The following is a 288,358-nucleotide window of genomic DNA, read 5'->3' on the forward strand; positions in this document are numbered from 1 at the left end:
TTTTAATCAAAAATACTTCCTTATGCTGCACATAGAAGGTTTTTGGTAAAAGCTTTTAAAAGCTTTTTATGATAAAGTGAAAAAAGCTTTTTAAGACAAAACTATGAAAAGCTTTTTTTAAGAAAAAGCTTAGAAAAGCTTTTTAAAGAAAAACCTTAAAAAAGCTTTTTAAGAAAAAGCATAGAAAAGCTTTTTTAAGAAAAAGCTTAAAAAAGTTTTTTTAAGAAGCTCTTTTAAGAAAAAGCTTAGAAAAGCTTTTTTAAGAAAAAGCTTAGAAAAGATTTTTTTAAGAAAATGCTTAGAAAAGCTTTTTTAAGAAAATGCTTAGAAAAGCTTTTTTAAGAAAAGGCTTAAAAAAGCTTTTTTAGGAAAAAGCTTAGAAAAGCTGTTTTCAGAAAAAACTTTTAAAAAAGCATAGAAAAGCTTTTTTAAGGAAAAGCTTAGAAAAGCTTTTTCAAGGAAAAGATTAAAAAAGCTTTTTTGAGAAAAAGCTTAGAAAAGCTTTTTTGAGAAAAAGCTTAGAAAAGCTTTTTTAAGAAAAAGCTTAGAAAAGCTTTTTAAGAAAAAGCTTAAAAAAGCTTTTTAAGAAAAAGCTTAGAAAAGCTTTTTAAGAAAAAGCTTAGAAAAGCTTTTTTATAAAAAAGCATTTTTAGTACAAACAAGCTTTTTTAGGAAAAACTTTTTAAAAAGCTTTTGTATGAAAAAGTTTCTAAAAGCTTTTTTTACCTTTTAAACCCACTGTTTTCCCTCCGTTTATCCCTTTTATCAAACTACTGCCAATTTAATTTACGTTTCACCTAATTTATTTCCCAGCAACAACAAAAAATCACTTTAAAACCAAACTTTTTCGCTTTTTAAATTCATAACACCATTTTTTTCGCACAACAAAAAAGCATTCGGACAAAAAAACTAATTTAATTGAAAACTTTTTTCCAATTCATTGAATTTATTTAATTAAATAAACTTAAATCAGCGATATCATGCATGCATATGCACGCAAAATTTAAGCACAAATAACAAACATATAAAAAATTTATTGAACTGTATGAATATTTAAAAAAGACACAAAATTTTTATTGTTTTAAATAAATATTGAAAATCTATCTAAATCGCTTTTTGTCATAAACAGATTAAAGCTTTTAAAAGAGAGTAATTAAATCAGTGGAATAAAATAAACAAAAGTTTATAGATTAAAGGATAAAAACAATTGATAATTGCATAGAAATCAAAAGGACTTTGAAACTAAAAATTTTAAAAATGTTGTGCAAGAAAAAAATATCAAAAAGCTTTTTTAAAAAATAAGCCTTAAAAAGCTTTTCTAAGAAAAAAGCTTAAAAAGCGTTTCCAAGAAAAAAGCTTAAAAAGCGTTTCCAAGAAAAAAGCTTAAAAAGCTTTTCTAAGAAAAAGCTTAAAAAGCTTTTCTAAGAAAATAGCCTTAAAAGCTTTTCTGAGAAAAAAGCCTTAAAAGCTTTTCTAAGAAAAAACTTAAAAAGCTTTATTAAGAAATAAAAAGCCTTTTTAAGAAAAAAAAAGTTTAAAAAATTATTCTTTCCACTTACCTTTTTCTTTTTGCTCTTTCTCTTCTTGCACCTTAATCTCGTCCACTTGCACCTGCTGCTGCTCATCCTTGAAATCCTCATCGTCGGTATGCTCGACAACAGCTTCCACCTTAATGGCACTCTTAACCGAATCAGCCGATGAAGAAGTCAAGAGATCTTTACTCTCAGACTCCGCACAGGATTTTGAGGCCACATTGGGCAAATTGATAGTTTCCAGTAAATCTCCAGAGGCAGTTTGTGCCAGCAGAGGCATATTTGAATGATGAGAAGATTGTTTCTCTACCGAGGGCAGACTTTCGCTGGCTAAAGTTATAACCGGAGTAGGTTGTTCGGCATTTGAAGTATTCACATGTGCACTAATCACTGTTGTGGGTAAAACTATATGATGTTCTACTCCCACGATAATACGTTCCATAGGTTTGGGTATTTCAATTATCGGAGTTGTTGTTGGTGTGCATGGTGGTGGTGGTAGTTTTGCAACTTCGACTTTTTGTTCTGAGATATAGGAAGTGGTCTCTAGAGAACCTCTACGTTTGGGTATGGGTTTAACAGGAGTTTCTGTTCTCTTTTGTGGTACTGGAGGTTTAGGTTTTGGTGTGGGCTTCGGTTTCATTTTGGGTGAAGCGGGTTGTTCTCTAATGGCCGTTGGAGTATCTGATTTCTTTGAAGATTTCTTTAGCTTGGGTGACAATTTAACAGATTTGATTTTGTCTGCCGAAACCTCCACTTTCGTGGTTTCAATTTTAGTTTCCTGGATCTTTGGAGTTTGTATTTCTTGGATCTTCGGGGTTTCTGGAGTCATGGGTTCTTTGAGAGTCTTTTGGACGTTTGGAGTCTCAGTCGTGGAAAGTTCGGTGTGAGTTTCCTGGATCTTTGTGGTTTTTTGAATCTTTGGAGACTCTGGTTTTAAAGGTTTTACCCGAGTTTCCTGGATCATTGACGACTCTTGTATTGGAAGTTCTAGTTTGGATTCCTTGATCTTGGAAGTCTCTTGTTTAGGAGGTTCTGTTTTGGTTTCCTTGATCTTGGAAGTCTCTTGTTTAAGAGGTTCTGTTTTGATTTCTTTGATCTTGGGAGTCTCTTCTTTAGGAGGTTCTATTTTGGTTTCCTTAATCTTGGGAGTCTCTAGTTTGGATGATTCTTCCTTGATTAGTTCCTCTTTCAGTTCTTCCTTTCCATTTTCAATTATCTCTTTTGTAATTTCTTTAATTGGAGCCGAAACTTCTTTAGTTTCTATAATATTTTTATGCAAGACATACAGGGGTTCATTGTCGTTGAAATCCTGAGAGGAAATGGCTGTTGTAATTAAGACAGGTTGTGTAGATTCCACAACCTCAAGAACTTCAGTAGCTAGCTTGGATTCCTTAACAATTTCCTTCTCAATTTCAGGCTGTTTAACTACGTTCTCAGCAACAACTTCAGCCTTAATCTGAGGCTCTTTAACAACCTCTTGAACATTGGCTGGTACATCTTCCTTTTCAATAACTTTGTCCTGATCAATCTTCTTGTCACTTTCTTCTTTAGTTTCTTCCACTTTCTCTTGCTCCTTTTCCAAATCGCTTAAATCGAAACCTCTTTCATCTACGGCCTCATATTGGAAGAGTTTCTCCGCCTCCTTTTTAACCTTTTGATAACTTTCTATAAGTTTCTGAGCTTCCATTTCTAATTTCTTTTCCTCCTCGGTTTTCTTAACCAATTTAGGACCCTTCTTTCCCGAATCCTTGCTACAATCTACACGTTTGTTCACCTGTTTTTCAGCATCTTTTAAGACGGAATCTATCAACTGTTGGGTCTCTTCATTAATCAATTTATGAGCCTCCATTTCCATTATATTCTTCATCAAATCATTCTTTTCAAATTCAGCTTCCTTGGCCAGTTCCTCTTTCGTCACCTCCGAACGTTTGGTTACCTGTTTTTCACCATCTGCTGTAACCATTAAGGTTTCATTGAGCTCTCGTATAAGCGAAGGTTTTTCGTTAGACTTCTCTTCCTTTTGGGGATTAAGCAATTGTTCACTATCCTCGAAAGTTTCCAATATTTGATGCTCACACTCCAAAAGATCGATGCCTCCTTGTTCGTTGGCTTGCAATTGTTTACCACACTCCGATAGATTCAAAATACCTCTGACAATACTTTGATTATCTTGTGGATTCAAGGCCTCTTCCGATAATCTTGTTTCCGCTTGGGCGGTAACAGTTATCGGTTGCTGCTGCTGTTGTTTGACCTTGTCATCGAGGCTATCCTGACTGTGCACCTTCTTGAGTTTGGCTTTCTCTTTATGGGTTTCACTGGATTTCTGTACTTTCTCCTCACCCGTTTTCGAGTCCAAGGTGCGTATTTCAGCATAGGCCTTTTGATCGGTTTCAAATTGTCTTTCCTCCATTACGGTGATCTTGGTATTTCCTATACGTTCCGTATAGGGTTGTAGCGAAAAGGATATGGGTTTTGGGGAGTCGGGAGTTTTGCATTCTACCAATACCTTTTTGAATTCTTCGGGTAAATCGTCTATGGTATCCAGTAAATTGTCGCAAGTTTTGGATTCTACTACGGTAGAGGAGGTGGTGGAAGATTTGATTACCTTCTTGGTGGTGGTAGTGGTGGAGGTTGAGGATTTGGTGGTAGTTTGTTTAGTTTCGGTTTTCACCTCCTGTTTAGTCTCGGATAAGGCGGTTTTGTTGTCACTCACCTCGGAAGTAGCAGTTTGGTAGGATTCTGCAGCCATTGAAGTTTCACTATGGGTTTGCTTTTCTACTTCAGCCTCCTCTTTCTCTATACTTTCACTTTCCTTTACTTCTTTACTCACATTTTCTACCTTTTGCTGCTCCAAACTCTCTTTCTCTTCCTTCTTTTCCATTTTCAACTCCTCCTTCTTTTTGCCATCTACTTCCTCTTTTTCTTCACTTTCTTTTTCTTTCACTTCTTCACTTTCTTTCAAATTTAACTGTTTTTCTTTTTCTTCCTTCACTTCACTCATTTTGGTTTTATTCTCCTTCAACTCTTTCTTTTTCAAACTTTGTAACTCGGTTACCGGCACAGTGGGCGGCAATACGGGAACGCCTATGAATATAGGTTTCTTAAGTTTAGTATTATTATTATTATTAATTGCACTCGTTGTCTCTTCTTTTTTCACTACTTTCTCTGCGTCTTTCGTTTGTTCGTTATCCGTTTTATTCACCGGTTTCTGTTGACTCAAGTCATCGACTATGACTATGGGTCTGTAATGGAAGAAAAAGACGTTACAATTAGTATTATCATGCAATTACAAAACATTGTTTTAAGATATTTTTACCCGTAACGGAAATTTGTTTGTTTTTAGTTTAATCGTTGGTTTGTTAACATTCAAAAACAAATATTAACCCTAACCTTGGGAAATAAAAATGTATACTAAAGGGGAAACAAATTTTGAATGTATTACCCGCTCTTAGTCAGTTAGTTCGGTACGAATTGCACCTGTGACTGCCGTATTATCGGCAAATGTATTTTTGTTACCGTTTCTATGTCTTATTCGCATTTTTTGTTTAGTTTATTTACTCAGTAAAGATAAAAACGGGGTACACACTACAGTAGGTATAATTAATTAAGGGAATGACAAGAAACTTGAGTGCACAGATACCTTATTGTCTCGACCTTAATATAGGCTTTAGTCGCGGCTAGCGTCTGGACTTTAGTCTAGACTATAGTGTAGTGTTTAGTCCGGTGTATAGTCTGGAATATATCCTGGTCAAATCTATACTTTAGTCTATAGTCTAGTCTATAGTCTAGTCTATAGTCTAGTCTATAGTCTAGTCTATAGTCTAGTCTATAGTCTAGTCTATAGTCTAGTCTATAGTCTAGTCTATAGTCTAGTCTATAGTCTAGTCTATAGTCTAGTCTATAGTCTAGTCTATAGTCTAGTCTATAGTCTAGTCTATAGTCTAGTCTATAGTCTAGTCTATAGTCTAGTCTATAGTCTAGTCTATAGTCTAGTCTATAGTCTAGTCTATAGTCTAGTCTATAGTCTAGTCTATAGTCTAGTCTATAGTCTAGTCTATAGTCTAGTCTATAGTCTAGTCTATAGTCTAGTCTATAGTCTAGTCTATAGTCTAGTCTATAGTCTAGTCTATAGTCTAGTCTATAGTCTAGTCTATAATCTAGTCTATAGTCTAGTCTATAGTCTAGTCTATAGTCTAGTCTATAGTCTAGTCTAGAGTCTAGTCTATAGTCTAGTCTATAGTCTAGTCTATAGTCTAGTCTATAGTCTAGTCTATAGTCTAGTCTATAGTCTAGTCTATAGTCTAGTCTATAGTCTAGTCTATAGTCTAGTCTATAGTCTAGTCTATAGTCTAGTCTATAGTCTAGTCTATAGTCTAGTCTATAGTCTAGTCTATAGTCTAGTCTATAGTCTAGTCTATAGTCTAGTCTATAGTCTAGTCTATAGTCTAGTCTATAGTCTAGTCTATAGTCTAGTCTATAGTCTAGTCTATAGTCTAGTCTATAGTCTAGTCTATAGTCTAGTCTATAGTCTAGTCTATAGTCTAGTCTATAGTCTAGTCTATAGTTAGTCTATAGTCTAGTCTATAGTCTAGTCTATAGTCTAGTCTATAGTCTAGTCTATAGTCTAGTCTATAGTCTAGTCTATAGTCTAGTCTATAGTCTAGTCTATAGTCTAGTCTATAGTCTAGTCTATAGTTAGTCTATAGTCTAGTCTATAGTCTAGTCTATAGTCTAGTCTATAGTCTAGTCTATCGTCTAGTTCTAGTCTATAGTCTAGTCTATAGTCTAGTCTATAGTCTAGTCTATAGTCTAGTCTATAGTCTAGTCTATAGTCTAGTCTATAGTCTAGTCTATAGTCTAGTCTATAGTCTAGTCTATAGTCTAGTCTATAGTCTAGTCTATAGTCTAGTCTATAGTCTAGTCTATAGTCTAGTCTATAGTCTAGTCTATAGTCTAGTCTATAGTCTAGTCTATAGTCTAGTCTATAGTCTAGTCTATAGTCTAGTCTATAGTCTAGTCTATAGTCTAGTCTATAGTCTAGTCTATAGTCTAGTCTATAGTCTAGTCTATAGTCTAGTCTATAGTCTAGTCTATAGTCTAGTCTATAGTCTAGTCTATAGTCTAGTCTATAGTCTAGTCTATAGTCTAGTCTATAGTCTAGTCTATAGTCTAGTCTATAGTCTAGTCTATAGTCTAGTCTATAGTCTATGGTCTATAGTTCAGTCTATAGTCTAGCTTTTAGTCTAGTCTATAGTCTAATCTACAGTCTAGTCTGTAGTCTAGTCTTTGTGTAGCTCCCTTTCGTAGTCACCTACTACCCACCCACCATTTTGCATTTCGCACTGAATCTTCCAAACGAATTAAAACCTTTTTCGCATTTGTTTTATTTTTATTTCTGTTCACATTCTCTTTCATTTTCCGTAACATTTTTTTCTTTTCAACCAACAGTTCGTCAGTCATTTCAGTCATATGTTTAGTTACTTACGCCCCCTCACCTCATGTCTTCCCAATTAAACACCTTATCTATTTCTGCTTGGTAAGTGTTATCTTTCCGAAATTAGAAACAGAGAGAAAAAAATAAAGCCAGAACGACGACAATTGTTATTGTTGTTAGTGTTGAAAATTTATTAACACCTTAATTATTTGACTTCATTTCACCTGTTGTGTTTGATATTATTTCAGTTGTTTTGTTTTGGATACAAAAAAAATACTTTGGGTCCCTTTTCTTGTGTGCAGGGGGAGGGAGGCGTGTGAGCTTTATAATGGTCTATGTGGGTTAACTGATTAGAAATTCTGAGATATGTATGAATGCTTTTAGAAATACATTTTTGCAATATTTATATTTAATTATTCGCCAAAGAAGAGAGTAAATAAATGAGTTATATATGAATGTGAAAATATGTTTGAGATAAGAATAAATATATAATTTTTCATTACTGGATCGTGTTATTAAGTCATAAATTTTGAAATTGTATCAAGTTTTATGTGTTTGAGTAAAGGGCCTATTAATAAAAGCAAAGTAGGGTTTTCCCAGACAAATGTTCTAACTATGAATTCAATCAATAGTCTAGTCTATAGTATAGATTATAGTCCTGTCTATAGTCTAGTCTATAGTCTAGTCTATAGTCTAGTCTATAGTCTAGTCTATAGTCTAGTCTATAGTCTAGTCTATAGTCTAGTCTATAGTCTAGTCTATAGTCTAGTCTATAGTCTAGTCTATAGTCTAGGTCTATTAGTCTAGTCTATAGTCTAGTCTATTAGTCATAGTCTAGTCTAGTAGTCTAGTCGATAGTCCTAGTCTAGAGAGTCTAAGTCCTATGTCCTAGTCTATAGTCTAGTCTATAGTCTAGTCTATAGTCTTAAGTCTATAGTCTAGTCTATAGTCTAGTCTATATGTCTAGTCTAATAGTCTAGTCTATAGTCTAGTCTATAGTCTAGTCTATAGTCTAGTCTATAGTCTAGTCTATAGTCTAGTCTATAGTCTAGTCTATAGTCTAGTCTATAGTCTAGTCTATAGTCTAGTCTAGTCTAGTTCTATAGTCTAGTCTATAGTCTAGTCTATAGTCCTAGTCTAGTCTAGTCTATAGTCTAGTCTGTAGTCTAGTCTATAGTCTAGTCTATAGTCTAGCTATCGTCTAGTCATATTTAGTCTATAGTCTTCTATAGTCTAGTCTATAGCTAGTCTACGTCTAGCTACAGTCTAGTCTATAGTCTAGTCTATAGTCTAGTCTATATTCCAGTCTATAGTCCCAGTCTATAGTCTAGTCTATATTCTATCTATAGTCTAATCTATTATCTAGTCTATAGTCTAGTCTATAGTCTAGTCTATAGTCTAGTCTATAGTCTAGTCTATACTCTAGTCTATTATCTAGTCTATAGTCTAGTCCATAGTCTAGTCCATAGTCTAGTCTATAGTCTAGTCTATAGTCTAGTTTATAGTCTAGTCTATAGTCTAGTCTATAGTCTAGTCTATAGTCTAGTCTATAGTCTAGTCTATAGTCTAGTCTATAGTCTAGTCTATAGTCTAGTCTATAGTCTAGTCTATAGTCTAGTCTATAGTCTAGTCTATAGTCTAGTCTATAGTCTAGTCTATAGTCTAGTCTATAGTCTAGTCTATAGTCTAGTCTATAGTCTAGTCTATAGTCTAGTCTATAGTCTAGTCTATAGTCTAGTCTATAGTCTAGTCTATAGTCTAGTCTATAGTCTAGTCTATAGTCTAGTCTATAGTCTAGTCTATAGTCTAGTCTATAGTCTAGTCTATAGTCTAGTCTATAGTCTAGTCTATAGTCTAGTCTATAGTCTAGTCTATAGTCTAGTCTATAGTCTAGTCTATAGTCTAGTCTATAGTCTAGTCTATAGTCTAGTCTATAGTCTAGTCTATAGTCTAGTCTATAGTCTAGTCTATAGTCTAGTCTATAGTCTAGTCTATAGTCTAGTCTATAGTCTAGTCTATAGTCTAGTCTATAGTCTAGTCTATAGTCTAGTCTATAGTCTAGTCTATAGTCTAGTCTATAGTCTAGTCTATAGTCTAGTCTATAGTCTAGTCTATAGTCTAGTCTATAGTCTAGTCTATAGTCTAGTCTATAGTCTAGTCTATAGTCTAGTCTATAGTCTAGTATATAGTCTAGTCTATAGTCTAGTATGTCTATATCTAGTCTATAGTCTAGTCTATAGTCTAGTCTATAGTCTAGTCTATAGTCTAGTCTATAGTCTAGTCTATAGTCTAGTCTATAGTCTAGTCTATAGTCTATAGTCTAGTCTATAGTCTAGTCTATAGTCTAGTCTAGTCTATAGTCTAGTCTATATTCTAGTCTATAGTCTAGTCTATATTCTAGTCTATAGTCTAGTCTATAGTTTATAGTTTAGTCTATAGTCTAGTCTACAGTCTAGTCTATAGTCTGGTCTTTAGTTAAGTCCGTGGTCAATATATCTTTAAGCTATATAAATCTCAGCTTACCCATTTGTTAATGATTGCGGTTCCAGGGAAGAACATTCCTCCTCCACTTCGCCTATGGTAGGCAGCATATTAGAATGCCAATAGAGATTGAAATAGGCCTCAGAAGGTCCCGGACCATTTATCAGTTCTGGAGGGCCCAATTTCTCACCATCTTCACATATGTAATCCTTTTCCTCATAACCATTAGTATCCACCATATCATCATCGTCATCACTACTGGAACTAGAGTAGTATAGTGGTGCGGAGGAGTCATCAATTTTCATGCATTTACCGACTACCAAAGGAGGGGGCGTGGTGCAGTCTAAGTCTTCATTATCATCATCATCCTTTCCTTCTTCTTTTTCCTTTGAATGTTCCCTAAATAAATTGCGTATGGTGGAGGAGGGTGAAGATTCTTTGGAATTGTCGGCTGTAGAAGAAGAGTCCTCCGTTTTGCGGGTACTGGGCGGTGTGCTGCGTCTTTGTTGTTCAAATAGACTGGGCAAATGTTCTTCCTGATCTTGGAATACATTTGGGGTGTCTTTATTAGTCTGTGTCTTACTTTCATAGGTTTGTATTTTGAAACGTATCTCTCGACTGGGTGAGGGGGGAGTTGAGGGTTTTTCTTGCGGTTTAGGTGAGGTCTGTTTAAAGGTCTGCATACTGGGCATTTGTGTGGTGGGAGGACTGGAGGGTGTTAGCGATCGGTCCACTACGGCTACAGTGGTAACATTATTAAGTGATAGTTTGGGTATATTGGTTTTGGACAAAGACTGTACCCTTTCTGGTGGCTTGGGTTTGGGTCCACGATTCTTGGAACCTGAGGCTGTGCTGCTTATACTCTCCGAAGAGGAGGTTAAGGTAGAGCCTGTACTCTGTTGTAGTATGGGTATGAGAGTGCGATCAGGACTTTTAAATTTTGCCTCTGCTGAGATGGTGCGTTGTAAAGGAATTTTGGAGTTACTAAGAGGACTAGATTCCTTAGATTGAGTATTTATTAGATAATTTAAATTTAAATCAGTTTCCGACTTTTGTTTAGTTAAGCGTCGTGGTATATTTGTGGGTGATTTAATGCTGTTGGGTTTACCCGTAGAGGTTTCCAATTCCAGCGAACGTTTGTTCGCCAAATGTATGGGTATGCGGGACTTGGTGGGTGAGGGAGTTTTATTTTGTTTGTTGCCTTGTTCCTTTTCCAAAAAGTCACTGGTTTGTAGTTTTAACTTTTCCAATTTGCTTTGAGGTTTTAGTTTTATCTCGCTTTCCGTTTTGGCCCGTTCTAATAGCTGCTGTTGACTTTGAGGTGTGAGAATGGCTTTAGGGATTTTGGTGGCATATTCCTTGGGACTTGTGGCCACACCATTAGGAGTTGTGGGAGAGTTTGTCTTAGCAGGCAATTCTTTGGGTGTGGGCAAGTCATTTGTGGGCGTGGTGGGTGTTGTAGGCGTCGCAACTTTTGGAGCTGGAGAACTTGGTAGTACCACATTATCTGGCACCTTAGGTGGAGCCACTTCTATGGCTTGTTTTCCCGTATTGCTTAATTTTCTAGGCATGGGTATTATGGATCTTTTCTTGGGTTCTATATGGGCTGTAACCTGTCTAGGTTTGGGTGTGGGCGTTAATTGCTTAACCTCCTCGTCCTTTTTGTCTTCAGCTATTGTTACATTTTCCTCTTTTGTTTCCTCTTTAGGCCTCAATTCCATGTTTTCATAAACATTAATCTTCTGGGTCTTGAACTCTATATTCTCATAATTATTACCCGGTATCAAAGTAATATTATTTAAATCCAAATCCAAAGAAGTATCCAAAACACTAGACAAAGCCTGTTCCGTATTCCCGGCCAAATTGAACTCCTGTTCCAACATGGTAAAAGGCTTTAAAACTTTAGCCAATTCTGGTTTATTTATCACACTACCCTGGCCATTTGTTAGGGAATTAAAGCCCGATAGATCCGATTCTGAGGAATAAGTGGAGGTAATAGAATAACGATCTATTACTGTGGATATAGTGCTGGCCGTATCATCAGATTCGGAACCAGCATTGTGCTGCCTTGAGTTAGAATGATTATTGTTATTATTGCCATTATTTTCAGCAAAAAGATTTATATAAAACTCTGCATCGGGCGGTGGAGTAAAGGATTTCTCTTGATTTTGATCCTCAATCGTTACCTCCGTATTTTGTGCCACACTTTCCTCTAATTCTTTATTAGCTACGTTCTTTTTCACCAGCTTTCTGGGAGGCACTGGTGGTGGTGGCGGTGGTGCTCCTTTCATTTTACCACTACCCCCGGTAAAGGTGGTCATATGTCCTCTCTGATCATAATCCTCCTCCAAATCCATGGGCTTAAGACCCCTACCATTGCGCACCTCCAGCTTAATGGCCACATTATCTTTCAAACCCTTAACACATTCTATTCTAGTCATATCTCTTACCCAACTATCATCGATCTTAACGATCTCATCTCCCTCCCTCAATTGACCCCAAGAGGTCATTACTTTAGCCGCAGGACTATCCTTGGCACAGGATTGTATAAACAGCTTCTGTACTTTTTCTGTGCTTCTAGTACCTCCTTGAAATTTGAGACCAAAACCTAAACGTTCTCCCGGTAAACGAAAAACCACCACGGTTTCTGTTTCCGCATTAGTGTCCAGACCTTTCCCCACATTCTGTGTGTGGTGTGGCAAGTTATTATTGTTATTTATCGATAACACAGTTATAAAAGAGGGATCTTCATCACTGGGTGTATGTGGTGGTGTTTTGCGCAACAATAGGTTGGGATCTTGGGAAGTTGGATCATCAACTTCTACTACGGTTATATAGTCTGCCATTGGTGGTGAAGTGTTGTATTTTCGAAATGACTACAGTTTGCTAACGAATTTTTTGTTGTAATTTGACTTTGTGTTGAACTTGTTATCGTTTATCGTTTGGTGAGTTTAGGCTTCATATGGTTTGTGACTTAACTAAAGTGATCCCAAAGTAATCGTGTTGAAGTTGTGAGATTAAAATTAATGTAGTTTAACTACTTGAAGCAAGAGGGCGCTACAATGAAAAAGAAGAAATAAACAATTATTAGCAAAATGCGGAACTTTAAATTTTCAAATAAATTTTAAAGTTTAATTTAAATTTTATTTATTAACATATTTTAATTTAATTTTTTAACAAAAAAATTCTGGATTTTTTCATAATTTTTTTTTTTTTCAAAAATACTGGTAATATTTTTTATTAAAATACTAGTATTTGTAAGAAAATGCTGGGATTTTAATTTTTTTTCGAAGTAGTTTTTTCTTTGGATGCTCTGATGTTTTTAAAAATATAACTGGAATGCTTTTTAAATTTGTTTAAATTTCTATATTTAGTGTTTTTAGGTTATCAATTTTTTTAATTTTATAGCTTGGGCAAAAATACAAGGAATTGTTTCTGTAATATTTTAAGAAGTTGTTGAATATTTATAATACGGTGAATAGTAATTGTCTTTTAAAATACACAGGTTGTTTTTTAAAAGAATATCAGGGTTTTTATTTTTTATTTTTTCTAAATATTTTTATTAAGAAATTTTATATATATTATTTTAAAAATATTAATTTTAGTTTAACTAGCTATTATAAAAAATACTGGGAAAATTTTAAATATTTTGTAATATTTTCAGTTTTTGGTATAAAAAATTTATGTTTTTTTATAATTTTATAAGCTTAAGAACATTTCAAGGAATTTTTCTGATATTTTTCAAGAATTTTTAAAAAATACTGGTAATATATTTTTCCATAATACAGGGTTTTCCGTGAGAAAATACAGGGATTTTATAACTTTTCCAAATTAAGTTTTTTATGTAGAATTTTTATATATAATTTTTAAAATAATGATTTTACTTTAAGTAGCTATTATAAAAAATACTGGGAAAATTTTATCTATTTTGTAATATTTTTTCAGTTTTTGGTAAAAAAAAATATATGTTTTTAATTTTATCAGCCTTGCAAAATTGCAACGAATTTTTCTAATATTTTTCGAAAATTTTTAAAAAATACTGGGAATTTATTTTATCATAATAAAGGGTTTTCTGTAAGAAAATATCGGGATTTTATAATTTTTCAAAATTAAGTTTTTTATGTAGAATTTTTATATAGTATTTTTAAAGTTTTAGTTTTAATTTAACTAGCTATTATAAAAAATACTGGGAAAATTTTATCTGTTTTGTAATATTTTACTAGGTTTTAGTATAATAAATATTTGCATTTATAATTTTATCAGCTCTAGAAAATTTCAAGGTATTTTCTGATATTTTTAGAAAATTTTCAAAAAATACTGGTAATAATTTTTTTAAAATACTGGTTTTTCTGTAAAAAATACTGGGATTTTGTAATTTTTAAAAATGCATATTTTTCACTAGATAATTTTAAAATATTTTTCAAAATATTTCTAATACAAGAAAAAATTTTTTTAATAAATACTGGGAGTTTTTAACAAATTTTGCTAATTTTTTTAGATTCTGGTAAAAGAAAATATTTTTTGATATTTTTATCAGCTTTGAACAATTTTAAGGAATTTTTCTAATATTCTTTTAACTTAAAAAAATACTGGTTAAATATTTTATTCAAATACTGGGTTTTCTGTAAGAAAATACTGGGATTTTGTAATTGTTTTAGAAGTATGTTTTATGTTGAATTTGTTGGAATTATTTTAAAAATACTGTTTTTGATTTAATTGGCTATTTTTAAAAATACTGGGAATTTTTTTCTTTTATTTTGTGGAAAAATAATTAAAATTTTACATTTTTTTAACATTAAATTTAATTAAATGGAAATTTTTAATAAAGCAAACAAATTTTCCCTTGATTTCTCTTTTCTTTTTTTGCGAAATTTAGCCTTAACTGCTGATTATCTCGTTATTTGTTTCTTTTTTTCTTAAAAAATTGCTAATAAATTTAAATTAAGCTGCATTTAAGCAAACGGCAATTAGACAGTTGATTTTTTTTTGCTTGCCACTTGCCACCTACTCTTACTCTTGTAACAAGACTTTTAAGCCGAAAAATTTGTTGCAAAAAAAACCGGTAAGAAAATGTTTTTTGCAGATTTAATATTTAACAGTTTTTTTTTTTGAGTAAAAGGAATTTCTTTTTTGTGGACTTTATAAAAAAATGTGTTGAAATTGAACAGGTAGCCTTCAGTTTTTGAGAGAGAAAAAAAGAAAGATTTAAACTTGTTGCAAGAAAGTTTTACTTGTAACGCTTGAAAAGTCTTGATGATAATGTTAAACATTTCAGGTTTGCAGATATTTTAGGTGAGGGAGAGATATTGAAATTTTTGTTTAAAATTTGAAAGGGTTTTGTTTTTTATTTTATTTCTGCCAACATGTTTAAACCTGCATAGTTTGTTATTTATTTGGAATTAATCTTTATTTTATCTATCTTAAACAAAAACCGGCTTTGAACTTTGATTTTCAATTGCTAAAATGTGGATTTTTTTGTCTGTTTGAAATCTTTGAAATATTTCTGTTAAATATTTGATTTCATGATTTTAGTTTTCTTGTTAAAGTGACTGGCTGACATAGTTTTAACATGTTAGCAAAATATGTTTAAGAAAAAGTCAGCAAGTTTAGAGGGTTTTTGTTTTTGTTTTCGTTAAAGCTGCAACATGATACAGTTGTTTGCCATGAATTTCTGTTAAGGAATTTTGCAAATAATGAAAAGCAATAACATTTGCGAACAAAAAGTGTTGGAAATGTAAAAATGTTAATTTATTTAAGAAATTTAGGAATGAAGACAATCTATGCTCTTGTTCTGTTTTAGTTCAGTTCTAGTTCTGTTCTATTTCTGTTCTAGTTCTGTTCTATTTCTGTTCTAGTTCTGTTCTATTTCTGTTCTAGTTCAGTTCTAGTTCTGTTCTAGTTCTGTTCTAGTTCTGTTCTAGTTCTGTTCTAGTTCTGTTCTAGTTCTGTTCTAGTTCTGTTCTAGTTCTGTTCTAGTTCTGTTCTAGTTCTGTTCTAGTTCTGTTCTAGTCTGTTCTAGTTCTGTTCTAGTTCTGTTCTAGTTCTGTTCTAGTTCTGTTCTAGTTCTGTTCTAGTTCTGTTCTAGTTCTGTTCTAGTTCTGTTCTAGTTCTGTTCTAGTTCTGTTCTAGTTCTGTTCTAGTTCTGTTCTAGTTCTGTTCTAGTTCTGTTCTAGTTCTAGTTCTGTTCTAGTTCTGTTCTAGTTCTAGTTCTGTTCTAGTTCTGTTCTAGTTCTGCTCTAGTTCTGTTCTGTTTTCTAGTTCTGTTCTAGTTCTGTTCTAGTTCTGTTCTAGTTCTGTTCTAGTTCTGTTCTAGTTCTGTTCTAGTTCTGTTCTAGTTCTGTTCTAGTTCTGTTCTAGTTTTCTGTTCTAGTTCTGTTTAGTTCTGTTCTAGTTCTGTTCTAGTTCTGTTCTAGTTCTGTTCTAGTTCTGTTCTAGTTCTGTTCTAGTTCAGTTCTAGTTCAGTTCTAGTTCTGTTCTAGTTCTGTTCTAGTTCTGCTTAGTTCGTTCTAGTTCTGTTCTAGTTCTGTTCTAGTTCTGTTCTAGTTCTGTTCTAGTTCTGTTCTAGTTCTGTTCTAGTTCTGTTCTAGTTCTGTTCTAGTTCTGTTCTAGTTCTGTTCTAGTTCTGTTTTAGTTCTGTTCTAGTTCTGTTCTAGTTCTGTTCTAGTTCTGTTCTAGTTCTGTTCTAGTTCTGTTCTAGTTCTGTTCTAGTTCTGTTCTAGTTCTGTTCTAGTTCTGTTCTAGTTCTAGTTCTAGTTTCTGTTCTAGTTCTGTTCTAGTTCTGTTCTAGTTCTGTTCTAGTTCTGTTCTAGTTCTGTTCTAGTTCTGTTCTAGTTCCTGTTCTAGTTCTGTTCTAGTTTCTGTTCTAGTTCTGTTCTAGTTCTGTTCTAGTTCTGTTCAGTCTGTCTAGTTCTGTTCTAGTTCTGTTCTAGTTCTGTTCTAGTTCTGTGTCTATTCTGTTCTAGTTCTGTTCTAGTTCTGTTCTAGTTCTGTTCTAGTTCTGTTCTAGTTCTGTTCTAGTTCTGTTCTAGTTCTGTTCTAGTTCTGTTCTAGTTCTGTTCTAGTTCTGTTCTAGTTCTGTTCTAGTTCTGTTCTAGTTCTGTTCTAGTTCTGTTCTAGTTCTGTTCTAGTTCTGTTCTAGTTCTAGTTCTGTTCTAGTTCTGTTCTAGTTCTGTTCTAGTTCTGTTCTAGTTCTGTTCTAGTTCTGTTCTAGTTCTAGTTCTAGTTCTGTTCTAGTTCTGTTCTAGTTCTGTTCTAGTTCTGTTCTAGTTCTGTTCTAGTTCTGTTTTAGTTCTGTTCTAGTTCTGTTCTAGTTCTGTTCTAGTTCTGTTCTAGTTCTGTTCTAGTTCTGTTCTAGTTCTGTTCTAGTCCTGTTCTAGTTCTGTTCTAGTTCTAGTTCTAGTTCTGTTCTAGTTCTGTTCTAGTTCTGCTCTAGTTCTGTTCTAGTTCTGTTCTAGTTCTGTTCTAGTTCTGTTCTAGTTCTGTTCTAGTTCTGTTCTAGTTCTGTTCTAGTTCTGTTCTAGTTCTGTTCTAGTTCTGTTCTAGTTCTGTTTTAGTTCTGTTCTAGTTCTGTTCTAGTTCTGTTCTAGTTCTGTTCTAGTTCTGTTCTAGTTCTGTTCTAGTTCTGTTCTAGTTCTGTTCTGTTCTAGTTCTGTTCTAGTTCTGTTCTAGTTCTGTTCTAGTTCTGTTCTAGTTCTGTTCTAGTTCTGTTCTAGTTCTAGTTCTAGTTCTAGTTCTGTTCTAGTTCTGTTCTAGTTCTGCTCTAGTTCTGTTCGACAAGAATTCAAACAACAACAATCTTTGTGTTTTTGTAAATTTTTGTCTTAAAAAATTCCTTCGAACAACCTTCCTTTGAGTAATTTAATCCTTATGTTCATTTCTTGTAAATACCTTAAGTCTTGTTTATATGTATTCTGTTTTCAAGGGTCATCATTTTCAACATTATGTTGCAATTTAGTTTATTTAGCCTTTTGTTGTCATTGCATTTAATGATGCTGACAAATCCCTCAAGGTCTCGTATAAATAAGACTGAAGACCAATGAATAAAAAACTGGCTTAAAAAAACTAAACATTCTTTTGTGTGTAAAACAAAAGACAACATAAAAACATTTAAAAGAAATAATTTCAACATTATTTTCAACAGGAAAGATTTTTTTATTAGCAGTTTTTTTTTTTAATTTTTCTCTTATTTAAAACTAATTGTTTTTATTTATTATTATTTTTTCTAATATATGTCTTTAAATTATCATAAAAATGTTTTATTAAAAACATACTCCATTTACTTTGCTGCTTATAATTAGAAAATCAACACACTCACTTTAAAGTCAAATCATTTACGTTATGAATAAATCTAGTAGATGAATACACAATGAATGAATAAATGCAGTACAACGGCAACAACTTGCAACCATTCATATTTATGTATAGCAACAAAAACAACAACAACGTGTAGCCATTCAAATATACATGAGTATTAGGGCAGCATCGATTTGGAAAAACAAAAAGTTCTGGTTCAGTTTTTAATTATTAATCATATTGTTTCAATTCCATTTTGTTCCTCTTGCTTAAATTAATGATTTTTAAGGATTTTTAAGGAATTAGGGCAGCAACGATTTAAAGAAGTAATAAGTTCTGGTTCAGTTTTTAATTATTAATCATTTTGTTTCAATTCCATTTTGTTCCTCTTGCTTAAATTAATGATTTTTAAGGAATTTCAGCACTGTTATGGTTTACAAGTAAATGCATTTTTACCATTACCCTAATATTATCACCCCATAGTGCCTAAAGCATAATATTACCCGTTTTTACATACTAGCAAACTCTCTACACACATTTATCAAACGACATTCACAAGTTTTCCTTTACATTTTATAAGAAATTGCAAAAAAACTTTATAATAAAATAAATATTTAAACTCATATAAAAGTAATTAAAACTATGCACAACAGCAACAACTATAAACAACAAAAATTATCATAAGAAACTTTATAACGACATTATAAAACAATAACAAAAAAAAAATGGCAAGAAAAGACTGTAACAGACTGAAACAATACAATTATTATTTCCCATAATTTTCGTTACAAGATTCAAAAGCAACACATTAAACCCGCAGTTAAGTAGACATAACCGCAAGTACGGCTGTGAAAATGTATAAGGGGTGACAACTAAAACTGAAACAGTGTGTATTTAATACATTCATTTATTCCCTGAAACATAAAACTGCGAAGTGAAAAGTTTTTTTCTTTCAACTTTTTTGTAATTGTCACTTTGGCGTGTTGAAGTTCATTTGTGATAAAAGAAAATTACAAAAAAAGTGATTTAATATTTTGCAATTAAATCATTTACTCTAAAACCATTAAAAAGGTTAACATAATAACTGGATTTTTAAAAGAAATTAAAAGCTCTGATGAAAATTAAAGGAAATGGGAAAAATGTCATTTTGAAAGAAACGAGAGTATTGTAACATAAATAACTATTTACTAAGTTATTCTAAAGGAAAAAAATAAATTAGAAGAATTTTTCAAATTGAAACATTTTATTAAAAAAACTTTTGACCTTTATTTAGAAGTGATAAAAAGCCACAATTATCATTAAATTTCTAATACCAAAATAAAAATGTATTTAAAACCACAAAAGGAACAGATGAAATTGAAACAAAATTTAAAAATTTATTCACAATTGTTATAAAAAATCGTATCTCCTAAAGAAAAAATCAACTGCACACAAAATGAAATAAATAGAACAGAACAAAAACAGAACTAGAACAAAACTAAAACAGAACTAGAACAGAACTAGAACAGAACTAGAACAGAACTAGAACAGAACTAGAACAGAACTAGAACAGAACTAGAACAGAACTAGAACAAACTAGAACAGAACTAGAACAGAACTAGAACAGAACTAGAACAGACAAACTAGAACAGAACTAGAACAGAACTAGAACAGAACTAGACATAGAACAACGAACAGAACTAGAACAGAACTAGAACAGAACTAGAACAGAACTAGAACAGAACTAGAACAGAACTAGAACAGAACTAGAACAGAACTAGAACAGAACTAGAACAGAACTAGAACAGAACTAGAACAGAACTAGAACAGACTAGAACAGACTAGAACAGAACTAGAACAGAACTAGAACAGAACTAGAACAGAACTAGAACAGAACTAGACAGAACTAGAACAGAACTAGAACAGAACTAGAACAGAACTAGAACAGAAGAACTAGAACAGAACTAGAACAGAACTAGAACAGAACTAGAACAGAACTAGAACAGAACTAGAACAGAACTAGAACAGAACTAGAACAGAACTAGAACAGAACTAGAACAGAAACTAGAACTCGAACAGAACTAGAACAGAACTAGAACAGAACTAGAACAGAACTAGAACAGAACTAGAACAGAACTAGAACAGAACTAGAACAGAACTAGAACAGAACTAGAACGAACTAGAACAGAACTAGACGAACTAGAAAAGAACTAGAACAGAACTAGAACAGAAACTAGAACAGAACTAGAACAGAAACTAGAACAGAACTAGAACAGAACTAGAACTAGAACTAGAACAGAACTAGAACAGAACAACAGAACTAGAACAGAACTAGAACAGAACTAGAACAGAACTAGAACTAGAACAGAACTAGAACAGAACTAGAACAGAACTAGAACAGAACTAGAACAGAACTAGAACGAACTAGAACAGAACTAGAACAGAACTAGAACAGAACTAGAACAGAACTAGAACAGAACTAGAACAGAACTAGAACAGAACTAGAACAGAACTAGAACAGAACTAGAACAGAAACTAGAACAGAACTAGAACAGAACTAGAACAGAACTAGAACAGAACTAGAACAGAACTAGAACAGAACTAGAACAGAACTAGAACAGAACTAGAACAGAACTAGAACAGAACTAGAACAAAACTAGAACAAACTAGAACAGAACTAGAACAGAACTAGAACTGAACTAGAACAGAACTAGAACAGAACTAGAACAGAACTAGAACAGAACTAGAACAGAACTAGAACAGAACTAGAACAGAACTAGAACAGAACTAGAACAACTAGAACAGAACTAGAACAGAACTAGAACAGAACTAGAACGAACTAGAACAGAACTAGAACAGAACTAGAACGAACTAGAACAGAACTAGAACAGAACTAGAACAGAACTAGAACAGACTAGAACAGAACTAGAACAGAACTAGAACAGAACTAGAACAGAACTAGAACAGAACTAGAAAAAACTAGAAAAGAACTAGAAAAGAACTAGAAAAGAACTAGAAAGAATTAGAACAGAACTAGAACAGAACTAGAACAGAACTAGAACAGAACTAGAACAGAACTAGAACAGAACTAGAACAGAACTAGAACAGAACTAGAACAGAACTAGAACAGAACTAGAACAGAACTAGAACAGAACTAGAACAGAACAGAACTAGAACAGACCTAGAACAGAACTAGAACAGAACTAGAACTGAACTAGAACTAGAACTGAGCTAGAACTGAACTAGAACTGAACTACAACTGACCAAGAACTGAATTTACTCTCATTATTTCTCCTGCTGAGAGTTTAACAATGTAAACAGGAAAGACTTAAGAAGAAGTAACAAACCTGCTGATACGCAAAAGGAATGTAAACATAAAAGACTTGAGCAACAAACTTGTAATTATAAGCTGGATTAGGGACCACGCATTTGAAAGACTTAAGCAGCAAACTTGTGTAAAAGGAAAAAGTGAAATCAAAGACTTCAGCAGCAAACTTAAAAAAATGGCGGCATTTGTTAAGGCTTCCCTAGTAAGGGAGAAACAAAAGACTTAGCAAAGAAACTTTAAGCAAGCTTTTGCTAAGGAAATGTCTGGTTTTTGTAGGAAAAGAACATTTTAAATAAAACGCTTTAAATAATACAATTTCAAGATTTTTTATTAAAATTTCTTTAATTTATTAGGCACAAATAATAAATAATTTTAAATTACAAATTAAATTATTGGGATCTTTGTGAACTTAACGCACACAATAGCAGGCATCCCGGGTATTGGCAGCAATCCAGTCCAGATATTTACTAACCCTAGTATAAACCCCGGGAGCATTAGGATTGGCACAGCCATAGCCAAAGGAGACAACACCCGCTAAACGGAAAATACCATCGCGAACAATCAAAGGACCGCCACTGTCACCCTGAAGAAGGAAAACAACACAGTAGTAAAATCAAATTTTATTTCAGCTTTAAAAAACTTACCTGACAAGCATCTTTACCACCCTCCAGATAACCGGCACACAACATGGTCTCCAAAATCATGGATTTATAAGAAGTGGCTCTACACTGGGCATTGGTGAGAACGGGCACCACTACCTCTTGCAAATAAGTGGACTGATCACCACCATCTGAGGTCAAACCCCAGCCTGCAACGATGGCCTTTTTAAAATCGAAATTTTGATTGGCATGTATGGGTAAACAGACAGGTCTGATGGGATCTAGCAGAGGTACCGGCTGGTCGAGTCTTAACAAAGCTATATCGTTTTGTAGGGTGGTAGGATTATAGAGTCCATGCATATTGGCAAAGGCTACCTTGCGAACAATGCCTTGGGAAGCGGAATTTTTATTCAATTGCAACAGTTTGATGGTAATACCCTTCATATCCATGCCATATACACAATGGGCTGCGGTGAGAGCATAACGGTCATTAATGAGAGTGGCGCCACAGAATTGGAAAGATCCCCTTAGCATTTGAGCAATCCAGGGATATTTATTGGTGCGTACACGTGTTCCACCCACAATACGATTAACATTGGGCACACCACAGGCTGCAGGGAGGAGTTACAATCAATTTCAAGTTTTTCGTTGGATTTCTAGGGAATTTACTTACTGCAGGTGGCACATTTATTGCCCAAGAAGTATTTACTTTCTCCTGCTGCTGGCGCAGCAGCTGTATCCAATGTTTCACTTAAGATGGAGGATAAAATTTGCTGTTTATGCTCGGTAATCAAATCATCTATGAAATCTCCTTGCACTCCGGGAGGCAGACCATTATCCGTTTGATTTTGTGGCTCTAGGGCATTTTTCAAGGGTCTAGGATAAACATAACCTTGAAACTAGGACAACAAATGCCATAGTAAGTAAAAAACAAACTTTTTAATAATTTGTATATATTTTTTTTGTAATTTTTGCACTTTTTTTTAATTTCTTTCCATTACCTTGGTTTGAGCACTTAAAATCACTGATATTTGTATAAAAATACTTAAAATTAATAAAAATTTCATTTTAAAAACACTTTCACCATTTGCTACAAAAAAATCTTAAAATTTATTCTTTTAGAATGATGTTAACCGTTTCAATACTTTCCTTGAACTGTCAAAGAAAGTTTTTGGTTAACGGTTTTTTATATCGGCCAATTTAAAAAAAAAAAAAAACTTTAAAGAGATTATAAATAAATTATAACAAAAAAAATTTAAAAAAATCACTTTGTAACTTGATATTCTCAATAAAAATTGAGCACAAATCAATAATTTATATAAAATCCGCCAAAGGCCAAAATGAGTTTGCTACAATTTCAAGAACCTTTTCTCTAAACTAGACGCAACAAGTTTAGATAATGAAATCACAAGTATTACTTTGCATAATTTATTAAAACTATGAAAGGTTTATTGAAATTTTATGCAAACCTAAGGAATTGTCTTGAGAAATGACCTAAATTAATTAAAATATCATTCAAAGCTTAAAAAGCTGTTACGCTTACATAAATTTGTATAAATAATTTTTCTTTATTTTATTTAAATTTTTTTTGCATTTTTCTAAATCATAATTTATTAATGATTTAACACTTTTGCAAACATTTCTAATTTGTTTCCTTTGTTATAAATAAAATTTATGGGTTTAATTCTCCCACATTTAGCGGTATTCCCCCGCATAAATAAGTCACTAACTAGAAAATAAACAAAAGACTTAGGAAACATGCATAACTGTAGCAAAAATTTACGGTTATTGGTCTTATTTGGTCATAATACTAGAACAAAACTAGAACAGAACTAGAACTGAACTAGAACTGAACTAGAACTGAACTAGAACTGAACTAGAACTGAACTAGAACTGAACTAGAACTGAACTAGAACTGAACTAGAACTGAACTAGAACTGAACTAGAACTGAACTAGAACTGAACTAGAACTGAACTAGAACTGAACTAGAACTGAACTAGAACTGAACTAGAACTGAACTAGAACTGAACTAGAACTGAACTAGAACTGAACTAGAACTGAACTAGAACTGAACTAGAACTGAACTAGAACTGAACTAGAACTGAACTAGAACTGAACTAGACTGAACTAGAACTGAACTAGAACTGAACTAGAACTGAACTAGAACTGAACTAGAACTGAACTAGAACTGAACTAGAACTGAACTAGAACTGAACTAGAACTGAACTAGAACTGAACTAGAACTGACTAGAACTGAACTAGAACTGAACTAGAACTGAACTAGAACTGAACTAGAACTGAACTAGGAACTGAACTAGAACTGAACTAGAACTGAACTAGAACTGAACTAGAACTGAACTAGAACTGAACTAGAACTGAACTAGAACTGAACTAGAACTGAACTAGAACTGAACTAGAACTGAACTAGAACTGAACTAGAACTGAACTAGAACTAAACTAGAACTGAACTAGAACTGAACTAGAACTAAACTAGAACTAAACTGAACTAGAACTAAACTAGAATGAAACTAGAACTGAACTAGAACTGAACTAGAACTGAACTAGAACTGAACTAGAACGAACTAGAACTGAACTAGAACTGAACTAGAACTGAACTAGAACTGAACTAGAACTGAACTAGAACTGAACTAGAACTGAAACTAGAACTAGAACGCTGAATAGAACTGAACTAGAACTGAACTAGAACTGAACTAGAACTGAACTAGAACTGAACTAGAACTGAACTAGAACTGAAACTAGACTGAACTAGAAACTGAACTAGAACTGAATAGAAACTGAACTAAAACAGAACTAGAACTGAACTAGAACAGAACTAGAAACAGAAACTAGAACTGAACTAGAACAGACTAGAACAGAACTAGAACTAGAAACAGAAACTGAACAGAACTAGAACAGAACTAGAACAGAACTAGAACAGAACTAGAACAGAACTAGAACAGAACTAGAACAGAACTAGAACAGAACTAGAACAGAACTAGAACAGAACTAGAACAGTAAAACAGAACTAGAACAGAACAGAACTAGAACAGAACTAGAACAGAACTAGAACAGAACTAGAACAAAACTAGAACAGAACTAGAACAGAACTAGAACAGAACTAGAACAGAACCAGAACAGAACTAGAACAGAACTAGAACAGAACTAGAACAGAACTAGAACAGAACTAAACAAACAGAACTAGAACAGAACTAGAACAGAACTAGAACAGAACTAGAACAGAACTAGAACAGAACTAGAACAGAACTAGAACTGAACTAGAACTGAACTAGAACAGAACTAGAACAGAACTAGAACAGAACTAGAACAGAACTAGAACAGAACTAGAACAGAACTAGAACAGAACTAGAACAGAACTAGAACAGAACTAGAACAGAACTAGAACAACTAGAACAGAAACTAGAACAGAACTAGAACAGAACTAGAACAGAACTAGAACAGAACTAGAACAGAACTAGAACAGAACTAGAACAGAACTAGAACAGAACTAGAACAGAACTAGCACAGAACTAGAACAGAATAGAACAGAACTAGAACAGAACTAGAACAAGAACTAGAACAGAACTAGAACAAACCTAGAACAGAACTAGAACAGAACTAGAACAGAACTAGAACAGAACTAGAAAGAACTAGAACAGAACTAGAACAGAACTAGAACAGAACTAGAACAGAACTAGAACAGAACTAGAACAGAACTGAACAGAACTTAGAACAGAACTAGAACAGAACTAGACAGAACTAGAACAGAACTAGAAAGACAGAACTAGAACAGAACTAGAACAGAACTAGAACAGAACTAGAACAGAACTAGAACAGAACTAGAACAGAACTAGAACAGAACTCGAACAGAACTAGAACAGAACTAGAACAGAACTAGAACAGAACTAGAACAGAACTAGAACAGAACTAGAACAGAACTAGAACAGAACTAGAACAGAACTAGAACAGAACTAGAACAGAACTAGAACAGAACTAGAACAGAACTAGAACAGAACTAGAACAGACTAGAAGAACTAGAACAGAAACTAGACAGAACTAGAACAGAACTAGAACAGAACTAGAACAGAACTAGAACAGAACTAGAACAGAACTAGAACAGAACTAGAACAGAAACTAGAACAGAACTAGAACAGAACTAGAACAGAACTAGAACAGAACTAGAACCAGAAACTAGAACAGAACTAGAACAGAACTAGAACAGAACTAGAACAGAACTAGAACAGAACTAGAACAGAACTAGAACAGAACTAGAACAGAACTAGAACAGAACTAGAACAGAACTAGAACAGAACTAGAACAGAACTAGAACAGAACTAGAACAGAACTAGAACAGAACTAGAACAGAACTAGAACAGAACTAGAACAGAACTAGAACAGAACTAGAACAGAACTAGAACAGAACTAGAACAGAACTAGAACAGAACTAGAACAGAACTAGAACAGAACTAGAACAGAACTAGAACAGAACTAGAACAGAACTAGAACAGAACTAGAACAGAACTAGAACAGAACTAGAACAGAACTAGAACAGAACTAGAACAGAACTAGAACAGAATTAGAACAGAACTAGAACAGAACTAAGAAGTATTTCGCGTTATGCATTTTATAAAAATATAATTCGTAATTTTAGGAATTTTAAAAATTTTCCCATGTTTGTTTACACTAAAAACTAATTATATTTTGTTATTGTTTTTATAAAGTTTTTGTTGCTTAAAAAGCTTAAAACTTTTGCATTGATTTAAATTTCCCACCATAATTTATACATTTTTTTAAATTTGGCTTTTTGCCCAACAAAAAGCATATTCATTCATAAAAGTGTTTGTTTGCCTTATTTTAGCAATGAAATTTTATACTATCACTTTTAAATTTGTATTTTAATTTATTTAAGGTAACACTTGATTTTTGTTATTTCGTTAACACTTACTCGGGTTTCATATTAAATAAAAACAAGTCGGATTTTATATTGTAAAATAAATTTTTCTTTAAAAGATTATTTAATATGCCTTACGGCATTTTATTAACTTTATTATATTACAACGTTTTGGGTTTTCTTTTTTTTTCATTTAATTCATATAATACTTTATTTGTTGTTATTGCTATCGTAACGGCCACTAGTCTTGGTCCATTTATAGCATAAAGTTTTTTTTTGCGTTCAAATAAAGTAGCTCAAGTTTCAGTTTATAGTAAGAACGTGTATAAATTTTTCAGTTATGTGCAATTTGACCATTACTTTGGTTTGCGTAGTTTTTATTTTTTGTTTCTATTTGGCAATATTAATGAAAGCTATTTTTTTTTTTTTTTTTTGCTTTAAATCTGTATATTGGGTGCGTGTTTTTCATATTAAAACAAAGTATTTTCTGTCTTTAAACAAAAGTGAAGGAGGTGTGTATTTGATTACTATAAACCAATGACTTAAATGTTTGTTAGTTTTTGGTTTTTTGCAGAGACAGGTTTAAAATTAATATAAAAAAATGGCAAGTGTTAATTAAATTGAGATTATTAAAGAAAAAATAACTGACCAGGGTTAATGAACAATTCGATTAGATAATGATTTTGCGAAGACATATAAATTAAAAATATTTTAATTTTCTTTGACTTTGTATCGTGTTTTTTAATTTTATAAACTGTTTATAAATGGTTTGTTGAAGGCATTTATTTCCTTAATCCCGTTTAAATCAGAGTAAGAGAAATTTTTATTGAGAAAATACTTTTCGTAGCCATAAGGTTTGTTTCTTAAGTCTTTTGTTTAAATTTTTTATAATAATGCCGCCATTTTTAAAAGTTTGTTGTTTAAGTCTTTTGATTTATTTTCCCACTTTTATTTTTAATGCAAGTTAGTTGTGTTCTGTCTTAGTTCTGTTCTAGTTCAGTTCTAGTTCTGTTCTAGTTCTGTTCTAGTTCTGTTCTAGTTCTGTTCTAGTTCTGTTCTAGTTCTGTTCTAGTTCTGTTCTAGTTCTGTTCTAGTTCTGTTAGTTCTGTTCTAGTTCTGTTCTAGTTCTGTTCTAGTTCTGTTCTAGTTCTGTTCTAGTTCTGTTCTAGTTCTGTTCTAGTTCTGTTCTAGTTCTGTTCTAGTTCTGTTCTAGTTCTGTTCTAGTTCTGTTCTAGTTCTGTTCTAGTTCTGTTCTAGTTCTGTTCTAGTTCTGTTCTAGTTCTGTTCTAGTTCTGTTCTAGTTCTGTTCTGTTCTAGTTCTGTTCTAGTTCTGTTCTAGTTCTGTTCTAGTTCTGTTATAGTCCTGTTCTAGTTCAGTTCTAGTTCAGTCCTGTTCTAGTTCAGTTCTAGTTCAGTTCTGTTCTAGTTCAGTTCTGTTCTAGTCTGTTCTAGTTCTGTTCTAGTTGTGTTCTAGTTGTGTTCTAGTTCTGTTCTAGTTCTGTTCTAGTTCTGTTCTAGTTCTATTCTAGTTCTGTTCTAGTTCTGTTCCAGTTCTGTTCCAGTTCTGTTCTAGTTCTGTTCTAGTTCTGTTCTAGTTCTGTTCTAGTTCTGTTCTAGTTCTTCTAGTTCTGTTCTAGTTCTGTTCTAGTTCTGTTCTAGTTCTGTTCTAGTTCTGTTCTAGTTCGTTCTAGTTCTGTTCTAGTTCTGTTCTAGTTCTGTTCTAGTTCTATTCTAGTTCTGTTCTAGTTCTGCTCTAGTTCTGTTCTAGTTCTGTTCTAGTTATGTTATAGTTCTAGTTCTTTTCTAGTTCTGTTCTAGTTCTGTTCTAGTTCTGTTCTAGTTCTGTTCTAGTTCTGTTCTAGTTCTGTTCTAGTTCTGTTCTAGTTCTGTTCTAGTTCTAGTGTTCTAGTTCTCTTCTAGTTCTGTTCTAGTTCTGTTCTAGTTCTGTTCTAGTTTTGTCCTTTTCTCCTTAAACCCAATAAAAATGCAAAGAATATGAACAAAGTAGACGTCTCAAGAAAAACACTTGTTTTAACCTTAAACCTTAATTTTGTTTCCAACCAAAGAGTAATCATAAAATCTGTCAAGAGAGAGAAAAAGGAAGAAGAGTTTTGCACAAAGAATGAAAGAGATAAAATTGTTTACCAACACTCATATTTAAGCAACACATAATGAAAAGAACAGAACAAAAATTTAGGTCAATAGAACATTTACCAAGAAGACAACATTCTTAAAACCCATTAAACAAACAGAAAAAAAAGAAGATGTTAAAGACACACAACTGAGATTCAAAAAGATTCCACAAGATATTGAAGCTGACAAAATGTAGTAAAACAAACAGCTTTAAAAGTCTGGTAAATGATTTAAGTCTAGATATTAAGAAGAAAAAAACCTACAAATGAAAGTCTTAAAATAAGAAAATAAAAAAACTACTTAAAACACTCAAGAACACTCATCAATAGAAACTTGTTTTTTATATGGACGTGAAAAAAACAACTACAGTACTTTGTCTTTGGCTTTAAACTTACAGGCATCAGCTACAAACTATCTATCTTTCCCTCCATTTATATTGATATTAAAGATTAAGGTTAATACAAATGTTAAGGGTACTGGTTACTCTTTTTTTTTCCCCTCTTCATGTTAGCTTGATTACCATGGTGGGTTTTTTTTTTTTTTTTTTTTTTTTCTGTTGTTACTCCTCTATTAAAGCTTAGTAATGATATTGTGGTTTTTGAAAAAAACAAAATTGTTTAAGTATAAAATAAAGAAAGGAAACATTATAGCTGCTGTATAAACAATGGTGTTGAAGTTATTAATATTGATTAATTGAAAAGTTATAAACATTTTATAAAGCCACAAGAAAAAAGAGTTATAGTAAAAATTAAAACACATAAATCTTAATAAAAATTAAAATTTTTTAAAAGAAACCAATAAAGGTCTTATTCATAAACTTTTATCAAAGGTTTATAAATCAAATTTTCATACAAAATTTGTTCTATAAACGTCTGATAAAAGTTTATGAATAAGGCAGTAAAAGTTAAAGCTTTAAATAAGAAGCTATACTTTAAAAAAGCAAAGTAACGAAAAAATATCCCAAATTTTGTATAAAACCTAAAGAAAATTGTGTTAAAGGGAAAGAGGCACTATTTTTTGGCTTAATTTAAAGACAACAACATTAGCTATGAAATTATGAATAATCGTGTCAGAAATGTTTGCCTAGACTTTTCATATTTGAGTTCAAAATTTGATATTTTTGAAAAAATTTAATTTTTGTTTTCTTAATTTCTTTTTTTTAACGAACTAAATGTTCACAACGCACAATTTTTTTTTTCAATATTTCCTAGTTTCACATAGAGGTCTCGCGACATATGGAGAAAGTAAACACAAAGTTCAATATGTTTTTCTTTTCATTTTGTTCTAAACTGTGCAGTTAGGGTAGTTAGTTAGGTTCGTTAGTTAGCTTAGTGTAGTTTGTTAGTAGTTAGTTTTTTAGTTAGTAGTTAGGTAGTTAGTTAGTAGTTGTTAGTTGTTAGTTAGTTAGTTAGTTTAGTTAGTTCGTTAGTTAGTTAGTTAGTTAGTTAGTTAGGTTAGTTAGTTAGTTAGTTAGTTAGTTAGTTAGTTAGTCGTTAGTAGGTTAGTTAGTAGTTAGTTAGTTAGTTAGTTGTTAGTTAGTTAGTTCGTTAGTTAGTTGAGTAGTTAGTTAGAGTTAGTAGTAGTTAGTAGTTAGTTAGTTAGTTGTTAGTTAGTTAGTTAGTTAGTTAAGTTAGTTAGTTAGTTAGTTAGTTAGTTAGTTAGTTAGTTAGTTGTAGTTAGTTAGTTAGTTAGTTAGTTAGTAGTTAGTTAGTTGTAGTAGTTAGTTAGTTAGTTAGTTAGTTAGTTAGTTAGTTAGTAGTTAGTTAGTTAGTTAGTTAGTTAGTTAGTTAGTTAGTTAGTTAGTTAGTAGTTAGTTAGTTAGTTTAGTTAGTTAGTAGTAGTTAGTTAGTTAGTTAGTTAGTTAGTTAGTTAGTTAGTTAGTTAGTTAGTTAGTTAGTTAGTTAGTTAGTAGTTAGTTAGTTAGTTAGTTAGTTAGTTAGTTTAGTTAGTTAGTTAGTTAGTTAGTTAGTTAGTTAGTTAGTAGTTAGTAGTTAGTTAGTTAGTTAGTTAGTAGTTAGTTAGTTAGTGTTAGTTAGTTAGTAGTTAGTTAGTTAGTTAGTTAGTTAGTTAGTTAGTTAGTTAGTAGTTAGTTAGTTAGTAGTTAGTTAGTTAGTTAGTAGTTAGTTAGTTAGTTAGTTAGTTAGTTAGTTAGTTAGTAGTTAGTTAGTTAGTTAGTTAGTTAGTTAGTTAGTTAGTTAGTTAGTTAGTTAGTTAGTTAGTTAGTTAGTTAGTTAGTTAGTAGTTAGTTAGTTAGTTAGTAGTTAGTTAGTTAGTTAGTTAGTTAGTTAGTTAGTTAGTTAGTTAGTTAGTTAGTTAGTTAGTTAGTTAGTTAGTTAGTTAGTTAGTTAGTTAGTTAGTTAGTAGTTAGTTAGTTAGTTAGTTAGTTAGTTAGTTAGTTAGTAGTAGTTAGTTAGTAGTTAGTTAGTTAGTTAGTTAGTTAGTTAGTTAGTTAGTTAGTAGTTAGTTAGTTAGTTAGTAGTTAGTTAGTATTAGTTAGTTAGGTTGTTAGTTAGTTAGTTAGTTAGTTAGTTAGTTAGTTAGTTAGTTAGTTAGTTAGTAGTATTAGTAGTTAGTTAGTTAGTAGTAGTTAGTATTAGTTAGTTAGGTAGTTAGTTAGTTAGTTAGTAGTTAGTAGTTAGTTAGTTAGTTAGTTAGTTAGTAGTTAGTTAGTTAGTTAGTGTAGTAGTTAGTTAGTTAGTTAGTTAGTTAGTTAGTTAGTTCGTTAGTTAGTTAGTTAGTTAGTTAGTTAGTTAGTTAGTTAGTTAGTTAGTTAGTAGTTAGTTAGTTAGTTAGTTAGTTAGTTAGTTAGTTAGTAGTTAGTTAGTTAGTTAGTTAGTTAGTTAGTTAGTTAGTTAGTTAGTAGTAGTTAGTTAGTTAGTTAGTTAGTTAGTTAGTTAGTTAGTTAGTTAGTTAGTTAGTTAGTTAGTTAGTTAGTTTGTTTGTTTGTTTGTCAAGCACACTTTTTGCATGATATTTTTCTTATTTCATGATTATTATCTTAATCACCTTAACATTCCTGTTAACTCTGCTCATAATTTAATTTGATTTCAACCTCCTACTCCTCATTACAACCTCTTCCAACTTTTAAAAAGCCATAAATATTTTAACACTAATTTAAACATATTTAATCAATTAATTGTGACAGCACGTTCAGCAACAGCAGAAAATACAATTTGAATAAAAAAATTTACAAAATAACATAAGATAACTTTAAAACAGCAACCAAACAACAACTACAACAACAACATTATAAAAAGGCATTCTAAAATGCAAATTACAAAATCAGGTTGTTAATGTTTGTTTGTAGCTTGAATTACTAAAAGCAACATTAAACTTAAAAAAATATTCAATTCCAAAGCTTAAGCTAAAGAAAAAATTTAACAAAAAAATTACTGCAAACATTGCTTAAAAAATTGCAACAACAAAAATGCAATTGAAATTTAAAAAAAACATTGAAGCAAAAAAATTAAAAAAAAACATTCATGAAGAAAGAAGAAAAAAAGTTGAAAAAAAAAACAACAGAAACCGTTTCTTACTGTGGCCAACTGGTTTTAACCCAGTTTCTTTATTTTCCTTCTCTTTTTCTCTCTTCAGCGAGCTGTGGGGAGTTTTTTACTTAGAAAAAAAAAAACAACTATATAGTATAACAACAACTGCTGCACTACACACTTGTTTTGTTGCAACTCGTAAAATAAAACATTGATAAATAAACAGATAAAAATTGGTTTGAAATTATACAAAGTAATGCTGCAACATGCAAAAATTTCTTGTAGGCCTCGTAAAGGTTTTGAAAGTAGAAACAAATAATTAATTTGATAACAAAAAAACAACAGGCAATTGATTTGACTGTAGATCAGACTATAGTGGAGAGAAGAGATCAGTGTATAGTCAAGACTTTAGCTCAATCTATAGTCAAGACTATAGATCATTCTATAATCGAGATTATAGATCAGTCTATAGACGAGACTATAGATCAGTCTATAATCCCGACTATAGATCAGCTTATAGTGCAGACTACAGATAAGTCTATAGTCCAGACTATAGTCTAGACTATAGATCTGTCTATAGTCGAGACTATATATCAGTCTGTAGTCGAAACTATAGATCAGTCTGTAGTCAAGACTATAGATCAGTCTGTAGTCGAGACTATAGATCAGTCTGTAGTCAAGACTATAGATCAGTCTATAATCGAGACTGTAGAGACACTCTATAGTCCAGACTTTAGACTAGTCTATAGTCCAGTTTATAAATCAGTCTATAATCAAGAATATAGATCATTCTATAGACTATCGATCATTCTATAGTCCAGACTATCGATCATTCTATAGTCCAGACTATAGATCATTCTATAGTCCAGACTATAGATCATTCTATAATCCAGACTATAGATCATTCTATAGTCCAGACTATAGGTCATTCTATAGTCCAGACTATGGATCATTCTATAGGCCAGACTATAGATCATTCTATAGATCAGACTATAGATCATTCCATAGTCCAGACTATACATCAGTCTGAAGTCCAGACAATACATCATTCTGATCTATAGATCAATCTATAGTGAAAAATAGAGATTAACCTATAGTGAATACTACAGATCAGTCTATTGTCCAGACTATGGATCAGTCTATTGTTATAGATCATTCTGATCCATAGATCAGTTTATAGTCTAGACTATAGATCAGTTTATAGTCAAGAATAAAGATTGGTCTGGACTATAGATCAGTCTGTAGTCGAGACTATAGAGCAGTTTATAGTCTAGACTATAGATCAAACTGTTGTCTATAGTCTGAACTATAGATCAGTCTATAATCGATCTATAGTATAGATCTACAGATCATTCTATAGTTGAGACTCCAGCTTAGTCTATACCCTACTCTATCGATTAATATCTAGTTAAAATTGTACATCAGTCTCTAGTCAAAACTGTAGATCAGACTCTAGTCTAAACCTTTTTCCCCTTTTCGTTCCACTGTTCTTTAAATTCTGCAATTCTTTTTATACAATTCTCTTTAGTTTTGTTTCATGTTTCAATTGACATTTAAAACTTGTATATGTTTCTGTCTTTTTTCTTTCAGCCAACAACAACTATAGAGCAACAATATTTTATGACTGTGCGTTGGTCTGTCTGTCTATCGGTGTGTGTGTGTGTTTGTGTATCTGTCAATATTTATGGCTCCAATAAAATTGTTGACTAGTGACGTTAGAAACTGCACAAAAAGTCAACTCCATACAAAGTGTCTTGAAAATTTCTTAACACTTTTTTTCGATTCATTTGCTAAAGCTGTTAAATATTTCAAGTTGTAGTTGGCTAAAGCCGTTAGAGTAGATAAAAAATCGCTAAACTCAGGGTTATTTAAGAGAATGCAGATTTTTGTTTTTGTTTGTTTTAATATCAATTTAACAATATTTTTATAATGTAAAATATAAAGTAGTTATGAAAAACAGGTTTCAACATGGAAGTATTTATTCGAATTAAATGGGTTTTTTTAATTATTTATAAAGATTTTTTTTTAATGTGGTTTTGTTATAAAAGAAATCAATAAATAAAGAAATATTAAAACATTAAACCTTAAAACTTAAACTATTAAAAACCGTAGAATATAAACAAATTTACGACTTTTTGAATATCTGCAGAGAGAGATCAGTAGCAACATCAAATATTGAATACAGTCTAGAGTTGAGACTATAGATCAGTCTGTAATTGAGACTATTACTCAGGCTATGGTCATGACTATAGCTCAGTGTAAAGATCTGTCTAAAATCGAGACTACAGTCTATAGATCAGTATATAATGGGTCTATAGATGAGCCTATAGATCTGTCTATTGATATGTCCATAGATCAGTCTATAAAAGAGCTATATATCAATATATAGATATTTAGATGATTCTATAGCTCAGTCTATAGATAAGTCGATAGATGGTTCTATAGATAAGTCTATTGACAAGGCTATATATCAGTCTGCAGAGACAAGTCTACAGATCAGTCTATAGATCAGTCTATAGACAAGTCTATAGATCAGTGTATAGACAAGTCTATAGATCAGTGTATAGACAAGTCTATAGATCAGTGTATAGACAAGTCTATAGATCAGTGTATAGTTAATCTATAGATCAGTCTACAGATCAGTCTATGGACAAGTCTATAGATCAGTCTATAGACAAGTCAATAGACAAGTCTATAGATCAGCCAATAGACAAGTCTATAGATCAGTCAATAGACAAGTCTATAGATCAGTCAATAGACAAGTCTATAGATCAGTCTATAGACAAGTCTATAGATCAGTCTATAGAAAAGTCTATAGATCAGTCTGTAGACAAGTCTATAGATCAGTCTATAGACAAGTCTATAGACAAGTCCATAGATCAGTCTATAGACAAGTCCATAGATAAGTCTATAGATCAGTCTATAGATCAGTCTATAGACAAGTCTATAGATCAGTCTATAGACAAGTCTATAGATCAGTCTGTAGACAAGTCTATAGATCAGTCTATAGACAAGTATATAGATCAGTCAATAGACAAGTCTATAGATCAGTCTATAGACAAGTCTACAGATCAGTCTATAGATCAGTCTGTAGACAAGTCTATAGATCAGTCTATAGACAAATCTATAGATCAGTCTATAGACAAGTCTATGGATCAGTCAATAGACAAGTCTATAGATCAGTCAATAGGCAAGACTATAGATCAGTCTATAGATCAATCTATGGACAAGTCTATAGATCAGTCTATAGAAAAGTCTACACATTAGTCTATAGACATGTCTATAGATCAGTCTATAGACAAGTCTATAGATCAGTCTGTAGACAAGTCTATAGATCAGTCTATAGACAAGTCTATAGATCAGTCTATAGACAAGTCTATAGATCAGTCTATAGACAAGTCTATAGATCAGTCTATAGACAAGACTATAGATCAGTCTATAGACAAGTCTATAGATCAGTCTATAGACAAGTCTATAGATCAGTCTATAGATCAGTCTTTAGACAAGTCTATAGATCAGTCTATAGACAAGTCTATAGATCAGTCTATAGACAAGTCTATAGATCAGTCTATAGACAAGTCTAAACCAATTTATAGACCAGTCTATAGAGCAATCTATAGACTTGTCCATAAATTGATCTATAAATCAGCGTATAGATCAGTCTTAAGATCAGTCTATAGATCAATCTATAGATCAGTCTATAGATCAATCTATAGATCAGCTTATAGATCTGTCTAAAGATCAATGTATAGATTAATGTGTGGATCAGGCTATAGATCATTCTGTAGTTGCTACCATTGATCAGTCTGGAAAGATCATTAACACACAGAACATAAAAAATTTAATATTGAAATTTAAGAATTTATTTATTGTTTTTGTTTCTATCAAATCATATTTAAACATAATTAGCCTCCAGCTAAACATAAATTTTTTATTAAAAATATTTTTTTCCCGTTTAACATCTTTAAGCCCCAAACAAATTCAATTTGTTTCAGCAGAAACAGAAAAAATAAATCTTTAAACAATTTATCTGTTTATAAACAATTATTAAGATGCTTTTTAAATGTTAATAACACAGCCCAGACTTATAATGAAAAAAAGATAAAAATCTTTTATTACAGTTTTGCTGTTTAGTTTTGAAAACGTGCAACATTTGTAAGGCTTATTTTTCACAGTTTTTTTTTTACATTTTATTTTTCTTATTCAATTTGCTTTTCAAAACTGACCCAGTTTAAAGCAAGTGTAACGAATTGGCCAACTCTTAAAACATGTTATAATGTTTGAGATAAATACACTAAATTTTTAAAGTGCACATTAAAATTTTTGAACAAAAAAAAAAAAAAAAACTCAGAAGACACTTGTTAAATTTTTAAAAATTTCTTAAGATTAAATAAAGGGTGTTATATGTTAAAGCATAAAGGCATAAATTATTTATAAATTATGGTAATTTTATTTAATAATATTTAGATTTTGTAGAAAAAAAATATGGTTTTGAATAAAGATAATTAGTTTTATCTTAAAGCTATTCAATGGAAAATGATTTTTTTCTAAGTGGTTGAATTTTGAAATGTTTTAGTAGGTGGATGATTTTAAAATTCGTTTAAACGATCGCACAAAGCATACACAAGAGACTAACCTATAGTCCAGACTAGAGACTGATGTATAGTCCGGACTAGGGACTGATCTATAGTGATGATTATAGACTGATCTATAGGATAGAGACTGTTCCATAGTTTAGACTAGAAACTAATATATAGTCCAGAGACTGTTCTATAGTCCAGACTACAGATCGTTTTATAATCTATACTGCAGACAGATCTATAATATAGACTAGAAAAAGACTAGAAAACGTTCAAGAGTCTAGACTAGAGACTAATCAATAGTCTAGGCTCTGCTCTATAGTCAAGACTAGAGACTGATCTATAGTCTAGACTAGAGACTGATCTATAGTCTAGACTAGAGACTGATCTATAGTCAAGACTAGAGACTGATCTATAGTCTAGACTAGAGACTGATCTATAGTCTAGACTAGAGACTAATCTAATCTTATGTCTAAACTCTGCTCTCTTTAGAAACCGATCTATAGTATATACTAGAGACTGATCTTTAGTCTAAACTATAAACTAATCTATAGTCTAAGCTATAAAGTGATCTAAAGTCAAGACTTAAGACTGATCTGTAGTCTAGACCAGAGGCTGATCTATAGTCTAGACTAGAGACTGATCAATAGTCTAGACTGGAGACTGATCTATAGTCTATACTAGAGACTGATCAATAGTCTAAACTATAAACTAATCTGTAGTGTAAACTATATTCTGATCTAAAGTAAAGACTAGAGACTGATCTACAGTCTAGAGTAGAAACTGATTTGTAGTCTAAACTAGAGACTGATATGTAGTCTAGATTAGAGGCTGATCTATAGTCTAGACTAGAGACTGATCAATAGTCTAGACTGGAGACTGATCTATAGGCTCTACTAGAGACTGATCTATAGTCTAGACTATAGACTGATCTATAGTCTAGACTAGAGCCTGACCTATAGTCTAGACTAGAGATTGATCTACAGTTTAGACTACAGACATTTCTATAGTCTAGACTAGAGACTAATCTAATCTAAAGTCCAGGCTCTGCTCTGTATTTTATACTGGACAATGATCTATGGTTTATACTAGAGACTGGACTATAGTCTGGACTAGATACTGATCTATAGAATAGACTAGTCACTGATCTATAGTATAGACTAGAGACTGATCTTTAGTCTAAACTCTAAACTAATCTGTAGTCGAAACTATAAGTTGATCTAAAGTAAATACTAGAGATTGATCTACAGTCTAGAGTAGAAACTGATCTGTAGTCTAGACTAGAGTTTGATCTATAGTCTAGACTAAAGTTTGATCTATAATCTAGACTAGAAACTGATCTAATCTATAGTCTAGACTCTGCTCTTTATATTTTACACTTGACACTGATCTATAGTTTAGACTAGAGACTGAATTAAAATGTATATGAAATATTTGATCTTTTTTTGTTATTGTTTATATTAACTAAAAAGTAACCTTGACATTGCTTACTACATAAATATTTGTTTTAATTTAAATGGTTTTTTGTTGTTGTTGTACCCACAAAAATCAAAAACCGAGAAGAAGACTCAAACGACTTGTTAGTAGTAAAAGGCAAGTGAGTTGGCGGGAGTTATCGAAGCAGAACATTTTGGTTTTTTTTTTTTATTGTGAAAAAAATTAAAACAATACAATTGTTTTCTCAGCTTTAAGAAAAGAAACCGGCAATTTAATCATGAAACAGAGGGAAGTTTTTTTTTTTTTTCTTTAGAATTTAACTTTTAATAAAAAGCGTAAGATTTAATTTATATGTTCGGTTTTTTTTAAGAAAAATTCCTTTAACAAAATGTATATAATTAGTGATAGTAAAAATTATTTAAGAACTTAAGAATTTTGTTAAGTTAACTTAATGATTTATACACTCATTGTATGTTAATTTAAAAAAAAAAAATAACAAAAATTTTTTTAATAATTTTTGGTTGCTTCCCCTTGCCTTTGTTAATAACATTTGCACTATTTTTTTCTTTTTAAAAAATTTTTAAGTTTTGTCGTTTTTTTTTTTTTTTTTTTTTTTTGTTAAATAATAAATTGTCTTGTGGTGTGAACTATAATTTTAAAGAAACCAGCTTAATGTAACAGTATTTGTGTCTGTCTTTATTCTTTTTGTATAACTTTTTAAAAATTTAGTAATATTTCTTGTGTCTCTATTTCTGTCTTTCTTTCCTTTATAAGCCGGGTTTTTAAAGCTGGTTCAGTTAAACTATTCTTGTAGGTTTTGTTGTTAATACGGTTACAGGTTGTTGTAGTTTTTGTGTAAAACATTATCAGCAACAACCTCATCATCATCATCGTCGTCGTCATTGGCAGCACCAACACTGACTCTAAAACTCTGTTTAAAAGGTGTTTGTTTGTCTTTCGATTTGGTTGAATCAAGAAAATATATAAAATTCACACGTTTGTATTATAAAGCTTTATAGACTACATACAACAACCATAAAATAAAAGAAATTATGACAACAACAACCAAAAACTATAAACGGTAGTTTTGAAGTTTAATGAACTTTTTTAAAATAAATTTAGTTCTTAATAACAAAATACCTATTGATCTCAAAAATTGTAAAGAATGTCCAAAAATTTTCAAAATTTTCTAAAAATTAATTTCGAAGTTTGAAAAGCCTTAAAACTGAAACTAAAAGTGTTATACATTGCAAAATGGCGTTGGCATTTTAAATTTGTTCAGCGAATTAAGCTTAAAACTTAAACCTGTTGATGTTAGACAAAAAAAAATAACTGCAGGTTTTTCGAAATAATAGCAATATACCGTTTCTAACTTACAGTCTACAGATCAAGCTCTAAACTAAACTATAGTTCAGTCTCTAGTCTAGACTATAGATCACACTCCAGTCAAGATTATAGATCAGTCTCTAGTCTAGACTATAGAACAGTCTCTTGATAATACTACAGATCAGTCAGTAATCTATGCTATAGATCACTCACTCTCTAGTCTAGACTCTTGATCAGCCTCTAGTCTAAACTATAGATCACTCGCTACTCTCTATAGATCACTCTCTAGTTTAGACTGTAAATCAGTCTCTACCCTAGACTAAATAGACACTCTCTACACTAAAGATCACTATCTAGTCTAGACTAGAGATCAGTCTCTTATCTGGACAATAGATCACTCTCTAGTCTGGACTATAGATCACTCTATAGTCTGGACTATAGATCACTCTCTGGTCTAAAGAATTGACTCTAGTTTAGACTATAGATCAGTCTCTAGTCATGACTGTAGGTAAATATATCGTTTATAATATAGACCATACTCTAATTCAGGCTATATATTAATCCCTTGTCTATACTATAAGCAGTAAACTAGTCTCGACATATATCATTCTCTAATGTAGAATATAGATCACTCTCTAGTTTAAACTATAGATCACTCTCCAGTCTAGACTATAGATCAGTCTCAGGTCTAGACTATAGTTCACTCTCTAGTCTACACTATACATCATTCTCAAGTCTAGTCACTAGTCTAAACTATTGATTACTCTCTAGTCTAGGCTATAGATTACTATCTATTCTAGACTTTAGACTAATTTCTAGTCTAGACTATAAAAAATACTGTCTAATCTAGATTATAGATCAGTCTCTATACTAGTCTACAGAAAACTCTCTAACCTAACCTAAACTATACATTATTCTCTATTCTAGACTATAGATCACTCTATAGTCTAGACTATAGATCACTCTCTAGTCTAAACTATAGATCACTCTCTAGTCTAAACTATAGATCACTCTCTAGTCTAAACTATAAATCACTCTGTAGTCTACGCTAAAAAATACTGTCTAATCTAGGCTATAGATCAGTCTCTAGTCCAGACTATAGGACACTCTCTACCCTAGACTATAGATTATTCTCTAGTCTAGACTATAGATCACTCTCTAGTCTAGACTATAGATCACTCTCTAGTCTAGACTATAGATCACTCTCTAGTTTAGACTATACATAACTCTCTAGTCTAGACTATAGATCACTCTCTAGTCTAGACTATAAATCACTCTGTAGTATAGGCTATAAAATACTGTCTAGTCTAGGCTGTAGATCAGTCTCTAGTCCAGACTATAGAACACTCTCTAGTCTAGACTATGGATCACTCTCTAGTCTAGACTATGGGTCACTCTCTACTCTAGACTATAGATCACTCTCTAATCTAGATTATAGATGAGTCTCTATACTAGTCTATAGAAAACTCTCTGACCTAACCTAAACTATACATTATTCTCTATTCTATACTATAGATCACTCTCTAGTCTAAACTATAGATCACTCTCTAGTCTAAACTATAGATCACTCTCTAGTCTAGAATATAAATCACTCTGTAGTCTAGGCTATAAAATACTGTCTAGTCTAGGCTGTAGATCAGTCTCTAGTCTAGACTATAGAACACTATCTACCATAGACTATAGATCACTCTCTAGTCTATACTATGGATCACTCTCTAGTCTAGACTATAGATCACTCTCTAGTTTAGACTATAGATCACTCTCTAGTCTTGACTATAGATCACTTTCTAGTCTAGACTATAGATCACACTCTAGTCTAGACTATACAATACTGTCTAATCTAGACTATAGATCACTCTCTACTCTAAACTATAGATCATTCTCTCCCCCCAGACTATAGATCACTCTCTAGCCTAGACTATATGTAGATCACTCTCTAGTCTCTACCGTAGACTATAGATCACTCTCAAATCTAGACTAAAGATCAGTATCTAGTCTAAACTAAAGATCAGTTCTTAAATAAGTTTCGTGTTTAATATACTGATCACTTGCTAGTCTTAACTATAGATCAGTTTTTATTTTGATCTAAACTTCAATTTCTAGTTAAAAAATTCTTAATTTTCTCAACAAATTCAATTCAATTTTTAACCCATTTTTTCAAAATGATTCAATGATTATAAATTATTTTTTCAGCATATATGTACGTAATATACTAAGAAGATCTATTAAAGACCTTTTTTGTAACCATTTAAGGTTAGGTCACTTAAAATAACAATCTTGCCATAAATGTTACTCTTAACAATAATATTCAAATACAAATCAAATGACTCATTTGTTAACAAACAAAATAATAATAAAAAAAAACAAGTTTTATTATTTCAAAAATTTTTGCATTAAAAATTTCATGACAAAATCTAAAGAATATTAATAAGAAAAATGAAATCATTTTTGTAAAATTATAGTTTTAGAAAAAAAAACTTACCAGATTTTACGATGAAATATTTTAAAAATTTATAATAAATTTCTTGATGATTTGCTGCCAAAGAGGAAAGAAATTTTTTGCCATAATTTGCAGACGTATGAGGGTTAATAGTTATCTTCCTTGATGGACTTGTTTTGTTTTTTTTTTTTTGCTTTTCTTAAAGTTAATTTTTTTGCTTTTTATTTAATTGTCGTTTTTATATAAAAAAAATATTTGTCGCCTTAGATTTTTAATTAAAACTTTTGTTGCTGTTTCTGTAATAAGAAAAGGAAACAGAAAAAAAAACTTTTATGAATTTTGTTTTTTATAGACGAATAAATTTCAAAATTTATTCATATAAGGTTTCTTGAAAAACTTGTTGAAAATGTATATTTTTTTATGGTTTATTAACTTGTTATCTGTAATTTCAGGCGTCTTTTATAAATTTTTTTTAAAACACATTTTAATAAAATTTTTGCTTTTAAAGCTTTTTAAAAAAGTTATTTTTAACATTTTTTTAAGCTTTAGTTTACTTTTAATAAAGGAATTCAAAGGCAAATGTTTAAAAAAAATTTCAATATTTTTTTTCAAAACTTTTCTTTTCATTTTGTTAATTTTCAATTAGTTTTTTTTTCTGGTTATTTTTAAACTCTAATTGTTGTAAACTTTTCCTGAAATTTTTTCACATCTCTCTTACATTTTGCAAATTAAGAAAAAATTAACATTTTTCCCAAACGTTAAAAGAAAACTGAACAACTACAAAAAAAAACACACACACAAACTTGTTTTCAAAACAACAATTTCTAAATATTGTTTGGTTGCTGTTTAAAGTATTTTCGCTTTATGCTGCAATAACATCTATAGATGTTTGGTTAACACGGAAATAATGCCAAACCACCAACCAAAATAATAAAAAAAAAACAAAAATAATTTTCTTGGATTTTTTTTCTTTTGCAGTTTAACCACTTTCACAAATAAACGAAAAAAAAATTGTTTAAAAACGAGTAAAATAACAACAATAATAATATTTATTTAAAATGACAATGAATTAATAGAAATTAAAAAAAAAAATCCAGAATAGCAAAAAGTTTCACTTTTTAGTATACAGCCTAGTCTAAACTTGATATTCAAAACCTTCGACCAGTCCTCAGAATCATCTATAATCCTTAATATAGTCTGATCTATAGTCTTGACTATAGAATGATTTATAGTCTGGACTATAGACTGATCTATTGTCTTGACTATATATTGATCAATAGTCTTGAATATAAACTGGTCTATAGTCTTGACTATATCCTATTTTAAAGTTTTCAGTATAGACTGATCTACAGAAACTAGTCTAGAGTCTAGACTATTTAACACTCTCTAGTTTAAACTATAGATTTACTTTATATTCCAGACTATAGGTCACTTTCTAGTGTCGAATATAGATCACTCGCTTCCCTAGACTATAGACCACTCTTGACTATAGACTGATCTATAGTATTGATTATACACTAATCAATAGTAATGGTTAAAGACTGATAGATAGTTTTGACTATAGATCGATCTATATTATTGCTTATTGACTAATCTATAGTCTTGACTATAAATTGATCTATAGTCTTAACTATAGACTGATCCATAGTCTTAACTGTAGACTGATCTATAGACTGATGTATAGTCTGGACTATAGAATGATCTATAGTATTGACTATAGACTGATCAATTGCATTGAGTATAAACTGATATCTAGTCTTGACTATATAGAGACTTCAGAAATTAGACTAGACTATTTAATACTCTCTAATCTAGACTATAGCTCACTTTATATTCTAGACTATAGATCACTTCCTAGTGTCGAATATAGATCGCTCGCTACCTTAGACTATAGACAACTCTTGACTATAGACTGATCTATAGTCAAGACTGATTATAGACTGATCTATAGTCTGGACTACAGACTGATCTACAGCATTGCTTATAGATTGATCTATAGTCTGGCCTATTGACTGATCAATAGTATATATAGTACTATAGTATAGCTTATAGACTGATCTATAATCTTGACTATAGAATGATATATAGTCTTGACTATAGACTGACCTATAGTATTGACTATAGAATAATCTATAGTCTTGACTATCTTGCTAATAGACTGATCTATAGTCTAGACTCTAGGCTAATTTTCGTATGAGTATAGACTGATATATAGAACGATCTCTAGTCTTGACTATAGAATGAACCATTGTCGGCACTAGAAACTGATCTATAGTCTGATCCATAATCTTGACTAATTATAGTCAAGTCTATAGTCTAGTCTATAGTCTAGTCTATAGTCTAGTCTATAGTCTAGTCTATAGTCTAGTCTATAGTCTAGTCTATAGTCTAGTCTATAGTCTAGTCTATAGTCTAGTCTATAGTCTAGTCTATAGTCTAGTCTATAGTCTAGTCTATAGTTAGTCTATAGTCTAGTCCTATAGTCTAGTCTATAGTCTAGTCTAGTAGTCTATAGTCTAGTCTATAGTCTAGTCTATAGTCTAGTCTATAGTCTAGTCTATAGTCTAGTCTATAGTCTAGTCTATAGTCTAGTCTATAGTCTAGTCTATAGTCTAGTCTATAGTCTAGTCTATAGTCTTAGTCTATAGTCTAGTCTATAGTCTAGTCTATAGTCTATAGTCTAGTCCTATAGTCTAGTCCTATAGTCTAGTCTATAGTCTAGCCTATAGTCTAGCCTATAGTCTAGTCTATAGTCTAGTCTATAGTCTAGTCTATAGTCTAGTCTATAGTCTAGTCTAAGTCTAGTCTATAGTCTAGTCTATAGTCTAGTCTATAGTAGTCTAGTCTAGTCTATAGTCTAGTCTATAGTCTAGTCTATAGTCTAGTCTATAGTCTAGTCTAGTCTAGTCTTATAGTCTAGTCTAGTCTAGTCTATAGTCTAGTCTATAGTCTAGTCTATAGTCTAGTCTATAGTCTAGTCTATAGTGTAGTCTATAGTGTAGTCTATAGTCTAGTCTATAGTCTAGTCTATTAGTCTAGTCTATAGTCTAGTCTATAGTCTAGTCTTTAGTCTAGTCTATAGTCTAGTCTATAGTCTAGTCTATAGTCTAGTCTATAGTCTAGTCTATAGTCTAGTCTATAGTCTAGTCTATATAGTCTAGTCAAAATATTAGAACTTTATAATTTTATCCCAAAGATAGTTTTTGTATTTTGTAGTTTTTATTTCCTTAGTTTTGGATTAAAAGCACTAAAAAAATTTATGAAATTTTTTAATTTATCTTTCAGATACTTTATATATTTTTGCCTCATTTTACTATTTAAGAACTTCTGTTTTTATATATTTGACTTAAAAACGTTGATTTTAGTATTTAAATTTATAATATATCTTAAAGATACTTTTGTATCTTTTGCCCTGAATTTTGTATTTAATTGTAAACAATGTGATGATTTTATTATGTTTTATTAAAAATCTCCGTTTTTTATTGTTTTAGATATAATTTTTGTTCGTTGATCATTAAAATACTTTTGTATCATTGCGATTTTTATTATTTTAGAAATAAAATTTTTATTTTTGTGATATATATAATTTTTAGATTTATTTTTTAATTTTGGTTAATTTTTTTTTAAATATAAATTAAAATTTTTGTTTAATTATTTAATTTTTGGTATAAAAATTTCTTTTTTCAAATTATTCACTTATTTCATGCGTTCGCCCGTTGTATTATTCCTTTCCAAAGTTTAGACGTTAATGAACCTTTTCTCCCCATTTCTACTTTTGTCTTGTGTAAAACTTAACATAAATCTATTTTATTTTGCACTTTAATTGATTTCCAATCAAAAAAAATGGAGACACATAACAGCAACAACAACAAAGGCAAAGTATTTTTAATTTTAAATGAAAACACATCATCAAATACAACAAAAAAAATGGAATTCCTTTAAAGTTCCGGGTTTCGAAGATAAATAAACGACAAAAACGCAAACAAAATACTAAAGAAACAATCTCAAAGTTTAATGTTAAACGAGTAAAGGCAAAAATCAAATGAATTTGCAACAAAAACAGAAAAAAATTAAATTGCAATTGAAATGCAGACAAAATTTTATAAAAAAAAATTCAACTAAAATCAATGACACTGTTTAAAGCAAAAAAAAAAACTTACACACAACTAAAAAGAGCGAACTGCAGCAACAACAACAACTCTTTATAAAAATGCATTTATTATCAACAACACAATCATCATCAACAACAACATCAGCAGCAGCATCATCATCATAATCATTATTAATATTATTTTCATATATAAAATGTTGTTGTTGCTGTTGGTTTTTTTGTGAAAGTAAATGGAGAAAATAGTAAGATTTATAGTATGTGTGTATATGCAGCCTCTCACTCCCGAAAGGCATCCCAAAATCACAACAACAACAAAATTGCTGCATCAACATGAAAAAAAAACCAAAGAAGCCATAACATAGATTGTCAACGACGCACAATGAACTTGATCGATCGTAACGTATGTTTATTTTCGCATAAACAACAATATAAACATAAAAGCCCCAAAAACAACAAGAACAACAACACAACAACAACAAAAAACCACGACGACTTTTGCCTAAAGTAAACAAATCACACGAGCATCAAAGCAAAACCAACAACGAAAAGCAAAGAGCACGCGTCAATACAGAAGGAGATGTTGTTTGCTTGATAAAACCAAAAAAAAAAAAAACAATACAAGTCTGTCCCTACAACAACAACAACCAGCTAACTAAACTAATGTTGCTCCCCTTATACTCCCTTGACCATATATGTAAACGTGTATGTTGGATGTCTGAGAGTTTGCCTAAATCCCATTCATTCATTGTATTTACTCTCGAGGTTTTTAAAAGATTTGAACTTTTGGAGTGTGTGAAGAGTTGCCAAGAGATGATGCACTTTTGCAACAACAAAACTGCCACAATTTTAACAGAAAATGTCTAAATACAGGGATGGAACATTTTGACATCAGTTTAACTACAGTTAAAGATCAGTTAAGTTATAGATCTGTTCTACTTAAGATCACTACTTATTAAGTTCTAGTTCCATTAAAAATCCGTTTTATTTCACATAAAGATTACTTGTAGTTCAGTTAAAGATCAGTTCCAGTTTAGTTGTAGATCAGTTCTGTTAATGATCAGTTTTACGATCAAGTTCTACTTCAGTTGTAGATCACTTCTAAATCACTTAAGGATCACTTCAGTTCTATTACAATTGCAGTTTCAGTTAAAGATCAGTTCCAGTTTAGTTGTAGATCAGTTCCGTTAATAACCAATTTTACGATCAAGTTTACTTCAGTTGTAGATCCCTTCTAAATCACTTAAGGATCACTTCAGTTCTACTACAATGCAGATCAATTTACTTCAATTCAAGGTCAATTACAGATCAACTCTACTTCAGTTTTAGTTTAGTTCTAGTCTCAGTTCCAATTCAGTTCTAGTTCAGTTCTAAGCTTCAGTTCTAGTTCAGTTCTGTTCAGTTCTAGTTCAGTTCTAGTTCAGTTCTAGTTCAGTGCTAGTTCAGTTTCTAGTTCAGTCTAGTTCCGTTCTAGTTCAGTTCTAGTTCAGTTCTAGTCAGTTCTAGTTCAGTTCTAGTTCAGTTCTAGTTCAGTTCTAGTTCAGTTTAGTTCAGTTCTAGTTCAGTTCTAGTTCAGTATAGTTCTAGCTCAGTTCTAGTTCAGTTCTAGTTCATTCTAGTTCAGTTCTAGTTCAGTTCTAGTTCAGTTCTAGTTCAGTTCTAGTTCAGTTCTAGTTCAGTTCTAGTTCAGTTCTAGTTCAGTTCTAGTTCAGTTCTAGTTCAGTTCTAGTTCAGTTCTAGTTCAGTTCTAGTTCAGTTCTAGTTCAGTTCTAGTTCAGTTCTAGTTCAGTTCTAGTTCAGTTCTAGTTCAGTTCTAGTTCAGTTCTAGTTCAGTTCTAGTTCAGTTCTAGTTCAGTTCTAGTTCAGTTCTAGTTCAGTTCTAGTTCAGTTCTAGTTCAGTTCTAGTTCAGTTCTAGTTCAGTTCTAGTTCAGTTCTAGTTCAGTTCTAGTTCTAGTTCAGTTCTAGTTCAGTTCTAGTTCAGTTATAGTTCAGTTCTAGTTCAGTTCTAGTTCCGTTCTAGTTCAGTTCTAGTTCAGTTCTAGTTCCGTTCTAGTTCCGTTCTATTTCAGTTCTAGTTCAGTTCTAGTTCAGTTTCTAGTTCAGTTCCTAGTTCAGTTCTAGTTCAGTTCTAGTTCAGTTTCTAGTTCAGTTCTAGTTCAGTTTCTTAGTTCAGTTCTAGTTCAGTTCATAGTTCAGTTCTAGTTCAGTTCTATTCAGTTCTAGTTCAGTTCTAGTTCATTCTAGTTCAGTTTCTAGTTCAGTTCTAGTTCAGTTCTAGTTCAGTTCTAGTTCAGTCTAGTTCCAGTAGTTCTAGTTCAGTTCTAGTGTTCAGTTCTAGTTCAGTTCTGTCAGTTCTAGTTCAGTTCTAGTTCAGTTCTAGTTCAGTTCTAGTTCAGTTCTAGTTCAGTTCTAGTTCAGTTCTAGTTCAGTTCTAGTTCAGTTTATTCGTTCTAGTTCAGTTCTAGTTCAGTTCTAGTCAGTAGTTCAGTTCTAGTTCAGTTCTAGTTCAGTTCTAGTTCAAGTTCTAGTTCAGTTCTAGTTCAGTTCTAGTTCAGTTCTAGTTCAGTCTAGTGCAGTCTAGTCAGTTCTATTTCAGTTCAGTTCAGTTCTAGTCAGTTCTAGTCAGTTCTAGTTCAGTTCTAGTTCAGTTTCTAGTTCAGTTCTAGTTCAGTTCTAGTTCAGTTCTAGTTCAGTTCTAGTTCAGTTCTAGTTCAGTTCTAGTTCAGTTCTAGTTCAGTTCTAGTTCAGTTCTAGTTCAGTTCTAGTTCAGTTCTAGTTCAGTTCTAGTTCAGTTTAGTTCAGTTCTAGTTCAGTTCTAGTTCAGTTCTAGTTCAGTTCTAGTTCAGTTCTAGTTCAGTTTCTAGTTCAGTTCTAGTTCAGTTCTAGTTCAGTTTCTAGTTCAGTTCTAGTTCAGTTCTAGTTCAGTTCTAGTTCAGTTCTAGTTCAGTTCTAGTTCAGTTCTAGTTCAGTTCTAGTTCAGTTCTAGTTCAGTTCTAGTTCAGTTCTAGTTCAGTTCTAGTTCAGTTCTAGTTCAGTTCTAGTTCAGTTCTAGTTCAGTTCTAGTTCAGTTCTAGTTCAGTTCTAGTTCAGTTCTAGTTCAGTTCTAGTTCAGTACTAGTTCAGTTCTAGTTCAGTTCTACTTGAGTTCTAGTTCAGTTTTAGTTCAGTTCTAGTTCAGTTCTACTTGAGTTCTAGTTCAGTTTTAGTTCAGTTCTAGTTCAGTTCTAGTTCAGTTTTAGTTATGTGCTAGTTCAGTTCTATTTCAGTTCTACTTTCGTTACAGATCTGTTAAGTTTTATTTCCCGTTCAATTGTATATCAATTCTGCTCAGTTGTAGATCAGTTAAAGTTTATTTCAGGTCCAGTTGTAGATCAGTTCTAATTCTCTATTTGTTTAGTACAAATTTTCCCATCCTTGTTACGGGGCGTACTCTCAAATATCACACTCATACGTCTCTCTCTTGTTTATGAGAACAGTGTTTTCCTTTAATTTACAGTTATGCCTCTCTCCAAAGAAACTACGAGGGGAAAGAAGGCCCTTCATCTAATTTAGTTACAATTCTAAAGCACGATCACTAATGATACTTAGAAAAAGTGTCTCACAGGGGCAGGGGAATCCTCTTAAATTGCAGCTCACACACTGACGACAATTGCTGTCAATTTTAAAGACTAGTGTAGACAGTTTACTGCTTCGGCTTCTGTAGCAGCAGCAGCGTCAGCCGGTTGCTGCCGCCACCAGTCTCTAATTGTATTCAGGAATTTTGTGATTTCTGTCTCGTGCACTTGTGTGTCCGCTGAATCTTATTTTTTTCTGCACTTTTCTTATTATAAAGATTTATTTTTATTGTAATTTATTTACTTTTAGATTGTTGTTATTTATACATATTTATAAAGTGATGTTGTTGTTGTATTTGATGAGATTTTTTAGAGATTTATTTTTGTTGTTGTTGTTGTTGCCGTTGCTGTGAATGTAATTGATTTAAGTGAACGGTATTTTAAAGTGTTTGTGTTTTTTTTTAGTTTGTGAAGAGAGTGAACGATTTTATAATTTATGCTAAATGTAGTAAGTAGACATTTTTCTGAAGTGTTTTTTTGTTGGTGCTTTAAAATCTAAAATCTAGTGCAAGTAAATTTATTGAGATTTTTGAAAAAGTAAGTGCAAAATTGTATTCAAGAGGAAAATTTGATTAGAAACTAGAACTGATCAGTGTCTTCAAGATGCTATCGGTATCTTTAAGATACGATCAGTATCTTTGAGATATGATCAGCAACTTCAAGATACGATCAGTATCTTAAATATTCGAACAGTATTCTCAAAATGTATCTTTATAATCCTCAATACGCTTTTATGATACCAAAATGTTTCTTTAAGCAAAATTATATATATTTTTTACAATTCCACCATAATATTTTTCACTTTTTCTAATCAATTGCTCTAAATTTTCTTAATTTTTCACACTTTTTAGTTAAATTAATCATTCGTACACAACAACACATCATCTTCAACTACTTCATATTCAATTAATGAAATGTATCTTAATTTGTTTAACCCGATTTCATGGTTAGTTTACTTTCATTTTTATTCCAACAAAATTTCTTTCATCTTCTTCTCTTTACTGCTTCAGCCGAAAAGTCACGATAGTAATGAGTTTTTAATTACGAATCATTAAAAAATTGACACATTAAGTTGAAAAACAGAGAAAAAAACGAACTAAAAAGCAAAACAAAAATGCCGAAGTAAATAAATTAAAGGTGTAAATTGTCCTGCTATTTATTTTAAATTTAGTTGTGAGTGAAAAAAAAAACATTAATTTTTTTGGTGTTTCTAAAAAAAGTACAATTTTGAAAGTTCAAAGTTATTTATTAACGCCAGCAAAAGAAGAGAAAAACAAAAAAAAAAGTAGAAAGAATTAGACTCAAAAAGAAATTAAAAAAGTTTTTCTTACAAGAAATTTCAACATTGGGCAACTAACTAACTAACTAACTAACTACTAACTAACTAACTAACTAACTAACTAACTACTAACTAACTAACTAACTAACTAACTAACTAACTAACTAACTAACTAACTAACTAACTAACTAACTAACTAACTAACTAACTAACTAACTACTAACTAACTAACTAACTAACTAACTAACTACTAACTAACTAACTAAACTAACTAACTAACTAACTAACTAACTAACTAACTAACTAACTAACTAACTAACTAACTAACTACTAACTAACTAACTAACACTAACTAACTAACTAACTAACTACTAACTAACTAACTAACTAACTAACTAACTAACTAACTACTAACTAACTAACTAACTAACTACTAACTAACTAACTAACTAACTAACTAACTAACTAACTAACTAACTAACTACTACTAACACTAACTAACTAACTAACTAACTAACTAACTAACTAACTAACTAACTAACTAACTAACTAACTACTACTAACTAACTAACTAACTAACTAACTAACTAACTAACTAACTAACTAACTAACTAACTAACTAACTAACTAACTAACTACTAACTAACTAACTAACTAACTAACTAACTAACTAACTAACTACTAACTAACTAACTAACTAACTAACTAACTACTAACTAACTAACTAACTAACTAACTAACTAACTAACTACTAACTAACTAACTAACTACTAACTAACTAACTAACTAACTAACTACTAACTAACTAACTAACTAACTAACTAACTAACTAACTAACTAACTAACTAACTAACTAACTAACTAACTAACTAACTAACTAACTAACTAACTAACTAACTAACTAACTAACTAACTAACTAACTAACTAACTAACTAACTAACTAACTAACTAACTAACTAACTAACTAACTAACTAACTAACTAACTAACTAACTAACTACTAACTAACTAACTAACTAACTAACTAACTAACTAACTAACTAACTAACTAACTAACTAACTAACTAACTAACTAACTAACTAACTAACTAACTACTAACTAACTACTAACTAACTAACTAACTAACTAACTAACTAACTAACTAACTAACTAACTAACTAACTAACTAACTAACTAACTAACTAACTAACTAACTAACTACTAACTAACTAACTAACTAACTAACTAACTAACTAACTAACTAACTAACTAACTAACTAACTAACTAACTAACTAACTAACTAACTAACTAACTAACTAACTAACTAACTAACTAACTAACTAACTAACTAACTAACTAACTAACTAACTAACTAACTAACTAACTAACTAACTAACTAACTAACTAACTAACTAACTAACTAACTAACTAACTAACTACTACTAACTACTAACTAACTAACTAACTAACTAACTAACTAACTAACTACTTAACTAACTAACTAACTAACTAACTAACTAACTAACTAACTAACTACTACTAACTAACTAACTATACTAGCTAGCTAACTAAACTAACTAACTAACTAACTAACTAACACTAACTAACTAACTAACTACTAACTAACTACTAACTAACTAACTAACTAACTAACTAACTAACTAACTAACTACTAACTGACGAACTAAAACTGAACTAGAACTGAACTAGAACTGAACTAGAACTGAATTAGAACTGAATTAGAACTGAATTAGAACTGAACTAGAACTGAACCAGAACTGAACTAGAACTGAACTAGAACTGAACTAGAACTGAACTAGAACTGAACTAGAACTGAACTAGAACTGAACTAGAACTGAACTAGAACTGAACTAGAACTGAACTAGAACTGAACTAGAACTGAACTAGAACTGAACTAGAACTGAACTAGAACTGAACTAGAACTGAACTAGAACTGAACTAGAACTGAACTAGAACTGAACTAGAACTGAACTAGAACTGAACTAGAACTGAACTAGAACTGAACTAGAACTGAACTAGAACTGAACTAGAACTGAACTAGACGACTAGAACTGAACTAGAACTGAACTAGAACAGAACTAAAAAAGAACTACAACTAAACTACAAATGAACTAGAACAGAACTACAACAGAACTAGAACACAACTAGAACAGAACTAGTACAGAACAGTACAGTACAGAACAGTACTACAACTAAACTACAACTGAAATAGAACTGAACTAAAGAAGAACTAGAACAGAACTAGAACAGAACTAGAACATAACTAGAACAGAACTAGAACATAACTAGAACAGAACTAGAACAGAACTAGAAGAGCACTTTTTATCATTGAGATACTTTTTGAAATTCTGTTAAAATTTTAAATTTTTTTTAAACAAGAATTTTAGTAATTTCTTTTTAAAGTTGAAGTAATTTAACAAATTGCTTTGTTTACCTTAACAATAAAAAATGTTTCAGTAAATAACCAAAAATCCACTAAAAGATACTTGTTATCTTGAAGATATTTTTGCTAAAATCAGATTTCAGATTGATCATTCAGATTGTTTTTCAAAATTTCTCAAAAATGTATTTAAATTGATGAAAAATGCTAAGAAATTGCTTCAATACGCTTAGACATTTTGTAATAAATCTCTTAAAAAACACTAAAAGATACTTTTGTATCTTTAAGATACTTTTTGCAAAAATGTTGTTAAAATTTGCTTTAAAACATGAAAAATGATAACAAATTGTTTTAGTTAACTTAAAAATGAAAAATTTTTTTATAATTGACTCAAAATCCACTAAAAGATACTATTTTTAACTTTAAGATACTTTTTTAAAATTGTTTTATATTTTTTGAATTTTTTTTTTTTTTCATTTCTGGGAATTCTTTTAAAGTTATTTAGGTTCACAACAAAAGTTATTTTTTTGTTATTATTTTATCTTAAAAATTCACACATGTCACCATGAAAAAATGCAAATTTTTTTTTGTATTAAAAAATGCAAATTTAAAACATGTTTTTTTTTTGTCAAAATAACAAAAATATTTGTTTAACGGCAGGGCTCGCACGAAAAAACAACAGCAAAGAATTTTTAAATATTTTTCGTAGAAAAAACTAAAGCAAGTTTTTTGTATAAACACAAATTAATTTAAATAAATTTTTATATATTTTTTATAATTTTTTAAATATTTTATTATTTTTAAAAACTTTTATTCATACACAGAAAAAATTAATTTAGAGAAATTTTCAATTAAACGATTAATCGAAAATTTTAAAAGGGTTCAATTCATTTTGTATTTGAATCATAAAAATGTATAATCAAATACGTATTTAACAACAACAAAAATATAAAAAAATAAAAATTTTTTATACGAAATCAATTATAAGTAGTAATTGAATATACATTTTTTGTTATAGGTTGAACTTCAATAAATAAAATAATTGAAAACGAGGTTTTGGTAATTGAAATCGTTTTTCAGTTTTTTCTGTGTAATTTTTGTTTAAATTTTTTTAATTTTTCTTTTTCAATTTTTTTCAATTTAAAATTTTATATTTATTTATTTATTTCATCACCAAAGGTTGTGTGGTGTCACCTTAGAAACCTTTAATTTTTTTTTGGTTATTTTATCAATATTCAATAAAAATTCAAAAATTCATACATAAATTACACTCGAGAACGAACGCGTTTTGTTTTCTTATTTACACATTTATTTATTTATTTATTTTTTCAATATATTTGGTTGTTTGTATTTTCTTTAAAATATTCAACAATAAAAAAAAACAATTCTATATGATTTACTCAAAAATTCGTTTGATTTCTATATAAAATTTTCTTTAAATTAAAATTCGTTTTAACGCGCACTTCACGCTTAACGTACCAAACTCTGACTGTGACTGTCAGGAATAAAACTCGGCTCAAACAGTATAAAAATACAAAAAAAAAAAATAATAAAAAAAAGTAAACGAGAAGAAAAAACAGCAACAAAACACGCCAACAAACTAAAAACTCATACAACATTTAATGGTCAGAAAAAGCAACGGCAAAAGCAACAACAATAATAACAACAAAAAACGGTAATATAACAAAAACAACTATTAAATTTCAATACTAGTTTACAATGTTTAGTTGATGGCTTAAAGAGGGAGAGAATAAAGGTTTAAAAGAGAGAATGAGGGAGAGCCAACACAAAAACCTAGAGAAAGAGTTAACAAACAGAGCAATAACATAGTAACAACAAAAGGGGAAAGCAAGACCATAACGAATTTTAAAAGGGCGCTACACATGGCACAAAATAAAAAGTCTAGATTGAAACTGGAACTATTTAAAGGTCAAAGATTGAACCTGGGACTATTTAAAGGCCGATTTGAATGGTATTGAAGGCCGACGGTTGTAAAGGGGACTATCAAGAGGCCAAAAATAGAAACTGGAACATTTTAAAGATCTACGATTGAAAACCATGGGAACCATTTAAAGGCCGACGACTCCAAGTAAGACTAATGAAAAGCAAATGATTAAAACTGTTAATATTTGAAGGCTGACGATTGAAACTGAAACTTTGTGAAGGTGAACAACTGAAACTGAGACTATTTAAAGGCTGATGATCGAAACAACTGGAACTGAGACTATTTAAAGGCTGATGATCGAAACTAGAACTATTTGATGGCCGATGATTGAAAGTAGGACTAATTGAAGGCCGACAGTTGAAACTGGGACTATTTAAAGGATGATGACTGAAACTGGGACCAGTTGAAGGCCGGCGATTGAAACTTGGACTATTTAAAGGCCGATGATTGAAACTAGAACTAGTTAAAGGTTTATGATTGAAGGCCGGCGATTGAAACTTTGTCTATTTAAAGGCCGATGATTGAAATTGATGATTGTAACTGGAAACTAGAACTATATTAAAAAGCTGATGATTTAAAGTAGGACTTATTGAATGCCGACGATTGAAACTTGGACTATTCAAAGGTCGATAATTGAAACATGGACTATTTAAAGGTCGATAATGGAAAATGGGACTATTTAAAGGTTTATGATTGAAACTAGAACCTTTTGAAGGCTGATGATTGAAAGTAGGACTAATTGAAGACTGACGATTAAAACTTGCACTATTTAAAGGCCTATGATTGAAACTAGAATTATTTGAAGGCTGATGAATGAAACTAGAACTCTTTAAAGGCTGATGATTGAAACAAGAATTAGCTAAAGGCTGATTGATGATTGAAGGCCGGCGATTGAAACTTTATCTATTTAAAGGCCGATGATTGAAACTGATGATTGTAACTGGGACGATTTCAAAGCAGATGAATGAAACTGAGACTATTGAAAATAGAACTATTTGAAGGCTAATGATTGAAAGTAGGACTACCTGAAGTCCGACGATAGAAATTTTGACAATTTAAAGGCCGATGATTGAAACTAAGACTATTTAAAGGCTGATGATTGAAACTAGAACTATTTGAAGGCTGGTGATTAAAACTGGGACTGTTTTAAGGTCGATGCCTGAAACTGGGACTCTTTTAAGGTTGACTGCTACTATTTAAGGGATTGTGATTAAAACTGGGATTATTAGAAGGCTGACGATTGGAACAGAAACCTTTTAAAGGCAAATAACTAGAACTGAGTCTATTTAGAGGGTGGTGATTGAAACTGATCATCATTTTCTAAACGCTGACGACTGAAACTAGAACTATTTGAAGGCTGATGATCGAAACTGGGACTATTTTAAAGCAGATGAATGAAACTGAGACTATTGCAAGGAAGATGATTGAAACTGGAATTTTTGAAGGCCGACGACTGAAGCTGACTGGGACTATTTGAAAGCTGACGATTGAAACAGAAACTTTCTAAAGGCATACCATTGGAACTGAGACTATTTGAAAAGTGATGATTGAAACTGAAACTATTTAAAGGACGATGATTAAAACTCGGGCTGTTTCAAGGCAGATGATTGAAATAGAAACGTTTTAAAGACCGACTGGGGCTATATGAAAGCTAATGATTGAAAAGGAAACTTTTGATAGGTCGACTACCGAACCGTGGACTATGTAGTGGATTATGATTACAACTGGGACTATTTGAAGGTAAACTATAGAAAGATTGTCTATTAGAAGTCCAACGATTGAATCTGAAAATATTTAAGAGCCGACGATTGAAACTAGAGCTATTTGAAAGACTAATGATTGAAACTGGAGTAATTTAAAGGCCAATGATTGAAACTTGGACTACCTAAAGGCTGAAGATTGAAACAGAAACTATTTTAAGGTCGACTATTGAAAATTAGACTAATTAAAGTGAAACGATTTAGACGATTGGATAAGAATTGAAACAGGAACTATTTTAAGGTCGATGATTTAAAATGCTTTTATCTAAAGCTCAGAGATTGAACTATTTAAAGGCCGGCAAGTAAAAAATTTGACGATTTAAAGGTCAACGTTTTAAATGGGGACTATTTTAAGGCTGGTAATTAAAAATAGCACTATTTAGAGCACGAAAATTGAAATGGGAAGCATTTAAAGAAAAGGGCCTAATACTTAAAGACATTTAGCATGTAAAACCTCACTGAAGTATCACTAATTGTAGGGTACTTACACGTTTTTCCGATTCGAAAAAAAAGAGAGGCTCAAATGAAAACTATACAGAGTTAACTAACAGTTAAGAGAAAGAAAACTATATAAAATAAATAAAGAGTATAAAGTAATTGATTTTGTATAATTATAATAGAGTTAATAATGGTTTATTATATTTTCTTGCCAATAAAAAAAACCCGGTTATTACAAATATTAATGTCACTTGTTGCGGTTTAGTTCCCTTTAGTTTGGAAAAACTAAAACCGGCAAAAAAGAAGATGTTTAATAAAATTTTTATGATTATTTTACAAGTTCAATGAAAATTTTCTTTTGGAAATAAATTTCACAAAAAAAAAAAAAGAAAATTTCTTTCTTTCAACAAAAAAATTCCCCTCTGGTCAATTTTTTTTCAGCAAACATTTACAGTTATACAGTTTGATTATAATGTTTATTATAAAAGACAAGTGAGTTTGAATGTTATGGAAATATCCTAGACAGAAAAATTTTTTTTAAAAAATTTTCACTTTTACTTTTTTAAATAGAAATATTTCATGTACATATATGTTTTTTAATTAAAATCAAATAATTTTAATTAAATAGCTTATTTAAAAAAGAAAAAACTGTGTGTTATTTTACCTCAAAAGTCTTTATTTCTTTATAAATATTAAGTTAAATTGCATAATTATGTTAATAAATTTGTATGAATAAATATAATTCTTCTTTTTTTTTAAATTTCAAACACGTTTAAAAATTTAATGTCACTTTTATTTTGTGCTCTTAAATAACTCTACAACAACAAAAAAAAACGTTAAGTACTTATAAACCTTTTTGTTTTTGTTTAAATAAGATTACAGCCAGTTAAGGTCTAGAATTTTAATTTAAAATTATTTTCCATTTCATTTTGTTTGTTAAATATTTCTGTTCAATTTAGAATTTTTAATACAAAAGAAATTTTTTATCAAAAAAGGCGGCACTTTCTGGGCCCTTAAAAGTCGCACATTGTTTTAAATAATGAGTTATATTTAATAATTTGTTCTTAATAACTTTTAAATAGTAACATCTCTAATTGACGGTCTTTAAATAGTCCCATTGAACTTTAAATAGTCCCAGTTTCAATCGTCGGCCTTTTAACAGTCCTAATTACAATCGCCGGCCTTCAAATAGTGCCATTTTCAAGCGTCTGCCTTTAAATAGTCCCAGTTTCAATCATCGACCTTTAAATAGTCCCATTTTCAAGCGTCTGCCTTTAAATAGTCCCAGTTTCAATCGCCGGCCTTTAAACAGTCCCAGTTTCATTCATTGGCCTTTAAATAGTCCCACTTCTAATTGTCGGACTTATAATAGTCGCATTTTCAATCGTCGGCCTTTAAATAGCCTCAGTTTCAATCGCCGGCCTTTAAATAGTCCCGGTTTCAAGCATCGGCCTTTAAACAGTCCCAATTTCAATCATCGACCTTTAAATAGTTCTTGTTTCAATCGTTTGTCTTTAAATAGTCCTTGTTTCAAACGTCTGCCTTTAAATAGTCCCAGTTTCAATCGTCTGCCTTTAAATAGCCCCAGTTTCAATCGTTGGCATTTAAATAGTCCCATTTTCAGTAGTTTGTATTAAAATAGTCCCAGCTTCAATCGTCGGCCTTTTAATTGTCTCAGTTTCAATCGCCGGCCTTTTAACAGTCCCAATTTCTATCGCCGGCCTTTAAATACTGTCATTTTCAAGCGTCTATCTTTAAATAGTACCAGTTTCAATCACCGGCCTTTAAACAGTCTCAGTTTCAATCGCTGGTCTTTAAATAGTCCCAGTTTCAATCATCGGCCTTTAAATAGTCCCAGTTTCAATCGTTGGCCTTTTAATTGTTTCAGTTTCAATCGTCGGCTTTTAAATAGTCTCACTTTCAATCGCCGGCCTTTAAATAGTCCCAGTTTCAATCTTTAGCTTTTAATTAGTCTCAGTTTCAATCGCCGGTCTTTAAATAGTCCCAGTTTCAATCGTTGGCCTTTTAATTGTTTCAGTTTCAATCGCCGGCTTTTAAGTAGTCTCAGTTTCAATCGCCGGACTTTAAATAGTCCCAGTGTCAATCTTTACTTAGTCTAAGTTTCAATCGCCAGCCTTTAAATAGTCTCAGTTTCAATTGCCGGCCTTTAAATAGTCCCAGTTTCAATCGCCGGTCTTTAAATAGTCCCAGTTTCAACAGCTTGTCTTAAAATAGTCCCAATTTCAAACTTCTGCCTTTGAATAGTCCCAGTTTCAAGCTTTTGCCTTTGAATAGTTCCAGTTTCAATCGTCTGCCTTTAAATAGCCCCAATTTTAATAGTTTGTATTTAAATAGTCCCAGTTTCAATTGCCGGCCTTTAAATAGTATCAGTTTCAATCGTCTACTTTTAAATAGTACCAGTCGCAGTCGTCGACCTTCAAATAGTCCATATATCAATCGTCGGCCTTTAGATAGTCCCAGTTTCAATCATCCGCCTTAAAATATTCTCAGTTTCAATCACCGACCTTAAAATAGTTCCAGTTTTGATCATCGGCCTTAAAATAGCCCCTGTTTCAATCTTCCATCTTTAGATATTCTCATTTTCAGACGTCTGCCTTCAAATAGTTCCAATTTCAATTCACCCGCCTTCAAATAGTTCCAATTTCAATCATATACCTTTAAATGGTTCCAGTTTCACTCATCGATCTTTAAACATTCCACATTTCAATTGTCGACCTTCAAAAAGATCCACATACAATCTTCAAGAGTTTAAGTTACACCAAAAAGAACAACTTAATTTAGACGATGTTCTCTCAAAACCCAAACGATAAAGATATTCTTGAGAAAATCCAAACCCCTTTTTTAATGACCCTTAAGGCATTAACACAGAAAAACCAAGAAAATGTTAAAGGAAGTCTAATGCATATTTAACTCCCCTTTTTAAAAAGCCATAAAATTAAACACACACAAAGAAAGATAGAAAGAAAAACAGGCCTCTTTTTAACACCAAACTAAAATACCTAAACGAAGAATAACTTAAACTCTATAGAATAGAATTTTTATAAAATAACAAGAAAGAAACCGTGCCACTAACCTCTTTTAAAAGGAAGTAAAACCATCATAGTCTTGTACACTCTTTGGCAGAGCAACAATAAAATGTGGTCATCCAAGTCACAACAAAAAGGAATTTTTTTATACTTTTCAAGTTGCATGCAACGCATGTGAACACACAATAGTAGTAAAGTGCAGACATTGTTTTTTTTTATGGAATTATAAAAAAAAAATGAACATAAAAATATTTGGTGTAAATTTCTGCAGTTTTTTATCGTTCTCATTTATAACATTTATATGACTTTCTTTATGATTTTAATCATTTGATAAACATTCTTTTTATTATGATTATTATTAGTTTTTTTTTTTTTTGTTCACATTTAGCAACATTTAATGATTTAATTTAAGTCAAGTTTGAATGGTGGCATCAATACGTTTTTTTTTTTGTTTAGCTTTCATTCTTTATGATAGAAAATTTTTATAATAATAATGATTAATTCATAATTATTGATAATTTTGTTAAATTAACTAGAAAGCTAAGAAACTGTTCTTTTGCTATTTGTTAATTAAAAGCTATTAATGGAAGATCATTTAGTAAAGATCGCTAGGAATGAAATGATGAAAATGTTTGCAATAAAAGTTAATGAAGCAATTAAAATATATTTATGATTAAAGATAAAAGCGGAAAAGTAAAATATTAAGAAATTATATTTAGTCAGATTTTAAATAGTCCTAGTTTCAATCAACGGCCTTTAAATAGTCCCAAATTCATTCGACGACCTTTAAATAGTCGAAGTTTCAATCAACGGCCTTTAAATAGTCCCAGTTTCAATCAACGGCCTTTAAATAGTCCCAATTTCATTCGTCGATCCACAAATAGTTCCAGTTTCAACGGTCGGCTTTTAAATAGTCCCAATTTCATTCGTCGACCTTCAAATAGTCTCAGTTACAATCGTTGGCCTTTAAATAGTTCCAGTTTTAGTCACATGCCTTTAACTGATCCCAGTTTCAATCGTCGGCCTTTAAATAGTTCCAGTTTCAATCGTCGACCATCAAATAGTCTAATTTTCAATGGTTTGCCTTGAAATAGTCCCAGTTTCAATGGTCGAACTTCCATTAGCCCCAGTTTCAATGGTCGGCCTTTAAATAGTCCCAACTTGCTTCAAATAGTCTCAGTTTCAATCTTTGGCCTTTAAATAGTACCAGTTTCAATCGTCGACCATCAAAAATAGTCTAAGTTTCAGTGGTTTGCCTTCAAATAGTCCCAGTTTCAATGTTCGAACTTCAAATAGTCCCAGTTTCAATCGCCGGCATTTCAATAGTCCCAATTTCATTCGTCGATCCACAAATAGTTCCAGTTTCAACGGTCGGCTTTTAAATAGTCCCAATTTCATTCGTCGACCTTCAAATAGTCTCAGTTACAATCGTTGGCCTTTAAATAGTTCCAGTTTTAGTCACATGCCTTTAACTGATCCCAGTTTCAATCGTCGGCCTTTAAATAGTTCCAGTTTCAATCGTCGACCATCAAATAGTCTAATTTTCAATGGTTTGCCTTGAAATAGTCCCAGTTTTAATGGTCAAACTTTAAATAGTCCCAGTTTCAATCGTCGGCCTTTAAACAGTCCCAATTTCATTCGTCGAACTTTAAATAGTCCTACTTTTAACCGTTTGCCTTTAAATAGTCTCAGTTCTAATAGCCAGCCTTTAAATAGTTCCAGTTTCAATGGTCGGTCTTTAAATAGTCCCAGTTTCAATCGTCGGCCTTTAATTAGCCCCAGTTTCCTTAGTTGACCTTCAAATAGTCTCAGTTTTAATGGTCGGCTTTTAAATAGTTCCAATTTCATTCGTCGACCTTCTAATAGTCTCAGTTTCAATCGTTTGCCTTTAAATAGTCCTAATTTCAATCGTTCGTCTTTAAATATTCCCAGCTTCAGTTGCCGGACTTTAAATAGTTCCAGTTTTAATCACATGCCTTTATCTGATCCCAGTTTCAATTGTCGGCCTTTAAATAGTCCCAGTTTCAGTTGTCACCCTTTATATATTTCCAGATTCAATCGTCGACCTTTGAAAAGTTCCAGTTTCAATCGTCGGCCTTTGAATAGTCCCAGTTTCAAGGGTCGGTCTTTAAATAGTCCCAGTTCCAATCGTCGGCCTTGAAATAGTTCCAGTTTCAGTGGTTGGTCTTTAAATAGTCCCAGTTTCAATTGTGGGCCTTTAAATAGTACCACTTTTAGTTGTCACCCTTTAAATAGTTCCTGTTTCAATCGTCGGCTTTTATATAGTCCAAATTTCAATCTTCAACCTTCAAATATCAACCTTTAAATAGTTCCAGTTTCAACCGCTTTCTTTTAAATAATCCCAGTTTCAGTCGTCGGCCTTCAAATAGCCCCAGATTCAATCCTCAGCCTATAAATAGTCCCAGTTTCAATACCCTGCCTTTATCTCACTTTATTTTCAATCATTACCTTTCAAACAGTCCATATTCAGGCATCAATTTTTAAGTAATTCTATTCGCTATGGTTTTCTTATAAAAACTACCATTAACATCAATCATATTTTGTAACAAATTTGATATCTTTCTCACCTTTTTTGTCTCAATATCTCAAAATTGTTTCTCTAACCATCAAAAAGTTCTTCATATCACCCCAAAAAAAACCCATTAAATCTACTTTTTAACACTTCCCCTTAACTATCAATCTAAACTAGTAAAAAAAAAGAAAAAAAAAACAATAAACTTTCACTTTACCTCCAACATTGCAGAATTAAAAAGCAAAAAAAAAGACAGCTTTGAAAAAAATTACTTAAGTTAAAAGCAAAAAAATTTACCAAATATAAAAACCATACAAAATGTATTTCAACATTAAACTTCAAAAAACTAAATAACATATGATGACCACGCCCACATATGACCGCCGTGACTTCTACATTTAATGGAGTTTTAGTTTTTAGCATCTTCCCCAACACCCCTTCACTAATTTACTTTGACTTGTATATAGTCAAACGCTTTAATAGACTATAAGTTACTTGTTTTTTCTTCTCATTTTTTATATAGACTGGATATCATTTACTATTTAAAACCACTAACATATCTTTGAACTTAACAGCAACAACAACAATAACAACAAAATAATCTTTTAACATCTAAGAAAACATGCAAAATTGTAATTATTTTTTGTACTCCCCGAAAGCAGATGAAGAAGAAAGATAACTAGGAAAAAAAACTAACGAGTTGGAGTATGTATGCAAAGTGGACAGAGACTTTTTAAAGAATTTTATTTAGCTGGCTGGACTATAGTGTAGTCTATAGTAGGGACTAGAGTCTGGACTATAATCTAGTCTATGATATTGGCTATAGTCTAGTCTATAGTCTAGTCTATAGTCTAGTCTATAGTCTAGTCTATAGTCTAGTCTATAGTCTAGTCTATAGTCTAGTCTATAGTCTAGTCTATAGTCTAGTCTATAGTCTAGTCTATAGTCTAGTCTATAGTCTAGTCTATAGTCTAGTCTATAGTCTAGTCTATAGTCTAGTCTATAGTCTAGTCTATAGTCTAGTCAATAGTCTAGTCTATAGTCTAGTCTAGTCTATAGTCTAGTCTATAGTCTAGTCTATAGTCTAGTCTATAGTCTAGTCTATAGTCTAGTCTATAGTCTAGTCTATAGTCTAGGCTATAGTCTAGTCTAGTCTAGTCTATAGTCTAGTCTATAGTCTAGTCTAGTCTATAGTCTAGTCTAGTCTATAGTCTAGTCTATAGTCTAGTCTATAGTCTAGTCTATAGTCTAGTCTATAGTCTAGTCTATAGTCTAGTCTATAGTCTAGTCTATAGTCTAGTCTATAGTCTAGTCTATAGTCTAGTCTATAGTCTAGTCTATAGTCTAGTCTATAGTCTAGTCTATAGTCTAGTCTATAGTCTAGTCTATAGTCTAGTCTATAGTCTAGTCTATAGTCTAGTCTATAGTCTAGTCTATAGTCTAGTCTATAGTCTAGTCTATAGTATAGTCTAGTCTAGTCTAGTCTAGTCTATAGTCTAGTCTATAGTCTATAGTCTAGTCTATAGTCTAGTCTATAGTCTAGTCTATAGTCTAGTCTATAGTCTAGTCTATAGTCTATAGTCTAGTCTATAGTCTAGTCTATAGTCTAGTCTATAGTCTAGTCTATAGTCTAGTCTATAGTCTAGTCTATAGTCTAGTCTATAGTCTAGTCTATAGTCTAGTCTATAGTCTAGTCTATAGTCTAGTCTATAGTCTAGTCTATAGTCTAGTCTATAGTCTAGTCTATAGTCTAGTCTATAGTCTAGTCTATAGTCTAGTCTATAGTCTAGTCTATAGTCTAGTCTATAGTCTAGTCTATAGTCTAGTCTATAGTCTAGTCTATAGTCTAGTCTATAGTCTAGTCTATAGTCTAGTCTATAGTCTAGTCTATAGTCTAGTCTATAGTCTAGTCTATAGTCTAGTCTATAGTCTAGTCTATAGTCTAGTCTATAGTCTAGTCTATAGTCTAGTCTATAGTCTAGTCTATAGTCTAGTCTATAGTCTAGTCTATAGTCTAGTCTATAGTCTAGTCTATAGTCTAGTCTATAGTCTAGTCTATAGTCTAGTCTATAGTCTAGTCTATAGTCTAGTCTATAGTCTAGTCTATAGTCTAGTCTATAGTCTAGTCTATAGTCTAGTCTATAGTCTAGTCTATAGTCTAGTCTATAGTCTAGTCTATAGTCTAGTCTATAGTCTAGTCTATAGTCTAGTCTATAGTCTAGTCTATAGTCTAGTCTATAGTCTAGTCTATAGTCTAGTCTATAGTCTAGTCTAGTCTATAGTCTAGTCTATAGTCTAGTCTATAGTCTAGTCTATAGTCTAGTCTATAGTCTAGTCTATAGTCTAGTCTATAGTCTAGTCTATAGTCTAGTCTATAGTCTAGTCTATAGTCTAGTCTATAGTCTAGTCTATAGTCTAGTCTATAGTCTAGTCTATAGTCTAGTCTATAGTCTAGTCTATAGTCTAGTCTATAGTCTAGTCTATAGTCTAGTCTATAGTCTAGTCTATAGTCTAGTCTATAGTCTAGTCTATAGTCTAGTCTATAGTCTAGTCTATAGTCTAGTCTATAGTCTAGTCTATAGTCTAGTCTATAGTCTAGTCTATAGTCTAGTCTATAGTCTAGTATAGTCTAGTCTATAGTCTAGTCTATAGTCTAGTCTATAGTCTAGTCTATAGTCTAGTCTATAGTCTAGTCTATAGTCTAGTCTATAGTCTAGTCTATAGTCTAGTCTATAGTCTAGTCTAGTCTAGTCTATAGTCTAGTCTATAGTCTAGTCTAAATATAGTCTAGTCTATTCTTGTCTATAGTGTAGTCTATAGTCTAGTCTATAGTCTAGTCTATAGTCTAGTCTATAGTCTAGTCTATAGTCTAGTCTATAGTCTAGTCTATAGTCTAGTCTATAGTCTAGTCTAAATATAGTCTAGTCTATAGTCTAGTCTATAGTCTTGTCTATAGTCTAGTCTATAGTCTAGTCTATAGTCTAGTCTATAGTCTAGTCTATAGTCTAGTCTAAATATAGTCTAGTCTATAGTCTAGTCTATAGTCTAGTCTATAGTCTAGTCTATAGTCTAGTCTATAGTCTAGTCTATAGTCTAGTCTATAGTCTAGTCTATAGTCTAGTCTATAGTCTAGTCTATAGTCTAGTCTATAGTCTAGTCTATAATCTAGTCTATAGTCTAGTCTATAGTCTAGTCTATAGTCTAGTCTATAGTCTAGTCTATAGTCTAGTCTATAGTCTAGTCTATCTATAGTCTAGTCTATAGTCTAGTCTATAGTCTAGTCTATAGTCTAGTCTATAGTCTAGTCTATAGTCTAGTCTATAGTCTAGTCTATAGTCTAGTCTATAGTCTAGTCTATAGTCTAGTCTATAGTCTAGTCTATAGTCTAGTCTATAGTCTAGTCTATAGTCTAGTCTATAGTCTAGTCTATAGTCTAGTCTATAGTCTAGTCTATAGTCTAGTCTATAGTCTAGTCTATAGTCTAGTCTATAGTCTAGTCTATAGTCTAGTCTATAGTCTAGTCTATAGTCTAGTCTATAGTCTAGTCTAGTCTAGTCTATAGTATAGTCTCTAGTCTATAGTCTAGTCTATAGTCTAGTCTATAGTCTAGTCAGTAGTCTATTGTATAGTATAGTCTATAGTCTAGTGTATAGTATAGTCTATAGTCAGTCGATAGTCTAGTCTATAGTCTAGTCTATAGTCTGATTTAGTCTATAGTATAGTCTATAGCCTAGTTTATAGATGTTTTCCCTCTTTTTCCCACTTCTTTACAGCTGTTATCTAAATATTCAATTTCTCAGCAACAACAACAATCTGCCACATTTAAATGTTGTTTTTAAAGTTTGTTTTTAATTTTTAATATCAAGCAAAATAGCAATGATTGGATAAAAACGTACGTTAGAGTGTCTCGATTAAACTAGCTGGCTTCTTGCTTTAAAAATGAGGGCTTTACTAGACTAGTAAGTAACATTCAAGCATTTATTATAAATCATTATCTTGTTAAGGCGTGTTAATTTAAGATTTTTTTGCAAAAAAAAAACTTTATTGTTATTAGTACTATTTTAAATGCGAAAAAGAAATAATACACTATTAAAAAAAACACGCCTCCTAGAGCAATTAACATAAATAAAGGAGTTTAGAAGTTTAATTAATTAGTTAAATGTTTAAGAAGATGATATAAGCTAGTATAGAGGAATAACTTTAAAGGACTTTTTAAACAAAAGTTAAGTTTAATAATAAAGAAAAACCTTGCAGAAATTGGTTCTCAAAAACTTCTAATATTATATTTATGGTCATGTTGTTTGTTAACTTATCTTGTGAGAACTGCCAAAAACGTAAGACTTAAGCAACAAACTTGTTGTAGTTATTATTAAGACTGCATTTTTGCGCGTACAGTTTTTTTCTTTTGTATATTTCTTGTTGATTAAGTTTATTGGTCAGTCAATTTATTTTCTTAACATATGTTTGATTTTGGTTTTGAAATTATTAAAAATTTTATAAAATAAAATAAAAATAAAAAACTTTAAAAATTAACTGCACCTGTTATGTGTGGCCACTAAAGGTAATAAAGACAAACAACAAGTAGTCACCGCCAAAAACCCAGACTACTCTTTTGGATAGAGATAAAGATACAGAAAAAAATAAATAAATTAAAAACTTTGTTTGGTTTGTGTTATACAATCTAATGGTCATAACAAGCTTCTAAAAAAAGAGTTTGTTAGAAAAAAAAAAAAAAAAAAAACAACAACAGACAAACAGCAGGAGTTATAAACCTACTTTGCTATATGTAATCAAAATTAAAACAAAATGAAAAATGTTCATCGAAATTTATAGAGATTTTCCTACAAATTATAGACAAACTTCTTACAGACTTAAAGAAGCAGCCTCTAGAGAGTTTAATCTACTAAAAGATTAATGAGTTACGGAGAAATATCAAACTAATTGTTAAAAAACAAGTGTAATTTTGGAATGTATATACAAAAAAACTTTGTAAATATAAATTTTTCCTAGAAAATCTAATTCAGCTAATGATCAATGCTATTCAGCTAAGAAAATTTTAAAAATTCATTAAAATTATTGCAATTCAGCTATAAATTATTCTATTCAGCTAAATTTTTCTACAATTCAGCTGTTTAGATTTCAAGTTAAACAACATATAAACAAATTGTTATTGAAAAATTTCTATTCAGCTATTATTTTCCACAATTCAGCTAAGCTTAAACCTTTAAAAACAACAAAATTTTTAAAAAATTACTTAAAAATTAATGAAAATTACCTTTAAAGCTAATTCAGCTAACAATTTATGCCATTCAGCTGACTAAATTTTTAGTGGAAACTAAAAAATCGACTTTTGCTTTAAAAAAAATTTAATTCAGCTAATGATTAAGTAAGAAAATGTTCAAAAAAGTTTGAACATTTTGTAATTCAGCTATAAATTTTTCTATTCAGCTAAACTTTTTTGCAAGTCCGCTGTTTAGATTTCAAGTTAAACAGCAAATAAACAAATTTTTATTGAAAAATTTCTATTCAGCTAACATTGTCCACAATTCAGCTAAGCTAAAACCTTTAAAAACAACAAAATTATTAAAAAATTGCTTAAAAATTAAAGAATTTTACCTTTAAAGCTAATTCAGCTAACAATATATGCAATTCAGCTGACTAAATTTATAGTAGAACCTAAGAAAACGACTTCTGCTTTAAAAAATTTAATTCAGCTCATGATTAAGTATATTCAGCTGAAAAAAAAATAAAAAAGTTTAAAAATTTTGTAATTCAGCTAGAGATTTTCCTATTCATAAATTTCAAGTTAAATAACAAATAAACAAATAAGTGTTGAAAAATCTCTATTCAGCTAACATTTTTTTTCAATTCAGCTACCTTTAAAAACAAGATAATTTTAAATAAAATTGTTTAAATTTAATACAATTTAACTTTAAAGCTAATTCAGCTAACAATTTATGCAATTCAGCTCACTAAATTTCAACTAAAACTTGAGGAAAAGATGTTTGCCTTAAGAAAATGATATTCATCTAATGATTTAAGCTATTCAGCTTAGCAAATTTGACAAAATATTGAAAATAGTAGAATTCAGCTTGAAATTCTTGTATTCAGCTAAATTAACATTTTCTTAAATTTAGCTAATCTAAAACCTTTAAAAATTAAAAAATTTTAAAAATTCCGCTAACAATTTTTGTAATTCCGCTGACTAAGTTTTTAGCAAAACTTGAAAAATAGTCTTTTGCTTTAAGAAATTTGTAATGCAGCTAATGATTTAAGCTATTCAGCTACATAAATTTAACAAAATATTGAAAATTTTTTAATTCAGCTATAGATTTGTGTATTCAGCTAAGCTTTTTTGCTATTTAGCTGTTTAAATTTCAAGTTTAACAACAAATAAGCAATTTCGTTTCGCAAAATCTCTATTCAGCTAACATTTTTCTCAATTCAGCTAGCTTTAAACCTTTAAAAACTTAAAAATTTCAAATAACATTCTCAAGTATCAAAGAAATTTGCATTTTAAGCTAATTCAGCTAACAATATTCTCAATTAAGCTGAGAAATTTTCTTGATAAATTCGAAATCTTTAAATTTTATATTAGTTTAGTTAATAAAATTCTTATTCAGCTAACATTTTTTCAATTCAGCTGTGAAAATTTTTTGATAAACTTGAAATCTTTAAATTTTCTATCAATTTAGTTAATGAAATCTATATTCAGCTAACATTTTTTTCAATTCAGCTAAGAAAATTTCTTGATAAACCTGAAATTTGTAAATTTTCTATCAATTCGGATAATAAAATCCTTATTTAGCTAATATTTTTTGCAATTCAGCTATGAAAAGTTCTTGAAAAACTTAAAATTTGTTAATACTCTTTCAGTTTAGTTAATAAAATCATTATTCAGCTAACATTTTTCTCAATTCAACTATGAAAATTTCTTGATAAACTTTAAATCTTAAAATTTTCTATAAATTTAGTTAATGAAATCTGTATTCAGCTAACAATTTTCCCAATTCAGCTGTAAAAATTTCTTGATAAATTTGAAATTTTTAAATTATCTATCAATTAAGGTTATAAAATCTCTATTCAGCTAATATTTTTTGCAATTCAGCTGTGAAAATTTCTGGAAAAACTTGAAATTTCAAAATTTTCTTTCAATTAAGGTTATAAAATCTCTATTCAGCTAACCTTTTTTGCAATTCAGCTATGAAAATTTCTAGAAAAACTTAAAATATTTACATTATCTATTAGTTTAGTTAATAAAATCTCTATTCAGCTAACATTTTTCGCAATTCAGCTGAGAAAATCTTTTGACAAACTTGAAATTTATACATTTCCTAACTATGTAGTTAATAAAATCCTTATTCAGCTAAGTTTTAAAGCTATTCAGCTAAGAAAATGTTAAGCTGAATTTAGAAAAAACAAGATTTTGTTATAAAATCTTTTTGAAAATTGCTATTCAGTTAAGAATATTAGCTATTCAGCTAACATTTTCCTTAAAATTTCTTTATTTTTGTTGTTTGTTTTTAACTTATAAATTATTTGTAAACTTCTTTTTTTTATATTGTTGTAATAAAACATTTCTATAATGTTCTGGTTTTTTTTATATAGAACTTCTTTTTTGTATAACATTCTTGTTCCTGAACTTGTCTCCTCGTTTTTATGTTGTTGTTGTTTTTCTTAATTCTTAATGTTGCTTGTCTTTACGAAAAAAAAAAAAAACATGATTGTGTGACCGTTGCCAAATTTGTTTTCTGTTTTTTTTTGTTCCCTCTTCGTTAAGAAACCGTTGTTTATTACAGGTTTAATGTTGGAAATTGTTCTTGTTTTTCTTCGGTTTTTTTTTCTTAAAGTCTACAAAAAAAACGCGTTTTTCTTTTTATGACCACAACGCAACACACACAACATAATGACCAAACAAACGACCAACCGACCACCTGATGTCGCCTTAAAACGCACTTGTGCGTTTAATACGTGAAAGAGTTCTTCTTCAGCTTCTTACTATTTGTTGGTTCACATAACACGTTTCTTTACATGATTATGATGATGATGATATTGACGATTATGATGTTAATAATAATTATATTGCTGCACTAGACAGACCGACACGCACACTTAGTCGTGTCTTTAAATAAATATTATGGTAATAATGAGGTTTTTTTTGTTTATTGATAAACATGTTGTTTATGAAGCCAAACATCATGATGATAATGATGATGCTGTTTATAAAAAAGTCGGTCAGTTCTGATGATGCTACAAATGCGTGTTTTTTTCTGTTCTGTGTCTTATTTTTGAAATGTTCTTTTAGCATGTAAAAGACATTTTAGAAATTGTTTTAATGCTTTTTTTCTCCCCACTTTTTTTAAGGTGTGTTAAGTGAACATACTGGCTGGATTATTGAGACTTTGTTATAGAACTTAATGAAACGTTACACACACTGGGTAGGCTCTGTCATGCATATGGCCCGAAAATAACAAGTTTATGTCTTAAATCTTTAGATTCTTTTTTTTTTGCATATTTCTTTGAAATCAATAGATAAAAATATGAAATTGTTTGTTTGTTAGTAACTAAATAAACAATTTAATTAAAATAAACTTGAATTCAGCACAAAGTCAATGAACTTGAAGCTAAATCTTAAGCGGAAAACACAGAAATGAATTCAAATTATCCTTATACATCAAAAAGTGTTTAGCTGAATAGGTTTTCTTAAAGTAAATTCAATATTTTTCTGTTTTTTCATAATATTTACTTAGCTGAATTGCATAATTTATTAGCTGAATTAGGTTCAAAAGTAATTTCCTATAATTTTTTGGGTAAATAAATAAAATTTTCTAGATTTTAAAGGGTTTAGCTTAGCTGAATTGAGAAAAATGTTAGCTGAATAGTGACTTCACTAAACAGATTAAATATAAACAGCTGAATTGCAAAAAAGCTTAGCTGAATACAATCATTTCTAGCTGAATTATAAAATTTTCTTTATTTTTGAAAATTTTCTTAGCTGAATATCTAAAATCATTAGCTGAATTGCATTTTCTTATAGCAAAAGTCACGTCCTTAAGCTTACCTAAAAATTTGATCAGCTGAATTGCTTAATTCATTAGCTGAATTGGTTTTAAAAGTAAATTTCTTTAACTGTTTAGGTAAATAAATTAAATTTTCTAGATTTTAAAGCTCTTAGCTCAGCTGAATTGAGAAAAATTTCAGCTGAATACAATAATTTCTAGCTGAATTGCATTTTCTTATAGCATAAGTCTCGTACTTAAGTTTTCTTAAAAATTTTATCAGCTGAATTGCAAAATTTGTTACCTGAATTGGTTTTAAAAGTAAATTTCTTTAATTTTTTTGATAAATAAGTCATTTTTTCTAGTTTTTAAAGTTCTTAGCTCAGCTGAATTAAGAAAAATGTTAGCTGAATAGAGATTTTTCAAAACTAACTTGTTAGTTTACTGTTAAAGTTGAAATTAAGCCAGCTGAATTGAGAAAAATTTTAGCTGAATATAATAATTTCTAGCTGAATCATAAAATTTTCTTTAATTTTGAAAATTTTTTTAGCTGAAAAGCCTTTACCATTAGCTGAATTCTATTTTCTTATAGCACAAGTTCCGTCCTTAAGTTTTCCATAAAAATGTATCAGCTGAATTGCAAAATTTGTTAGCTGAATTAGTTTTTAAAGTAAATTTCTTTAGTTTTTTGGGTAAATAAATAAAATTATATAGTTTTTAAAGGTTTTAGCTTAGCTGAATTAAGAAAAATTTTAGCTGAATAAGTTTTTTTACTTTAAAATTCTTTAAAATTTAGGTCATTGTTAGTTAATAACACTTCCGTTTTAACTGTCTGTTAAATATTTCATATTATCATTATTACTATTTTTTAATTTCATTAACAAACACCTTTTTCTAATGGATAAATGACATACATTTTGTATTGCTTTTTATTAGTTTTTTTAGCGTAATATCACAGAAAACATGTCAAAAAACAGTTTATATGATGCTTTTCATTATTATCAACCAACTTAATGTAAAGGTTTTGTTTCTCTTATAAAAACTACATGTTGTCATAACACCCATCATAACTTTTTTCAAAACATGATGATCATAATTATGACTGTGCTATTTTTTCGTTTGTATTCCCAAACAAGTAAAATATTTGTTATAAACAAGTTAAAGTATTATAAAGAAATTAAATTTATAGCATTTGCTGCAGATACAACATGATTTAACAAAAAATGTTTCGAGAGAAGAAAAAACAGAAGAAAAACTAAAAAGCTAATTAATTTGTTATAAATATTTATGAAATGAACAAGCAAATTGTGCAGGAAAAATAAGAAAAAAACAAAGCAAAAAGTACAAAACTAATTAATTTTGTTGCAAAGAGTTCTACGACATTAACTAACTAACTAACTAACTAACTAACTAACTAACTAACTAACTAACTAACTAACTAACTACTACTAACTAACTAACTAACTAACTAACTACTAACTAACTAACTAACTAACTAACTAACTAACTAACTAACTAACTAACTAACTAACTAACTAACTAACTAACTAACTAACTAACTAACTAACTAACTACTAACTAACTAACTAACTAACTAACTACTAACTAACTAACTACTAACTAACTAACTAACTAACTACTAACTAACTAACTAACTAACTAACTACTAACTAACTACTAACTAACTAACTAACTAACTAACTAACTAACTAACTAACTAACTAACTAACTAACTAACTAACTAACTACTAACTAACTAACTACTAACTAACTAACTACTACTAACTACTAACTACTAACTAACTAACTAACTAACTAACTAACTAACTACTAACTAACTAACTAACTAACTAACTACTAACTAACTAACTAACTAACTAACTAACTAACTAACTACTAACTACTAACTAACTAACTAACTAACTAACTAACTAACTAACTCTAACTAACTAACTAACTAACTACTAACTAACTAACTAACTAACTACTAACTACTAACTACTAACTAACTAAACTAACTAACTACTACTAACTAACTAACTAACTAACTAACTAACTAACTAACTAACTAACTAACTAACTAACTACTAACTAACTAACTACTAACTAACTAACTACTAACTCTAACTAACTAACTAACTAACTAACTAACTACTAACTAACTAACTAACTAACTAACTAACTAAACTACTAACTAACTAACTAACTAACTAACTAACTAACTAACTAACTAACTAACTAACTACTAACTAACTAACTAACTAACTAACTAACTACTAACTAACTAACTAACTAACTAACTAACTAACTAACTAACTAACTACTAACTAAACTAACTAACTAACTAACTAACACTAACTAACTAACTAACTACTAACTAACTAACTAACTAACTAACTAACTACTAACTAACTAACTACTAACTAACTAACTAACTAACTAACTAACTAACTAACTAACTAACTAACTAACTAACTAACTAACTAACTAACTAACTAACTAACTAACTAACTAACTAACTAACTAACTAACTAACTAACTAACTAACTAACTAACTAACTAACTAACTAACTAACTAACGAACTAACTAACTAACTAACTAACTAACTAACGAACTAACTAACTAACTAACTAACTAACTAACTAACTAACTAACTAACTAACTAACTAACTAACTAACTAACTAACTAACTAACTAACTAACTAACTAACTAACTAACTAACTAAAACACCCACCATACCACCCGCTTTCAATATAAACACGCAAATAAAACAACAACAACAACCCAGCAAATAAAAACACACACACTTTGCAAAACAAAAACAAAAACACACAAATCTACTCACTCATGTATTTTTATAAGCCTACAAAAACATCAACAACAAATGCAGCAAAAAACTGCTTTACTATTGACAACCAACAACAACAGCAAATGTAAACAAAACAAATTGCACAAACATGCACAATCGTTGACACTTTTTTCTCCTCTGACAAGGAAAAAAAAAACAAAGCAAAATGAAAAACAACAATTGAAACAACACTGACATTTAGTTGCAGCAAAGGAAAATGTATATAAAAATTAAAAATTTTAGCAACTTACCTTCAACAAACTGCCCTTAAAACTTATGATTAACAAATATTTAATAACTTTTTATTATAAATATTTCGCTTTTCTTAATTTTTTAAGCCAAATATTAAGCAAAACCTTTATTAGAAATGAAAAACAACATGGCGGTTAATTGGCCAAACTTTTTTAGCAAACGAATTTGTTAAGGAATTTCGCTAAATTTTGCACAAATTAACTACTTTATAAACAATTTAAGGTTACATTTTTATTCATAACACTTTTAATTTATTAATAACACTATATTTCATTAATTTAACACTTGTTTTCCGAAATTTATTAACAATTTACCAAAATACGCACGAGCTCATAGCAAAAACCGACGCGCACTGCTAAAAGTCTAATAAGAAACTGAGGAAAATATTAAGAGCAGCGAAAGTAGTAGACAAAAGTAAAGAGTAAATAAATGTCAAAGAGAGAGATTTTGTTTGTTTATTTAAAAAATAGCAGTGATGAAAATAAGAAGGCAGGATATTTTAGTTTATAACTTTGCAAATAGTGAACCGATTTTTATCAAATTTGGTTTATAGATAAAGAAGGAGTTAAGGTTTTAAAATATGGTTAAAGAAAATATTAATTTTAGGTGGAAGGTAAGTAAGAGGAGTTTGAAGTTGCACATTCGTAGTTTGTGTTTATTGTGCAAATCTAAAGCAAAAGAGATTTAAGAGAATGTGCAAATGAGTACTGATAAAGAGAATGTTTGATAAGAGTTTAGTTTGTAATAATGTGATTACATTTGGAAGGACATTTTTATGTATAACTTCTGAATTAGTGATGCGATTTGTCATACAGCTAGAAGAGTAGTTAAGTTGTTAAACTATTTTAAAAAGGATATTTTAAGTTCAAGTTGAACATGTGTAAGAAGATGTTAAAGTGGACCACTTTGATCTTGGGACATTTTTCTTTATTACTTATGAATCTGAGGATAGTTCTAGTTCTGTTCTAGTTCTGTTCTAGTTCTGTTCTAGTTCTGTTCTAGTTCTGTTCTAGTTCTGTTCTAGTTCTGTTCTAGTTCTGTTCTAGTTCTAGTTCTGTTCTAGTTCTGTTCTAGTTCTGTTCTAGTTCTGTTCTAGTTCTGTTCTAGTTCTGTTCTAGTTCGGTTCTAGTTCTGATCTAGTTCTGATCTAGTTCTGTTCTAGTTTTGTTCTAGTCCTGTTCTAGTTCCGTTCTAGTTCTGTTCTAGTTCTGTTCTAGTTCTGTTCTAGTTCTGTTCTAGTTCTGTTCTAGTTCTGTTCTAGTTCTGTTCTAGTTCTGTTCTAGTTCAGTTCTAGTTCTGTTCTAGTTCTGTTCTAGTTCTGATCTAGTTCTGATCTAGTTCTGTTCTAGTTCTGTTCTAGTTCTGTTCTAGTTCTGTTCTAGTTCTGTTCTAGTTATGTTCTAGTTCTGTTCTAGTTCTGTTCTAATTCTGTTCTAGTTCTGTTCCATTTCTGTTCTAGTTCTGTTCTAGTTCTGTTCTAGTTCTGTTCTAGTTCAGTTCTAGTTCTGTTCTAGTTCTGTTCTAGTTCTGTTCTAGTTCTGTTCTAGTTCTGTTCTAGTTCTGTTCTAGTTCTGTTCTAGTTCTGTTCTAGTTCTGTTTTAGTTCTGTTCTAGTTCTGTTCTAGTTATGTTCTAGTTCTGTTCTAGTTCTGTTCTAATTCTGTTCTAGTTCCGTTCTAGTTCTGTTCAAGTTCTGTTCTAGTTCTGTTCTAGTTCTGTTCTGTTCTGTTCTAGTTCTGTTCTAGTTCTGTTCTAGTTCTGTTCTAGTTCTGTTCTAGTTCTGTTCTAGTTCTGTTCTAGTTATATTCTAGTTCTGTTCTAGTTCTGTTCTAAATCAGTTCTAGTTCTGTTCTAGTTCTGTATTAGTTCTGTTTTAGTTCTGTTCTAGTTCTGTTCTAGTTCTGTTCTAGTTCTGTTCTAGTTCTGTTCTAGTTCTGTTCTAATTCTGTCCTAGATCAATTCTAGTTTAAAAGTTTTTATTAAAATAGCTCTTTTTTAATTACTTTTAAAATCTTATTGAATTTATTATTTTTTCTTATATTTCTTTTATAATCTTTTTCATTTCAATTCGTTTTTGGAATTAGTTACAAATTTTGTTAAATATATTTGCTTTTAAATCTTATAATCTTCTGTTAAAATATATATGTATATTTATTTTATTAATTAATAGTTAAATTTGTTTTTTCGTTTATAATAATAAGCTGTGTTTGTTTCTGAAAAAAATATTGAATATATTCAGTTGTTTTAAATAAACTAATGGACTTTTGAAAGAGCAAAATAAGAAAAAAATACTTATTTTATAAATATGCATTAATTTCAATTGTTTTGGTTTTTTTAATTTTCTTTTTTTTATTAGATTTTTATTTAATAAAATACCAAGGAATGGAAGGAATTAGTTTAATTTTAAACAAAAAAACACTGTAATTGTTAGTAATTTTTTAATAATAAAAACGATAAGATAATAATAAAGATAACAATAATAATAATTAGTAATAAAAAGAAAAAAAAAACATGAAAAAACATTGGAATGTTATAGATTTATATTAATAAAAAAAGATAAAAACAATAAAGTACATAATTATCTAATTACTACGAAACTGGTAATTCTTTTTTGTAAAAAAAAAATAAAAACATTTTTTTGCACTGGGTTTTTCTGTTACTTAAGTAAATTTTAGTTTAATAACTCAAAAAAAGAGCTTAAAATGATATGGACAAAGGGAGCAGTGATTAAACTCTTTAGAGACTCTGATATATCATCGAAAACTGTTTTATATGTGAAGCACTAGATCAAAGTATTCGCAAAATAAATGTTGTGACCTAGCTCAACTTCTTGATATTTAAAGTTCTCTCTTTAGGATGGAAATAAACTTCCTTAGTTTTAATTCATTTACAAAACTTTTATTTTTAACTGCTTTCTCTCTCTCTCTGGCTTAGTTGTCATTTTTAAAGAGTTTTCTCTCTTAAAACCGTTTATTAGTTAACTCTTTGCATTTTCTCTCTCTTTATCCATGTCACTTACTCTATTTTGTTTATTTCTCTTCTATTTTTTCTAACTTATTGAAAAATACTTTTTTATTCCATCTATCTCTCTTATATTGGAACCTTTTCTTTTTTATTACTCCTTTATCTACCATTCCAATAGCAAACTTTACCATTTTCAAATGCCAAATTAATACGTGGATGTGGTAGATTTTTACCTATCTTCAATTGCTCCATACGTTCATCTTCGAAGTACAAACATTGTTTAATAAAATTATAAAACTTTTCCGACATTGCCGCCGAATGTTGTGGCAATTCCTTAAGATTCTCCTCCGTACACAAATGACGTACAATTTGTTCACAGATGCGTGTATTACAATCCACATCAAAGAGCGGCACACCAAAGTTAACATCCAATAAAGTCCATTCTTCAGCCTGTTCCTCACTCAACTCCTCATCGGAGTCGTTTATTAGACCTTCTGCTTTAGGTAATGTTCTATCTAAGGGTATTTCTACGGAACCCTGGGAAACCAATTCAGGTTTACATTTGGCCAACTCGGAGGCCAACAGTTCGTTGCAGTCTTCTGAGGTATAAACCGCTGAAGGCTCATTATTTTTAGGACTGCTGGCAAAATAGTTTTCATCGGGTGTTTTTAAATTGTGTAAGGGAGATGCAGCAGCCATGGTATTGGCGGGCCTGGTAAAGCTGCATACCTCCGTGGTATCGGGAGACATTAAATCTTTTGGTAATTCCGGCAATTCCTCCGTTATCTCCTTTACGATTTTGGTTTTATTTGGCACTGTTTCCTTAATACTATTATCCTTTCTCATAGCTTTGAGTTTACTTTTGGGATGCTTCAGTTTAACCTCCACTTCATAGTTTTCGCAGCCTATATCTGCTACCCCAGTATTTACAAAGGTTATATAGCCACAATGATGTTTAAGATCTAATTGCTCTTGTAGCCTTTGCACCGCTTTATGATTGACCCATTTATTTTGTTCTTTATCTTTCGCATTGAAAGGGAATGCTTCATAACGTAACTCACCAGGAGTACGTATGCCATAGCCTTGTAAGAGTATACAACCATTTTTAAGTTGATCATTAAGATTACGGAAATTTTCACTATTAATCACATACGAATCGGAATGTAAGATATTAACGAGCAGTTTGCCATAGCCGAGGAATATGCGCGGCAGGGTTTTCAACACGGTGCCGCGGCAAAGGAATAAAGATGGTGGTCCATAACCTGTAAATGTAAAAAATTATGCTTGAAGTTAGAAAATAGGGAGTCAAGGTTGAGGAACTAAAAGACAAATATTGAAAATTTAAATAGCAAAATAACTTCCAAAACTTTTACTTGGACCAAGCAGGATTAAATTTTGAGTAAGAATCTGTTTGGAAAGGAATCTTTTGATATTTTGAATACCGAACTGCTTTGTATAAAATATGTTTTTGAACAGAAGACTATGGGAATCTAATTAGCTGTGAATCGGTTTTAAAGAGAAATAGAATGAATAGATAGTATATTGAGTTGTCTGAGAAAAATGGAAAGTTTTTTTATAGACTAACATAATCTATACCTGCTTCTTTATTCAACCACAACATAACCTTTTTTCTTTTTATTTCTTCTTAGTCCCCTAAATAGGGATGTTAAAATATGGCCGCATTTTACTCACCTGTGATATGATTGTAAAACAACTTTGTCCACATATGCGAAGCCTCCGAAGAACGATAGTATTGCCCGAAGAAGGGTATCGTAAACAAATGTGACAAAGAGGCAGTTAACGGTGTTGAAGAAATAATAAATTTATATTTCTTTTCCAGCACCCGGTCACGAGTCTTCTGATCCAGACATTCCAAACACTCCAGGCGCAAAAGATCCAGGCCACCCGGCAATAAATGGCGCAAAGAGCAAATGGTGGAACGTAAAATAACAGCATGAGCAAAATAACGTGAAACATCACCCTCACCCTCGGCATCTAGTAGCGATACCTTTTCCAGTTCAGCCAGAAAAGTGTCCATACTTTCCTCACACAATTTACCCACCTCAAACATGGTAACAGCATGATTTTTTAAACCAGGCGATAAATTGCCCATCATTAGGAATGCAGTAAGGGTGGAATCGAATAAGAAACCTACACGTTTGCCGGTCTTGGGTGAAGATTCTGGTAATAACTCTTTTAGAGAAGGTTTAGTGGTGCTTTCCGATAAATCATCTATTTCCGAGGATAACTCGGGATCTGAATTTTGTTGGGGTGAAGTCTTGGCTGTAGGTTGTGGTGAGGGAGTGGGCATATTGGCAAAACTAAAGTCACTAGTATTGCCATCAGAGGATAAATAGCCTATTGAAGAGGAATCTTGATCTTTAGGCTTTTCTTTAGCTTTTAGTTGGCTGTCGTTTGCTGCATCAGTTTCCGTATTGGTGGCATAGTTGTTGTAGTTTAAAGGTGTTATCTGAGGCTGTTCCTTGGCCAAGGCCTGTTCACGTTTAAACTCATCCCAGGATTCATGATATTTTTGAGAGTTTACAGGACTATCCTGCGACGCAGCCTGTTCTTTTAATTGAGCAAAACCCAAACGACAAAAAAGCGAAATGGCCTGTTTAACAGAATCCAATTCTAGCTGCAACATTTGAGCCAATTCAGAGATGGTCATGTGCTCATCAGCACTAACAAAGATTTTATAGAGTAAATTCTCAAAATAGTCACCACTCACACGATTCATAACGAAATTTTTTAAGGGAGGAATAGAAATTTTATCCTCTCCCGAAATGGGCACATCCAAGTAAATCAAACCCTTGCGATAAAGATTATGCACCACATGATAGTCACATTTACCCGCCGTCTGGGAACCAAAATCTATTAAATCATCGATTAATGAACGTTCTGCGGGCGTAACAAAACGTATGTCCGTTTCCAAAACAAAACCCACCTCCACACGCCACCAGGGTTCTATGCGTATACGTTGGGGAAATTTCGGCAAGAATTCCAAAGGATTGGGTTTGGCGGTAAACAGCAAAGCGCGTGTCGTATGAGTTTTCAAATCACTTATCAAGGACAAATACTCATTGCGTCCTATGCCCAAGACACGCAAACAATCGGCCGCGGTGAAATTCGGCAAAGTATCATAACTTTTATCGTTTTTTAGTAATTGCGATAAAACATCCAAATAATAATTGAAAGGAGTCACTCTCAAACCTTTCGTCACTATATCCGCCAAATGATAGGGAAAGAGACCCAAAGTATTTATGGATTTGGTGACCAGTAGCTCATAGTAACGTTGCTCCTTGCGAAATATTTTATTCACCAGATTACCGCGAAATCTTAATTGATTTTTTAAACTATAATTGAAAACATACTTCTCATAATCGCGTTGATTGTTGTGTAAAATCTGTTTGAGGTGGACGGGCAGCAAATGCCACGGAACATTCTTACGCACACAATTTGCAATATCTTCGGCGATTTTTTCATTACTCATTATGGGAAATTGCAAAAGTTTATTAGATTTACTTTGGTTTATTAGTAAAATATTAGAGAACAAACATTTTTCTAGTTAATTTTCTTTAAAACTTTAATTTTCACCGATTTTTTTTTTCTTTAGAATGAAGAAAATTGATAACGTAGAAGAAAAAAAATTCTGATTGGCTTGACCAAAACACAGCTGTTAATGACAGGTGAGTCAGAGAGTAAACAAGATAAATACAAAAACAAGAGAGAAATAGCAGGTTTTGTAAATAAAAACACAGTGTTGTAAGGAAATAGAGTTGCCGGAGTTGTTTAAAGTGTTTTAGCAAGAAAAATAAAGGAAATTTTAAGGGAAATTAGAAAAAATCAAATAAAATAAGAAAACCAGCAAACTAAATGAAAAAAGTAAGAAATTTGGTAAATAATAATAAAATTAATAGAAACTTTTTTATGAAAAACTGAAATTGAAAGAAATTTTTCCGAAAATTAGTTGGTTAATTATTAATTATTTTAAAAAAGTAAACATTTTCAAGGAAAATAATTTTTTGCAAAACAAAAAGATAAAAAATGTATATATTTTTAAGGAAAGTTTAAATTTTTACCGAAATTGAAAATTCTCATTAAAAAATGTAAAATTCTCATTAAAAATCCAATTTTTCATAATTTTAACAAATTAATTTTACAACGAGAATTTAAATTTTCATTAAAAGCGATTCTTTATCAAGCAATTCATTTTCCAACAAAAGTAATATGAATTTTTTAAAACATTATTTTTTTTAATTTTTCGACAAAAATACATTTTTTCATAGAAAATATGTTTTTATGAAAAAGTTTTTTTATGGAAAAATTAATTTTTATAAAAAAATATTAGTAAATCCATTTTTATTAAAAAAATCAGTTTTTTTTTTAAAATCCTTTTTCAATATAAAACCAATATATTTTTTATTAAAAATAATTTTTTCATCAAAAAAAAAAAAAATGTTTAAGCAACAACATTATTATTCATAGAAACACAATTTTTATCAGAAATAAATATTTCAATAAAAAATAAGGTTTTTATAAAAAAAACAAATGTTTGTGAAATAAAAAATTTTTATCAAAAAATATTTTAAAATGATGAGATTATTTTTATTTAAAAAATAATTTTTGTTACAAAAATTATTTTTTACTAAATTTAAAAAAAACATGTTTATACCAATAAATTCTTTTTTTACTAAAAATCATTTAAAAACATTTAAAAAAATATTTTTTTCTTAAAAAAACTTAAAAATAATTTTTTCTTAAAGCATTTAAAAAAATCCTTAAAAAAATCATTAATAAAAATCAATTTAAATATAATAATTTTTTATCAAAAAACATATTTTTACCAATTAATAATTTTTTACTAAAAATCAATAAATGTAATTTTTTCTTAAAAAAATAATTTGAAAAACTTTTTGAAATACAGTTTTCTTAATAAACTTTTTTTGTACTTTAACTTTTCTTAACAATCTGTTTCGGAATATAAATTTTTTTCAAAGAAAACTTTTTTTCGAATAATTTTTCATAATAAGGAAAACTTTTTTCGAATAAATTTTTGCTAAATAATATTTATTCGAATTTAATTTTTCAATTCTCATTTGGAATAAATTTCAAAATAAAAAAAATAATAAAGAACTGTGTTAGGAATTGATTTTTATACGGAAAACGTTATTCTGATTAAATTTTTCTAATGAAAGCTTTATTAGAAATAAACTTTTCTAAAGAAAACATATTTCGGATTAAAATTTTCTAAAGAAAACTTTCTGTAGGATAAATTTTTCTAAAGAATACACTATTGTAAATACATTTTTTAAAGAAAAACTTGATTCGGATTTCTAAATAAAACTTAATTCGAATTACAGATTTCTAAAGAATACATATTTTCGGAATAAATTTTTTCAAAAAAGTTTTATTCGGAATAAATTTTTCTAAATTTAACTTTATTCGGAATAAATTTGTTACAAAAATTTTATTCGGCTTACATTTTTCTAAAAAAAAACTTTATTCGGAATAAATTTTTCTAAAGAAAACTTTATTCGGAACAACATTTTGTAAAGAAAACTTTATTTGGAATTAACTATTCTAAAGAATTCCTAATATTTAATTAATGTCAAAAATATTTAATTATTTATTATTAAAATCTTGACGTTTTAATATTTTTCTTATTAATTTTCATTAATAATTCCTTAAATTTCTTTAAAAATCCTTTTATCCTTAAATACCCCAAAAATTCCCATTAAATTTCCCCCTTTCCATCTACAAAACAGTGATCGGTGACAAACAGATGTTTATATTTTTCCCAGCACACAGCTTTCATATATAACTCATATATTCCCTAGTACTTTTTTGTTCTTTCTCACTCTCACACTATTGGCAACTCTAGGACAGGATGATTTTTAAGAATTTCTATGACAGTTAAAAACAATCGATTAATTTCCTTTTTTTCACACACCAAGAGCGACAATAATAAAGAAGAAAAAAGGAAATTTTATATTAAATTAAATAGCAGCAGCTAGTAAAAAAGAAAAAGTTTGATTTTAATGAAAAGTTTGTAAAAAGAAAAGTATTTTGAAGGCTGAGAACTGAAAAAAGAAAGAAAAGTGAAAGAAAGAAAAAAATTGGCAAAAACAAAACACATTTAATGAACCCAACAGAAGCAGACGAAAAATTGCCCTCAAAGAAGGCGGAAGAGAACGAAACACCTCAAGACCACTCAATGTCGGATGAGGAGGAAAATACGAGGTAAGTTTATAAAGAAATTGAAATAATTTTGTTAAATTTACTAATTAAACAACAATAAGTAGCTTCCCCGAGGATTTGTCTTTTAGACAAAGACAACTGGCCATGCAGCAAACGAATGCAAGTGCGCCGCCCCCTACTACCAACAACACAACCCCTAACACACGCTCCACACACTCTTCCGATATGAAAAGATCTGCCGTCAAGGAACTAATTGAACGTTACTTCTATCAGCTGCAGCGTGGCTGTGGCAATCCCCAATGTTCGAATAAAAATTGTGCCTCCAGCGGTCAGGTGGCACCTATGACTCCCAATGAAATAGCTGCCAAAGCTATACAATTGTTTTCACAAGATGCCAAATTATGTGAATGCTATAATACACAACAACCACCCAAAGTACCTAGAACGGGACCACAACATGAATCTCCCACTAGTTCTAACCGTTCTAACGCCGCCAACACGCCTCTCAATGAAAATATGGATTCTCTGGAACACAGCAGTAGTACTTCCAATAGTACCATTACCTCAGGCAGCTCCAGTACTTCATCCTCCTCTACCGGCAGTAGTAATACCAATATCTCCAGCTGTGCTACCATAGAAATGCCTTTGTTAGTGGCTTTAGGCGAAGTGGCTGGTGGCGGGGATAGTAATGCTGATGATGCCACTACTTCAGCTGGAAATTTAAAAACCTCAGATCCTCCCACACCTACCTTAGCCCCTGTAGAGTACCTAAACGAACAGATACTCGATGAACTGATTGAGGAATGTAAGAAATACAAAAGCTATGATCGTCTCATACATGCCATCAATGATGTTTATTGTTCGGTTAAGAAACTAAGTAAAAGTTTCCGACGTCCTCCGCTGGCCAAACTTACCTCCACTGCGGCAGCCTCTAAATTGCAAGAGCTGTTGGGTAAATCACCGCAAGAACTGAAAAAAGAAGATTTACGTACTCTAGAGGGTGAACATGACAAAGATGAGGATAGCACCTGTCTGGCGGAGGATGATGACAATGATGATGAACAACAACAGGTCGAGGAGGAGGACGACGAGGAGCTACCAGACGTAAATGCATTAAAAAATGTATATGGAAATTCTGAGGGGGCGGGCACTAGTAGCAGCTTATTGGCAGCAGCAGCTGCTGCTGGCAGTAGTGGTGGCGGCGATAGCATAGAACCCATGGATGAGGATGCCAACTCTGATGACTTAGATGATATCGTCGAATGGTCACAGAGCTGTGATACTCAGGTCGATTTTGAGAGTTTAAGACGGGTGAAGAAGAAATTGAATGGTCTGAAAAGAAAAGTGGTGCGTGAGGCTATAAATGAAAATATCATCTTGCTGGCCGAGAGTATTAAATATGGCCGTTTCTATGATTGGGAAAAGGTTTTACATTGTTTCGTCATCTGTTTCGATATGTCAATGGCATGTGAGTAGCGAATTTAAATTTTATTAAAAAAATCATATTTTCATCAATTTCTTTTTGATTTTCTTTGAAAAATAAAATAAAGAATTCTTAATGATTGAAGAAAATTTGATTTTTTGATAAAAATTTGAAAAAATGAGTTTTTGAGGAAAAATCGAATTTTTGTTGAAAAATCATATTTTTGATTAAAATTAGAATTTTTTATGAAAAATCGAAATTTTGATGAAAAATTCAATTTTTTATGAAAATTGCATTTTTGATGAAAAATCGTATTTTTGGTGCAAAATCGTATTTTTAATGAAAAATCGAATTTTTGGTGCAAAATCGTATTTTTGATGAAAAATCTAATTTTTGGTGAAAAAATCTTATTTTTGATGAAAAATCGTATTTTTGATGAAAAATCGTATTTTTGATGAAAAATCGTATTTTTGATACAAAATGAAATTTTTGATAAAAATGAAGTTTTTGATAAAAAGTCTGAACTAGAACTGGAGTAGAACTGAACTAGAACTGAAATAGAACTGAATTAGAACTGAACTAGAACTGAACTATGAACTAGAACTGAACTAGAACTGAACTAGAACTGAACTAGAACTGAACTAGAACTGAACTAGAACTGAACTAGAACTGAACTAGAACTGAACTAGAACTGAACTAGAACTGAACTAGAACTGAACTAGAACTGAACTAGAACTGAACTAGAACTGAACTAGAACTGAACTAGAACTGAACTAGAACTGAACTAGAACTGAACTAGAACTGAACTAGAACTGAACTAGAACTGAACTAGAACTGAACTAGAACTGAACTAGAACTGAACTATAACTGAACTAGAACTGAACTAGAACTGAACTAGAACTGAACTAGAACTGAACTAGAACTGAACTAGAACTGAACTAGAACTGAACTAGAACTGAACTAGAACTGAACTAGAACTGAACTAGAACTGAACTAGAACTGAACTAGAACTGAACTAGAACTGAACTAGAACTGAACTAGAACTGAACTAGAACTGAACTAGAACTGAACTAGAACTGAACTAGAACTGAACTAGAACTGAACTAGAACTGAACTAGAACTGAACTAGAACTGAACTAGAACTGAACTAGAACTGAACTAGAACTGCACTAGAACTGAACTAGAACTTAACTAGAACTGAACTAGAACAACTAGAACTGAACTTGAACTGAACTAGAACTGAACTAGAACTGAACTAGAACTGAACTAGAACTGAACTAGAACTGAACTAGAACTGAACTAGAACTGAACTAGAACTGAACTAGAACTAATCTAAAATTAAACTAGAACTAACAAAAAACGGAGTAAAAGTTTTCTAAAGTCAAACTTTTTCACACAAAAAAGTTTTCTAAAGAAAATATTTTTACATTCCAGTTTCTAATCGTTTTGTAGACTTTGAATACATGGAAGTCAGTATGCCAAAGGTATGCCAGGCTGCCGTTGTAATGCCTGTCCAGGCACAAGCCAGATTGGCCCGTATTTGGGCGACACACTATAAAGATAATCTACATCCCTTCATACAATCACTACAACAGTTAATAGCTTTACAAGTAATGCTGGACGAAGATGCTGTACAAGAGAATCCCGATGTTATAGCCATAACCAAAGTTTTAAAGGTAGGAACAAAATGATAAAAAAAATAATTTATAGACCAAGTTAGACAATCTTACCATATGATTTAGATTGTTTTCTATGCCAACATATTGGCGGGAGAAGTTGATGCCTATAATATATCAGCGGCCGGCAAAGAATCTGCGGCCGAGGCAGATGCAGCTTCCAGCTCTTCGGGGGCAGCTGGCTCTTCCAACGATGACGATAATATATTCCACTATAATCAAATACTCTATCCTTATCATGCGGCCTTTGCTGAGGATAAACTGGAAAAGGAATTAAATATTTCCTGTATGGATTGTCGTGTTCCTTTAGTGCCCTATGAAGAGTTTTACAATGAAACGCTAAGTGATGCCATACAAATGGATCGTGATTATTTAAGCTATAAGAATTTATCGCTAGATCCTCTAGGAGTAGATAGTTTAGGTGGGTTTTATTGCAAACAAAATGTTTCTTTTTTTTTTTATTAAAGTTTTCCACTTGCAGGAAATCATTTCTCCTTTATGCTGTATTCTTTTATCTTGACCCCGGCCACCAAAGTTATTGCTTTATATTACGATAGTCGCATACGCATGTACAGTGAACGCAATTCTTCCCTTTATTCATTATTATACTACTACGATGGCAATGAGGTGGTGGCCCAACCAAATCTAAAACTAAAAGTTCGTCGTGATAATATTGTTAATGATGCTTTAATAGGGGTAGGTGTTGTATTGTTGTTCTTCCCTATAGAATTATTTGGGAATTTAAATTTTCATTTTAGCTGGAACTAGTGGCCATGAGCAATCCAAAAGACTTGAAAAAACAATTGGTAGTGGAATTTGTGGGTGAACAGGGCATAGATGAGGGTGGCGTTTCAAAAGAGTTCTTTCAATTAATCGTCGAGGAACTATTTAATCCCGATTTTGGCATGTTTACACATCAGGAAGATACCAATACAATGTGGTAAGTGGAGCAATAATATTAAACCAGACTCAGCAGACTTGCCAAGCACAATAGCACTCTCTCTCTCTCCTTTACAATGACTTTCGAAGATGTCCTTTCTTCATCATTTATTTTTGTTACTTTTCTCTAGGTTTAATTCTACTCCCTTCGAAAACGAAGCACAATTTACTTTGATCGGCATTATCATAGGTTTAGCTATTTACAATAACATAATTTTGGCTGTGAATTTTCCCATGGTAGTGTATCGTAAACTCATGGGTGGTCGTGGTTCCTTTTATGACCTCCAAGATTGGAATCCCACACTCTATAGAAGTCTAAAGTCAATGCTCGATTATGAGGAACCCGATATGGAAGAAGTTTTTATGCAAACTTTTAAAATAAGCTATAAAAATGTTTTCGATGAAGTAGTCGAACATGAACTGAAACCGGGTGGTGGTGAAATAGTCGTATGCCAAGAGAATAAGCGTGAATTTGTTGATTTATATAGTGATTTTTTGCTCAACAAAAATATTGAAAGACAATTTAAAGCCTTCAAAAAAGGTTTCGATATGGTAACCGATGAATCGCCTTTGAAATTGTTATTCCGACCGGAGGAGGTAGAACTGTTGGTGTGTGGCAGTCGGGTAAGTAATTTATACTTCTTTTAAAACCCTTTTAATCGGCATCAAACTGTTTATACCACCTTTAGAAATTCGATTTTATGGAATTGGAGGATTCTACAGAATATGAGGGTGGCTATACTAAGGAAACTCAAATTATCAAAGATTTCTGGAGTATTGTACACAATCTACCCGAAGAATCGAAACGTAAACTATTGGAATTCACTACCGGTTCAGATCGAGTGCCGGTGGGTGGTTTAAGTCGCCTTAAATTGTTGATAACACGTCATGGTCCGGACAGCGATCGTTTACCTACTTCTCACACTTGTTTCAATGTTCTTTTGCTGCCCGAATACAGCAGCAAAGAAAAACTAGAGGAAAGACTTTTAAAGGCCATTAACTACTCTAAAGGTTTCGGTATGTTGTAAACCCACAACCCTTACGTACTTTAAAGAGTAAGAAAATTAAACTAAAGTAACGAATATTAATCATTAACAGCCAAATATTTTGTATATTGTTTGTTTAAATAAGTATGAATAATGATGGATAATGGAAAGTCTTAAATAGTTTATTTTAAAGTTAGTTTTAATACTTATATTTTTAAAACTCCTTTAACATAAACTTAATAAACTCTTTTTTTTAAGACTTTATGTGTAAAACGAAGACCACCTAACTTCTAAAAGAAACATATAAAACGCTACTGCTTGTTTGAGAAAAACTTAAGAAAACTACTTTACTTTAAGAACACTACATACATACATATTTTCACAAAACTCTTTAAACAAAAAAATGAAATCATTTACTTTTACACATTTTTTTATACTTATAAGCTTTTTTCTTCTACTTACTAGTAGCCCTGTTTATTATTATCATTTTCGCTAATTTATTATTTAAATATTTAAAACATTTTAAATATAATATACATATATTATTGGCATTTTATTTTTTATATATGTAGATAAGTCGCCGAGAGTGGTTTTACTGAAATTTTAGATCCTACTCTCTTATCTCTTCCTTCCATCCAATTGCTCCCCCATTTATCTTTTTTTGTAAATAAAGTCTTTTTTTTTTAATTTAACGAAAAAAAGCAACTAAAATTAACTGTGTAAATAGTCTCAAAGAATGTGTGTGAAAAAGGGTAAAAATATCGGGTTTTTTGACAAAGTTTTGGTGTATAGTGTTATTAAAATGAAAAGTATAGCTGCATTAACAAACAATTTGTTTGGGGTAAATAGAAATAAAAAGAAAAAATTGGGTCCTTTAAATATGTGTACTAATGTACTATATGATTTGCAATAACAATTTTGAAACTTTATGTAGGCGATTTCAAAACAGCCAGAAAAATCGCTAAACGCTTAAATATTATAATCTGGCATTACCAAATTTTTAAAACATTACTCTCAGAATTTTTATCTAACTAAAACTAGTGTTGCCACACTTTTTTTTAATAAAAAAAAATATTTTCAAATATTTCCCACAAACAAAATTTTTAGATATTTGTTCTGAGCAAAGTTTTTTTAGAAATGTTTATTTCTATCATACATCTTCTTAAAAAAGTTGTTTATGGCAAAGTTTTCTTTCAAAAAAATTTAGTTCCGAACAATTTTTTTTTGAGAAACCAATGCATTTAAAAGTTCTTAGGTTTCTGTTTGATTTCCTAACGAAAAATTGATTATCTACAAAAATTCTTATTCTATGTTTAATTTCCTACACATTCTAATGATTTTACCTTAAAATCCCCGTTATTTTTCAGGATTTACTAAAATTTAAACATGGTGGCATCACTTATCTTTTGCTCTTTTTGGTTGGTTTATCTCCCCTTAAAATCGTTAATTTCCCCACTTTATACAAATTCTTATAAGATGCCTTTTAAATAAAAAATTCTTATAAAATTACAACTTTATTTAATGTAAAGTTACAATTTATACACAATTTCATATGTTTCTTTGTAAAAAATTCATTTTCTTTAAAAAAAATCATGTATATTTTGAATTATTTACAAATTTAATCATTTTCCCTTAAAAATCCCCTTTATTTGGTTTTTCTTATTAATTTCCCCACGTGGCAACACTAATTTCCGTTATCTGAGTGGCACTCTCTCAAAATAGTCAGTGTATTTTTGCTCCTCTTCTTATTAGCTCAAAAAATTCATTATACTAAAATAAATAAACATAAATAAAATTTGTTTTGTTTAATAAAATTCATTTAGTATTTTACTTTTGTCGCGTTTGGAGGCATTTTAAGAAACTATAATAAATACTCGCTTGTTTTAAAGGAAATTTAATAAACAAATTTATTGTTTAAGTGATTTTTTTTCTACCAGCATTTAATTACTTTGAAAATTTTTTTTGTTTTATAAATTAACATGATATACTAAATTAAAATTAAAGAATAAACATAAAGTGCCATATTAAGTTAATAACAGCAAGAAAAAAAACATTAATAAAATGTTTAAGTTACACAAAATAACTAAAAGCCTTTGCAGGCTTTTAGTACTTTTGTTTCTCTACAACATATGCCTGTTAAGCGGGGTGTCAGCGGCGGGAGGAGATTTAACCGAAGCCGAGGAAAAGGCGGCAGTATTGGATGGTATGTATATGGAAAAATGTCTCAGTTTTTTTTTTTGTTGATTAATATATATTTTTTACGATTTTTTGTTAAATTTTCTTTATTGTTTATAATTTGTCGGCCGGCGTTGTTTTAATTTTTGATTTGCAAAGGAATGGCAAGGGGTAGTAGGGGGTTTCGTTTTGGAATATAGTAGATTTATGTTGTATATACAATTTCATATTATCATTTATGAGCTCATTGTTTTAGTTTTCTTATTTATTTGTGTTATTTCGTTTGCACAATGAAATGCATACATTTCGCTCCCGCCTTCCTGCTTGCACGTTCCGGCCGGCCACTTGCATCATGCAAATGCTTACCAGCAGTTTGTAATTTGTATTTTTTAGAATGTTCTTTTTCGTTGCGAGATAAATATAAAGATTTTTTTATAATACCTGGAGTAAATACATGGAAAATTAGTAAAGGATTAGTTAATTTTAGGGTTTTGAAAATCAACAAGTTGTTTATGGGTTGACAAGGATTGGGTACAAGTGATTACTTTCAAAATGATGTCATATTTTTGTTAAGCTCTTCTTTGTTGTGGTTGCTGATTAAGTTAAAACTTTAACGAAATTTTGTTTTTGATAAAATCTTTTTTAAAGAAATTTTAGACTATAGACTAGACTATAGACTAGAATATAGACTAGACTATAGACTAGACTATAGACTAGACTATAGACTAGACTATAGACTAGACTATAGACTAGAATATAGACTAGACTGTAGACTAGACACTAGACTATAGACTAGATAGACTAGACTATAGACTAGACTATAGACTAGACTATAGACTAGACTATAGACTAGACTATAGACTAGACTATAGACTAGACTATAGACTAGACTATAGACTAGACTATAGACTAGACTATAGACTAGACTAGACTATAGACTAGACTATAGACTAGACTATAGACTAGGCTATAGACTAGACTATAGACTAGACTATAGACTAGACTATAGACTAGGCTATAGACTAGACTATAGACTAGACTATAGACTAGACTATAGACTAGACTATAGACTAGACTATAGACTAGACTATAGACTAGACTAAAGACTAGACTATAGACTAGACTATAGACTAGACTAAAGACTAGACTAAAGACTGGACTATAGACTAGACTAAAGACTGGACTATAGACTAGACTAAAGACTGGACTATAGACTAGACTATAGACTAGACGATAGGCTAGACTATAGACTAGACTGTAGACTAGACTATAGACTAGACTAGACTATAGACTAGACTAGATTAGACTAGACTAGACTAGACTAGACTATAGACTAGACTATAGACTAGACTATAGAATAGACTATAGACTAGACTATAGACTAGACAAGACTAGACTATATACTAGACTAGACTATAGACTAGATTATGGACTAGACTATAGACTAGACTATAGACTAGACTATAGACTAGACTATAGACTAGACTATAGACTAGACTATAGACTAGACTATAGACTAGACTATAGACTAGACTATAGACTAGACTATAGACTAGACTATAGACTAGACTATAAACTAGACTATAGACTAGACTATAGACTAGACTATGGACTAGACTATAGACTGGACTATAGACTAGACTATAGACTAGACTATAGACTAGACTTTAGACTAAACTATAGGCTAAACTATAGAATATACTAAGGACTAGACTATAGATTATTCTATAGAATAGACTATAGACTAGACTATAGACTAGATTATAGACTAGACTATACACTAGACTATAGACTATAGACTAGACTAGACTAGACTAGACTATAGACTAGACTATAGACTAGACTATAGACTGGACTATAGACTAGACTATAGACTAGACTATAGACTGGACTATAGACTAGACTATAGACTAGACTATAGACTAGACTATAGACTAGACTATAGACTAGACTATAGACTAGACTATAGACTAGACTATAGACTAGACTATAGACTAGACTATAGACTAGACTATAGACTAGACTATAGACTAGACTATAGACTAGACTATAGACTAGACTATAGACTAGACTATAGACTAGACTATAGACTAGACTATAGACTAGACTATAGACTAGACTATAGACTAGACTAGACTATAGACTAGACTATAGACTAGACTATAGACTAGACTATAGACTAGACTATAGACTAGACTATAGACTAGACTATAGACTAGACTATAGACTAGACTATAGACTACACTATAGACTACACTATAGACTAGACTATAGACTACACTATAGACTAGACTATAGACTAGACTATAGACTAGACTATAGACTAGACTATAGACCTGACTTAAGACTAGACTATAGACCTGACTTTAAACTTTATATAAACTTAAGAAAAACTATGACTAACCCATAGCCTTAACTGTAGACTTAACTGTAAATTAAACTCGAAACTAAACTTGAGATAACAATTCTATAAATATTTTGCTCAAATTCTTAACTCAATTGCACCCACTTTTTTCTATTTCCTATATAACATCTTTTAAACATTATTTTCCATTATTCATTACCCAAAAATTATTCATAATTTCTTATCTATGTTCATTTTAAAGAACCCTCAAAAGAAAAACTATTCTCGAATATTGACCTTTTTCCCCTCCTCTCACATTTTATGACAATAATTCAACAAAGATTCTAACTTATCACTTTTTAGAATTTTGAGATTTGACCCCTTTTTTAATAAAAGCAGCCTTAGTTTTAATATTTATTATTAGTTTTAAAGATAAGAGTTTTTGTTAAACCATGATTAAAAGAACTACATATTATAAAAGGAAATACTTAATAATAAAAAAATATAAAAGATATTATGCACTTTATTTAAAATCATATTACAACACAGATTTTATTTTAAAATATTATTATGCATTTTTCCTTGTTTAAATTCATACACAAACTATTTTTGTTTTGTTTCATTCAAATTTAAGTAACTGTATTCTTTTTTTATATAAAAAATATCTTATTTAAAACTTGTTTAATAAACAATTTTTTAATTTGATCCCTGTTTTTCTAAAAAACACTTTATTCGTTGTATTCTACAATTTTTTAATGCCTACAACAGTCTAAACAGGTTTCGTTTTAAAATTAATTGTCTAAAGAATCAATGGCTACAATTTCGTTTAGAATTTAGTATAGTATATGTATAAGAAAATGTATTTTATTGTCTTGCTATTATATTATTTTAATTCCTTTGTTCTTTTCTTTATTTTTCACTTTTTTCCAGCCAAAGTTAAAGTGTTCACTGTAGCCACAGAAGAAACTGATGGTTTCTTGCGTTATATTCGCTCAGCTAAAGTTTATGGTATTGAGGTGAGTGAGTTTTAATAATAACAATAACAATAAATTAGAGTTAATAACAATAGCTACAACAACAACAACAACAACAACCGGAGAAAAATACATAGAATTAAAAATAAATGAATGAAAATTGACACCTTTAAAAGAAAATTATGGTTTTTAAATAAAACGAATAAACATTCTAAATAACACCATTTCCCAGAGAAAATCTAGATCATAGACTAGACTATTGAGTACTTTAGAGACTAGGCTATGGTACTATAGTACTATAGACTAGACCATAGTACTATAGACTAGACCATAGTACTATAAACTAGACCATAGTTTTACACTTGGCTTTAGACTAGATTTCGGAATAATCTTTAGAGCTGACTTTAAGCTAGAATTTACACTAGACTATGAAACTGCACTGGAACAGTATTAGAATAAAACTAGAACTGAACTAGAACAGTACTAGAAAAGAAGTAGAAAAGAACTAGAACAGAACTAGAACAGAAGTAGAACAGAACTAGAACAGAACTAGAACAGAACAGAACTAGAACAGAACTAGAACAGAACTAGAACAGAACTAGAACAGAACTAGAACAGAACTAGAACAGAACTAGAACAGAACTAGAACAGAACTAGAACAGAACTAGAACAGAACTAGAACAGAACTAGAACAGAACTAGAACAGAACTAGAACAGAACTAGAACAGAACTAGAACAGAACTAGAACAGAACTAGAACAGAACTAGAACAGAACTAGAACAGAACTAGAACAGAACTAGAACAGAACTAGAACAGAACTAGAACAGAACTAGAACAGAACTAGAACAGAACTAGAACAGAACTAGAACAGAACTAGAACAGAACTAGAACAGAACTAGAACAGAACTAGAACAGAACTAGAACAGAACTAGAACAGAACTAGAACAGAACTAGAATAGAACTAGAACAGAACTAGAACAGAACTAGAACAGAACTAGAACAGAACTAGAACAGAACTAGAACAGAACTAGAACAGAACTAGAACAGAACTAGAACAGAACTAAACAGAACTAGAACAGAACTAGAACAGAACTAGAAACAGATCTAGAACAGAATTAGAACAGAAATAGAACAGAACAGAACTAGAACAGAACAGAACTAGAACAGAACTAGAACAGAACTAGAACAGAACTAGAACAGAACTAGAACAGAACTAGAAACAGAACTAGAACAGAACTAGAACAGAACTAGAACAGAACTAGAACAGAACTAGAACAGAACTAGAACAGAACTAGAACAGAACTAGAACAGAACTAGAACAGATCTAGAACAGACTTAGAACAGAAATAGAACAGAACTAGAACAGAAACTAGAACAGAACTAGAACTAGAACAGAACTAGAACAGAACTAGAACAGAACTAAAGAACAGAAACTAGAACAGAACAGAACAGAACTAGAACAGAACTAGAACAGAACTAGAACAGAACTAGTACATAACTAGAACAGAACTAGAGCAGAACTAGAACAGAACTAGAACAGAACTAGAACAGAACTAGAACAGAACTAGAACAGAACTAGAACAGAACTAGAACAGAACTAGAACAGAACTAGAACAGAACTAGAACAGAACTAGAACAGAACTAGAACAGAACTAGAACAGAACTAGAACAGAACTAGAACAGAACTAGAACAGAACTAGAACAGAACTAGAACAGAACTAGAACAGAACTAGAACAGAACTAGAACAGAATTAGAACAGAACTAGAGCAGAACTAGAACAGAACTAGAAAAGAACTAGAACAGAACTAGAACAGAACTAGAACAGAACTAGAACAGAACTAGAACAGAACTAGAACAGAACTAGAACAGAACTAGAACAGAACTAGAACAGAACTAGAACAGAACTAGAACAGAACTAGAACAGAACTAGAACAGAATTAGAACAGAACTAGAACAGAACTAGAACAGAACTAGAACAGAACTAGAACAGAACTGGAACAGAACTAAAACAAACTAGAACAGAACTAGAACAGAACTAGAACAGAACTAGAACAGAACTAGAACAGAACTAGAACAGAACTAGAACAGAACTAGAACAGAACTAGAACAGAACTGGAACAGAACTAGAACAGAACTAGAACAGAACTAGAACAGAACTAGAACAGAACTAGAACAGAACTAGAACAGAACTAGAACAGAACTAGAACAGAACTAGAACAGAACTAGAACAGAACTAGAACAGAACTAGAACAGAACTAGAACAGAACTAGAACAGAACTAGAACAGAACTAGAACAGAACTAGAACAAACTAGAACAGAACTAGAACAGAACTAGAAAAGAACTAGAACAGAACTAGAACAGAATTAGAACAGAACTAGAACAGAACTAGAACTGAACTAGAACTGAGCTAGAACAGAACTAGAACAGAACTAGTACAGAACTAGAACAGAACTAGAACAGAACTAGAACAGAACTAGAACAGAACTAGAACAGAACTAGAACAGAACTAGAACAGAACTAGAACAGAACTAGAACAGAACTAGAACAGAACTAGAACAGAACAGAACTAGAACAGAACTAGAACAGGAAATAACAGAACTATAACAGACTAGAACAGAACGACTGATTCAAAAATAAAAACAAATCAATTCTTGAACTCTAAATTAATTATATGAAAGTCTTTCTATCTTTTTTAAAAATACCGCTGCGTAAAAACCACAATTAGTTCGAAATTGTATTTGTTCAGTTTCTTTTGTATTTTTTCCATATTTATTAATTTTATTGTTAAACATTTCAATCATATAAAATTGTTTATTTATGACTTTTTCTATCTATTTTGTTGATTAGTTTAAATTAATGATTTATTTAACTATTGACGCTCTAAAGATTCTTGTTTCTTGTGGTTATTTTATTGAGAAATAACGCACTGAACTATAAACATTTAGTTAAAAGAAACAATTTAAATAAATATAAAAACAAACCGGTTGGTGTTGTTAATTGAAGAGCTCCTCAATATGAATATTAATTGCTTTGCAAACGTTGGGACGGATGGGTTTTTATTTATTTCTTGGAAAAAATATAAAATTTTAAAGTTTACTTTAAGCCGGTGTTAGAAAGTACCTTTTTGTTGAAAAGCTTGTGGGGGGTTTAAAAGATTAGATAATAATGGATTTAAACAGGTTTTTGATAGATGGTATTTTTTAAGACAAATAATGAATGAAACAAGTGATCTTTTGTTTAAGAAATATAATAAATATTAATAAAATATTAGTTTAACTACTTCTTTTGGTAGTTTTGGTTTAATTTTTAACGTTTTATGTTTGATTATCAGGCTAATTAACTGCTAAAGTTTGACAGTTTTAATAATTAATTAAAAATAGGTTTTAAATTGTTTTAAATCTTTGTAACAAAACGTATTGTTTATTATAAAAAGTGATCGTTTTTCAAAAACATTTTACTCTTTCTTTTTACAACAATGCATCCGGTGTGTTTTTTTATGTTTTTTTTTTCTAATCATCATTTTCTTTTGTGTTCTATTCTTTAGTATATTTTTCAATTCATATTATGTTTACAATCTCTAACACATGTTAGAATCATTCCAAAGTATTTGAACTCTTCTCGCCTGTAGTTTTCGATAAAGTCTAGAAACACATCATCGTTTTGTGTTTTTTTTGTTTATAACGAATTTATTGTTGGTCGGCCAATGTGTGCCAGATTTTTTCCTTTTAGTATGAACACATATTTTTACAATTAAATATCTGTCCAAAATATTCAAATAACCATATGCAAGATTAAATGTCAGACGCATTGGTTAAATCGTGTATATAAAGTTTTCTTAAGAAAACAAGTAAAAAAAAAAACTTAATCATTCCTCTTATTTTAGTTTATTTATTTTGAGTCACGTACACATAATTTTTGTTTCAATCCACTACCATTTTTATTTCAATTAAATAGTATTTACTTGTTTTTGTTTATAGTCCATTCCTCCAAAAACTCATGCCGGTTTTCTTTGTTATATCAGTTGCTAGGAGTTTATATTATAATATGTTAACAACTGTGACGTTTCTGTTCTAAATGTTGACCTTTAAAGTCAAAATTTCTGATAAAGAAAAGCTTGATATTGAGCTCTTTTTGAATACCCGGTATCATAAATATAATTTTATGTTTGTTTTAATAATGTCACTTATGCAACTGATAAGCTTTCACTTTTTTTGGTTGATTAATATTAAAGATGATCTAGTTTTTTCTTTTAATTATTTATTATGATTTTATTGCTTCATAAGTACTCTTCAGTAGAACTGTTAAATTTGATGGTTAGTTTGAAATGTTTATTAACTTAAAGTTTTGTCACTGTTTTCTTAATCTTGTCACTCTTGTCAATATTTTCTTAAAGTCTAGGCTGAAGTCTAGTCCATAGTCTAGTTCATAGTGTAATCCATAGTCTAGTTCATAGTGTAATCCATAGTCTAGTCTATAGTCTAGTCTACAGTCTAGTCTGTAGTCTAGTCTACAGTCTAGTCTATAGTCTAGTTTATAGTCTAGTTTATAGTCTAGTCTATAGTCTAGTCTATAGTCTAGTTTATAGTCTAGTCTATAGTCTAGTCTATAACTAGTCCCTAATAGTCTATTGTCTAGTCGATAGACTAGTCTTAGTTAGTCTAGTCTATCATAGTCTAGTCCTATAGTCTAGTCTTTATCGAGTCTATAGTCCTAGTCTTTAGTTCTAGTCTATAGTCTAGTCTATAGTCTAGGTCTATAGTCTAGTCTAATAGTCTAGTCTAATAGTCTAAGTCTATAGTCTAGTCTATAGTCTAGCTAGTCTAGTCTATGAGTCTAGTCTTAGTCTCGTATATAGTCTATCTAAGTCTAGTCCTTATAGTCTAGTCTATAGTCCTAGTCTAGTCGAGTCCTTAGTTTAAGTCTAGTCTATAGTCTAAGGCTATAGTCCTAGTCCTATAGTCCTAGTCTAAGTCTAGTCTATAGTCTAGTCTATAGTCTAGTCTATAGTCTAGTCTATAGTCTAGTCTATAGTCTAGTCTATAGTCTAGTCTATAGTCTAGTCTATAGTCTAGTCTATAGTCTAGTCTACAGTCTAGTCTATAGTCTAGTTTATAGTCTAGTTTATAGTCTAGTCTATAGCCTAGTCTATAGTCTAGTTTATAGTCTAGTCTATAGTCTAGTCTATAGACTAGTCTATAGTCTATTGTCTAGTCTATAGACTAGTCTATAGTCTAGTCTATAGTCTAGTCTATAGTCTAGTCTTTAGTCTATTCTATAGTCTAGTCTTTAGTCTAGTCTATAGTCTAGTCTATAGTCTAGTCTATAGTCTAGTCTATAGTCTAGTCTATAGTCTAGTCTATAGTCTAGTCTATAGTCTAGTCTATAGTCTAGTCTATAGTCTAGTCTATAGTCTAGTCTATAGTCTAGTCTATAGTCTAGTCTATAGTCTAGTCTATAGTCTAGTCTAGTCTATAGTCTAGTCTATAGTCTAGTCTATAGTCTAGTCTATAGTCTAGTCTTAGTCTAGTCTATAGTCTAGTCTATAGTCTAGTCCTAGTCTAGTCTAGTCTAGTCTAGTCTATAGTCTAGTCTATAGTCTAGTCTATAGTCTAGTTCTATAGTCTAGTCTATAGTCTAGTTATAGTTAGTCTATAGTCTAGTCTTAGTCTAGTCTATAGTCTAGTCTATAGTTAGTCTATTAGTCTAGTCTATAGTCTAGTCTATAGTCTAGTCTATAGTCTAGTCTATAGTCTAGTCTATAGTCTAGCTATAGTCTAGTCTATAGTCTAGTCTATAGTCTAGTCTATAGTCTAGTCTATAGTCTAGTCTATAGTCTAGTCTATAGTCTAGTCTATAGTCTAGTCTATAGTCTAGTCTATAGTCTAGTCTATAGTCTAGTCTATAGTCTAGTCTATAGTCTAGTCTATAGTCTAGTCTATAGTCTAGTCTATAGTCTAGTCTATAGTCTAGTCTATAGTCTAGTCTATAGTCTAGTCTATAGTCTAGTCTATAGTCTAGTCTATAGTCTAGTCTATAGGTCTAGTCTATAGTCTAGTCTATAGTCTAGTCTATAGTCTAGTCTATAGTCTAGTCTATAGTCTAGTCTATAGACTAGTCTATAGACTAGTCTATAGACTAGTCTATAGTCTAGTCTATAGTCTAGTCTATAGTCTAGTCTATAGACTAGTCTATAAGTCTTGTCTAAAGTCAAGTTTAGGCTAAAGTCTAGTCTGAAGTCAAGTCAAAAGTCTAGTCTAAAGTTTGGTCTAAAGTCTAGTCTATAATCTAGTCTAGCCTTGTCAAGTCTAATCTAGTTTAGTCTAATCTATTCTAGTATAGTCTAATCTATAGTCTATATTCTAGTCTATGGTCTAGTGTAGCCTATTGTCCAGTCTAGTCTATAATCTAGTCTATAAACTAGTCTATAGCCTTGTCTATAGTCTAGTCTATAGTTTAATCTATAGTCTTGTCTATAGTCTAGTCTATATCTAGTCTACAGTCTAGTCTATAGTCTAGTCTATAGTCTAGTCTATAGTCTAGTCTATAGTCTAGTCTATAGTCTAGTCTATAGTCTAGTCTATAGTCTAGTCTATAGCCTAGTCTATAGTCTAGTCTATAGTCTAGTCTATAGTCTAGTCTATAGTCTAGTCTATAGTCTAGTCTATAGTCTAGTCTATAGTCTAGTCTATAGTCTAGTCTATAGTCTAGTCTATAGTCTAGTCTATAGTCTAGTCTATAGTCTAGTCTATAGTCTAGTCTATAGTCCAGTCTATAGTCTAGTCTATAGTCTAGTCTATAGTCTAGTCTATAGTCTTATCTATAGTCTAGTCTAGTGTATAGTCTAAAGTCTAGTCATAGGTAACATATAATCGAAATCTTAGTCTAGAGTTGGTTCTAAAGTCTAGTCAAAAGTCTAGTCTGAAGTCTGGTCTTAAGTCCTGACTAAAGTCTAGTCTAAAGTCTAGTCTAAAGTCTAGTCTAAAGTCTAGTCTTAAGTCCTGTCTAAAGTCTAGTCTAAAGTCTAGTCTAAAGTCTAGTCTAAAGTCTAGTCTAAAGTTTAGGCTAAAGTCTAGTCTGAAGTCTAGTCAAAAGTCTAGTCTAAAGTCTGGTCTGAAGTCTAGTCTAAAGTCTAGTTTAAAGGCTAGTCTAAAGTCTAGTCTAAAGTATAGTCTAAAATATAGCCTAAAGTCTAGTCTAAAATCTAGTCTAAAATGTAGTCTAAAGTTTAGTCCAAAGTTTAGTCTAAAGCCTAGTCGTCTAGTCTAAAGTATAGTTTAAACTTGAGTCTAAATTTTGATCTTAAGTTGTAATTAAAGTCTAGTCCAATATCTAGTAAAATATATAGACTTAGTTAGTTAGGTAGTTAGTTTGAAAGGAGGATGTATATACATCAAATCCGAAGAAATACACCTAGGCCTCTATCGGGCGTTGCGCTCCTTAACCAGTGCCTCAGGTGGGAATCGAACCCACCACCTCCTAAAATCTAGCCTAAAATGTAGTCTAAAGTTTAGTCTTAAGTCTAGTCTAAAGCCTAGTCGTCTAGTCTAAAGTATAGTTTAAACTTGAGTCTAAATTTTGATCTTAAGTTGTAATTAAAGTCTAGTCCAATATCTAGTAAAATATATATTCTTAGATATAGTCTACATAGTGTTTATGTCTAAGTCTAGTTTAAAATCTGGTCGAAAGTGTGGTGTTAAATCTTGTCGAATATCAAGTCTAAATATTATTTTATAATTTTCCTCCATTTCTTCTTTCTCCTCAGGTTACCCCTTTGGGTATGTATAAAAAATGGAAGGGTGGCGATATGGAGGGTCCCGGAGGTGGTTTCAAAGTTAACCTCCTCAGAGAAGCTCTAAAACCTCTGAAGGATGAAAAGGATACCATTATCTTATTTACCGATAGGTGAGTTTTAAAAACTTTTTAAATTAGGAAATTCTTTTACAATATCTTTTAACTGCCTCTAGCTACGATGTCCTTTTCACCACTGGCCTACCCGAAATTCTACAAAAATTCAAAGAGTCTAATGCCAAACTTTTATTCTCCGCCGAAAAATACTGCTGGCCTGATGAGAGTTTAGCTAATAAATATCCTGCTGTAGAACCTAATGCTTCACCCTACCTCAATTCTGGAGCCTTTATCGGTTATGCTCCACAAGTATGGGCTTTATTAGAAGCCGAAATTGCCGATACAGACGATGATCAATTGTACTATACTAAAGTTTTCCTAAATGAGGAATTGAGAAAGAAATTGGACATGAAATTGGATACCACCTCGATATTGTTCCAAAATCTTAATGGTGCCAAAGATGATGTTAAATTGGATGTAGATTTGGATACCAATGAGGGTGTTTTGAAGAATATTAACTTTTTGACCACTCCCAGTATTTTGCATGGCAATGGTCCTAGTAAATTGGAATTGAATGCATTTGCTAACTATTTGGCTAAGACTTTCAGTGGTACTTGTTTGTTGTGCCGTGAGGATCGTGTGGAATTGCAAGTAAGTTGCCCATCCGGAAAGCTCATTTATTTTAAAATAATTTGTTTCTTTTGTCAATTTCTAGGAAAACCAACTTCCCACTATTGCCTTATCCATTATGATTACCCAAGCTGTGCCTTTCTTTGATATGTTCTTAAACAAAACCGCTGAGTTAAACTATCCTAAAAATAAAATGCATCTTTTTGTCTATAGCGGTGTGGAATTCCATGATGCTTTGGCCAAATCTTATGTTAATCGCTATAAAAGTGAATATATTACCTCGAAAATTGTTTTATCCACCGATGAGTTTGATGAGAGAAGAGCTCGCCAATTGGCTTTGTAAGTTATTAGACTTTATTAGATTTAAATTTTAAATCATATTTAATTATCATATTTATTTTTCTTATAGACAACAAGCTCAACAGAATGAGGTGGACTATGCCTTCTTTATCGATGCTGATGTTCATATTGATGATCCTGATGTATTGCGTGAATTGTTGAGTTTGGATAAGTAAGTTTTTGAATTTTTGTTTTTTTGTTTGGGTCAAGGTTTTTATTTCTTTATCTTTCTTTTCTAATTCTTCTAGACAATTTGCTGCTCCTGTTGTTAGTAAATACAATGAATTGTGGAGTAACTTCTGGGGTGCTTTAAGTGAAGGTGGTTATTATGCTCGTTCTCCCGATTATGTTGATATTGTTAAGGGTGATATACTGTAAGTACAAATTCAATTATTTCTAAATGCTTTAGATAGACTATAGACTAGAATATAGACTAGACTGTAGACTAGACTGTATGCTAGACTATAGACTAGACTATAGACTAGAATATAGACTAGAATACAGACTATAATATAGACTAGAATATAGACTTGACTGTAGACTAGACTATAGACTAGAGTATAGACTAGACTAGACTAGACTATAGACTAGACTATAGACTAGACTATAGACTAGACTATAGACTAGACTATAGACTAGACTATAGACTAGACTATAGACTAGGACTATAGACTAGACTATAGACTAGACTATAGACTAGACTATAGACTAGACTATAGACTAGACTATAGACTAGACTACTATAGACTAGACTATAGACTAGACTATCGACTAGACTATAGCTAGACTATAGACTAGACTATAGACTAGACTTAGACTAGACTATAGACTAGACTATAGACTAGACTATAGACTAGATATAGACTAGACTATAGACTAGACTATAGACTAGACTATAGATAGTACTATAGATAGACTATAGGACTAGGACTATAGACTAGACTATAGACTAGACTATAGACTAGACTATAGACTAGACTATAGGACTAGACTATAGACTAGACTCTAGACTAGACTATAGACTAGACTATAGACTAGACTATAGACTAGACTATAGACTAGACTATAGAACTAGACTATAGACTAGACTATAGACTAGACTATAGACTAGACTATAGACTAGACTATAGACTAGACTATAGACTAGACTATAGACTAGACTATAGACTAGACTCTAGACTAGACTATAGACTAGACTATAGACTAGACTATAGACTAGACTATAGACTAGACTATAGACTAGACTATAGACTAGACTATAGACTAGACTATAGGACTCGACTATAGACTAGACTATAGACTAGGACTATAGACTAGGACTATAGACTAGACTATAGACTAGACTATAGACTAGACTATAGACTAGACTATAGACTAGACTATAGACTAGACTATAGACTAGACTATAGACTAGACTATAGACTAGACTATAGACTAGACTATAGACTAGACTATAGACTAGACTATAGACTAGACTATAGACTAGACTATAGACTAGACTATAGACTAGACTATAGACTAGACTATAGACTAGACTATAGACTAGACTATAGACTAGACTATAGACTAGACTATAGACTAGACTATAGACTAGACTATAGACTAGACTATAGACTAGACTATAGACTAGACTATAGACTAGACTATAGACTAGACTATAGACTAGACTATAGACTAGACTATAGACTAGACTATAGACTAGACTATAGACTAGACTATAGACTAGACTATAGACTAGACTATAGACTAGACTATAGACTAGACTATAGACTAGACTATAGGCTAGACTATAAACTAGACTATATACTAGACTATAGACTTGATATTGACTAGACTCTAGGCTAGACTATAGACTAGATTATAGAATAGACTTTAGACTAGACTATAGACTACACTTTTGGCTAGACTATAGACTAGTGTATAGTTTGCACTATAAATCAGACCGTAGATTATTCTGTAGACAGAACTGTAGAGAGATTTTAGTTTGCACTATAAAAGAGTTTATTTTAAAATCAAACTAAAATTATATTTTGTTTGAAAATTCTTTTACAAAAAATTTCTTAAATTTTTTTTTATTATTACGGTTGAAAATTTACAAAATGTTAAATAATATTAATATTAAAAAAAGAAAATCAACTTGGACTTTGTACTCTGCCATTTATATTTAAAACATTTCTCCTCTTCTATATGGCATACAATTTTCTGACAAATTGAGCACGACGAAAAAAACCGCAAACGTTTTAATCGAAAGCAATTGAAAAATCTGTTTTAAAACTGCGACGATCAATGGAATACATATTATCAGCAGTACATTCATATAAACCCAGCATCCATTTGGGTGGCAGGATCTATTTCAATTTTTGACTTAACACGATCATCGCCAATGCGCCATTCGTGGACCTAGGAAAGGGATTTGAAGTTGGTGGAAGTTAAAGAGAGGATTTTTTGAAAGAGAGTAGGCAAAACTTACATGCATGTAGAGATGTTGAAAGATTTCAGTGCCATCTTTATACCAGGTGATGTGAGGTCTAGGATTACCTTTGGCCACACACAGGAAAGCAATTTTATGACCCAAAACATATTCATAATCAAAATGAGAAGCCTGTAAGATTTTGGCACCCTTTTGTTAAAAAGAGAGAGAGAGAGATTAACAATTTTTTTAAAAGATGGTGTTTCTTAACTTACATTATTGTTATTATAATACTGATCAGATTCTGGATCCCGATATTTCCCTGTTATGGGCAAACCAATTTGCACTCTTGACTTGGTGCGACCTCTGCCACGACCACGTCTGCCCTCACTAACAGGACTACTTAAGATCAAAATACACACACATAAAGCCACAATCTTTATAGACATTTCAAAACCAACAATTTTGATTTGAATTTAAATGGGAAATTTCCAATTTCGAATGCCAACACGTTTTCAGTTTCTATAACAGACCTAAACGCGCTTTACACTCTTTGGTTTTTCTATTTTAAGACAAATTTAAATCTAAAATTTCCGCAAAAATTTTCAAACTAAATTTTGAGGTTTTCAACCGCTGCCTTTACATTTAACGACTAAATTTCAATTTATATTTTGTGTTGAATTCTACTAGTCTTCTATCCATAATGATTGTGTTGATGAGTTTTAACCATAGCTTTCCCAAGCTTTTGTTTGCTTTTTTTTTTCTTCCAGCAATTGTTTAATTTGTTGTGATTTGTGGCGATTTAGTTTGTATGTTTGGTTTTTCACCCCTTCCGCATCAGCGGAATAATACACATACATACTCAACAGCACCACCTTATACCAAGTGTCTGAGCATTTTATTCAAAAAAAAAAAAAAGAACTGAAAAATTAATAGAATTGCATGGGTCTTGTTTTAATGTAAACTCAAGAACAGTGGGCCAGCAGGTGGTAAATTTGTTGCTAAATGATAATAATTGTGTTCAAGTGAAAGTTTTTAAGCTTTTTTTATTTGTATACCTCTGGGTCAAGTATAAACGTTTGGAATTTGAAAAGCTTTTTTCCTCTAAATTTAAAAAATATTTAAATTAGGATTTAAACTATTATATAATCTTGTCTTAAGTCTTATTATTGAATAGGAATTCAACAGCAGATTTAATAGACATTTTCCGGTTATACAAAACGAATTTTATTAGATTTTTTTTGAATATTTACAAATTTCCAAAAAAGTTTATAAAGTTTTCAATTTATGAAAATTTTTAAAATTTTTTAAAAAATTTTGAAAATTTCAATATTCGAAATTATGTTCGAATTTTTTCGAACATCCCAAAATTGCTTAATATTTATAATTTTATTACTTTTAATTAAAAGTTTTAATAATTTTGCTAGAAATCGTCAAATTTTCAATTTTCGAAAATTCGAACTTAATTTCGAAATTTTTTCGAACATTACAAAATTGCGAAATTTTTATATTTCAAGTAGTTCTATAAACATTTTCAATATTTTGCTAAAAAATTTAAGAATTTTCAATGTTCGAAAATTTGAAATTATGTTCGAAAATTTTCGAACATTAAAAAATTGTGCAAAAAAGTTATTCTTATCTATTTTAAGTAAATTATAATAAAATTTTATACTTTTTCAATTTTTTTGTATTAAAATACAATTTCGAAAATTTGAAATTAATTTCGAAATTTTTTCGAACATTATAAAATTGCGAAATTTTTATATTTAAAGTAATTTTAATTCATATTTTCAATATTTTGCCAAAAAATTTAAGAATTTTCAATGTTCGAAAATTTTTAATTAAGTTCGAAAATTTTCGAACATCTAATAATGTATAAAAAAAATTATTTTTTAATATTTTTAGCATTTTTTATTGAAATATTCCACTTTTTTATATAAAAATCTAAAAGTTCGAAAATTCAACAATAAACTTCGAAATTTTTCGAATATAAACAAATTTCCTAAATTCAAAAATTTTCGAAAATTCAAAAATAAACTACGAAATTTTTCGAATATAAAAAAAAATTTCCTAAAAACTATTAAGTATAGATATTTACATTAATTTGTATTAAATTCGTCCCAAAATGTAACAATTCTGAATTTTTGAAAATTCGAAATTAGAATATTCGAACATTAATAAATTGTGTAAACAAAGAAAATTCGAAATTGACATCGAATTTTTTCGAACATTACAAAATTGCGAAATTTTTATATTTTATGTATTTTTAATTGAAATTTTCAATATTTTGCCTTTAAAATTGTAAAGTTTTCAATGTTCGAAAATTCGAAATTATGTTTAAAGTATTAAAAAATATGCAATTTTTTTCGATTTTATTACTTTTAATTAAATTTTTTAACGATTTAAAATTTTTTTGTATAATAATCTACAAATTTTTGAAATTCGAATAATCGCAATTAATTTCGAAATTTTTCGAACATTAAGAAATTGTTGAAAATTTTATATTTCAAAAATTTTCAATGGAATTTTAAACATTTTGACCAGAAATTTAAGATTTTTCGAACATTTCGTAATTTCGCGAAATTTTTTTGTCTAGAAACGGTGAAATTCATGATATTCGAAAATTTGAAAATTTTCGAAAATATTTTCGATTGAAATATAAAATTTTTTGATGTTCCGTTAGTTAGTTAGTTAGTTAGTTAGTTAGTTAGTTAGTTAGTTAGTTAGTTAGTTAGTTAGTTAGTAGTTAGTTAGTTGTAGTTAGTTAGTTAGTTAGTTAGTTAGTTAGTTAGGTAGTTAGTTAGTAGTTAGTTAGTAGTTAGTAGTTAGTTAGTTAGTTAGTAGTTAGTTAGTTAGTTAGTAGTTAGTTAGTTAGTTAGTTAGTAGTTATTAGTTATTTAGTTAGTTAGTTAGTATAGTTAGTTAGTTAGTTAGTTAGTTAGTTAGTTAGTAGTTAGTTAGTTAGTTAGTTAGTTAGTTAGTTAGTTAGTTAGTAGTTAGTTAGTTAGTTAGTTAGTTAGTTAGTTAGTTAGTTAGTTAGTTAGTAGTTAGTTAGTTAGTTAGTTAGTTAGTTAGTTAGTAGTTAGTTAGTTAGTTAGTTAGTTAGTTAGTTAGTTAGTTAGTTAGTTAGTTAGTTAGTTAGTTAGTTAGTTAGTTAGTAGTTAGTTAGTTAGTTAGTTAGTAGTTAGTTAGTTAGTTAGTTAGTTAGTTAGTAGTTAGTTAGTAGTTAGTTAGTTAGTTAGTTAGTTAGTTAGTTAGTTAGTTAGTTAGTTAGTTAGTTAGTTAGTTAGTTAGTTAGTTAGTAGTTAGTTAGTTAGTTAGTTAGTTAGTTAGTTAGTTAGTTAGTTAGTTAGTTAGTTAGTTAGTTAGTTAGTTAGTAGTTAGTAGTTAGTTAGTTAGTTAGTTAGTTAGTTAGTTAGTTAGTTAGTTAGTTAGTTAGTTAGTTAGTTAGTTAGTTAGTTAGTTAGTTAGTTAGTTAGTTAGTTAGTTAGTTAGTTAGTTAGTTAGTAGTTAGTTAGTTAGTAGTTAGTTAGTTAGTTAGTTAGTTAGTTAGTTAGTTAGTTAGTTAGTAGTTAGTTAGTTAGTTAGTTAGTTAGTTAGTTAGTTAGTTAGTTAGTTAGTTAGTTAGTTAGTTAGTTAGTTAGTAGTTAGTTAGTTAGTTAGTTAGTTAGTTAGTTAGTTAGTTAGTTAGTTAGTTAGTTAGTTAGTTAGTTAGTTAGTTAGTTAGTTAGTTAGTTAGTTAGTTAGTAGTTAGTTAGTTAGTTAGTTAGTTAGTTAGTTAGTTAGTTAGTTAGTTAGTTAGTTAGTAGTTAGTTAGTTAGTTAGTTAGTTAGTTAGTTAGTTAGTTAGTTAGTTAGTTAGTTAGTTAGTTAGTTAGTTAGTTAGTTAGTGAGTTACCAGATGTACAAACACTCTCTTCTATGTTACTCGTTTATACTCATTCAACATGATCAACGATCATTTTGAAAGAGTTTTTTTTTTTGTTTGATTTTATTAGTCTTTAGGCCCATTGTTGTTTTGTGTGGAAAAAACATTTCAATTTCGCTTTCAACTCTTTTTTCATTTATTTATCCATCATTTCGCATTTGCAATGATCGGATTTTTTAAACGTTTCTCTTGGTTAAAGATCACCACATCACTGTTGTTTACATTGCGATGATCACGATCATCATCACACAAACAAAACAGCCTATATTTTATTGTGTGTTCTTGTTTTTTAAATTAAATAATTTGCCATTATTTTTTTATATAAAAAAAAGGTTTATTTTTGTTGATCTGTCTGATCGTCATAACAAAAAAAAAAAAAAAAAAAATAATAAAAACGATCAAATCCAGAAACTAACCTGAAATTGTAATAATAAAAGAGTAGTTGTTCTAGAAGTATCCACCTTTAAGGAAAATTAGACTAAAAATAATTTATAACCATTAATTGAGCAATTTATAAAAGTTATTGAATTATAGAAACGATTTTAAAAGAGAATTTTCTTTTAATATTTTTTTTTATAAATTGCTCAATTACTTTAAAATTATTTAGCGTTTTTTTTTCTTAACCAATTATGAGTTTGTTTATTTTTATTTAAAATAAAATTTGGAAAAAGAAAAACGTATATAAAAAGTAGGAATAAATTTTAAGAATTTTAAAAGTTAACCATAACATAATCAGTGCGAAAACCTCGACGATCGATGGCATAAATATTGTCCGCTTGACACTCATAATAACCTAGAAACAGATCGATTAGTTTGAAAGATCATGAGTTTTAAGCAAAATTTAACTCTTACCAGCATCCATTTGTGTTGTGGGATCAATTTCCATTTTCGACTTGATAATATTATTGTCTATATGGGATTCATGGACCTAAAGGATAGGAATTTAGAATATTAATCACAACTATATGTTTTATTTTATTTCATAGAAATCTATATTAAAGTTAGTAAATAAACTCCGTTTAAACCGAAGATTAAAACTTTAAAATAGTCCGTCATTAATAAAAATGACAAAGCTACAGTTTTATAATTAAACTTAGTTTAAACCACACTCGAAAAGCAAGTTTAAGACTTAAGTTAATGCTAAACGAATACAAACATAATACTTAAATAAAATATGTCATATTTTTGCAAAAAAGGCACAGTTTTAAAATTAAACTTAGTTTAAACCACAAACCAAAAGCAAGTTTAAGGGCGATAAAGATAATCTGCATTCTTTGTTTAAACGTAGTTTAATATATGTTTTGTGTTTTTCAGTAAACAATAACGTTACTTATTATCTTAGTTTAACTGAGTGTTATTGGCCAATTAAACTTAAGTTATAAGTGAGAAGACACAATGAACAAAATCAATAAAACAATGATTTCGGAAGAACAAAAAACTTAATATTTTAAGTAAATTGCAATTTTCTGATTTGTTTTGTTTTATTTATTATTGTTTTAAATGTTTATTTAACATTTTACCAAAATTTTTCATTTTACAATAGTATTATTTGCAAAAAACAGCTGTTCATTGTTTATGTTTTTGAGTGAAAAGTTGGCAATACTAATAAAGTTAATTGAACTTAAATCCATAACTGAAAAACACAATCATCGGTTAAAGACCGCCTAAATTTGTTTCGAGTTTAAGCTAACAGCAAGTTAAGCCTAGTTTAACTGAGTAGTAAGAAACCCGCCCTTAGTGATTTCTGTTAAACTAAGGTGAAATTTTATGTTAAACTTAGTTTAAACTCCTAAATTAAATCAAGTTTATAGAAATTTTTTTATTAAATTTTAAATAAAATTAAAAAGGTAAATTAAAACTATAATTAATGTTAGCTAAACTCAAGTTTTAAACTTAAACTTAGTTTAAACCCCTGAAGGAAATGAAGTTTAAAACTGAAGTGTAATTGAAAACAACCACAAATCAAAAATATAATTTAAATAAATTAACCATTTTAAATAAACTTTACTTAAAACGTTAAACCTAGTTTAAACTGTTAACAAAAATTAAGTTTAAGGTCTGAAAATTACTTAAATGTATACAAATAATGAGCATAATTGTAATATAAAGGTTATTTTAGTAAAACGAGAATTTTAACATTAAAGATTTAGAGTTAAACTTAGTTTAAACTTTCGAAAAAAGCCAAGTTTAAGATTTAAAATTACATTTATATAAAATTTAAACCAAAAATAAAATGAAACTGATGATTGTTTTTCGAAAATATCAAGTTTGGAGTTAAACTTAGTTTAAACTTTTAAAAGAAGTTAAGTTTAAGATTTAAAATTCCACTTATATAAATTATAAACTAAAAGTTAAATAAAATTGATGATAATTTTTTTGAAAAATATTGAGATTTAGAGTTAAACTTAGTTTAAACTTTCGAAAGAAGTAAAGTTTAAGATATGAAAATACATTTAGATAAATTTTAATTAAAAACTAAAAGGAAACTGATGAGTATTTTTCCAAAATATTATGTTTTTGAGTTAAACTTAAAGTTTAAAACAAAAAAAATAGTTTTACAGGAATCTAAATACAAATTATAAATGGAATAGTGAATTTATTTTTAAGAAAAATAAGTTTTCAAGTTAAACTTAGTTTAAACTTGAAAATAAATTGATTTTAAAGTAAAAACATGTAAGGACGGGTTTCTTACTACTCAGTTAAACTAGGCTTAACTTGCTGTTAGATTAAACTCGGAACAAATTTAGGGGGACTTTAACCGATGATTGTGTTTTTCAGTTATGGATTTAAGTTCAGTTAACTTTATTAGTATTGCCAACTTTTCACTCAAAAACATAAACAATGAACAGCTGTTTTTTGCAAATAATACTTTTGTAAAATGAAAAATTATTGGAAAAATGTTAAATAAACATTTAAAACAATAATAAATAAAACAAAACAAATCAGAAAATTGCAATTTACTTAAAATATTAAGTTTTTGTTCTTCCGAAATCATTGTTTTATTGTTTTGTCAATTGTGTCTTCTCACTTATAACTTAAGTTTAATTGGCCAATAACACTCAGTTAAACTAAGATAATAAGTAACGTTACTGTTTACTGAAAACACACAAAACATATATTAAACTAGGTTTAAACAAAGAATCGGAAAAACCCTCCCTAGGAAACCGAGTTTAAAGCAAAAAAAAAAAAAAAATAGTTTTACAGGAATCTAAATCAAAATTTAAATAGTGAATTTATTTTTATTTTCAAGTTAAACTTAGCTTAAACTTTGAAAATAAACTGAGTTTAAAGTAAGAAAATAGTGGAAAACTAATTTAAATAGAGGAAATTAAAATGAAACTGATTATTTTTCTATTAGAAAGGGAAGTTTAAAGGAAGTTAACTAGTTTAACTATGGATTAAAATGAAGTTTAGTTGACAGAAATGCAGAGAAGTCAAGGTAAATGAAATAAATTTGATACAAGGAATTAAAGTTTAACATTTTAAACTTTAGTTATAAGTAAAACATTACTGAAGAAACGATGCTGATACAATTCGGCGCCATCTTTAAACCAGGTTATAGTAGGACGTGGATTACCTGTAATTGACAAATATTAAAAGATCATTACTTTACCTTATAAACTTAAGTTTACTTGCCTTCTGCCATACAAAAGAATGTGATCTTGCGGCCCAACGTATAATCCAATTCAAAATGAGAAGATTTTATAATTTTTGCACCCTGAAAGAGAAAAATACTTGTCACTTTTGACACTTTGTGTGACAGTGACAACAGGCTGTCACATAATTGTAATACAAATAGCTAACTTACATTTTCATGATCATAATAATTGGCGGCATCTGGTGTACGATGTTGTATTACTACCGGTTTTTTACCCGTATAATTACGTCGTAATACACCACGACCTCCCACGTTTCCTTAAATTGAAAACAGTTTTTTTTTTTACAAATTTAAATTCTCTTCTCTTTTATGATGCTCTTTTTTTTTTTTGAAGTACTTACTTTGAGCCTCGATTTCTTGACCATAAATTATGAAAATTGCAGAGAGAAAGAGTATTTTTAATAAGGAATTTTTGAAACACATTTTTTAAAAAAAATTGATTTAAAATGGATTTTTTTTTGTTAAATTTTCAATTTAAATTTGTTGTTTGGGTTTGTTGAGACTTTCTTCTACTACCGCTGTGTTTAGGGTTCAAATGTGTTTTACAAACTAAATTCAATTGTCATCAGACAGTGTCCCCTTAATGGGTTGGCTGGCTGCTGTAAGTTTTCTATACCCGCCCTCCCCCCCTCCAGCTATATAGTGTGTTTTTGTGCAAATCTGAAATCCACTTATTTTTTACTTTGTAGACAATTTTTTAATCTTATTATGAATTAGTTTAAATAAATGTGTTTTTGTTGTTTGAGATTCTTTTGTGAAGAATTCAAGTGACGTAGTTTTTTTTTATATATTTTTCTGTTAAACTTTTATTAAAATGTTACTCTCTTGAGAATTTTGTTGTTTATTTATTGTTATTTATTAATCTTTGTTTAATTTCAGTGGCATTTGGAATGTTCCCTATGTGTCCAGTATATATTTGATCAGAAATACTGCTTTCAAACATATCAACTATGAACATAAATATTTTGACCCCGATATGGCCATGTGTGATTCATTGCGGAATAAGGTAAGTGAGAAAATTTTAAACTAAAAAAACCGGAACTAAATATTAAAATACATTTTTTTTTAAACAAAAAATACGCATTTTCACATAAACCCATGTTAAACTCCCTGTATAATCTAAAATTTCCCAAAAAAATTACTGCAGTTAGTAAAAGCTCTAAATGATTTAACCGAATTCCTTAATTTTTCCAACTAAACTAGGAATTTTTATAGTTAAACTTAGTTTAAACCTGGTAATAAAGTAAAGTTTAGGCTTCCAAAACACTAGAAATTAAACTTAATTAGGAAAATCTAAGCTAATCAAAGATGTTTTTCTATAAAACTTACCATAAAAAGTTAAACTTAGTTTAAACTAGGCAACAAAGTTGAGTTTAGTCTTTCAAAACAACCAAAAATAAAACTTTATTAAGACAGTCTTAACAAATCAATGATTTTTTTCTATAAAACTTGCCGTAAAAAAGTTAAACTTAGTTTAAACTAGGCAACAAAGTTGAGTTTAGACTTCCAAAGCACTAGAAATTAAACTTTATTAAGAAAGTCTTAGGGCGGGTTTCTTACTACTCAGTTAAACTAGGCTTAACTTGCTGTTAGATTAAACTCGGAACAAATTTAGACGGACTTTAACCGATGATTGTGTTTTTCAGTTATGGATTTAAGTTCAGTTAACTTTGTTAGTGTTGCCAACTTTTCACTCAAAAACATAAACAATGAACAGCTGTTTTTTGCAAATAATACTTTTGTAAAATGAAAAATTATTGGAAAAATGTTAATAAACATTTAAAACAATAAGAAATAAAACAAAACAAATCAGAAAATTGCAATTTACTTAAAATATTACGTTTTTTGTTCTTCCGAAATCATTGTTTTTGTTAATTGTGTCTTCTCACTTATAACTTAAGTTTAATTGGCCAATAACACTCAGTTAAACTAAGATAATAAGTAACGTTACTGTTTACTGAAATCCGAAATAAAATTTTAACTTTGTTGTTTAGACAAAGTGATTTTAAAAGTTAAACTTGGTTTAAACCCGAGTAATAGTGAAGTTTATAACTTAAATATAGTGACATTGAATTATCATAAAATTGGACTCAAGAAAATATTCCAAAAGTGATTAAAGTTAAGAGGTCTCCAATATAAAATTCAGAAGAAAACTCAAGATTTAAAGCTGTTAGAAGATCGAAAAGTCGGAAATTTAGAATTAAAAAGATAACTCAAGAAACTAGGACGTCAGAAGCAGTTTAATTTGATGGTAGAGCACGTTTCAAGCAGGTTGAGAGAAAATCAAGAACAGAAATTAGATGAGACCAGAAATAACTTCAAGATCGGGGTTCAAGAATTTGAATATAAGTTTCGGCACACTCCAGAGGAATTGAAAGTCAAGAATATAAATTAGATGTGAAATGACTTCAAGATTGAGGTTCTAGAATTTGGTTAAAAGTTTCGACACTCCAGAGAAATTTAAATTTAGACTCAAGACTCAAGTATTGAAGAAGAAATCAAGTTAAAATCGACAAGAAAACTCAAGATTCAAAGATGTCAGAAGATCGGAAGGTCTAGAATTTAGAATTAAGAAGATTATTCAAGAAACCATGATGTCAGAAGCAGTTTTAGTATGAAGCTACAGCAAATTTCAAGCAGCTTGAATGAAAATCAAGACCAAAAATAAGTTGAAACCAGAAATCGGGTCTAGTATTTGGATATAAGGTTTAGAAACTCCAGAGGAATTTAATTTAAGACTCAAGTAATTGAAGAAGAAATCTTAAGTTAGAAAGACTACAAGTTAAAATTTAAAAGAAAATTCAAGATTCAAAGATGTCAGACGGTCGGAATTTAGAATATCTCAAGAACCCATGAAGGTATTATAATTTAGATTCCAGAAAATTATTGGATAAGAAAACATAAAATACGTGGACTTTCATCTAAAATGCAGGAGTAAATTCAAGATTCAAAGTTTTTAAAATGAAGAAGAAAATTCAAGATTTAAAGATGTCAGACGTTTGAAAAGTCGGGAATTTAGAATGAAGCAGATATCTCAAGATCCCGTTAAGAAGTTATAAATTAGATTCAAGAAATTAGTTAGAAAAAGAGAACATAAATAACAAGGACTTTAATCTAAAAAGGAGGAGTTAATTCAAGATACAAAGTTAACAGAAGATATGGGAAAGGAAATTCGAAAGATCGGTCTTCAATTAGTCAAGAAAACTCAAGATTCCAAGATAGCAGAAGTTGTTTAGAAACCATCAAGATATAACTCAATGAACCCAGAAGATTTCACAAAGTTCCGTTAACCTTAAGATCAACTATCAAGACCCCTATTAAAAACTCAAGATTTCCTCTTTTCCAGCGCGTTCACATGTTCATCATTAATGATCGCATCTATGGTCATTTAGTGCAGGCCGAGGGCTTCGATACCACCGTTGCACGTCCCGATTTCTATACTCTGTTCAGCAATAAATTCGACTGGATTAAGAAGTATATACACCCCAATTTCACGCAACAATTGGAGGCTAACTACACCTACATACAACCCTGTCCCGATGTCTATTGGTTCCAAATTGCTACCGATGCTTTCTGTGATGATCTAGTAGCCATAATGGAAAACTTTGGTAAATGGTCTGATGGCAGCAGTAAAGATGATCGTCTCGAGGGTGGCTATGAGGCATGTGCCAACACGTGATATTCATATGAAACAAGTGGGTTTGGATCAGTTGTGGTTGCAGTTTTTGAATTTGTTCGTAAGACCTTTACAGGAGAAGGTCTTTTTGGGTTATTTCCATAATGTAAGTTTTGTTGAGTTTTATTTAAAGAGAAAATTTAATTATTTCATATCCATTGCAGCCTGTTCGCTCCCTAATGAACTTTGTGGTGCGCTATCGTCCCGATGAACAACCCTTCCTTAGGCCACACCATGACTCCTCCACCTATACCATTAATATTGCCCTAAATCGTGCTGGTATCGATTATGAGGGTGGCGGATGTCGTTTCTTGCGTTACAATTGCTCGGTAACGGCCACCAAAAAGGGTTGGATGCTTATGCATCCAGGACGTTTGACTCATTATCATGAGGGTCTACGTGTGACCAATGGCACTCGTTATATTATGATTTCTTTTATTGATCCTTAAGCTGCAGGCAAAACATAAGAAAGAGGCCTTAAAAACTATCAGTCATTTGTATGATCGTTTCCTAGTTATCAACATATCCAAAGAACCATTAAATATTTTTTTATTCAAAAAAAAAATAAAAAAAATTCCTCCCGAATCTCTTTAGTTTCTATTAAGAATCGTCTATAGTTTATAAGTAATTTTTATAAAATCAATTCTTTAAAGAGATTCCCATTTGACTCATTTTCTTTTTACGTATCTTATAATTACGTTTTTTGTAATATTTTTCCTTAAAAACTGTTTGTTTTATTTTAGTTTATAGCTCATTAAACATTTTATACCATTTTTGTATAAAAAAAAACAACAACAACAACAAAATATTTTATATAAAAATAAAACATATTTCAAATAAAACAGAAAAATTAAAAAAATTAGTTTTATTGCTTTAAACTTTAAAGCCAAGTTTAACATTAAAAATAATTATAAACAAAATTAAAAACAAACTTTTAATATAATTTGCAAATTTTTATGTCTTAAACTGGGATTTTTATATTTAAACTTAGTTTAAACTCTTTAGAAAAGTCTAGTTTAAGAAACGACTACTATATAAAATGATTCTTGAACAAATTTTAAAATAAAGTTTTAAGTTTTTTTCAGGAAAAAAGTAAAGTTTAAAGTAAAACTTAGTTTAAACTCTCAGAAAAAATCAAGTTTAGGAAACAAAAAATTTATCAAACTATTCTAAATAAATGTTCGATTTGAAATTGTTGATGTTTTCTTGTGAAAAAGTCAAGTTTTAAGTTAAACCTAGTTTAAACTTTCTAGGGGCGGGTTTTTCAGATAAAGATAATCTACATTCTTTGTTTAAACCTAGTTTAATATATGTTTTTTGTTTTTCAGTAAACAGTAACGTTATTTATTGTCTTAGTTTAACTGAGTGTTATTGGCCAATTAAACTTATAAGTGAGAAGACACAATTAACAAAAACAATAAAACAATGATTTCGGAAGAACAAAAACATAATGTTTTAAGTTAATTGCAATTTTCTGATTTGTTTTGTTTTATTTATTATTGTTTTAAATGTTTATTTAACATTTTTCCAATAATTTTTCATTTTACAAAAGTATTATTTGCAAAAAACAGCTGTTCATTGTTTATGTTTTTGAGTGAAAAGTTGGCAATACTAACAAAGTTAACTGAACTTAAATCCATAACTGAAAAACACAATCATCGGCTAAAGTCCGCCTAAATTTGTTCCGAGTTTAATCTAACAGCAAGTTAAGCCTAGTTTAACTGAGTTGGAAGAAACCCGCCCTAGGAGATTCAAGTTTAAGAGACAATAAGTATCGCAAACGTTTCTTAATCAAAATTAGATACGAAATTGTAGAATGTTTCTGTAAAAAAGTTAAATTTAAAGTTAAACTTAGTTTAAACTTTTCCAAAAATTCAAGTTTAAGAGACAAGATATAGCTCAAACGTTTCTAAAACAAAATTAGAAAAAGAATTTTGGAATATTTTTTTTTTTTAGTAAACTTAAAAGTTAAACTTAGTTTAAACTTACCAGAGAAATCAAGTTTAAGATGCCAAATATATCTCAAACGTTTCTAAATTAAAATTAAAAAAGGAATTGTATAATTTTTTTGTGAAAAAAATTGAAATTTAAAGTTAAACTTAGTTTAAACTTTGGCAAAAATTCGAGTTTAAGAAATAAAAAAATATCGTAAACCATTCCCTATCAAAATTAAAAATTTATTTTAAACAAGGATTAAAAAAAGTTTTTGTGTTATTTGAAGAAAAGTCAAGTTTATTTATTATTCAAAAATATTTATACCACCACCCCTGCTTTCGATTTTAGCAACATGTTTACTGCTTCTGTATTTATTCACATCAACATGTTGCCAGTTAAACATGTTTATAAACATCTTTGTGTATGTTTCTCTTGTCACATGATTTTTTTCACTCTCGTATCATTCAAATAAAACAAACCGTTAAATAAAAACAACAAATGTTTCTGAAAAGCAAAAACAGCTGTTTTGTGTTATTTTTTTCTTCTTTGTATAAAAATGTCACTATTTAAGGACTTGCGCTCTTATCATTTTTTTGGGTTTTCTGCTCAATTTTGAGAGTGTGTCTGGAAATGATAAGAAAAACAGGAAATAAGAAATAAAACAGAAATTGTTATAAAAATAGTATGGGAAGTGTAGAATGTAAGAATGAGTCTTGAAATAAATTCTAACAGCAGGAGGTCGTGTTGAGCACTTTTGTTTTATTGTGGGGAGAAAGAACAACAACAACAAGGAATTGTATTTAAAGTGAGAGTGATAAAAAGAAGAATTTTATCAAGTGTTTGAACGGTGATGTCAATGTGGTAGACAGAAATGAAGCGTCTGACTAACGAACGAACGAACGAACGAACGAACGACTAACTAACTAACTACTAACTAACTAACTAACTAACTAACTAACTAACTAACTAACTAACTAACTAACTAACTAACTAACTAACTCTAACTAACTAACTAACTAACTAACTAATACTAACTAACTAACTACTAACTAACTAACTAACAACTAACTAACTAACTAACTAACTAACTAACTAACTAACTAACTAACTAACTACGAACTAACTAACTAACTAACTAACTAACTAACTAACTAACGAACTAACTAACTAACTACTAACTAACTAACTAACTACTAACTAACTAACTAACAACTAACTAACTACTAACTAACTAACTAACTAACTAACTAACTACTAACTAACTAACTAACTAACTAACTAACTAACTAACTAACTAACTAACTAACTAACTAACTAACTAACTAACTAACTAACTAACTAACTAACTAACTAACTAACTAACTAACTAACTAACTAACTAACTAACTAACTACTAACTAACTAACTAACTAACTAACTAACTAACTACTAACTAACTAACTAACTACTAACTAACTAACTAACTAACTAACTAACTAACTAACTAACTAACTAACTAACTAACTAACTAACTAACTAACTAACTAACTAACTAACTAACTAACTAACTAACTAACTAACTAACTAACTAACTAACTAACTAACTAACTAACTAACTAACTAACTAACTAACTAACTAACTAACTAACTAACTAACTAACTAACTAACTAACTAACTAACTAACTAACTAACTAACTAACTAACTAACTAACTAACTAACTAACTAACTAACTAACTAACTAACTAACTAACTAACTAACTAACTAACTAACTAACTAACTAACTAACTAACTAACTAACTAACTAACTAACTAACTAACTAACTAACTACTAACTAACTAACTAACTAACTAACTAACTAACTAACTACTAACTAACTAACTAACTAACTAACTAACTAACTAACTAACTAACTAACTAACTAACTAACTAACTAACTAACTAACTAACTAACTAACTACTAACTAACTAACTAACTAACTAACTAACTAACTACTAACTAACTAACTAACTAACTAACTACTAACTAACTAACTACTACTACTAACTAACTAACTAACTAACTAACTAACTAACTAACTAACTAACTAACTAACTACTAACTAACTAACTAACTAACTAACTACTAACTAACTAACTAACTAACTAACTAACTAACTAACTAACTAACTAACTAACTAACTAACTAACTAACTAACTAACTAACTAACTAACTAACTAACTAACTAACTAACTAACTAACTAACTAAACTAACTAACTAACTAACTAAACTACTTAACTAACTAACTAACTAACTAACTAACTAACTAACTAACTAACTAACTAACTAACTAACTAACTAACTAACTAACTAACTAACTAACTAACTGACACAGAAGATCCCTCTTCTTGACCTGAGGCTGGATTTCCCTCCAAGTTATTCATGCACGCTGACTAAACTCGCTGATCACGCTCTCTATTGGTTGTTTAGTTTGGAAAGGCGCCCATCGAGAGATCTCATCCTTTTCTTTCATCTCTACTTTTCCAAAGGCAAAGTTTCAATCCGTTCAATCCAATTTTGTGCAGAATTGCTCTTCAACAACATCATTTGTAACTTTTTCCAGCAAAAAAAACGCTAAATTAACATTATTGCGTCTTATACCGTTAGCAACATTTGTCAGCAACATTTGGAGAAAGATGTAAACAAAATTTAACTGTTATCTGTCAACTATTGTTGTTGTTGTGGTGAAACACTAAGAGAAATGAAACAGCGGCATTTGATAAAAAAACACAAAACCATACGTTTTTCTTTACATGGACGAGTGTTTATGTGTGTGCATGTGGAGGGTTTTGTTGCTCAACCAGAAAAAAAGTATAATCCATCAAATATTTCAATGTGTTCCACTCTAAAGTTTTTTAGTCGTTACTTATCAACCGTTGTGGGCATATGTATGGGGTTCGTTCTTTCGGTTTATAAAAATTTTCTCTACGGTTAAAAAAAAAAACAGCAAGACAGAAAGAGGAAATTTATAGAAAAATTAAAAGTTTTGTATAAAAAACGGTGTTTCCTAATATGAGCAAACATTTAAGAAAGGTTTTCTGAAAAAGGAATAACTTGTGGAAGAAAAAATTTTTTAAATTAATGAAAAAATTAAATTAAAAAAAAAATCAAAATTTATTTAATTAAAGTTAAAATATTGCAAATATTTTTTTATAAAAAAGTGAGTGCAAAATAAAAACCAGGAAGAGAGTGAAATTTTATTGTTGTTATTACTTTCCTGGAAACTACAAGTGTAAAAATCCTCCGGCAAAACCCAACAATTTCTTTTAAAAAACTTTAATATAACTTAAAAATTCCTAAAACGCTTTAAATTGTAAAATTTTCTAATAAAGTTCCTTATTTTTTGTTTTTCATCTTATAATCCTTAATGTTTTCCTTATTATTTCTTTACTCTCTTTTAAATTGCTCTCTTATTAAAAAAAACCCACATACACCTGCTCATAGCTGCCAGATTAGACGTCATGTAATGTCATTTTGACGTTTTTTAAAAAAAAGTATCAAAATTACTAGATCTGTTCTAGTTTAGTTCTTGTTCTGTTCTAGTTCTGTTCTAGTTCTGTTCTAGTTCTGTTCTAGTTCTGTTCTAGTTCTGTTCTAGTTCTGTTCTAGTTCTGTTCTAGTTCTGTTCTAGTTCTGTTCTAGTTCTGTTCTAGTTCTGTTCTAGTTCTGTTCTAGTTCTGTTCTAGTTCTGTTCTAGTTCTGTTCTAGTTCTGTTCTAGTTCTGTTCTAGTTCTGTTCTAGTTCTGTTCTAGTTCTGTTCTAGTTCTGTTCTAGTTCTGTTCTAGTTCTGTTCTAGTTCTGTTCTAGTTCTGTTCTAGTTCTGTTCTAGTTCTGTTCTAGTTCTGTTCTAGTTCTGTTCTAGTTCTGTTCTAGTTCTGTTCTAGTTCTGTTCTAGTTCTGTTCTAGTTAGTTAGTTAGTTAGTTAGTTAGTTAGTAAGTTAGTAGTTAGTTAGTTAGTTAGTTAGTTAGTTAGTTAGTTAGTTGTAGTTGTTAGTTAGTTAGCTAGCTAGTTAGCTAGTTAGTTAGTTAGTTAGTTAGTTAGTTAGTTAGTTAGTTAGTTAGTTAGTTAGTTAGTTAGTTAGAGTTAGTTAGTTAGTTTTAGTTAGTTAGTTAGTTAGTTAGTTAGTTAGTTAGTTAGTTAGTTAGTTAGTAGTTAGTTAGTTAGTTAGTTAGTTAGTTAGTTAGTTAGTAGTTAGTTTTAGTTAGTTAGTTAGTTAGTTAGTTAGTTAGTTAGTTAGTTAGTTAGTTAGTTAGTTAGTTAGTTAGTTAGTTAGTTAGTTAGTTAGTTAGTTAGTTAGTTAGTTAGTTAGTTAGTTAGTTAGTTAGTTAGTTAGTTAGTTAGTTAGTTAGTTAGTTAGTTAGTTAGTTAGTTAGTTAGTTAGTTAGTTAGTTAGTAGTTAGTTAGTTAGTTAGTTAGTAGTTAGTTAGTTAGTAGTTAGTTAGTTAGTGTTTAGTTAGTTAGTTAGTTAGTTAGTTAGTTAGTTAGTTAGTTAGTTAGTTAGTTAGTTAGTTAGTTAGTTATTTAGTTAGTAGTTAGTTAGTTAGTTAGTTTTAGTTAGTTAGTTAGTTAGTTTTGTAGTTATTAGTTAGTTAGTTAGTTGTAGTTAGTTAGTTAGTTAGTTAGTTAGTTAGTTAGTTAGTTAGTTAGTTAGTTAGTTTCGGATAATTGATCTGGCAGCCCTGCTCCTGCCTTTGTAAACATCTTGTAATAGTTCTCTCTCTCCTCTTACTGGTTTAGAAACATGTGTTTGTTCGAGTATGTGAATGTTTACATGTTTTGTTTTGCTGTTTTTCGGTTCCTTTTCTTGTTGTCAAAATACTCGTAAAATAAACAACAACAATAACAACAACATTTGTTTTTATTAAACGCCCTTGTTAAGCACTTTGTCACTTTGGCAACACAAAAAAACTCCCCTTACAAACTAACGGGGTTTTCGTTTCAACTCTCTCTTTCTCTTTGTAATTATTGTTGTGGTTTGTTACAATTAAAAAGAGTGTGTTAATTGATTTGTTGTTTTGTTTACATGAAAATTGTTGTTATTTTTCTTTAGACAAGTGTTTATAAACAAAACGGGTTTTGCTCCTGGTTTTCTAATAACAATATTTAACAATTTCATTACAATTTTCAGTGTTTTAATAAAGTTTGTTTAAAAAATAGACAAAATTAAAGAACTTACTGCAATATAATAATAAAAATCAACAAATAAATCCATAACATAAAAAATTTAATAACAAAATAAAAGTTTTTTTATTAAAAAAATGCCTAAACTAAAGAAAATTTGTTAAAAGTTTAAACGTTTATATTGTGCTTTAAATCGATGTGTAAGGAGAAATTAATTTAAGGTGAGTTAACAATTTTTTGCTATAAACAAATTTTTGTTGTAATTGTCATTGTATACCTTTGGCCGAAGAAAAGAATTCAATAAAAAAAAGCAGACAGTTCGCTGGACGCAAAAAAAATCTGAATTGCAGTTTTTTTTTGTAAATGGAAATTTGTAGGCTTAATGAACAATTTTGTTATAAAATATTAATAAAAAATTATTAAATCGAAAAAAACTAAACCAGAGGTACTCAACTTTGCCAAGCTGTAACTTAAGCCAAAATTTATCTAGTTTTATTCCCATAATTAATTGAAAGCTTAATATCTTGAAAGCTAAATTAATATACAAATTTGAAAGCTTTACTCCTTTTCAGTAATTATGCCAATTTCTAAACCAATCGGACCAGTAGTTTTAAAATTTTAGGCCGCTGATAAAAATATTCTAGAATTTCTTGCTTTGACGCCTAATTTTGCTGTACGGTAACTTATCCTAAAGTTTAGTTAATCTTCTCTTCTAAGTAAATTTTGAAAGCTCAACTCCTTGTCTATGGTTAAGCCGAATTTTAATCCCATAGGTCTGATAGTTTTGTAGATTTCGACCTCTAAATAAAATTTTGTAGAATATTGCACTTTGCTTCACTGTAACTTAAACTACAGTGGAACTTTTCTTCCCAACCAAGTAAATTTTGAAAGCTTAACTCTTTATCTGTCATTATAGTTATTTTTAAACCAATCAGTCCAATAGTTTTGCAAATTTCATCTATTGAATAAAAGTTATAAATTATCTCACTTTTGCTTTGCTGCTTAACTTTGTTCCACTGTAACTTAAACTAGAGTGGAACTTTTCTCCTCAACCAAGTAAATTTTGAAAGCTTAACTCTTTATCTGTCATTATAGCAATTTTCAAAGCAAACGGGCTTTAAATACCGAAATTCTAGGGTTTCGAAAATTTTACATTTTTGCTTAAATACTCATTTATTCACTTCTTAAGTTGAAGGGCCACGATTAAAGTTTTGACACTCTACTATGTCCCATTATTACCTTCCTCTATAATGGTCTGACCCATCAATGGTTGCTCTTTAAAAATTTCCCTAAAATTTTCCTTTCATCAAATTTAATACTTTCCCTTTTATTTTGTAATTTTCAAATATTTTTCTTTTCATTTTTAACATCCTTTGTACTCACACCTTTTCTTAATAGTTATTTAGAATAGCTTGTCCCCTAAGCTCTATTGTTCTTGAGCTATTGTTTTAACCAAAGAACATAAAACAACATATTTTTTTGGTCGCATGAAAAAAGTCTAAAGTTTTTTCTATTATTTTCCTAAAAGAGCTTTTAAATCTCTTACCTAGTAAAAAAAACAACAAGAACCAAATCTCATCAGTACTTTGTAACGCATTCATTGGTCTGTAAAATCCCCACTTTTCACAATATTTAGACACTCCTACACCACTACTTTGCAATATCAAACACAAGAGTAGACCACCAGTCCACTATACAAGAAAGTAAAGCCAACCGAAAAAAAACAAACATTTACAACAGATTTAAATGAGTCATGAGTTAGAGATAGCGTCAGTTGTTGTTGCTGTTGCTGGAACCCTTTTGTTTTATGTGGACAACAGAATGAATATACATAGTAAGTTGGTTTTGCCAGAGCCGCTGCTGCGTATATTCCAAGTGTCTTTGTCGTCTATCAGTGGACCATGAATAAATATTGAATTGAATATGTTGAACAAAAAAAAAAAACACAAAATGAATAAAAATTGTGAACATTTTTGCTGTTAAAAAGCGAAAGTGCTGTACTTGCGGGATTTGCTTTGAAATGAATCAAAAAGTGGGTGGCAATGAAAAATAATAGAGTTACACAAAGTGACAAAAAATCGGACAAAACCAAGGAAAAATTCAGACCAGACTATAGATTACAATAAAGTCCAGGATATAACACAAGATTTAATATCCGACCAGACAAGAGTGCCCACTATAGACTACACTATGTTCCAAGCCACAGATTAAAGAACCGACAAGGCGAGAGTGCAGACTATAGACTAGACTAGACTATAGACTAGACTAGACTATAGACTAGACTAGACTATAGACTAGACTAGACTATAGACTAGACTAGACTATAGACTATAGACTATAGACTATAGACTATAGACTATAGACTAGACTAGACTATAGACTAGACTAGACTATAGACTAGACTAGACTATAGACTAGACTATAAGACTAGACTAGACTATAGACTAGACTATAGACTAGACTATAGACTAGACTATAGACTAGACTATAGACTAGACTATAGACTAGACTATAGACTAGACTATAGACTAGACTATAGACTAGACTATAGACTAGACTATAGACTAGACTATAGACTAGACTATAGACTAAACTATAGACTAGACTATAGACTAGACTATAGACTAGACTATAGACTAGACTATAGACTTGACTATAGACTATACTATAGACTAGACTATAGACTAGACTATAGACTAGACTATAGACTAGACTATAGACTAGACTATAGACTAGACTATAGACTAGACTAGACTATAGACTAGACTAGACTATAGACTAGACTATAGACTAGACTATAGACTAGACTATAGACTAGACTATAGACTAGACTATAGACTAGACTATAGACTAGACTATAAACTAGACTATACACTAGACTATAGACAAGACTATAAACTAGACTAAAGACTAGACTATAGACTAGATGGTAGACTAGACTATAGACTAGACTATAGACTAGACTATAGACTAGACTATAGACTAGACTATAGACTAGACTATAGACTAGACTATAGACTAGACTATAAGACTAGACTATAGACTAGACTATAGACTAGACTATAGACTAGACTATAGACTAGACTATAGACTAGCTTAGACTAGACTATAGACTAGACTATAGACTAGACTATAGACTAGACTATAGACTAGACTATAGACTAGAACTATAGACTAGACTATAGACTAGACTATAGACTTGACTATAGACTAGACTATAGACTAGACTATAGACTAGACTATAGACTAGAACGATAGACTAGACTATAGACTAGACTATAGACTAGGCGATAGACTAGACTATAGACTAGACTATAGACTAGACTATAGACTAGACCTATAGACTAGGCTATAGACTAGACTATAGACTAGACTATAACTAGACTATAGACTAGACTATAGACTAGACTATAGACTAGACTATAGACAGACTATAGACTAGACTATAGACTAGACTATAGACTAGACTATAGACTAGACTATAGACTAGACTATAGACTAGACTATAGACTAGACTATAGACTAGACTATAGACTAGACTATAGACTAGACTATAGACTAGACTATAGACTAGACTATAGACTAGACTATAGACTAGACTATAGACTAGACTATAGACTAGACTATAGACTAGACTATAGACTAGACTATAGACTAGACTATAGACTAGACTATAGACTAGACTATAGACTAGACTATAGACTAGACTATAGACTAGACTATAGACTAGACTATAGACTAGACTATAGACTAGACTATAGACTAGACTATAGACTAGACTATAGACTAGACTATAGACTAGACTATAGACTAGACTATAGACTAGACTATAGACTAGACTATAGACTAGACTATAGACTAGACTATAGACTAGACTATAGACTAGACTATAGACTAGACTATAGACTAGACTATAGACTAGACTATAGACTAGACTATAGACTAGACTATAGACTAGACTATAGACTAGACTATAGACTAGACTATAGACTAGACTATAGACTAGACTATAGACTAGACTATAGACTAGACTATAGACTAGACTATAGACTAGACTATAGACTAGACTATAGACTAGACTATAGACTAGACTATAGACTAGACTATAGACTAGACTATAGACTAGACTATAGACTAGACTATAGACTAGACTATAGACTAGACTATAGACTAGACTATAGACTAGACTATAGACTAGACTATAGACTAGACTATAGACTAGACTATAGACTAGACTATAGACTAGACTATAGACTAGACTATAGACTAGACTATAGACTAGACTATAGACTAGACTATAGACTAGACTATAGACTAGACTATAGACTAGGCTATAGACTAGACTATAGACTAAACAATAGATTATACAACATACTAGACTAAAGATTAGACTAGACTATAAACTACACTATAGAATTGACTATAGACTAAACTTTAAGGTTGACTATAGATTAAAACTATAGTCCAGGGCCCAAATTATGGCATACGATATCGATCGAAATCTCCATTTAGATTGTATTGAGATTTCGATCGATATCGTATGCCGTAATTTGGGCCCAGACTGTAGATTAGACTATAGACTAGACTGTAGCTTAAACATTAGTCCAGACTATGGACTAGGCTAAAGTTCAGACTTTAGTCTGGACTATAGTCCAGTTAATAGACTACATATGTATGTATAGTCCGAACTATAGACTAAACTATAGATTATTTGATTTTTTGTAGAAAGTTATCAGCTATTTATCTTTAACTGTGGAAAATTTATGGAAAAACTGCGGGTGGGTGCACTAAAACCCTTTCTTTTTTTTTGTCATCGGCTGTCTAAACACCAGTAGCAGCAGCAGTATATTTTCACACACAAAAACCAACTAAATAAAACAAAAGAACTAAACTTAATAATAAAAACCATATGTTGTTTCAAAAGACAAACATAAATTCATACATATGAATGGCGCAAAAAAAAAATATATTGTAAAACCAAAGTGGACTAAATAAAAAAGGGAATCTAAAGGGTGTCAAAACACTCGCACAGACGACAGTCTGACAAAAAAAAAAAAAAACGAAATGACAATGACAATGACACACACAACATTTAAAAATCAGCATATGAGGAGGACTTCTTTCCCTTAATAACAACATCTGGACTTTATATGTTGTTTTAAATTGTAGTAAAAATATATAAATGAGTCGGTTTTTTATATATATTTTTGTGATAAATTCAAGACTAATTAGTTTTGAGTGTATGTGTGAATGAGTGTTGTTTTATTATTTATTAAATGTTGTTTAACAATTTCATTAAGATTTTCTGTTTCTGTGGGATTTATTGTTTTGTTATGTGTAGAACATAAATATTAATAATAATTTTTAAATCTTACACTTTATTAGCTAAATACATACATATGTATGTATATAGTGATTGTGTGAGGGAGGAGGGCTTGGCAGAGACTCGACAGTATGTTTTGCTTTTGTTGTTTGATTATAATCAAATTTTATTGTTCTAAAGAAATTGGGAATTGTTGTTGAAAAGAAACCACAAAATATTTTATGAAAATTTTATAAATGAGAAATTGTAGTTTAATTTTAATAAAGAAAAATACACTATAAGAAAATTGTATAAAAAATAAACTAGAATATAAGCAAGATTGGAGTCTAGGCTATAGAATATAGACTAGACTATAGACTAGACTATAGACTAGACTATAGACTAGACTATAGACTAGACTATAGACTAGACTATAGACTAGACTATAGACTAGACTATAGACTGGACTATAGACTGGACTATAGACTGGACTATAGACTAGACTATAGACTAGACTATAGACTAGACTATAAACTAGACTATAAACTAGACTATAAACTAGACTATAAACTAGACTATAGACTAGACTATAGACTAGACTATAAACTAGACTATAAACTAGACTATAAACTAGACTATAGACTAGACTATAGACTAGACTATAGACTAGACTATAGACTAGACTTTAGACTAGACTATAGACTAGACTATAGACTAGACTATAGACTAGACTATAGACTAGACTATAGACTAGACTGTAGACTAGACTATAGACTAGACTATAGACTAGACTATAGACTAGACTATAGACTAGACTATAGACTAGACTATAGACTAGACTATAGACTAGACTGTAGACTAGACTGTAGACTAGACTATAGACTAGACTATAGACTAGACTATAGACTAGACTATAGACTAGACTATAGACTATACTATAGACTAGACTATAGACTAGACTATAGACTAGACTATAGACTAGACTATAGACTAGACTATAGACTAGACTATAGACTAGACTGTAGACTAGACTATAGACTAGACTAGACTATAGACTAGATTATAGACTAGACTATAGACTAGATTATAGACTAGACTATAGACTAGACTATAGACTAGACTATAGACTAGACTATAGACTAGCCTATAGACTAGACTATAGACTAGCCTATAGACTAGACTATAGACTAGACTATAGACTAGCCTATAGACTAGACTATAGACTAGACTATAGACTAGACTATAGACTAGACTATAGACTAGACTATAGACTAGACTATAGACTAGACTATAGACTAGACTATAGACTAGACTATAGACTAGACTATAGACTAGACTATAGACTAGACTATAGACTAGACTATAGACTAGACTATAGACTAGACTATAGACTAGACTATAGACTAGACTATAGACTAGACTATAGACTAGACTATAGACTAGACTATAGACTAGACTATAGACTAGACTATAGACTAGACTATAGACTAGACTATAGACTAGACTATAGACTGGACTATAGACTAGACTATAGACTAGACTAAAGATTACACTATAGACTAGACTATAGACTGGACTATAGACTAGACTATAGACTAGACTAAAGATTACACTATAGACTAGACTATAGACTGGACTATAGACTAGACTATAGACTAGACTAGACTAGACTGTAGACTAGACTATAGACTAGACTATAGACTAGACTATAGACTAGACTATAGACTAGACGATAGACTAGACTATAGACTAGACTGTAGACTAGACTATAGACTAGACTATAGACTAGACTATAGACTAGACTATAGACTAGACTATAGACTAGACTATAGACTAGACTATAGACTAGTCTATAGACTAGACTATAGACTAGACTATAGACTAGACTATAGACTAGACTATAGACTAGACTATAGACTAGACTATAGACTAGACTATAGACTAGACTGTAGACTAGACTAGACTATAGACTAGACTATAGACTAGACTATAGACTAGACTAGACTAGACTATAGACTAGACTATAGACTAGACTAGACTATAGACTAGACTAGACTAGACTAGACTATAGACTAGACTATAGACTAGACTATAGACTAGACTATAGACTAGACTATAGACTAGACTATAGACTAGACTATAGACTAGACTATAGACTAGACTATAGACTATACTATAGACTAGACTATAGACTAGACTATAGACTAGACTATAGAGACTAGACTATAGACTAGACTATAGACTAGACTATAGACTAGACTATAGACTAGACTATAGACTAGACTATAGACTAGACTATAGACTAGACTATAGACTAGACTATAGACTAGACTATAGACTAGACTATAGACTAGACTATAGACTAGACTATAGACTAGACTATAGACTAGACTATAGACTAGACTATAGACTAGACTATAGTAAAATATGAAATTTTTCACAAAAATCCCCAAAAATGTTTCTCTCTGTGTTTAAGCATACGTTGTATTTTTTATCATTCGCAGAATGAAAAAAAAAATTATGTAGACTTGATTGAATCACAATACTTATGTATGTATGAATATATGAATGTATGAATATTGTGCGGTTTAGTGTAAGGTTCATATAACAATTCAATATTAAAACTTGAATTAAATCAAATACTCATACATGAGTAAATGTTAATGTAGGCTTTCAATTTTATTTTTATTTTCTACTGATTATATACACAATTTTTTTTATCTCTGCAATGTTTCCGCTTTTGAAGAATGAACAAAAAAATAGAGAATTTGTTTAATTTTTAACTATTGTTTAATTTTTTTAAAAAAATAGAAAGAATTTGTTAAAAAAATATTATGTTTTCAAGAGAAATTTGATGAGAATGGAATACTTTTATAAAGGATTTTTAAATTGATTTTTTTGAAAAGTGAAATTTTCAAATCTTCATAAAATTGTTAAGAGAGCTTTTAGAACAAAACTTTTTATACGATTTATTAACCTCAACATCTACTTTCATTTAAATGTAAAACAGATCAATTTCGAATTCTGTAATAAATTTTATAAACAAATCAATTTTGGATAATTTTCAATATTCGGAAATGTATTTTTTTTTATTTTTCTTTGCGTGAGTCCATTGTTTAAACTTTTTACTGTTACTTAATAATTTTAAGATAAAAAGTCATTCAAAATAAAAAAACTATTTTTAGATTTTAAACTTAGGCCTCCTACTTTAACCACAAAAATTTCTTTTGTTCATGATTTATTTCTTATCACAATAGAAAAAATGAGGTTCTTAGCTAAAATTTACTTCCTTTCCCTTAGAAAATAATAATCTCTTTATTTTCTCTCTTTATTACCCAACATGTTACTTATCCCTAAACAATTTATTATTTTAGAAAAAATCTTACCTGTTTTACATTTCAAAAATCAAAACATGTACAATTTTCATTTATTACTACCGAACTCATTCCCAATCTCTCTCTTTCTTCTAGCTTAAGCTTCGGTTTGTTATCTGGGGGATTTTGTTATGTGATTTGTTTTTTCATTTCAAAAATTTTAACATTTTACTGACATTTATTTTCTCAGTTACCCAGTACAGTGTAATAGTAATCTGTAACTGTCATAATATTGTTTCATTATGACACAAAAAGGTTTGACCAACATGAAGTACGAACACACGGTTCGTTCGTGGCGTGTTTAAGAAATTTTTAAAGCTTTATAAAGATTTTTAGGCTTTATCAGGATTTTAAAGGTTTTAGGGGTTTCAGTTAGGCAAAAGAAATAGTCTAGTAAAAAAAGACATAGAAAATCAAAAACTTCTAATTAAATATTAAAACTTCGGCGCCTTCTGTTGGACAAATTCAAAAATTTACAGGAACTCTTCTCACGATCCCTGGAACATATATTTAAAATATTGTCATAATTTCATAACTTTCGATGTATTTCCTTAGTGTCAATTACACCTAAACCGCTAAAACGATTATATAAAAATTTTATGGGTATATGATCTTTAGAGTCCATATGGCTAATCATGGGTCTGCAACGCGAACTTGGCACCACTAGTTATTACATAAAAATATCGAAATATTTCTAATATTAAAGAAAATCATTTTAGTAATTTAACAAAAACATTGAAAATCTTAAAATATTATTAAAAGAAAACATCGAAAGTTTTCTATTGCCAAAGAAAAACATCGAAAATGTTCTATTTATAATGAAACCCCTAAAATATATCGAAATAAAGGAATAACAACGAAATTTTTCTGTTATTAACCAAAAACATCGAAACTCTTTTTTCCTTGAAGAAAAAGCATCGAAAATCTTCTATTGTTAAAAAAACATCGAAAATCATGTGTTATTAAAGAAAAAGATCGAAATTCATCTGTTATTAAAGAAAAACATCGAAAATCTTCTGTTATTAAAGAAGAACATCGAAACTCTTCTGCTATTAAAAAAAAACATCGAAACTCTTCTCTTATTAAAGAAAAACATCGAATTTCTCCTGTAAGTAAAGAAAAACGTCGAAAATCTTTTGTTATTAAAGAAAAACATCGAAATTCTTCTGTTATTAAAGAAAAACATCGAAATTATCCTGTTATTAAAGAAAAACATCGAAAATCTTCTGTTATTAAAGAAAAACATTGAAACTCTTCTCTTATTAAAGAAAAACATCGAAATTTCTCTGTTATTAAAGAAAAACATCGTAACCCTTTTGTTGTTAAAGAAAAACATCGAAAATCTTCTGTTATTAAAGAAAAACGTCGTAACCCTTTTGTTGTTAAAGAAAAACATCGAAAATCTTCTGTTATTAAAGAAAAACATCGAAACTCTTCTGTTATTATAAAAACGTCGAAACTATTCTGTTATTAAAGAAAAACATGGAAAATTATCTTGTGTTAACCAAAAACATCGAAAAACTTAAAAAAAACATCTAACTCTTCTGTTTATTAAAGAAAAACATCGAAATTCGTCTGCTGTTAAAGAAAAATATCAAAACTCTTCTGTTATTAAAGAAAAACATCGAAAATCTTCTGTTAATAAAGAAGAACGTGGAAAGTCTTCTGTTATTAAAGAAAAACATCGAGAATCTTCTGTTTTTAAAGAAAAACATCAAAACTCTTCTGTTATTAAAGAAAAACATCGAAAATCTTCTGTTATTTAAGAAAAACGTGGAAACTCTTCTGTAATTAAAGAAAAACGTCGTAACTCTTTTGTTGCTAAAGAAAAACATTGAAAATCTTCTGTTGTTAAAGAAAAAGTCTTCTGTTATTAAAGAAAAACATCTAAACTCTTCTGTTATTAAATAAAAACGACGAAACTCTTCTGTTATTAAAGAAAAGCATGGAAAATTGGCTTGTGTTAAACGAAAACATTGAAAAACTTTTTAAAAAACATCTAACTCTTCTATTTATTAAAGAAAAACATCGAAATTCTTCTGTTATTAAAGAAAAACATCGAAACTCTTCTCTTATTAAAGAAAAACATCGAAATTCTTCTGTAAGTAAAGAAAATCTGTTATTAAATAGAAATATCGAAATTCTCCTGTAAGTAAAGAAAAATGTCGAAAATCTTTTGTTATTTAAGAAAAACATCAACATTTTTCTGTTATTAAAAGAAAACATCGAAACTCTTCTGTTATTAAAGAAAAAGATCGAAACTCTTCTCTTATTAAAGAAAAACATTGAAATTCTTCTGTAAGTAAAGAAAAACGTCGAAAATCTGTTATTAAATAAAACATTGAAAATCTGCTGTAAGTAAGGAAAAACCTCGACAATCTTCTGTTATTAAAGAAAAACATCAAAATTTGTCTGTTATTAAAGGAAAACATCGAAACTCTTCTGCTATTAAAGAAAAACATTGAAACTCTTCTGCAAGTAAAGAAAAACGTCAAAAATCTTCTGTGATTAAAGAAAAACATCGAAATTCTCCTGTAAGTAAAGAAAAACGTCGAAAATATTCAGTTGGTAAAGAAAAAATCTCGAAAGTCTTTAACTGTTCCTTAAGAGAATCATCGAAGATTTTCTTTTATTAAAGAAAGACGTCGAAAACCATTTGTGCTAAATAAAAACATCGAAAACTTTCTGCTGTTAAAGAAAATCATCGAAAATTATTATTAAAAAAAAAAAAACAGAGAAAATCTTTTATGGTTATAGAAAATTCTTTTAAAACTAAAAAATATTATAAAAATTTGCATTTCAGGAAAACAGGAAAAATTCTTTAAAAACACACACGCACCTCAAAACATTACTTAACGACAGAGTTACACTTACCCAGTAATATATTACATAGTTTACACCTAAAGTCGTGGTAAGTGGTAAATATATAAGAAAATAAAAATATGTTTATGTATGCATAAGCAACAACAACAATTTCCTCATATATAGTAAACACACGCACATATTTATTTATTTATTCAAAAACATAGAATATTTTTCTATGTTTATTATAGTCGTATGTACATGGAGTAACGATACATCATCTACATAATTTATACAAACAAATATTTAGTAGAAACATATTTGTTTGTATGTTTTGAAGGTTTGTTTGTTGTTAGAGGTGGAAAAACCTCATCTCTATAAGTTTATTTACATACAATGAATGGAATGAATGAAATAATGAATGCTTGGTTGTTGATATTATTATTTCTCCTTACTTCTCCTCACCGTTGTCATCTATTCATGTAATAAACAAATTTGTATGCATGTTGGGAAAGGCAATGTAGTATGTATGTATGTGTGAGTGTGTGCGTGTGGGGTGTCAACTGAGAGTGTGTAAAATGTGTATGTAAATTTGCTTATGAAATTGGAGCAGCAGTGTATCTCTTGTTAACGTCCTTTTTTTGTTGTTGTTTGTATTAATGAAAGGCTGTTTTATAAAAGAGGAGTCAGTCAAGCTTTTGAGGACTTACAAGTCATACATATTAAAGCCCCCCTTGATTACATGAATAGGTGAGGTTTTTGCTTTTTGTAATCATAAATACTATATATACATTTACTCTATTACCAACCAGCATACATAAATTTAAAATATATTTTTTATGCTAACAAGGTAGGCTTTGCTATTGTTGACGGCAGGTGTGGGTGACTGAAGGAATTTTAATAATTTTTTTTGAAATGTCATAGTAGGAGGAGATGTGAAACAATATTTATAAGGGCAAAATAATGAATGTTTTATTTTGTGCTGAACCAGGAAATTGTTTTATTGAAGTAGTAAAATGGAAATGATATCTTAAAGGAAATTTTTTTAAAGATTTTCTTCGAAAATAGAAAATTTACTATGTTTTACTGTAAACGCGATTTTCGAAGTTATTCTTTATTAAAAGACAATTTTCGATGTTTTTCTTTAATAACAGAAGAATTTCGATGTTTTTCTTTAACAGCAGAAGATTTTCGATGTTTTTCTTTAATAACAGAATAATTTCGATGTTTTTCTTTAACAGCAGAAGATTTTCGATGTTTTTCTTAAAAAAAAAACAGAAGAGTTTTGATGTTTTTCTTTAATAACAGAAGAATTTCGATGTTTTTCTTTAACAGCAGAAGATTTTCGATGTTTTTCTTTAATAACAGAAGAGTTTCGATGTTTTTCTTTAATAACAGAAGATTTTCGATGTTTCTCTTTAATAACAATTGAAGACTTTCGAAGTTTTTTCTTTACTAACAAAATATTTCGATGTTTTGTCTTAATAATAGAAGATTTTCTACATTTTTCTTAATAACAGAAGAGTTTCGATGTTTTTCTTTAATAACAGAAGAGTTTCGATGTTTTTCTTTAATAGCACAAGTTTTTCTTTAATAAGAGGAGAATTTAAAAATTTTTCTTTAACAACAGAAGAGTTTCGATATTTTTCGACGTTTTCTTTAATAACAGAACATTTTCGATGTTTTTCGTTAATAGCAGTGGAATTTCGATGTTTTTCTTTAATAACAGAAGAAATTCGGTGTTTTTATTTGGCAACAGAAGATTTTCGATGTTTTTTCCTTAATAACAGAAGATTTTCTACGTATTTCTTTAATAACAGAAGAATTTCGATGTTTTTCTTTAATAACAGAAGACTTTCGATGGTTTTCTTTAATAACAGAAGACTTTCGATGTTTTTCTTTAATAACAGAAGGCTTTCGATGTTTTTCTTTAATAACAGAAGACTTTTGATGTTTTTCTTTAACAACAGAGGATTTTTGATGTTTTTCTTTAATAAAAGAAGATTTTCGATGTTTTTCTTTAATAACAAAAGACTTTCGATGTTTTTCTTTAATAAAAGAAGACTTTCGATGTTTTTCTTTAATAACAGAAGGCTTTCGATGTTTTTCTTTAATAACAGATTTTCGATGTTTTTCTTCAACAACAGAAGAGTTTCGATGTTTTTCTTAATAACAGAAGAATTTCGATGTTTTTCTTTAATAACAGAAGACTTTCGATGTTTTTCTCTAATAACAGAAGACTTTCGTTGTTTTTCTTTAACAACAGAAGAGTTTCGATATTTTTTTTAATAACAGAAGAGTTTTGATGTTTTTCTTTAATAACAGAAGACTTTCGATGTTTTTCTTTAATAACAGAAAACTTTCGATGTTTTTCTTTAATAACAGAAGACTTTCGATGTTTTTCTTTAATAATAGAAGACTTTTGATGTTTTTCTTTATCAACAGAGGATTTTCGATGTTTTTCTTTAATAAAAGAAGATTTTCAATGTTTTTCTTTAATAACAAAAGACTTTCGATGTTTTTCTTTAATAACAAAAGACTTTCGATGTTTTTCTTTAATAATAGAAGACTTTTGATGTTTTTCTTTATCAACAGAGGATTTTCGATGTTTTTCTTAAATAACAGAAGATTTTCGATAATTTTCTTTAATAACAATTGAAGACTTTCAATGTTTTTCTTTAATAACAGAATTTTTTCAATGTTTTGTGTTAAGAATGAAAGATTTTTTGTTTTTCTTTAATAACAGAAGAATTTCGATGTTTTTGTTTTATAACTGAAGATTTTCGATGTTTTTTTTAATAAGAGAAGATTTTCGATGTTTTTTTAATAACCGAGGAATTTCTGTGTTTTTCTTTAATAACAGAAGAATTTCGATGTTTTTCTTCAATAGCTGAAACATTTCGAGACTTTCGATGTTTGTCATTATTAATAGTAATTTGTCGATGTTTTTCTTAGAAGACTTTCAATGCTTTCATTTAACAAACGAGGATTTTTAATATATCTTTTTAATAATAACAGAATTTCGATGTTTTTTTTAACAGCAGAAGAGTTTCGATGTTTTTCATTAACAGCAGAAGAGTTTCGATGTTTTTCTTTACGTGCAGAAGAATTTCTATGTTTTTCTTTAATAATAGAAGTGTTTCGATGTTTTTCTTTACTTACAGAAGAATTTCGATGTTTTTCTTTACTAACTGAACGCTTTCGTTTTTTAGAAGTTTTCTATGTTTTTCTTTAACTTAGAACATTTGCAATGTTTTTCTTTGATTATAGAAGACTTTCGATGTTATTCTTTAAAAATATATTAAATTTTCAAATTTTTTTTTATAAAAACTAAAAAGTTTTTTTTTTTTTTTTAATTATCGTTTATATTTTCTCTTCTTACCTCCGTACTGTATGTAGATCCATATTACTTTAAGTCTATTATTTAAAATATTTCTTCGCCAACTACTTTTCTACCCCCTTGTTTTTCTAAACATAATAATTTTAACCCAATTGTAAGGCGGTACATGAAGTAGAGCAAAAAAAAAAAGGCACAAGAAAATAAATTATAAAAAGAAATGTAATTTTAACAAGTGCGTGATTATAACAAACACGCATTGATAACAAAAAAAGTATAAAGGATTTCCTGTGTAATAAAAGTAGAAAAAAAGTGTAACAAATGAAAAGGAAAAACTAAAGGTGTGCTTGAGTTATAGGAAAAAAAAAAACACAAGTGATGGATGTGTGTTAGAAGGAAAAGCCTGTTGATTTGAAAAAATTGTGTTTAAAATTTTGATGAATTTCTTTTTAACTAAGTATGTAAAAGACGTCTACCAAATGCAGACAAATATTTAAGTTATTTTTTGAGAAAAAAAAACAACAACAATAAAGTAATTAATAAAGAAATATAGAACGTGAGTTATGGGTGCCACAGTTAGATATTTATTTTTGAAATTTTGTCAAAAAAGAGAAAAAAACTGTTTAAATAATGACGAGGTGTTTGAAACACTTGTGTTTGAATATTGTTTTAAAAAAACATATTTGAAGTAAATATTAAATGAATAAATAAACGGTAGCAAATAAATTTTATAAAACTAAAGTTTAAGATAAAATAAATAAATTTAATTTGTTTTCATTTTTATTATTGAAATGACGTCGGTTATTATTGAAAATATTTGATATAAACGTAATAAATGATACATCTATAGATATGGGAGAATAGCAACGTTTTAAAATTTAAAAAGAAACGAAATGGAATGGAAACATTTAATAGGGAAAAAGAGAAAACATACTGCATATTGCTTTGAAATGTATAAAACATCTCAAGAAATGCCATACAAATGTTTAAACTTAAAAATCTTTGAAATTAAACAAAATGGAATTGAAACATTTGTAGGTAAAGTGATAAAATTTACTCTTAATTTCACTAATATAAAAGAAATTTGTAATAATATGTTTAAATTTTGTTTAGATCTATAAAATTTGAAAAGAAACGTAATGGAATTGAAACAATTTAAAAAAGAAACGAAGTGGAATTTAAACATTTAAGAGAAAACTTACTACATAGTTCTTTGAAACATATAAATCACCTAAAGAAATGCCATACAAATCTATAAACATAAAAATCTTGAAATAAAACAAAATGGAATTGAAACATTTATAGTTAAAATGAAAAAGTTTACTCCGAATTTGTCTAATATGAAAGAAATTTGTGAAGATATGTTTAAATTTGAAAAGAAACGTAATAGAATTGAAACAAATAGAAAAATCTTATTTCACATTTCTTCCAAATGAAAAAATAATTTAAAGAAATGCAACTTAAATCACGATCATACAAATTTGAAATTAAACCTAATAAAATTTAAAATGAAACGAAATGGAATTGAAACATTTAATAGGGAAAAGTGAAAACTTACTGCATATTGCTTTGAAACATATAAATCACCTAAAGAAATGCCATACAAATCTATAAACTTAAAAATCTTGTAATGAAACAAAATGGATTTGAAACATTGTAGGTAAAGTGAAAAAATTTGCTCCAAATTTATCTAACATGAAAGAAATATGTAAAAATTTGTTTAAATTTCGCTTAGATCTATAAAATATGAAAAGAAACGTAATGGAATTGAAACAATTGAAGCTGAATAGAAAAAAGTTATTTCACATTTCATTAAAATGAAAAAATAATTTAAAGTAATGCAACTTAAATCATGAATTTCATAAAAAATTTAAATGAAATCCAATCAAATTTAAAAAGAAACGAAATGGAATTGAAACATTTAATAGAGAAAATTTATTACATATTTCTTTGAAATGTATAAAACATCTCAAGAAATGCCATACAAATGTTTAAACTTAAAAATCTTGTAATGAAACAAAATGGAATTGAAACTTTTGTAGGTAAAGTGATAAAATGTACTCTTAACTTCTCTAATATGAAAGAAATTTGTAAAGATATTTTTAAATTTTGCTTAGACCTATAAAATTTGAAAAGAAACGTAATGGAATTGAAACAATTGAAGCTGAAGAGAAAAAAGTTATTTCACATTTCTTTTGAAATAAAAGAATAATCTAAAGAAATGCAACTTAAATCATGAATTTTATAAAAAATGTGAAATAATGAATAAAACATAATGATATTTAAAATGAAACGAAATGGAATTGAAACATTTAATAGGGAAAAGTGAAAACTTACTGCATATTGCTTTGAAACATATAAATCACCTAAAGAAATGCCATACAAATCTATAAACTTAAAAATCTTGAAATAAAACAAATGGAATTGAAACATTTATAGTTAAAGGGAAAAAGTTTACTCCGAATTTGTTTAATATGAAAGAAATTTGTGAAGATATGTTTAAATTTCGCTTAGATATATAAAATTTGAAAAGAAACATAATGGAATTGAAACAATTGAAGCTGAAGTGAAAAAAAGTTATTTTACATTTCATTAAAATGAAAGAATAATCTGATGAAAAACAACTTAAATCACGAATTACATAAAAATTTGAAGTGAAACACAATAGAATTGAAACATTTAAAAGAAAAATTATAAAAATTACTTTAAATTCCTCTAATATTTTTCTTAAATTGAAGAAAAGTTTAAAGAATCATTTACATTTGGTTCTAATCTCAAAAAATGGAAAGAAACGTAATGGAATCGAAACGTTTCATATTAAAATGAGAGATTTTTTCCCAATTTTCTTTAAAATGAAATAATCTTCTAAAGAAATGCCAATAAAAAGTAAAAATTTATAATGAAATATAATGGAATTGAAACACTTGAAACTGAAGACAGAAAAAAAATACATCACATTTCTTTCAAATCAAAATAAAATCAAAAGAAATGGAATTAAAATCATAAACTTTCAAAAATTTGCAATGAAACATAATGGAATTGAAACATTTGTGGGTAAAGTGAATAAATTTATTGAATATTTTTCTAAAATTAAAGAAAAATCTGAAGAATTCTTTAAATTTGGTTCTATTCTAAAGGAAAATGAAAAGAAACGTAATGGAATCGAAACAGTAAGAATCAAAATGAGAAAAATTGCTCCACATTTCTTATAAATAAAAAGAATACTCTAGAAAAATGACACCAATATGTATAAACATTAAAAATTTAAAAAGAAAGACAATAGAATTGAAACATTCAAAGGTAAAATAATAAATATTATTGCAATATTCTATAATACATAAGTAATTTGTAATAAATTGTTAAAATTTTACTCAAATCTAAATTTTAAATAAAATAAATTAAAAAAATGAAACGTAAAGGAATCGAAACAGTTGTGGCTAAAATGAGAGAAATTGCTCTATAACTCTTTGATATGAAAAAATAATCTATAGAAATGCAACAAAAAGTGTATAAAATTTAAAAATCTGAAATGAAACATAATGGAATTGAAACATTTGAAAATAAAGTGTTCAAATTTACACAAAACTACAGCTACATGAAAGAAATTTGCAAAAATTTTAAATTTTTTTCCAAAATCTACAAAACTTTGGAATAATCAATAAGTTTTCAGTTTATTGGGAACATTATGGAATTGAAACATTTCATTATTTATTAACAAAATATTTTGATATAAAATAAAATTTATTAAAATGTTTTATTTCATTAAATTAGGCATAAAATCCGGGTTTACTAATTTTTTGGAACGTTATGGAATTGAAACATTTAGTTAGACCTTTTAGTATATGAAAATAAATGATTGAAATGCTCTATTTGTAATTAGTAGCAGCAAAACCCTTAAAATCAAGTTTGGAACGTAATGGAATTGAAACAATTCAAGATAAATGATAATGTTTCTACATAAAATAAATTTCTAAAGAATTATTTAATTTTTCCCAAATCTACTAAAAAATATCCATTTATTTCCCTAGAAACATTATGGCATTGAAACACTTGAAAAAAATGTAAACTTTTTCTGCCAACAGTTGACATCTTCACGTATTTACACTTAACACATAAGCGCTCCGTCTCTAAGAGAGTGAGGTCTTCTACACTTATACTTAAAAAAAGAACAATAGAAAAATGAAAAGTAAAAAAATGTACAAAAGGAAATACATACAGTTCCTCTCTAACAGTCGGCTGGATGGATGTCATTACAAGTTTCCTTCCTCTTCACTTTACTTGTTTTTTTGTTACCCAAGTGTATAATGAAACATAAATTAGAAGAAAATTACTCCTGGGTGACATTTTTGTTTCAGTCTAGAAAAGAAAAGAATAACAACAATACAAATAATAGCTACAACAATAGAAGATTTTCCGTATTATAATAAAAGAATGGAACAAAAATTATAAATGAGAAAAATTTTCTTGACAATTATATTTGTGTAAAAAAAAAAAAACATTTATAAACTATTTACAATTTAATTTTATGAGGCCATAAAATGGAGACTAATTTTTAAAAAGGAAATTATAAGAAATATTACAGAAACTAATACTGTTCTAGTTCTGTTCTAGTTCTGTTCTAGTTCTGTTCTAGTTCTGTTCTAGTTCTGTTCTAGTTCTGTTCTAGTTCTGTTCTAGTTCTGTTCTAGTTCTGTCTAGTTCTGTTCTAGTTCTGTTCTAGTTCTGTTCTGTTCTAGTTCTGTTCTAGTTCTGTTCTAATTCTGTTCTAGTTCTGTTTAGTTCTGTTCTAGTTCTGTTCTAGTTCTGTTCTAGTTCTGTTCTAGTTCTGTTCTAGTTCTGTTCTAGTTCTGTCTAGTTCTGTTCTAGTTCTGTTCTAGTTCTGTTCTAGTTCTGTTCTAGTTCTGTTCTAGTTCTGTTCTAGTTCTGTTCTAGTTCTGTTCTAGTTCTGTTCTAGTTCTGTTCTAGTTCTAGTTCTGTTCTAGTTCTGTTCTAGTTCTGTTCTAGTTCTGTTCTAGTTCTGTTCTAGTTCTGTTCTTGTTCTGTTCTAGTTCTGTTCTAGTTCTGTTTTAGTTCTGTTCTAGTTCTGTTCTTCTTTAAAGTCTAAAACTGCTGCTATGCTAATAATAAGTTTTTATATTGAATTAATTTTAAATTAGAGTTAAAAGAAGTGTCGTGTTTTTGTTTATCTGATGTTTCCGTACGTCAATGCCCTTTTTTTATTATTTCTTTTAATAAAAATTCATTACCTTTTTATCTTATAACACAAATAATTTTGTAAAATTTTGATTGGAGAAAACTGTACGCCTATTTTAATGCACAAAACAAATAACTGCAACTTCAGATATATTATAGACCAAAAACATTTAAATGTCTCTATTTAAAATTGTATTGATAATAAATTTTTCAATTAATTATTGATAAGATAGTAATAGCCGTGAAGTATATTGACTTAAGCAATTTGTAGTTTAATATAGACAATGTATTTAGTTTATTAAGAATTTAGTTCTAATCACTAAAAGTTTTAGTGATTTATTTAATAAAAAACTAAATATATAGACTATTTAAAAAAATAAGTTTATCTTTAAATCTTTGTTGAATAAATTATAAAGAAATATATATTTTTTAATAATTTTTTTTTTAATTAAATATCCAATAAATTTTACACTAAACCCAAATACTAAAAATTTAATGTCAACTATTAACTAAGCCCTTTTATGTTTCCTTTTCATTGTTGTAACCCTGTAACCCATTTCGATGAAAATTTCTTGGAATCATTCCTTTGTTTTTTTTTGTATTCATAACATACAAAAGAGCGCCACGTTTGAACAATTGCCAAAAGTCGAATAATTTATATTGTTGTCATAAAGTTCAGGGTTCTTGAAATGAAAGTGAGACTTAAGATTGTTCAAAAAAAAATGTAAAATAAAAAAAAAAAAACAATGATTACATAAATTTGTAATTGAAAATAATATTAAACATATAGAAAAATCATAATATAGTTTAGACTATAGATTGTCTATAGTCCAGATTGTAGATTGTCTATAGTCCAGACTATAGATTCTTTATAGTCCAGACTATAGATTGCTTATGGACCAGACTGTAGATTGTCTATGGACCAGAATATAGACTGTCCATAGTTCAGACTATATATTGTCTATAGTCCAGACTATAGATTGTCTATAGTCCAGACCAGAGATTGTCTATGTTCTACTTCTATTCTAGTCCTGTACTGTTCTAGTTTCATTCTTGTTCTGATCTAGTTCTGTTCTAATTCTGTTCTAATTCTGTTCTAGTTCTGTTCTAGTTCTAGTTCTAGTTCTAGTTCTGTTCTAGTTCTGTTCTAGTTCTGTTCTAGTTCTGTTCTAGTTCTGTTCTAGTTCTGTTCTAGTTCTGTTCTAGTTCTGTTCTAGTTCTGTTCTAGTTCTGTTCTAGTTCTGTTCTAGTTCTGTTCTAGTTCTGTTCTAGTTCTGTTCTAGTTCTGTTCTAGTTCTGTTCTAGTTCTGTTCTAGTTCTGTTCTAGTTCTGTTCTAGTTCTGTTCTAGTTCTGTTCTAGTTCTGTTCTAGTTCTGTTCTAGTTCTGTTCTAGTTCTGTTCTAGTTCTGTTCTAGTTCCGTTCTAGTTATGTTCTAGTTCTGTTCTAGTTCTGTTCTAGTTCTGTTCTAGTTCTGTTCTAGTTCTGTTCTAGTTCTGTTCTAGTTCTGTTCTAGTTCTGTTCTTGTTCTGTTCTTGTTCTGTTCTAGTTCTGTTCTAGTTCTGTTCTAGTTCTGTTCTAGTTCTGTTCTAGTTCTGTTCTAGTTCTGTTCTAGTTCTGTTCTAGTTCTGTTCTAGTTCTGTTCTAGTTCTGTTTCTAGTTCTGTTTCTTGTTCTGTTCTAGTTCTGTTCTAGTTCTGTTCTAGTTCTGTTCTAGTTCTGTTCTAGTTCTGTTCTAGTTCTGTTCTAGTTCTGTTCTAGTTCTGTTCTAGTTCTGTTCTAGTTCTGTTCTGTTCTAGTTCTGTTCTAGTTCTGTTCTAGTCTGTTCTAGTTCTGTTCTAGTTGTTCTAGTTCTGTTCTAGTTCTGTTCTAGTTCTGTTCTAGTTCTGTTCTAGTTCTGTTCTAGTTCTGTTCTAGTTCTGTTCTAGTTCTGTTCTAGTTCTGTTCTAGTTCTGTTCTAGTTCTGTTCTAGTTCTGTTCTAGTTCTGTTCTAGTTCTGTTCTAGTTTCTGTTCTAGTTCTGTTCTAGTTCTGTTCTAGTTCTGTTCTAGTTCTGTTCTAGTTCTGTTCTAGTTCTGTTCTAGTTCTGTTCTAGTTCTGTTCTAGTTCTGTTCTAGTTCTGTTCTAGTTCTGTTCTAGTTCTGTTCTAGTTCTGTTCTAGTTCTGTTCTAGTTCTGTTCTAGTTCTGTTCTAGTTCTGTTCTAGTTCTGTTCTAGTTCTGTTCTAGTTCTGTTCTAGTTCTGTTCTAGTTCTGTTCTAGTTCTGTTCTAGTTCTGTTCTAGTTCTGTTCTAGTTCTGTTCTAGTTCTGTTCTAGTTCTAGTTCTAGTTTAGTTCTGTTCTAGTTCTGTTCTAGTTCTGTTTAGTTCTGTTCTAGTAGTTCTGTTCTAGTTCTGTTCTAGTTCTGTTCTAGTTCTGTTCTAGTTCTGTTCTAGTTCTGTTCTAGTTCTGTTCTAGTTCTGTTCTAGTTCTGTTCTAGTTCTGTTCTAGTTCTGTTCTAGTTCTGTTCTAGTTCTGTTCTAGTTCTGTTCTAGTTCTGTTCTAGTTCTGTGTTCTAGTTCTGTTCTAGTTCTGTTCTAGTTCTGTTCTAGTTCTGTTCTAGTTCTGTTCTAGTTCTGTTCTAGTTCTGTTCTAGTTCTGTTCTAGTTCTGTTCTAGTTCAGTTCTAGTTGTCTAGTTCTGTTCTAGTTCTGTTCTAGTTCTGTTCTAGTTCTGTTCTAGTTCTGTTCTAGTTCTGTTCTAGTTCTGTTCTAGTTCTGTTTTAGTTCTGTTCTAGTTCTGTTCTAGTTCTGTTCTAGTTCTGTTCTAGTTCTGTTCTAGTTCTGTTCTAGTTCTGTTCTAGTTCTGTTCTAGTTCTGTTCTAGTTCTGTTCTAGTTCTGTTCTGTTCTAGTTCTGTTCTAGTTCTGTACTAGTTCTGTTCTAGTTCTGTTCTAGTTCTATTCTAGTTCTGTTCTCGTTCAGTTTTACTTCTAATCTAGGTTAGTATAGTAACTGAGTGTGTGCCCTAGTTACGCCTTTCCTGTCCTAAATAATTGATAATATTCCAAACAATATATCGAAAATTAAAAAAAAAGATAAAAAAAAAAACAAAAAAGTAATTGTAACTCAGCCAAAAACGCAGTAGACAGTTTGGCGTTTACCAAAAAATATTGTTTATAGTCTAGTTTTTTTCCGATTTTTTTTTGCAGAATTATTTACACATAAATAACTAGAGAACTTTGCACAAAAAGAAAGTTAAATGTTTTCATTAAAAAAAAAATAAAATATTTCTAAAATACTGAACAAAATAGTTATTGCTGTTGTTAACATAAAACTATATACAATTTTGATTGCGTGGTAGAAAATATTTTTTGGCAAACAAAATTGTTTTGTTTGTTGTTTTTTTTTAATTTAGATTAGAAATAGTTTTCCTTTTGAAATGCAATAACAGTTTTGCTGATGCTGGTGTTTGGGTCTTGTAATGTAAACGAGTACTGTTTTTAAAAGGCGCCATACTGTTTTAAGGGCAGACAGGATATGACAGATGGTGATGATGACTAAGTTAATAAATTTTTAAAGAAAACTTACAAAACAAACTAGTGAACGAGATTTAAAATAGATGTTTTGCCTTATCACATTTTATTAAGCAATATTTACAAAAAAGTACCAAAAAGGTACCAAAAAAGTACTAATTTTTAATTGGTCTCATTTTGAAGTTACAAAGTCAAACAAACTGTGTCCCATTTCCTTAATGTATGGAAACTTTCTAAAGAAATCAAGAAATTTCCTGCAAAAACCCCTCTTTCTGCTATTAACCCGTTAAATAAACTTGTTGTTGTCCCTTTAATTAAAAACCAATATTGTGTCAAGAATTTTAAATGTGAAATTTATCTAGAACTTAATTTTACAAAATTCTCAATAAATTATTCCGTAAAAGTAAATAAACAATTGACTAAATACTTCAAAATCAACGTTACAATCCCTATTCCTCTCCTTCCCCCTTCCCAAAACCTAACAACATGTTGCTAAAAAGGCTTGTTAACGGACTCGCGTATAACTGACTACTAATTAATATTGATGGATGACTATTTCGATGGCAAAAAAAAGGACGAAGGATGTTATGCAAACAGTAGACAGTACACAAACGTAAAACTAAGTAAATAAAAACATTAGAAAGTTTGGTGGGAAGAAAGAAGAAATGAAAAAGTTTCATTAAAAATCCACCAAAAAAAAAAAACCAACAATTTTTGTTTTAACAAGCAGCCAGGGAGTAATGAAATATTAAAAAAAATTCTGGGAAATGATAAATAGTCTTTTTGTAAAAAAAGAAAAACATTGTCAATATTCGGGGCAATTTCAAATTCTAGTAAAACTCTTAAAAGCAATTGATAACAGTGAAGTGAAAGGCAAAGAACATTTGAAAAACATACATTTTAATTAATTTTTTCTTACAAACAAAAGCTTATTCAGAACACATTCCTTTTCCTAGAAGAATACAACGGTTTGTTACTATTACGCAAAAACGATGTAATTTTCGTCATATTAACAACAATTTAATTTAACACCTAGAATATAGAATTTAGCTAAGCTTATTTTTTATAATTGTACTAATTTAAATTAATTTTCTCTTTTATTTACAGGTAAGTCTAAAAAGACTTTAATCACTTTTTACATGATTTCTTAAAAGGTAAATATTATTTGGAGCTTTAATTTCAATAAAGAATTTTATTAATTTTGAATAAAGAATCGAATATTTAGTTTGGATTAAACTAGACTATAGTCCTGTCTATAGACTACATATAGATATATTTATAGTCCGGACTATAGAGTAGGCTATAGTCCAGACAATGGACTAGTTCTAGTTTAGTTTTAGTTCAATTCTAGTTAAGTTCTAGTTCAGATCTAGTTCAGTTCTAGTTCAGATCTAGTTCGATTCTAGTTCTGTTCTAGTTAAGTTCTGTTCTAGTTAAGTTCTGTTCTAGTTCTGTTCTAGTTCTGTTCTAGTTCTGTTCTAGTTCTGTTCTAGTTCTGTTCTAGTTCTGTTCTAGTTCTGTTCTAGTTCTGTTCTAGTCCTGTTCTAGTTCTGTTCTAGTTCTGTTTTAGTTCCGTTCTAGTTCTGTTCTAGTTCTGTTCTAGTTCTGTTCTAGTTCTGTTCTAGTTCTGTTCTAGTTCTAGTTCTGTTCTTGTTCTGTTCTAGTTCTGTTCTAGTTCTGTTCTAGTTCTGTTCTAGTTCTGTTCTAGTTCTGTTCTAGTTCTGTTCTAGTTCTGTTCTAGTTCTAGTTCTGTTCTAGTTCTGTTCTAGTTCTGTTCTAGTTCTGTTCTAGTTCTGTTCTAGTTCTGTTCTAGTTCTGTTCTAGTTCTGTTCTAGTTCTGTTCTAGTTCTGTTCTAGTTCTGTTCTAGTTCTAGTTCTGTTCTAGTTCTGTTCTAGTTCTGTTCTGTTCTAGTTCTGTTCTAGTTCTGTTCTAGTTCTGTTCTAGTTCTGTTCTAGTTCTGTTTTAGTTCCGTTCTAGTTCTGTTCTAGTTCTAGTTCTGTTCTAGTTCTAGTTCTGTTCTAGTTCTGTTCTAGTTCTGTTCTAGTTCTGTTCTAGTTCTGTTCTAGTTCTGTTCTAGTTCTGTTCTAGTTCTGTTCTAGTTCTGTTCTAGTTCTGTTCTAGTTCTGTTCTAGTTCTGTTCTAGTTCTGTTCTAGTTCTGTTCTTGTTCTGTTCTAGTTCTTTCTAGTTCTGTTCTAGTTCTGTTCTAGTTCTGTTCTAGTTCTGTTCTAGTTCTGTTCTAGTTCTAGTTCTGTTCTAGTTCTGTTCCTGTTCTGTTCTAGTTCTGTTCTAGTTCTGTTCTAGTTCTGTTCTAGTTCTGTTCTAGTTCTGTTCTAGTTCTGTTCTAGTTCTGTTCTAGTTCTGTTCTAGTTCTGTTCTAGTTCTGTTCTAGTTCTGTTCTAGTTCTGTTCTAGTTCTGTTCTAGTTCTGTTCTAGTTCTGTTCTAGTTCTGTTCTAGTTCTGTTCTAGTTCTGTTCTGTTCTAGTTCTGTTCTAGTTCTGTTCTAGTTCTGTTCTAGTTCTGTTTTAGTTCCGTTCTAGTTCTGTTCTAGTTCTAGTTCTGTTCTAGTTCTAGTTCTGTTCTAGTTCTGTTCTAGTTCTGTTCTAGTTCTGTTCTAGTTCTGTTCTAGTTCTGTTCTAGTTCTGTTCTAGTTCTGTTCTAGTTCTGTTGTAGTTCTGTTGTAGTTCTGTTGTAGTTCTGTTCTAGTTCAGTTCTGGTTCAGCTCTAGTTCTGTTCTAGTTCCTATTCGGTTTAGTCAAGTCTACAGTCTCGTAAATGGTCTAGTCTATAGTCTACTCCATAGTCTAGACTATAGTCTAGTCTATATTATAGTCTCAAGTCTAGTCTCTGGTCTAGTCTTAAGTCTAGCCTATATTTTGTATGCTGTTTAGTCTATAGTCTCAACTTTGTCGAGTCTACAAAATGCAACTGTTTTATTCAGATAACTGTGAAGTGTATTCTTCTCACATTTACTTGTTTCCTTCAAATTGTTTTCATTTTTAAAATCTTTTTTTAAAAATTCCATTAAAAATATCCAATTCTTTTTATATATTTTTTTTGTTCTGCAATGTCAATACAAATTTTATTTGCCGAAATTTGTTGTCTCTTTTATTTGTTATTTGTACAATTCTTCCTTCCAAATAACAGACATGTTCAAATGTGTTCTGTCTTGTCTGTTGGTTTTGTTTAGCTCTCTTTTTGCTTCTTATCTCTCTAGAAATATTATATTATTGTAATGAATTTTTCAAAACAAAGTTTTACTAGACAACTACTACAACAAGAACAACAGTAACTAATAGAGAAGAGGAAGAAGAAAATTGCAAGATAAAAATGGAAAAAAAGCAGCAGTAAAAATGTTTTGCAAATAACGATAGTTTAACATGACACACTGCAACAACTATAGCTACAACTTGCACTAGAACTAGAAAAATACATAATAAAATGTGAGAGAGTGAGAAAGCAGTAGAACAATTACCAGTAAAATGTCATAAACAGTTAGACAAACAAACACTCATAAACACTCCTTCAAACATGCAAAAACTTGCATTACAAAACACAAATCTGTCTACAAGACCACAGGAACAAAAACAAATCATACAAATAGCAGTAGGAGGTATGCGGCATGGGGCAGTATTAGAGTATGAGTAATATTGTTTGGTCAACATTTAAAGGATATCGTTTTAAACAACTGTCAAATTCAAATAGACAGTTGGGAATAAGAGAAAAAAGAAAATGGAATAGAAATCCATAGAACAACCTACTTGTAACTACTAGTGAGTGGACTGCGACTTAATGTAAATTTATGTAAGTGCGTGTGCATGTTTGTACCAGAACGTGCCTGCAAATGTTTGCTGTTCTTTGTATGTTTTGTTTTTTTCCATTTTTTTGTGCCTGTAGTGACACAATAATGTCACTTACTGTGTTTTAAAATGTCAAATGCGAGAAAAACATTTATTGCTTTCAATTGCACACACAAATTGAGGTTGTTGTAACAACAATAGTAACAACAACAACAATTCGTTGACAAAAAAAAAAATCAAATGTAAAAGGTTTAACCTGGTATTTGTCATTACATTAGCTCAACCACATACAGTATTAAACACATTTAACAAACTACAAGTCTAAACCCAGTAGTATTTGAAGACTATTCTAATCTACACTATAAACTTAAGACTAAGCTTATAACTCATACTATACGCTACACTTAACTATAGTCTAGACTAGATGCTAGGTTATAATCCCGAGCAGAGACTATGTCGTAGTCTTAAAGAGGTCGAATGTCAAACTTAAATCTGTTGGGTATTTGAGTAATATTGTTGATGATAATGTTCAACATGATAATAATCTAGTTGTTATACTTAATTATGGTTTACAGTTTTGGTTTAACTTTGAGGTTTTTGTTTTTAATTTAAATTTTAAAGTTTTACTACTGAGTTTTCAGTAATTAAAAGAACTTTTAGCAAATGGAATACATACATAAATAACAATAGACTCGATTACATATTAGACATCATTCTGGACAAAACTATAGACCAGACTATAGACTAGACTGTAGAATAGACTATAGATTAGACTGTAGACTAGACTATAGACTAGATTATAGACTAGACTATAGACTAGACTATAAACTAGACTATAGACTAGACTATAGACTGGACTATAGACTAGACTATAGACTAGACTATAGACTAGACTATAGACTAGACTATAGACGAGACTATAGACTAGACTTTAGACCAGACTATAGACTAGACTATAGACTGGACTATAGACTAGACCATAGACTAGACTATAGATTAGACTATAGACTAGACTATCGACTAGACTATAGACTAGACTATCGACTAGACTATAGACTAGACATAGACTAGACTATAGACTAGACTATAGACTAGACTATAGACTAGACTATAGACTAGACTATAGACTAGACTATAGACTAGACTATAGACTAGACTATAGACTAGACTATAGACTAGACTATAGACTAGACTATAAACTAGACTATAGACTAGACTATAGACTAGACTATAGACTAGACTATAGACTAGACTATAGACTAGACTATAGACTAGACTATAGACTAGACTATAGACTAGACTATAGACTAGACTATAGACTAGACTATAGACTAGACTATAGACTAGACTATAGACTAGACTATAGACTAGACTATAGACTAGACTATAGACTAGACTATAGACTAGACTATAGACTAGACTATAGACTAGACTATAGACTAGACTATAGACTAGACTATAGACTAGACTATAGACTAGACTATAGACTAGACTATAGACTAGACTATAGACTAGACTATAGACTAGACTATAGACTAGACTATAGACTAGACTATAGACTAGACTATAGACTAGACTATAGACTAGACTATAGACTAGACTATAGACTAGACTATAGACTAGACTATAGACTAGACTATAGACTAGACTATAGACTAGACTATAGACTAGACTATAGACTAGACTATAGACTAGACTATAGACTAGACTAGACAGACTAGACTAGACTATAGACTAGACTATAGACTAGACTATAGACTAGACTATAGACTAGACTATAGACTAGACTATAGACTAGACTATAGACTAGACTATAGACTAGACTATAGACTAGACTATAGACTAGACTATAGACTAGACTATAGACTAGACTAGACTAGACTAGACTATAGACTAGACTATAGACTAGACTATAGACTAGACTATAGACTAGACTATAAACTAGACTATAGACTAGACTATAGACTAGACTATAGACTAGACTATAGACTAGACTATAGACTAGACTATAGACTAGACTATAGACTAGACTATAGACTAGACTATAGACTAGACTATAGACTAGACTATAGACTAGACTATAGACTAGACTATAGACTAGACTATAGACTAGACTATAGACTAGACTATAGACTAGACTATAGACTAGACTATAGACTAGACTATATACTAGACTATAGACTAGACTATAGACTAGACTATAGACTAGACTATAGACTAGACTATAGACTAGACTATATACTAGACTATAGACTAGACTATAGACTAGACTATAGACTAGACTATAGACTAGACTATAGACTAGACTATAGACTAGTCTAGAGTCCTAGTCTAGAATCTAGTCTATAGTCTGGTCTATAGTCGAAACAAATATATACATATACATAAGTGTAATTAATTAGTTATTCTCATTTTATTTTTTTTAATTTTATCTACCTTTCCCACATTCATAGATTTTATTAACGACCCAAAAAAAGTTTAATAATTCTTTATAACTTGTCCAGCAATTACACAATTGTTTTTATTAGATAATAATGTTTTTTTTATAAGAATTATTTTTGTCAATTAATAATTTATTTATTTGATGACTAAATAAATCAATATTTTTAACACTATTTCTCTGATAAACTACTTACAAATTGTAAGTAAATAAATAAATAATTGTAAAATTTTACTAGAACATTTCGATTGCATATTTATTTGTTTAACAATTAGAAAAAATAAACGCTATTATTGAACACGTTTCATTTGTTATAAACTCTTGTTCGTTTTAATAAAAGGGGCGTTTAATTTTCATTAATATTAAAAAAATGCTTATTACGATACTATAGAGTTGTTTTTGTTGAAAAAATTACAAATTAGTAATACAATTTATTGATAAGAATTTGTTATTTAAAGTGAGTATTGAAAAGTACACGTCTGGATTTTGATGTTTGCATTTCAAGTTAAAAAAGAAATAGGAAATTAAAATTTAATTTTTTTAAGAAATTTCTAAAATGTTTTAGATTTTTCAAATTTAATTTTTTTAATTAATAAACTATAGACTGTAGACCAGACTGAACTATGGACTCTAATCTAAAGTATAAACTAGACCAGAGACTAAGCTATAGACTAGATTATAGACAAGATTATAGAGTAGACTATAGACTAGACTATAGACTAGACTATAGACTAGACTATAGACTAGACTATAGACTAGACTATAGACTAGACTCTAGACTAGACTCTAGACTAGACTATAGACTAGACTATAGACTAGACTATAGACTAGACTATGGACTAGACTATAGACTAACTATAGACTAGACTATAGACTAGACTATAGACTAGACTATAGACTAGACTATAGACTAGACTATAGACTAGACTATAGACTAGACTATAGTAGATTATAGACTAGACTATAGACTAGACTATAGACTAGACTATAGACTAGACTATAGACTAGACTATAGACTAGACTATAGACTAGACTATAGACTACACTATAGACTACACTATAGACTAGACTATAGACTAGACTATAGACTAGACAATAGACTAGACAATAGACTTGACTATAGACTAGACTATAGACTAGACTATAGACTAGACTATAGACTAGACTATAGACTAGACTATAGACTAGACTATAGACTAAACTATAGACTAGACTATAGACTAGACTATAGACTAGACTATAGACTAGACTATGGACTAGACTATAGACTAGACTATATACTAGACTATAGACTAGACTATAAACGAGACTATAAACTAGACTATAAACTAGACTATAAACTGGACTATTGATTAGACTAGACATTAAACTACCTTTGATTAGACTTGGACTATAAACTAGACTGTGGACTAAACTATAGACTAGAATATAGACTAAACTAAACTAAACTATAGACTGTAGACTGGACTATAGATTAGACTCTGAACTAAGCCATATACTTGTCTATCTAAAGCTCTTAATTTATATTAAGTTTTTCTTAAAATATCCCTTTTGTTTTATCCTTTTTTGCATTTTTCTTAATTAATTATACTTTATCTTTCTTAATAAAACTGTTAGCACTTTTGTCATTAACTTTCTTCATATTTGTTAGTTTTAAAAAATGTTCTTAAATTAAAAACATAATTTATGTTTATTTTCTTATCATCTTTAATAACTATTTAACAAATCCTTTAAGAAACTCCCCTGTCTAGTAGTTTTATTTATTTGTTTTAGTTTTCTTGTTGTTTTGTATTCCCTTTTAAATTGCTACTATCATTTGTTACTTCCTTAACATGATAAATTATCCTTAGTATATCCTATTAGGATTAACACTTAAAAGCATGTTAACCTTTCACACCAAACCCATCAATGGCAGACAGCACAGCAAAGTAAAACACACACAGAGCTCTAGCTAAGACTGCTAAATTTGCCAGCTAAAGCTTAAAAGCTAATAAATGCTGATAGCAGCAGTTCTGCGCTGTGCTTACCCTGCCAATGAAGTTAAAGCAACAGTTCGATAGATACATTTTTTTTAATAATTTTATAGTTTGCTTTTCTTCATCGTTGTAAAGAAGGATAGACAGATGGAAGGTTGTAGTGCAAATGTATTATAACCAGCCAACACCCATTTTATTTTTTGCCTTCAATCTTTTTCCATTCCTGCTGCTTTACCCCAGCAAGCTAAGAACAAAAAAAAAGGCCGAGGAGTAGAACAACTTTAATTTAAACACCATGTCGTCTTCGATTTGTTTTGTCTGTCTTGCAAGTATAATTTTTTTGAAACATATTTCAAAGGGAGTAACTATAGATTAAGTTGAAAAATCAACAATTTATTAGAAAACTTCTAAACTAAACTCCTGTTGCTTGAAACTATAAAACTTCTTAAACATATTTCCTTTTCAAATGTGCAACAGTTTGCACACTCGATGACAATGTTTGATTTTTGTATAAAGGGGTCTCTTCTCTTAAACATTTGTGTTCTACAATATTGACCTTCCCCATAAGCACTAAATATTTGTATTAAAAACCATAATCCCTAACAAACAAATTTCAGGGATTCATTACGTGTTTAAGGATTATTAAACAAAATGGTTAGATTAGACGGAGACAAGAATGACAAGAAGTTATTTCTTTTAGATTTAGAAAAGACACAAGCAGTAAATAAAACGTAATTTAGCATAACTAATTGAATTATACGGGAAAAAAATTATAAAAACATTTTGATAGGAGTTTGAAATAAAGAAAAATTTCTATAGTCCATGTAGAAGACGATAGTCTGGACTATAGGGTGGACTATACATAGAATGGATTATATACAGGACTATAGTGTAGTGTGTAGTCTGGTCTACAGTCTAGTCTATAGTCTAGTCTATAGTCTAGTCTAGTCTAGTCTATAGTCTAGTCTATAGTCTAGTCTATAGTCTAGTCTATAGTCTAGTCTATAGTCTAGTCTATAGTCTAGTCTATAGTCTAGTCTATAGTCTAGTCTATAGTCTAGTCTATGGTCTAGTCTAGTCTATAGTCTAGTCTAGTCTAGTCTATAGTCTAGTCTATAGTCTAGTCTATAGTCTAGTCTATAGTCTAGTCTATAGTCTAGTCTATAGTCTAGTCTATAGTCTAGTCTATAGTCTAGTCTATAGTCTAGTCTATAGTCTAGTCTATAGTCTAGTCTATAGTCTAGTCTATAGTCTAGTCTATAGTCTAGTCTATAGTCTAGTCTATAGTCTAGTCTATAGTCTAGTCTATAGTCTAGTCTATAGTCTAGTCTATAGTCTAGTCTATAGTCTAGTCTATAGTCTAGTCTATAGACTATAGACTAGACTATAGACTATAGTCTAGTCTATAGTCTAGTCTATAGTTTAGTCTATAGTCCAGTCTATAGTCTAGTCTATAGTCTAGTCTATAAGTCTAGTCTATAGTCTAGTCTATAGTGTAGTCTATAGTCTAGTCTATAGTCTAGTCTATAGTCTAGTCTATAGTCTAGTCTATAGTCTAGTCTATAGGTCTAGTCTATAGTCTAGTCTATAGTCTAGTCTATAGTCTAGTCTATGGTCTAGTCTATGTCTAGTCCATAGTCTAGTCTATAGTCTAGTCTATAGTCTAGTCTATGGTCTAGTTATAGTCTAGTCTATATTCTAGTCTAGTCTATAGTCTAGTCTAGTCTAGGTCTATGGTCTAGTCTATAGCTAGTCTATAGTCTAGTCTATAGGCTAGTCTATAGGCTAGTCTATAGGTCTAAGTCTATAGTCTAGGTCTAGTCTATAGTCTAGTCTATAGTCTAGTCTATAGTCTAGTCTATAGTCTAGTGTCTATATCTAGTTCTATAGTCTAGCTATAGTCTAGTCTATAGTCTAGTCTATAGTCTAGTCTATAGTCTAGTCTAAGTCTAGTCTATAGTCTAGTCTATAGTCTAGTCTATAGTCTAGTCTATAGTCTAGTCTATAGTCTAGTCTATAGTCTAGTCTATAGTCTAGTCTATAGTCTAGTCTATAGTCTAGTCTATAGTCTAGTCTATAGTCTAGTCTATAGTCTAGTCTATAGTCTAGTCTATAGTCTAGTCTATAGTCTAGTCTATAGTCTAGTCTATAGTCTAGTCTATAGTCTAGTCTATAGTCTAGTCTATAGTCTAGTCTATAGTCTAGTCTATAGTCTAGTCTATAGTCTAGTCTATAGTCTATCTATAGTCTAGTCTATAGTCTAGTCTATAGTCTAGTCTATAGTCTAGTCTATAGTCTAGTCTATAGTCTAGTCTATAGTCTAGTCTATAGTCTAGTCTATGGTCTAGTCTATGGTCTAGTCCATAGTCTAGTCTATAGTCTAGTCTATAGTCTAGTCTATAGTCTAATCTATAGTCTAGTCTAGTCTATAGTCTAGTCTATGGTCTAGTCTATAGCCTAGTCTATAGTCTAGTCTATAGGCTAGTCTATAGTCTAGTCTATAGTCTAGTCTATAGTCTAGTCTATAGTCTAGTCTATAGTCTAGTCTATAGTCTAGTCTAGTCTAGTCTATAGTTAGTCTATAGTCTAGTCTATAGTCTAGTCTATAGTCTAGTCTATAGTCTAGTCTATAGTCTAGTCTATAGTCTAGTCTATAGTCTAGTCTATAGTCTAGTCTATAGTCTAGTCTATAGTCTAGTCTATAGTCTAGTCTATAGTCTAGTCTATAGTCTAGTCTATAGTCTAGTCTATAGTCTAGTCTATAGTCTAGTCTATAGTCTAGTCTATAGTCTAGTCTATAGTCTAGTCTATAGTCTAGTCTATAGTCTAGTCTATAGTCTAGTCTATAGACTATAGTCTAGTCTATAGTCTAGTCTATAGTCTAGTCTATAGTCTAGTCTATAGTCTAGTCTATAGTCTAGTCTATAGTCTAGTCTATAGTCTAGTCTATAGTCTAGTCTATAGTCTAGTCTATAGTCTAGTCTATAGTCTAGTCTATAGTCTAGTCTATAGTCTAGTCTTAGGTCTAGTCTATAGTCTAGTCTATAGTCTAGTCTAGTCATAGTAGTCTATAGTCTAGTCTATAGTCTAGTCTATAGTCTAGTCTATAGTCTAGTCTATAGTCTAGTCTATAGTCTAGTCTATAGTCTAGTCTATAGTCTAGTCTATAGTCTAGTCTATAGTCTAGTCTATAGTCTAGTCTATAGTCTAGTCTATAGTCTAGTCTATAGTCTAGTCTATAGTCTAGTCTATAGTCTAGTCTATAGTCTAGTCTATAGTCTAGTCTATAGTCTAGTCTGCAAATTTTCTATATAATTGTTATTATTTTTTATTTTTTTGCAATTTATTGCTTTTTCATTTTATATTTATTAAACCATTTTTACACATATTTTATTATCGTTTATTTTTCTGCGTTTTTCCATAATAAAATATGAAGTTTTAATATCTCTAGTTTCTGTTTTTAATTATTGCTGTTATTTTATTTGTCGACTGTCTGCCGCTTGTACATTTATTTTCCTAAAAGGAATTTATTTGCTGTTGCCTGGTAATGGAAAGTGAGTGGTCATGTTGTTTATCTATCTATAGGGTTTCTATAATGGTCATATTGTTTGTATGTACTTTAGAGTCAGGAACACACACATACAGGGGACTTTTGATAGTTTTTATTTTAATGGTAAATGTTTTAAAAGTGGGGGTAGATAAAATATCTACGTTTGGCTCGTTTGGAAAATGCTATTTTCTATATAATATTACTTAAGTTTATGGTGTTTTAATAAATTTTCTATATAAATTTTTATTATTTGTTGTTTTTGTTTTTGCTCCATAAATAAACAAACTATTGAACTAAACATGATTTTCGTTTTTTTTTTTTTGCCTTTACTATAGAATATTATTTTATTTTTCCAGATAAGCTTGTAATTTTATACTCTATAGTTATAATTACACAAAATTACAAAAAATACATTTATGCCATTATGTGAATAATATCCTTTTTTTGTAAATTATTTACGCTCCATTTAGATAAAAAGCAAAATGTGTAGTTAAAATGATGAAATACATGCGATAGTTGGGTTAGATAAAAAATATAATAGAAACCACCAACTTGTTTTAGTTGCTGCTAATAAAAACCGGACATGAACTTTAATTAAGGTTCTTTTTTTTATAGATGGATTTTTATATCGAAAAAAAATTCTAAAGGTAAACCCAGACCTTAACTTAAAAATAACTGTCAATGTTAAAGTCAAGTGAAAGTTATTTGCGATTGAAATTTTACTACAAGAGTTATTGAAGCATAAAGAGTTTTTCTGATTTAGCTTTAAATTCTTTACACCTCTCTCAATTATTCTAAATGATATTATTTAAATTTTCAACTGCCAATAAATTCTTCATTTAGTTTCCAATTTGCATTTTGAAATATTTACGGTAATTTTGTTTAAAGGAAAAACTCATTAACGTTTGAAATTTTTGCGAACAATTATTGTTAGAGAAAAATTTATACTATTTGCAAATTATAAAATTTCTAGTCTACAAAAAGCCATAAATGTAAATATAGAAAAGCAATTTAAAATCAAATTGTTAGGGGAATTGAAAAACATTTAGGAAAATATAGAAAGAGTATAACGACTAAAGAATCAACTACATGATGTGAAACGCAGTATAACTAAAGGAACAGAACTAGAACAGAACTAGATCAGAACTAGATCAGAACTAGAACAGATCTAGAACAGAACTAGAACAGAACTAGAACTAGAACTAGAACAGAACTAGAACAGAACTAGAACTAGAACAGAACTAGAACAGAACTAGAACAGAACTAGAACAGAACTAGAACAGAACTAGAACAGAACTAGAACTAGAACAGAACTAGAACAGAACTAGAACAGAACTAGAACAGAACTAGAACAGAACTAGAACAGAACTAGAACAGAACTAGAACAGAACTAGAATAGAACAAGAACAGAACTAGAACAGAACTAGAACAGAACTAGAACAGAACTAGAACAGAACTAGAACAGAACTAGAACAGAACTAGAACAGAACTAGAACAGAACTGAACAGAACTAGAACAGAACTAGAACAGAACTAGAACAGAACTAGAACAGAACTAGAACAGAACTAGAACAGAAACTAGAACAGAACTAGAACAAACTAGAACACAACTAGAACCGAACTAGAACAGAACTAGAACAGAACTAGAACAGAACTAGAACAGAACAAGAACAGAACTAGAACAGAACTAGAACAAACTAGAACACAACTAGAACCGAACTAGAAACAGAACTAGATCTAGAACACAACTAGAACACAACTAGAACGCAATTAGAACACAACTAGAACAAAACTAGAACAGAACTAGATCTAGAACACAACTAGAACACAACTAGAACGCAACTAGAACACAGCTAGAACACAACTAGAACACAACTAGAACAAAACTAGAACACAACTAGAAAGCAAATAGAACACAACTAGAACAGAACTAGAACACAACTAGGACAAGACTAGAACACAACTAGAAACACAACTAGAACAAAACTAGAACAGAAATAGAACAGAACTAGAACAGAACTAGAACAGAACTAGAACAGAACTAGAACAGAACTAGAACAGAACTAGAACAGAACTAGAACAGAACTAGAACAGAACTAGAACAGAACTAGAACAGAACTAGAACAGAACTAGAACAGAACTAGAACAGAACTAGAACAGAACTAGAACAGAACTAGAACAGAACTAGAACAGAACTAGAACAGAACTAGAACAGAACTAGAACAGTACTAGAACATAACTAGAACACAATTAGAACTGAACTAGAACACAACTAGAACAGAACTATAACACAACTAGAACAAAACTAGAACAGAACTAGATCTAGAACACAAATAGAACACAACTAGAACGCAACTAGAACACAACTAGAACAAAACTAGAACACAACTAGAACACAACTAGAACGCAAATAGAACACAACTAGAACGGAACTAGAACAGAACTAGAACACGACTAGAACACAACTAGAACACAACTAGGACACAACTAGGACACAACTAGAACACAACTAGAAAACAACTAGAACAAAACTAGAACAGAACTAAAACACAACTAGAACACAACAAGAACGCAACTAGAACACAACTAGAACGCAACTAGAACACAACTAGAACGCAACTAGAACACAACTAGAACACAACTAGAACAGAACTAGAACAAAGTTCTATTACTTAACTAGAATTGATCTATAACGGAACTACAACTAATATAAAATTGTCCTGTAGGGTGTTTAAATCATTGAATTATAATTTGTTGTGAAATATTTGCTTTTTATTTTAATGAGAGGATTTAAACAGTACTTAAGTATAAAACAATAACTATTTGTAATAAGCAAATAACAGATTTATGTTGAATACCAATACAAAAGTATGTTTTAACATAAATGCCATAAATGATTTGCCAATTAAAAGTGATTTCATTTAGGATAATCACAGTTTGTTATGCAGAAAAATATAAAAGAAAAATCGTTTGAAAAGTTTGTCATACAAATTGTTCTACCGATGCCATAACCTATTTTATATAGTCGTGGTTGTAGAATTATATTTTTTCAATTACACATAACCCCAAATAATAATTCACATAATGACTGCGTATGTGTTTAAGTTTTATATTTACAAATTATTTTCTTTATTGTTTTATGTTCATATTTGTACATAAATGTGTAATTTATTTATTATTTATTGTGGTGTGTATTTATTTTTAATATTTTGTTCAGTTTTTTTTTTCGAACTTAAACTCGTAAATCGACAACAATTTCCGCACATTCATTTGCAGACCCTCAAATGCACACACACATGGGATCTATAATAGTATTTGTATTGGTATTATTTTACAATACTCATACATATACTGCTAATATCCCTCCTGTTTTTGAAATAACTACAAAGCAGGGATCGGCATGAAGGGAGCAAGACAAACTGAACTAGAACGGAGCTAGAACGGAGCTAGAACTGAACTAGAACTGAACTAGAACTGAACTAGAACTGACCTAGAACTGACCTAGAACTGAACTAGAACTGAACTAGAACTGAACTAGAACTGAACTAGAACTGAACTAGAACTGAACTAGAACTGAACTAGAACTGAACTAGAACTGAACTAGAACTGAACTAGAACTGAACTAGAACTGAACTAGAACTGAACTAGAACTGAACTAGAACTGAACTAGAACTGAACTAGAACTGAACTAGAACTGAACTAGAACTGAACTAGAACTGAAACTAGAAACTGAACTAGAACTGAACTAGAACTGAACTAGAACTGAACTAGAACTGAACTAGAACTGAACTAGAACTGAACTAGAACTGAACTAGAAACTGAACTAGAACTGAACTAGAACTGAACTAGAACTGAACTAGAACTGAACTAGAACTGAACTAGAACTGAACTAGAACTGAACTAGAACTGAACTAGAACTGAACTAGAACTGAACTAGAACTGACTAGAACTAGAACTGAACTAGAATTGAACTAGAACTGAACTAGAACTGAACTAGAACTGAACTAGAACTGAACTAGACTGAACTAGAACTGAACTAGAACTAGAACTGAACTATAACTGAACTATAACTGAACTAGAACTGAACTAGAACTGAACTAGAACTGAACTAGAACTAGAACTGAACTAGAACTGAACTAGAACTAGAACTGAACTAGAATTGAACTAGAACTGAACTAGAACTGAACTAGAACTGAACTAGAACTGAACTAGAACTGAACTAGAACTGAACTAGAACTAGAACTGAACTAGAACTGAACTAGAACTGAACTAGAACTGAACTAGAACTGAACTAGAACTGAACTAGAACTGAACTAGAACTGAAACTAGAACTGAACTAGAACTGAACTAGAACTGAACTAGAACTGAACTAGAACTGAACTAGAACTGAACTAGAACTGAACTAGAACTAGAACTGAACTAGAACTGAACTAGAACTGAACTAGAACTGAACTAGAACTGAACTAGAACTGAACTAGAGCTGACTAGAACTGAACTAGAACTGAACTAGAACTGAACTAGATCTAAACGAACTGTTACAGCCGACCACTGCTTTTTTCGACTCTTAAACTAAATGTACTTATATGTTTATATGTCATCTAAAATTTTGATACTTTAAGCATCGTTATTTGCTTATTTCATACAAAATACATCATAAATAAATGAAAAATGTAAGAAAGAACAAAATATAAACTGTTAAAACTTTTCAGCAGTAATATTCTCATTGCGCCATAAATCATAATGAAACACTTTATTTCCTTAAAGGGGCTTATCCTTTTAAAACGCACACTTGTACACACACATATGCTTATGTTGAAACACTAACGCAATATTCGTTGAAGAAAGAGAGCAACAAATTCTGACATTTATAACAACAAATCACATGCATTCTTCTTCTTTTAGACTCTTCTATGTGTTTCAAGTTTTTAAGTATTTCCTGCTAATTTTTTTTTATGTAGGTACTTTTTTGAAATATAAAAATATTTCGTTATTTCGCAGGACTTTATATTTTACTTTAGTTTTAGTACGGGGGTTATTTTGATATAAACACATTATTTTACTGACATGATATATGAGAAATTTCCATTAAGTTTTAAAGTTGAGCGTAAAAATAAAAATTTTATGCTTTTTTGGAAGGTTTTGCAAGGTTTTAATGATACATAAAAGGAGAGTTTATAGTCATATAAATGCGTTTTTAAATAGTGGTTTGAACTAGAACAAGAACAGACCCTTAAAACAGACCTGGAAAGAATTAGAAATAGAACAGAATTAGAACAGAATTAGAACAGAATTAGAACAGGAACTAGAACAGAACTAGAAACAGAACTAGAACAGAAACTAAAACATAACCTAGAACAGAACTAGAACAAAACTAGAACAGAACTAGAACAGAACAGAACTAGAACATAACTAGAACCAGAAACTAGAACAGAACTAGAACAGAACTAGCACAGAACTAGAACCGACTAGAACAGGAACTAGAACAGAACTAGACGAACTAAACGAACTTAGAACAGAACTAGAACCGAACTAGAAACTAGAACAGAACTAGAACAGAACTAGAACAGACAGAACTAGAACAGAACTAGAACAGAACTAGAACAGAACTAGAACGAACTAGAACAGAACTAGAACAGAACTAGAACAGAACTAGAACAGAACTAGAACAGAACTAGAACAGAACTAGAACAGAACTAGAACAGAACTAGAAATAACTAGAAAGAACTAGAACGAACTAGGACAGAACTAGAACAGAACTAGAACAGAACTAGAACAGAACTAGAACAGAACTAGAACAGAACTAGAACAGAACTAGAACAGAACTAGAACAGAACTAGAACAGAACTAGAACAGAACTAGAACAGAACTACAACAGAACTACAACAGAACTAGAACAGAACTAGAACAGATTTAGAACAGAACTAGAACAGAACTAGAACAGAACTAGAACAGAACTAGAACAGAACTAGAACAGAACTAGAACAGAACTAGAACAGAACTAGAACAGAACTAGAACAGAACTAGAACAGAACTAGAACAGAACTAGAACAGAACTAGAACAGAACTAGAACAGAACTAGAACAGAACTAGAACAGAACTAGAACAGAACTAGAACAGAACTAGAACAGAACTAGAACAGAACTAGAACAGAACTAGAACAGAACTAGAACAGAACTAGAACAGAACTAGAACATAACTAGAAAGAACTAGAACGAACTAGACAGAACTAGAACAGAACTAGAACAGAACTAGAACAGAACTAGAACAGAACTAGAACAGAACTAGAACAGAACTAGAACAGAACTAGAACAGAACTAGAACAGAACTAGAACAGAACTAGAACAGAACTAGAACAGAACTAGAACAGAACTAGAACAGAACTAGAACAGAACTAGAACAGAACTAGAACAGAACTAGAACAGAACTAGAAACAGAACTAGAACAGAACTAGAACAGAACTAGAACAGAACTAGAACAGAACTAGAACAGAACTAGAACAGAACTAGAACAGAACTAGAGCAGAACTAGAACAGAACTAGAACAGAACTAGAGCAGAACTAGAACAGAACTAGAACAGAACTAGAACAGAACTAGAACAGAACGAGAACAGAACGAGAACAGAACTAGAACAGAACAAAAATGTTTTCCATTTCCTCTACAATTTATACACACCGCAAAAAATAATGCAGCATATTTAAAGGGATTATTTCTGTTGACACAATGGCGTCAAACACAAATTCACACACATGCACAAACATTTAAACTCTCCTTTATTCAAACGGGCACTCTGTCACAAACAGTCAGACACTTAAACTATCGTTTATTCTCTTCACTTATACATACATACATAGTACGTACTAAACAGAATAAGGATTTCCAACTCTGGCCAACAGCATACAACATGTACAATAAAATAAAGAGCAAGTGAAACCTACAATTATTTTTCACACACAATAGACAAGAGTAGACGAGAGGAGCAAGGACACACAAAATAAAACAGGACAAAAATATTAGAATGTACTTCGGTACATACATATGTAAATAAATACTTATTTAATACTCTGCGTGTGTAATTGTTGCTTTTGTTGTTGCTGTGAGATGTTATAAATATGATAAGGATGCTACTGTTGATGATGATGAAGAGATAAGTAGGAAGAAAGAGTATGATATGATGATGTTGTTGTTGTTGCTATTGCTGTGAGAGGGATATAATAAAATCCGTTATTAAATTTCTTTCAACAACAATAAAATGAACAAGTGTTTGGAATTAAACATAGAATTGAGAGCAACTTACACAAACACTCTTTTAATAAATATGAAATTATAAAGAAATGAAGTAAAAGGAAACAAATAAAATAAACAAAGACAACAAACAGGAACCTCACCATCATCATTTCAACAAACTTTATTTTTCAAACATATGTGTGTAAATATTTATGAGTGGGTGCAAGAGTGAGTGTTAAACAATTTAACATTTAGACACGTTCTCTAAGCAGCAGGATTTTTTTTAAAGATGTGACAATTTAAAAGGGACAATTTTTGTTTAAAATTTTTTGTTATATAATAAAAAAAATAGTAAACTTTTAAACATTTTTCTATGTGTTTATTAAATATGAAACTACAGAAATGAAAATTTACTTCAATGAGGCTAAAAGCCAGCAGTTATTTGTGTTCATATTAAGCCAAATGTCCTTGGCTTTATATAAAGAATTGAAAAATATTGCCTGCCCGACAGAAATGCTATTATATTGCTGTTTCTGTTTTTTTTTCTTCTTTTTTTTACTACTTGTGCTGGAATTGTAAATATTTTTCAATTAACTTCAAATGTCACCAAAATACACATTCATACATGTTTGGTCACCCACAGAGTGTAACACAGAAAAAAATATATACATACATATATCTGCTCATAAATTCTTATTTAAACTTAAAGAAATTTTTTTTTAAAAATTAAGGGATTTAAAATTGGAGAAAAGTATAAAAATCTAGTTCTGTTCTAGATCTGTTCTAGTTCTGTACTAGTTCTGTTCTAGTTCTGTTCTAGTTCTTTTCTAGTTCTGTTCTAGTTCTGTTCTAGTTCTGTTCTAGTTCTGTTCTAGTTCTGTTCTAGTTCTGTTCTAGTTCTGTTCTAGTTCTGTTCTAGTTCTAGTTCTGTTCTAGTTCTGTTCTAGTTCTGTTCTAGTTCTGTTCTAGTTCTGTTCTAGTTCTGTTCTAGTTCTGTTCTAGTTCTGTTCTAGTTCTGTTCTAGTTCTGTTCTAGTTCTGTTCTAGTTCTGTTCTAGTTCTGTTCTAGTTCTGTTCTAGTTCTGTTCTAGTTCTGTTCTAGTTCTGTTCTAGTTCTGTTCTAGTTCTGTTCTAGTTCTGTTCTAGTTCTGTTCTAGTTCTGTTCTAGTTCTGTTCTAGTTCTGTTCTAGTTCTGTTCTAGTTCTGTTCTAGTTCTGTTCTAGTTCTGTTCTAGTTCTGTTCTAGTTCTGTTCTAGTTCTGTTCTAGTTCTGTTCTAGTTCTGTTCTAGTTTGTTCTAGTTCTGTTCTAGTTCTGTTCTAGTTCTGTTCTAGTTCTGTTCTAGTTCTGTTCTAGTTCTGTTCTAGTTCTGTTCTAGTTCTGTTCTAGTTCTGTTCTAGTTCTGTTCTAGTTCTGTTCTAGTTCTGTTCTAGTTCTGTTCTAGTTCTGTTCTAGTTCTGTTCTAGTTCTGTTCTAGTTCTGTTCTAGTTCTGTTCTAGTTCTGTTCTAGTTCTGTTCTAGTTCTGTTCTAGTTCTGTTCTAGTTCTTTCTAGTTCTGTTCTAGTTCTGTTCTAGTTCTGTTCTAGTTCTGTTCTAGTTCTGTTCTAGTTCTGTTCTAGTTCTGTTCTAGTTCTGTTCTAGTTCTGTTCTAGTTCTGTTCTAGTTCTGTTCTAGTTCTGTTCTAGTTCTGTTCTAGTTTTTTCTAGTTTGTTCTAGTTCTGTTCTAGTTCTGTTCTAGTTCTGTCTAGTTCTGTTCTAGTTCTGTTCTAGTTCTGTTCTAGTTCTGTTATTCTGTTCTAGCTGTTCTAGTTCTGTTCTAGTTCTGTTCTAGTTCTGTTCTAGTTCTGTTCTAGTTCTAGTTCTGTTCTAGTTCTGTTCTAGTTCTGTTCTAGTTCTGTTCTAGTTCTGTTCTAGTTCTGTTCTATTTCTGTTCTAGTTCTGTTCTAGTTCTGTTCTAGTTAGTTCTGTTCTAGTTCTGTTCTAGTTCTGTTCTAGTCTGTTCTAGTTCTATTCTGTTCTAGTTCTGTTAGTTCTGTTCTAGTTCTGTTCTAGTTCTGTTCTAGTTCTGTTCTAGTTCTGTTCTAGTTCTGTTCTAGTTCTGTTCTAGTTCTGTTCTAGTTCTGTTCTAGTTCTGTTCTAGTTCTGTTCTAGTTCTGTTCTAGTCTGTTCTAGTTCTGTTCTAGTTCTGTTCTAGTTCTGTTCTAGTTCTGTTCTAGTTCTGTTCTAGTTCTGTTCTAGTTCTGTTCTAGTTCTATTCTAGTTCTGTTCTAGTTCTGTTCTAGTTCTGTTTAGTTCTGTTCTAGTTCTGTTCTAGTTCTGTTTTCTGTTGTAGTTCTGTTCTAGTTCTGTTCTAGTTCTGTTCTAGTTCTGTTATGTTCTAGTTCTGTTCTAGTTCTGTTCTAGTTCTGTTCTAGTTCTGTTCTAGTTCTGTTCTGTTCTGTTATAGTTAGTTCTAGTTCTGTTCTAGTTCTGTTCTAGTTCTGTTCTAGTTCTATTCTAGTTCTGTTCTAGTTCTGTTCTAGTTCTGTTCTAGTTCTGTTCTAGTTCTAGTTCTGTTCTAATTCTGTTCTAGTTCTGTTCTAGTTCTGTTCTAGTTCTGTTCTGTTCTGGTTCTGTTCTAGTTCTGTTCTAGTTCTGTTCTAGTTCTGTTCTAGTTCTGTTCTAGTTCTGTTCTAGTTCTGTTCTAGTTCTGTTCTAGTTCTGTTCTAGTTCTGTTCTAGTTCTGTTCTAGTTCTGTTCTAGTTCTTTTCTAGTTCTGTTCTAGTTCTGTTCTAGTTCGTTCTAGTTTTAGTTCTGTTCTAGTCCTTTTCGATAGTCCAGTCTAATATTTTCTAAAGTTCGTAAAAAAATATTTTTCGCTCGTCCTCTTAAACTACTTTTCTTTAGTTAATTAACTTAAATCTTGTGGAACATAAATCCCTCAAGTTTTCTTTTGGTAAGCAAAAAGAAAATCTTAATAAATCTCTTTTTCCCTTTCCGAAAGAAGAACAAATAACCCTTGAAAACCATAATAAACTCTTCGTCATAAAACGTATGATTAATATTAATTAAATAATATTATTCATACGCTCTGTTAAACATTTCTTTTCAGTTTCTTTTTTTATTTTCAAAAAAATATAAAACCCACAAAATGGTGTCTTTCGTTTTTTATATATCTTTTTTTTTTGCTGTTTTTTAATTACTATTACAATTTCTGGCCGCAATCATTTCATGAAAAAAAAAAAAAATAAAAATACACAATCTGATGGAAAATCTTTTTACATGTTGCCCCTCTTGATTTTTTTTGTTTGACTTGCCTGGGCTGGGTTTTTTACCGACATGTTGTGTACGATGAGCTGTTTCATTTTTTGCTTTATTTTAGCCAGGACATTTGAGCCTGTAAAACTGTTATTACAACTACTGTCAGCCATTTAACCCATTTACACTTTTTTTGCTTTTAAATATGGAAAAAAATAAATTCTACTTGAAATAACAATTTTTTGTTTGTACATTTTTATGCGGTACAAAATGAACAGTGATTAAGACGAAAATGAAAACTAGTAAGAGAACTAGAACAGAACTAGAACAGAACTAGAACAGAACTAAAACAGAACTAGAACCGAACTAGAACAGAACTAGAACAGAACTAGAACAGAACTAGAACAGACCTAGAACAGAACTAGAAACAGAACTAGAAACAAACTAGAACAGAACTAGAACAGAATAAACAGAACTAACAGAACTAGAACAGACTAGAACAGAACTAGAACAGAACTAGAACAGAACTAGAACAGAACTAGAACAGAACTAGAACAGAACTAGAACAGAACTAGAACAGAACTAGAATAGAACAGAACAGAACTAGAACAGAACTAGAACAGAACTAGAACAGAACTAGAACAGAACTAGAACAGAACTAGAACAGAACTAGAACAGAACTAGAACAGAACTAGAACAGAACTAGAACAGAACTAGAACAGAACTAGAACAGAACTAGAACAGAACTAGAACAGAACTAGAACAGAACTAGAAAGAACTAGAACAGAACTAGAACAGAACTAGAACAGAACTAGAACAGAACTAGAACAGAACTAGAACAGAACTAGAACAGAACTAGAACAGAACTAGAACAGAACTAGAACAGAACTAGAACAGAACTAGAACAGAACTAGAACAGAACTAGAACAGAACTAGAACAGAACTAGAACAGAACTAGAACAGAACTAGAACAGAACTAGAACAGAACTAGAACAGAACTAGAACAGAACTAGAACGAACTAGAACATAACTAGAACTAGAACAACTAGAACAGAACTAGAAAGAACTAGAACAGAACTAGAACAGAACTAGAACAGAACTAGAACAGAACTAGAACAGAACTAGAACAGAACTAGAACAGAACTAGAACAGAACTAGAACAGAACTAGAACAGAACTAGAACAGAACTAGAACAGAACTAGAACAGAACTAGAACAGAACTAGAACAGAACTAGAACAGAACTAGAACAGAACTAGAACAGAACTAGAACAGAACTAGAACAGAACTAGAACAGAACTAGAACAGAACTAACAGAACAGAACTAGAACTAGAACTAGAACAGAACTAGAACAGAACTAGAACAGAACTAGAACAGAACTAGAACAGAACTAGAACAGAACTAGAACAGAACAGAACAGAACAGAACTAGAACTAGAACAGAACTAGAACAGAACTAGAACAGAACTAGAACAGAACTAGAACAGAAACTAGACAGAACTAGAACAGAACTAGAACAGAACTAGAACAGAACTAGAACCGAACTAGGAACTAGACCACGAGACGAACTAGAACAGAACTAGAACTAGAACAGAACTAGAAAAACTAGAACAGACAGAACAGAACTAGAACAGAACTAGAACTAGACTAGAAACTAGAACAGACTAGAACTAGAACCGAACTAGAACAGAACTAGAACAGAACTAGAACAGAACTAGAACAGAACTAGAACAGAACTAGAACAGAACTAGAACAGAACTAGAACAGAATGAACTAACTCGAACAGACTAGAACAGAACTAGAACAGAACTAGAACAGACTAGAACAGAACTAGAACAGAACTAGAACAGAACTAGAAACAGAACTAGAACAGAACTAGAACAGAACTAGAACAGAACTAGAACTAGAACTAGAACACTAGAACAGAAACTAGAACAGAACTAGAACAGAACTAGAACAGAACTAGAACAGAACTAGAACAGAACTAGAACAGAACTAGAACAGAACTAGAACAGAACTAGAACAGAACTAGAACAGAACTAACAGAACTAGAACAGAACTAGAACAGAACTAGAACAGAACTAGAACAGAACTAGAACAGAACTAGAACAGAACTAGAACAGAACTAGAACAGAACTAGAACAGAACTAGAACAGAACTAGAACAGAACTAGAACAGAACTAGAACAGAACTAGAACAGAACTAGAACAGAACTAGAACAGAACTAGAACAGAACTAGACTAAACTAGAACAGAACTAGAACAGAACTAGAACAGAACTAGAACATAACTAGAACAGAACTAGAACAGAACTAGAACAGAACTAGAACAGAACTAGAACAGAACTAGAACAGAACTAGAACAGAACTAGAACAGAACTAGAACAGAACTAGAACAGAACTAGAACAGAACTAGAACAGAACTAGAACAGAACTAGAACAGAACTAGAACAGAACTAGAACAGAACTAGAACAGAACTAGAACAGAACTAGAACAGAACTAGAACAGAACTAGAACAGAACTAGAACAGAACTAGAACAGAACTAGAACAGAACTAGAACAGAACTAGAAACAGAACTAGAACAGAACTAGAACAGAACTAGAACAGAACTAGAACAGAACTAGAACAGCAACTAGAAACAGAAACTAGAACAGAACTAGAACAGAACTAGAACAGAACTAGAACAGAACTAGAACAGAACTAGAACAGAACTAGAAACAGAACTAGAACAGAACTAGAACAGAGCTGAACAGAACTAGAACAGAACTAGAACAGAACTCAGAACAGAACTAGACAGAACATCAGAACTAGAACAGAACTAGAACAGAACTAGAACAGAACTAGAACAGAACTAGAAGAACTAGAACAGAACTAGAACAGAACTAGAACAGAACTAGAACAGAACTAGAACAGAACTAGAACAGAACTAGAAACAGAACTAGAACAGGACTAGAACAGGACTAGAGCAGAACTAGAACAGAACTAAAAAGAACTAGAACAGAACTAGAGCAGAACTAGAAACAGAACTAGAACAGAACTAGAAACTAGAACTAGAACAGAACTAGAACAGAACTAGATCTAAATCCGAACTAAACGAACTGATCGAACAGTTTGAGATAGTGCTGCTCTATTTTTAGATTCATACACTGTTATTTAAAAATGCAAAACCGTTTTCCATTGCTTCCTTATTATTGTTGTTGTTGCTCCCACTAAACCCAACTCATGCCATACAATACATTCATGAATACATGCAACCGTTTTTCTCCACACAAATTGTAAATACATACATAAAACGGGAGCAAACGAATAAACGAACGAGCGAAAAGAATAGTAAACAAACAAATATTTGAATAACAACAACATTTGCAGGCAAACAGGCATACAATAATAATAAATAAACAAAAACAAACGAAAGCAACAACAACTTTAATTTTCACTACACAACATTTTTAACATGTAAATGTGTATGTGTATGTACGAATGTAAGCATGAGTACGTGAGTAAATGTACTACTCTGGGTACTTTACACTTCACTCCTTTTAATTTCCCTTACACTCTTTTTTTTACACTCTACAAACTACAAATAACAACACATTAATAACAATTTTATGTTGTTGTTGTGTTTTCCGTTAGTGAAATTATTTTATGCAGTGTTTTTCTCAATATTTTTTGTGGATTTTTTTTATTTATTTTGAAAAAAAAAAACAGAACTGAAACTAAAACAAGACCTTGATTTCATTTTTTAAACCAAATTAATAAAGAAGTTTTGTTGTATTTGTTGTGCCTTACAGAATTCAACAGAGAAAAAATTGAGGGTAAAAATATAAATTTTAATCAAAAACTATATTGAAGTAGCAAAAATGCAATAAGAGTAAACAAATTAAAACAACATCGCAGCATTTTGAACTGTAATTAGTTGAGAAAATTCGGTGTGAACGTTTAATCGAATAAAAATTTACTTGAATTCTGAATATCTTTTTCTGTTTTAAAACGAATAATTGAAAAAAAAATATTCGAATAACCGATTAAAATTAATCGATTAAAATTATTCGATTAATCGAATACAAATTTACCCAAAATTTTGTTTTTTTTTTAATTTAACACAAAATTTTTTTTTATTAAATAATGTTTAAAAATTGTTTTATAATCGATTAAAATTATTCGAATAACCAATTAAACTTTATACGATTAATCGATTAAACATTTTTGTTAAATTTGCTGAAAAAATTATGTCCTCTTAGTCAATTGAAATAAGCTTTAAAATCTAAGCGAATAAAAAATTATTCGAATAAACGATTCAAATTTATTCGGTTAATCGATTAAAAATATCCGAATTTTTTTTATAATTATTTTCTACTTAGTAAAATGAAATATGCTTCAAAAATTTACTACGAATAAAAAATTATTCGAATAACCGATTCAATTTTATTCGATTAATCGCTTAAAATTATACGTTAAATTAATGAAAATAATTGATTTAATTCTATTAAAATTAATAATGCCTGAAATTGAACAAGAAATATGCTATCAATTTGATGCGAATGAAAAATTATTCGAATATTTTTTTTATATTTAACCGATTAATCGCTTCTGGTTAGCCGTTTAATGGCTTAAAATAAGCGATTTTTTGGTTAGTAAAGTTTTTGATCGTTTTTCTGTGAAAAAGAAGTCAATAAATTAAAATTACCAAAAAGATATGAAAGTTAATCGATTATTCGATTAAAATTAATCGATTAATCGTATACAAATTTTCAAAAAAAATAGTTTTTCTATGAAAAATTAGTTAGCAGTATGGAAAAAAATTAAAGTTAACTGTGAAAAAAAATCAATAAATTAAAATTACCAAAAAGTTATGAAAGTTAATCGATTATTCGATTAAAGTTAACCGGTTAATCGATTAATCGAATAAAATTTTTAAATTTTTTTTTCTACAATAAATTAATTAGGTGTAAGGTAAAATAAAAAAATTAAAGGTAATCGATAAAAATTATTCGATTAATCAATTAAAATTATTCGTTTAATCGAATGAAATTTTTCAAAAAGTATTTGGTTTAAAAAAAAATTAGTAAGTTAAATGAAATAGTAAAAAAATTATGAGATTTAACCGAATACTCGATAGAAATTATTCGATTAATCCATTAAAATTATTCGATGAAGCGAATCAAATGTTTCAAAATATAGTTTTTGATCGTTTTTCTTTGAAAAATAAGTAAATGAATTAAAATGGACAAAAAAATATATAAGTAAACCGATTAATCGATTAAAATTATTCGATTAATCGAATAAACATCAAAATTTTTTTTTTTATGAAAAATTAATTTGTAGTACGAAAAAGTAAAAACATTATGAAAGTTAACCTTTTAATCGTTTAAAAGTATTCGATTAATCGATTAAAATTATTTTATTAATCGAATAAAAATTAAAAAAATTGTCGTTTAAGAAAAATTTAATTATTAAATTGAAAAGGTGAATAAATGATGATAGTTAACCGATTAAAATTATTCGATTATTCGAATAAAATTTTTCAAAAAAATGTTTTGTTTTTGTAAAAAAATTAATAAATTAAATGAAATAGACAAAAAATTATGATAGTTAACCGATTATTCGTTTGAAATTATTCGATTAATTTAATAAAATTATTCGATTAATCGAATATAATTTTTAAAAATATAGTTTTTGATCGTTTTTTCTGTGAAAAAGAATTAGATAAATTTAAATGGCCAACAAATCATGAAAGTTAACCGATTAATCGTTTAAAATTATTCGATTAACCGAATAAATTTTTAAAACAATTTCTTTTCTATAAAAAAATAATTAGTATTATGGTAAAATAAAAAATTTAGGTAATCGATTAAAATTATTCGATTAATAGATTAACATTAATCGATTAAAATTATTCGATTAATCGAATAAAAATTTTCAAAAAAGTTTTTTTTTTATGAAAAAAAATAATTTGTTGTAGGAAAAAGTAATAACATTATGAAAGTTAACCGATTAATCGTTTAAAAATATTCGATTAATCGATTAAAATTATTCGATTAATCGATTAAAATTATTTTATTAATCGAATAAAAATTAAAAAAAAACTGTTTTTTAAGAAAAATTAAATTACAAAAATGAAAAGGTAAATAAATGATGATAATTAACCGGTTAATCGATTAAAATTATTCGATTAATCGAATAAAATTTTTCAAAAATTATTTTTTTTTTTTTTTGTTAAAAATTAATAAGTTAAATGAATTATTGAAAAAATTATACAAAATTAACCGATTAATCGGTTAAAATTATACGATTAATCGATTAAAAATTTAAAAAAAAAATATTTTTAAGAAAAATTAAATAAATTGTTAATAAATCTAAATGTTAAATAATTTCTACGATGTTTTTAATTACATTAGTAGTTGTTGTTTTGTGTTATGTTTTACAAAAATTTTTTTCGAATTTTAATTAAATATCATCATAGTGTTTGATAAAAAAATTACAAAGAAATTCTATTGTTATCAGCAGCAGCAACTGACAATGTGTTATATAGTTTGTTATCAAATTAATGTTAAATTATCAATTATTGAACTATTTTTCATACATAACAATATTAACTTATAAAGATCTTGGGCAAGGTTACGAGATGGCCAGACGTTCTAGATGAAAGTAGTGCAACCACACCTTTAACAAGAATTGTGTCTGTGAAAGAATTGTGTTGAAAAAAATATAAATTTTATATTATTTTATAAATGTACATATGTATGAAGCTAAGCCGCCTTAGCGTATACTTAATTTTTTTGACATTTATTTGGAATTAATAACAATCATACGCCTTAGTGTTTAATTTTGTTTGAATTTGTTGAAATCTTTAATTTAATGGCAAATTTTTTCAAATTTTTCTTTACAGAAATGTTTGTTTTAATTAAACAATTACAACGAATACTTTATATAGATGTGCCCAACTTAAGACATCTATTGAAATACTCCAAAAGACACAAGGTAAGTTTTGAACTTGAAAATATGTAAAAATTTAATTTAGATTTTTTTTTAATTTTTTTAATATTTAAAACAATTTGTTTACAGCTGTTTAAAAACAAATAATTAGCAACTAATTGCAACTTTAGCACAAAGTTTGAGAGAAAAATTTTAAATTTTTTTTGCAAAAAAAAAAAAAAAAAAACAACAACTTGGCAAGAAAGTAAACTTAAACTTTAACACATTTCCCCGTTAAACTAAAAACCCAAGAGTGAGAGATTTGTAAAGCAAGAAAAACTAAAAAACAAATTACTACAAAATACTTAATTGAAGAAACGAGTAAACCTTTTTAAAACCTGAGGAAAAAAAAAAGGAAAAAAAAATAACTTGTTAAACTATAAACTAAACAAACAACTACAGCTTTAAATAGTCCACAAACTGGTCAGACACTAGCAGCAACATCATTATTCCACACATTCCTTTACTTAGTTAAACCAAAACTCAACCGGACCACCATCATCATCATCAACAACAACAGCTCAGTTTAGCTCTCTTTTTTTTCGACCAAACGGAAACAACCAAAACAACTAAACATCTCCAACATGGCGTTAGGAAAATCCATTAAAATGTACCTGACTATATTTATAGCCACCACTTGCATGTACATGGTACTGTATCAGTATCACATATCACGGCAACCAATGCCACAAGCCGAAATCATAAAGGTAAGTTGCACACATGTTTTCCCTACTCCTCTCAACACTAAAGCAAATTTTAAAGAAATTTTCTTAAAAAAAACAACTAGAAATTTAAAAACCACTAACCTCACTCTTTTTGCATAACACACACGGAATGTTTTAAATAAGTATTCAGCACACACGACTTGCACCTTTTATTTGCCAACAAATCTAAAATCCTTTTTCCTTTTCCTTCTCCTTTCTCCTTTAAAATACCCAAACATGTTGGGAAAAGCTATAGAAAGTTTGGCAATAGGAGGGGTTAAAAATGCCACAAACTACCTTAATTCTAAAACAACTAGTACACCAAACTAATTAAAATAATTACTTTTACCGGAATATGCAAAAACTATAAAAGGTTTTCTCAAAAAATATCAAATTCAGTTGTGTTTTATAAATTTTTTTAAGCAATTATAAAAGTTTTTTAAACATTTTGTTTATACAGCTTCTAAAAACTAAATTCAGCTAAACAAAATTACTTCAAAACTATAAATTTCTAAAATTTTCCAACAAAATATCTAATTCAGCTGCTAAAAACTTAATTCAGCTAAGCTAAATTACTTCAAAACTGTAAAATTCTAAAATTTTCCAGCAAAATATCTTATTCAGCGCCTAAGAACCTAATTCAGCTGACTTATCTAAGTAAATTACTTCAAAACTATAAATTTCTAATAAAATTTACAATTCAGCTCCTAAAAACTCAATTCAGCTGAGGCATTTAACAATTCAGCTAAGTAAATTATTACATAACTATAAAATTCCAAGATTTTCTAACAAAATATCCAATTCAGCTAGCATAATATGTAATTCAGTTAGCTTAAAGTGCTATTCAGCTAAGTTATTTTGATGTAATGTAAGAAAATTATAAGTTTTATAATAAAATTTTTAATTCAGCTGCTGTTAAACACAATTCAGCTTGTTATTAGTGTATTTAAATTAAACAAAATACTGTTTAAATTTAAAAAAATCTTAATTCAGCTAAGTGATTCCGCTATTCAGCTAAGTAAATTACTACAAAAACAATAAAATAATTCAATTTTCTAACAAAATGTCAATTCAATACAATGACTTTGTTGGCATAAATATCCCATTCAGCGAGCTGCAAATGCAATTCAGCTGAAGAATTTTAGAAAATAGTTAAAAAATAATAAATTTATAGCAAAATTTTACATTCAGCTGGACTCATTTACAATTCAGCTGAATAATTATTATAAATTCAGCTAACAAATTAAAGTCTAGTCTATAGTCGAGTCTATAGTCTAGTCTATAGTCTAGTCTATAGTCTAGTCTATAGTCTAGTCTATAGTCTAGTCTATAGTCTAGTCTATAGTCTAGTCTATAGTCTAGTCTATAGTCTAGTCTATAGTCTAGTCTATAGTCTAGTCTATAGTCTAGTCTATAGTCTAGTCTATAGTCTAGTCTATAGTCTAGTCTATAGTCTAGTCTACTAGTCTATAGTCTAGTCTATAGTCTAGTCTATAGTCTAGTCTATAGTCTAGTCTATAGTCTAGTCTATAGTCTAGTCTATAGTCTAGTCTATAGTCTAGTCTATAGTCTAGTCTATAGTCTAGTCTATAGTCTAGTCTATAGTCTAGTCTATAGTCTAGTCTATAGTCTAGTCTATAGTCTAGTCTATAGTCTAGTCTATAGTCTAGTCTATAGTCTAGTCTATAGTCTAGTCTATAGTCTAGTCTATAGTCTAGTCTATAGTCTAGTCTATAGTCTAGTCTATAGTCTAGTCTATAGTCTAGTCTATAGTCTAGTCTATAGTCTAGTCTATAGTCTAGTCTATAGTCTATAGTCTAGTCTATAGTCTAGTCTATAGTCTAGTCTATAGTCTAGTCTATAGTCTAGTCTATAGTCTAGTCTATAGTCTAGTCTATAGTCTAGTCTATAGTCTAGTCTATAGTCTAGTCTATAGTCTAGTCTATAGTCTAGTCTATAGTCTAGTCTATAGTCTAGTCTATAGTCTAGTCTATAGTCTAGTCTATAGTCTAGTCTATAGTCTAGTCTATAGTCTAGTCTATAGTCTAGTCTATAGTCTAGTCTAGTCTATAGTCTAGACTATAGTCTAGACTATAGTCTAGTCTTATAGTCTATAGTCTAGTCTATAGTCTAGTCTATAGTCTAGTCTATAGTCGAGTCTATAGTCTAGTCTATAGTCTAGTCTATAGTCTAGTCTATAGTCTAGTCTATAGTCTAGTCTATAGTCTAGTCTATAGTCTAGTCTATAGTCTAGTCTATAGTCTAGTCTATAGTCTAGTCTATAGTCTAGTCTATAGTCTAGTCTATAGTCTAGTCTATAGTCTAGTCTATAGTCTAGCCTATAGTCTAGTCTATAGTCTAGTCTATAGTCTAGTCTATAGTCTAGTCTACAGTCTAGTCCATAGTTTAGTCTAAAGTCTAGTCTCTAATATAATCAAAATTTTGTCCGTCGTTACTGAAATTTGTTAAGACTCACCTTTTTATCGTGCTCGAGATTAATCACAACTATTTTATTATAAAATCTCACAAATTAATATGTGATAATATTGATATGTATGTGTATGTGTGTATATTTACAATTTAAGGAGTATTTTACTTAAAACCACCTCTTAATAAAAAACTATATCAGGCTATAATTCAGCTAAAGCTGAATTAAACCTCATTTAAACTAGAAATGACTTTAATACTTAACTAACTACTTTAAGTAAAATCTATCAACTTTTATTTCCGATATGATCAACCATTGTCTCTAACTCTTGCTCAAACTCCTCTCGCTGATTATCGTCTAGACATGAATTTAACGCCTCGCTCTCGTCCAACTGAGATATGATAACCGGTAAACTGCGGCGTGGATGTGAAATGTATAGGAGTGTGGGAAAATTAGGAGGTAAACTATATAAAGAATCGCGCGTCTTGAAGTCTTTCTGTTTACTACTGTAATCCTCATCATCATCGGCCAAGGTGTTGATTTGCATGTGATGAGTATAACGTTTATTCCACATGCGTTTCAGGGGCTGCCAGATAAAGAAGAGAAGGGATATGAAGATTATAGAGGCACCAAAGATATGACAATAAAGTTGAAGGTTATTCATGATTCTGAGTAATAGGGCGGATTTTTTAGAAATGCGCATATGCATGTCGAACCAAAAGATAGGGAAAAGCATGCGGCGTGTGTTTTGATAAGATCTAGAGGGAGAGAGGGGTAAAATTTAAGACATTTAGCTTCAAACGATTTCAGTTTAAATGATCAGCTATTACCTTATATGAGAACTGGGCTGTATATAGAAATTTAATTGCAAACGGCCCTTAAGTTCCAACATAAATCCCGTTCGAGGATCCAAGACGGCCGTAGTTAAATGTTTATCTAACTCCGGTTTCATACCGTCTATTTTGGAGGCATAGAAAGGATCAGCATCCAAAAAATGAGGATTTGATATGAAAACGGGTAGACCAAACCAACAACCCGATATATTTACAGCACCATAGGGTAAACATTCGCCATTACAAAAACATTCATTAGCAGGATTTAAGGTACCATTATCGAAAGTATTTGGTGAGATTATATAACGATAACCCATAATACCCTCTACCATATATTCGTCGACATAATCCAAGTTGATGGTTCGACAAAAATCCGAGAAAAAATACTGTATTGATTCATTCTTTTTGAGATTAGTTTTCTGGAATTCACCCGCTGATCCCTTGACGGATGAACAGGCTTGGGGTAAAGGTTCAGAATAGTTTTTACCCTTCCACAAAACTATTTGACCAAATTCATCCATATTGCCCGCGCCAGTGCTAATAGTGTGAGTGCCCAATAAATCAGTGCTGCCATTGCGCTGTAGAGGATTCAAATATAATTATGTATGTCGCAGCTATTAGTGATAACTGTACTTACACCATATATAAAACCTATACGATCCCAGGGTACAAATATACCCATTGAACTGCGAAAGGAGGAGGGAAATATTGACAATAAATTCACTATATTATCCTCAAAACCCTTAAAGAAAAACTCCTCTGCCGTATGTTTCCAAACAATACCATTTTTATATAATCTCAAAGCCATATCCACTACGGCCCGTTTCACATAGTTCCAATCGCGGGTTTTCGAAGCGGCCGCCTAAACATTTGGTATTAAGAATATTTAATAATACAAAATTTTTAACTCATCTCTCTTTCTCTTAATTACTCACCACCAGCAAACCATTCACTGTCACCAATTTATCCTCCAAAGGCCTTTCACTTTTGGTCTCATCGAAATAGTACCAATGTTTTTTACCATAGTCCACGGTATTATTTTCAGGATGCCATTGAAAAATTTCTTTTTTAGGTATTTCTAGAAAACTATATGGACCCACTTCCTCAACTTTAGGTTTCACTTTGGTTTTATAAAAATCTTCAGAATTAGTCCAGTTAAAGAAGTGAATGTCTATGGTAACATTGACATCGGGACTTAACCACATATCCACAATTTTATTACCGGGACGTAGGATCATGTACTGGAAAAATATAAAAAAAAATTAAATTTTCTTAAGTCTAAAATCTGGCTTCTTTCGTGGTCTAGACTGTAGTCTAGTTATCAACTTTAGTTCGGCAAAAAGTCTGGTCTATGGTCTGGTCCCTAGTGTAGACTATAGTCTGGTCTCTAGTCTAGATTATAGTCTGGTATATAGTCTAGACTACAGTCTTTTCTCTAGTCTAGACTTTAGTCTTTTCTCTAATTTAGACTATAGTGTGGTTTCTAGTGTGGATTATAGTCTGGTCTGTAGTGTAGACTATAGTCTGATCTATAGTCTTGGTTATAGTCGGGACTATAGTCTATACTATAGTCTGGTTTATAGTCTAGGCTATAGTCGGGACTATAGTCTATACTATGGTCTAGACTATAGTCGGGACTATAGTCTATACTATAGTCTAGTCTATAGTGTAGACTATAATCTGGTCTATAGTCTAGTCTATAGCTTAGTCTATATTATAGTCTATAGTTTGAGCTATAGTCTAGTTTATTGTGTAGGCTATAGTCTGTTCAATATTCTAGGCTATAGTCTGGTCCATAGTCTGGTTCATAGTCAAGACTACAGTCTTGTCTATATTTTAGACTGTAGTCTGATCCATAGTCAAGACTATAGTCTGATCCATAGTCAAAACTACAGTCTTGTCTATAGTCTAAACTATAGTCTGGTCAATAGTTTAGACTATGGTCTGGTCTATAGTCTATACTACTATAGTCTGGTCTATAGTCTATACTACTATAGTCTGGTCTATAGTCTAGACTATAGTCTGGTCTATATTCTAGACTATAGTCTGGTCTATAGTCTAGACTATAGTCTGGTCTATAGTCTAGACTATAGTCTAGTCTATAGTCTAGACTATAGTCTAGTCTATAGTCTAGACTATAGTCTGGTCTATAGTCTAGACTATAGTCTGGTCTATAGTCTGGACTATAATCTGGTCTATAGTCTGGATTATAGTCTGGTCTATAGTCTAGACTATAGTATAGTCAATAGTCTAGACTATAGTATAGTCAATAGTCTAGACTATAGTATAGTCAATAGTCTAGACTATAGTATAGTCAATAGTCTAGACTATAGTATAGTCAATAGTCTAGACTATAGTATAGTCAATAGTCTAGACTATAGTATAGTCTATAATCTGGAATATAGTTTGGTCCATAGTCTAAACTATAGTCTGGTCTGGTTTATACTATAGTCTGGTTTATTGTCTAGACTATAGATTGGTCTTTAGTCTACTCTATAGTCTGGTCTATAGACTGTTCTATTGTCTGGTCGTTAGACTAGTCTATAGTCTTGTCTTTAGTGGACTATAGTCTGGATTATATTCTGGACAGTTGTCTGATCTTTAATTTAATCTCCAATCTAGACTATAGTCTCGTTTATAGTCTGGGCTCTGATCTGTTCTAAAGCCTCGACTCTAGCTGACTTATAATTTATAGTATATTCTGGTCCATTGCCTAGACTACAGTATGGTCCAGAGTCTAGTCTATAGTCAGGACCGTAGTCTGGTCTACAGTTTATATTAAAGTCAGATCTATAGTCTTGAATAAAGTTTGAAATGTAGTCTGTTCTTCAGTCAGCTTTATTAAATACTTACACTGTCTATAAAACGATTAACGAATATTTTCGAAAATACCGTACAGAATACACCCACTAAAGCTAAAAATATGACAAATAAAACCGTCAAATATTTGACATATTTCCTTGTCGACTTGATCATCAATCTGGGAGAACGTTTCGGCATCATTAACAGTTATAATTTATTAAGACTAAAATGAAAGATAAAACAATAAATCTAGAGATAATTTAAAATTTGTAATAAATCTCTTGGTAGTCAAGGGGATTTTTGTTTTAATTTTTTTTTATTTTTTCAAAAAAGGTGTTAAAGGTTAAATTTGTTTATATATGAATTTTATTTTATTGCATTTTTAATTAGATCTAAATAAACAACTTTAAACAAATAATAAAAAAAATAAAATTAAGTTAGTCGTACTATGAACAAAATTATTAGTATAATGACAGCAAAACAGTAATAATAACAGCTCGTTAAAAAGATCACAATTTACACATTATTAGTTATAAGTAGTATATAGTAGAATTTTTTAAAAAAATTTTTTAATTTTAATAACACTTTTTTGTTTAACCTTTTTTGTCGTCTTTAATGATCAGTAGTAACTGATTGTTATTAACATTTAAATTATTATTTAAACAAATATTATACATAGAGATAACGCCAAACTATATGTATGTAAGTATTTATAACATGTTTTTTTTTATGATCGAACTGCAGACAACTTACGAAATGCATACGATATTATGCACAAAATAAGTGATTGAATGAATGAATGCATTATGATAATTATTATGATAATAATGTGTTAAAAGGGTTTTGAAAGTAATTACCACAAAACACATTATTAAACGGTTCAATTAAGGTCAATTATTAATAATTGTTCTAGATTAAACAATGGACAGGTTTTTCTACAAAATTCTGGGTTTTCTTTCTTCCTTAATCGATTAATCTAATAATTTTAATCGATTATTCGAATAATATGCATTACTACGATAAACAAAAATTAAATCATGTAAGATGTGAGTTTTTCTTAAATTTTATTCGATTATTCGAATAATTTTATTCGATTATTCGAATAATTTTATTCGATTATTCGAATAATTTTTTAATCGATTAAAAGTTTTTTACATTTGATATAAAAATATATAAATTTTATTCGAATAACCGAATAATTTTAATCGATTATTCGGAAACGGAATAATCGTATAATTTTTATATTTTATTCAAATACTTAAAATTCTGGAGTCAAAAGAAAAACAAATTTTTTAAATAAAAATACATTTTTATAAAAAATTTTAACCGATTAATCGGATAATTTTAATCGATTATTCGAATAATTTTTATTCGATTTATCCAATCATTTATTTTGAAATTGTTCACTTAATTTTGAGAAAAATTTGTTAATTTTATTCGCTTAACCAAAAAAAAAAAATCAAACGATTATTCGAATAATCAATAAAATTTATTCGAATAATCGTTTAATTTTTTCTAATATTTTTCATAAATTATCAAAACAACTTGCAAAAAATAGATTTTTAATAATAACGAACATATTATAATATTTTTTAGCGATTAATCGGATCATTTTAATCGATTATTCGAATAAAATTTTGGATTATAAAAAAAATAATTATAATTTTGTTCAAATTTTAAAATAAGTTTCAATACTATTTTTTATTTTTACTTTATTTAAAGAAAAATATTTTAATTTTATTCGCTTAACCAAAAAAAATTAAACGATTATTCGAATAAATTTTATTGATTATTTGAATAATTCTAATATTTTTTTTAATTATCAATATAAGCAGCAAAAACCAGATTTTTAACAATAACGAAAATTTTATAATATTTTTTACCGATTAATCGGATAATTTTTATCGATTATTCGAATAATTTTTTAATCGATTAACATTACAATTAATTTTTAGATTGGTTAACCTGATTTACAGGAAAAAAATTTAATTGTATTCGGTTAACCAGAAAATTTTAATCGATTATTCGAATAAATTTTATAGATTATTCGAATAACTTTAATAATTTTTTTAAATTATCAAAATAAGTTGCAAAAGCAAGACCTTTAATATGTAATAACGAATATTTTATAATATTTTTAACCGATTAATCGGATAATTTTAATCGATTATTCGAATAATTTTTTAACGATTAATCGAATTATTTATTTTTTAAATTGTTTACTTGATTTACAGAAAATATGCTAATTTTTGTTGGATTATTCGAATAATTTTAACCGATTATTCGAATAAATTTTGTTGATTATTAGAATATTTTTTTTTAATTATCAAAATAAGTTTTAAAAACTAGATATTAAATAATAAAGAAAATTTTATAATATTTTTAACCGATTTATCAGATAATTTTAATCGATTATTCGAATAATTTTATAACGATTAATCGGACTATTTATTTTTTAAATTGTTTACTTGATTTAAAGAAAACATATTAATTTTTATTAGATTATTCGAATAATTTATATCGATTATTCGAATAAATTTTTTTGATTATTCGAATAATTTATTTAAATTGTCAAAATAAGTTGCAAAAACCAGACTTGATATGATAACGAAAAATTATAAATATTTTTTACCGATTAATCGGATAATTATAATCGATTATTCGAATAATTTTTTAACGATTAATCGGATTATTTATTTTTAAATTGATTTACAGAAAATATGTTAATTTTATTAGGAAAAGCAGACAATTTAAATTGATTATTCGAATAAATTTTATTAATTATTCGAATAATTCTAATTTCTTTTTTCAGTAAATCAGTTTTAATAACAATTATTGAATAAATAAATTATTCGAATAATTTTATTCGATTATTCGAATAATTTTTTAACGATTAATAGGATAATTTATATTTGTTGTTTCACTTGATTTCACTCGACTAACCAGACAATTTTATTCGATTATTCGAATAAAGTTCTAACAGTTATTCTTATATATTATTTTAGCGATCCAAAATTAGTCCTTAACAGATTTTTATTAGATAAACAATTTTTGGGAAAAATTTTAATAGATTAATCGGATAATTTTAATCGTTTAATCTGATATTTTAATCGAATAATTTTAACTCGATAAATCTTATCATTTTTATACTAATTAAATACATTTAAATTTAATGTTTTTGTAAAAAAAACAATTTTTGTCAGAAATTTTTGTCGATTAATCGGTTAATTTTAAGCGATTATTCGGATATTTTTATTGATTAATCGAATAATTTTTATTCAACTAATGTGGAAATTTCTTTCTATTTAATTATATTCATTTATAGAAAATTTCTCCATTTTATTCGTTTGCATTTTAATCGTTTATAGAAAATTTCTCCATTTTATTCGTTTGCATTTTAATCGATTATTCGTATAACTTATTCGTATAACTTTAATCGTTAAAGAATGTTAATGATTTTTTCTAATGAAATTCCAAATTTTTTATAATTAAACGATTTTAAAAGATATTTTGTATCAATAAAAAAGTTATACAAATAATCGGATAATTTTATTCGTTTAATCGGTTAATTTTAGAAAATTGTTCGAATTTTTTTTTTTTGATAATTTTATTAAAAAGAGTAATATCAAACAAAATCAGCATAAACATTTATTTTTTTAATAAAAAATTCACTTTATGTGAAAATTTTATTCGGTTAATAATTCGAATAATTTTAATCGTTTTATTCAAAAATATTGTTTATATATAATTTTAAAATTTTTCCAACATTTTGATTTACACTAAGCATAAAAATATTTTTTTTTTAATTTTAATCGATTATTCGAATAATTTTTTATCCGTTAATCGTATAACTTTAATCGATTATCTTAATTTTTTTTAATTTACAATAGACATTTAATTTAGAAAGAGTTATTTATCTAGTTATTTAACAAAAAGTAAATTTGAATATCGGGATAATTTTAATCGAATAATTTTAATAATTTTTAAATTTTATTCTATTATTTTTAACCAAAAATTATATTCTTCATGAATAATTTTTAAAAAAGCACCGACAAATTTAAACCGAAATTTATTCGTAGTTTTATAACCGTTATTTTCAAAAAGGATATAAATCAAACTTATTTTTTCGATAATTTTTTTATAAATATAGAGATTTTCTTTCTCCTTCACAATTTTACTCACTTTTAGAAAAAAAAAATAATAAAACACTTTTCATATACAATTTAAAAGATTTATTAAAATCAAGTTTACTATTAATAAATAAAACAATTATTTTTTATTTTTAAATTAGAATTGTTATTAAAAACTTGTGCGCGATCGCGTAAACTTAAGTTAATGCGACTGTTCTCGTCAACGTCTTAAATTAAACTTTTCAACAATTAGCCGACGCATATTAACAAATAGTCTTTTCTAAAACTGTACTTATAGCAATAAAACCATTTTATTTCCTTCTTTTGCAACAAATGCCGGTTGGTAGTAGGCAGGTCAATCAGTTCAAAACAATAGAATTGCATTAAAAAGGGTTTAACCCTTAAACTAAACACAAGTACGATTAAGGGTTAAAAGTTTGGGGTTTTTTAAAAAGGAATTTTAAAACTATTTAAATATAAAGGGAAAGATGGACAGACATTTATTAAGGAACAATTTCCGTAAGTATCTCAACAGCTATTTTCCAAATTATTTAATTAATCGTTTTAAAGTAATCGATTAAAATTATTCGGTTTAAATTTTCAAAATATGCGAAATATTGTTTAAACCAGTTAAACTAATTGTAAATAAAATAGGAAAACTGAAGAAATTGATTGAATAATCAATTAACCGAATAAATTTATCCGATTAATCGAATAAAATGATTCGATAGATCGATTGAAAATTTTTTTTTATTTTATTCCATTAAAGATTTTCTAAATTTCCTGAAAGAAAGAAAATAAATTATTGTTCGATTAAAATTATTCGATTAATCGATTAAAATTAACCGATTAATCGATTAAATATTTGGTAAAATTAATTTTTTTCTAATAGCTTTTTTATCAATTTTGATAATTTGAATAATAATTATTCAAAAATTATTCGAATAATCGATTAAAATTTTTCGAATAATCGGAAAATGTTATTCGATTATAAAAATTATTTTTTTAATAGCTTTTTTTTGTTCTATTTTCATAATTTAAATTTAATTATTAAAATTATGCGAATAATCGATTAAAATTATTCGAATAATCGGAAAATGTTATTCGATTAATCGATTCAAAATGCTAAAAACCTTGAGTTTTGTCTTACTTAAGAAACAATTTTTGATGTTGTTCGTAATCACAAAAATAATTAAATAATAAAAATAATAAAATACTCTAATGATAAAATTATAATTTTTAATTCGTTTATTCGATTAAAATTAATCGATTAATCGATTAAAAAAATTTTACAAAATCTTGTGTTTTCATAAAAATTTATCTTTTTGCTCATTTATTAAGGTTTGATTCAAGTTTTATGTAAAAATATATTCGAATAATCGATTAATTTTAAGCGATTATTCGATTGAAATTATTCGGTCATTCGATTAAATGTTTTACAAATTTAAAATTTTTTCATTAAAAATACACAAACGTTAAAATTATGACTTTTAATTCTGTTATTCGTAAAAAAAAATATCCGATTAATCGATTAATTTTTTTCAAAATCTTGTGTTCTCATACAAAATCTTGCTTTTTGCTTATTTATTAAGGTTTGATTTAAGTTTTATGTAAACATATATTCGTATAATCGATTAATATTAAGCGATTATTCGATTAAAATTATTCGGTCATTCGATTAAATGTTTAACAAAGTGAAATTATTCATTTAAAAGTATTCTTACGATAAAATTATTACCTTTAATCCGGTTATTCGTAGAAAATTATCGATTAATTTTTTCAAAATCTTTTATTCGAATAATCGATTACTTTAAAGCGATTATTCGATTAAAATTATTCGGTTATTCGAATAAATTTCTAAATTATTTTAAATTAATCCATTAACAATATTCAAATGTTAAAATTATGACTTTTAATACGGTTATTCGTAGAAAATTATTCGATTAATCTATTAATTTTGTTTATAAAATCGTGAGTTTTCATAAAAATTTTGATTTTAACTTACTTATTAAGGTTAGATTTAAGTTTTATGTAAAAATATATTCGAATAATCGATTAATTTAAAGGGATTATTCGATTAAAAATATTCGGTTATTCGATTAAATTTTTAAAAGAGTCAAATTATTCGTTTTAAAATACTCAGTTACTCGATTAATAATTTTTAATTTTCTTTGTTAATAATTAAAAAAAATTTAATTATTTTAATCGATTAAAATTATCCGAACAATTTTTTTTTGATATTTTTTTCAATGAAAAAATTAAAGAAATATTTTTTTGCTTATTTTTTAACGTTTGATTTAAATTTTATGTAAAAATATATTCGAATAATCGATTAATTCAAAGCGATTATTCGATTAAAATATACGATTAATCGATTAAACACTTTTTTCAAAATTTTGCATTTTAATGCAAAACTTAGCTTTTAATGTTTGATTTAAGTTTTGGGTAATAATTTATTCGAATAATCGATTAAATTGTAGCGATTAATCGATTAAAATTAATCGGTTACTCGATTAATTTTTTTAATTTTCTTTGTTAATAATTAAAAAATTTTAAATTATTTTAATCGATTAAAATTATGCGAATAAAAATTTTTGGATTTTTTTTTTCAATCAAAAAATTTAAAAAAAAGTTTGCTTATTTATTAATGTTTGATTTAAATTTTATGTAAAACTATATTCGAATAATCGATTAATTTAAAGTGATTATTCGATTAAAATATACGATTAATCGATTAAACACTTTTTTCAAAATCTTGCATTTTAATGCAAAACTTAGCTTTTAATGTTTGATTTAAGTTTTAGGTAATAATTTATTCGAATAATCGATTAAAATGCAGCGAATAATCGATTAAATTTAATCGGTTACTCGATTTATTTTTTTTTAATTTTCTTTGTTAATGATTAAAAAAAATTATAAATTATTTTAATCGATTAAAATGATTCGATTAATCAATTAAAATTATCCGAATAAAAATTTTTGAATTTTTTTTTCAATGAAAAAATTAAATACAAAAATAGTTTGCTTATTTATTAATGTTTGATTTAAATTTTATGTAAAAATATATTCGAATAATCGATTAATTTAAAGTGATTATTCGATTAAAATATACGATTAATCGATTAAACATTTTTTTCAAAATCTTGTATTTTAATACAAACTTAGCTTTTAATGTTTGCTTTAAGTTTTGGGTAATAATTTATTCGAATAATCGATTAAATTGTAGCGATTAATCGATTAAAATTAATCGGTTACTCGATTAATTTTTTTTATTTTTTTTTTTTTTGTAAATGATTTAAAAATTTTAAATTATTTTAATCGATTAAAATTAATCGATTAATCGATTAAAATTATCCGAATAAAAAATTTTCCAAAAATGTTTTTCAATGAAAAAATTAAATAAAAAAGAAAAGAAATTGTTTGTTGTAAGGAAAACTGCTAAATGTCTTCATTAATTAAAAACATAAAGCTAATCTAGCGTGTTAAAGGAGGTTTAAATGTTTTTTTTTTTTTTTTTTTTTTTGTGAAAACAACGTGCAACTGCCAGTTGTTTTAAACAACATTATTATTAATTTGTATATTATTTCAAATTACATTAAAATTAACAACAAATTATTAGTTTAAAAGTTTTAATTAAAACAATATAGTCTTTGTAAAATTAAAACTATATAAAAATTCAATGAAAAACTAGTTTTTTTTTTTTTAACAAAAAAAAATATCATTTATAATGGCAGATAGCAAACGAATACGCTGAGACGACCGAACGACAAGTCAAAGAGATGTTGACCCCGTTAGCTCAACATAAAATTAAACTGATTAATTTAATTCTTTGCAGTGAACTTGATCAGTATATAGAACTGCAGAAAGCTATATAGTTAAACAGATAGTGCACTTAAATAGTTCAGTACATGATCAAAATACATATATTTTTTCTAAATCTAGTTAGAAAAATTGACGTTATAACCATTATTGTTATTCTATGACAATTAGTAGCGCGATTTAAATCGGAAATTGATAATTTGAATAAGAAATGAGTTTGAAAAAAACAGTTCTACTGTTAACGATCGGTAAAATGACGATAGTTTTCTATATAGAACGGTTCACTAGATACTAAATACTTGTTGGTTCTACTAGATACGAGAAAAAACTATAATTACGCACTGAGTAAACGACTCAAGTTTTTTCTTGAAAATTCTTTTATTTGATTACGTCGCTAAAGTAATTAAAAACAATCAATTTTCCTATTAACACTTTAAATATTAGGATTGTACTATTTTAAAACCATTTGCTACAAAACTCGAAAAGTTTTCCACCCTTTTCCAATTTAATTCCATATTTTTTTTCCTACAACTTCAACAAATCCCAAAAAAAAAAATTATAAAAATAATTTAAACAAATTAAAATAAAATTTCTAATTAATTAAATTGTTACAAATTCCATATTTATATTTTCAAAAGGTTTTTGAACTTTTTAAATGAATCATTTTATCATTAATCTGTGCTGTAAGTGCAATGTTCTTTTTTGTAATGCTGACTAGATGAAACTATATAATACATATGTTCTATAAAATAATTAATTATCATAAAAAAAATTAACAACAATTAATATAGTTAAGTAATTTTCTCTTTATCTAAAGTCTAACTTATAGTAAATAAATAGAAAGTAATAGTTTGGAATATTTTCTATCATAACTTATTTATAGTAAACAAGTTATTAGTACCTAATAAAAACAAATAAATTTCTTTATTCATCACTATAACGAAACAAAAAAAACTGGGTCGGTGTCAGCTTAAATTGATCTTTTCAGATTAATAGTAGTAAAAAAGGTTATCCACCTTAAGGAATTTTAATAAAAACAAATGGTTATTTCGTTAGAAAAAAAAGTTATTTTAAAGGGAAACACGTTTTGTCATTAAAACCGCTATTAAATATCTTATTATTATCTAGGCTATATAATAGGCTTTATTTCAGACTATAGTCTGGATGAATACTGGACAATAGACTGAATATTGTAAGGACTATAGACTTATTTGAGTCTGGGCTATAGATTAACTATAGTGTGGACTATATACGGACTATAGTTTGGACTAAATACGGACTATAGTCTGGACTATAGACGGATCAGAGTCTGGACTATAGACACACTACTTGTTGGACTATAGACGGACTACAGTCTTGACTATAGACGGACCATAGTTTGGATTATAGTCTGGACTATAGACGGACTATAGTCTGGACTATAGACGGATTATATTCTGGACCATAGACTGACTGTATTCTAGACTATAAACTGAATATAGTTCGGACTATAGACTGACAATAGTCTCGACTATGGAATGTCTGTAGTCTGCAGTAATGACTGATTATAGTCTGGACTATAGACTTACTATTTTCTGGACAATAGTCTGGACTATAGACTGACTATAGCTTGGACTATAGTCTGAACTATAGACTGCCTATCGCCTGGTCTATAGACTGCCTATAGTTTGGACTATAGACTGCCTATAGTCGGGACTATAGACTGCCTATAGTCTGGACTATAGATAGACAGTCTGGATAACAGACTGACTATAATCAGAACTAAATAGTGACTATAATTACAATTATCTGGACTTTAGACTTACTATAGTCAGGACTATAGATTGAAAATATTCAGACTGAAGTCCAGACTATAGTCTGGTCTATAGATTGAATATTATCTGGACTTTAGACTTACTATATTCTGGACTGTAGACTGAATATAGGCTGGACTATAGACAGACTATAGTCTGGACTTCAGTCTGACTATAGTCTGGTCTATAGATTCTCTATTATCTGTACTTACTACTGACTATTATTATCTGGGCTATAGACTGAATATAGGCTGGACTATATACTGACCATATCCAGGACTATAGTCAGGATTATAGACTAACTGACTATAATCTGGACTATAGTTTGGTCCATAGATTGTCTATATGCTAAATTATAGACTGAATATAGGCAGGACTATACACGGACTATAGTCTGGACTATAGAAGGATTATAGACTGACATTAGTCTGGACTATAGACTGACTATCGTCTGGACAATATATTGACTGAATATAGGCTGGACTATACGCTAACTATAGTGTGGACTATAGACTGACTGTAGACTGGACTATAGACTGACTATAATCTATACTATAGATTGACTTTAGTCTGTACTATAGACTGACTATCGTCTGGGCAATAGAATGACTATTATCTGGACTATAGACTTACTATAATCTGGACTTTAGTCTGACTATAGTCTGGTCTATAGATTCTCTATAATCTGGACTTACAACGGACTATAGACTGAATATTGGCTGGTCTATATACTGACCATACCCTAGACTATAATCAGGATTATATGCTAACTATAGATTGGACTATAGACTGACTGTGGTCTGCATTATAGTCTGACTATACCATGGACAATAGTCTGTATTATAGTTTTATCTGTACTTTAGACTGACCATAGTCTCGATAATTGTGACTATATATTAACTATAATCTGCACTTTAGACTGACTATAATCTGGACTATAGACTGAGTATGGCCTGGACTATAGACTGACTATAGTCTGGACTACAGACTGACTATAATATGGACTGTAGTCTCGTCTATAATCTGCAGTATAGTCTGGTCTTTATATTTTTTACTATATACTGACTATAGTCTGGTCTATAGACTGAATGGTCTGGTCTATGGATCAACTATAGTCTGGTCTACAGACTGAATAAAGTCTGGACTATTGACTGACTAAAGTCTGGCCTATAGACTGTCTAGAGTCTGGTTTATAATCTGGGCTTTATACTGACTGTTCGGTTTATAATCTGGACTATAATCGGACTATAGTCTGGACTGTAGACTAACTTTTGTCTATACTGTAGACTAACTACATTCTGCACTATTTGCAGACTATATTATAAACTAAAGATTAACTATAGTCTGAACATAGACAGACTATATTCCAGACTACCGATTGGCTATACCGCGTCTTTAATTTCTACCTTAGACTATAATATATTTTCTTTATAGAATTTTTGCTTACTTAATTTTAAACTTAAAGCTTTTGTCAAATGGTATTAATTTACAAAAAGAAAATCTTTAAATGTATTTTATTTTACTGTTTCCATACAACTTTCTAAACATTTCTCAACATGTTCTTCCTTGAGGGCGAATTTTTGCCTTCATACAAAAAAATATTTTTCCTTTTATTTTGAAGTAATACTCTTTCCTTATCCCTCTTCCCCTTTATTCCTCTTTTGAAAAGTTATATTGTAGTACTTTTTGCCAAATACTATATCACCCACAAATGAGATGAAGTGAAAAATGAAAGAAATAAGAAAATAAATAAAAAAAAATGTAGTGAATGAATGAAAGAAAACCAAAAGGAAAAGAAAAAAAGTATTAAATTATATTTTATAGCATCATTATATTTAAATTACGTATTCAATAAAAATTATTTACATACACTCCAATACACACACATACCAAAAGCAAATAGCACACTATCACAATGTGTACCGCAACATTTAGTCATTTAAAATACATACTTATACTTAGACTTATACTAGGGTACTCACTACTACTCACCTATTTGATAGTGTAACGTTTGGTGTATTTGAAATTTATAGTATTTCATATACCCAGAGATTCTTATTCGAATATTTTATTTCTAAATATTGAATTGTGAATCTATAGACTATTTTTTTTTTTTCTTTAACAAGTTAGTAGTAGAAGTGTAAGTAAGTATAAGTACTTGTAGTAGTAGTTGCTGCAATAGCAACAACATTACATATTACTACAAAATGTAACTACTATTCTTACTACTTTTTTATTTTAACATTCCTTTCCTTCTTTAAAATACATACATTATTCTAGAGATATTTTTGTAGACAAGGCAGATGAAAAAAAAAGTTAAAGGGTGTTGAAAATTGTCTAAAAAAGTGATGAAAGTTATTTGAAACTAACATTTAGGCTATAGACAATTGAAAACTACCATTTTTAGTTCAAAAATTAAGTTCGAATTTTCGAACATGTTAAGAAATGTTGAAATTTAATCAAAGTAGAGATAAAAAGGCATTAAAACACTTTTACTATGAAATTTTCCACACTTTTCATGATTTCGAAATTTTTGAACTTAAGTTCGAATTTTCGAACATTGCGTAAAATATCATATTTTGAAAGATATAAGCAAAATAACTAATTTCTAAGTAATTTTTCAACAAAAATATGAAGAAAATTTTATGAAATTAGAATTTTAGCAATAAAACGTAATTTCGAACTTAAGTTCGAATTTTCGAACATGTTAAAAAATGTTTAAATTTAATCAAAGTAAAGCTAAAAAGGCACTAAAACACTTTTGCTATGAAATTTTCTTCATTTTTCATAATTTCGAATTTTTCGAACTTAAGTACGAATTTTCGAACATGCCCTAAAACATCATATTTTGAAAGATATAAGCAAAATAACTAATTACTAAGTAATTTTTCAACAAAAATGTGAAGAAAATTTTATGAAATTAGCATTTTAGCAATAAAACGTAATTTCGAACTTAAGTTCGAATTTTCGAACATGTTAAAAAATGATTAAATTTAATCAAAGTAAAGCTAAAAATGCATTAAAACACTTTTGCTATGAAATTTTTTTCATTTTTCATAATTTCGAAATTTTCGAACTTAAGTTCGAATTTTCGAACATGTGCCAAAACATCATATTTTGAAAGTTCTAAGCAAAATTATTAATAATAAGTTAATATTTCACTGTTTTATTAAAGCAAATTCAATTTCGAATTTCAAAATCATTTTTCGAATTTCGAAATTTTCAACAACAATTTTAAAAAATTTTATAAAACTCAATTTCAAACTAAAAGAACACTATAAAACACTATTTTACCTATTTTTTGGACATTTTGCATAATTTCGAAAGTTTCGAACTTAAGTTCGAAAGTTTCGAACTTTCCTAAAAAAGTTTAATTTTTCGATTTTTAAGTAAAATTCTTATTTTTTATAAATTTACTTAAGAAAATCCAATTTTGAATATAACATTTTTTTCAAATTTCCAAATTTTTTAAAAAAATTTCAAAATATTTTTTAAAATTTCAAAATTTTCCAAATTTTTTAATAAAATTAAATTTCCAACTAAAACAATATCATAACAATTCTAATTATTTTTTGCACATTTAAGATAATTTCCATAAAAATATTTAATTTTGAATTTTAAAATCTTTTTTAAAAATTAATTTCGAATTTCAAAATTTTTTAAATTTTTTTTGTAAAAATCATTCTTAAAGTATAAAAACTCTTTACATAATTTCGAAATTTTCGAACTTAAATTCGAATTTCAAAATCTTTATTTCGAATTTCAAAACTTTCGAAAATGTGTATAAAAATCGCCTTGAAAGTATAAAAACACTTTTAAACCCGATTTTGCCACTTTTTCTTAATCATTTTACATAATTACGAAATTTTCGAACTTAAGTTCGAATTTCAAAATCTTAATTTCGAATTTCTAAACTTTCCAAAGTTGTTTGAAAATGTGTATAAAAATCACAATGAAAGTATAAAAATACTTTAAAACCCTATTTTGCCACTTTTTGCTCATTTAAGATAATTTCGAAATTTTCGAACTTAAGTTCGAATTTTCGAACATCCCAAAAAAAGTTCTTTTTTTCACCTTGAAAGTATAAAAACACTTTAAAACCCGATTTTGCCACTTTTTTGATTGAGTTTACATAATTCTAAAATTTTCGAACTTAAGTTCGAATTTTCGAACATGCCAAAAAAAGTTAATTTGATCATTTTTAATAATATAACTATGAATTAAGAGGTTTTTCATATTTTTTTTTTATTATAGCTAATTTCGAAATTTTCGAACTTAAGTTCGAAAATTTTAAAATTATGTAAACTAAATCAAAAAAGTGGCAAAATCGGGTTTTAAAGTGTTTTTATACTTTCAAGGTGAAAAAAAGAACTTTTTTTTGGGATGTTCGAAAATTCGAACTTAAGTTCGAAAATTTCGAAATTATCTTAAATGAGCAAAAATATGAGCGAAAATAACCTTAATATGAATATTTTACACTAAATAAGTCAAAAAATTAATAAAATTTAAATTTTCATAAATTTTTCTAAGAAATTAAAAATTTCGAATTTTCGAAAATTCAAAATTTTTAATTTCGAAATTCTGAAAAATGCTGGAAATTAAGAAATAATTTTATTAAAATAAAATATGGAGTTTACAAAATCATTTTTAGTTGTTTCAAGAATTTCGAAATTTTTTTTTTGAATTTTCGAACATGATATGTGAACCTCCGCTTAACACACCCTTTAACTGCTCAGCTACTATATACGTTTCCTATTTTTTTTTTATCATACATTGAGTGATACTGATGGTATTGTATTGTAATTGTTCAAATATTTCTTCTTTTTTTTGCAAATTTTGTTTCTTTCCTCTTCTCTTTTTTCCCTTTTTTTAAATAAAAAAAAACATCAAATAAATGCAAAAAAAAAATATAAATTATTTGTAATTTATAAAAAAAAACCCCTAACAGCATAAAGATAAATCAATTGATAAAGAGAACACTAATGGAATTGGTGGTAGTTATACTTTTTACTCCTTAAACTCCACCAACATCTCCACTTCTTCATCATCAACAATAACATCAACGTCATTGAATTCGAAGAATACATCTGTAAATGCTGTAAAATTACCAGCTTTCAATACAACATCATTAACATCAAAATCAACATCTTCCTCTTCGTTAACAGCATTATCATTATTATCATTACCAAGTCATACTACCAAACTATTTAAGAAAATGAATTTATTTTTATGGTCACCCATGTCATTGCTATCTTCTTCTTCTTCATCATCATCGTCATCATCAACCTCCAAACGAGCCATATCAAAAAAATCCTCTTTAGCTTTAAAGCAACAACAAAAACCACAAATATCCTCATCATCATTATTGTCATCTAATTCATCCATTTTAAAGGATTTAAATAACACTTTAATAACTTCATCTACATCGTCTTCTACTACTACAACAACAATAACCACTACATCAACAACAAAAACCAAACCTTCAACCCCTTCATCAACAGTGGCCTCCTCCGCCTCATCATCCTCCAGGGTTACAGCTAGAACCTCCTCCACTGAACTATTACAGAAAACTAAACAGTCTAAGAACAACAACAACAACAATAGTGATAAACTGTCATCACAACAAGTTCAAGAACAACAACAACATCATCAAACATATAAGGCAAATTTACCTTTTTTTGTAATTAACATAAATATTTTAAACATAATCTAAAGAGTCACTACTAACACCACCAACTATCGTCACCTTAAGACTTAATCGCTATCACCCGCTCAACTATATCCTAACTCATGTCCAAAAAGCTCACTTTCAAAATTTTCACTTTATTAATCACAAATTTACAAATTCGCCTTACTGTCTCTTTTCACTAGTTCAAAATTATCAAGACCCTTAAAATCCAAATATTGAGATTATATATTAAATAAAAACTGACCACAGTCTGAACTATAGACTGACCATAGTCTGGACTATAGACTGACCATACTCTGGACTATAGACTGACCATAGTCTGGACTATAGACTGACCATAGTCTGGACTATAGACTGACCATAGTCTGGACTATAGCCTGACTATAGCCTGCACTATAGACTGACCATAGTCTGGACTATAGACTGACTTTAGTCTGGACTATAGACTGACTATAGTCTGGACTATAGACTGACTATAGTCTGGACTATAGTCTGGACTATAGACTGACTATAGTCTGGACTATAGTCTGGACTATAGACTGACTATAGTCTGGACTATACTGAATATAGTCTGGACTATATACTGAATATAGTCTGGACTATATACTGAATATAGTCTGGACTATATACTGAATATAGTCTGGACTATATACTGAATATAGTCTGGACTATATACTGAATATAGTCTGGACCATAGACTAACTATAGTCTGGACTATATACTGAATATAGTCTGGACCATAGACTAACTATAGTCTGGACTATAGATTGACTATAGTCTGGACTATAGACTGACTATAGTCTGGACTATAGACTGACTATAGTCTGGAATATAGTCTGGACTATAGTTAGTGCGGACTATAGTCTGAACTATATACTGACTATAGTCTGTACTATAGACTGACTGTAGTCTGGACTATAGACTGACCATAGTCTGGACTATAGACTTACTATAGTCTGGACTATAGATTGACTATAGTCTGGACTATAGACTGACTATAGTCTGGACTATAGACTGACAATAGTCTGGACTATAGACTGACAATAGTCTGGACTATAGACTGACAATAGTCTGGACTATAGACTTACTATAGTCTGGACTATAGACTGACTATAGTCTGGACTATAGACTGACAATAGTCTGGACTATAGACTGACTATAGTCTGGACTATAGACTTACTATAGTCTGGACTTTAATAAAAACTCTGGACTATAGACTGACTATAGTCTGGACTATATACTGAATATAGTCTGGACTATATACTGAATATAGTCTGGACTATAGACTAACTATAGTTTGGACTCTTGACAAAATATAGTCTGGAAAATAGACTGACTATAGTCTGAACTGTCTGGAATATAGACTGACCATAGTCTGAACTATAGACTGACTATAGTCTGAACTTTAGACTGACTATAGTCTAAACTATAGACTGACTATAGTCTGTACTATTGACTGACTATAGTCTGTACTATAGACTGACTGTAGTCTGGACTATAGACTGACCATAGTCTGGACTATAGACTTACTATAGTCTGGACTATAGATTGACTATAGTCTGGACTATAGATTGACTATAGTCTGGACTATAGACTGACAATAGTCTGGACTATAGACTTACTATAGTCTGGACTATAGACTGACAATAGTCTGGACTATAGACTGACTATAGTCTGGACTATAGACTGACTATAGTCTGGACTATAGACTTACTATAGTCTGGACTATAGACTTACTATAGTCTGGACTATAGACTTACTATAGTCTGGACTATAGACTTACTATAGTCTGGACTATAGAATAGCTATAGTCTGGACTATAGACTGACTATAGTCTGGACTATAGTCTGCACTATATTCTGGACTATAGACTGATTACAGTGTGGACTATAGTCTGGAGTATCGTCTTACTATAGTCTGGACTATAGACTGACTGTAGTCTGGACTATAGAATGACTATTGTCTTTACTATAGACTGGCTATAGTCTGGGCTATAGACTGACTATAGTCTGGACAAGACTATAGTTTAGACTAAATATACTATAGTCTAAAATATACTCTGGACTATAAACTGACTATAGCTTCGACTATATAGACTGGACTATAGATAGACTATAGTCTGGACTATAGATATACTATAGTCTGGAATATAGATGTACTATAGATAGATTATAGTCTGGACTATAGATATACTATAGTCTGGACTATAGACAGAGTATAGTCTGAACTAAAGACTGGACTATAGATTGACTACAGTCTGGACTATAGATTGACTACAGTCTGGACTATAGATTGAATATACTCGGGACTATAGACTGGATATAGTCTGGTCTATAGACTGACTCTAGTCTGTACTATGGACTTACAATATTGTTCAGACTACAGTCGAAATATAGACAGACTATAGTCTCCGCTATATTGTGAACAGGAACCTGTAATAAAAAATTATTTGAATTTATATTAATTAGCTACAACAATTTCAAAATATGCTTTGCTTATTTCTAATACAATAATTTGTCCCTGTTTATTCCCATTATAAACAATTTGCATAAATCTCTCTCTCTCTCTCTAATTCGATAACCTTAATTCTATGAATAGTTTACAAGCAAACAAACAAAAAAAAAACTTCGTCCTTGTATTAATTTTTATCGTTTAAAGTAGCAATACCAAATACATAATAATACGAGTACATGTCGTTACGTTACATTATTTATACCCATTAAAAATTCATGTTCTATTATCACACTTTTTAAATAAAATAAAAAAATAAGTGGAAAAAATATAGAATAAATATATATTTGCAACTTGCACGTACTGATGATATATCATGCATGCATCTGTTACATTTTTTTTTTTTTTTTTGTTTTTCTCTGATTTTATTTTTGTTGTTCAATTAAATTTGACAAAAGAGCTTGCTGCACTTTGTGTTGCATGCATTTAATTTGAAAATTGCGTACTCAATCCATTCAACAGCCACATTCGTTGCCGCAGCAATTTCTGTAATATGTATCATTTTCATCATTTGTTTTTTCAAGCACCTACATGATCTATGATCTAGTTTTCAGTTATAAATACCTTTTAGTAATTTAGTAGTATTATTAAACTAAATATGGGTTGAATACATGTTTATTTTTATTTTTTTGTTATTTAATTTATAAATCTATTCTTTCCTTTTTTTCTGTACATTTTTGCATGTATGAAAAAAAAAATTCATTTATAAATTATAATATTTTCTATTTATGGGCTGATTATATTGGGATTTTTGTTATACTTTTCTATGATTAAACATAAGTATTTGTTATTTATTTAATTAAATAAATAAATAAATAACATATGTGTTTGACAAATGTATTGTTATCAATACAAATAATATTCGTTTGACATGAATATTAATTTTGTATTAATGTATTTAATACCAATAATAAAAGTCAAGCACTTAATTTGAGATAAAAGTTATGTATATTAAAAAAGACCAAAATTACTTTGATCACAACGAAAATTTGTAGGCTACAGATTGAGTATAGTCCAACCTATACTTCGGCTATAGTCCAGACAATTTATAATGCTAACTATAGATTGACTATAGTCTAAACAGCAGATTGATTAGAGTCTTGGAAAACTATGCGACAAAATGGAATTTCATGGTAAAATTGGTTCTAAATATATTTTTCAGAAGTTTTAATGAAATATTGAACTTAGTTCAATTCTAAACCATTTTCGGATTCATTAGAAATTCTAATCCCAAAATTTGAATTTTCAGTAGTTCTTCTTCTCAAATCCCGAAATAATGGAACAAAATGTTAAAAATAAAAAAATGATGGGATTTTTAATGAAATATTGGTACTAGGTCCATTCTGAATCCATTTTCGGAAGTTACCAGTAAGGTAAGTATCCCACCAGTAGTTTCCGAGATTAAAGCAAACGAAAAAAATAAATATGAAATTTTGATGTAGTAATGTTTCTAGGTCCAACATTCATCAAAATTTCTGATTTTTTTTTTTATTATTGCTACAAACTCTGAAACTACTGGCCCAATCTGGCTGGAAAGTGAATTTTCTGGTAAATTCACATGCTGAATCCGAAAATGGACTCAGAATGGACATAGGAGCAATATTTCATCAAAATTCCCAACAATTTTACATTTTAAACAATTAATGCTATTATTACGGGCTTTTGAGGACGAGAACTACTGAAATATCAAATTTGGGCTTAGAATTTATACTGAATCCGAAAATGGTTTCAGAATTAAACTAGGTCCAATATTTCATCAAAACATCTGAAAAATAAATTTTGAACCAATTTTTACCACAATGATGGTTCTTGTCTAGACTAATTTAAAAACTTACTAGCCTAGACAAGAACCTCTAAATTGTGAAGAAATCATACGAAAAATGAAATTTCGTGATAAAATCGGTACGAAATTTCTTTCAGAAATTTGGATGAAATATTGGACCTAGCTCAATTCTAAACTAATTATCGGATTTAGCATAGGGTTAAGTTTGGAATACAAAATTTTAGTTACCCTCGACCTCAAGATCGCGAGAAAATAGCATAAATTACTCAAAATAAAAAATTGTCGGGAATTTTGATGAAATATTGGTCCCAGGTCCATTCTGAGTTCATTTTAGGACTCAGCGTGGGACTCTACCAGAAAGGTGTGTTTCCAGCCACATCCAGCCAGTAATTTCCAAAATTAAAGCAAACAAAAAAATAAATATGAAATTTTGATCTAGTAATGTTCCTAGGTCCAACATTCATCAAAATTTCCGTCATTTTTTTATTTTTGCTTCAAACTCGGAAACTACTGGCCCAATCTAGCTGCAAAGTGACCTTTCTGGTAATTGCATCAAAACTTCAGACAAATTTTTATTTTGAACAATTTGTGCTATTTTCTCGGGATCTTGAGGCCGAGAGTGAATGAAATTTTGTAGTCGAGGCATGACCCTATGTTGAATCCGAAAATGAATTCAGATTTGAGCTAGGTCCAATATTTCATGTTAATTTCTGAAAGAAAACTCGGACCGATTTTCCCACGAAATTTCATTTTACGTATGATTTCTTTCCAATTTCGAGGTTCTTGTCTAGGCTAGTAAGTGTTAAAATTAGTCTAGACAAGAACCATCATTCGTGGTAAAATTGGTTCAAAATTTATTTTTCAGAACTATTGATGAAATATTGGACCTAGTTCAATTCTGAAACCATTTTCGGATTCAGTATAAATTCTAATCCCAAATTTGAAATTTCAGTAGTTCTCGTTCTCAAAATCACGAAATAATAGCACTAAATCTTCAAAATCAAAAAATTTCGAGAATTTTGATGAAATATTGGTCCTAGGTCCATTCTGAGTCCATTTTCGGATTCAGCGTGGGAAATTACCAGAAAGGTCACTTTCCAGCCACATCCGGCCAGTAGTTTACGAGTTTGAAGCAAAAATAAAAAAAAATCCAAAAATTTTATGATTGTTATACCTAGGACCCTTACTGGATCAAAATTTCCTATTTATTTTTTTGTTTGCTTCAAACTCGGAAACTACTTTTCGGATGTGGCTGGAAAGTCACCTTTGAGGTAAAATCGCACGCTGAATCCGAAAATGGACTCAGAATGGACCTAGGACCAATATTTCATCAATATTCCCGATAATTTTTTATTTTGAGCAATTCGAGCTATTATCTCGGGATCTTGATGCCGAGAGTGACTAAAATTTTGTATTAATTCAGAATTGAGCTAGGTCCAGTATTTCATCCAAATTTCTGAAAGAAAATTCGGACCGATTTTCCCACAAAATATCATTTTACGTAGGATTTCTTCTCGATATCAAGGTTTTTGTCTTGGCTAGTAAGTTTTAAAATTAGTCTAGACAAGAATCATCAGTTATAAAGAAATTTTGCGAAAAAACGAATTTCATAGTAAAATTGGTTCAAAATTTATATTTCAGAAATTTTGATGAAATATTGGACTTAGGTCAATTTTGAAACCATTTTTAGATTCAGTAGAAATTCTAGTCCCAAATTTAAAATTTCAGTAATTCTCGCCCTCAAAATCCCGGAATAATAGCACTAAATGTTCAAAATAAAAAAATTTCGGGAATTTTGATGAAATATTGGTCCTAGGTCCATTCTGAGTCCATTTTCGGATTCAGCGTGGGAAATTACCAGAAAGGTCACTTTCCAGCCACATCCGGCCAGTAGTTTCCGAGTTTGAAGCAAAAATAAAAAAATCCAAAAATTTTATGATTGTTGGACCTAGGTAGGACCCTTACTGGATCAAAAATTTCCTATTTATTTTTTTGTTTGCTTCAAAATCGGAAACTACTGGCCGGATGTGGCTGGAAAGTCAACTTTCTGGTAAAATCGCACGCTGAATCCAAAAATGGACTCCGAATGGACCTAGGACCAATGTTTCATCAAAATTCCCGACAATTTTTTATTTTGAGCAATTTGTGCTATTTTCTCGGGATCTTGAGGCCGAGAGTGAATAAATTTTTATATTCCAAACTTAACCCTATGCTGAATCCGAAAGTGAATTCAGAATTTATCTAGGTCCAATATATCATCCACATTTTTGAAAGAAAATTCGGACCGATTTTCCCACGAATTTTTTTTTACGTGGGATTTCTGCTTAATTTCAAGGTTTTTGTCTTGGCTAGTAAGTTTTAAAATTAGTCTAGACAAGAACCATCATTAATAGAGAAATTTTGCGACAAAATGGATTTCGTAGTAAAATTGGTTCAAAATTTATTTTTCAGAAATTTTGATGAAATTTTGAACCTAGTTCAATTCTGAAACCAATTTTGGATTCAGTAGAAATTCTAATCCCAAATTTAAAATTTCGGTAGTTCTCGTCCTCAAAATCCCGGAATAATAGCACTAAATGTTCAAAATAAAAAAATTTCGGGAATTTTGATGAAATATTGGTCCTAGGTCCATTCTGAGTCCATTTTCGGATTCAGCGTGGGAAATTACCAGAAAAGTCACTTTCCAGCCACATCCGGCCAGTAGTTTTCGAGTTTGAAGCAAAAATAAAAAAAAAATCCAAAAATTTTATGATTGTTGGACCTAGGACCCTTACTGGATCAAAATTTCCTATTTATTTTTTTGTTTGCTTCAAACTCGGAAACTACTGGCCGGATGTGGCTGGAAAGTCACCTTTCTGGTAAAATTGCACGCTGAATCCGAAATTGGACTCAGAATGGACCTAAGACCAATATTTCATCAAAATTCCCGATAATTTTTTATTTTGAGCAATATGAGCTATTATCTCGCGATCTTGAGGCCAAGAGTGACTAAAATTTTGTATTCGAAACTTAAACCTATGCTGAATCCGAAAATTAATTCAGAGTCGAGCTATGTCCAATATTTCATCCAAATTTCTGAAAGAAAATTCGGAACGATTTTCCCACAAAATTTCATTTTACGTAGGATTTCTTCTCAATATCAAGGTTTTTGTCTTGGCTAGTAAGTTTTAAAATTAGTCTAGACAAGAACCATCAATTATAGAGAAATTTTGATGAAATATTGGACTTAGGTCAATTTTGAAACCATTTTTAGATTCAGTAGAAATTCTAGTCCCAAATTTAAAATTTCAGTAATTCTCGCCCTCAAAATCCCGGAATAATAGCACTAAATGTTCAAAATAAAAAAATTTCGGGAATTTTGATGAAATATTGGTCCTAGGTCCATTCTGAGTCCATTTTCGGATTCAGCGTGGGAAATTACCAGAAAGGTCACTTTCCAGCCACATCCGGCCAGTAGTTTCCGAGTTTGAAGCAAAAATAAAAAAAATCCAAAAATTTTATGATTGTTGGACCTAGGTAGGACCCTTACTGGATCAAAAATTTCCTATTTATTTTTTTGTTTGCTTCAAAATCGGAAACTACTGGCCGGATGTGGCTGGAAAGTCAACTTTCTGGTAAAATCGCACGCTGAATCCAAAAATGGACTCCGAATGGACCTAGGACCAATGTTTCATCAAAATTCCCGACAATTTTTTATTTTGAGCAATTTGTGCTATTTTCTCGGGATCTTGAGGCCGAGAGTGAATAAATTTTTATATTCCAAACTTAACCCTATGCTGAATCCGAAAGTGAATTCAGAATTTATCTAGGTCCAATATATCATCCACATTTTTGAAAGAAAATTCGGACCGATTTTCCCACGAATTTTTTTTTACGTGGGATTTCTGCTTAATTTCAAGGTTTTTGTCTTGGCTAGTAAGTTTTAAAATTAGTCTAGACAAGAACCATCATTAATAGAGAAATTTTGCGACAAAATGGATTTCGTAGTAAAATTGGTTCAAAATTTATTTTTCAGAAATTTTGATGAAATTTTGAACCTAGTTCAATTCTGAAACCAATTTTGGATTCAGTAGAAATTCTAATCCCAAATTTAAAATTTCGGTAGTTCTCGTCCTCAAAATCCCGGAATAATAGCACTAAATGTTCAAAATAAAAAAATTTCGGGAATTTTGATGAAATATTGGTCCTAGGTCCATTCTGAGTCCATTTTCGGATTCAGCGTGGGAAATTACCAGAAAAGTCACTTTCCAGCCACATCCGGCCAGTAGTTTTCGAGTTTGAAGCAAAAATAAAAAAAAAATCCAAAAATTTTATGATTGTTGGACCTAGGACCCTTACTGGATCAAAATTTCCTATTTATTTTTTTGTTTGCTTCAAACTCGGAAACTACTGGCCGGATGTGGCTGGAAAGTCACCTTTCTGGTAAAATTGCACGCTGAATCCGAAATTGGACTCAGAATGGACCTAAGACCAATATTTCATCAAAATTCCCGATAATTTTTTATTTTGAGCAATATGAGCTATTATCTCGCGATCTTGAGGCCAAGAGTGACTAAAATTTTGTATTCGAAACTTAAACCTATGCTGAATCCGAAAATTAATTCAGAGTCGAGCTATGTCCAATATTTCATCCAAATTTCTGAAAGAAAATTCGGAACGATTTTCCCACAAAATTTCATTTTACGTAGGATTTCTTCTCAATATCAAGGTTTTTGTCTTGGCTAGTAAGTTTTAAAATTAGTCTAGACAAGAACCATCAATTATAGAGAAATTTTGCGAAAAAAAGGAATTTCGTAGTAAAATTGGTTCAAAACTTATTTTTCAGAAATTTTGATGAAATATTGGACTTAGGTCAATTCTGAAACCATTTTTGGATTCAGTAGAAATTCTAGTCCCAAATTTAAAATTTCAGTAGTTCTCGTCCTTAAAATCCCGGAATAATAGCACTAAATGTTCAAAATAAAAAAATTCGGGAATTTTGATGAAATATTGGTCCTAGGTCCATTCTGAGTCCATTTTCAGATTCAGCGTGGGAAATTACCAGAAAGGTCACTTTCCAGCCACATCCGGCCAGTAGTTTCCGAATTTGAAGCAAAAATAAAAAAATCCAAAAATTTTATGATTGTTGGACCTAGGACCCTTACCGGATCAAAATTTCCTATTTATTTTTTTGTTTGCTTCAAACTCGGAAACTACTGGCCGGATGTGGCTGGAAAGTCACCTTTCTGGTAAAATCGCACGCTGAATCCGAAAATGGACTCAGAATGGACCTAGGACCAATATTTCATCAAAATTCCCGATAATTTTTTTATTTTGAGCAATTGTAGCTATTATCTCGCAATCTTGAGGCCGAGAGTGACTAAAATTTTGTATTCGAAACTTAAACCTATGCTGAATCCGAAAATTAATTCAGAATTGAGCTAGGTCCAATATTTCATCCAAATTTTTGAAAGAAAATTCGGAACGATTTTCCCACAAAATTATATTTTACGTAGGATTTCTTCTCAATTTCAAGGTTTTTGTCTTGGCTAGTAAGTTTTAAAATTAGTCTAGACAAGAACCATCAATTATAGAGAAATTTTGCGGAAAAAAGGATTTTCGTAGTAAAATTGGTCCAAAATTTATTTTTCAGAAATTTTGATGAAACTTTGGACCTAGTCCAATTCTGAAACCATTTTTGGATTCAGTAGAAATTCTAATCCCAAATTTAAAATTTCAGTAGTTCTCGTCCTCAAATTCCCGAAATAATAGCACTAAATGTTCAAAATAAAAAATTTTCGGGAATTTTGATGAAATATTGGTCCTAGGTCCATTCTGCGTCCATTTTCGGATTCAGCATGGGAAATTACCAGTAAAGTCACTTTCCAGCCAGATTCGTCCAGTAGTTTCCGAGTTTGAAGCAAAAATAAAAAAATCCAAAAATTTTATGATTGTTGGACCTAGGTAGGACCCTTACTGGATCAAAATTTCCTATTTATTTTTTTGTTTGCTTCAAACTCGGAAACTACTGGCCGGATGTGGCTGGAAAGTCACCTTTCTGGTAAAATCGCACGCTGAATCCAAAAATGGACTCGGAATGGACCTAGGACCAATATTTCATCAAAATTCCCGATAATTTTTTATTTTGAGAAATTTGAGCTATTATCTCGCGATCTTGAGGCCGAGAGTTACTAAAATTTTGTATTCCAAACTTAACCCTATGCTGAATCCGAAAATGAATTCAGAATTGATCTAGGTCCAATATCTCATCCAATTTTCTGAAAAAAAATTCGGACCGATTTTCCCACGAAATTTCATTTTACATATGATTTCTTCTCAATTGCAAGGTTTTTGTCTTTGCTAGTAAGTTTTAAAATTAGTCTAGACAAGAACCATCATTAATAGAGAAATTTTGCGACAAAATGGAATTTCGTGGTAAAATTGGTTCAAAATTTATTTTTCAGAAATTTTGATGAAATATTGGACTTAGGTCAATTCTGGAACCATTTTTGGATTCAGTAGAAATTCTAGTCCCAAATTTAAAATTTCAGTAGTTCTCGTCCTCAAAATCCCGGAATAATAGCACTAAATGTTCAAAATAAAAAAATTTCGGGAATTTTGATGAAATATTGGTCCTAGGTCCATTCTGAGTCCATTTTCGGATTCAGCGTGGGAAATTACCAGAAAGGTCACTTTCCAGCCACATCCGGCCAGTAGTTTCCGAGTTTGAAGCAAAAATAAAAAAATAGGAAAATTTGGATGAATAGTGGACCTAGGACCATTAATGGATCAAAATTTCCTATTTATTTTTTTGTTTGCTTCAAACTCGGAAACTACTGGCCGGATGTGGCTGGAAAGTCACCTTTCTGGTAAAATCGCACGCTGAATCCGAAAATGGACTCAGAATGGACCTAGGACCAATATTTCATCAAAATTCCCGATAATTTTTTATTTTGAGCAATTTGAGCTATTATCTCGGGATCTTGAGGCCGAGAGTGACTAAAATTTTGTATTCGAAACTTAAACCTATGCTGAATCCGAAAATTAATTCAGAATTGAGCTAGGTCCAATATTTCATCCAAATTTCTGAAAGAAAATTCGGACCGATTTTCCCACAAAATTTCATTTTACGTAGGATTTTTTCACAATTTCAAGGTTTTTGTCTTGGCTAGTAAGTTTTAAAATTAGTCTAGACAAGAACCATCAATTATAGAGAAATTTTGCGAAAAAAGGAATTTCGTAGTAAAATTAGTTCAGAATTTGTTTTTCAGAAATTTTGATGAAATTTTTAACCTAGTTCAATTCTGAAACCAATTTTGGATTCTGTAGAAATTCTAATCCCAAATTTAAAATTTCAGTAGTTCTCGTCCTCAAATTCCCGAAATAATAGCACTAATTGTTCAAAATTAAAAATTTTCGGAAATTTCGATGAAATATTGGTCCTAGGTCCATTCTGAGTCCATTTTCGGATTCAGCGTGGGAAATTACCAGAAAGGTCACTTTCCAGCCAGATTCGTCCAGTAGTTTCCGAGTTTGAAGCAAAAATAAAAAAAAATCCAAAAATTTTATGATTGTTGGACCTAGGTAGGACCCTTACTGGATCAAAATTTCCTATTTATTTTTTTGTTTGCTTCAAACTCGGAAACTACTGGCCGGATGTGGCTGGAAAGTCACCTTTCTGGTAAAATCGCACGCTGAATCCGAAAATGGACTCGGAATGGACCTAGGACCAATATTTCATCAAAATTCCCGATAATTTTTTATTTTGAGCAATTTGAGCTATTATCTCGGGATCTTGAGGCCGAGAGTTACTAAAATTTTGTATTCCAAACTTAACCCTATGCTGAATCCGAAAATGAATTCAGAATTGAGCTATGTCCAATATTTCATCCAAATTTCTGAAAGAAAATTTGGACCGATTTTCCCACAAAATTTCATTTTACATAAGATTTTTTCTCAATTTCAAGGTTTTTGTCTGGGATAGTAAGTATTAATAATTAGTCTAGACCACAACCAGACTACAGTCTGGTCAATAAAACACATTTTTTTAAGTTTTTTATTTTAATTTTATTATGATTTTTAATACTTTACATTACGTGTTACAGATTGCATGTTTTTAAACAATACTTGGCACATGGTTTTATTATTTTAACTTAAATTTAATATACATAATATATATTAATGAATATTATATACATATAATAAAGTGTTTTATTTTATATTTTTGTAATTAAATATTTAAAATCATAAATTAATAAAATTTAATTTCCTTAAATAAAATTTATAATTTATAGCCTCCATTGTATATAATCACACCCACTTATCGCCGTCCAGAACAATTGGCTGAACTGACACGTTTGGGTTACACGCTCAAACATGTCGTCAATCTGCTGTGGTTGGTTATAGAAGATGCCAATCGGACATCGGATAATGTTATACAAATATTAAATAGAATTGGAGTGCCTTATGAGTATTTTTTGGGTAAGTTATAGTTTTACTCATATAAATATGTATAAGATTTCTAATGATGTTCTATATATTCCAGCTCCCATGCCTGATGAATATAAAAAAGCCAAGGCTAAACCCAGGGGTGTTTCAAATCGTAATCGTGGCCTCCAATGGTTAAGAGAAAATGCCACCGAGGGAGTGTTTTATTTTGCCGATGATGATAATACTTATGATATTAATATATTCGAACAGGTAAGTTTTGTTTGCTATTATATATTAGCCGTACATTCAGAGTATTGCCTTCTTTTACAGATGCGCTATACCAAAAAGGTTTCAATGTGGCCAGTGGGTTTAGTTACCAAATTTGGTGTTAGTAGTCCTATTGTTAAGGCTGGCAAACTGACGGGTTTCTATGATGGCTGGATTGGTGGCCGTAAATATCCGGTTGATATGGCTGGCTTTGCTGTTAGTGTAAAATTTTTACATGATCGTCCCAATGCCAAGATGCCCTTTAAAACAGGCTATGAGGAGGATGGTTTCCTAAAGAGTTTAGCTCCTTTAAATAATACGGAAATAGAATTATTGGCCAATAATTGTACAGAGGTAAGTTTACTATAGACTAGACTATAGAACATAACATCATAGACTATAGACTACACTATAGCCTAGTCTATAGACTATAGACTACACTATAGCCTAGACTGTAGACTACACTATAAACTAGACTATAGCCTTGACTGTAGACTAGACTATAGACTAGACTATAGACTAGACTATAGACTAGACTATAGACTAGACTATAGACTAGACTATAGACTAGACTATAGACTAGACTATAGACTAGACTAGACTAGACTATAGACTAGACTATAGACTAGACTATAGACTAGACTATAGACTAGACTATAGACTAGACTATAGACTAGACTATAGACTAGACTATAGACTAGACTATAGACTAGACTATAGACTAGACTATAGACTAGACTATAGACTAGACTATAGACTAGACTATAGACTAGACTATAGACTAGACTATAGACTAGACTATAGACTAGACTATAGACTAGACTATAGACTAGACTATAGACTAGACTATAGACTAGACTATAGACTAGACTATAGACTAGACTATAGACTAGACTATAGACTAGACTATAGACTAGACTATAGACTAGACTATAGACTAGACTATAGACTAGACTATAGACTAGACTATAGACTAGACTATAGACTAGACTATAGACTAGACTATAGACTAGACTATAGACTAGACTATAGACTAGACTAGACTAGACTATAGACTAGACTATAGACTAGACTATAGACTAGACTATAGACTAGACTATAGACTAGACTATAGACTAGACTATAGACTAGACTATAGCTAGACTATAGACTAGACTATAGACTAGACTATAGACTAGACTATAGACTAGACTATAGACTAGGACTATAGACTAGACTATAGACTAGACTATAGACTAGACTATAGACTAGACTATAGACTAGACTATAGACTAGCTATAGACTAGACTATAGACTAGACTATAGACTAGACTATAGACTAGACTATAGACTAGACTATAGACTAGACTATAGACTAGACTATAGGCTAGACTATAGACTAGACTATAGACCACACTATAGACTAGACTATAGACTAGACTATAGGCTAGACTATAGACTAGACTATAGACAAGATCATAGACTACACTATAGACTAGACTACAGACTAGAGTATAGACTACACTATAGACTAGACTATAGACTAGAGTATAGACTAGAGTATAGACTAGACTATAGACTAGAATATAGACTAGACTATAGACTAGACTATAGACTAGAGACTATAGACTAGACTATAGACTAGACTATAGACTAGACTATAGACTAGACTATAGACTAGACTATAGACTAGACTATAGACTAGACTATAGACTAGACTATAGACTAGACTATAGACTAGACTATAGACAAGACTATAGACTAGACTATAGACAAGATTATAGACTAGACTATAGACTAGACTATAGACTAGACTATAGACTAGACTATAGACTAGACTATAGACTAGACTATAGACTAGACTATAGACTAGACTATAGACTAGACTATAGACTAGACTATAGACTAGACTATAGACTAGACTATAGACTAGACTATAGACTAGACTATAGACTAGACTATAGACTAGACTATAGACTAGACTATAGACTAGACTATAGACTAGACTATAGACTAGACTATAGACTAGACTATAGACTAGACTATAGACTAGACTATAGACTAGACTATAGACTAGACTATAGACTAGACTATAGACTAGACTATAGACTAGACTATAGACTAGGACTATAGACTAGACTATAGACTAGACTATAGACTAGACTATAGACTAGACTATAGACTACTAGACTAGACTATAGACTAGACTATAGACTAGACTATAGACTAGACTATAGACTAGACTATAGACTAGACTATAGACTAGACTATAGACTAGACTGTAGACTAGACTATAGATTAGACTATAGACTAGACTATAGACTAGACTATAGACTAGACTGTAGACTAGACTATAGACTAGACTATAGACAAGACTATAGACTGGACTATAGACAAGACTATAGACTAAATGATTGACTAGACTATACTATAGATTAGACTAAAGACCAGACTATAGCCTAGACTAAAGACTAGACTAAAAACTACACTAAAGACTAGTCTGGTGACTATATTGGGCTATAGACTGGACAATGGACTAGACTATAGACTACACTATAGACTACATTATAGACTAGATTAAAGACTAGACTATAGGCAATTCTATAGACTACACTATTGATCAGACGATAGAATAGACTATAGACTATACTAGTTTAAGTTCAGCTCAAGTTCAGTTCTAGTTCAGTTCTAGTTCTAGTTCAGTTCTAGTTCAGTTCTAGTTCAGTTCTAGTTCAGTTCTAGTTCAGTTCTAGTTCAGTTCTAGTTCAGTTCTAGTTCAGTTCTAGTTCCAGTTCTAGTTCAGTTCTAGTTCATTTCTAGTTCAGTTCTAGTTCAGTTCTAGTTCAGTTCTAGTTCAGTTCTAGTTCAGTTCTGTTCATGTTCTAGTTCAGTTCTAGTTCAGTTCTAGTTCAGTTCTAGTTCAGTTCTAGTTCAGTTCTAGTTCAGTTCTAGTTCAGTTCTAGTTCAGTTCTAGTTCAGTTCTAGTTCAGTTCTAGTTTCAGTTCTAGTTCAGTTCTAGTTCAGTTCTAGTTCAGTTCTAGTTCAGTTTCTAGTTCAGTTCTAGTTCAGTTCTAGTTCAGTTCTAGTTCAGTTCTAGTTCAGTTCTAGTTCAGTTCTAGTTCAGTTCTAGTTCAGTTCTAGTTCAGTTCTAGTTCAGTTCTAGTTCAGTTCTAGTTCAGTCTAGTTCAGTTCTAGTTCAGTTCTAGTTCAGTTCTAGTTCAGTTCTAGTTCAGTTCTAGTTCAGTTCTAGTTCAGTTCTAGGTTCAGTTCTAGTTCTAGTTCAGTTCTAGTTCAGTTCTAGTTCAGTTCTAGTTCAGTTCTAGTTCAGTTCTAGTTCAGTTCTAGTTCAGTTCTAGTTCAGTTCTAGTTCAGTTCTAGTTCAGTTCTAGTTCAGTTCTAGTTCAGTTCTAGTTCAGTTCTAGTTCAGTTCTAGTTCAATTCTAGTTCAGTTCTAGTTCAGTTCTAGTTCAGTCTAGTTCAGTTCTAGTTCAGTTCTAGTTCAGTTCTAGTTCAGTTCTAGTTCAGTTCTAGTTCAGTTCTAGTTCAGTTCTAGTTCAGTTCTAGTTCAGTTCTAGTTCAGTTCTAGTTCAGTTCTAGTTCAGTTCTAGTTCAGTTCTAGTTCAGTTCTAGTTCAGTTCTAGTTCAGTTCTAGTTCAGTTCTAGTTCAGTTCTAGTTCAGTTCTAGTTCAGTTCTAGTTCAGTTCTAGTTCAGTTCTAGTTCAGTTCTAGTTCAGTTCTAGTTCAGTTCTAGTTCAGTTCTAGTTCAGTTCTGGTTCAGTTCTAGTTCAGTTCTTGTTCAGTTCTAGTTCAGTTCTAGTTCAGTTCTAGTTCAGTTCTAGTTCAGTTCTAGTTCAGTTCTAGTTCAATGTCAAATTTGCTAATTATTATTTGTTTTTTTTTTCAGATTTTAACTTGGCACACACAAACTAAAAAGAATAATCCTGCAGAAATTGTAAATGCGACCAAATATGGTGATACAAATTTAATGCTTTTAGAAAAAATGCTAGTAAGACATTAACTTTAAATTTAAATTATTTAATAATTTACCTTAAACCCCCCAAAAAAAGTTTAATATATAATAGACTTAACAAAACACTAGTAAATAACAAAGAAAGACACAACATATAGAAAAACTTCTACAGTAAATTTAAAATATTAGCAATAACTTTACTAAGAAATTTAAAAAACCAAAGAAAAGTTAAATAAAACCAAACAAACATTTTTGTTCCCAAATAAAAAACCAGGTAAAAATATAAAAATAAACCAAAAAAACAAAAAATTGTATGAAAAGTAAATAAAGAAATATTTAAGCACAAAGTGTTAAGCTTTATTAAAAATAATATAAAACATATTAAACGAATATTAAATATTGTATATATAATTAATTAATAAATATTATTAACTAATTAAAATAATATGTAAATATTTATAATTAAACTAAAGTTTAAAAAAAGTACGTATTTAGCTAGCAAGACATATGAAGAAGAGATACAATCATTTTTTTAAATATATGAAAAACAAAAGAAAAAGACATTAATACTAAAAAAATATTATTAAATATTAAAAGTAAACGATTTTAAGTTTTATTTATTAAGAATTTTTAAAGAATTTAAATTGATTTTATTATTGTTTAACAGAGATTTAAGTTAGTTTTTAATAATTTTTTTTAATAAGCGTTTGATTAATATTAATTCGTTTAAATATTGCAAACAAAATTATTATTTTCACAGGAATTTTGTTTATTTTATTATTAAACTAAAATTTTTACGTTTTAGTTTACAAAAGAGTATTTCATTTTGTTTGAAATTAGAATTTATTATAATTCAATTTAAATTATTTATATAATATGCATTTTTAGTTTTTAATTTTTTATATTTTTAAATTTAAATTAAATTTCCTATAATTTAAATTTTATTAAAACAAAGATTTTATAATTCTTTCAAATTATTTTTAATGTACTTAAGTTTAAAATTAAATAAACAAGAGCTGGTAGTCGAATTGCTATAAAACTGATTATTTTGTAACGATTAATCGAATGATTTTCAAAGATTATTCGATTATCAATAAAATTTGGGGAATATTGCATTGCAAGCTGCAATCAAAAAGTTAACACAGGAATAACCTTGAAAAAGTAAAGCATACTTAAGGGAGTTAATTTAATTACAGTGGGGCTGTCAAATAAAAAATTCACTTTTAAGCGAAAATCGTTGACTCGAATCTGAAATTTGACCTAATTTTCGGATTCAGCGGGTGCCAGTTTTACGTATAGCGTCCAACGACGAAATCCGGCCAGCCGTTTAGGAGATAAAAGCAAAAAACCAAATTTCATACAAAATGTTCAGCGGTTGTTTAAAACTGTATTTACGTTTTTCTAGCAAATAAATATGAATTATTTTTAAAGCATACTTTGGGGCTTTATTAATTGAAAGCAATGCATAATGTAAACATTGAGTAGATTTTGTTAAAAACATGTCCTTTTCAGCTAAATTTAAAGGACTTTTTTTAGCAGGATTACATAAAAATGAAGTCCTTAATAGCTCCTGGTCCTGTTTGGTTACTAATTTTTGAGTTTACTATTCAATATGTTTACAAATTTGAGCTTATTACAAACACATTGCAAAGTTTTTAAAAATTATCCTTTGGAGCTAAAATTCAAGGACATTTTCGCCTGGATGCATAATGTAAACATTGAGTAGATTTTGTTAAAAACATGTCCTTTTCAGCTAAATTTAAAGGACTTTTTTTAGCAGGATTACATAAAAATGAAGTCCTTAATAGCTCCTGGTCCTGTTTGGTTACTAATTTTTGAGTTTACTATTCAATATGTTTACAAATTTGAGCTTATTACAAACACATTGCAAAGTTTTTAAAAATTATCCTTTGGAGCTAAAATTCAAGGACATTTTCGCCTGGATTATATATAAATATAAGCTAAGGATGTTTTTAGTCTAGTTTGAGTATTGAAAACTAAGGCAATCATACATTTTGTTTAAAAATATGTTGATGTCACAAAAAATGTTGCCTGTTGTCTGAAAATCATCCTTTGGAACTAATTTGCAAGGATATTTACACATGCAATTTATGCATATCCATTATATGAATATGTCCAACATATGCTAGTCACTTTTTAGAAAAATAAAATGTCCTTATTGTTTGCAATTTTAGTTTATATCAAACCTTGTGAAAAAATTGTATCCCTTGCCTCCGGCCAAAGGTCTGTTGTGCATAATACGTTCTGAAGTCTGGCCGGAGTTTAAATTGTAGCATAAATAGAACCTTTGAATCTCAAAGAAGGCATTTAACACTTAAAATCTGGAAACACGAAGTTCTGGTTATTACACAGTTAGAATTTATCAAATTGTCTCAAAGACATTATGCCTTGCCAAAGTTTGACAAGAATGGAGACAAAGTTGCGACACAATTGGAATCTATGGAGTTGCCAGAAAGTCTTGGAGACTTGAGAAGCTTTTAAAGGATTCGTTTCTGTAAAACGAACGTAAACAAATTTCAAATACAATAGATTTGTTATTAGCAAACTCCGGCCGAAGGTCTGCTGCACAGAATACTTTGTTAAGACAAGCCGGAGTTGAAAATTTAACATAAATGGAATCTATGAATCCTTAAGAAGTTGTTTTAACACTTAAAAGCTGGAAATGCAAAGTCCCAGTTGCACTAAAATAGGAATTTATATGTACACTTTAAGGCCATTAGTTCTTGACAAACTTTAAAGCATTGGTAGCCCAAATTTCAACATAGTTGGAATCTATGAATCCCATAGAAAGCCTGTAACATTTGGAAATCTAATTAAGAATCTGTTTATGTAAAACGAACGATAAAATTGCTCTATAAAACAGAAAATCTTTTAAATACAACAAAGTTTACGTTTTCAAACTCCAGCCGATAGTCTGCTGCATACAATTTTAGGAGTCCGGAGTCCAAAATTTATCCTAAATGGAACTTAAGAATCCCGAAGAAGGTGTCTATTACTTAAAAACTGAAAATGCAAAGTCCCAGTTACACTGCAATAGAAATTTATCAATCCAGCTTAAAGTCTTTAGTTCTAGACAAACTTTAACACAGCCGGAGCCCAAATTTTAACATAGTTGGAATCTATGAAGCCAATAGAAGGGCTCAAACATTAAGGAAACGAATTAGGAACCTGTTTATGTAAAGCAAACATAAAAGTTGACCCAGAAAGCAAAAAATTTTAAAAAAACTTTAAAATTCAGTAAATTTTGTATTTTCAGACTCCAGCTGAGGACCCGCTGCTAATAATACTTTGTTTAATCTGGCCATAGTCCAAATTCCATTGCAAATAGATTCCATGTATCCAGGAGAAGATATCTAATACTTCTTATCCTGAAAACCAAAGTAAAAGTTGGAATCTATGAAATCGGCAATTCTAGAAAACTTCAACGCAGTTAAAATTTCAATACATTTGGGCTTTATCGACTCGGCCGCATGACTCCAACACTTAACAATCTTATTCAAAAGCTGTTTCTCTAACACAAATGAACAAATCTTTGAAACATTTCCAATTTCAACAGAATACTTTCCTTCTAGTTCTTATTAAAAGTGAGCAATTTCCACCTAATGAAAAACATATTAGACTAACAGCTCTTTTTTTTAAGTTATTTCCTAAACCTATGTAAATATTTATAGAATTTTTTTAATTATCTCTAAAAAAAACTCAAAACTATTTATATTATTTGAAAAATTTTTAAACTACTAAACTAATAAATTACTAAATTAACTCTTTACTACTAAATTTCTCAATTTTTTTAGTTAGTATTTAAATAATTATACTTATAAAACTAAAACTAAATAAAGAATATTTAAAAGAAATAAAAATTTATATAAAATAAATTGTAAAAATTATTACCAAAATACAGAAATAACTTAAAATAAAACTTTTACTATATTTTTATGATATTGAAAAATAAATAACAAACAATAATAAAAAAAAAAATTAAATAAAAACAAGAGTTTTAATCAAATTTAAGTCTAAAATTAGGGCAAAAGGTATGACTTCCCTATAGCCAAACCTCTTTTAAAACACCCCCTATATTACAATTAATTTCAAACTACATTTATTTCAAAAGCTTGTAAAAGATTTTATTGCATTATTTTAATTAAATCAAAAAGCTTAAGCATTAAGCACTGCCCTTGAGAACGCCTTAGAAAACTAATAGCACTTTTAAGCGCTTAAAAACTCTACAACAATTTCTTCAACCCCACAGCCCCATCTTACTGCTGAGTACTAAACAAATAACTCAACATGGAGGGTTGGACATGAAACTTAATTTGAGCCTCTTCCCATTTAGTATGCACCAATTTCTGTAGAGGCGTATTAACCGTCGGCTCATCCTTAGCCGCCGATGTTTCATCCTTCGAAAAATTATCCTCTTTCGAAGGTCTAGCCGCAATAGAAGTATTTTCCGAAGAAGATTGTTGATTTTCCAACATACCAGCAGCCTGTTCGTTATAAACACGATTATCAATAGTCATGGCTATTTCACGACCCGAGCAACTATAGTAATACAAATCAAAACGTGATTCAGCATGATAATTACGCAACAGCTCAGGATTTTTATTAAACATGACACCATAATGTCCCGCACACAGTGTTATCCATATGGGACAATTGGGTGTCTTAAGGCGTGAGCCTGGTTGACGTGCCACTGCTGTATTAAGCTGGCCACTTTCATTTTCCCACAGCAGTAAACCAATGGCACAACGTTTTAAAATACCATATTGGGGAGAGGCCTAGAAGAAAACTGTTTAAAAACTAACATTTTTTAGAATTTCTTTTAGCTACTCACATAACTATTTTCATCGCCCACATTTATAACACCATTGTGTATGTAGGGCGTGGCTCGTCCGGTAAGTAAAAGTGTTACTATCATTAGAGAACCTTCCTCATTGTTGCTCATGGTTAGGGGAACAATTTTAGTAGAATCGAGGTCACTGCGTACCCTTGAAAATAGGCAATAGATTAAAATATTTTCTTGGCAAGATACTTTTCTATAAGAAAACTGTGTAGACAAGACACTTTTCTATAAGAGAACTGTTTAGGCTGGATACTTTTCTAGAAGAAAACTGACTAGGCTAGACTCTATTCTAGAAGAAAACTGTCTAGGCAGGACACTTTTCTAGAAGAAAACTGACTATGCTAGACTCTATTCTAGAATAAAACTAACTAGTCTGCATTCTAGAAGAAAACTATCTAGGCAAGACACCTTTTTATAAGGAAACTGTCTAGGCAAGACACTTTTCTATAAGAGAACTGTCTAGGCAAGATACTTTTCTATAAGAAAACTGTCTAGGCAAGACACTTTTCTAGAAGAAAACTGACTAGGCTAGACTCTATTCTAGAAGAAAACTGTCTAGGAAAGACACTTTTCTAGAAGAAAACTAACTAGGATAGACTCTAGATGAAAACTGACTTGGTTAGACTCTATTCTAGAAGAAAACTGTCTAGGCAAGACTCTATTCTAGAAGAAAACAGACTAGGCTAGACTCTATTCTATAAAAAAAACTGTCTAGGCAAGAAAAATATCAATCTCGAACTTACTTGCCCATAGTGCGTGTCAAAACAGCGCTATACAAAAACAACAAAGTACCAGGAGCATCTTCTTCGGTAAACTGCAAGCAAACGAACAATTTTTAAATAAAATTCAATACAATTTTTTAAAATTTTCCTTAAAACAAAAATACTTACAATTTTAAAATAACGTTTAACAAAAAACTCCAATTCCTCATTGGGATTTAAATGGAAAATATAAAGCTATAATACAATAACAAATTAAATCTTACATAACTTTGAAGAATATGGGAAAAATTTTAACCTTTTCAGTTATGCCATCATGAAAATAGGTGGCGCTATGTTCCACAAAACACTCATCATCGGGTGATGGTAAAACCATAACGACTTTTGATTTATCCGCTATAGAACGTAAAATTTCCAATAAAGCCAAGAGTAAAGATTCGCGTTGCATATCGAGAGAGGGTTGTAGAGGACTTAAGAATAGAATAGAGTTATGTAATAATAGTATTTGAATTTATTTTAAAAGTTAATACTCTGCCATGGCAGCACTCCTAGAGGATTTACGACCAAATAGCAAATGTTTTAATATAAAACCCTGAACCACTGATAATAGACCGCGGGTAGCATTACGCGGAGACCTTAAGCCATAGGCAAATTCTTCTTTTGCTGAACCAAAGGTAAAGGGAGTTTGAGTCCATTCTGCTCTCATGGGTATGGCCGAGGTGCCAAAAACTAATTGTCTTAGTTCCTTTTAAAATTACAAAATTAACTACGATTTTTTTTTAACCACAAGAAAAACTTACCACTGCCAATTCTGGCGTTATGGGAGTACCACCGAGTTGCTTAAATTGAGCTGCCATCTAATTTTTTTTTAATTTAATCCTTTGTTTCCTAACGTCTGCTGTCTTTGCTCTATGTTTTAAGAATAATTGCTTTCACATTTCTTACTTTACCATGTTAACTTTCTAACAATTTATTTCCGTTGCAATTCGTTTTTTTTTCTTTTTCAATTCATAACTTTCACACCCACTTTTGCTTGTTTAATTTTAATTTGCATATTTGTTTGAATATGTTATTATTAAATATTGATATGAGCCTATTATATTGCACTTGATTTTTATTGTTATAGTTTATATATCAACCTTTATAGTACATCTATACTTGTATTTAAGCTGTCACTCAAAAGTTATGATTTCTTTTTAGTTTTATTTCAGTAGCAAACTAATTTTTGCTGTTTTTTTTTCGGTTGAAGTTTTTAAATGATTTTCAATTGCACACCAAAATAACGGTATATTACATGCAATCGCAAAAAAAAAGTGTGAAGTGGTTGTTTGTATGTGTTGCAAAAAAGGATTGTTTGTATTTTTGTGTTTGTTGAATTACTGGCAATAGTTTAATGTGTTATTAGTTCAAGTACAGCGTAAATATATTCAATATTTGTTAAAAAGTTTTAAATATTAAAGTAATTTATTCAAAAAAGTGAAATGTTTACTAACTAGATGTGTGTTTTTAAACAATAATTAGTAAGCCATATACTTCACAGTAGGAATTTTATATAATGAAATGGAAATTACATTATAAATTTCAATAATTTTGAATCAAATCGAAACTATAGTAAATATAGAAGACTATTAATCTTAAAGTAGATTTAGGGTCACAGTATATTAAACTCAACAACCTTTTTTGCAGACTACATTACTTCTTTTCCACTTTAGTCTTACATTTTGCTTTAAAGCTATAACTTTTTCTCACCTTTTTGCATTCTTCATGAGACATATTTTCTTTTTATTTCATTTTACTGGGGGTTTTAAAAAAATTTATAATTACCTTAGATTTTGTATCCCAACTCTGCAATAGCTCTTAACATAATTGTCCTCCTATAAATCCTTTCATTTCTACAACCAAAATAATCAATTCACAGCTTTTTTTTAAATTCTGTAATGACATAAATATATTTATTATTAAATAATGCATATTAAGTCTTTTATAAAGTAAAAAACATGCTCATCAAACTCACTTTCTATTACCAACATTACCATATTATCCTCTGAGGTTCCTTAAAATCTTTCCATTTAATTTCTTTTGTAAAGAATATATAAAATGTTAAAGCATTTAAAACAACATAGAAACCCAACTCTAGCCATTGAGCTAAACGATTTTTAGGATTTGGACGAGTATTTAAACGGAATAAAACAAAAGGTATTAGGAAATAGCGTACTTCCAATAAACGTTGAAAACATAAAACCAAAAAGACCGCCAAGCAAAACATTAATTTAAAAGAAAAACGTAAATGTTTAATGCCCTGTTGTATAAACATTAAGGCTAAAACATAGACAGGACACATGGCATAACGGAACCAAGAATAACGATGATAAAAACGATGCCATATATAGAAAATATAATGACGATTATCGGCCAATAGATAAGGATGAACTAAAGTATTCCATTTGACTATAAGCATAAAAACACCGGTAAGAAAGATGAATACAAGTTTTTCTTTTAACAGCAGTTGTAGAGTGGAACGCAATTGACAGAGCGTATTGGAGACGGCAAATATTAGGCAGAATAGGGAGAAATAAAATAACTGTAAAGATGTTATAGGTATTAGAATTAATTTGTTGTTTTTTTTTAGAGCAAAGTTTAAAATACCTGTGGTACATGGATGGTGGCTTCATGAGCCCTTTTATCTCCCAATACTATGGAACCATTGAGATAAACAAAACCTATGAAGGGCAGTATTATAATCATATAGAAAGAGCATTTTTTCAAAATATGCCAAATGCATTTCAGTAAGAGTTTAAAATTACTGACGATTTCCAACAAGACCTTGAAAGAAGAAGAACGAAAGCATGAGAAATTTTAAAGAAAAATATTAAAAAAAAGAAGAAAAAGAAAGGATCATCTGTGATCACAACAATTTCCTCTCTTTTATACATAAAACGTAAAATCGGCTCTAATTATTTAAATAACTTATGGAAAAAAACTGATTTACATCTGTGATCACCAAAAATTTTCATCAATAATCGATTTTAAAGAGACCCAATCGCAAAAGGGAAGGCAACCTACTTTCATTTCCCATTAATAATCATCTTTTAAATGAAAAAACTACAATCGGCTCTACTCCCTTAAATAGTGAGCCAGTCACAAAACGGAAGTAAATTGGTGATCACTTTGGTTTCTCAGCTCATATCAACATTTATATGAAACACTCGAAATGGATGGTCTTGCTCAAATAGTGGCCCATGCGATTTTTAAAAAGTCTTTTAATTTGCCATCATTTTTATACAAAAAAATCTGTTGTTTACCTTTGGTTTATATAGTTTAACCTCCTGTGCCTTGATTCGTTTAAATTCTGCATAATTTTTGGTTAAAATATCCAAGGCTGTAGTGCCAAAAGCCATGCCCAGCCAGACAACATTAGTCTGGCGCATAAGAACACTAGCAGCAGCTAAAATTTAAATTTCCATTAGAAAATCTTTCCAAATTTATTTTCAACACAAAACTTACCATAAACAGAAGCCTGCAAATGCTGTTCCTTTTGCCAGTACATATAAAACATTAGGACAGCAGTCAGAGACAAAGTGTCGGTATAGTAAAGATGTGAAAAGAAGTATAAAGGAGGTAGAGCGGCTATGGTGAAAGCATCTAGGGCGGCTAAGGACGATTGTATATTATCCAAATTGCGGCGTCTGATTTTATAGAGTAAAACTACATTTATAGCAGCTGCAGCCAAAGAAATCAATCTTAAACCCAATACCGAACAAAAATCCAAAGGATTTAATATCAAGGAGAACAAGTAAAGACCAGGGAAGGTGGTGATTTTAGAATCCCACTAAATCGTAATTAATTTATTAAATTGTATGCTTAAATATAGTTTTGCACCTACCACTTCGAATCTTTTATTACAAAAATGTAGTCCTTGCCTCAAATGAAACTCCTCATCTATAACCATTTGGGTGGTGGCATAGACTCTTAGAAAGAGAGGCAATGAATAGGCCAGAAATAGTAATGGCAATAATATGGGCCATATATAAGTTTGCATTGTGTTTTAGTTATTATGTTGACAAATTTTTTAATTTGTTTAATTACTTTTATACTGTTAAGAACAATTAAAAATAACTTTTTAGCCGGCTTTTTTTCAATTCCGCGTCAGGGCACGTCAGCTGTTTTTTTTTAGTTTTTTGTTTTGTTTACATCAGCTTGCTCTTTTTGAAAGCAAGTATTCACTGTGAAATGTTAGTATCAGAGTAAAAATGTTGAATGTTGAAAAGCAGGGTTGGTATTTAGGAATTATATGGAGAATAGTAACGTTTTTCTATTATTTGAATTGTATTTCAAAAAGTTATTTAATTAAATAAATAGAAGTAAGACGGTTTTAGTTATTAATAAATGATAGTAATCTGCAATCTCTCACTATTTCAGTTCTAGTTCTGTTCTAGTTCTGTTGTAGTAAAAAATGTTGAATGTCGAAAAGCAGAGTTGTTATTTAGGAATTATATAGAGAATAGTAACGTTTTCCTATTATTTGAATTGTTTTTCAAAAAGTTATTTAATTAAATAAATAGAAGTAAGACGGTTTTAGTCATTAATAAATGATAGAAATCTGCAATCTCTCACTATTTCAGTTCTAGTTCTGTTCTGTTCTAGTTCTGTTCTAGTTCTGTTCTAGTTCTGTTCTAGTTCTGTTCTAGTTCTGTTCTAGTTCTGTTCTAGTTCTGTTCTAGTTCTGTTCTAGTTCTGTTCTAGTTCTGTTCTAGTTATGTTCTAGTTCTGTTCTAGTTCTGTTCTAGTTCTGTTCTAGTTCTGTTCTAGTTCTGTTCTAGTTCCGTTCTATTTCTGTTCTAGTTCTGTTCTAGTTCTGTTATAGTTCTGTTCTAGTTCTGTTCTAGTTCTGTTCTAGTTCTGTTCTAGTTCTGTTCTAGTTCTGTTCTAGTTCTGCTCTAGTTCTGTTCTAGTTCTGTTCTAGTTCTGTTCTAGTTCCGTTCTATTTCTGTTCTAGTTCTGTTCTAGTTCTGTACTTGTTTTGTTCTAGTTCTGTTCTAGTTTTGTTCTAGTTCTGTTCTAGTTCTCTTCTAGATCTGTTCTAGTTCTGTTCTAGTTCTGTTCTAGTTCTGTTCTAGTTCTGTTCTAGTTCTGTTCTAGTTCTGTTCTAGTTCTGTTCTAGTTCTGTTCTAGTTCTGTTCTAGTTCTGTTCTATTTCTGTTCTAGTTCTGTTCTAGTTCTGTTCTAGTTCTGTTCTAGTTCTGTTCTAGTTCTGTTCTAGTTCTGTTCTGTTCTAGTTATGTTCTAGTTCTGTTCTAGTTCTTTTCTAGTTCTGTTCGAGTTCTGTTCTAGTTCTGTTCTAATTCTGTTCTAGTTCTATTCTAGTTCTGTTCTAGTTCTATTCTAGTTCTGTTCTAGATCTGTTCTAGTTCTGTTCTGTTCTAGTTCTGTTCTAGTTCTGTTCTAGTTCTGTTCTAGTTCTGTTCTAGTTCTGTTCGAGTTCTGTTCTAGTTCTGTTCTAATTCTGTTCTAGTTCTATTCTAGTTCTGTTCTAGTTCTATTCTAGTTCTGTTCTAGATCTGTTCTAGTTCTGTTCTAGTGCTGTTCTAGTTCTGTTCTAGTTCTGTTCTAGTTCTGTTCTAGTTCTGTTCTAGTTCTGTTCTATTCTAGTTCTGTTCTAGTTCTGTTCTAGTTCTGTTCTAGTTCTGTTCTAGTTCTGTTCTAGTTCTGTTCTATTCTAGTTCTGTTCTAGTCTGTTCTAGTTCTAGTTCTGTTCTAGTTCTTCTAGTTCTGTTCTAATTCTGTTCTAGTTCTGTTCTAGTTCTGTTCTAGTTTTGTTCTAGTTCTGTTCTAGTTTTGTTCTAGTTCTGTTCTAGTTCTGTTCTAGTTCTGTTCTAGTTCTGTTCTAGTTCTGTTCTAGTTCTGTTCTAGTTCTGTTCTAGTTCTGTTCTAGTTCTGTTCTAGTTCTGTTCTAGTTCTGTTCTAGTTCTGTTCTAATTCTGTTCTAGTTCTGTTCTAGTTCTGTTCTAGTTTTGTTCTAGTTCTGTTCTAGTTCTGTTCTAGTTCTGTTCTAGTTCTGTTCTAGTTCTGTTCTAGTTCTGTTCTAGTTCTGTTCTAGTTCTGTTCTAGTTCTGTTCTAGTTCTGTTCTAGTTCTGTTCTAATTCTGTTCTAATTCTGTTCTAGTTCTGTTCTAGTTTCTGTTCTAGTTCTATTCTAGTTCTGCTCTAGTTCTTTTCTAGTTCTGTTCTATTTCTGTTAATCGATTTACATTGCACTCTTTCGACTTTCTCTTTTCAAAATCTAGATTTGAATAATTTTAGAAAATATTGAATTTTACAAGTTTCACTTTAATTGTGCAAGATTTAGGTCCAGGTTTTCTATTAATTCTTTACCGTTTTTTAATTTTAAAACAACAGTTTAAATTTTAAAGAAAAAAAATATTGAACTTTATTTAAAAAGTATTTAAAAACACATTTAAACATTAAAACTTAATATTTTAAAAAAAAAAAAAAACCTTATTACTAATATTTATATGCATATATAAAAACACAAGAAAAACTTACAAAATAAAATATATAGAAAATTTTTAATAATTTCACTTTTTTTCAAAATTTCACTTATTTATACATCTATAAATCATAGGAGCCGAACGATCATTTGTGGTTGTATGACGCAATTTCACCGTGGCGAATTGGGAAGCTCTGTTATTATTTAACAAGAATATAATAAAATATTAAATTTATAAAAATATTTTCATACAATCAGAAAAAAAAACTTATATACAATAATAAAACTTATAATAAACTATATAGCAAACTTTTTTTTAACATTTGGGAGTGGAAAAAATGAAATTTAGCTTAAAAATGTTTAAAATTTAATTTTATATAAAGAAATATTTTGTATTAACTAAAAATCTATAAATCTATTACGATAGGCACCACCCTGGCTATAAAAAAAAGAATAAAAGAAAAAAAGGTTGGAATACGATTTAAAAAGGTTTTGCAAGGGGTTTATAAAGAAATAAAACGCTTTAATTAATAAAAAAAATACAAAATATCATGAGTATATGAAATATTAAGTTAAATTAAGAAACTTAAAACAAATGCTTGTTTGTTATTTACATCAGAAATTTGTAAAACACTGTTTTAAAATATGAAATCGTTAAGTTATTGAAATAAAAATGAATAACTCCCAGCTGTGTTGTTATGTAAACAAAGCAAACTACGGCGTTTTTCTTATTGAAAATGAAAAACAGAGTCGTTTTTGCATATTTACAGTAATTCCTCGATTTACGTCTTTGTTTTTATTAACGATTTGATGGAATCGTTATAAATCGGGGGATTGTTGTAATTTTTACCAGATATTTAACCTTTTTAACGTTTTATCTTCTTTTCTTTTTTTAATAATGACTTTTTCTATAATAATTTACATTTAAAACAAGACTCTTACAATTTGTAGATTTTTTTAAAAATCCACTTATTTTTTATATGATTTTAACAATTTAACTCCCTCTTCCTTGTTTTATTGAAAAATTTTTTTTGAACAATTTCTTCTCCCGTAAGAAAAAGTGGAGAGTTGGGTTAAATTTCCCGTTTCATGTCGGTGTCCATTAAAACTATTTCATTTTATTTTTATTTTGCTGTTGTTGTTGCATTTGCTGCTGCTGATCCTGTTGATCCCAGAAATCATACCAGGGTCCATAAGTTTTACCATAATGTTTATCACGATCACTTAAAGATTTCTGTTGGGATTGGGAGTTTGTATTTCTTTCCAAAGTCATGCTGGACATATTGGAAGATTTCATAAGTCGGGTACGGGGCAATATGGTGGCTGTGGGAGTGTTAAGGGAGGAATTTGATTGTCGGGTTAAAGTAGAATCTTGATAACGCATTTGTTCCTGTTGCTGCTGCTGTTGTTGGTGTTGTTCATAAGATTTGGAAGAACGTGATCTTTCTTGCTCCTGTTCGCCACCTCCTCTGCGTTCACTTGGTTCTCTTCTTTCCGATTTCTTTTTCGGATTTGTATTCATGTTCATATTATTGCCATTTTGCTGCAGATTCGTATTAGAGGTGGAAGATCTAAAGGTTTGAAATTCCATTTGATGTTCCTGCATTTGCATGGCTCTCCTCTGCTTTTCATCTCTTCTTACCAAATGATCATTGATCACAATACAATCATAAGGATCTGAACTGGTGGATTTGATTTCTGGATCATCCGAATCATCCTCACTGGTATAGTATTGTTTCAAAATATCTTTCCGCTTAACGGTCTTCATTATGATGCCCCCACTATTGCCATTGTTGTCGAAAAAATTATTAACATCACTCATTTTTAAAGTGCCATTATCCAATTCACTTTCTCCCGCCTCACTTTCGGTAGAGGGAAACATTTCCGTTTGTTTATTAGCACGATTAGGGGCGGCTCCATTCATATTTTTATTTTGGCCCATATTGTGTGAATTCTTGGGAATATCATAGGACTTTTTGTGATTTGAATTTTGTCCTCGATTTCCCAAAGAATTTTGTTTTTTATTTTCCATTATAGAATTACGATTTAGGGTATTTTCCCGGTATTCTTTTTGATACTCTTTTTGATTACGTTTTATGGTACTTAAACGCTCCGATTCTGTGGGATTTTCTATATCTATCTCGATAGTTTTCATGATCTTCATTCTGGATTTGGGGGTAAAATTGTTATTATTACTGCGCATGGGCATGGATTCTCTAACCATGGGCGTCAAACCATAAATATTCTCGTCATCATCATACATTTCCAAACTGGTGACACTATCCTTGCGCCCTCTTCCCTGTTCCACCAAATGTTTGTCATGTTTTTCTTGTGAGGATGTGGAATTATTGGAAGTACTCTTATTTAAAGTGTCATTACCCTCCATTTCCCGTTCACTTTCCATTTTACTGCTGGTAGTGCGATAACCCTCATCCCTTAACTCCTCCATATTGGGAGCAGCCACCAAATCACGGTGCTGCCACAAAGACATGCCCGCTAAAATGTCATCATGTCTGCCGCCTCCAAATTTCCAAAAAGATTTGGTGCGTTTAATGCCACCCGAGGAGGCCTGGAGTATTTCATCATCACTGGCTATCAAATCGTAACGCATTTTAGCGGAATTACGATTCAAAGTCTTAAGACTTTTGTCGTCTATCTGGCTGTCTACACTACTGCGGAAATTACGATTCAAAGTCCAAGAAGCTATCTCGCGATTGGTGGATATATGGGTATTGGTATCGGCGCGACGTCTACAGTTCAAGCGATTTAATGTTTTTAAAGGGGTTTTTAAGGTTTTTTTTGGCAGTTTAGCATTTTATAAAGGGAGCAATGAAAACACATAAAAAAATGTTCCAAAAAATATGAAAATAAACACAAAAAGAACAGAAAAATGGCGTATTAAAACAAAAAAGAAACCAAAATAAACTCTAAAGGAATTAGTAGCTTTCATGAGAAAAGGGTTATTAACACAAAACAAACCCAACCTTAAAGAATAACTCTACCTACCGTATGGGCACACGACTAGTTTGTTCCTCATCTGAATAGTCCACCTCCGGTTGGGGTGGTGGTTCATTGGCAAAACCGCTATCATTGCTACTGTGCAAAGAGGTTTTGGCAGCGGCCGCTGGTTTCAATTGATTCATGGACGATTGCTGTCGTGTTAAAAATAAACGATTCTTTAATTAGAAAACCGCACAATTCTCTAATTCGGTTAAAGGGGTTTTAAGGGATTTTTAAAAACTCACATGTGTTATTTGATTGCCATTCTGCAGTTTCTTGTTGCGTCTTTCAATGGCCGACTGGCTGCCATTGGGAGCACAAAAACTCTGGGAAGAATTCAGCATGCGTGCTGAGGATTGAGCCGAAGGCACTGGAGCCGGTAAGGTGGGTGGTGGTCCCGGCCTAGGATTGCCCGAGGAAGAAGGGCGGTACTAGAAAATATTGAATATAAAATAAATGCCCACATATAATAACACTCTTCCTTACCTTCTTCTGATTCCTGTAAGTATCCCCAAACATTCTTGTTGGCGATGCTTCCTCGTGTCGATCCCTACGATAAGTTGAATCACTTTCCATTTCTTGTTGATTATCCATATCATTGTAATTCTCATGATAACTATTACGCATTCCTCCTCCACTTTGTCTTTCGTAATGCATATTCTCATAACGATCATTGGATCTTTCGGGACGTTCTCTTTCCATTTTATTCATTTTATTATCGACGATTAGATCAGCATTGGTATAGGCCACCGGGAACCAACCAAACATTTGTGTACGTAAATTTTCTCCAAATTGCCAGCCTTTAGCTTTGCCTCCCACCAAAGCAATACGATCACCTTCTTCAAAAGGCAGCTGGTTTTCTCCCGAGGGCATGTAGGCATAGAGGGCCTTGACAACAGTACGTTGATCCCAATGGCCGTGATCGGAATGATCGTTAGCTAGAAAGAAAGGAAATTTTTTAATCAAATGTGGACTTTTTTGACTATAGATCAGTCTATAGGCTCGACTCTAGAATTAGAACAGAACTAGAACAGAATCAGAACAGAACTAAAACAGAACTAGAACAGAACTAGAACAGAACTAGAACAGAACTAGAACAGAACTAGAACAGAACTAGAACAGAACTAGAACAGAACTAGAACAGAACTAGAGCAGAACTAGAACAGAACTAGAACAGAACTAGAACAGAACTAGAACAAAACTAGAACAGAACTAGAACAGAACTAGAACAGAACTAGAACAGAACTAGAACAGAACTAGAACAGAACTAGAACAGAACTAGAACAGAACTAGAACAGAACTAGAACAGAACTAGAACATAACTAGAACAGAACTAGAACAGAACTAGAACAGAACTAGAACAGAACTAGAACAGACAGAACTAGACAGAACTAGAACAGAACTAGAACAGAACTAGAACAGAACTAGAACAGAACTAGAACAGAACTAGAACAGAACTAGAACAGAACTAGAACAGAACTAGAACAGAACTAGAACAGAACTAGAACAGAACTAGAACAGAACTAGAACAGATACTAGAACAGAACTAGAACAGAACTAGGAACAGAACTAGAACAGAACTAGAACAGAACTAGGATACAGAACTAGAACAAACTAGAACAGACCCCACTAGAACAGAACTAGAACATACTAGAACAGAACTAGAACAGAACTAGAACAGAACTAGAACAGAACTAGAACAGAACTAGAACAGAACTAGAACAGAACTAGAACAGAACTAGAACAGAACTAGAACAGAACTAGAACAGAACTAGAACAGAACTAGAACAGAACTAGAACAGAACTAGAACAGAACTAGAACAGAACTAGAACAGAACTAGAACAGAACTAGAACAGAACTAGAACAGAACTAGAACAGAACTAGAACAGAACTAGAACAGAACAGAACTAGAACTAGAACAGAACTAGAACAGAACTAGAAAAGAACTAGAACAGAACTAGAACAGAACTAGAACAGAACTAGAACAGAACTAGAACAGAACTAGAACAGAACTAGAACAGAACTAGAACAGAACTAGAACAGAACTAGACCGAACTAGAACAGAACTAGAAAGAACTAGAACAGAACTAGAACAGAACTAGAACAGAACTAGAACAGAACTAGAACAGAACTAGAACAGAACTAGAACAGAACTAGAACAGAACTAGAACAGAACATAGAACAGAACTAGAACAGAACTAGAACAGAACTAGAACAGAACAAGAACAGAACTAGAACAGAACTAGAATAGAACTAGAACAGAACTAGAACAGAACTAGAACAGAACTAGAACAGAACTAGAACAGAACTAGAACAGAACTAGAACAGAACTAGAACAGAACTAGAACAGAAACTAGAACAGAACTAGAACAGAAACTAGAACTAGAACAGAACTAGAACAGAACAGAACTAGAACAGAACAGAACTAGAACAGAACAGAACAGAACTAGAACAGAACAGAACAGAACAGAACAGAACAGAACTAGAACAGAACTAGAACAGAACTAGAACAGAACTAGAACAGAACTAGAACAGAACTAGAACAGAACTAGAACAGAACTAGAACAGAACTAGAACAGACTAGAACAGAACTAGAACAGAACTAGAACAGAACTAGAACAGAACTAGAACAGAACTAGAACAGAACTAGAACAGAACTAGAACTGAACTAGAACTAAACTAGAACTGAACTAGAAACGTACTGAACTACAAATGATCTGCAACTGAACTTGAACCGATCTTCTCGGGAACTAGAATATATTTGATAATTTCAGTTTCTTCCAACACTCACCTATAACAGTTGTTGTTGAATTCGAACCGGAACTATTTAAATTGAAATCCGATTTGGCACGTGGCAAAGAATTTTGTGTATATGGTGGTATATTGGTTTCATGCAATGTCCTCATATCACCGAATGGTGCATCAACACTACGGGATTTTTTCAACTGATTCGATTGATTTGAAGCGTGTGAATCATCAGAATCTTTAAGACGTTCCTAAGAAGATGAAGGAAAACAACAAAATTTAAAAAATTTTTGCAAAATAGCATGATTAAACACAAACATACATATGTGTATGCGTATTTCTTGTGTGTGTATGTATGTTAATTTAGTTTTGTTTACTTACCAATCTTTTATTGCCTATTAGCATTGAATTACCATCATATACCGTAGTGGGTAAAATCTCACGTGATGCAGCAATTTCTTGCCAATTTTCCAAATGATTATCAATTACGCTTTTGCCAGTTGTATGATAAGCCATCCAATGTTTTGCTATCGAACATTGACGTTCCAAAACGAAACCATAGCGGCGACGTTCTTGAGTCATGGCCTGAGAAAAAATACAAATTTATGCCTTCATTCTTTTTTATAGTTTTTTTTTTTGCCCACAAACTTACATTTTTATAACTTTGCTCACAGAAGGCATCCAATTTTTTCTTTTGATCTTCCAAAATTTGTAAGGTCTTTAAAGGGAAAAAATTATTTTATTAGAATTTTTTGAAGGAAATAGTTTATTTCTCAGTTACCCTTAGTTCCTTTTCGGTATTTTCTGGACTAGCTTTTTTCTTGCGCTGTTTTTTCATGGTAGTCACCGCCTTGTGATACGATTCCATGCGCACTTTATGCTGTTGCATGAATTTCTTTTGTTCGTGCTGCACTACTTTTGTGTCCTTTTCCAGATTGGTTTCTAATGGCACTAGTAAATCCACATAAAAGGCTTTTAACTGGAAGAAAATGGAAAAAAGAGGAATTTTAATGGAAACTGAAATAACTTAAGTAGAATTGATCTTTTACTGAAGTAGAAGTGATCTTCAACTGAATTAGAATTGATCCATAACTGAAATAAAACTAGAAGCGATCTACAACTAAAGCGAAACTGATCTTCAACTGAACAAAAACTGATCCTCAACTGTATAAAAGTGATCTAAAACTAAACTAAAAGCGATCTAGATCTAAAGTAGAACTGATCTAGAACTAAACAGAAGTGATCTAAGACTGAAGTAGAACTGATCTTCAACTAAATTAGAGCTTATATACAACTGAACTAGAACTGATTTATAACTGAACTGAAACTGAAGTAGAAATGAAACTGATCGACGTATAAACTAGAACTGATCTTTAACTGAACTAGATCTTATACACAACTGAACTACTAAAATAAAACCGACCTTCAATTGATCTACAATTGTAGTAGATCTGATCTATAACTAAACTAGAACTGAAACAGATCTAGAATTGATCTACAACTTAATTAGAGCTGATCTTCAGCTTAAATAGAATACAATACAACAGAACCAGCAGAACTGATCTACAACTAAAATGAAACTAATATACAACTGAACTAGAAGTGATCTAAATTAAATTGGAATCTGATCTACGTTTAGAGTAGGACTGATGTGCAACTAAACTAGAACTGATCTACAACTGTAGTAAATCTGATCTACAACTAAACTAGAACTGATCTACAAATGAACTGAAACAGATGTGGAATTGATCTACAACATAATTAGAACTGATCTTCAGCGTAAATAGAATACAATACAACAGAACCAGAACTGATCTACAACTGTAATGAAACACTGATCTAAATTAGATTGGGATCTGATCTACGTTTAGAGTAGGACTGATCTGCAACTAAACTAGAACTGATCTACAACTGTAGTAGATCTGATCAACAAGTAAACTAGAACTGATCTACAAATGAACTGAAACATATCTAGAATTGATCTACAACTTAATTAGAGCTGATCTTCAGCTTAAATAGAATACAATACAACAGAACAAGCAGAACTGATCTACAACTAAAATGAAACTAATCTACAACTGAACTAGAAGTGATCTAAATTAAATTGGAATCTGATCTACGTTTAGAGTAGGACTGATGTGCAACTAAACTAGAACTGATCTACAACTGTAGTAGATCTGATCTACAACTAAACTAGAACTGATCTACAAATGAACTGAAACAGATGTGGAATTGATCTGCAACATAATTAGAACTGATCTTCAGCTTAAATAGAATACAATACAACAGAACCAGAACTGATCTGAACTAGAACAGATCTAAATTAGATTGGGATCTGATCTACGTTTAGAGTAGGACTGATCTGCAACTAAACTAGAACTGATCTACAAATAAAACTGAACTGATCTTCAACTAAAGGAGAGCTGTTTTACATCTAAAGTAGAACCGATATTCAACAGAATTATAGCTGATCTACAACTAAACTAGAACTGATTTACAACTAGAACTACAAATAAACTAGAACTGATCTGTAAGATGTTTAACTGTAGTCCATTTTATTAATGTATAACTGAACTAAAACTAATCTACAGCAGTAGAATTGATCTTCAAGGGAAGAAGAAATGATCTTCAACTGAACTGGAACTAATCTACGTCTAAAGTAGGACTGATCTACAACTAAACTAGAACTGCTCTTCAACTAAAGTAGGACTGATCCTCAAAGTTTGCACAAAATTTATGAATTATAGTTTTTGACTTCAAATAGTTTTATGTCATACGGAAATGTTTTATGTTTAGTTAAACATATAATCAATTAAAATTTAAAAAAAAAATTACTTACAATATTCATTTGCTGTTCTTGTATTTCCTTATAAACACTAACAACATTTAGCAAAGCCGCTCCTTAAAAACAAAAAAAAAATATTAAAATAAATTTTTTTGTGTTTTTAAATCATTAATATAAAATTAAACAAAACAATTTGTGTAAAAACAAGTTTTAAAATAAAAACAAATTTAACCTACAAACATTATTATTAATAATAAAAAACACAAACATAATTGCCTTTAAACAAAAAACAAAACTTATTTTTAAACCAAACAAAGTTAATAAATCCCAACTTACCAATATCGCCGGTTCCACTGTGTTGAGCATTCATGGCAATTTTAGCCAATGCTTCATTAAATAAACGAGCAGATGTTGCAGCACCTGCAATTTGCATGAAAAAAATTTTGTTAGATAAAATAATAAATAAATTTAATAATAGTTTTTAAATAATCAACAGATCAGATTTATTTTTATATAAAGAATTTTTTTCTAAATCAATGATCTCACTCACCATGTAATGACTTTAGATAACCCTTGCCAGCTGAGATTAATTGACGGGCACCGGGATTGAATTTCTCTAAGATGTTCTAAAATTAGCAGAAAAATAATTAAATAAATAAATTAATTAAAAATTAATATTAAAAATAAAAAACAAAGTACTAACAACAACAAACAAAAAAATAACAAATTTGTCATAAAATTCCTTAAGCCTATTCTACTAATGAATTCGACCTTAACATTTGTTCTATAAACTAAACAAAAGACTTAAGCTACAAACCTAACATCAAACCCTCTTGCTGTGTCAACGTATCTTTACAATTGCGTTAGTGCTACACACCTTTTTACAATTTTTTTCCAACAAAACCACAACAATTTGTGCTTTAAACAAACAATCATTTAACTACAAAACGCATTCTTTTTTTATTAAACAAAAAATTTTATAAAAAAAAGAGAAGTACCAGCATACTTTTCTCATTGTACTTATGAATAGTACCAAAGTATTTGAAAGAAGTTGCTGGCAGAAACAAAAATGGTTAAATATTTTTTTCTATTTGTATTATTTACCAGCTTAATTTATGTGTCAAACTTAAAGCAAAGAGGTAAGACAAAAAAACTGCAGATAGATAGGGTTTCCCTTATCCAGCCAAGCATGAAAGTAATGTTTTAAATACATTTTAGGCAGTTAGCGATAAACGGCAAAAAAGCTTCAATCGAATAAATAAAACAGAACTAGAACAGAACTAGAACAGAACTAGAACAGAACTAGAACAGAACTAGAACAGAACTAGAACAGAACTAGAACAGAACTAGAACAGAACTAAAACAGAACAGAACTAGAACAGAACTAGAACAGAACTAGAACAGAACTAGAACAGAACTAGAACAGAACTAGAACAGAACTAGAACAGAACTAGAACAGAACTAGAACAGAACTACAACTGAACTAAAACTAAAGCACCAGAAAGTCCCCTTTTATAGATTTTCGTTCAATCAGGTTGCTGCGTGTGACCATAAAAACCAAAAAGTACCAGTCATTGAACGAAAAAGTACCAAAAATCCTTTTCTACAGATCTCCGTCAGGCTTCAATATTATAGAAAATTAAAAAGGTACCTTTTGTAGTACCAGAATGTCCCCTTTTATAGATTTTCGTTCAATTAGGTTGCTGCGTGTGACCATAAAAACCAAAAAGTTCCAATCATAGAACGAAAAAGTACCAAAAATCCTTTTCTACAGATTTCCGTCAGGCTTCAATATTATAGAAAATTAAAAAGGTACCTTTTGTAGTACCAGAAAGTCCCCTTTTATAGATTTTCGTTCAATTAGGTTGCTGCGTGTGACCATAAAACCAAAATGTTCCAATCATAGAACGAAAAAGTACCAAAAATCCTTTTCTACGGATTTGCGTCAGGCTTCAATATTATAGAAAATTAAAAAATGTACTTTTTGTAGTACGAAAAAGTACCAAAAAGTTTCCTTTTATAGGTTTTCACTAACTCCGGGCTATACACGCTTAATTTAATGTTTCTTGTTAAGTATTATAGGAAATTTAAAAAGTACTTTTCGAAGTACGAAAATGTACTAAAAAATCCCCTTTTATGTGTTCTCACTTAATCACACACATACTTATTTTTATGTTCTGAACTAGAACTGAACTAGAACTAACTAGAACTGGACTAGAACAGAACTAGAACAGAACTAGAACAGAACTAGAACAGAACTAGAACAGAACTAGAACAGAACTAGAACAGAACTAGAACAGAACTAGAACAGAACTAGAACAGAACTAGAACAGAACTAGAACAGAACTAGAACAGAACTACAGAACTAGAACAGAACTAGAACAGAACTAGAACAGAACTAGAACAGAACTAGAACAGAACTAGAACAGAACTAGAAACAGAACTAGAACAGAACTAGAACAGAACTAGAACAGAACTAGACAGAACTAGAACAGAACTAGAAAACTAGAACAGAACTAGAACAGAACTAGAACAGAACTAGAACAGAACTAGAACAGAACTGAACTAAAACTAAAGCACCAGAAAGTCCCCTTTTATAGATTTTCGTTCAATCAGGTTGCTGCGTGTGACCATAAAAACCAAAAAGTACCAGTCATAGAACGAAAAGTACCAAAAATCCTTTTCTACAGATTTCCGTCAGGCTTCAATATTATAGAAAATTAAAAAGGTACCTTTTGTAGTAACAGAAAGTCCCCTTTTATAGATTTTCGTTCAATTAGGTTGCTGCGTGTGACCATAAAAACCAAAAAGTTCCAATCATAGAACGAAAAAGTACCAAAAATCCTTTTCTACAGATTTCCGTCAGGCTTCAATATTATAGAAAATTAAAAAGGTACCTTTTGTAGTAACAGAAAGTCCCCTTTTATAGATTTTCGTTCAATTAGGTTGCTGCGTGTGACCATAAAAACCAAAAAGTTCCAATCATAGAACGAAAAAGTACCAAAAATTCTTTTCTACAGATTTGCATCAGGCTTCAATATTATAGAAAATTAAAAATGTACCTTTTGTAGTACGAAAAAGTACCAAAAAGTTTCCTTTTATAGGTTTTCACTAACTCCGGGCTATACAAGCTTAAATTAATGTTTCTTGTTAAGTATTATAGAAAATTTAAAAAGTACTTTTCAAAGTACGAAAATGTACTAAAAAATCCCCTTTTATGTGTTCTCACTTAATCACACACATACTTATTTCATGTTTCTGAACTAGAACTGAACTAGAACTAAACTAGAACTGAACTAGAACTGAACTAGAACTGAAGTAGAACTGAACTAGAACTGAACTAGAACTGAACTAGAACTGAACTAGAACTGAACTAGAACTGAACTAGAACTGAACTAGAACTGAACTAGAACTGAACTAGAACTGAACTAGAACTGAACTAGAACTGAACTAGAACTGAACTAGAACTGAACTAGAACTAGAACTGAACTAGAACTGAACTAGAACTGAACTAGAACTGAACTAGAACTGAACTAGAACTGAACTAGAACTGAACTAGAACTGAACTAGAACTGAACTAGAACTGAACTAGAACTGAACTAGAACTGAACTAGAACTGAACTAGAACTGAACTAGAACTGAACTAGAAATGAACTAGAACTGAGCGAAAATCGAACTAGAACTGAACTAAAACTTAATAAACGGAATTAAGCTTCAGTTGGAGATCTCTGTGCAGTCCAAATAAATCTTCAATCATAGATATATATATTTGTGGTCCCAATATACCTTGATTCATTGATCTTTAAGCAGTTGAAATTAACTGTAGGTAAATCCCAAATGAGCTTGCATCTTAGTTATATCTGTAGTTTAAACTAAGCTTTGATTGTAGATTTGTTTCTTGCTACAGTTAAGCTTCAATTGAAGTCTCAATTAAGCTTTAATATAAGCCTTTTCCTAGACTTGGTTAAGCTTCACACGTAGTTATTTTTAAACTTTAAATAAAGCTTCAATGTTAGTAGAAAGTATGCTTAAATTTGTATTTATATAAAGCTTTAATCTAAGTTCATCTTGTAGTCTCAATTAAGCTTAAATTAAAGGTCCTTCTGCATGGAGTCTCTTTGTGGTGCCAATCCTCAATCGTTAGCCCAAATTTCTATTAAAGCTTCAAGCTTTTTACTGTAAAGCTTTTAGACTAATCACCTAAATCAAATTCAATATAATTCAATATTTTTTTTTTTCTTCTGATTAGCTGCCTGACGTTCTAATTGCAATTCGTTTTCATTGCATTTCAACCATTAAAGAATACAATATAGACAACAACAATAGAGAACAAAAAAACATTAGCCTACATTTTGGTCAGTTATGGCACATGAAAGCAGAAACAGTAAACTCCAAAGCAAACAATGCAACTACTAAGACTTAAAAGCACAATAAAAAAAACTTTAAACCATTTAAGGAAATGGTCATATTGAGGGAAAAAAATGGGGAAAAAAGAGTTTTTTTTTTTTTTTTGCTAAAAAAAAAACTCATTTCAAATAACTAAAGCCAATTGTTATACAATAAAAAATAAAAGCAACAACAAAAGAGTACTAAACAATTTAGGTTCTTTTACTTTATTACTAACTGTTAGATTGGTTATGCAGACATGTTGGACAGTCATGGTTTGTGGCTTACGAAAGGAAACCTTTCAACTAAAACAGCAACTTGTTCTTTTAATAAATTCCTCACAAAAAAAAAAAAAAAAAAAAAAAACATAATAATGAAGTTATGTTTATAATAATGTTTTTGTCATGATGATGATTTTATTGTGGTTAGAAATAAATGCTTAAAGGGAAACATACCCTTTGCCGATAAGTTTGCTGGAACGTCTGTCTGTCTGTCTGTCTTTCCCTAAGTCGGCTGTCTGTTTAGCTGTCAGCTTGTTGATTTAACTGAGAATTTTTTTCTCTAATTCTAATTCCCAACACACACCTTAATTTGCAACATATTTTCATTTTATTTATAATAAAAAAAAGAAAGAGTGAAGAACAAAAAAAAAAAAAGATTCCCTTTTTTAAACCTACTATTAAGCAGTTATAAGGTTTCTTTATACATTTCATATATTTGCATTTATGTTTTTTTCAATTTAAATCGCTTTTAGTAATTTGGTAATCTATTTTACAAATTCTGTTCCGTTTTATGTTAAACATGTTAAAATCTCTGCCTTTTTTTTTTGCTAATTATAAATTTATGTTGTCTTGTTCATAGTCATAAAACTATTTTTGTTATTTTAAATGACACGCGATTTTCTTGGGGTTTTTTTAACACAAAAATAATGGCAGAAATCCTCCTCTAAAAAGTATATGTGTTAATTCATTCATAGTTTCCACTTAACATAAGTTTAAAACATTTGTAACGGAAATTTATTTTTAAATTACTTTTAATGTTTTATAATATTCTACAGTGAAAGAATCTATTTAGTCTAGTCATTCTCTTGACATTTCGGTATTTAGCAAAGAGAAAAAAGATTGTTCTTTAACAGTTTGTCAATTGGTTATAGTCACAGTTTAAGTTTTAATCGTAGGTTTTTTACTAGTTCAAGGAAAGCTTTTAGTGTAGAACTTGCATAACTTTAAATTAAGCTTCAACTTAGTCCCAATTTAGTTCTTTTTGTAAACCTAATTAGACATCAATAGCATATTATTTTGTAGGCCCATTTAAACTCTTAATAAAGCTTTAATCGTAAGTCCCATTGAATCCTATTTAAGCTTTAATCCCATGCCTTTTGTAGTACCAATTAAGCTTTAATCATAGGCAATTTTGTAGTGTAAATAAAGCTTTCATCATAGATCATTTTGTAGTCCCACTTAAGCTTTAATCGTAACTCCTTTTGTGCCTCAGTTAAGCTTTCACCGTAGGTCTAGGTGAAGTCCTAATTAAGTTTCAATCATAGGCCATTTTGTAGTGTAAATAAAGCTTTCATCATAGATCATTTTGTAGTCCCAATTAAGCTTCAATCGTAACTCCTTTTGTTCGTCAGTTAAGCTTCTATCTTAGGTCTTGGTCAGCTTCAATTTGTAGTGTTAATAAAGTCTTCATCATAGATGATTTTGTAGTCCCAATTAAGTTTCAATCGTAACTCCTTTTGTTCGTCAGTTAAACTTCAATCGTAGGTCTAGGTGAAGTCCTATTTAAACATCAATTGTAGTCCAATATGTAGTGGCAATTAAGCTTCAGTCATAGATCATTTTGTAGTCTCAATGAAGCTTCAATCGTAACTCTTTTTGAGTCTTAATTAAGCTTTAATCATAGGTCTAGGCTCAAAGTCATAATTGAGCTTCAATTGTAGGCCAATTTGTAGGGTCAATTAAACTTCAGTCATAGATCATTTTATAGTCCCAATTAAGCTTCAATTGTAACTCTATTTGAGTCTCAATTAAGCTTTAAGCATAGGTTTAGGAGAATCCCTAATTAAGCTTAAATTTGTAGTGGCAATTAGGCTTCAGTCTTGGATCATTTTGTAGTCCCAATGAAGCTTCAATCGTAAATCTTTGTGTGTCTTAGTTAAGCTTTAATTATACATCTAGGTAAAGTCCTAATTAAGCTTCAATCGTAAGTCTATGTGACTAAGCTTAAATCGTATCTTATTTTGTAATCCTAAATAAGCTGTAATCATATCTTAAGTCCTTATTTCTGTTTTAATCGAAGGATATTTATACACCTAAAAAGCTTTAATAGAACCTCTTTTTGTAGTTGCAATAAAATTTTAATAGGAGCTTTTTTTGTAACCCCAATTAAGCTTCAATCCAACATCTAATTATACTCCTGGAAAACTTTAAACTCAGCGATTTTTTGTTGTTGTTGTAATAAAGCTTTAATTGCAACTTTTGTGTAGCTCCAAATAAGTTTATGTCATAGCTCTTTTTGTGTCGTAATTAAGCTTCAAAAATAGATCTTTTAAGTTTTAATCATTAGCTTTTGTTAAGTTTAAATTAAGTTTTAAATTTTAGATCCCACAAATAAGCTTTACACTGATGTCTAATTTAACTTCCACTTAAGCTTTAAACTTAGATTTTTTATACTCGAAATTAGACTTCTAACGAGAATCAATTTTTTCCCTTAAATTAAGCTTTAAGCACGCAAGAAAGCTTCAGTTATAGCTAGCAGTGTTTTTAAGCTTTTATTTTCAATTAAGCTCTTTTCACACGCTCAAAAAAAGCTTAAATTGTAGCTTGTTGTGTACTATAAGATTTAGCTTGAACTTCAATCTTTTATAGTTTAAAAAGCCGAATTGTGAGTATAAAAATCGTTATGAAAGTTACCTAATCGGAAGCTTTTAAAGTTTTGATTGGGATGTAGCAAGTCTTATACATATGAAGACCTACGATTAAAGCTTTATATGTGATTGTTAGTAAGAAGCTTAGAAGTAACAGACATATGTGTAACTAAAGCTTTATTTTGGTATGAGAAGTCCTACAATTGCTACTTAAATGGGATCTTTAAAAAAGCTTCAGTTCTGGGGAGCTTTAAAGCGGCATTAGAATTGAAGCCTTTTTTTATAAAAAGACCTAAGATTAAGCTTGGAGTTGGAGAATACTGAAAGTACAAATTTTAGAATACTAAAGCTGTTTTTTAGGAATTTTATTATGCAATTATATTTGTTCTCTAGCAAGATAATTTATTAATATTTAACAAATTTATTATTAACAACATTTCAACAATGAATGATTCATTAAAGTCGGCAAAAATATCAATTAAATTTTGAAAGCTCGTAGAAAAAAAAAACAATTGTGCAAAATTGTTTTTAGAAAAATGTACAGATTTAAATGTTAATTAAGCAAGAAATATTTTTATTTTTTTTTTTACGAAAACAACAAATTACTTAGAAAATGACATCATTTAAGTAAAACAAATTAACCCCTTAAAAGCAGTCAGTAAGAGGGGAAAAAAAGGAATTGTTTTCAAATGTAATTTAAAGGTAATAAAAAAAGGTTTGGCTTTTATATAATAAAAGAATAAAAATTAAATTAAAAATAGTAAATGAAATAATGTTAAAAGGTATTATAAATAACAATAAAACTCTTTTGTAATGAAATCATAAAAAAAAGTGTTGGTTTGCCAACAATCTCCCTCTAAACTTCACAAGTTTTTTTATATAATAAATAAACAATTTTTTTTTTTTTTGCTAAATAAATTTAATTGTTTAAATAGTAAAATGAGTAGTACAATCTTTTAAATACTTTGTCTGTTTTAAAGTGTAGGTGTTTTTTTTTCACAAAATTTTTTAAATATTTTTGCTAGCTGTCATAGGTTTTCTTTTGAAAAAGCTGGTATTTGGGGGAAAAAATTGTTATTTAAATGTTTAATTTGTCAAATATAAACATATTATTTGGTTTATTAGCATTTGAGTGTTAAATATTTGTTGTTTTTAAATTTTTAAGACATAAACGAACTATCTAAGAGCTACAATCAGTTATAGAGAAAAGCTTTAATAAGCTTTCATTTTGGATCATTCTGTAGTTTAAATTAAGCTTTAATTATGGACATTTTTACACTTTAAGTTAAAGCTTTAATAAGTTTTAATTGATCTTCATTTATAGATGTTTTTATTCATCAAATTAAACTTCAATTGTAAAACTCTCTTTTATCCCTATTAAGCTCCAAACGTACACTTTTTTATAAGCTCAATAGAACTTTAATTTCAGCTAGTTTCGTTTGTCCTAGTTAAGCTTTAAAAGCTAGAAGCTTATGCTTTATATTGAGCATTATATGTAGAGCTTTTTAATTCAAAATTAAACTTTTATACTTCAAATTAAGCTTTAAACGTTTCCTAGTTAAGCTTTAGAAGCTGATAGTTTGTGCCTTATACTGAGCATTATATCTAGAGCTTTTTAAATCAAAATTAAACTTTTACTATATAGGTTTTTATACTTCAAATTAAGCTTTAAACGTACATCTTTTTATAGTCCCGATCGTAGGCCTCACTTTTGTTCCTATTAAGCTCCAAACGTACACCTTTTTATAGTCTCAGTAAAGCTTTAATTTCAGCTAATTTCGTTTCTCCTAGTTAAGCTTTAAAAGCTGATAGTTTGTGCCTTATACTGAGTATTATATCTAGAGCTTTTTAATTCAAAATTAAACTTTTATTGCATAACTTTTTACACTTCAAATTAAGCTTTAAACGTTATAGTCCCGATCGTAGCCCTCACTTTTGTCCCTATTAAGCTCTAAACGTACACCTTTTTATAGTCTCAATAAATTTAATTTCAGCTAATTTTGTTTCCTAGTTAAGCTTTAAAAGCTTGTAGTTTATGCCTTAAATTGTGCATTATATGTAGTGCTTTTTAATTCAAAATTAAACTTCAAATGAAGCTTTAAACGTACATCTTTTTATAGTCCCCATCGTAGGCCTCAATTTTGTCCCTATTAAGCTCCAAATGTTTACCTTATTATAATTTTAGTAAAGCTTTAATTACAACTAATTTTGTTTGTCCTAGTTAAGCTTCAAAAGCTGGTAGTTTATGCCTTATGCAGAGCTTTTTAATTCAAATTTAAACTTTTACTGTATAGGTTTTATACCTCAAATAAACATCTTTTTATAGCTTTAAACGTACATCTTTTTATAGTACCGATCGCTGGCCCCTCTATAGTCCCTGTTCAGCTCTAAGCGTTTAACTCATTATAGTCTCGGAAAAGCTTTAATTGTTGCTTATTTTGCTTGTCCTAGTTAAACTTAATAAGGCAGTAGTTTGTTCCCTCAATTAAGCTTTATTTATAGAGTATTTTGTAATTTAAAAATGAACTTTAACTTTAAGCTTTTAATACTTCAAATTAAGCTTTAAACTTAGAACTTTTTATAGTCCTAATCGTAGCGCTCTCTATAGTCCTTACTAAACAGTTATTATAAGCTTTTCTGTTGTCTCTGTTAAGCTTTAATTGTGGATTATGTGGTTGTCTTTGTTAAACTTTAAAAGCTGTTACGTTATGCCTTAAATTAAGCTTTATTTTTGAAGCTTTTTTAATATAAAATTAAACTTTAACTTTAAAGCTTTTTTGTACTTCAATTTAAGCTCTAAACGTAGATCTTTTTATAATCACGATCGTAGGCCTCACTTTACTCCCTGTTAAGCTCTAAACGTATGCCGTTTAATTGTATGAGTTAAGCTTTAATTCTATGTTATTGTGTTGTCCCACTTAAGCTGCGAAAACTCTAATTTCACGCCTTTTTATTGTCTCTGTTAAGCTTAAATTGTAGATTACTTTGTTGTCTCAGTTAAGCTTTAAAGACTGGTATTTTAATGGCTTAAAGTAAGTTTTATTTGTTGAGCTTTTAAAAAATTAAACTTTAATTGTAGAGCTCTTTATACCACAAATTAAGCATTAATTGTAGATCTTTTTATAGTCTTAATAAGACTCAAACTCAGGTATGTTTAAACTTTTAATGAAGCTTTAATTGTACTTTTTTTAAGTTTCTATAACACCAAATAGAGCTTTATATTTAGATAACTTTATAGTCACAAATAAGCTTTTATAGGATTTTATTTTTCAAGATATTCTTATTGTTAAAATTAGGCTTAAATTGTCAGCTATTTGTTGTTTAAATTAAGCTTCAGTTGTAGTTCTTTCCATATTCCGACTTAAGCTTTGATCATTGATATATAAGTTTAAAGTTTTTGAAACATTTTACGTTTAATTTTTATTTCGTATAAAATTAAGCTTTCTTTGTAGTTAATTAATTCAAACTCCAATTAAGCTTTTATTGGAGTTTCTTATCTACTTTAAAACAAGCTTTATTAACAAATCTTTAAATTGTTAAAGTTAAGCTTTAATTGTAATGTTTTTTATACTTCAAATGAAGCTTTAATTCGCAGTTCAAACTATAGGCTTATAAAGCTTTAATTTTAGATATTTTTCTAGTGTCAATTAAGCTTTTATTTGCACTAGTTTTATACTATAAATAAAACTTTAAAGTAGATTTTACTAATGCTTATATTAAGCTTTAAGTCTAGAGCTTTTTATAGTACAAATTAAGCTTTAATTGTAAAATACTTATATATCACCAGTTAAACTTTGATCACAAGTATTTTTAAACTTTATATTAAGTTTAATTTGAGGTGAAATTAAAGCTTTCATTGTAATTCGTTTTGTTCTTTCAATAAAGTTTATTTCTATAGATCAAATTAAGCTTTCTTTTCTAGACTTAACTAAGTTTTGATTTACTATGTATTTTTGTTTTATAAAAAGCTTTATTTAAAGCTCCATACCATATTTTCAAGCATTCTATAAAGATCTCTTTTAGAGTCTAAATTAAGCTTTAAATGTGAATATTTTCAAAAACCTTAAATATTAAACAATTTTGCCTTCATTTAACTTTATTTATGCTGCCAATTAACAACTGATATATGATGTATGTATATTTCCAACTCAGTGTTAACTTAGTAATTCTATACATTTGTTTATTTATTTTAAAACTATTTTCCATTATATCTATTTTAAAGATTTCGAAAAACAAATAAACTTGAAGTACGTTTCTATTAAGATTATTATGTTTAAAAAGAACGAGAATCGTTGTTTTTTTTTATGTGCTTACATATCAAGGCGTGGGAATCAATTCATTATACATAAATATTCAACTTAAATTAGTTGCGATTTACAGATGATTTCAAGGTCATTTACTACTAATAGTTCATTACATTCATTACTTAGACAACAAATTTTAAATTAGTTGCGTTTATGAGTAAGTTTTTTGTTATGAAAAATGTAATGTTTGTTTTTTTATTGTTATTATTTTTTTTTTTCAACTATAATTAAACAAATCGTGACTGTAATCATGATGGGTTTCATTAATGTGTGTTAACAAAATATTATAATTTCTCAAAACGGGGAAATGTTTGAAGAAGGTTTTTGCATGTTAAAATGATTTGTTAAATTTAGTTGAAAACTATTCTAATTAAATGATGTCAATAAGATGATGAGGTTTATTTTATTGATAAAGAAATGTAATGAATAGAAATTAGTTTTAAAGTAATGAAAAAAAGCTTTATTTTGAAAAATTTCTGTAAATCAAGCCCAATTGATCTATGATTAAAACTTAATTTAAACTATAAATAAAGCTCAACTAGAAGCATAATTATTGCGATTAAAGCTTAATTTAAAGCAACGATTAATGCTCTATTTAATGCTTTAAAATGTTGAAAATTAAAGCTTAAATTTAATTAATAATATAGCACCAAAAAGAATAAATTTTAAGTTCAAAATCGTCTTAACTAAAAGCTTTTTTAAGCATTAATTGTAGCCTTATAATAATGTTAATAAAGGATATTTTTCCATGATATGCAGCTTTAATCGGTGGTTCTAGTTCATTTCTAGTTCAGTTCTAGTTCAGTTCTAGTTCAGTTCTAGTTCAGTTCTAGTTCAGTTCTAGTTCAGTTCTAGTTCAGTTCTAGTTCAGTTCTAGTTCAGTTCTAGTTCAGTTCTAGTTCAGTTCTAGTTCAGTTCTAGTTCAGTTCTAGTTCAGTTCTAGTTCAGTTCTAGTTCAGTTCTAGTTCAGTTCTAGTTCAGTTCTAGTTCAGTTCTAGTTCAGTTCTAGTTCAGTTCTAGTTCAGTTCTAGTTAGTTCAGTTCTAGTTCAGTTCTAGTTCAGTTCTAGTTCAGTTCTAGTTCAGTTCTAGTTCAGTTCTAGTTCAGTTCTAGTTCAGTTCTAGTTCAGTTCTAGTTCAGTTCTAGTTCAGTTCTAGTTCAGTTCTAGTTCTAGTTCAGTTCTAGTTCAGTTCTAGTTCAGTTCTAGTTCAGTTCTAGTTCAGTTCTAGTTCAGTTCTAGTTCAGTTCTAGTTCAGTTCTAGTTCAGTTCTAGTTCAGTTCTAGTTCAGTTCTAGTTCAGTTCTAGTTCAGTTCTAGTTCAGTTCTAGTTCAGTTCTAGTTCAGTTCTAGTTCAGTTCTAGTTCAGTTCTAGTTCAGTTCTAGTTCAGTTCTAGTTCAGTTCTAGTTCAGTTCTAGTTCAGTTCTAATTCAGTTCTAGTTCAGTTCTAGTTCAGTTCTAGTTCAGTTCTAGTTCAGTTCTAGTTCAGTTCTAGTTCAGTTCTAGTTCAGTTCTAGTTCAGTTCTAGTTCAGTTCTAGTTCAGTTCTAATTCAGTTCTAGTTCAGTTCTAGTTCAGTTCTAGTTCAGTTCTAATTCAGTTCTAGTTCAGTTCTAGTTCAGTTCTAGTCAGTTCTAGTTCAGTTCCAGTTCAGTTCTAGTTCAGTTCTAGTTCAGTTTTAGTTCAGTTCTAGTTCAGTTCTAGTTCAGTTCTAGTTCAGTTCTAGTTCAGTTCTAGTTCAGTTCTAGTTCAGTACTAGTTCAGTACTAGTTCAGTTTTAGTTGTTATCTTTGACACTTTTTTCTACTGAAAATTTTCTAAGAGTTGCCTTTCCGAACTTTTATTAAAGTTCTTCCGGAATTCTTCAAAAAACTCAATTCACTTTATGTCAATAACCTCGTGTGAATATTTTTCCGTAAAATTTTGCAAATTTTTTTCAAAATAAATTTATTTGTTTCTAAAAAAAATCATGCTTCAACAACAACAAATAAAACAAAAATAAGCTGGTAATTTTCTTTTTTTTATACCAAAAAACACGTACCGCCAGCTGCAGGCAGCAACTATAGAGAAACATTACATAATGTTGCTTGCAACAAATGGAAAATAATGTTAAAGCTCATGAAGATGCTGCCGCTAGTAGTAGTGGTGGTGATGATGATGATTTTCTTTTGCAATTATTTATTGTATTTTTTATTTAAAGTTTTTTTTGTTGGTAATTTTTCTTTATATTTACCAAAAGACAAGTGTGTGTGTTGTTTTGTTGCAACTAACTATGATGATATATTTTTAGTTTTTTGCTGCTATTTAACTTGCAACATCTCGTGTTTCAATATTATGGTTTTTGCTGCTGCAGCAATAGTTATTATTGTTGTTTTTGTTGTTGTATGTGTTAACTTGTCATCAACTTTATTTTGAAAGTCTAGTTTTTCTGGGGTGTAACTTTTCATTTAATTTAATACACTTTTTTCGATTTGTGGCAGGTTTTTCTTTCTTTTCTTATATTTATAACAGATCTTTTGGTTAAACAGGTAGTTTAGAGTTTGAAATGTTGTTGTTGTTGTAAATAGCAGTTTGTGATTTAATCGATTATCAATTTGTTTTGCCTTTATAAGGTCAAACATGACAAATAAAAATTTTCGAATTGGATTTTTTTTTTTAACAAATTTTGGCCACCTTAGGTGTTGTAATAATCAGTGTTAGTGGAAATTTTTCTTTAGTTTTCCTTAATTTGCTTTAATGTTTATAACGGGAAATAGATTTTCTTCAGCTGTCTTTTCTTCATTTGACTTAAAATGGTTAAATAATTTTTATTTTTTTATCTCTGGTAATTAAATTGTTTATCATTAAATCTTTTTTTAATAAAGGAAATTTTTTGTTTGTCTTTGTTACAAAAATGTGTTAATTTATACGTTTGCTTATACAACACTTTGTTCTCTTAGAAAATTTTTTGCTTGAGTTTTCCAAACGTGATTTTATGTGGCACCAATAATTATTATTTAGCTTTTTCCTAGGTGCCCATAAAATTACAATTTAGTTAAACTTGTTTACAATTAGATAATAGTTTTTTTTTAAAAAATTAAGGAAAATTATGAAGTATTGAAATATTTTTTTCAAGACGATTTTTATAGAAAAATTTCCGCAAGATACTCTTCTCGAAAAAAACTGTCTTCGCATGAAGACAAATAGAACTGAAATAGAAGTGAACTAAAACATAAGTAGAACAGAACTATAACTGATCAAGAACTGAACTAGAACTGAACTAGAACTGAACTAGAACTGAACTAGAACTGAACTAGAACTGAACTAGAACTGAACTAGAACTGAACTAGAACTGAACTAGACTGAACTAGAACTGAACTAGAACTGAACTAGAACTGAACTAGAACTGAACTAGAACTGAACTAGAACTGAACTAGAACTGAACTAGAACTGAACTAGAACTGAACTATAACTGAACTAGAACTGACTAGAACTGAACTAGAACTGAACTAGAACTGAACTAGAACTGAACTAGAACTGAACTAGAACTGAACTAGAAACTGAACTAGAACTGAACTAGAACTGAACTAGAACTGAACTAGAACTGAACTAGAACTGAACTAAGAATCTGAACTAGAACTAACTAGAACTGAACTAGAACTGAACTAGAACTGAACTAGAACTGAACTAGAACTGAACTAGAACTGAACTAGAACTGAACTAGAAAGTGGAACTTAGAACTGAACTAGAACTGAACTAGAAACTGAACTAGAACTGAAACTAGAACTGACTAGAACTGAACTAGAACTGAACTAAGAAACTGAACTAGAACTGAACTAGAACTGAACGACGAACTGAACTAGAACTGAACTAGAACTGAACTAGAACTAACAGACTGAACTAGAACTGAACTAGAACTGAACTTAGAACTGAACTAGAACTGAACTAGAACGACTAGAACTTAGAACTGAACTAAGAACGAACGAGAACTGAACTAGAACTGAACTAGAACTGAAATAGAACGAACTGAACTGAACTAGAACTGAACTAAGAAAACTGAACTGAACTAGAACTGAACTAGAACTGAACTAGAACTGAACTAGAACTGAACTAGAACTGAACTAGAACTGAACTAGAACTGAACTAGAACTGAACTAGAACTGAACTAGAACTGAACTAGAACTGAACTAGAACTGAACTAGAACTGAACAAGAAAAAAACTAGAACTGAACTAGAACTGAACTAGAACTGAACTAGAACTGAACTAGAACTGAACTAGAACTGAACTAGAACTGAACTAGAACTGAACTAGAACTGAACTAGAACTTAACTAGAACTGAACTAGAACTGAACTAGAACTGAACTAGAACTGAACTAGAACTGAAATAGAACTGAACTAGAACTGAACTAGAACTGAACTAGAACTGAACTAGAACTGAACTAGAACTGAACTAGAACTGAACTAGAACTGAACTAGAACTGAACTAGAACTGAACTAGAACTGAACTAGAACTGAACTAGAACTGAACTAGAACTAGAAACTAGAACTGAACTAGAACTGAACTAGAACTGAACTAGAACTGAACTAGAACTAGAACTGAACTAGAACTGAACTAGAACTGAACTAGAACTGAACTAGAACTGAACTAGAACTGAACTAGAACTGAACTAGAACTGAACTAGAACTGAACTAGAACTGAACTAGAACTGAACTAGAACTGAACTAGAACTGAACAAGAAAAAACTAGAACTGAACTAGAACTGAACTAGAACTGAACTAGAACTGAACTAGAACTTAACTAGAACTTAACTAGAACTGAACTAAAACTGAACTAGAACTGAACTAGAACTGAACTAGAACTGAACTAGAACTGAACTAGAACTGAACTAGAACTAAACTAGAACTGAACTAGAACTGAACTAGAACTGAACTAGAACTGAACTAGAACTGAACTAGAACTGAACTAGAACTGAACTAGAACTGAACTAGAACTGAACTAGAACTGAACTAGAACTGAACTAGAACTGAACTAGAACTGAACTAGAACTGAACTAGAACTGAACTGACACTAACCGAACTAGATCTGAACTAGAACTGAACTAGAACTGAACTAGAACCGAACTAGATCTGACTAGAACTGAACTAGAACTGAACTAGAAACTGAACTAGAACCGAACTAGATCTGAACTAGAACTGAACTAGAACTGAACTAGAACGAACTAGAACTGAACTAGAACTGACTAGAACTGAACTAGAACTGAACTAGAACTGAACTAGAACTGAACTAGAACTGAACTAGAACTGAACTAGAAATGAACTAGAACTGAACTAGAACTGAACTAGAACTGAACTAGAACTGAACTAGAACTGAACTAGGAGTGAACTAGAACTAAACTAGAAATGAACTAAACTAAACTAGAACTGAACTAGGCAATCTATTGTCTAGACTATAGCCAGTGTGTTGGTTTTACTATATAGTCAACAAATAGTCAGTTTGTCTTTAGTCTGAACTATAGTCGATGTACCCACAAATCGTATCAAAATATTGAAAAATAATTAATTTTTATAATTTTTAAACATTTCTTATACAAAATTTCTTCATAAAAACTGCCTCAAGCTAATATTTGTAATTTTTTAAAAATATAGTAAACTACAACAAAAAACTTACCTTATAAACACCATCCACTAGTTTGTTATTTCTTCCGATTCCATAATGCTGACAAAATAATTTTAGACGCAAATTCCAATGATGATAATATTTGTTTATAATATTAATGGATTATTATTTACAAAATTAATGACTTTTGTTTAGTTGATTTAATAACTTTAAGAAAAATATTATAATTATAATTTTTTTTTTACTATTTTTTTCAAATTTTAATAAATGATTTTTTAAGAAGAAAAAAAAAACAAATTCACTTTCAGCTTTAAAGTTGCACTTTAAACACACACACACGAGCGCTTTGTTAAAGAAATAATTTCACTTTCTAAAAGCCACACATTTTACTACGAAAAAAAAAAATATATCTTGTAATTTTTTTTTATTTTTGTTGAAAACTGAACCGAGGGTTTAAACCGACACACAACAAAAAATCAAAAAGTTATATTGAAACATAAAAGAAAAGAAATGTTTGTGTCTTAAGTCTTTCATATCTAGCGAGACATTGTCGACAGCAAATGTATGAATGAACGGTGTTTGTGTCTTAAGTCTTTCGTTTCATAAAACAACATGTGCTGCTGCTGCTGCAAAAAAAGAAATAAAGGCACTCGCTCTCTTATTGTTTGTGTTCATAATAAAAAAATAAAAATAATAACAACACAAATGATGACAACAATAAGCATAACAACAACATCAATGACTGCTGGCTATAGACCCGTTTAACTTGTTGTTTCTTTTTTTGTTACTGCTGCTTACTTTCTTGTTACAAATAAAAGTAAAAATTCATGTAGTAGTTGTTGTAGTTGGGAAAAAAAGCTTCCTGTTTAAATGAGTAAAAGAAAATGTAAATGTAGCGATTAACAGGCTTAATGGCCGGCAAAAGGTTACTGGATGTTTAAAAAATAATCAACACACACGCATTTATACTTTTACTCAGCTCTCTTGTGTAAGAAAAACAACAACAACAAAAGTATTAAGAATGTTAAAGAAAGCATCTCTTTTGATTGTGATTTCTTGTTTAAGCCAGAGATGGATAATTCAGAACGATAGTCTAGTCTATAGTCTAGTCTATAGTCTAGTCTATAGTCTAGCCTATAGTCTAGTCTATAGTATAGTCTATAGTCTAGTCTATAGTCTAGTCTATAGTCTAGTCTATAGTCTAGTCTATAGTCTAGTCTATAGTCTAATCTATAGTCTAGTCTATAGTCTAGTCTAGTAGTCTAGTCTAGTCTAGTCTAGTCTATAGTCTAGTCTATAGTCTAGTCTATAGTCTAGTCTATAGTCTAGTCTATCTATAGACTAGTCTATAGTCTAGTCTATAGTCTAGTCTATAGTCTAGTCTATAGTCTAGTCTATAGTCTAGTCCTATAGTCTAGTCTATAGTCTAGTCTATAGTAGTCTATAGTCTATTAGTCTAGTCTATAGTCTAGTCTATAGTCTAGTCTATAGTCTAGTCTATAGTCTAGTCTATAGTCTAGTCTATAGTCTAGTCTATAGTCTAGGTCTATAGTCTAGTCTATAGTCTAGTCTATAGTCGTAGTCTATAGTCTAGTCTATAGTCTAGTCTATAGTCTAGTCTATAGTCTAGTCTATAGTCTAGTCTATAGTCTAGTCTATAGTCTAGTCTATAGTCTAGTCTATAGTCTAGTCTATAGTCTAGTCCTATAGTCTAGTCTATAGTCTAGTCTATAGTCTAGTCTATAGTCTAGTCTATAGTCTAGTCTATAGTCTAGTCTATAGTCTAGTCTATAGTCTAGTCTATAGTCTAGTCTATAGTCTAAGTCTATAGTCTAGTCTATAGTCTAGTCTATAGTCTAGGTAGTCTATAGTCTAGTCTATAGTCTAGTCTATAGTCTAGTCTAGTCTATAGTCTAGTCTATAGTCTAGTCTATAGTCTAGTCTATAGTCTAGTCTATAGTCTAGTCTATAGTCTAGTCTATAGTCTAGTCTATAGTCTAGTCTAGTCTATAGTCTAGTCTATAGTCTAGTCTATAGTCTAGTCTAGTCTATAGTCTAGTCTATAGTCTAGTCTATAGTCTAGTCTATAGTCTAGTCTATAGTCTAGTCTATAGTCTAGTCTATAGTCTAGTCTATAGTCTAGTCTATAGTCTAGTCTATAGTCTAGTCTATAGTCTAGTCTATAGTCTAGTCTATAGTCTAGTCTAGTCTATAGTCAAGTCTATAGTCTAGTCTATAGTCTAGTCTATAGTCTAGTCTAAAGTCTAGTCTATAGTCTAGTCTAAAGTCTGTCCATAGTCTTGTCCATAGTCTAGTCTATAGTCTAGTCTACAGTCTTTTAGTCTAGTTATCCATCACTGCTTAGCTTTTTTTGGGAGAGAGTATGAAGAAAATTGTAATCAACTTGTTTTTCCAGCTTTCTTTCTCTTTTTTGGTTTATTTACTCTCTTTTATTTGTGTCTATTTGTAGCGATTTCCTCTTAAGATTTATTTAAGGAATTTTGTGTTTTTTTCGTTGATACATTCAATTAACTTTGTTAATGAAATCGATGTTTTTTGGACATTATTATAATTATTATGTTTAATTAAATTTAATGCAGCGATAACTATGAGTCAAGTTTGTTTTTTCCTTTTTTGTAATTAACTTGTTAATTTTTTTTTTATTTTTTAACATCTTCCTAGTTTGTTGTTATAAATGTTAATACACTGACAGTTGTCACGTTTTGTTTATGTTGTTTTGGTTTATATCTTGCAACAGCCTCTTGTTTTTGCTTTTGCCACTTGTTATACATGCCTTTTCCAGCTAAATTACAAGAAAATATGTTTTTCTTTTGATGTGTTCACAGAGACGTTAAAACTGTGGTTAATTGCTGCAATTAAAAAATAAAGAAAAGAGAGAAGAAAAAACGTTAATAAATTGTGTGTAAGATTACTATACAAGAGGTGTAATTTTAAAGAAAATTATAGATTATTTATAAAAATAGTTTATTATAATGAAATTTAAAAAAATATTGAGACTTTTTTGTTTAAATTTTATAAAATTATCGTTAAAAACGTAAGTTTATGTAAATTTTGTTCTTGTTCTTTTTATTATTTTAGCAATTGCTTGCTTTGTTTACATTGCTCGCCAATGTTTACCTTTTTGTTTTGTGCCAGACGTGGGAGTAACTTATGGTTAGATCTTTTAAGTTTTTTGTTTATTTAGTTTAAAATTTGTTTATATTAATAAAAATTTAACAAAATGAAAGTTTTTAATAGTTTTATGTGTAATTTCTTTAGTTTAGCTAATTTTTTTTAAGTTAAAATGTGTTTAGCTTTCAATTTTCTCATTTTTGTTAGAACAAGGCTGGGATTAGGCAATTACTTGTTTATTTTAAGTTAAAATTTTAGGGAATTTTGCGGTTTTTGATAGATTTAAAATATCATAGATTTAAAATAGATAGATTTAAAATATCAAGAGATTTTAATGTTAAATATTCGATTTAAGTTATTTATTATGAAAATATGTTTTATGTGTTTTATTTAAATATTTTTTGTTGAATTTTTTATAAATTTGATTATAAGTTAGAGTGTTTTTAATTATTTCCTCAAGCTATCAATTTAGTTTTGATTTTATTCAAATTTATTTTAAGCGTAATTTATAAAAAAAAACTCTGCATGTGAATGAACTTGTTTGTTTTAATATTTTTTTTTTTTTTTTTTTGCTTAAGCTTTAACCACTAATTTTAAAAATAAATATAAAAATTTATAAAGCCAAAATCTTTGTTATTAAACAGTCAAAAGAAAACAAAAAAATATTTTGTTTTTTTTCTGTTTATTTTTAATATTTTATATTAAAAAAAACAACAAATTGAGGACATTGAAATTTAAAAGTAAGACGAAATACAAAATTAACAAAATAATGAAATCAAGAAGTTTAATTATTGATGTGAAATAAATCATTTTAATTGTCGAGACCAAAACACGTGTTTTTTTATTTAAATGGAAAGTTTTAAAGAATTGTTATTAAGATTAATATCAAATCCTAATAAAAATGTTCCATTTTAGTTTAGTTTTTTTAACATTAAAAAAAAAAAAAACAAACATGTCTGAGCATAACATAACATAACACAGCAGGTTTGTGTTTTTTTCTTTAAAAGGGTTTGTTTCGGTGTGTTTATCATTATTATAACATCTTTTTTATATGTTTTGTTAAAAGTAATTAAACTTTCTTTTAATTAAATTAACGTGCTTTAAACAGCGTTTAAAACTAACCTCTGGCGTCACACTTGAAATTGAAACATAAATATAAATTTCACTTTTAACACAACAAAATTGTTCAACATTTTCTTTAATGTTTAAAGTAATTAACAATTTTCACTTTTTTTTTTGGGGGGGGGGGGGTATTTTTCTTGGCCAATTATTAAAAAATTGAAAACAAAAACCTCTTAAATTCAACACAAAATGCAAAATAACCATTAATATGTAAAACTAATTATTAAAAAATAAAATAGTAATTTGCTTAAGTCTAAAAGCTCTCTTTTATTCCAAAGCCGCCATTTTTTTATAATTTTCATTGATCTTTGTTTCTTTTATACAAATTTTTTCAAACACAATTTGATTTATTTTCAGGTTTTTTAGCAAAAATAAAAAAAAAACATAAAAAAAAACTAATAAATTTATAATTGGCAAATTTTGCAAAATTTTGAAAAAAAAACGTTAAGAAACCTGTGCCAAGCTAAAACTGAAACCTTCAATGAAAATTAGTTGAGTTTTTTTTAACAACTACCGACAAAATTAAAACAACAACAGCAACAATAACTTTAAGAAAAAAACGTGTCAGTTTGAATGTTAAAAGTTACCATAATCTCAAAAGATTGTTATTGTTTATTTGCACACATAATGATGATTATCTGAGTTTAAACAAAAAATAGAAACCAATCTAATAAAATAAGCAAATAAAAATGTTACCGCAATAAACCAGTTTTTTCTAAATAACAATTTAAATTAAAACAAATAAGTAGTTTAAAAGGTCTGGACTCTGATCTAGAGTCTGTAGATGAGACTATAGATAACAATTCAGGACCCCTTATAGATCGAAATATAGATTACACTATAGAACAGACTAGAGTTCAGTTATAATTCAGATCAGATTATAGATCAAACTATTGAACAGACTGTAGATACAACAATGTATTAGACTCTAGATTAGATTAGATAAAACTATAGTACCGACTACAGATCAGAGTGTTAATCACGCTAGAGATCATACTATAGATCAGACTGTAGATCAAACAATAGTCCATAAACCAGACAATAACTCAGTATATATAGATCAGATTGTTGATTAGGTTGCACGTCAGACTAAGATCAGACTGGAGATTGGACCGTTATATCAAAGAGTAAGTCACATTATAGAACAAGTTGCAGATTAGCCTGGAGATCAGACTGCAGATCGTGCTATAGATCATACTAATGATCAGACTATAGATCATAAAACCAGAACTTGAACTAGAAATGAAGTCGAACTAGAACTGAACTAGAACTGAACTAGAACTGAACTAGAACTGAACAGAACTGAACTAGAACTGAACTAGAATGAACTAGAACTGATAGAACTGAACTAGAACTGAACTAGAACTGAACTAGAACTGAACTAGAACTGAACTAGAACTGAACTAGAACTGAACTAGAACTGAACTAGAACCTGAACTAGAACTGAACTAGAACTGAACTAGACTGAACTAGAACTGACTAGAACTGAACTAGAACTGAACTAGAACTGAACTAGAACTGAACTAGAACTGAACTAGAACTGAACTAGAACTGAAAGAGAACTGAACTAGAACTGAACTAGAACTGAACTAGAACTGAACTAGAACTGAAACTAGAACTGAACTAGAACTGAACTAGAAAAGACTGAACTAGAACTGAACTAGAACTGAACTAGAACTGAACTAGAACTGAACTAGAACTGAACTAGAACTAACTAGAACTGAACTAGAACTGAACTAGAATGAACTAGAACTGAACTAGAACTGAACTAGAACGAACTAGAACTGAACTAGAACTGAACTAGAACTGAACTAGAATGAACTAGAACGAACTAGAACTGAACTAGAACTGAACTAGAAGAACTGAACTAGACTGAACTAGAACTGAACTAGAACTGAACTAGAACTGAACTAGAACTGAACTAGAACTGAACTAGAACTGAACTAGAACTGAACTAGAACTGAACTAGAACTGAACTAGAACTGAACTAGAACTGAACTAGAACTGAACTAGAACTGACTAGAACTGAACTAGAACTGAACTAGAATGAACTAGAACTGAACTAGAACTGAACTAGAACTGAACTAGAACTGAACTAGAACTGAACTAGAACTGAACTAGAACTGAACTAGAACTGAACTAGAACTGAACTAGAACTGAACTAGAACTGAACTAGAACTGAACTAGAACTGAACTAGAACTGAACTAGAACTGAACTAGAACTGAACTAGAACTGAACTAGAACTGAACTAGAACTGAACTAGAACTGAACTAGAACTGAACTAGAACTGAACTAGAACTGAACTTAGAACTGAACTAGAAACTGAACTTAGAACTGAACTAGAACTGAACTAGTAGAAACTGAACTAGAACTGAACTAGACCCTGAACTAGAACTGAACTCGAACTGAACTAGAACCTGAACTAGAACTGAACTCTGAACTAGAACTGAACTAGACGACACAACTGAACATCGTTGAACTTAACTAGAACTGAACCTTTACTTTAATAGAACTGAACTAGAACTGAACTAGAACTGAACATAAACTGAACTAGAACTGAACTAGAACTGAACTAGAACTGAACTAGAACTGAACTTAGAACTGAACTAGGAACGAACTAGAACTGAACTAGAACTGAACTAGAACTGAACTAGACCTGAACTCGAACTGAACTAGAACTGAACTCAGACTGAACTAGAACGACTAGAACTGAACTAGACACTGAACTAGAACTGAACTAGAACCTGAACTAGAAACTGAACTAGAATCAGCTAGAACTGAACTAGAACTGAACTAGAACTGAACTAGAACTGAACTAGAACTGACTAGAACTGACTAGAACTGAACTAGAACTGAACTAGAACTGTACTAGAACTGAACAAGAACTGAACCAGAACTGAACTAGAACTAAACTAGATTCAACTAGAACTGAACTAGGGCCCATGTTATAGTCCACAGTTTCTTCTTGAAATTGTCAAAAATGGAACCGGATGTACATATATGGTTTGTCATGATTTGCTGTATTATTTATAGCTGTTTACAGAATCTTACAATAAAAATGTTAAATTACAAGATAAGTATATTTATTAATAACAAAAAACTCCAACAAAATGTTACAATAAATGGTTGATGCAAATTTTAATTCTTTTTCAAATAACACCTCTTTTTTGCCTTCGCCTTTTTGTTTATAAATATTATTACTATCATTAGTTATTATTACCATTATATACAATATAATACAATAAAAGTGTTAAATAACAAGATAAGTATATTTATTAATAACAAAAAACTCCAACAAAATGTTACAAATAAATGTTTTATGCAAATTTTAATTCTTTTTCAAATAACAGCTCTTTTTTGCCTTCGCCTTTTTGTTTATAAATATTATTACTATCATTAGTTATTATTACCATTATATACGTTCTTATTATTTAACTACAAAAGTTGCATTTTTAATTTTGCATTATTTTGAAATGTTTTATTGTATTTTTATAGATTTTCAAAGATAAATTATTTAATGTACGAGAGTATGTACTGTAAACAAGTATGTTGCTTAAGTCTTTCGTTTTTTTTTTTCTTTTTGCAAGTTAACCAGCATTAAGTTTGTGTGGTTATAAGTGTATGTGTTACCTAAGGAATTTAAATTATTTTTTGTTGTTGTTAAACTTGCAATCATTGTTTGTTTGTGTAAGTAAACATGACAATTGTTATTGTGATATTTCTAAGAAAATAAACAGCAAAATCTTATGCAAGAGATTCTTAAACGTAAAAACACTCTCGTAAATTCACTTTTTCTTCGCGGCTTTAGTAAAATAATTCATTTACATTCTAAACGCAAACATATTCAATGATCTTAAAACAAAAACAAATGAATCATTTGAGAAGTATGTGTTAAAGAATTAAAGTAATTTTATATAAAAAAAGTATTATATAAATATTTTTATTTGAAATTCTTTTAAAAAATTGATTTTTATATCAATAAACCTTTTATGAATTTCTCTTTTATAGAAAATTAATAGAATTAAAAATGATTTTACATTTTTTGAAATGAATTCATTAAAATAATTTATGCTGAAATTAAAATTTTAAATTGTGTTCTAAATTTTGTGTTAAAAAACACAACCGGTTTATTTTTAACTAAATTGCAAATTTTTATGTTTTTCCTTAGTATCTAGTTAATAATTAGCCACCGGCGATAGTAAAAATTATAACAAATAAAAAACTTAAACAACAAAAACACATATTTAACATAAATTTTGGTGGAAAAGAAACTAAAAGATTTTGAGCTTTACTTCTCTGTGTTCTAAATATTTGTGTCCACTGTGTAGAATTTATTGTTTGGCTTAAAATATTTAACATAAATTTCTATTTTGGTTTATATTGCTGTTGTGTTCAAACATTAAAATAAACAATAAAATTCCCATATAATTTTTTTTCCAAAACAACCATAATTAATTACAGGAGAGATTTGCTTAAAATGAAATAAATAATAAACATTTTGAAAAACATGCTGAAAGTTTTTGTGAACTAGAGGTCATTTTGAAGCATTGCTTAGAAACTAAGAGGTCATGGAATTGTTATGTTTATAAAATCCGAAACCAGAAATAAATATAAATTTAACAAAATTTCACACTTTTAAAACTAATGAGAAAGTTGATAAGAAAGAAAATTTATAATTCCGACTTTTTTTTAACTATAGTCTGTTCTATAATCCAATCTATTATACTAGCCTATAGTCTATAGCCTAGTCTATAGTCTATTCTATAGTCTAGTCTATAGTATAGTCTACAGTCTAGTCTATAGTCTATTCTAGTCTAGTCTATAGTCTATAGTATATCTATAGTCTAGTCAATAGTCTAGTCTATAGTCTAGTCTAATAGTCTATAGTCTAGTCTATAGCTAGTCTATAGTCTAGTCTATAGTCTAGTCTATAGTCTAGTCTATAGGCTAGTCTATAGTCTAGTCTATAGGCTAGTCTATAGTCAGTCTATAGGCTAGTCTATCATCTAGTCTATAGTCTAGTCTATAGTCTAGTTTATAGTCTAGTCTATAGTCTAGTCTATAGTTTAGTCTATAGTTTAGTCTATAGTCTAGTCTATAGTCTAGTCTATAGTCTAGTCTATAGTCTAGTCTAGTCTAGTCTATAGTCTAGTCTATCTAGTCTATAGTCTAGTCTATAGTCTAGTCTATAGTCTAGTCTATAGTCTAGTCTATAGTTTAGTCTATAGTCTAGTCTATAGTCTAGTCTATAGTCTAGTCTATAGTCTAGTCTATAGTCTAGTCTATAGTCTAGTCTATAGTCTAGTCAGTCCTAGTCTATAGTCTAGTCTATAGTCTAGTCTATAGTCTAGTCTATAGTCTAGTCTATAGTCTAGTCTATAGTCTAGTCTATAGTCTAGTCTATAGTCTAGTCTATAGTCTAGTCTATAGTCTATAGTCTAGTCTATAGTCTAGTCTATAGTCTAGTCTATAGTCTAGTCTATAGTCTAGTCTATAGTCTAGTCTATAGTCTAGTCTATAGTCTAGTCTATAGTCTAGTCTATAGTCTAGTCTATAGTCTAGTCTATAGTCTAGTCTATAGTCTAGTCTATAGTCTAGTCTATAGTCTAGTCTATAGTCTAGTCTATAGTCTAGTCTATAGTCTAGTCTATAGTCTAGTCTATAGTCTAGTCTATAGTCTAGTCTATAGTCTAGTCTATAGTCTAGTCTATAGTCTAGTCTATAGTCTAGTCTATAGTCTAGTCTATAGTCTAGTCTATAGTCTAGTCTATAGTCTAGTCTATAGTCTAGTCTATAGTCTAGTCTATAGTCTAGTCTATAGTCTAGTCTATAGTCTAGTCTATAGTCTAGTCTATAGTCTAGTCTATAGTCTAGTCTATAGTCTAGTCTATAGTCTAGTCTATAGTCTAGTCTATAGTCAAGTCTATAGTCTAGTCTATAGTCTAGTCTATAGTCTAGTCTATAGTCTAGTCTATAGTCGTCAAGTCTATAGTCTAGTCTATAGTCTAGTCTAAGTCTAGTCTAGTCTATAGTCTAGTCTATAGTCTAGTCTATAGTCTAGTCTATAGTCTAGTCTATAGTCTAGTCTATAGTCTAGTCTATAGTCTAGTCTATAGTCTAGTCTATAGTCTAGTCTATAGTCTAGTCTTAGTCTAGTCTATAGTCTAGTCTAGTCTAGTCTATAGTCTAGTCTATAGTCTAGTCTATAGTCTAGTCTATAGTTAGTCTATAGTCTAGTCTATAGTCTAGTCTATAGTCTAGTCTATAGTCTAGTCTATAGTCTAGTCTATAGTCTAGTCTATAGTCTAGTCTATAGTCTAGTCTAGTCTATAGTCTAGTCTATAGTCTAGTCTATAGTCTAGTCTATAGTCTAGTCTATAGTCTAGTCTAGTCTATAGTCCAGTCTATAATCTAGTCTATAATCTAGTCTATAGTCTAGTCTATAGTCTAGTCTATAGTCTAGTCTAGTCTATAGTCTAGTCTATAGTCTAGTCTATAGCCTAGTCTATAGTCTCGTCTATAGTCTAGTCTATAATCTAGTCTATAATCTAGTCTATAGTCTAGTCTATAGTCTAGTCTATAGTCTAGTCTATAGTCTAGTCTATAGTCTAGTCTATAATCTAGTCTATAATCTAGTCTATAGTCTAGTCTATAGTCTAATCTATAACACGATGCATATTCAAATTGTTTCGCATTTTTCAAAAAAACATTTCTTTTTCAAGAAAATTTTGAAAAAAAATTCTTTGAATTCTTTTACGCCAAACTGACTGACATAATTATTGTTTTAAATCATCAGCACGTCTATTGGCAACAGAGACAGGGCCAGCCTAAGTATTCCTTACGAATAATAACGAATTTTTCACTTTTATTTTAAAGCACTCTTACTCATTAGTAAGCCAAACTTGTTTTTTTATAAAGAAAAGAAAAACAATTCACTGATTCCATTGAATTTCTTGTCAAGTAATGAAACTACAACTATAAATCTATGTCTGCAATAAATAACAAATAAATATTTTGCAAAGAACATAGCAAAGTCATGAAATCTATACTTTTAGTATAAAGATGAAAGGACAGACAGACAGACATTTAAATGGCTAGAACGAACAAGTTAACAAAGTGGGCTGTTTAGAAAACATTTTTTGCAACACCTTAGATTATGTTTTCTGTTAGGGATGAGTAACCAAATTGTTGTTGGATGGCGCTCTCTAGGTGTCTTTAGGAGAAGCCTAAACTAATCAAAAACAATTTGACACTGACGCCAACGTTAAGTTAAGCGGTGGGTATAGTTTTAAATGTTTGAGTTGCAGAAAATAATAATAAATTTTAATAAATTGTTAACGAATAAAAAAAAACGCAAATTGTTGGTTTGATTACCAGTCTTTCTTTAAGACCTTTGTCTATGTCTAGCTAACTGTGAGTAGAATAGCGACAGAATCTGTAGGTATTTAAATGGTATTCAGGGATATATGTATGTCTGTAAGGATTTAGAATATAATATCTGAAATTTTAATAAGTTGAAGTTTTAATTTAATGAGACTGTTAAGCAGACTATAGATTAGATGGTAGAACACACAATAGATCAGATTATAGAATAGAGAACGCACTACATATCACTACAAAACAAAATATATATAAGACTATAGATCAGTATATTATTCAGACTATAGGTCACACTACAGATCAAACTATAGATTACATTACAGATCAGACTGTAGATACGATTATTGATCAGACTACAATTCTGATTATAGATCAGGCATTAGATCAGACTATACATCAGACTATAGATCAGACTATAGATCAGACTATGTATCAGACTATAGATCAGACTATAGATCAGACTACAGATCAGACTGTAGATTAGACTATATGTCAGATTATAGATCAGACTACAGATCTGAAACATATCAGACTATGGATCAGACTACAGATCAGACTGTAGATTAGACTATACATCAGACTATAGATCAGACTACAGATCAGACTGTAGATTAGGCTATAGGTCTCATTATAGACCAGAATATAGATCAGACTATAGATCAGACACAGATCAGACTGGAGATCAGACTATAGACAAAACTGTAGATTGGACTATACATCAGACTATAGAACAGACTATGGATCAGACTACAGATCAGACTATAGATCAGATTGTAGATAAGACTTTAGATAAGACAATAGATTAGACTATAGATAAGCCTATTATTCAGACTATAGGTCAGACTACAGATCAACCTATAGATCACACTACAGATCAGACTGTAGATACGATTATAGATCTGACTACAATTCTGACTATAGAGTAGACTATAGATCAGACTATAGATCAAACTATAGATCAGACTATAGATCAGACTATAGATCTGACTACAGATCAGACTGTAGATTAGACTATATGCCAGACTATAGATCAGACTATAGATCAGAAACAGATCAGACTATAGATCAGACTACAAATCAGACTGTAGATTAGACTATAGATCAAATTGTAGAACGGACTTTAGATACGTCAATAGATCAGTCTATGAATCAGACTATTGATCAGAATGTAGATCAGACTATAGATCATACTACAGATCAAACTGTAGATCAGTCTACCGATCAGAATGCGTATCAGACTATAGATAAGACTATTGATCAGACTGTAGATCAGACTTTAGATCAGACTATAGATAAGACAATAGATCAGACTACAGATCACACTACAGATCAGACTACAGACTTTAAAACAGACTTTAGAACAGACTACAGATCAGACTGTAAAACAGACTATAAATCAGACTGTAGATCAGACTATGGATCAAACTATAGATCAGACTAAAGATCAGACTTTTGATTAAACAAAATATAATTTTTTAATTGCATAATTTCTTAAAAAAAAGTTTAAAGTTTTTGTCGATTACTTCAGTTTGCTAATATAATTTAGTTATTATATTTATTATATTTAATATAATAAAAAAAAACTTATTATTACACATTTTATAAAAAACAACAAAATTGCGTTTGTTTTGTTGTTTTTTGTAATTGCTCATCAAGGTTGATTATCTTGACAATTATTAACACGCACCGACTGATAACTTTACGTTTTTTTTTCTAATGATTTTGCTTTAAAAGTTTGTTGCTTAAGTCTTTTGTTTTTGCGAGGTTTGTGTTGATGTTTTTTTGCAGAAAAAACTTTATTGTTTGTAACGCTTGAAGAAAGAAATTGTTTAAACAATGTTTAACATTGTGTGTAATAGTTGTTAATGAAATTAAATAAATAAAAATTATTTTGGAAATTATTAAACATTTTGCCAAAAAAAAGGGGAATAAAAAAATTTATGAAAAATATTAAAGAAATTAAAAAATTAACTTTAAAATGAAAAATTTTGTTAAAAAAATTTATTTACTTTATTTTCATCTGTCTAGACAAGTAGTTTTTATTTTTCAATTTGTATCTTTAAAAATTTGTGTAGGTTTTCATATGACCGTTCTTGACCTACTATCAAAATTACATGTTTATTTTAAATATTTAATTTTTAATCAAATTTAACCTGCTGCGACTTTCATCTTAAGTTAATTACATCCAAAAAACAGACATTTCTTTTAACTCTAATTTGAACAGCAATTATTTAAATGAAGCTAATAAAATAACCAAATTAATCGGGGTTTTTTAAAACTTTAAAATCATGTAACAATTTAAGGTTAATGAAATTCTTTCGAAAAGGTTAAAAAGTTCATCTAACTTAATGTATATTAATTCAATCTTTCTCTCATCTACCTAAAGGGCGTTTAAACAAATTTCTTTTCTTTTTCGGCATATTTTAAATATTTGTTTAGTCGAAACCTGTTTCGAAGAATTTCTTAATTAATTGTTTATACAGATATTTTGCTTTTTTTATAGTTTTATATAAGTTTTTTTTTCTAAACATTTCTTACCAATGCTGCTTACCTTGTTCTTAATAAAGTTTAATTTTTTATCTTACACAGAACGTTTTTTTTTATTGCTGCAAAAACGTAAATTTTAAAATTATTACTTTGCAGTTCAGGTTTAAGATAAATAAACATTAAACAAATAATAATAAAAAAATTTTAGTTTTTATTATGTGTCATATGGGGCAAGTAAATGAGAGAGATAAATTTGTAATAATAAAATACATAAAGTATAAAGGTATTAAAAGTGGAACAAATAGCCAAAGATTAGACAATAAACTAGAACATAGACCAAACTATACCGTAGAATATTCAAGATTACTAACTAGTCTATAAGATCAGACTGTAGATCAGATTATAGATCGGACTTAATATATGAATACAGTTCTTCCTGTCGATCAGACATTAGATCTAACAACAGACTAGACTATAAATCAATCAGGTTATAGATAATAATATATGTCAAACCATAAATCAACATGAAGTTCAGAAAACAGACCAGACTGCTTAAGACTATAGACCAAAGTAACGATCAGGTAATATACAGGACATTAGATCAGACTATATATAGATCAAACAGTAGAATAGGCTATAGACTACAGAGTATACCAAAGACTAGACTATATACTACACTATAGACTACAATATTGAATAGATTTGGCAATAGATCGGACTACGTAGTAAGATCGGTCTATAGATATAACTAGAGACCAAACTAATGATCAAGCAATAGACAAGAGTTTAGATCAGATATATATAGATCAGAATGCAAATCAAAGTGTAGACTAGACTATAGACTAGACTATAGGCTAGACTATAGACTAGACTATAGACTAGACTATAGACTAGACTATAGACTAGACTATAGACTAGACTATAGACTAGACTATAGACTAGACTATAGACTAGACTATAGACTAGACTATAGACTAGACTATAGACTAGACTATAGACTAGACTATAGACTAGACTATAGACTAGACTATAGACTAGACTATAGACTAGACTATAGACTAGACTATAGACTAGACTATAGACTAGACTATAGACTAGACTATAGACTAGACTATAGACTAGACTATAGACTAGACTATAGACTAGACTATAGACTAGACTATAGACTAGACTATAGACTAGACTATAGACTAGACTATAGACTAGACTATAGACTAGACTATAGACTAGACTATAGACTAGACTATAGACTAGACTATAGACTAGACTATAGACTACACTGTAGACTAGACTGTAGACTAGACTATAGACTAGACTATAGACTAGACTATAGACTAGACTAGTAGACTAGACTATAGACTAGACTATAGACTAGACTATAGACTAGACTATAGACTAGACTATAGACTAGACTATAGACTAGACTATAGACTAGACTATAGACTAGACTATAGACTAGACTATAGACTAGACTATAGACTAGACTATAGACTATACTGTAGACTAGACTATAGACTAGACTATAGACTAGACTATAGACTAGACTATAGCCTAGATTATAGACTAGACTATAGACTAGACTATAGACTAGACTATAGACTAGACTATAGACTAGACTATAGACTAGACTATAGACTAGACTACAGACTAGACTACAGACTAGACTATAGACTAGACTATAGACTAGACTATAGACTAGACTATAGACTAAACTATAGACTAGACTATAGACTAGACTATAGACTAGACTAGACTAGACTAGACTAGACTAGACTAGACTAGACTAGACTAGACTATAGACTAGACTAGACTAGACTAGACTAGACTAGACTAGACTATAGACTATAGACTATAGACTATAGACTAGACTATAGACTAGACTAGACTATAGACTAGACTAGACTAGACTATAGACTAGACTAGACTAGACTAGACTAGACTAGACTAGACTAGACTAGACTAGACTAGACTAGACTAGACTAGACTAGACTATAGACTAGACTAGACTAGACTATAGACTATAGACTATAGACTATAGACTATAGACTATAGACTATAGACTATAGACTATAGACTATAGACTATAGACTATAGACTATAGACTATAGACTATAGACTATAGACTATAGACTATAGACTATAGACTATAGACTATAGACTATAGACTATAGACTATAGACTAGACTAGACTATAGACTATAGACTAGACTAGACTAGACTAGACTATAGACTAGACTAGACTAGACTAGACTAGACTAGACTAGACTAGACTAGACTAGACTAGACTAGACTAGACTAGACTAGACTAGACTAGACTAGACTAGACTAGACTAGACTAGACTAGACTAGACTAGACTAGACTAGACTAGACTAGACTAGACTAGACTAGACTAGACTAGACTAGACTAGACTAGACTAGACTAGACTAGACTAGACTAGACTAGACTAGACTAGACTAGACTAGACTAGACTAGACTAGACTAGACTAGACTAGACTAGACTAGACTAGACTAGACTAGACTAGACTAGACTAGACTAGACTAGACTAGACTAGACTAGACTAGACTAGACTAGACTAGACTAGACTAGACTAGACTAGACTAGACTAGACTAGACTAGACTAGACTAGACTAGACTAGACTAGACTAGACTAGACTAGACTAGACTAGACTAGACTAGACTAGACTAGACTAGACTAGACTAGACTAGACTAGACTAGACTAGACTAGACTAGACTAGACTAGACTAGACTATAGACTAGACTATAGACTAGACTATAGACTAGACTATAGACTAGACTATAGACTAGACTATAGACTAGACTATAGACTAGACTATAGACTAGACTATAGACTAGACTATAGACTAGACTATAGACTAGACTATAGACTAGACTATAGACTAGACTATAGACTAGACTATAGACTAGACTATAGACTAGACTATAGACTAGACTATAGACTAGACTATAGACTAGACTATAGACTAGACTATAGACTAGACTATAGACTAGACTATAGACTAGACTATAGACTAGACTATAGACTAGACTATAGACTAGACTATAGACTAGACTATAGACTAGACTATAGACTAGACTGACTAGACTAGACTATAGACTAGACTATAGACTAGACTATAGACTAGACTATACTAGACTAGATAGACTAGACTATAGACTAGAATATAGACTAGACTATAGACTAGACTAGACTAGACTATAGACTAGATATAGACTATAAAACTAAATATTTTGTTTCATTAACGCTTTTTTAAATTTAAATCCAGTTTTTTCCCTTTATTTCCCTAAAATTTCAAGGAAGTCAAATTCTTTGTACCAGTTTTAAAAATGTATTCAAAATTTCCCCAAAATTATTTCCTCTACGACAGGAAACTAAACATTCCCAACATGATAAGTAATACATTGTAAATATTATTTAGTTTTTAATAAAAAACAACTTGATTTTGGAATAAAACTCCTGTTAATAAAGATTACATTAATAGTTTCCTGTTTAACGACCAAAAAGTGTTATAACATTAAAAATTTTTAGTTTTTATATTAAAACATTTTTTTTCGCAAAATAATTGCTATAAATCAATTTGTACAAATATTACAAATTTCTTTTTTTTTTTAATAAAATTCAATTCAAGCTCTAAACAAGTTCATCAACATTTTGGCCATAAACTTTATACACCAAAGTAATGTCCAAATACATTGATATGAAATGGAAATTACATATTAAAACAAATTGAGATAAAATTGTATAAATGAAGAAATAAACTTAATGTTTAATGGTGAATAAACTTTAAATTGAAAAAAACTTTTATAGACAAAACAAAATTGTATTAAGCTGGTGACTGCTTATCTCTGGCAATTGGAATAGAGTTTTCCTTTTTTGTTTTATGTTATAAATAATTTTAAACATTTTCCAACACTTGTTTTTCTATGCAATTTCAAATATTTTTTCTTTAACAATCAATTAAAAAATGCCAGCCTTTAACAAACCCACATATAAATATAAATATTTCAACATCGAAAAATTTGAAAAAAAAAATTGTAGAAAAAAAAATTATACATTTGTATGCATTTAAACATTTAAAGAAAAACTAGTTTTTCTTTTAAAGAAAAAAAAAATGGAAAAACATTTTTTGAAGTTTTACTTTTTTTGAATAATTTTGTGTTTTTCTGCTCAAAGAAAACTTTATAAACTTTAACCACAATTTCAAATTTGCAAAGTGGTTTTCTGTTGCTGTTAGTTTGCGGGTTAGTTTGGAGTTTGAATTTGAAATAGAGTGAAAAAAACATTGGATTAATACCCTATAGTAGGCTCAATAGGATAAAATTTGATCTATGGACTGATCTATAGTTTCTTCCATAGTCTGATCTATAAACTTACCTATAAACTGATCTACAAACTGATCTAAAGATTGATCTATTGACTGATCTATAAGTTGAGTTGTATATTGTTCTATGGACTTATCAGTTGGCAGATCTGCAGTCAGATCTATAGACTGATCTATAAATTTATCTATAGATCGGTCTATAGGTTAATATACAAACTGATCTATAGTCTAATCTGTGAAGTGATTTATAGTCTGATCTATAAGCTCATCCATAGATTGCTAAATAAACTTATCTATAGATTTCAAAATAAACTGATCTATAGACTGATCTATATATTGCTCCATAATCTGATTTATAGCTAGATCTATAGATTGATGAATATACTGATTTATAGACTGATCAATGGATTGATCTATAGACTGATCTATAATCAGACCTATTGATTGATTTTTAGACTGAGCTATAGTCTGTTTTTCTTATATTGATTTATCTATAATAGATTGATCTATAAACTCATAAATAGATTGATCTATATATTAGTCTGATATACATATAGACTGATCTAAAAACTGTCCCTATATACTGTTCTATAAATTCATCTATAGACTGACCTAAAGATTAATTTATAGACCAATCTTGGCTGAACTATATTATGATCCATAGACTGAGTCATAAAGTGATCTATATATTGATCTATAAACTGACTTATAGACTGATCAATGGTTAGATCTATAGACAGATCTATAGACTGATCTACTTAAAGTCTCATCTATGGACAAATTTATAGTTAGATCTATAGATCTAATCTACAGACTGTAGATTTGTCTATAGACTGATCTATAGACTATCATCTTTAAAAGAATCTGAAAGTTAATGTTAAAACTGATCTATAAACTATTAAAGAAACGTATCTTCTTATCTATAAACTGATCTATAGACTGATATATAGATTGAGTTTCAGACCGAGCTACCAATTGATCTTTAGATAGATCTATAGTATGATCCTATATGTAGATTGATCTATGACTTTTTCTATAGATTGATCCGTAGACAAGTCTTTAGATTATTGGGCTGATCTTTAGACCGATCTTTACACTGATCTATAGTTAAGAATCCAGTCTGTTTAGTAGGTATCTTTGAATTAAACATTTAAATGAAAAAAAAATCAAAACAAATAAACATAAATTTATAAATCTGGCAAGAGAAAAAAAAAAAACGATATTTTACTACCGTATGAACAGACATACATATATTCAAAATAGTAATAAACAAGTTAACCAAACTAACAACTTTCAATATCTAGCAAAAAACCGTTTGTTACTTTTAAAAATGTGTTTTTCATACAACTCCATACAAAGAGTTCAAAAAGAACGTATATTTTTTTTAAATAAAAATAAAACAAAAATTCAAAATGAATATGCATGAAAAAGGCTGGTTAAATAAAGAAAAAAAAATATTTTTTTTATACACTTGTCCCACCAACTGTCAGTCATTCAGTCAGCTTAAACTATTATCTAAAATGTTAAGATTTATTTGGTTTCAACTTTTTAAGACACACACACACAAAAACAATAAAGTTTCTTTCATTTGATTTCATATCTCGTTAAAGTTTTTTTCAATTGTCAATTATGATTTGCTTGTTGTTGGTTTCATTTTTACTAAATTGAGTTTTAATTATCATTTATTATGTATAGAAAATGTAAGTGGTAATTTGTTGTTAACATGGTTGTTGCTGTCTTAAGTAACCTGTAATTATGAAATTAGGCATTATAAGCTTAAAAAAAAAGTAAATTTTGTCTGAATAACGTTTTCTTAAGCTTAAATCGAATAACTTATCAGTTTATATAGATCATGTAATCAATTGGAATGTATGGTATAAACAAACAATTAAATTATATGTACATAATAATAATTAAAAATGTTCTTTTATAATCGAGAGGAGGTTGAAAATAGGTGTTAGCTTTCCTGCATTTTTAAGCTTTTAATCATATGTTGCATGAAAAATACAGCAGGAAGGAGACCTTTTTTTTAATAATTAAGTGGATACAGATATACATACATACAAACATACATTTTTCCAAATGATATTAACAACAAGATATTACTACTACTATATGGTTTGAACAATGAACAAGTAGGTTTGTACTCTACAGTCAACTTTATAGTCTAGTTTTTAGTCTAGTCTATAGACTAGTCTAGTCTTGACAATAGTCTCGGCAATAGTCTAGTCTATAGTATAGTCTATAGTCCAGTCTAGTCTACAGTCTAGTCTATAGTCCAGTCTAGTCTATAATCCAGTCTATAGTCTAGTCTATAGTCTAGTCTATCGTCTAGTCTATAGTCTAGTCTATAGTCTAGTCTATAGTCTAGTCTATAGTCTAGTCTATAGTCTAGTCTATAGTCTAGTCTATAGTCTAGTCTATAGTCTAGTCTATAGTCTAGTCTATAGTCTAGTCTATAGTCTAGTCTATAGTCTAGTCTATAGTCTAGTCCATAATCTAGTCCATAATCTAGTCCATAATCTAGTCCATAATCTAGTCTATAGTCTAGTCTATAGTCTAGTCTATAGTCTAGTCTATAGTCTAGTCTATAGTCTAGTCTATAGTCTAGTATATAGTCTAGTCTATAATCTAGTCTATAGTCTAGTCTATAGTCTAGTCTATAGTCTAGTCTATAGTCTAGTCTATAGTCTAGTCTATAGTCTAGTCTATAGTCTAGTCTATAGTCTAGTCTATAGTCTAGTCTATAGTCTAGTCTATAGTCTAGTCTATAGTCTAGTCTATAGTCTAGTCTATAGTCTAGTCTATAGTCTAGTCTATAGTCTAGTCTATAGTCTAGTCTATAGTCTAGTCTATAGTCTAGTCTATAGTCTAGTCTATAGTCTAGTCTATAGTCTAGTCTATAGTCTAGTCTATAGTCTAGTCTATAGTCTAGTCTATAGTCTAGTCTATAGTCTAGTCTATAGTCTAGTCTATAGTCTAGTCTATAGTCTAGTCTATAGTCTAGTCTATAGTCTAGTCTATAGTCTAGTCTATAGTCTAGTCTATAGTCTAGTCTATAGTCTAGTCTATAGTCTAGTCTATAGTCTAGTCTATAGTCTAGTCTATAGTCTAGTCTATAGTCTAGTCTATAGTCTAGTCTATAGTCTAGTCTATAGTCTAGTCTATAGTCTAGTCTATAGTCTAGTCTATAGTCTAGTCTATAGTCTAGTCTATAGTCTAGTCTATAGTCTAGTCTATAGTCTAGTCTAGTATATAGTCTAGTCTATAGTCTAGTCTATAGTCTAGTCTATAGTAGTCTAGTCTATAGTCTAGTCTATAGTCTAGTCTATAGTCTAGTCCATAGTCTAGTCTATAGTCTAGTCTATAGTCTAGTCTATAGTCTAGTCTATAGTCTAGTCTATAGTCTAGTCTATAGTCTAGTCTATAGTCTAGTCTATAGTCTTGTCTATAGTCTAGTCTATAGTCTAGTCTATAGTCTTGTCTATAGTCTAGTTTATAGTCTAGTCTATAGTCTAGTCTATAGTCTAGTCTATAGTCTAGTCTATAGTCTAGTCTATAGTCTAGTCTATAGTCTAGTCTATAGTCTAGTCTATAGTCTAGTCTATAGTCTAGTCTATTGTCTGATCTATACTTTTTGCTATTGCGCATTTTTTTACCTCCTTTTTCAAAACTAAATTAAAATCATCAAAATATATATAAATATTAGTTGCACATGCGCACTAAATTTCTTTGTGTTTAAACAATTTTATCGCCATTTTGTGCAAATAAATATTCATTAAGAAATTTCAGCCATGTTTGCGTACATTTTTCTTTAAATGCTTCAATGAAAAAATTTTAAATTAAACATTAGTAAAACAAAAGAATTCATAAAATTGTAAACAACATTTAGAAATTTAAAAATAATACTCATTTGAAAGGAATGAACGAGAGTGATCTGAACAGCTGACTCTTCAAGTAAGCACCGCAATTACAAAAACATCTGAGAAAAAGATCTAAAAGATTTTCAAATTCTTGAATACTCTAACAGTGTGTTACGATGTTTTTTTTTTATGTGTCTGTAGATGTTTATGCGATGGAGTCAGTTTGAAAGGTATTTGCCAAGGTCACTTACTTGGCAATTGAAAATAATGACAGTTTGCTAAAGCTTGTTTTTGAAAAAACAAGAAATAATATTGAAAAATACTTAATACTAATATTTTTTTCCAAGAATTCAAATGCACTTGCAATTAAATATTAAATCGTGTAATAAAATATTTATATGGCCAGGAGTAAGTATTTGTTAAAAATAATTACAAAACGGATGTTTTCATTGCATATTTATTTTTTATATGGTAATCACTCTTTTTTTCAGTTGATGTTGTTAGTGGATGATTGTGGACATAATAGTGGTTTTTTAACTAATGGCCAAAATAGCGGGAGAAATCTTTTCAGTTTTTTTTATATAAAGTGTTCCCACAGTTGTTTTTAAATGTTTAGATGTGTGAGTATGTCTGTTAAAGTCAAATGTCTGTTTAAATAAATGACAGCGAAAGGTAAATTTAATGTAGAAATGTACCCTACTTTTGGCATTAAATGCTAGACAAACAAAAGTTTGCCTTAAAATAAGTATTTTTTTTTTTTTGAGAAAAAGTTCGTCTAATGAACTTTTAAGAGATAAATATCTTGAAAAAATTAAAAAAGTTCTTTATTTGAAAAAAGTAGTAAAAAAGTACTTTTTAAAAAAAGTAGCCAAAAATGTTATTTAACGCCTTTTTAACGGCAAATATTGATGAATTTGTAAAAAAAAATAAATTTGAAAATTTAAAAAAAGTAGTAAAAAAGTACTTTTTTAAAAAAGTAACAAAAATGTGCCTAAAATTAGTATTAATATTATTTTAAAAGTTAAAATTTATCAATTCCTTGAAAAATTAAAAAAAAATAATTATTTTAAAAAAGTAGTAAAAAGTACTACATTTTAAAAAAGTTTCAAAACTGTCCTAACTGCTTTTTTGGCTGCAGATATTTATGAATTTGTAGAAAACATAAAAATTGTGTAACTTTTTAAAAAAGTAGTAAAAAAGTAGTAAAACAGTACTTTTTTTACTAAAGTACTTTTTTGCAAATTACACAGTTTTGACTATTTTAAGATGTTTTAGGTTTAAAGTCTCATTTTTACACAATTATTTCTTTAAAAATACTACGTTTTCAAAAAAGTACTTTTTTAGTACTAAAATACTATTCTGTAACCAACAAAATTTTGACTATTTTAAGCTATTTTAGGCTTAAACTTATATTGTTATAAAATTACTTAATCGAAAATGCTACTTTTTCAAAAAAGTACTTTTTTAGTACTTAAGTACATTCTTAGAAAATTCATATTATTATCAATTTTAAGCCATTTTAGACGGAAAATTAACTTTTTATACAATTACATATTTCTTCAAACTTCTTAGAAATACTACTTTTTTCAAAAAAGTACTTTTTAAGTACTATGGTACTTTTCGGCAAAAAACAATATTTTTACTATTTTTAGCTATTTTAGACAGAAAATCATTATTTTATATGATTATTCCTTTAAAATACTATTTTTTCAAAAAAGTACTTTTTTAGAACTAAAGTAATTTTTGGCAAAAATAAAAATTTTGACCATTTCAAGCTATTTTAGACAGAAAATCAACTTTTTTTATAATTTTCCTTAAAAATACTACTTTTTAAAAAAAGTACTTTTTTAATACTAAAGTACTTTTTGCCAAAATCCAAAAGCTATTTTTTCCTTACATATACTATATTTTTCAAAAAGTACTTTTTTAGTACTTTAATATTTTTTTTGCAAAAATCTAAATTTTGACTATTTCTAGCAGTTTTAGACAAAAAATCTACATTTCATATGATTATTCCTTACAAATACTACTTTTTCAAAAAAGTACATTTTTAGTACTAAAATACTTTTTGAGTACTAAAGTAAATTTTGACTATTTAAGATAGAAAATCAATATTTTATAAAATGTTTCCTAAAAATACTACTTTTTCAAAAAAGGACTTTTTTAGTACTAAAGTACTTTTTGACAAAAATCCAAATTTTGACTATTTTAAGCTATTTAAGATAGAAAATCAATATTTTATAAATTTTTTCCTAAAAATACTACTTTTTCAAAAAAGGACTTTTTAGTACTAAAGTACTTTTTTGAAAAACTCACAATTTGGACTATTTCAAACTATTTTAGTCAGAAAATCAATAGTTTATACAACTTTTACTTTAAAAAACTACTTTTTCCAAAAAGTACTTTTTTACTACTATTTGAAAAAAATTAAAAATTTTACCTTTTTAGGCTTTTTAAGGCCTAAACTGTAATTTAACATAAATATTCCCAAAAAATTTTACTTTTTTTAAAAAACTACTTTTTTCAAAAATCAACTTTTATGGAAAATTTTGAAGAAAATTTAAAGTTTTCTTAAGTCGTTTTGATTTTCTTTTAACAAAATTTAATTATTTCTAAGCTATATTTGTTTCTATAATTTAGTTTTTTGTTGTTGTTGTTGTTGAATTTGAAAACTGTTGTATAGCTTAGCTAAGTATGGGTTCTTCAATTTAGCTATTTAATATGCAAAAGGTAAGTGCACATATAGACTTTTTTCCAACAAATTTTTAAAGTTGTTTCGTTCAACAAAATTGATGCAACTTTTTTTTGAAAGACTTAAAGCGTTTGTATACAACAACAGAGTACTTTAAAATAAATGAAAAAAAACTCTTAAAGAGGCAGGAAGGGGAGGGGAATGTGTGTTATTCATATGTGCAACATTATGCAGACATGTTGTATGTAGCACCAACATACAACAACTTAACATACATACATGTGTGTGTTTCTTAATGATGCAAATTGAGTTGAGAGTTGAGTTTTGAGTGGCAAAATTTGTAAGTGAAAGTGAAAATATAGTTGATGTAAACAAATGGTTTAATTATATGTATGTATATGTATTTTTGTTTGTTGAAGAAAATTAAAAGAAAATCAAACAAATATTTATGTTTTAATTAATTTCATAACTTGTAAAAAAAATACCCACATAATTGATTTTTTTTTTTCTACAAGTTTGAAAATTTCACCTGAAAACCTAAATTTTTCTATTATAATGCAATTTGTTTTGAAAACTTAGTTAATTTTTTGTGTGTTTGCATTGCTCTTTTAACCTAAATTTGTATTTTTAAGCTGATTAACAAATTGCCAATAAGAAATATAGCAAAAAAAGTTAAAACACACATAAAAATTCGTTTACAGACTCCCCTCCTAAACAATGCAAATTTTCAAAAAAAAAAAAAATTGAAAGTAAATTAGTAACGGTAACGTTATATTACAAAAAAAAAATATAATAAAAAAACAAAACTAATTTATTTTTCTCTCTTAAAAATATCTGTAAAATTGTTGATTTTGTTTAAAGTTAAAGAAATGTAATCAATATTTTTGTGTTGTTTAACACAAATATGCGAAAGTAGTTTTTTCTCTGACATACGCTTTCATTAATTAACTCAACCAATCAAGTGGCCTTAGGGTACTAAACAGAAATTTGGTTTACATAGAAAAAACCTAGTAAATATAAGCAATTAAGTGATATAAAAGTGAGCAAGAGGTTTTTAAATAGAAAAATTAAATTTGTTAAAAAAATTTATTTAAAAAAAAGTAATAAAGTACTTTTTGGAAAAGTAGCCAAAAAATTTTATTTTTTTAAGTAATTTTGTTAAAGACTTGTAAGAAAAACGAAAAAAAAAATAATTTGTAAAAAAGTACTTTTTGAAAAAGTACCAAAAAAGGTCCTTTAGTACTTTTTGTAAAAATTCTAACTATTCTAACTATTCTAAGTATTCTAACTATTCTAACTATTCTAACTATTCTAACTTTTCTAACTATTCTAACTATTCTAACTATTCTAACTAATCTAACTATTCTAACTATTCTGACAATTCTGACTATTCTAACTATTCTAACTATTCTAACTATTCTATAACTATTCTAACTATTCTAACTATTCTAACTATTCTAACTATTCTAACTATTCTAACTAGTCTAACTATTCTAACTATTCTAACTATTCTAACTATTCTAACTATTCTAACTATTCTAACTATTCTAACTATTCTAACTATTCTAACTATTCTAACTATTCTAACCATTCTAACTATTCTAACTATTCTAACTATTCTAACTATTCTACCATTCTAACTATTCTACGATTCTAAACTATTCTAACTATTCTAACTATTCTAACATTACATTCTAACTATTCTAACTATTCAACTATTCTAACTATTCTAACTATTCTAACTATTCTAACTATTCTAACTATTCTAACTATTCTAACTATTCTAACTATTCTAACTATTCTAACTATTCTAACTATTCTAACTATTCTAACTATTCTAACTATTCTAACTATTCTAACTATTCTAACTATTCTAACTATTCTAACTATTCTAACTATTCTAACAACTAACTAACTAACTAACTAACTAACTAACTAACTAACTAACTAACTAACTAACTAACTAACTAACTAACTAACTACTAACAATACTAACTAACTACTAACTAACTAACTACTACTAACTAACTAACTACTAACTAACTAACTACTAACTAACTAACTAACTAACTAACTAACTAACTAACTAACTAACTAACTAACTAACTAACTAACTAACTACTAACTAACTAACTACTAACTACCTAACTAACTACTAACTAACTAACTAACTAACTAACTAACTAACTAACTAACTAACTACTACTAACTACTAACTAACTAACTAACTACTAACTAACTACTAACTAACTAACTAACTAACTACAACTAACTAACTAACTAACTAACAACTAACTAACTAACTAACTAACTAACTAACTACTAACTAACTAACTAACTAACTAACTAACTAACTAACTACTAACTAACTAACTAACTAACTAACTACTAACTAACTAACTACTAACTACTAACTAACTAACTAACTATACTAACTAACTACTAACTAACTACTAACTAACTAACTAACTAACTAACTAACTAACTAACTAACTAACTAACTAACTAACTAACTAAACTAACTACTAACTAACTAACTAACTAACTAACTACTAACTAACTAACTAACTACTAACTAACTACTAACTAACTAACTAACTAACTAACTAACTAACTAACTAACTACTAACTACTAACTAACTAACTAACTAACTAACTAACTAACTAACTAACTAACTAACTAACTAACTAACTAACTAACTAACTAACTAACTACTAACTAACTAACTAACTAACTAACTAACTAACTAACTAACTAACTAACTAACTAACTAACTAACTAACTAACTAAGCTACTACCTAAACTAACTACTAACTAACTAACTACTAACTAACTAACTAACTAACTAACTAACTAACTCAGACTAACTACTAACTAACTAACTAACTAACTAACTAACTAACGAACTAACTAACTAACTAACTAACTAACTAACCTAACTACTAACTAACTAACTAACTAACTAACTAACTACTAACTAACTAACTAACTACTAACTAACTAACTAACTAACTAACTAGACTAACTAAAACTAACTAACTAAACATAACTAACTAACTAACTAACTAACTAACTAACCAACTAACTAACTAACTAACTAACTAACTAACTAACTAACTAACTAACTAACTAACTAACTAACTAACTAACTAACTAACTAACTAACTACTAACTACTAACTAACTAACTAGACTAACTAACTACTAACTAACTAACTAACTAACTAACTAACTAACTAACTAACTAACTAACTAACTAACTAACTACTACTAACTAACTAACTATAACTAACTTAACTAACTAACTAACTAACTACTAACTAACTAACTACTAACTAACTAACTAACTAACTACTAACTAACTAACTAACTAACTAACTAACTAACTAACTAACTAACTAACTACTACTAACTAACTAACTACTAACTAACTACTAACAACTAACTAACTAACTAACTAACTAACTAACTAACTAACTAACTACTAACTAACTAACTACTAACTAACTAACTAACTAACTAACTAACTAACTAACTACTACTAACTACTAACTAACTAACTAACTACGAACTACTAACTAACTAACTAACTAACTAACTAACTAACTAACTACTAACTAACTAACTAAACTAGACTAACTACTAACTAACTAAGCTAACTAACTAACTAACTAACTAACTCTAACTAACTACTACAACTAACTAACTAACTAACTAACTAACTAACTAACTAACTAACTAACTAACTAACTAACTAACTACTAACTAACTAACTACTAACTAACTAACTACTACTAACTAACTAACTAACTAAACTACTAACTAACTAACTAACTAACTAACTAACTAACTAACTAACTAACTAACTAACTAACTAACTACTAACTAACTAACTACTAAACTAACTAACTAACTAACTAACTAACTAACTAACTAACTAACTAACTAACTAACTAACTAACTAACTACTACTAACTAACTAACTAACTACTAACTAACTAACTAACTAACTAACTAACTAACTAACTAACTACTAACTAACTAACTAACTACTAACTAACTAACTAACTACTAACTAACTACTACTAACTAACTAACTAACTAACTAACTAACTAACTAACTAACTAACTAACTAACTAACTAACTACTACTAACTAACTAACTAACTACTACTACTAACTAACTAACTAACTAACTAACTAACTAACTAACTAACTAACTAACTAACTGACTACTAATCTACAACTTTAATTAAAAAACCCTACTCCACCCACTTCAATATAAACACGCAACTAAAACAACAAAAACCCTGCAAATAAAAAATACACACTTTGCAAAAACAAAAACCAACAACAAATGCAGCAAAAAACTTCCTAAAGGCTTAGTTAGTTTCTACGTTACGCTCCGTGATGATTTAACTGATTCGTTTGTGGCTTACGGAAACTTGCGTACGTCATTAGTTTAACCGTATAATTGCCGTTGAGTTGTTGCATGAAAAACACGAATCAGGTAATCTGTTACGAAACGGAACGTAGAAACTAACTGAGCCTTTACTATTGACAACCAACAACAAATGTAAACAAAACAAATTGCACAAACATAGACAACTGTTGACACTTTTTTCTCCTTCGACAATTTAACAACTTACCTTCACTAAACTGCCCTTAAAACTTATAATTAACACATATTTAATAACTTTTATATTATAAACATTTCACTTTCTTTAATTTTGAAGCCAAATATGTATTAGACAAAACCATTATTAGAAGTGAAAAACAACATGGCCGTTAATTGGCCAAAGTTTTTTGGCAAACGAATTTATTAAGGAATTTCAGCGAAATTAACAACTTTATAAACAATTTAAGATTATATTTTTATTAATTAAACTTTTAATTTATTAATAGCACTTTATTTTATTAATTTAACACTTGTTTAACGAAATTTATTAACAACTTACTAAAATATGCACGAGCCCTTAACAAAAACCGACGCGCACTGCTAAAAGTCTAATAAGAAACTGAGGAAGAAATAAAGAGTTGCAAAAGTAGGAGACGAAAAAGAGTAAATAAATGTCAAAGAGAGAGAGAGATAATTTTGTATATTTATTTGCAATTAGCAGTGATGAAAATAAGAAGGCAGGACATTTTGTTTGATAACTTTGGAAAAACTAAACCGATTTTTATGAAATTTGGTGTGTAAATAGTGGAGAAGTTAAGGTTTTAAATATCTTTAAAGGAAATATTAATTTAAAGCATAAAGTTAATTAGAGTAGATTAAAGTTGATTATTCTTAATTTGTGTTCATAGGAAATTTTTAAAGCAAAATAGATTTAAGAGAGTGTGCAAATGAGTGCAAATAAAGAGAAAATTTGGTAAGAAGGGAAATTGTGAAATGTGATTGTATTAGGAGGGACATTTTAATGTATAACTCTGGAATAAAAGAATCCAGTTGTACCAAATTTGTCATACAGCTGAAAGACTAGTTAAGGTTTTTAAATATTATAAAAGAAAATATTCGGAAGCCGAGAATAGTTTTTTTTATCAATGTGTTAGTTCAGTTCTAGTTCTGTTCTAGTTCAGTTTTAGTTCAGTTCTAGTTCAGTTCTAGTTCAGTTCTAGTTCAGTTCTAGTTCAGTTCTAGTTCAGTTCTAGTTCAGTTCTAGTTCAGTTCTAGTTCAGTTTTAGTTCAGTTCTAGTTCAGTTCTAGTTCAGTTCTAGTTCAGTTCTAGTTCAGTTCTAGTTCAGTTCTAGTTCAGTTCTAGTTCAATTCTAGTTCAGTTCTAGTTCAGTTCTAGTTCAGTTCAGTTCTAGTTCAGTTCTAGTTCAGTTCTAGTTCAGTTCTAGTTCAGTTCTAGTTCAGTTCTAGTTCAGTTCTAGTTCAGTTCTAGTTCAGTTCTAGTTCAGTTCTAGTTCAGTTCTAGTTCAGTTCTAGTTCAGTTCTAGTTCAGTTCTAGTTCAGTTCTAGTTCAGTTCTAGTTCAGTTCTAGTTCAGTTCTAGTTCAGTTCTAGTTCAGTTCTAGTTCAGTTCTAGTTCAGTTCTAGTTCAGTTCTAGTTCAGTTCTAGTTCAGTTCTAGTTCAGTTCTAGTTCAGTTCTAGTTCAGTTCTAGTTCAGTTCTAGTTCAGTTCTAGTTCAGTTCTAGTTCAGTTCTAGTTCACTTCTAGTTCAGTTTTTAGTTCAGTTCTAGTTCAGTTCTAGTTCAGTTCTAGTTCAGTTCTAGTTCAGTTCTAGTTCAGTTCTAGTTCAGTTCTAGTTCAGTTCTAGTTCAGTTCTAGTTCAGTTCTAGTTCAGTTCTAGTTCAGTTCTAGTTCAGTTCTAGTTCAGTTCTAGTTCAGTTCTAGTTCAGTTCTAGTTCAGTTCTAGTTCAGTTCTAGTTCAGTTCTAGTTCAGTTCTAGTTCAGTTCTAGTTCAGTTCTAGTTCAGTTCTAGTTCAGTTCTAGTTCAGTTCTAGTTCAGTTCTAGTTCAGTTCTAGTTCAGTTCTAGTTCAGTTCTAGTTCAGTTCTAGTTCAGTTCTAGTTCAGTTCTAGTTCAGTTCTAGTTCAGTTCTAGTTCAGTTCTAGTTCAGTTCTAGTTCACTTCTAGTTCAGTTCTAGTTCAGTTCTAGTTCAGTTCTAGTTCAGTTCTAGTTCAGTTCTAGTTCAGTTCTAGTTCAGTTCTAGTTCAGTTCTAGTTCAGTTCTAGTTCAGTTCTAGTTCAGTTCTAGTTCAGTTCTAGTTCAGTTCTAGTTCAGTTCTAGTTCAGTTCTAGTTCAGTTCTAGTTCAGTTCTAGTTCAGTTCTAGTTCAGTTCTAGTTCAGTTCTAGTTCTAGTTCATTCTAGTTCAGTTCTAGTTCAGTTCTAGTTCAGTTCTAGTTTCAGTTCTAGTTCAGTTCTAGTTCAGTTCTAGTTCAGTTCTAGTTCAGTTCTAGTTCAGTTCTAGTTCAGTTCTAGTTCAGTTCTAGTTCAGTTCTAGTTCAGTTCTAGTTCAGTTCTAGTTCAGTTCTAGTTCAGTTCTAGTTCATTCTAGTTCAGTTCTAGTTCAGTTCTAGTTCAGTTCTAGTTCAGTTCTAGTTCAGTTCTAGTTCAGTTCTAGTTCAGTTCTAGTTCAGTTCTAGTTCAGTTCTAGTTCAGTTCTAGTTCAGTTCTAGTTCAGTTCTAGTTCAGTTCTAGTTCAGTCTAGTTCAGTTCTAGTTCAGTTCTAGTTCAGTTCTAGTTCAGTTCTAGTTCTAGTTCTAGTTCTAGTTCTAGTTCAGTTCTAGTTCAGTTTCTAGTTCAGTTCTAGTTCAGTTCTAGTTCAGTTCTAGTTCAGTTCTAGTTCAGTTCTAGTTCAGTTCTAGTTCAGTTCTAGTTCAGTTCTAGTTCAGTTCTAGTTCTAGTTCAGTTCTAGTTCAGTTCTAGTTCAGTTCTAGTTCAGTTCTAGTTCAGTTCTAGTTCAGTTCTAGTTCAGTTCTAGTTCAGTTCTAGTTCAGTTCTAGTTCAGTTCTAGTTCAGTTCTAGTTCAGTTCTAGTTCAGTTCTAGTTCAGTTCTAGTTCAGTTCTAGTTCAGTTCTAGTTCAGTTCTAGTTCTAGTTCAGTTCTAATTCAGTTCTAATTCAGTTCTAGTTCAGTTTAGTTCAGTTCTAGTTCAGTTCTAGTTCAGTTCTAGTTCAGTTCTAGTTCAGTTCTAGTTCAGTTCTAGTTCAGTTCTAGTTCAGTTCTAGTTCAGTTCTAGTTCAGTTCTAGTTCAGTTCTAGTTTAGTTCTAGTTCAGTTATAATCCAGTTCTAGTTCAGTTCTAGTTCAGTTCTTGTTCAGTTCTAGTTCAGTTCTAGTTCAGTTCTTGTTCAGTTCTAGTTCAGTTCTAGTTCAGTTCTAGTTCAGTTCTAGTTCAGTTCTAGTTCAGTTCTAGTTCAGTTCTAGTTCAGTTCTAGTTCAGTTCTAGTTCAGTTCTGGTTCCAGTTCAGTTCTAGTTCGGTTCTTTGATAAAAAATTTTCAAAAAACTTTTCAACCTCTTGTTCTAGTAAATCTTTTAATCTAAATTAACTTTTACTCTAACATCTTTATTTTAAACTCTTTAAATCAACTGTTCCACTAAAAACTAACGCCTTTATGTGTTAAATTATAAAAGATATTTGACCAAAGATAAAGAATACTTTAGCACTAAAAACTTTCAAAGCAATTTTCTGCTAAAACATAGAATTTTCTCTTATCTTTGGCAGAACTAATTTAAAAATAGTTTTAGTAACAACACAACACAAGTTTTTATAAACGTTTTTGAAAACAAAAAAAAAACTTGTAACATTATTAACTTTAAATTGTAACAATCGCCGCCAAATTCTTTAGTTTAGACAAAAATCTATAAAATACAATGAATTAGAAAAAAATTATTAAAATTCCTAAGAACCACTTACATACATACATAAAGAAACAAAGTAAGCAAAATAAATTTAAGAAAAAAATCTTATAAAAAAAACACGCCTTTTAAAATGTTGTTTAAAAATTACACTTAAAGATTGTAGAGAAACAACAATACAACTAAAATTTACTACTTTTTTTATACCACTTCTACTACTACTATTACTAACTTGTAGTAAATTATATATGTAGTAGTTTTAACTACACAGTCTAGCTATAGTTGGCAAAAAGTCATTATTAATTGCAAATCTAAAACTTTAGAAAAAAAAACATTAAACAATAACAGCAAAAAACAAATACGAAATTGTCTAAAGTTTATACATAAATATTGTAAGCGTAGTAAGTATAGTAATAGTTAAGCATTTACCCTAAAATACCACATGAGTTCGAGAGAAGAAAAAACAAATTTAAAAAATCGTGCTGCTTTTTTTTTCATTAAACAAAAATCAAGATTTTTTTCTTACATAAATCATAGAAAAAAGTACTTTTTTGTAGCAAAAAAGTACTTTTTTGTAGCAAAAAAGTAGTTTTTCTATAACATTTATATGAAATTTGTTGTTCTCTAACGAAATAAGGAGTTTTATGCAAAAAGTACTTTTTTCCAAAAAAAGTACCTTTTTTCCAAAAAAAGTACCTTTTTTCCAAAAGTACCAAAAAAGTAGTTTTTGGTAAAATCATTAAATTTATGTTCTATTAACATTAATTAATGTTCAAGTTAAACATTTTAGGTAAAAAGTACTTTCTTCCAAAAAGTACCTTGGTACTAAAAATAGTACTTTTGCAAAAAATGTTTTATATTTTTTTAATTTTATCTCTACTTGATGGAAATTTATAATTTTTATCCAAAAATATTTTTTCCAAAAAAGTACCAGGTACTAAAATAGTACCTGATACCCTACTTTGGGCCCACATGGCGCCGTCCCTGAGGCATTTGTGGAATCCATTTTTATAACTTAAACTCCTTCTCAAATATTCAACCTGTCAAATATTAACCTGT

The 288,358-nt window shown here is 29.9% G+C and overlaps 12 protein-coding genes across 24 annotated transcripts; 3 read left to right on the forward strand and 9 right to left on the reverse strand.

The window, feature by feature from the left end:
- Positions 1-1,559: 1,559 nt before the first annotated feature.
- On the reverse strand, positions 1,560-45,649 carry LOC119602934 (myb-like protein X; the record flags this gene model as incomplete). The annotated part of the gene is made up of 4 exons (XM_037954740.1): positions 45,635-45,649; positions 41,981-42,234; positions 9,490-12,504; positions 1,560-4,774 (listed from the first exon to the last, which is right to left on the reverse strand). Coding segments are annotated over exons 3-4 (6,019 nt in total), but the record flags the coding sequence as incomplete, so codon positions are not given.
- LOC119602933 (trypsin-1) lies at positions 21,360-22,942 on the reverse strand. Its single transcript, XM_037954739.1, has 4 exons — positions 22,647-22,942; positions 22,319-22,544; positions 21,691-22,256; positions 21,360-21,629 (listed from the first exon to the last, which is right to left on the reverse strand). Exons 1-4 carry the CDS (start codon positions 22,710-22,712, stop codon positions 21,456-21,458), a joined length of 1,032 nt encoding a protein of 343 aa, XP_037810667.1. The 5' UTR covers positions 22,713-22,942; the 3' UTR covers positions 21,360-21,455.
- A 31,850-nt stretch (positions 45,650-77,499) lies between the features above and the next one.
- LOC119602942 (protein FAM91A1) lies at positions 77,500-81,792 on the reverse strand. The gene is made up of 2 exons (XM_037954754.1): positions 79,802-81,792; positions 77,500-79,371 (listed from the first exon to the last, which is right to left on the reverse strand). The coding sequence occupies exons 1-2, from the start codon at positions 81,600-81,602 to the stop codon at positions 78,269-78,271; spliced, it is 2,904 nt and encodes a 967-aa protein (XP_037810682.1). The 5' UTR covers positions 81,603-81,792; the 3' UTR covers positions 77,500-78,268.
- A 2,230-nt stretch (positions 81,793-84,022) lies between these two features.
- Positions 84,023-90,032, forward strand: LOC119602938 (ubiquitin-protein ligase E3A). 2 transcript variants are annotated; one of them, XM_037954745.1, is made up of 8 exons: positions 84,023-84,352; positions 84,415-85,778; positions 87,186-87,409; positions 87,476-87,830; positions 87,891-88,105; positions 88,168-88,349; positions 88,480-88,972; positions 89,038-90,028. In XM_037954745.1, exons 1-8 carry the CDS (start codon positions 84,252-84,254, stop codon positions 89,374-89,376), a joined length of 3,273 nt encoding a protein of 1,090 aa, XP_037810673.1. In that variant the 5' UTR covers positions 84,023-84,251; the 3' UTR covers positions 89,377-90,028. The 2 variants fall into 2 exon arrangements, with proteins under 2 accessions (XP_037810673.1, XP_037810672.1); XM_037954744.1 differs by having other exon boundaries at positions 84,025-84,352; positions 87,168-87,409; positions 89,038-90,032.
- A 1,077-nt stretch (positions 90,033-91,109) lies between these two features.
- Positions 91,110-117,879, forward strand: LOC119602935 (procollagen-lysine,2-oxoglutarate 5-dioxygenase). Its single transcript, XM_037954741.1, is given in 11 exon segments — positions 91,110-91,537; positions 94,784-94,869; positions 102,592-102,731; positions 102,794-103,325; positions 103,390-103,643; positions 103,714-103,815; positions 103,892-104,017; positions 114,518-114,644; positions 116,985-117,302; positions 117,304-117,420; positions 117,479-117,879. Coding segments are annotated over 11 exon segments (2,229 nt in total). The 5' UTR covers positions 91,110-91,395; the 3' UTR covers positions 117,764-117,879.
- LOC119602936 (immunoglobulin domain-containing protein oig-4) lies at positions 105,699-106,769 on the reverse strand. Its single transcript, XM_037954742.1, has 3 exons — positions 106,329-106,769; positions 106,114-106,263; positions 105,699-106,043 (listed from the first exon to the last, which is right to left on the reverse strand). The coding sequence occupies exons 1-3, from the start codon at positions 106,500-106,502 to the stop codon at positions 105,957-105,959; spliced, it is 411 nt and encodes a 136-aa protein (XP_037810670.1). The 5' UTR covers positions 106,503-106,769; the 3' UTR covers positions 105,699-105,956.
- Positions 110,604-114,198, reverse strand: LOC119602937. Its single transcript, XM_037954743.1, has 6 exons — positions 113,980-114,198; positions 113,789-113,895; positions 113,617-113,698; positions 113,494-113,557; positions 110,833-110,912; positions 110,604-110,773 (listed from the first exon to the last, which is right to left on the reverse strand). The coding sequence occupies exons 1-5, from the start codon at positions 114,059-114,061 to the stop codon at positions 110,909-110,911; spliced, it is 339 nt and encodes a 112-aa protein (XP_037810671.1). The 5' UTR covers positions 114,062-114,198; the 3' UTR covers positions 110,604-110,773; positions 110,833-110,908.
- Positions 117,880-122,033: 4,154 nt separating the features above from the next.
- Positions 122,034-216,859, forward strand: LOC119602948 (galactosylgalactosylxylosylprotein 3-beta-glucuronosyltransferase P). Of its 10 annotated transcripts, XM_037954771.1 has the most exons (10): positions 122,114-122,430; positions 124,322-124,613; positions 177,016-177,107; positions 177,192-177,808; positions 198,559-198,604; positions 199,112-199,272; positions 211,867-212,053; positions 212,118-212,272; positions 212,333-212,623; positions 216,153-216,853. In XM_037954771.1, the coding sequence occupies exons 4-10, from the start codon at positions 177,686-177,688 to the stop codon at positions 216,264-216,266; spliced, it is 1,077 nt and encodes a 358-aa protein (XP_037810699.1). In that variant the 5' UTR covers positions 122,114-122,430; positions 124,322-124,613; positions 177,016-177,107; positions 177,192-177,685; the 3' UTR covers positions 216,267-216,853. The 10 variants fall into 10 exon arrangements, with proteins under 10 accessions (XP_037810694.1, XP_037810699.1, XP_037810692.1 ...); XM_037954766.1 differs by having other exon boundaries at positions 122,034-122,165; positions 198,559-199,272; positions 216,153-216,859; XM_037954764.1 differs by having other exon boundaries at positions 122,114-122,502; positions 198,559-199,272; positions 216,153-216,859.
- On the reverse strand, positions 180,358-188,253 carry LOC119602947 (protein croquemort-like). 3 transcript variants are annotated; one of them, XM_037954761.1, is made up of 6 exons: positions 188,120-188,253; positions 183,920-184,091; positions 182,002-182,307; positions 181,704-181,928; positions 181,064-181,644; positions 180,358-180,991 (listed from the first exon to the last, which is right to left on the reverse strand). In XM_037954761.1, the coding sequence occupies exons 2-6, from the start codon at positions 184,067-184,069 to the stop codon at positions 180,520-180,522; spliced, it is 1,734 nt and encodes a 577-aa protein (XP_037810689.1). In that variant the 5' UTR covers positions 184,070-184,091; positions 188,120-188,253; the 3' UTR covers positions 180,358-180,519. The 3 variants fall into 3 exon arrangements, with proteins under 3 accessions (XP_037810689.1, XP_037810688.1, XP_037810690.1); XM_037954760.1 differs by having other exon boundaries at positions 188,051-188,252; XM_037954762.1 differs by lacking the exon at positions 188,120-188,253 and adding an exon at positions 184,726-184,744.
- Positions 216,860-220,348: 3,489 nt separating the features above from the next.
- LOC119602955 (inactive ubiquitin carboxyl-terminal hydrolase MINDY-4B) lies at positions 220,349-222,961 on the reverse strand. Its single transcript, XM_037954788.1, has 7 exons — positions 222,599-222,961; positions 222,329-222,543; positions 222,097-222,268; positions 221,970-222,035; positions 221,823-221,893; positions 221,071-221,224; positions 220,349-221,014 (listed from the first exon to the last, which is right to left on the reverse strand). Exons 1-7 carry the CDS (start codon positions 222,653-222,655, stop codon positions 220,496-220,498), a joined length of 1,254 nt encoding a protein of 417 aa, XP_037810716.1. The 5' UTR covers positions 222,656-222,961; the 3' UTR covers positions 220,349-220,495.
- A 726-nt stretch (positions 222,962-223,687) lies between these two features.
- Positions 223,688-225,966, reverse strand: LOC119602958 (putative Dol-P-Glc:Glc(2)Man(9)GlcNAc(2)-PP-Dol alpha-1,2-glucosyltransferase). Its single transcript, XM_037954790.1, has 5 exons — positions 225,682-225,966; positions 225,303-225,627; positions 225,101-225,243; positions 224,445-224,621; positions 223,688-224,379 (listed from the first exon to the last, which is right to left on the reverse strand). The coding sequence occupies exons 1-5, from the start codon at positions 225,835-225,837 to the stop codon at positions 223,828-223,830; spliced, it is 1,353 nt and encodes a 450-aa protein (XP_037810718.1). The 5' UTR covers positions 225,838-225,966; the 3' UTR covers positions 223,688-223,827.
- A 2,768-nt stretch (positions 225,967-228,734) lies between these two features.
- Positions 228,735-254,353, reverse strand: LOC119602957 (histone-lysine N-methyltransferase, H3 lysine-79 specific). The gene is made up of 13 exons (XM_037954789.1): positions 254,350-254,353; positions 254,020-254,126; positions 237,367-237,442; positions 237,153-237,236; positions 236,871-236,932; positions 234,813-235,010; positions 234,684-234,749; positions 234,413-234,616; positions 234,078-234,282; positions 231,772-232,223; positions 231,531-231,716; positions 231,292-231,461; positions 228,735-231,035 (listed from the first exon to the last, which is right to left on the reverse strand). Exons 1-13 carry the CDS (start codon positions 254,351-254,353, stop codon positions 229,394-229,396), a joined length of 3,456 nt encoding a protein of 1,151 aa, XP_037810717.1. The 3' UTR covers positions 228,735-229,393.
- Positions 254,354-288,358: the final 34,005 nt, after the last annotated feature.

This window comes from Lucilia sericata, unplaced genomic scaffold, assembly GCF_015586225.1.
Source record: "Lucilia sericata isolate MDLA Ls3-8-SP2 unplaced genomic scaffold, ASM1558622v1 Contig000265F_arrow, whole genome shotgun sequence".
Taxonomy (NCBI): domain Eukaryota; kingdom Metazoa; phylum Arthropoda; class Insecta; order Diptera; family Calliphoridae; genus Lucilia; species Lucilia sericata.

What these genes read in the sequence shown, in the direction of transcription:
- LOC119602933 (XM_037954739.1), bottom strand. Translation starts at nt 22,712, where the DNA reads ATGAAATTTTTATTAATTTTAAGTATTTTTATACAAATATCAGTGATT. An exon ending in CAATAAATGTGCCACCTGCA is followed by an intron (nt 22,257 to 22,318) that starts GTAAGTAAATTC and finishes TCCTCCCTGCAG; the next exon opens with CCTGTGGTGTGCCCAATGTT. An exon ending in GTGGTAAAGATGCTTGTCAG is followed by an intron (nt 21,630 to 21,690) that starts GTAAGTTTTTTA and finishes TTCCTTCTTCAG; the next exon opens with GGTGACAGTGGCGGTCCTTT.
- LOC119602942 (XM_037954754.1), bottom strand. Translation starts at nt 81,602, where the DNA reads ATGAGTAATGAAAAAATCGCCGAAGATATTGCAAATTGTGTGCGTAAG. An exon ending in GTTTTACAATCATATCACAG is followed by an intron (nt 79,372 to 79,801) that starts GTGAGTAAAATG and finishes TTACATTTACAG; the next exon opens with GTTATGGACCACCATCTTTA.
- LOC119602938 (XM_037954744.1), top strand. Translation starts at nt 84,252, where the DNA reads ATGAACCCAACAGAAGCAGACGAAAAATTGCCCTCAAAGAAGGCGGAA. An exon ending in CCATAACCAAAGTTTTAAAG is followed by an intron (nt 87,410 to 87,475) that starts GTAGGAACAAAA and finishes CATATGATTTAG; the next exon opens with ATTGTTTTCTATGCCAACAT. An exon ending in TTAATGATGCTTTAATAGGG is followed by an intron (nt 88,106 to 88,167) that starts GTAGGTGTTGTA and finishes TTTTCATTTTAG; the next exon opens with CTGGAACTAGTGGCCATGAG.
- LOC119602936 (XM_037954742.1), bottom strand. Translation starts at nt 106,502, where the DNA reads ATGTCTATAAAGATTGTGGCTTTATGTGTGTGTATTTTGATCTTAAGT. An exon ending in AGTATTATAATAACAATAAT is followed by an intron (nt 106,264 to 106,328) that starts GTAAGTTAAGAA and finishes TTTTAACAAAAG; the next exon opens with GGTGCCAAAATCTTACAGGC. An exon ending in TTCAACATCTCTACATGCAT is followed by an intron (nt 106,044 to 106,113) that starts GTAAGTTTTGCC and finishes TCCCTTTCCTAG; the next exon opens with GTCCACGAATGGCGCATTGG.
- LOC119602937 (XM_037954743.1), bottom strand. Translation starts at nt 114,061, where the DNA reads ATGTGTTTCAAAAATTCCTTATTAAAAATACTCTTTCTCTCTGCAATT. An exon ending in TCAAGAAATCGAGGCTCAAA is followed by an intron (nt 113,896 to 113,979) that starts GTAAGTACTTCA and finishes TTTCAATTTAAG; the next exon opens with GAAACGTGGGAGGTCGTGGT. An exon ending in ATTATTATGATCATGAAAAT is followed by an intron (nt 113,699 to 113,788) that starts GTAAGTTAGCTA and finishes TTTCTCTTTCAG; the next exon opens with GGTGCAAAAATTATAAAATC.
- LOC119602948 (XM_037954766.1), top strand. Translation starts at nt 177,686, where the DNA reads ATGGCGTTAGGAAAATCCATTAAAATGTACCTGACTATATTTATAGCC. An exon ending in CACAAGCCGAAATCATAAAG is followed by an intron (nt 177,809 to 198,558) that starts GTAAGTTGCACA and finishes AACCCCTAACAG; the next exon opens with CATAAAGATAAATCAATTGA. An exon ending in ATATTAATATATTCGAACAG is followed by an intron (nt 212,273 to 212,332) that starts GTAAGTTTTGTT and finishes CTTCTTTTACAG; the next exon opens with ATGCGCTATACCAAAAAGGT.
- LOC119602947 (XM_037954761.1), bottom strand. Translation starts at nt 184,069, where the DNA reads ATGATGCCGAAACGTTCTCCCAGATTGATGATCAAGTCGACAAGGAAA. An exon ending in CAGTGAATGGTTTGCTGGTG is followed by an intron (nt 181,929 to 182,001) that starts GTGAGTAATTAA and finishes CCAAATGTTTAG; the next exon opens with GCGGCCGCTTCGAAAACCCG. An exon ending in CAGCCCAGTTCTCATATAAG is followed by an intron (nt 180,992 to 181,063) that starts GTAATAGCTGAT and finishes CTCTCCCTCTAG; the next exon opens with ATCTTATCAAAACACACGCC.
- LOC119602955 (XM_037954788.1), bottom strand. Translation starts at nt 222,655, where the DNA reads ATGGCAGCTCAATTTAAGCAACTCGGTGGTACTCCCATAACGCCAGAA. An exon ending in ATGATGGCATAACTGAAAAG is followed by an intron (nt 222,036 to 222,096) that starts GTTAAAATTTTT and finishes ATTGTATTATAG; the next exon opens with CTTTATATTTTCCATTTAAA. An exon ending in TGGGCGATGAAAATAGTTAT is followed by an intron (nt 221,015 to 221,070) that starts GTGAGTAGCTAA and finishes GTTTTCTTCTAG; the next exon opens with GCCTCTCCCCAATATGGTAT.
- LOC119602958 (XM_037954790.1), bottom strand. Translation starts at nt 225,837, where the DNA reads ATGCAAACTTATATATGGCCCATATTATTGCCATTACTATTTCTGGCC. An exon ending in TTTGCAGGCTTCTGTTTATG is followed by an intron (nt 225,244 to 225,302) that starts GTAAGTTTTGTG and finishes TTTAAATTTTAG; the next exon opens with CTGCTGCTAGTGTTCTTATG. An exon ending in CCACCATCCATGTACCACAG is followed by an intron (nt 224,380 to 224,444) that starts GTATTTTAAACT and finishes ACATCTTTACAG; the next exon opens with TTATTTTATTTCTCCCTATT.
- LOC119602957 (XM_037954789.1), bottom strand. An exon ending in TAGTGGATGGTGTTTATAAG is followed by an intron (nt 237,443 to 254,019) that starts GTAAGTTTTTTG and finishes TGCTAATTTTAG; the next exon opens with AACATCTTAGAGAAATTCAA. An exon ending in CTTACAGGAATCAGAAGAAG is followed by an intron (nt 231,717 to 231,771) that starts GTAAGGAAGAGT and finishes AATATTTTCTAG; the next exon opens with TACCGCCCTTCTTCCTCGGG.